This window comes from Muntiacus reevesi, chromosome 1 (assembly GCF_963930625.1).
Source record: "Muntiacus reevesi chromosome 1, mMunRee1.1, whole genome shotgun sequence".
In the NCBI taxonomy this organism is placed as follows: Eukaryota; Metazoa; Chordata; class Mammalia; order Artiodactyla; family Cervidae; genus Muntiacus; species Muntiacus reevesi.
The window spans coordinates 74,808,254-75,096,611 of record NC_089249.1 but is presented as its reverse complement, the minus strand read 5'-3'; the positions used below and the strand labels follow the sequence as shown (position 1 = coordinate 75,096,611).

Below are 288,358 nucleotides of genomic sequence, written 5' to 3'. Positions count from 1 at the left end.
ACCTATAGCCAGACATCCTGGAATATAAAGTCAAGTGGGTCTTGGAAAGTATCACCACGAACAAAGCTAATGGAGGTGATGGAATTCCAGTTGAGCTATTTCAAATCCTGAAAGATGATCCTGTGAAAGTGATGCAGTCAATATGCCAGCAAATTTGGAAAACTCAGCAGTGGCCACAGGACTGGAAAAGGTCAGTTTTCATTCCAATCCCTAAGAAAGGCAATTTCAAAGAATAGTCATGCTACCTACTGCACGATTGCTCTCATCTTACATGCTAGTAAAGTAATGCTCAAAATTCTCCAAGCCAGGCTTCAGCAATACATGAACCATGAAATTCCAGATGTTCAAGCTGGTTTTAGAAAAGGCAGAGGAACCAGAGATCAAATTGCCAACATCTGCCGGATCATCAAAAAAGCAAGAGAGTTCCAGAAAAACATCTATTTCTGCTTTATTGACTATGTCAAAGCCTTTGACTATGTGGATCACAATAAACTGTGGAAAATTCTGAAAGAGATGGGAATACCAGACCACCTGACCTGCCTCTTGAGAAACCTATATGCAGGTCAGGAAGCAACAGTTAGAACTGGACATGGGCCAACAGACTGGTTCCAAATAGGAAAAGGAGTACGTCAAGGCTGTACATTGTCACCCTGCTTATTTAACTTATATGCAGAGTACATCATGAGAAACGCTGGGCTGGAAGAAGCACAAGCTGGAATCAAGATTGCCGGGAGGAAATCAATAACCTCAGATATGCAGACGACACCATCATTATGGCAGAAAGAGAAGAGGAACTAAAAAGCCTCTTGATGAATGTGAAAGAGGAGAGTGAAAAAGTTGGCTTAAAGCTTAACATTCAGAATACTAAGATCATGGCATCTAGTCCCATCATAGTGGAAACAGTGTCAGACTTTATTTTGGGGGCTCTAAAATCACTGCAGATGGAGATTACAGCCATGAAATTAACAGACGCTTACTCCTTGGGAGGAAAGTGATGACCAACCTAGATAACATATTAAAAAGCAGAGACATTACTTTGCCAACAAAGGTCTGTCTAGTCAAGGCTATGGTTTTTCCAGTGGTCATGTATGGATGGGAGAGTTGGACTGTGAAGAAAGCTGAGCACCGAAGAACTGATGCTTTTGAACTGTGATGTTGAAGAAGACTCTTGAGAGTCTCTTGGACTGCAAGGAGATCCAACCAGTCCATCCTAAAGGGGATCAGTCCTGGGTGTTCATTGGAAGGACTGATGCTGAAGCTGAAACTCCAATACTTTGGCCACCTCATGCGAAGAGTTGACTCATTGGAAAAGACCCTGATGCTGGGAGGGATTGGGGGTAGGAGGAGAAGGGGATGACAGAGGATGAGATGGTTGGATGGCATCACCGATTTGATGGACATGGGTTTGAGTAGACTCTGGGAGTTTGTGATGGACAGGGAGGTCTGGCATGCTGTGATTCATGGGGTCGCAAAGAGTCCAACACAACTGAGCAACTGAACAGAACTGAACTGAAGACATCGCCAGGCACGCTCACAGAACAAAGGACTGAGCCGAGCTAGCCAGCTGCGGACCAGCCCATCCCCCACCGGAGACAGGCAGGCGAGGGCAGCCAAAGCCGGAAGGGGGCAATCGTGGCCCCAGTGAGGCACCCAGTACAAAACGGCAAACAGACTTCTCTGCTAATCAAGACTTCTAGGGATTCTGGACGATCGACATTGGCTGGGAGGGTCGCAACTGGACACCAGCTCCCCAGAATAGATACACGGCACACCTAAGAAAGCGCGCCTGTTGTACACCCAGAAAACCGAGCGGCTGGGACGAGGGAGGGGGTAAGTCGCAGGCTTCAACTGGGGGTGACTCTGAGCACCAAGCACGTGGTCACCTGAGCTGCTCGGACCTAGGACAGGCGCAAAACACAGTCCCAACCAAGTCTGCACCTTTGTGGAGGACCCGAGAACCTGAACCTGAGCGGCTTAGACCTGGGAAGTGCATGTAAACCAGGGCCCGCATCAGACAGTTTCTGGCAGAGCAACCTAGAGTCTGAGCAGTGTAGACTTGGAAAGCACACACTCCGTGAGCGGGGGCAAACCCAGTGTGGCTGAATCACTGGGAGCACATGCCAATGATATTTGTTCGCAGTAGTCCTCCCTCCCCAAAGCACGACTGAACAAGTGAGCCTAAAAAAAATGTGACCACCACCGCACCCCTTGTGGCAGGGTGGAAACTAGACACTGAAGAGATCAGCAAACAGAAGCTAAAATAAGCAGCGAACCTCTTAGGAAGTGACAGGTGCAATAGATTAAAACCCTGTAGTTAGCACCAAGGAAGGGACCTATAGACCTTAGACCTTGAGAAGTACAAGCCAGACCAAGGAACTATCTGAAGATGAACTGACCGCACACTGTCCACAACAGCTCCAGAGAAAGTCTTAGATATATTTTTGCTACTATCATTTTTTTAATTAAAAAAATTTTTTTAATTATTTTATTTTATTTTTATTTTTTAATTTTTAAGTCCCCATTACTCCTTTAATTTTCATTTTTTATAACCTACTATTACCTTGCAAAAAAAAAAGAAAGAAAGACCCTATTTTTAAAGCAAACTTCACATATATATATATTTTACAATTTATGTGACTTTGTTTTTTTGTTTGTTTTTGTTTGTTTTTCTTTTTTTTAATATTGTATTTTTGGAAATCTAACCTCTACTCAAGATTTTTAATCTTTGCTTTTTGGTATTTGTTATCAACTTTGTACCTTTAAGAACCCAATCTTCTGTACCCATTTTTACTTGGGAGAGGGATCACTGGCCTGATTTCTCTCTCCCCCTTTTGACTCTCCTTTTTGTCCACCAGGTCACCTCTATCTCCCCCCACCCCCTTTTCTTCTCTAGCCAACTTGGTGAATCTCTTTGTGTGTTCCAGACTGTGAAGAACACTTAGGGGACTGATTACTGACTGGATCTGTCTCTCTCCTTTTGATTACCCTTTTATCCTCCTGGCCACCTCTGTCTCCTTCCTCCCTCTTCTCTCTGTGTAACTCCATGAACATCTCTGAAGGGTGCAGACTGTGGAGAGCACAAAGGGAAGTGATTACTGGCTAGCTTGCTCTCTCCCCTTTTGATACCCCCTCTGCTCCTCCTGGTTACCTCTAACTCTGTCCTCCCTCTTCTCTTCTCCATGTAATTCTGTGTACCTCTCTGGGTACCCTTCATTGTGAAGAAACTTTTCATCATTAACCTAGATGTTTTATCATCAGTGCTGTATAGATGGAGAAGTCTTGAGGCTACTGTAATAATAAGACTGAAAACCAGAGGCAGGAGGCTTAAGTCCAAATCCTAAGAATACCAAAACTCCTGAATCCAGGGAACATTAAATGATAGGAGCTCATCAAACGCCTCCATACCTACACTGAAACCTAGCACCACCCAAGGGCCAACAAGCTCCAGAGCAAGATATAATATGCAAATTCTCCAGCAACACAGGAACATAACCCTGAGCCTCAATATAAAGGCTGACCAAAGTCACACCAAACCCACTGACATCTCAAAACTTATTACTGGACACTTCATTGCACTCCAGAGAGAAGAAATCCAGCTCCACCAACCAGAACACTGACACAAGCTTCCCTAACCAGGAAACCTTGACAAGCCACCCGTCCAACCCCACCCACAGCGAGGAACCTCCACAAGAGGACCCACCAACTGCCAGAATACAGAAAGGCCACCCCAAACACAGCAACATAAGCAAGATGAAAAGGCAGAGAAATACCAAGCAGGCAAAGGAACAGGATAAATGTCCATCAAACCAAACAAAAGAGGAAGAGATAGGGAATCTACCTGATAAAAAATTCCAAATAATGATAGTGAAAATGATCCAAAATCTTGAAAGCAAATTGGAGTTACAGATAAACAGCCTGGAGACTAGGATTGAGAAGATGCAAGAAAGGTTTAACAAAGACCTAGAATAAATTAAAAAGAGTCAATATATAATGAATAATGCAATAAATGAGATCAAAAACACTCTGGAGGGAATCAACAGTAGAATAACTGAGGCAGAAGATAGGATAAGTGAGGTAGAAAATAGAATGGCAGAAATAAATGAAACAGAGAGGAAAAAAGAAAAATGAATTAAAAGAAATGAGGACGACCTCAGAGACCTCTGGGACATTGTTAAACATCCCAACATTTGAATCTTAGGAGTCCCAGAAGAAGAGGACAAAAAGAAAGACCATGAGAATATACTTGAGGAGATAATAGTTGAAAACTTCCCTAAAATGGGAAAGGAAATAATCACTGAAGTTCAAGAAACCCAGAGAGTCCCAAACAGGATAAATCCAAGGTGAAACACCCCAAGACACATATTAATCAAATTAACAAAGATCAAACACAAAGAACAAATATTAAAAGCAGCAAGGGAAAAACAGCAAATAACACACAAGGGGATTCCCATAAGGATACCAGCTGATCTTTCAATAGAAGCTCTTCAGGCCAGAAGGGAAAGGCAGGACATACTTAAAGTGATGAAAGAAAATAACAGAGCCCAGATTACTGTACCCAGCAAGGATCTCATTCAAATATGAAGGAGAAATCAAAAGCTTTACAGACAAACAAAAGCTGAAAGAAGTCAGCACCACCAAACTAGCTCTTCAAAAAATGCTAAAGGATCTTCTCTAGACAGGAAACACAGAAAGGGTGTATAAATTCAAACCCAAAACAATAAAGTAAATGGCAATGGGATCATACTTATCAATAATTACCTTAAACGTAAATGGGTTGAATGCCCCAACCAAAAGACGAAGACTGACTGAATGGATACAAAAACAAGACCCCTATATATGTTGTCTACAAGATACCCACCTCGAAACAAGGGACACATACAGACTGAAAGTGAAGGGCTGGAAACAGATATTCCATGCAAATAGAGACCAAAAGAAAGCAGGAGTAGCAATAGTTATATCAGATAAAATAGATTTTAAAACAAAGTCTGTGAAAAGAGGCAAAGATGGACACTACATAATGATCAAAGGATCAATCCAAGAAGAAGATATGACAATTATAAATATATATGCACCCAACATAGGAGCACCACAATATGTAAGATAAACCCTAACAGGCATGAAAGGGGAAATTAACAATAACACAATAATAGTGGGAGACTTTAACACCCCACTCACAACTATAGATAGAGCAACTAAACAGAAAATTAAAAAGGAAACACAAACTTTAAATGATACAATAGACCAGTTAGACCTAATTGATATCTATAGGATATTTCACCCCAAAACAATGAATTTCACCTTTCTCTCAAGTGCACACAGAACCTTCTCCAGAATAGATAAAACCCTGGGCCATAAATCTAGCCTTGGTAAATTCAAAAAAATTGAAATCATTCCAAGTATCTTTTCTGATCACAATGCAGTAAGATTAGATGTCAATTACAGGAGAAAAACTATTAAAAATTCCAACATTTGGAGGCTGAACAACACGCTGCTGAATAACCAACAAATCACAGAAGAAATCAAAAAATAAATCAAAATATGCATAGAAAAGAATGAAAATGAAAACACAACAACCCAAGACCTACGGGACACTGTAAAAGCAGTGCTAAGGAGAAGGTTCATAGCAATACAGGCTTACCTCAAGAAACAAGAAAAAAGTCAAATAAATAACCTAGCTCTACACCTAAAGCAACTAGAGAAGGAAGAAATGAAGAACCCCAGGGTTAGTAGAAGGAAAGAAATCTTAAAAATTAGGGCAGAAATAAATGCAAAAGAAGCAAAAGAGACCATAGCAAAAATCAACAAAACCAAAAGCTGGTTCTTTGAGAAGGTAAATAAAATTGACAAACCATTAGCCACACTCATCAAGAAACAAAGGGAGAAGAATCAAATCAACAAAATTAGAAATGAAAATGGAGAGACCACTACAGACAACACAGAAATACAAAGGCTCATAAGAGACTACTATCAGCAACTATATGCCAATAAAATGGACAACTTGGAAGAAATGTACAAATTCTTAGAAAAGTATAGCTTTCCAAAACTGAAAGAAAAAGAAATAGAAAATCTCAACAGACCCATCACAAGCATGGAAATTGAAACTGTAATCAGAAATCTTCCAACAAACAAAAGCCCAGGACCAGATGGTTTCACAACTGAATTCTACCAAAAATTTAGAGAAGAGCTAACACCTATCCTACTCAAACTCTTTCGGAAAATTGCAGAGGAAGGTAAACTTCCAAACTCATTCTATGAGGCCACCGTCACCTTAATACCAAAACCTAACAAAGATGCCACAAACAAAAGAAAACTTAGGCCAATATCACTGATGAACATAGATGCAAAAATTCTTAACAAAATTCTAGCAAACAATCCAACAACATATTAAAAAGATCATATATCATGACCAAGTGGGCTTTATCCCAAGGATGCAAGGATTCTTCAATATCTGCAAATCAGTCAATGTAATACACCACATTAACAAATTGAAAAATAAAAACCATATGATTATCTCAATATAGGCAGAGAAAGTCTTTGACAAAATTCAACATCCATTTATGATTAAAAAAAAAAAAAACCCTCCAGAAAGCAGGAATAGAAGGAACGTAACTCAACATAATAAAAGCTATATATGCCAAATGCTCAGCAAACATTATCCTCAATGGTGAAAAATTGAAAGCATTTCCCCTAAAGTCAGGGACAAGACAAGGGTGCCCACTCTCACCACTAATATTCGACAGAGTTTTGGAAGTTTTGGCCACAGCAATCAGAGAAGAAAAAGAAATTAAAAATCCAGATTAGAAAAGAAGAAGTAAAACTCTCACTGTTTGCAGATGACAAGATCCTCCACATAGAAAAGCCTAAAGACCCACCAGAAAATTACTAGAGCTAATCAATGAATATAGTAAATACAGGATATAAAACGAACACACAGAAATCCCTTGCATTCCTATACACTAACAATGAGAAAACAGAAAGAGAAATTAAGGAAACAATACCACTCACCATTCACCATTGCAACGAAAAGAATACTTAGGAATAAATCTACCTATAGAAACAAAAGACCTATATATACAAAACTATAAAACACTGGTGAGAGAAATCAAAGAGGACACACATATATGGAGAAATATACCGTGTTCATGGATTGGAAGAATCAATATAGTGGAAATGTGTATACTATCCAAAACAATCTATAGATTCAATGCAATCCCTATCAAGCTATCAATGGTATTTTTCAGAGAACTAGAACAAATAATTTCACAATTTGTATGGAAATACAAAACACCTCGAATAGCCAAAGCAATCTTGAGAAAGAAGAATGGAACTGGAGGAATCAACCTGCCTGACTTCAGGCTCTACTACAAAGCCACAGTCATCAAGACAGTGTGATACTGGCACAAAGACAGAAATATAGATCAATGGAACAAAGTAGAAAGCCCAGAGATAAATCCACACACCTATGGACACCTTATCTTTGACAAAGGAGACAAGAATATGCAATGGAGCAAAGACAATCTCTTTAACAAGTGATGCTGGGAAAACTGGTCAACCACTTGTAAAAGAATGAAACTAGAACACCTTCTAACACCATATACAAAAATAAACTCAAAATGGATTAAAGATCTAAATGCAAGACAAGAAACTATAAAACTCCTAGAGGAAACCATACACAAAACACTCTCCGACATAAACCACAGCAGAATCCTCTATGACCCACCTCCCAGAATATTGGAAATACAAGCAAAAATAAGCAAATAGGACCTAATTAAAATTAAAAGCTTCTGAACAACAAAGGAAACTCTAAGCAAGGTGAAAAGACACCCTTCAGAATGGGAGAAAATTATAGCAAATGAAGCAACAGACAAAGAATTAATCTCAAAAATATACAAGCAACTCCTGCAGCTCAATTCCAGAAAAATAAAAGACCCAATCAGAAAGTGGGCCAAAGAACTAACAGACATTTCTCCAAAGAAGACATACAGATGGCTAACAAACACATGAAAAGATGCTCAGCATCACTCATTATCAGAGAAGTTCAAATCAAAACCACAATGAGGTACCATTACACGCAAGTCAGAATAGCTGCTATCCAAAAGTATACAAGCAATAAATGCTGGAGAGGATGTGGAGAAAAGGGAACCCTCTTCCACTGTTGGTGGGAATTCAAACTAGTACAGCCACTATGGAGAACAGTGTGGAGATTCTTTTAAAAACTGGAAATAGAACTGCCATATGACCCAGCAATCCCGCTGCTGGGCATACACACCCAGGAAACCAGATCTGAAAGAGACACGTGCACCCCAATGTTCATTGCAGCACTGTTTATAATAGCCAGGACAATAGCCAGGCAACCTTGATGCCCATCAGCAGACGAATGGATAAGAAAGCTGTGGTACATATACACAATGGAATATTACTCAGCCATTAAAAAGAATACATTTGAATCAGGTGTAATGAGGTGGATGAAACTGGAGCCTATTACCCAGAGTGAAGTGAGCCAGAAAGAAAAACACCAATACAGTATACTAACACATATATATGGAATTTAGAAAGATGGTAACTATAACCCTGTATGCGAGACAGCAAGAGAGACACAGTTGTTTTGAACAGTCTTTTGGACTCTGTGGGAGAGGGCGAGGGCAGGATGATATGGGAGAATGGCATTGAAACATGTAAATTATCATATGTGAAGTGAATCGCCAGTCCAGGATCAATGCATCCCATCCCCCAGAGGGATGGGATGGGGAGGGAGGTTGTAGGTGGGGTCAGGATGGGGAACACATGTACATCCATGGTGGATTCAAGTCAATGTATGGCAAAACCAATACAATGTTGTAAAGTAAAATAAATAAATTAATTAATTTTTAAAAAGATATTTTAAAACAAAAAAAGAAATAAATTATAATATGTCCATATAGTGATAAAATACTAAGCAATTAAAAAACACAAAGTTGTGATATAGGCAAAAGGTATTCATTTATTCTCAAAAATATTGAGTCAATTTTTTTTAAAAAAGGAACAACAGAGGATATAATGTATAATTCTATTTGTATGATATCTAGTATCAGACAACCATAGCTAGAAGTGGTAAATCAGAAAGAGATTGGCTTAAGGTGGGCATTGCATGCTGATCAGAAAGAGATTTATGGATATTTCCTTGGGTGATATATATGTTCTATGTTGGAGGGAAGATAGTAATTAAGTAAATACAGTTGTCAAAATACATCAAACTGAACATTCGAAATCTGTTCATCTTATTCTTTTCTAATAAGACTTCAACCTAAAGAAGTTTTTGTAGGTTTTCATCACTAAAATGGAACTGTGTTGATGTATAAATGTCACTAATTTCAAGGTAAGTAATCAGATACATGAGAATTTAGTACATGGTGATAAGGTAATATTAATGGGGGAAAGAAGGATTGCTCAATAAATCAGACTGGAAAATTTAGTAGAGACCTGGAAAGAATAAAACCAGATCTAAACAGGGTAAGGGGAGCAACAAATATTAAGAGACAATTTAAAAAATTAAAACATTTATGGCACTCAGCTTTACTCATATTAGGAAAAACGTAAATTAAAATACACTGAAATACTATCAGATTGCAAAGATAGCAATCTTTTGCTAAGGCTGTGGGAGGAAAGAATATTTCCATACATTGTAACAGCTTCATGGATGATATTATCTACTAAAATATTCCAGTATTCATTTTATTTTGTCCTCTGAGGCATTTTATTTACATGTGTTACAAGCCTAGAAAAAGAATTCAAGGATTTTCCCTCCTGTGTGTTTTTGTCTTGCTTCTTCATGGTCCATGATGCCAGCTAAAGTTCTCAGTACAATGAAACCAAACTGATAGGATGCAAGCAGGTTATTCTGCCATTTTTCTAGATCTTTGAATTGCACATCATATCTGGGACTGATCACTCCAAACTTATTTAGCCTGCCTGTGAGGTTCACAACAGTTTTCCCAGCCCTGTGATCATTGATGATTTCATATTGGCCAATGTAACCATGCTTCATCATCACAGTTAGAAAGCTGATGATGATTTTGGAGCATGGCCTAGTAAGGACCTGGTGTTTGCCTCTCTCTTTGGCATTGCTGATACTCTTGAGAGTATTAGCCAGGACATTCATGCACACCATTCTGGCGGCATGGGAAGACGGCAGAAAGAGCTAGTATTCATTTTAAGATATATACTTACCCCAACAATTTCTCTTAGGAAAATTCATTTTACAGATAGACTTATAATTTATATCTGAAAAAAATTAATTCTACAAATGTTTATTTATTATCTACTAAAATTACCAAATTCAGACTTAAACTGAAGAAAGTAGGGAAAACCACTAGACCATTCAGGTATGACCTACATCAAATCCCTTATGGCTATACAGTGGTAGTGAGAAATAGATTTAAGAGACTAGATCTAATAGAGTGCCCGATGAACTATGGACAGAGGTTTGTGACATTGTACAGGAGACAGGGATCAAGACCATCCCCATGGAAAAGAAATGCAAAAAGGCCAAACGGTTGTCTGAGGAGGCCTTACAAATAGCTGTGAAAAGAAGAGAAGCGAAAAGCAAAAGAGGAAAGGAAAGCTATTCCCATTTGAATGCAGAGTTCGAAAGAATAGCAAGGAGAGATAAGAAAGCCTTCCTCAGTGATCGATGCAAAGAAATAGAGGAAAACAATAGAATGGGAAAGACTACAGATCCCTTCAAGAAAATTAGAGATACCAAGGGAATATTTCAGGCAAAGAGGGGTTTGATAAAGGGCAGAAATGGTATGGCCCTAACAGAAACAGAAGATATTAAGAAGAGGTGGCAAGAATACACAGAAGGACCGTACAAAAAAGATCTTCATGACCCACATAATCACAATGGTGTGATCACTCAGCTAGAGCCAGTCATCCTGGAATGTGAAGTCAGGTGGGCCTTAGAAAGCATCACTAAGAACAAAGTTAGTGGAGGTGATGGAATTCCAGTTGAGCTATTTCAAATCCTGAAAGATGATGCTGTGAAAGTGATGCAGTCAATATGCCAGCAAATTTGGAAAACTCAGCAGTGGCCACAGGACTGGAAAAGATCAGTTTTCATTCCAATCCCTAAGAAAGGCAATTCCAAAGAATGGTCAAACTACCGCACGATTGCACTCATCTTACACGCTAGTAAAGTAATGCTCGAAATTCTCCAAGCCAGGCTTCAGCAGTACATAAACTGTGAACTTCTGGATGTTCAAGCTGGTTTTAGAAAAGGCAGATGAACCAGAGATCAAATTGCCAATATCTGCTGGATCATTGAAAAAGCAAGAGAGTTCCAGAAAAACATCTATTTCTGCTTTATTGACTATGCCAGAGCCTTTGACTATGTGGATCACAGTGAACTGTGGAAAATTCTGAAAGAGATGCGAATACCAGACCACCTGACTCACCTCTTGGGAAACCTATATACAGGTCAGGAACCAACAGTTACATCTGGACATGGGCCAATAGACTGGTTCCAAATAGGAAAAGGAGTATGTCAAGGCTGTATATTGTCACCCTGTTTATTTAACTTATATGTAGAGTACATCATGAGAAACTCTGGGCTGGAAGAAGCACAAGCTGGAAATAAGATTGCCAAGAGAAAAACCAATAACCTCAAATATGCAGATGACACCACCCTTATGGCAGAAAGAGAAGAGGAACTAAAAAGCCTCTTGGTGAAAGTGAAAGAGGAGGGTGAAAAAGTTGGCTTAAAGCTAAACATTCAGAAAACTAAGATCATGGCATCTGGTCCCATCACCTCATGGGAAATAGATGGAGAAACAGTGGAAGCAGTGTCAGACTTTATATTTTTGGGCTCCAAAATCACTGCAGATGGTGATTTCAGCCATGAAATTAAAAGAGTCTTACTCCTTGGAAGGAAAGTGATGACCAACCTAGATAACATATTTAATAGCAGAGACATTACTTTGCCAACAAAGGTCTGTATAGTCAAGGCTATGGTTTTTCCAGTGGTCATGTATGGATGTGAGAGTTGGACAATGAAGAAAGCTGAGCGCCAAAAAATTGATGCTTTTGAAGTGTGGTGTTGGAGAGGACTCGAGAGTCCCTCGGACTGCAAGGAGATCCAACCAGTCCATCCTAAAGGGGATCAGTCCTGGATGTTCATTGGAAGGACTGATGCTGAAACTGAAACTCCAATACTTTGGCCACCTCATGCAAAGAGTTGACTCACTGGAAACGACTCTGATGCTAGGAGGGATTGAGGGCAGAAGGAGAAGGGGATGACAGAGGATGAGATGGCTGAATGGTATCACCGAACTCAAAGAGTTCAAGTAAACTCTGGGAGTTGGTGATGGACAGGGAGGCCTGGTGTGCTGCGATTCATGGGGTCGCAAAGAGTCGGACACGACTGAGTGACTGAACTGACTGAAATGTCCAGAAGTACTGCTGTGGACACTGAAGATATAGCAGTGATCAACATACATGTTAAAACTAATACACCAATTCAGCACAGTTGTAGTATACAAAGTCAACATACAAAAATCAGTTGCATTTCTATACTCTAAGAATAAACTATCTAAAAATGCAATTAGGAAAACAATCCAACTTAAAATGCAACAAAAGAAATAAAACACATGGAATTAAACTTTTAAAAGGTGAAAAACTTGTCTACAGAAAGCTACAAAGTATTGGTGAAATAAATTAAGACATAAACAAATGGAAATATATCTCATCATGTTCATAAACTGAAAGACAATAGAGTTAAAATGTCCTTACTACTCAAGATGATCTACAGATTCAATGCAATCACTAGCAAAATTCCAATGGCATTTTTCAGAAAAAGAATTAGGAAAAAACAATTCTGAATTTCATGTGGGAACAAAAAAAAAGCACAAATAGCCAAAGCAATTTTGAGAAAGAAGAATAAAACTGGAGGCATCACATACCCTAATTGAAAAATATATTACAAAGCTATAGCCAGTATAACAGCATAGTACTTCCATGAAGACAGATATGTCGATCAATGGAACAGCATAGAGAGTCCAGAAGTAAGTCCACACGTATACAGTAAACTGATTTCAATGAGGATGCCAAGAATGCACAATGGGGAAAGGAGAGTCCTTTCAGTAAATGATGTTGGAAAAATTGAATATCTACATTTTTTTAAAAAGATAGGAAGAAAAAGAGAGAGATGAATTGGATACTTATAAACTCAAAATGAGTTAAAAGATTTAAACACCCAAAACTGTAAAACCCCTAAAGGAAAACACAGGGGAAAATCTTCATGCCATCTGTCTTGGCAATGATTTCATGGGTATGACACCAAAAGCACAAGCAACAAAATCAAAAAATAAATAAATGGAACTACCTCAAATTGGAAAACTTCAGTACAGCAAAGAAAACAATCAACCAAATTTAAAAGCAACGTCTGGAATGACAGAGAAAATTTGCAAACCATATATTTGATAAGGGATTATCTCCAAAATATATGAGTGTCCTACAGTTTAGTAGTAAAAAACAAAACCTAATAACCCAATCAAAATATGGGCTAAAGACTTGAATACACATTTCTCCAAAGATATGCAGAAGACAAACAAGCATATAAAAAGACAATCAATATCACTAATCATGAGGGAAATATAAATCAAAAACACAATGAAATATCACCTCACACCTATCAGAACAATTATCATCAAAAAGAACACAGATAACAAATGTTAGCAAGGATATGAAGAAAAGAGAACCCTCAAACACTGTTGGTGAGAATGCAAACTGGTACAACCACTAAGGAAAACAGTATGGAGTTTCCCCAAAAAAACTAAAAATAGAATTATCATATGATTCAGCAATTCTACTCCTTGGTATATACCAAAAAAAAAAAAAAATCAAAAACACTAATTTGAAAAAATGCACACACCCCAATATTCATAGCAGCATTATTTACAATTACCAAGACATGGAAACAAATGTGTCCATTGACAAATGAATGGGTGAAAAAGATGTGGTATATCTATGCAATGGAACATTACTCAGTCATGAAAAGGAACAAAATACAGCCATTTGCAGCAACATGAATAGATTTGGAGGGCACGGTGCTAAGTGAAACTAGTCAGACAGAGAAAGACAAATACTGTATAATATCACATGTGGAATCTGAAAGTACAACAAAGTAGTGAATATAACAAAAAAAGAAGCAGACTCAATTACAGAGAACAAATTATTGATTATCACTGGGGACAGGGGAGGGCAGGGGAACAGGAGTAGGGGATTAAGAGGTAAAAACCCTTAGGTATAAAATAAGCTACAAGAACATACTGTACAACATGGGGAATATAGTAAATGTTTTATAATAACTATAAATGGACTATAACCTTTAAAAATTGTGAATCAACATATTGTACACCTGTAACTTATATGGTAGAGCCACTATACTTTAATGAAAAAAGGAAAAACAACTATTTCCAAAAGGCCAAAATATCTTGATCAAGCTCACATGGCTTTTAAGTAAGTGATCGAGTTGGAATTGTAACAAAGTCCACTTGCCTCCAGAGCATACCTTCTTAGCCTCTGCACTGTGATTCCCTTTTGTAAGTACAGTTCCAGGAAAGTCCAGAAAAGCAGGTTTAAGTACCCTGGCCAGACAGCAACCAAGGCCATAAGGACAGCCAGGGCCAGTCTTCTACCAGCAGCACGTGGACAGCCAGGAAGGACGCACACAGGAGAGTCAAGTTCACTGGGTCTCCTGCCTGTGCCCTCTACTCTTCTGGCTGCCATCACCCATTCTCCTCTCTCTTGGATCTCTCACTTCAGGCACCTGGGGAGTGAGAGGCCATTAAGGCTGTCATGTCCTGACGGAGGCCACAGCTCATATCCTGCCTGTCCCTCAGCGTGCACAAGGGCCCTCGGCCTGACGGAGGCAACGCTGATATTAAGAAAACCTTAGGATCTTTTTCCTGACCGTTTTTTAGCATGTTTTTACAATATTGGGACTTGGAGACAAGAAAATGGTTAATAATAATCATCTAACCATAACTAATAGAATCTATTAAGATGCCATATGAAAAAATACCTGCAATTATAGGTCCTCTGAAACAACTTACTTTGTCTTCAGATTTTTCTCATGATGAGTTAAAAATAAATGCTTTCAGGAGGTGTCCATATGTAAGTCTTGTTATCCCCTCAGGAGTACTACAAAATAGTATTTTTTTAAGTACCTGAAGACTGTGCTAACATTCCCTGAATCCCAAGTCCTGGATCTTCCTTATTTTGAGCTCCTCTTCATCCTGGTCACGATGGGGAAGGGAGGCAGGTAAACAAATGAGAGCAACAGAATCCCATGGACAGAGAAGCCTGGGGTCACAAAGGATAGGACACAACTGAGCGACTGAGCACAGCACAGCGGCACAGGTGTACACAGCCAGTCCCACCAGGATCCTAATTTTTAGATCAATTACTATAGAAAGGCAGCCTGAGAGCCCCAGTCATTCTGACAGTCCTCTGAGAATGTCAGTCTTCACCTTCTCTCATCCAGGAAGCACACCCCAGTGACTTATCTTGTGGGTTCAGTACTTCCCAGCTCTAAAGGCAACCCTGTGTAACACAGGTGCACATTGAAAACCCTTGTCTCAGCAAAAGTGACTGGAATGAGTCTTCCTGACCAACTGATCTACAGGCAAACCTCAGAGATACTGTTGGTTTGGCTCCAGACACTGCTATAAACAGACATTGCAATAAAGCAAGTCACAGGTTTCTAGTGCATCTAAGAGTTATATTTATACTACAATTTAGTCTATTAAGTGTACAATAGCATTATGTCTTTAAAATGTACAGACTTTAATTTAAAATACCTAATTTGTGACTTAAGCAAGTCATAATCTTTTTGCTGGTGGAGGATCTTCCTTCGATGATGGTGCTAACTGATCAGGATGGTGATTGCTGAAGGTTGCAGTGGTTGTGGAAATTTCTTAAAATAAGACAACAATGAAGTTTTCCCAATTGACTGACTTCACAAAGGGCTTCTCTGTAGCACACAATGCTGTTCGATAGCATTTTACTCACAATAGAATTTCATTCAAAATTGGAGACACTATTGCTGCTTTATCAATTAAGTTTGTGTAATATTCTAAATCCTGTGTTGTCATTCCAACAATCTTCACAGAATTTTAGCAGGAATAGATATTATCTCAAGATACCACTTTCTTTGTTCACCAATAAGCAGCCACCTCAACTTTTATCATGAGATTGTGGCAGTTCAGTCACATCTTCAGGCTCCACTTCCAATTCTAGTTCTCTTGCTCTTTCTATCATATCTACAGTTACTTCTTCTGCAGAAGTCTTGCATTCCTCTAAGTCATCCTTGAAAGTCGGAATCAGCTTCTTCCAAACTCCTACTAGTGTTGATGCTGTGACCTCCTCCTTTGAATCATGAATGTTTGAATAGTATCTAGAATGATGAATTCTTTCCAGAATGTTTTCAGTTTACTTTGCCAAGATCCATAAAAGGAATAACTATCTATGTCAGTTATAGCCTTCCAAAATGTATTTCTTAAAGAATAAGGCTTGAAAGTAAAAATTACTCCTAAATCCATCAGAATGGATGTTGTATTAGCAGGCATGAAAACAATGTTAATCTTAAGGTACATTTCCATGAGAACTCTTGATTGACCAGGTGTATTGCCAATATGCAATAATGTTTGGAAATGACTCTTTTTTTTTTCTGAACAATAAGTCTCAACAGTGGACTTAAAATAGTCAGTAAACCATGTTGTAAACAGATACACCATCATTCAGGTTTTGTTGTTTTATTTACAGAACATAAGAATAGATTTATCACAATTCTTAAAGGCCCTAGGATTTTGGAATGTTAAATGAGCACTGCTTTCAACTTAAAATCACCTGTTACATTAGCCTCTAACAAGAGAGTCAGCCTGTTCGTTGATGTTCTGAAGCCAGACATTGACTTCTCCTCTCTAGTTATGAACTTCCTTGATGGCATCTTCTTTTAATATAAGGCTGTTTCATCTACATCAAAAATCTGTTGTTTGACTAAAAATAAAGTTACCATATGATCCACTAACTGTGCTTAAAAAGGAGGGAGAAGGAGCTTCCCTGATGACTCAGTGGTAAAGAATCTCCTGCCTGCCAAGCAGGAGATTTGGGGTTGATCCCTGAGTCAGGAATATCCCCTGGAGAAGGAAATGGCAACTCACCGCAGTATTCTTACCTGGGAAATCCCATAAACAGAGAAGCCTGCCAGGCTACAGTCCAGGGAGTCACAAAGAGTTGGACACAACTAACCTCAAAAGTACATGATCCAGCAATCCCACTCTGGGCATGTATCTGGATAAAACTAATTCAAAAAGAAACCTGCACCCCAAAGTTCATAGTAGCACTATTTATAATAGCTAAAACATGGACACAACCTAAATGCCCATCAACAGATGAAATGATAAAGAAGATATGGTATACATGTCTTTTCTCTCTCTGTCGCTGTCTGTCTCTGTCTGTATGTCTGTGTGTCTGTGTGTGTGTGTGAGTGTGTATAAAGTGGAATATTTCTCAACCAAAAAAAGAATGGAACAATGCTATTTGCAGTATGGATGGATCTAGAGATTATCATACTAAGTGAAGTAAGTCAGACAGAAAAGGAAAATGTACGATTGATACCGTATATTATGATGTTTGGAACCTAAAAAAAAAATGATACAAATAAACTTATTTGCAAAACAGACATAGGCTCGCAGAAAGCAAACTATGGTTTCCAAATGGAATAGTGGGGCAGGGGAAGGGATAAATTAGGATTTGGGGATTAACAGATACACATTACTATACATAAAACAGATAAACAACAAAAACCTATATCCCCATAATACTGTAAATCAACTAAACTTCAATTTTTAAAATATGGTAATTTTTTAACATTCAAAAAAAATCTGTTGTTTAATGTAGCTACCTTCATTAATTATTTTAGCTAGATCTTCTGGATAACATAATACTTTATGTTATTGAGATGGCTTCTTTTCTTAAACCTAATGAACCAACTTCCGCCAGCTTTCAGACAGTGACTGCAGCTTTCTCACCTCTCTCAGCCTGATAGAATTGAATACAGTTAGGGCCTTGCTCTGGATTAGGCTTTGGCTTAAGGGAATATTGTAGCTGGTTTGATGTTCTGCCAGACCACTGAAACTCTCTCTGTATCCGCAGTAATATGGAGAATATGTTTCACTTCCTTATCATTTGTGTGTTCACTAGAGTAACACTTTTTTCTTTAACAAGCTTTCTTCTGCATTCACAATCCTGCTAACTTCTGCACAAAAAGCCTAGTTTTCAGCCTTTCTTCATTTTAGACATGCTTTCCTTGGCTTTAGACATACTTTCCTCTACAAGACTAAAGATTAAGATTAAACTGAGAGATATAAGACTCTTCCTTTCACTTGAACAACTGACAGCATTGTAAGGTTATTAAATGACCTAATTTCAATGTTGTGTGTCTCAAGGAATAGCGAGGCCCAAAAAGAGGAAAAGAGATGGGGGGAACATTGGTTGGTGGAGCAATCAGAACACACACAACATTCATTGAATGTTCATAATCTTATATGGGAACCCTAAAACAGCTTTAATAGTAACATCAAAAACCACTGATCACAGATCACAACAAATATACCAACAGTTGAAAATCTTGAAATATTATGAGAATTACCAAAATGTGACACAGAGACTGAAGTGAGCAAATGCTGTTGGAAGAATGGTATGGCTAGTCTTGCTCCACTCAGGGTTTCCACAGACCTGCAATTTGTAATAAGTGCAGAATCTACAAAGTGCAGTAAAGGGAAGCACTATGAAATGAGGTATCCCTGTATTCCATAACTATGCCCATGATTCTCCTGAATGACCTGCTATCCTATTAGCTCTTTAGATCTCCCTTTGACTATGCAAAGCCCAGATTGACAGAGCATGTATTTTCTGCTAGCTACCCCTCTTGGAAATCCTACAGCCACTATCCTTCAGCCCACACAAGACAACATGCACAAGCAGTACAGTCAAAAGATGGAATTTTTGGTGAGTCTAAAGGCTCAGTGATGGGTTTTGGCAGCCAATACAATCGTCCGTTCACTCATTTAACTACTGATACAACAACCAGTTGCACACCAAACGCTGAGAATGTAATGGTGAGGAATCCAGATGGTTCTCTTCGTTCATAAAGTCCACAGCTAAGTAACAGTCCATAGAAATTCTGGTGAAAGGAAGGGTGCTGTGGAGACTATAAGACTCCCATCTCTTTTAGGTTACTAGCAGAAAAGCAATAAAATAACTAAGTAAAAAAAAGTTAATAGGGAAAAGTAACATCATCTCATCCCAAGTAAGGGCCAGGGTGAGTCCCTGTAGACTGGAACTTTGGGATCTACTCAAAAAGGCTGAGGTAAGTGCAGGAAGGTCCACTTTGATGCCAAACAAACATTAACTGAAGCTCATCCTTCATTGGAGTACCTCCAAAGAGTACCTTACAGCCTCTGATATGTGTCAGATATCAACATTCTCCAGACACCTGTCGATCTCTGCCCAGCTTTGGCTTCCCCAACCCCTGAATCTCATCCCATCTCCCCCATCTGAATAAGCCTCTTACTGATAACTTCACCTCAATTCCCTAAACTCCTTATCTTCTGAAACTTCCCCCTTTTTCTCTTCCAGTCTTAACACTTTGAGACTTGTCACTCCTCAGAACTGCTTCTCCTCTAAAATATTAAATGCCACTACCCAAACCTCTGACACAGTTTCCAGTTCCTGAAACTTCTTCCTCTCCTCCAACTCTTTTTTATTGAGGTCTTTTATCCCCTGACTTGTTTCTTTTTCCATTTTCTGTCCATTTCCTGATCTTCTAAGCCTGAACCCATAGTAGGCAACTTGAGTTGCTCTCTCGACTTGAGTCCAACTTATTGGGTATTTACTTATGTGACACCCTGCTTTTTAACATCCTTAAGAAAATAAAGTAAACATTTGCATCTGTACTTTTTTACTTTTTTTATGTATACACTGCTATATTTAATTTTTATTTATTTTATTTTCTTATTTTTGGCTGTGCTGGGCCTTTGTTGCTGCATGCAGTCTTTCTCTAGTTGCAGCAAGCAGGGGCTACTCTCTAGTTACAACACACAGGCTTAAAAGGATCAAAAGAAATGAGGACAACCTCAGGGACCTCTGGGACAATGTGAAACGCCCCAACATTCGAATCATAGGAGTCCCAGAAGAAGAAGACAAAAAGAAAGGCCATGAGAAAATACTCGAGGAGATAATAGCTGAGAACTTCCCTAAAATGGGGAAGGAAATAGCCACCCAAGTCCAAGAAACCCAGAGAGTCCCAAACAGGATAAACCCAAGGCGAAACACCCCAAGACACATATTAATCAAATTAACAAAGATCAAACACAAAGAACAAATACTAAAAGCAGCAAGGGAGAAACAACAAATAACACACAAAGGGATTCCTATAAGGATAACAGCTGATCTATCAATAGAAACCCTCCAGGCCAGAAGGGAATGGCAGGACATACTGAAAGTAATGAAAGAGAATAACCTACAACCTAGATTACTGTACCCAGCAAGGATCTCATTCAGATATGAAGGAGAATTCAAAAGCTTTATAGACAAGCAAAAGCTGAGAGAATTCAGCACCACCAAACCAGCTCTTCAACAAATGCTAAAGGATCTTCTCTAGACAGGAAATGCAGAAAGGTTGTATAAACGTGAACCCAAAACAACAAAGTAAATGACAACGGGACCACACCTATCAATAATTACCTTAAATGTAAATGGGTTGAATGCCCCAACCAAAAGACAAAGATTGGCTGAATGGATACAAAAACAAGACCCCTATATATGCTGTCTACAAGAGACCCACCTCAAAACAAGGGACACATACAGACTGAAAGTGAAGGGCTGGAAAAAAATATTTCACGCAAACGGAGACCAAAAGAAAGCAGGAGTCGCAATACTCATATCAGATAAAATAGACTTCCAAATAAAGGATGTGAAAAGAGACAAAGAAGGACACTACATAATGATCAAAGGATCAATCCAAGAAGAAGATATAACAATTATAAATATATATGCACCCAACATAGGAGCACCGCAATATGTACGGCAAACACTAACGAGTATGAAAGAGGAAATTAATAGTAACACAATAATAGTGGGAGACTTTAATACCCCACTCACAACCATGGATAGATCAACTAAACAGAAAATCAACAAGGAAACACAAACCTTAAATGATACAATGGACCAGCTAGACCTAATTGATATCTATAGGACATTTCACCCCAAAACAATCAACTTCACCTTTTTCTCAAGTGCACACGGAACCTTCTCCAGAATAGATCACATCCTGGGCCATAAATCTGGTCTTGGAAAATTCAAAAAAATTGACATCATTCCAGTCATCTTTTCTGACCACAGTGCAGTAAGATTAGATCTCAATTACAGGAAAAAAATTGTTAAAAATTCCAACATATGGAGGCTAAATAACACGCTTCTGAATAACCAACAAATCATAGAAGAAATCAAAAAAGAAATCAAAGTATGTATAGAAATGAATGAAAATGAAAACACAACAACCCAAAACCTATGGGACACTGTAAAAGCAGTGCTAAGGGGAAGGTTCATAGCATTACAGGCACACATCAAGAAACAAGAAAAAAAGCCAAATAAATAACCTAACTCTATACCTAAAGCAATTAGAGAAGGAAGAAATGAAGAACCCCAGGGTTAGCAGAAGGAAAGAAATCTTAAAAATTAGGGCAGAAATAAATGCGAAAGAAACTAAAGAGACCATAGCAAAAATCAACAAAGCTAAAAGCTGGTTTTTTGAAAAAATAAACAAAATTGACAAACCATTAGCAAGACTCATTAAGAAACAAAGAGAGAAGAACCAAATTAACAAAATAAGAAATGAAAAGGGTGAGATCACAACAGACAACACTGAAATCCAAAGGATCATAAGAGACTACTACCAGCAGCTCTATGCCAATAAAATGGACAACTTGGATGAAATGGACAAATTCTTAGAAAAGTATAACTTTCCAAAACTGAACCAGGAAGAAATAGAAGATCTTAACAGAGTCATCACAAGCAAGGAAATCGAAACTGTAATCAGAAATCTTCCAGCAAACAAAAGCCCAGGACCAGATGGCTTCACAGCTGAATTCTACCAAAAATTCAGAGAAGAGCTAACACCTATCTTACTCAAACTCTTCCAGAAAATTGCAGAAGAAGGTAAACTTCCAAACTCATTCTATGAGGCCACCATCACCCTAATTCCAAAACCAGACAAAGATGCCACAAAAAAAGAAAACTACAGGCCAATATCACTGATGAACATAGATGCAAAAATCCTTAACAAAATTCTAGCAAACAGAATCCAACAGCATATTAAAAAAATCATACACCATGACCAAGTGGGCTTTATCCCAGGAATGCAAGGATTCTTTAATATCCGCAAATCAATCAACGTAATACACCACATTAACAAATTGAAAGATAAAAACCATATGATTATCTCAATAGATGCAGAGAAAGCCTTTGACAAAATTCAACACTCATTTATGATTAAAACTCTCCAGAAAGCAGGAATAGAAGGAACATACCTCAACATAATAAAAGCTATATATGACAAACCCACAGCAAGCATCACCCTCAATGGTGAAAAATTGAAAGCATTTCCTCTGAAATCAGGAACAAGACAAGGATGCCCACTCTCACCACTACTATTCAACATAGTGTTGGAAGTTTTGGCCACAGCAATCAGAGCAGAAAAAGACATAAAAGGAATCCATATAGGAAAAGAAGAAGTGAAACTCTCGCTGTTTGCAGATGACATGATCCTCTACATAGAAAACCCTAAAGACTCTTCCAGAAAATTATTAGAGCTAATCAATGAATATAGTAAAGTTGCAGGATATAAAATTAACACACAGAAATCCCTTGCATTCCTATACACTAACAATGAAAAAACAGAAAGAGGAATTAAGGAAACAATACCATTCACCATTGCAACAAAAAGAATAAAATACTTAGGAGTATATCTACCTAAAGAAACAAAAGACCTATACATAGAAAACTATAAAACACTGATGAAAGAAATCAAAGAGGACACAAACAGATGGAGAAACATACCGTGCTCATGGATTGGAAGAATCAATATTATCAAAATGGCTATTCTACCCAAAGCAATCTATAGATTCAATGCAATCCCTATCAAGTTACCAACGGTATTTTTCACAGAACTAGAACAAATAATTTCACAATTTGTATGGAAATACAAAAAACCTCGAATAGCCAAAGTAATCTTGAGAAAGAAGAATGGAACTGGAGGAATCAACCTGCCTGACTTCAGACTCTACTACAAAGCCACAGTCATCAAGACAGTATGGTACTGGCACAAAGACAGAAATATAGATCAATGGAACAGAATAGAAAGCCCAGAGATAAATCCACGAACATATGGACACCTCATCTTTGACAAAGGAGGCAAGGATATACAATGGAAAAAAGACAATCTCTTTAACAAGTGGTGCTGGGAAAACTGGTCAACCACTTGTAAAAGAATGAAACTAGAACACTTTCTAACACCATACACAAAAATAAACTCAAAATGGATTAAAGATCTAAATGTAAGACCAGAAACTATAAAACTCCTAGAGGAGAACATAGGCAAAACACTCTCCGACATAAATCACAGCAAGATCTTCTATGACCCACCTCCCAGAATATTGGAAATAAAAGCAAAAATAAAGAAATGGGACCTAATGAAAATTAAAAGCTTTTGCACAACAAAGGAAACTGTAAGTAAGGTGAAAAGACAGCCCTCAGATTGGGAGAAAATAATAACAAATGAGGAAACAGACAAAGGATTAATCTCAAAAATATACAAGCAACTCCTGAAGCTCAATTCCAGAAAAATAAACGACCCAATCAAAAAATGGGCCAAAGAACTAAACAGACATTTCTCCAAAGAAGACATACAGATGGCTAACAAACACATGAAAAGATGCTCAACATCACTCATCATCAGAGAAATGCAAATCAAAACCACAATGAGGTACCATTACACGCCAGTCAGGATGGCTGCTATCCAAAAGTCTACAAGCAATAAATGCTGGAGAGGGTGTGGAGAAAAGGAACCCTCTTACACTGTTGGTGGGAATGCAAACTAGTACAGCCACTATGGAAAACAGTGTGGAGATTTCTTAAAAAACTGGAAATAGAACTGCCATATGACCCAGCAATACCACTTCTAGGCATACACACTGAGGAATCCAGATCTGAAAGAGACACGTGCACCCCAATGTTCATTGCAGCACTGTTTATAATAGCCAGGACATGGAAGCAACCCAGATGCCCATCAGCAGATGAATGGATAAGGAAGCTGTGGTACATATACACCATGGAATATTACTCAGCCGTCAAAAAGAATTCATTTGAATCAGTTCTAATGAGATGGATGAAACTGGAGCCCATTATACAGAGTGAAGTAAGCCAGAAAGATAAAGAACATTACAGTATACTAACACATATATACGGAATTTAGATAGATGGTGGCGATAACCCTATATGCAAAACAGAAAAAGAGACACAGAAGTACAGAACAGACTTTTGAACTCTGGGGGAGAACGTGAGGGTGGGATGTTTTGAAAGAACAGCATGTATATTATCTATGGTGAAACGGACCACCAGCCCAGGTGGGATACATGAGTCAGGTGCTCGGGCCTGGTGCACTGGGAGGACCCTGAGGAGTCGGGTGGGGAGGGAGGTGGGAGGGGGGATCGGGATGGGGAATACGTGTAACTATATGGCTGATTCATGTCAATGTATGACAAAACCCACTGAAATGTTGTAAAGTGATTGGCCTCCAACTAATAAAATAATATTTAAAAAAAAAAAAAAAAAAAAACACACAGGCTTCTCATTGCGGTGGCTTCTTTTACTGTGGAGCACAGGCTCTAGGTCTGTGGACTTCAGTAGTTCCGGCATAGCGGCTCACTGTTTGCAGCTCACAGGCCCTAAAGTGTGCAGGCCTGAGTAGTTGTGGCACATGGATTTAGCTGCTCCAAGTCATGTGGAATCTTCCTGGGCCAGGAACTGAACCCATATCACCTGCATTAGCAGGCGAATTCTTATCCACTGTGCCACCGGGAAAGTCCTAGACTCTTTTTCTCTTGATTCAAACCCTGATGGAGCTCAAACCTGGCACTCACTCATCATTCCTACTCTTAAACTGGTGGTAAGTGTTTCATATAGACTCAGTTCAGTTCAATTCAGCCACTCAGTTGTGTCCGCCTCTTTGCAATCCCATTGACTGCAGCACTCCAGGCTTCCCTGTCCATCACCAACTCCTGGAGCTTACTCAAGTTCACGTCCATTGAGCCAGTGATGCCATCCAACCATCTCATATTTACTCAAATTTCAAGATATCAGTTCTAAAGCAAGGATATAATTGACATTTCCTACACTACACTTGGTTATAACTCTATCTCTAAAACTCCCCTAAATGTAATCCTCACTCTATTACTAGAGCTTATGTGAATCTCACTGAATAACTGAAACTCCATTCTTACATCCGGAGTAATCCTTAAATTGTCAGCAACATAAAAGTGAGTTTATTTTAATATTAAGACTTACTTAATTCAAAATCATGTGGAAAACTTTCTAATGATCCTGGTCATTAATGTCTTTTAGAATATATTTTGATGCCAATCCAAATGCTAATCTTAATTACCTTAAAACATACTGACACCAAAGTGATTTATAATCTGTTCAATTAGATTGTAACTGGAATAAAATTAGAATAAACCACAAACTAAAATGTATGGCAATGGTAGTTTTCTCATATTTTTCTATAATTTAATTTCTATCCCTAATCGCCATTCTGCCTATTACCAGTCAAATAAATAGTCTTAATTTTGCCAACTCAGATTAATTTCAGATCTATCAGGATTTTCTTACTCAATCCAATATTTCCCCTTTCTACTTATCTCTGAGAGTAATTTCAGGATCAGCAGTGTGGGGGACACACTGCAGAAAGGCATATGTTGGATATCTGGTCCTCAGATGTTCCTTTCTATCCATGCAGACGTCTGGTCATGCATCTGGCCTACAGGCAAGATCATCCCTCTCCTTGTCAGCTTCTCTTAAGGTGTCCACACTTCTGTAAGTCTGAGAGCAACATTCCATATCCTTACTTCTTTGTCTTAAAAACAGCCCTGGAAGGAGACTTGGTGTTCCACCTCAGGCTCTTTAGGAGAAGAAACTCTCTCTATCTTGTTCATTCTTGTTCTGTGTATAGAATAACATCTCAAATAAAATACATGTTCAGTAAATGTTTGTTGACAGGGACTTTTTGTTTCTTGATGTCCACCCAGTCATCTTTAACCTACTTCCATGTTTTGGTAAAATAGAGAATTTCTATCATACTACCAATGCCTAGATCTCTGGGCATGAATCAGCCATGAGTATTAGATTTCCCATAACTTATCTGGAGATTTATGGAATCTACCCCACAATTGTGTCCTCACTAAACTCCTAGAACAGATGTTGGGTACTACAAGTCATGACACTAGTGAACCCCAATAAACTGGGTCTCTATTATCTCTCAAAATCCATTTTGGCAATTTGACACTTTCAAAAAATATGGAAATTTAACCCTCCAAAATATTAAACAATAATACAGACCTTTATACACAGTCTCTTAAGGAGGTGGCAAGAGTCGGGAGTGATAAGACATGATGGATATTACAATATATAGCACACAGTAAAACTTTTCAAAGTTCCCCTTTAGAAATGTCTCTCCACAAAGTGCATTAATCACAGCATCTGCCTACCCCCAAATTTTTTATTTTTCCTAGATCTCCAGTTTCCTAATCTCTCTCCAAACTGCCTTTTCCAATCTCCTTACTTCTCTTGCCCCTCGTCTTACCTTCTAGAGCTTTTTTCTATATCTTACCTTTGTGTGCTTTCAAGTCTCCTCTTTTCCTTAGAAAGACCCTAGTAGCTGTGGCTTTAGGTCCAGAAGCTGACAAGTAAGATATGCTGATTATAATCATGTGCTATGCAAATATCAAATAAAATTGTATTCTTGCCAGTTAAAAATATGAATAGAACTTGGAATGAAATTAGTTGAATCCAATCTAATGGCAAAGAGATCTGATGGGGAACCAGTGGCTGAGGGGTGAGCATAAGCTCAAATTAGACTTGAAATTTTGTCAGGATAAATTCAAGGACAGTGAGCTACAAGACTATCCCATTCATAGGGCATAGATTTGAAATATTTATTGGCATGGAGTGTGCAAAACAAGGTTTGACTTATTTTTCACGGTTTTGAGAAAATTTAACCTAGAGGTCTGCAGTTCAAGAACCCACATCTCAACCAAAGTCTTTGTTCCACATGCAATATCAGTTCACCTGCTCCATAAAGCCAAGGTGATTGACAGGCTGTGGCAGAGACTGAGGGACACTCACCAAACAGTCACTATCTCCTTATTGAATAACAACAGAAGGCAATAATGTGACCAGATGATCATGCAGATTCTGCATCCACTCCCTTTGCAGATAAAGGTAGTCATATGACTGCATTTTGGGCAATGGTATGCAGGCAGAAGTTGTTGGGTTGTGCTTCTGGGAAAACTCAGAGAGGAAGGAGCTGACTCAGCAGGGAAGGCTTTCTGTTCTTCTTTGTGCCTACTTCAAATGGGAACATTGTTGCTATAACCTTGAGGCAACTGTTAGGGTGGAATCTTTGTGCTAAGCATGACAGAAAAGAAAGCCAGAAGGAACCCAAAACATGGAAAAAAATTTAATGTCAAATTCAACAGGAGGAAGATAATATCATGAGTGAAGGTTAGAACTTGAAGTGGAAGGAACTCTGCATGATTCAATTAAATTTTGTGAATCTCTTTGAAAAGACTTAATCTTTGCTTTTAGATGAAAGAAAAACAAATTTCTAACATTTTTAAGCCATCATCACTTAGGTTTCTGTGATGGCAATTAATCAAATTCCTAATATTTAGTTACTCCCAATTATATCAAAATGTTAAATTGTTTCTTTAAAGGGCTTTATTCAAGTAAAAAAAGAAGTAAGAATTAATGTGGTAAAGTTCAAAAACATATTATTAATATTTTTCTACTATGTTGAAAAATGACCTTTAAATATTTTATGTTTAAAATATTTATAATATGTAAAAAGATAATATGGATACTGAATGCCTAATAGCTATGAGGTTTCAACTTTTTAAATGTGTAATAAGTAAATGATTTTGAATTGGGGGGATTAGAAAAAAAATCAGTCTTTATTTGAGTTTTAATATGTGTTTAGCACCTAATTCTCTAAACGTTTTCTAATTAAGAAAATATTTTCATTATAATCTTAGGAAACAGCTTCAAATACTACAAATAACGCATATTTTCTTGAAGACAGCACCTTTTTCCTAATGTTCCATGGGTTTAATCTGATAATCTTCAAGTGAGGACTCATGTGTGTTTTTTCATTGTGGTTCTAATTTTTCTCTTCATTTAATACTCTATATAAGCTATCATTTTTGTTTTATATCATAAAGAACAGAATCCATAAAACAGCCAAATTTATCAAGAGCATAAACCTTATGTCTGAATTTATAAGAATACCTAGTAGAATACAACCAGCAACCAACTGGCCAGATGGACTCAATGCAGGGGAACCAGGGAACTGTTAAAGAAACAAGTGTCATAACAAAGCGTGTCAGAGCACCAAATCTCTAATAGAAAGTTTCTTTGGGTGAACATAGGGCAAGCATGATAAGTGGCAGCATGGGATCTGACCAGCCCAGCTTGATAATGCTCTGAATTAAGAGAAACCATAGCACAACCATCTAATTCCTTGGTCAGACCTTCTGGAAGACCAAGTAAATAAGCCAAGCCACTAGATGATTAAGGGAAATTTTGTCTAATAGAATTGCTGCTTTAAGTTGAAAGTTATAAGAGAATTTCACTGTTCGTAAACATCACTGAGGAGAACATTATAATCACCATACTTTTAAGAACAATTTATTTGATTTCTGATTACTTACATATATGAGAAGCTTTGTTAGACTGACAACTGACTAGGAAACAAAATAGAAAATAGTACATTAGATTTATAAATGCAGTTGAAAATTTCTAGGAAATTTAATTAACTAAGCTATAAAAATCCCCTTAAAAATACTTGCTAAATTTTCAGTCATATAAAGTTACATTATAAAGTACTTTTTTTCTTTCTGTGATTTGTCTTCTGTTGTTTGGGGTCTTATTGCTGCTGTTACTCAATGCATTAAAAATATCTAATTGTAAATATATACAAAGTATTTTATGAGTCCTCAAGCCACTTTCAATAAATTCCAAAATTCACATTAACACTGTCCTAGGATTATTCTTTTAAATTATTTATTTTTTTTGGCTGCGCTGAGTCTTTGTTGCTATGCGGGGGCTGCTTTTCGTTGTGGTGTGTGGGCCTCTCCCCCGGCAGATTCTCTTGCTGCAGAACCCGGGCTCTGGGCCCGTGGGCTCAGTAGTTGCAGCATATGGACTCAGGAGTTGCAGCTCTCAGGCTCCAGTAGATGAGGCTCTCAGGGTTAGTTGCTCTGTGGCATGTGGAATCTTCCTGGACCAGCGATGGAACCCTTCTTCCCTGCATTGGCAGGCAGATTCTTATCCACTATACTAGCAGGTAAGTCCTCCTTGGATTATATTGACCAGCTCAACAGAGCAGTGCAAACAAGGAATTTTTCACCAAAGGCAAGATGAGGGAAATGCTGAAAACTCAACATTTCAGTTTTTGTCCCCGCAAATTTTCTACTCTGGAACATTATTGTGATCTTTTCAAAGAGGTTTTAAAAATCTCACTGAGTCTCTTACAGTGCCTTCAATATCACAGTTCATCCTCATCTTTAATATTATGTTGCTCTTACTGTGCTCTCAGGGCTTCTTCTTCTCTAACCATCTTTAGGGGCGGTTTTGTCTGGCTCAGTCCAGATTTGTCTGTCAAAATCTGTCTTAGGAAATTTTATATTTTGGAGATTTGTAACAGTCCTGAAGAAAATACGTTACCAGGAATGTCCGACAGTATTGCGCCTCTTGGTGAGTGAGGAAATGTGTTCGTTTTTCTTGCTGGGTGCCACCAGGTGTCACTCTTCTCCAAAACTTAGATCAGTGCCATGGTAAGTACCCTTCCTCTTCATGGATCACAGCCTATGGTGGCGAAGGGGCTCAGAGTAACTCGATGAAGCTATAAGTCATGTAGTGCCGGGCCACCCAAGACAGACAGGTCACAGTGGAGAGCTCTGACAAAGTGTGGAACACTGGAGGAGGGAATGGCAAACCGCTCAGTATGCTTGCCTTGAGACCTCCATGAACAGTAAGGATGAAATGGAAAAGCATCAGGATCTTTCAGAAAGATCCTGATGCTGGGAAAGAATTGAGGGCAAGAGGAGGGGGTAACAGAGAATAAGATGTTTGGATAGCATCACCGACTCAATAGACATGAGTCTGAGCAAACTCCAGGAGATAGTGAAGGGCAGGGAAGCCTGGCGCTGCAGTCCATGCTCACAAGGAGTTGGACACAAGTTAGCAACCAAACAACAACAAAGTACCTTTAGTTTCCCAAATCTGGGCCGTCCTGGATTTGTTGCCTAGTTTGTGCCACTCATGGGAGGCATGGCAAGCATCTATTGGGCCTTGCAGAAATCTCACTCAATGTGCAGTATTGCACACGGCAGACTGGTCAACCTGTAAACTTCATGCGCTTGCTTTTACCACTACTTAATGTCTTCCTCTACCATGAGTTTCTCTTGTTTACGGTAGCATACATCCTTCACTCATGTTTCTAATATTTGTTTAATGGTGCACACAACAGCCATTCAGTCCCCAGAAGGCTTTGTCTTACGTGGTGGAGAAGGGCAAAGGGCTACCAAAACACTTCTCCTTCTAGGAAAGACCCTAATTTATTAGAAAATTGTATTTAGAAGAATATTGGGTTAAAACAAAGTCTGACCTGTAATGTGAGTTGCTTAGACTTCATATGAGGGCTTCCTTGGTAGCTCAGATGGTAAAGAATCTTGCCTTCTATGCAGGAGAATCCAGTTTGATCCCTGGGTCAGGAAGATCCCTGGAGAAGGGAATAGTTACTACTCCAGTGTTCTTGACTGGAAAACTCCACGGACAAAGGAGTCTAGAAGGCTATAGTCCATGAATCACAAAGACTTCATATGAAAGAACTCACGGAACACTGCAATTCTGGTGAGCCATGTAATATACCCAGATCTAGACTGCTCTACTTCCTCAGTAAGTATTATCAAAGTACTACAATTTTCTCTACAATATCCTTTTAGATTCGAGGGTGTATTCTGGAGGCCATTATAACTCAATGGGGATATATTTTTACTTATCTGTGCCATAAGCCAAAGAGTGTGGGTGTCATGGTGAAGGTTATCTCTTCTCCAACTACATTTAAAAGAAATTTCATTGCACAACACAAAGCAAACTTTTCCTCCATATCTTTTTTCTATATCTTTCTTCCTCAAATTGCACTCAGCGTAACAGTTATTCCTCCCAAAACTTTTCAAAAATCTCTTTCAACACTGTTTTCCCTAGCTCTCCTCTTTCATCACCTCTTCTCTTATCTTTAGCCTTCTGCTCTCTTTTGTTCAGATTTTTTTTTTTCTACGTGTGTTCTTTCTCTGGAAATCAATCACTCCCTTCTCAGCTTCTCTCAGTTCCTGTTACCTCGATCAGGCCTAGACACTGAGCAAAGCAAGCAATGAATTCTACACAGAAAGAGGAACCAGAGGAAGGGCATATCTATATTTCAATATCTTTCCAGGCACAATACAGTTAAATGAACAGAAATCAACATAAAGATACATTGCAGTGATAGTAGATTGTTTGGAAATGAGTATATTACGAGTGGCATTGGAAAATGGTAGTTTTTCAGGAAAGTCATTTTACAATATGTGAAAGGATCCATTCAAATTCTTTCTGATTCAGTAATTCCATTTCAGAAATATGCCCCCAAGAGGAAAGCAAACGTCAAAATGTATAAAGATGTTTGAAGCCATGCACTGTGAAGGGAGGTAACAGAAGGTGTCATAAACACTATACCTGATTCACAATCGAAATAATAATAGGAGCTGCCTATACAGGATCCAGGCCCAGAATTTGAATAAAAATAATGTGCTCTCACGCTGTGAGATGTAAGCAAACAAGATTCAACATATAATAGAAGGAATATGCAATGGCCTAGTTCTTCTCAATAGGAGTCCAAAAGAATCATTTGTAGATTTGTTTTGATAAGACTTGGCAGTTCCCAGTTCCCAAAAACCAGCCTAACGAATAACAAGGTGGCAAACAAGGTGGATGCTGTAATATTGGGAACCATAATATCAAATATTAAGTAAAATATCAAGATCAACCAGCAATACTTCTCAACCATTTTTCCTAATACATTTTTTTTTAATTTGAGGATAATTGCTTTACAATGTTGTTTTGGTTTCTGCCATATAACAGTGTGAATCAGTCATAATTACATATATATATCCCCTCTCTCTTAAGCCTCAAAACTACCATATGACCCAGCAATTCCACTACTGGGTATATACCCTGAGAAAACCACAATTCTAAAAGACACATGTACCCCCAGTGGTCATTGTAGCACTATTTGCAATAGCCAGGACACAGAAGCAGCCTAAACGTCCATTGACAGATGGATAGCTAAAGAAGATGTAGTACATATATACAATGGAATACCACTCAGCCATAAAAAGAAGTGAATTTTAGTCCAGTTGTAGTGAGGTGGATGAACCTCCTTAATACCTTTAGTGGATATCATTTGCTCCAATCAGACACAGAGTCTCTCGAGAACTAGACCACTGCCCGGTCTCAGATCTCCACTGCTCTCCTGCCCTTCTTCTGAGCCCTTGTCCACTTGGGTTTTCACTGCCAAATAGTGTCAACGATTTAATCCTCACCTTCAGTTCCATTTTCTAGAAAACTCAAGCTAAAACAGCCATTGCTGCTAAGTCGCTTCAGTTGTATCCGACTCTGTGCAACCCCATAGACGGCAGCACACCAGGCTCCTCTGTCCCTGGGATTCTCCAAGCAAGAGAACTGGAGTGGGTTGCCATTTCCTTCTCCAGTGCATGCATGCATGCTAAGTCGCTTCAGTCATGTCCGACTCCATGAGTCCCTATGGACAGCAGCCCACCAGGCTCCTCTGTCCACAGGATTCTCTAGGCAAGAATACTGGAGTGGGTTGCCATTTCCAAATGTTTACACTATCAGATTTGTTCCTAACACCCTATAATGTCTCTTTAATCACTTTATCACAATTTTCAATATCTGTCTTCCTGCATTAGACTCTAAGCATCATAAGAATAAGGGTCATATATTTTTATATATTAACATTCAAATGGTCTTGAGTTTGTGGCTCTTCCTCCCATCTGAACCACAGAGTCAGCATCCATCACAAAATTCAGCATGAAGTAGACAATCATTAAATATTCAGATTTTTGAATGAATGAATAAACGAATTCTATCTTTCAGTTACCTTGGGACTAAGCTATAATAATTCAACCAAGTGTTATAAACCCAAAATGATACATTCAATACTCAAAACTTTTAAAAACTGATTTGGGGACTTGTAAATGTGTCTTCTGTGAGTTTAGCCAATGAGAATTAATTAAGCTATATGTGTTCGGCTCTGATACTAACAAATTTGAGTTACTAAATCTAAAACATGCACATGGTAATAGTTACCAGCTCTGAGATTTGAGATATGTCATTGAAACTCTTGAATCTGATCTTTTCATTTACCAAATGATAATAAAGAGTGTTTTCTTCTGCCCATCTTATAGGCAGTTTTGAGGACTGAAAACTTCAAATGATGTTTGTCTGTGAAATATTGGGTATATGCTGTGTTTGTCATATCACTACAGAGGATGGCCACTATATAAGGAAGGTCCAGTCTGAAAGAATAATCTCTGACTCTCTAACCCAGCAATGAGAAAAACAGCTGGATATTTTTGAAAATTATTTTCCATAGTGCTTAACTTTTTAACATTCAGAAGAATTTCAACTATTTACTGTCTTATCTACTACCATCTGGATGTGGTGTTAAGGGTGGGAGGGGGGGAGGTGATGCATTTCTTTCTTGTTGTTTTGCTGTTTAGGGCTTCTTTTGATCTATTTTTAATTAGAGGCTAATTGCTTTACAATACTGTCTTGGTTTCTGCCATACATCAACATGAATTAGTCATGGGTATATATATGTCCCCTCCTTCTTGAACCTCTCTCCTACCTCCCACCCCTTCCACCTCTCTAGGTTGTCACAGGGCACCAGATTTGAGTTCCCTGCATCACACAGCAAATTCCCACCGGTTATCTATTTTACATATGGTAATGTATATGTTTTAACGCTATGCATTTCTTAACCTAATCAACGAGCACACTAAAGGATTTTTCTTTAATAAAAGAGGTGTTTTCTTCCTAAGAAAAGTTTTGTTTCCAATCTCTAAACTAACTAACTGACATAGTTGAAATTAAACAGTAATTTCTTCAAAGATATATAATAGGATCAGACTATAATGCTGCTTTATAAACTACTTTTGTTTTGTTTGTTTAGTTACAAAACAAACAGGTATCTTTACATCAAAAAATACTTTTACTTCATATATAACAACACATTTCCTTTTTCTGAATGTAAAATAATTAAACTAACCAATTCTCTAATATTAGCTTCATTATTTTTGTTTTAATTAATACCTCAACTATGAACATTGCTTTGCAACCATCTAAGCTTGATATATTTTGGATATTTTAATTTGGATTGAGTGCAGTAGTTTAGATGTTTTAAGTTAGGAATTTGCAAACATAAAGATACTATGTTCAGCATCAAATTTTTAACCCATATTTTTCCATGAAGGGAAAGCAGTGATAATTGCCTGATGAAAAGTATATCCTAGGAAAAGATACAACCATGGTTTCTGTCTCTAGATGACAGCTTTGGTAATTTATCAGTCCTGACCCAACAACAACCCTGGCTCCAAGATCACTATGACTACTTTCTGTTCCTGTTCACAGAGGGAACAAGTGGAGGGGTTGCAGGGTCCCTGAGCTTCCCCCTTCACACGTGGCCTCTCCCAAATGAGAAATGCCCTTCTTCCTTCTGGGAAGCTACAGCAGCTTTATTCAGAAACACAGAAGTCATGCACTCATTCTGTATCCAGACATTTGCTTCCTGGGGTGTAGAGAAAAGGAAGTTGTTTCAGCGATGCCTCCTGACATCTGTGGCTCCAGTCCAATTTACTCCACCCTTGCTACTCTGTTCTCTGCTAGCAATTCATATGCACTGTACTTTCTTCTCCTTTCTAGGCACAGAACACCACCCTGGTAGAAAGAAAAAAGCAGACACCCTGTATAGGGCCATCTGAAGTAACATATGGAGTTTGAGATAAGCTGAGTGTAATTCCTTTCCAAGTCAGTAAACTGAGAGTGCAATAAAACTAAACTTTAATTCAGTTCAGTTCTGTTCAGTCACTCAGTCATGTCCAACTCTTTGTGACCCCATGGACTGCAGCACACCAGGCCTCCCTGTCCATCACCGACTTCCAGAGTTTACCCAAACTCATGTCCATTGAATCAGTGATGCCATCCAACCATCTCATCCTCTGTTGTCACCTTCTTCTCCCGCCTTCAATCTTTCCCAGCATCAGGGCCTTTTCAAATGAGTCAGTTCTTCATGTCAGGTGGCCAAAGTATTGGAGTTTCAGCTTCAGCATCAGTCCTTCCAGTGAACACCCAGGACTGATCTCCTTTAGGATGGACTGGTTGGATCTCCTTGCAGTCAAGGGACTCTCAAGAGTCTTCTCCAACACCACAGTTCAAAAACATTAATTCTTTGGCGCTCAGCTTTCCTTATAGTCCAACTCTCACATCCATACATAACTACTGGAAAAACCATAGCTTTGACTAGGTGGACCTTTTTTGCAAAGTAATGTCTCTGCTTTTTAATATGCTGTCTAGGTTGGTCATAACTTTCCTTCCAAGGAATAAGCGTCTTTTAATTTCATGGCTGTAGTTACCATCTGCAGTGATTTTGGAGCCCAGAAAAATAAAGTCTGCCACTTTCATACATTGATATTATTCATTCTTTCCACGGATCCTGAATATTTATACTTAGGAAGCACTATTAGGCATGTATGATACAAGGCAGGAAGAAAAGGGGAAGACAAAGAATAAGATGGTTGGATGGCATCACCGACTCAATGGACATGAGTTTGAGCAAGCTCTGGAAGTTGGTGATGGGCAGAGAAATGTGGTGTGCTGCAGTCCATGGGGTCACAAAGAGTCGGCCATGACTGAGTGACTGAACTGACTGATACAACAGGAAACAAAAGACAGTCTTTGCCCTTGTGGAGCTTACAGTCTAGTGGGAAGAGAAAACATAAACAAATATAACAGAGAGTATTTCATATATTGATAATTTTTTTTTTAAAGACCAAGATGGAGGAGAGAGTTGCAATTCCTTGTGAGTTGGTCAGTCACGGCCTCACTGATAAGATGCCCTGTAAGCAGAGAAGTGAGAAAATGAAGGGATGGGTTATCTAGGGGATAATGTTCTAAGAAGAGGGAATAGCCAGTGCAAAGACCCTGAGACAACAGTGTGCTGAGTAGTTTCACAGAATAACAAGAAGTCTCCTGTGGCTGAAGTTGAGAGCATGAGGAAAAAGCATTAGGAGATGAGGTCAGAGAAGTATATCTGGATCACTAGATCATGTTGGTAGAAGCTAAGAACACTGCGAAAGCCTTTGTACTCTTTAATTTGAGATGAAAAATCAATGAGAGTATTTTAAAAGAAAACTAATATAATCTTTCTCAATCCAAGTTCAGTTGCTTGATAATGAATATGTAATTAAACAAATATTTGTTCTACTAAGTAATTTGACAACATGAATCAAGAGCCTTAAAATAGTTCAGGCCTACCATTAATGAGAAAATAGAATGAATTCGCTGGTGGTCCATTGGTTAGCAATTCACCTTTCACTGCAAGGGAGGCGGGTTCAATCCCTATTTAGAGAACTAAGATCCCACAGGGCAACTAAGCCCACATACCACAACTAGAGAGCCTGTGCTCTGGAGCCCATGTTCTGTAACAAGAGAAGTCCATGAGCCACAAGTAGAGAAAGACTGCACACAACAATGAAGAGCCATATGCCACAACAAAGACTCAGGGAAGCCAGAGTTTTTTTTTAATGGAATGAAAGATCCCATTCACAAATAGAAAAATTAATGATAATATACCTAGGAATAAGCCAAGCAAGAAATTGCAGAACACTTGGAAAGAAATCTTCAAATCTAATGAGTAAGATAACATAAGCTATAAATAATAATGCAAACCCTATTCTCAGGTCTCAATATCATAATTTTAATTATTTGTGTATTTTAATTATTTATACTTTTCATATATTATTTATGCAGTTATTCATTTATAATTTATATGTAAGTTTAATGTAATTCCAATAAAAATGAAAAAATTATTTTGTCTTTTGTACTAGACAATCTCATTCTAAAGTTCATATGAAGAAATAAACCTATAAGGATGGTCAGAGAACTGTTAAAAGAGCAGTAAAAGCTATAAGCCTATGACATGTGAAAGAGTATTTTAAAAGCATGGAAATTATCTAGATGAATAAATGAATACATAAATAAATATCAATAAATATTAAAACTGTGGGAGACTTCCTTGGTTGTCCAGTGGTTAAGAATCCATCTGCCAATGCAGGGGACACAGGCTGGATCCTTGGTTTGGGAAGACCCCACACTCTGCGGGGCAGCTAAGCCCAAGCGCAGCAATTACTGAGTCTGAGCCGGTGCTCTGCGATGAGAGAAACCCCCACAGCGAGAAACCCGCTCACTGCAACTGCAGAAAGCCTGTGCACGGCAACGCAGACCCAGCACAGGGAAAAGTAAGTACGTTTGTATTTTTTTTTTTTTAATAAGAATTAATCCACAATAACTTGAAGAACTGAACAATCCACTTTCAGCAACCAATAGAACTATTAGACGGAACACAAACAAAGATATAGAAGAACTCATTGACACCATCAATGAACAGGATCTCAGTAGCATTTATAGAATTCTCCATCCAACAACAGAATACACAGATTTCCCAAGCACTCATGTAACATTAACCATATAGCCTATTTCCTGGGTTATTAAACAAACCATCATCAGTTCAGTTCAGTTCAGTCGCTCAGTCGTGTCCGACTCTTTGCAACCCCATGAATCGCAGCACGCCGGGCCTCCCTGTCCATCACCAACTCCCGGAGTTTACTCAAACTCATGTCCATCGAGTCAGTGATGCCATCCAGCCATCTCATCCTCTGTCGTCCCCTTCTCCTCCTGCCCCAAATCCCTCCCAGCATCAGGGTCTTTTCCAATGAGTCAACTCTTCACATCAGGTGGCCAAAGTACTGGAGTTTCAGCTTCAGCATCAGTCCTTCCAATGAACACCCAGGACTGATCTGCTTTAGGATGGACTGGTTGGATCTCCTTGCAGTCCAAGGGACTCTCAAGAGTCTTCTCCAACACCACACTTCAAAAGCATCAATTTTTCAGTCCTCAGCTTTCTTCACAATCCAACTCTCCCATCCATACATGACCACTGGAAAAACCATAGCCTTGACTAGACGGACCTTTGTTGGCAAAGTAATGTCTCTGCTATTAAATATGCTATCTAGGTTGGTCATCACTTTCCTTCCAAGGAGCAAGCGTCTGTTAATTTCATGGCTGTAGTTACCATCTGCAGTGATTTTGGAGCCCCCAAAAAACGAAGTCTGACACTGTTTCCACTGTTTCCCCATCTATTTCCCATGAGGTGATGGGACCAGATGCCATGATCTTAGTTTTCTGAATGTTAAGCTTTAAGCCAACTTTTTCACTCTCCTCTTTCACTTTCATCAAGAGGCTTTTTAGTTCCTCTTCACTCTCTGCCACAAGGGTGGTGTCATCTGAATATCTGAGGTTATTGATATTTCTCCCGGCAATCTTGATTGCAGCTTGTGCTTCTTCCAGCCCAGTGTTTCTCATGATGTACTCTGCATATAAGTTAAATAAGCAGGGTAACACTATACAGCCTTGACGTACTCCTTTTCCTATTTGGAACCAGTCTGTTGCTTCCTGACCTGCATACAGGTTTCTCAAGAGGCAGGTCAGGTGATCTGGTATTACCATCTCCTTCAAAATTTTCCACAGTTTATTGTGATCCACACAGTCGAAGGCTTTCGTGTAGTCAATAAAGCAGAAATAGATGTTTTTCTGGAATTCTCTTGCTTTTTCGATGATCCGGCGGATGTTAGCAATTTGATCTCTGGTTCCTCGGCCTTTTCTAAAACCAGCTTGAACATCTGGAAGTTCACAAGCTGGTTCACGTATTGTTGAAGTCTGGCTTGGAGAATTTTGAGCATTACTTTACTAGCATGTGAGATGAGTGCAATTCAAATCAGAAATGATTAAATCACACATGATAGGTTTTCCAACCATAATAGAATAAAACTAGAAATCAATAACAGAAAAGAAAGAGCAAAATCTTTATAAACAAATTGAAATTAAACAACATACTTGGCTTGGCCTCATAAAGAGCATCTACAAATCCCTATGGAAAAAGACCATATTTCTCTCCCAAGACTGGGAACAAAAACATCACTCTCATTCAAGAATACCAGAAGCTCTAACCACTGCAATAAGACAAGGGGGAAAAACATGCAAATTAGAAAGGAAAAAAATAAAACTGTCTCTATTTGTGAATGACATGATTGTCTACATAGAAAATCCCCAAGTGAAAATCGTTCAGTTCTGTCCAACTCTTTGCATCCCCATGGGCTATGTAGTCCATGGAATTCTCCAGGCCAGAATACTGGAGTGGGTAGCCTTTCCCTTCTCCAAGGGATCTTCCCAAACCAGGGATTGAACCCAGGTCTCCTACTTGGCAGGCAGATTCTTTACCACTGAGCTGCTTGGTAAGCCATCTGGGAAGAAAATCCCCAAGAATATACCAAAGCAAAAACAAGCCAACAAAAAAACCTCCTACATTTAATAAATGAGTTCTGTACAGTCAATAGATACAAGGTCAATGTGCTAAAGCCAACTGCATTTCTATATACTGACAGCAAACAGGTAGAAATAAAAATTTAAAACACATGCTATGTACCTATTGTTACTTTGTTAATGTTTGGGGATTGTTTTTCTGGGTTTTGCTTGTTTGTTTGTGGTTGTTACTTCGTTAATATTTTGGGATTGTTTTGCTGGGTTTTGTTTATTTGTTTGTGGTTTAGTGACTGTCTTTAGCGTTATGTTTCACTTCCTTTCTCTTGTCTGAGTATCATTATAGATGGTTGGTTTGTGGTTACCATGAAGTTTATATATAGCAATATAATTAAGTTGCTGATCTCTTAAGTTCCAATGCATTTTAACAACTCTGCATTTTTACTTCCTGCCATACACACATTTACATTTTTGACATCATATTCTACATCTTTTTATTTTGTGTATCTCTTAACCGCTTATGGATATAGATAATTTTATGACCATTTTCATCTTCCTACTAGCTTTATATGTGATTAATTTACTATCTTTACTATATATTTTGCCTTAACCAATGAGATTTTTTTTCTTTCATAATTTTTGCATTTCTATTTGGGGCCTGAACATCATTTTAAATTTGATTTTGGTATATCTACTCTTAGAATTGGGGCTTTGATACCCTATAGTTCAACATGGTCTCATCTTCTTGGACAATTTGAATATGACACCTGCTTCTGGACCCGACTCAGAGCATCTGTATTTGTCCCTCTACCCTTTCCTGATCATCCTCAGTCCTGGAGAAAGACAGGAATTTCTATTAGTGCAAGAACCTCAGAACACTGAGGAAATTGAATATTGCTATAAATATGACCCTGTCATAGCCACAGAGTGCACATGTCTCTCTCCATGTTTATTTCAGGCTAATGGTCAAATCTAGAATATAACCTAGAATACATCATGGCAGTCAACTACTGGTCAAATGTACCACAGAGTCCAGGCTGATCCTTTAGAGGCTGGACTAGACCTTGAGATACCACTTCAAAGGAAAAAGAAAGACTTTGAATATATTTCTATATTAGCATCAGGGATCTGGGTTTGGTGGAAGACAGGAGACCATTGTAGGGAATGCACCATTAGAGACTGCACATATAAAGTTTGTTGCCTACGGTATTCCTAAAGATTCTGGGAAAGATTACTTCCCTCTCAAATTTCCCTAGAGAACCTAGAGAACATGAGAGCAGATTGTTTCACATTTAACTGGATCTTTTCCTTGAAGATCCACAGTCCCTCTGCTATAGTAGGTATGACAGACCTGCCAAACAAGGTTCACTCTCAAGAGAATTGACTTACTGCCTTCATGACTCTTCGTTTTCCTGGCAACCTCCTCCATACTAGAGACATAGAGGCAAGACAAGTAAACACTTGCAAAATTTCTCAGAGTGTTGCAAGTTTTAACGTTTGAAAAGTCCTGCCTGTACTAATTGCCCTGGTGGCTCAGGCGGTAGCAAATCAGCCTACAAGGCAGGAGACCTAGGTTTGATCCCTGGATTGGGAAGATCCTCTGGAGAAGGAAAGGGCAGTTTTCTTGCCTTGAGAATCCCACAGTTTTCTTGCCTTGAGAATCCCATAGACAGAGGGGCCTGGTGGTCTACAGTCCATGTAATCTCAGAATCAGACACGACTGAAATACTAACACTTTCATACCAATTGCACAAGCTTCAACTCCCAGCGTTCATACAGTTTCATGAGTTCCCCCTCCTCTTGGTTCTTATGAACCTCTGGGTGCTGTGGTACCATAAGACAGAGAGCTATCAGATGCCTCTTTCTGTGGCCATTGACTGTCCAGTACCTTTTGCCAAAGGTTACAGACATGATCTCTCCTGTTCTCTAAATATGACTGTTCTGAGGACATACTTGTCACTGCCTCTGACATTTGCCTATTCTCCTGGTTTTAAGTGAGGTTTTCCTCATCCAACCTGGGAGGATCAAGACATCTATAAAGAAAAGGATGCATGTGGAGCTGGAGGATATGCAACTAAAAGATGTTCCAAAATCTCTTTTTCCCATCTGGGTGTCCTCAACAGGAAGGATGAAGGATGATCTGGAGAACAGGAACCATGGCAACTCTGAAATCTTAGAAGTCCTATATTCTCTTATTTGGATAAAGCAAACCTGGCAAAAGCAAACCCGGTTTCCTTTCATATCTCAAAATTCTAATTCACAAAGAGAAGAGCAGCTTTTACCACCCACTAAGAAAACTGTATTTTTCAGGAACTAGTCCTTTGTATAATAGTCCATCTCTCTTTTGCCAAGCCTTTGTGCTGCATAGCAGTAGGCTAGTGGCTCTTAATCTGATGTTCCTGGATCTTTTATGAAAGCTTTGAGACTCCCAAATTGTCTGAAAACTCTTGTACCTATGTGTCTTTGTACATTTGAGAGGATAAGTTGTATGTATATTATAGCAAGATCTCAAAGAAGTATATGTAATAATGAATATCCATCAAGTTTGCAGTTCATCTGCTGCTTAACTGTCATGTCTTACTATTAAATCCTTGATTCATGGTTGGAATATTCCAGTGGCACATTTCTTCTCTACCTCTGATTCTGTCATTCATTCCTATCTTTGTCACATAATCTTGTTCTTTCTCAAATATTGCTTTTACTTAACCCACTTCATGTATCTACTTCTGAATGAAAGCTTACCCAGAACAATTATTTGCCAGCCTTCTGGAAGCTGAAATGTCAAAGACATCATAAAATAGAACGTATATGTATCTATATGGACGGAATTTCTTTGTTACCCTCTCTTCTCCCCTATATTCAACAAAGCAGGCCTGGAGTCTGTGCCCTCAGATGCTGCCCACTCCAGCCTCCTCATACCTATAGGCTGCAAACATAAACAAATTTAGCAAACAAAGGCCTGTACCTGGTAGCTTAGAGAAGCTCTGGCTTGCTTCAACTCTTATGCATACATCTGTGTTCCAAGGGTTGACTGACTTGTGGAAAAGGAGTTGTAAATTCATAAAGACTTCAGGCTAAAAAGAGCTACATTTGGGAATCTGGATCTGAAATGGTATTGAAGGAAGTTATCGAAAGAACGTGAGCACCTGTTGAGCCGAGACCTGGCCCTGGGCAATCAGAAGCTCTTCATGCCCTCCGCTGTGTTTGAAGTGTGCCGCCTCCCCACTGTCCTCAGAATGAGAGCTGTGTTCAAGGACGTAGCCTTGACAGAACAATGTGTTGTTGAGAGCATCTGGACAGTATACAGAAGGCACCCAGGTAAGATGTGTTTATTAAAAAAGGAAAAAAGATTTGGGGGAAGGGTGCAGAAATTTACTCATCTTGTAGCCACCCAAGAGAAGCCTTGTAAATAAGTTCTCTTGCTTGTTAAATCTGCTGCCTACCAATCTGGAGTGATCTGCCTCTTTCTTCTGTCCCTCCTTGCCCTCTCTGTGTGGGGGCCAGTTTGTGAACCAGCAACTGATGAGCCAGCCAGGACATCAGAGTCACTGGCCTTGGGAAACAGACATCCCTGGGGGAAATCCTGAGCTGGCCAACGACCTCTATGTGTGGAGGGGTGGCTCCTGTGTAAGTTGTGTGTGTGTGGACTCCCAGCTGAGAAGAGGGGTCCCCAGGAAATGCCAGCTGCTTTAGCACATTTGAGAAACTACATGTAGTGAGTACACTGTGGCGAAGAAGAGAAATGAACAGCTGCTGCAGTAGAATGGTCTCTACTTGGGCAGTTCTGTGCCCACCAAGGCCCAACTAGAGTTAGGAAGCCTGAGTTAGGAAGTTGGGATGTGAGCTGAAGTTAGGAAAAGATGTGCTACTGTCCACTGCCCTGCTAACTTGGGGCTGGCAAGACAGGGCAGAAGAAGAGAATAATCAGCTGAAGACCTTAGGATGCTGTTTTACGAAGCTAGGAGGGCACACGTTGCCACAGATTAAGGTCTGAGTGCTCATGACAAAGCCTGATTAGGATGCTAAGAGGTAAAAATCTCTGTGAAAGTGAGCAGAACAAAGGAGAGGATATTATGATGATTGACAATAAAGTGGATGGTGCTCCTCTTGCCATCTGAGCCCTCATACAAAGGGAAATTTTAAAATAACAAGTACCCTAGACTTCTGATAATAAATAAATAGTCCAAAATATGTAGGAGGAAAACTTGCATTCTTTCTTTGTCCACTTGAAGTTGTAAATATTATCTTGTCTTTGGAATATTAATATAAATACCTCAGGAGATAACTAAAACACTGCCCAACACAATCCAAAGACTGAAAAAAAAGAGGCGGACAGAATTTTTGAAATATAGACTGCTATAGAAGCTCCCTTGCCCAAAATATAATTCACAGTCTCCATAAGATTATTCATCAATCTTAAAAGTCTTTCCCCAAAATACTAATAAAAAGCACTTGCCATGTAAGTGGGTACCTGATTCATGGCTAAAGTTTCTGAATAAAAAATGTGGGGTCTATGTTTAAATTTCTGTGTATGGTTACATATATCTATGACTATATGTTATATATATGTGATCCTCTGAAGGATAATGCCAGAAGTATTTTATACAGGACTTCCCTTGTGGTCCAGTGGTTAAGATTCTGCGCTTCCAGTGACTCCACTGCAGGGGGTGCCGGTTTGATCCCTGATAGGGGAGCTAAGACCCCACATGTCATGCCCAATGCGACCAATTTGCCTTCACGTGGAAGGGACAACAGACTTTTCAAGTACTTCCCCAAGGTTACCTGCACTTCCCCACAACATGTCATGGACCGATAACCCTAGATCCGTCCCTCCTTTTCTTCCTCAAGTCAATAAAATGGGCCCATTATATTAATGATGTGATGTTAACACATGTGAAGACATACATATGCTGCAGGACACCCTGAAAATTTTGCTGAAACATCTGCAAGACAGAGGCTAGCAGTAAAGCTGCAAAACATTCAATGCCCGGGCACTACCATGACATTCTGCGGAGTTTGCTCTGTTAACATGCATACTGTCCAGGAGCTATTATTGATAAGATGTAAGCCTATCAAAACTCTAAGAATGTAAAAGAAATGCAAATTTTTGCAGAGATTTGGGGTTTGGGGAAAGTTTTTACTTCTCTCTGGCCAGTGTCTCTGTCACTTATACTGCTTAGTAAAGAGAAGGCACATGGGGAGCTGGAGGTCAGGACAGGAAGCTACCTTTCTAAAAAATGTTTTCAGTTATTTATTTAGCTGCATTGGATCTTAGTTGTGGCATAAAGGATCTTTAGTTGTGGCATGTGGGATCTAGTTCTCTGACCAGGGATCGAACCCAGGCCCCCTGCTTTGGAAACTTGGAGTCCTAGCCACTGGACCAGCATGGAAGTCCCAGCAAGCCATCTTTGAGAAGGCAAAAATACTAACTGAAACAAATTAAAGCTCTGGGCATCTCCCAAACAAGGCTACTGTTTCAGTTAGACATATCTCTGACTCTGGAAGCTGTGGCAGAGACAACAGGAGAGAGTACCCCTAGGATTCCGGAAGGGGACAGAAACCTGACTGACTTGCACGGAGCAACAGCTCCTAGCAGTGAACACAGCAATCTTTCAGGTACAGCCGCTCACAAAGGGACACAGTAAGAGCTTCCCTTCCTATCAAGGGGTGGATTAAAAATATGTTTCATCAGCCCACCTCTGCCATGACTCAAACCTGCACTTCAGCTAAGCAGCAGCCTATTTTCTGGGTAGTGCAATGGTGAAGAATCCACCTGCCAACGCAGGAGATGCAAGATACATGAGTTCAGTCCCTGGCTCAGGAAGATCCTCTGGAGTAGTAAATGGCAACACTCTTCAGTACTCTTGCTTGGAAAATTCCATGGACAGAGGAGCCTGGCGGGCTACAGAGCTCTGGTGGGGTAGCACAGAGTCAGACACAACTGAGCTCTTGCACACACACAAATGGAACCTATTTTCAGCCAAGGAGCACCCTACCTGCCAGTTCACTGTCTCTAAAAATGCAGGTGATACCAGGCCTCATGGTGGATATTCAGCTCAGTTCATTTCAGTCTCAGTCGTGTCTGACTCTTTGCAACCCCATGAACTGCAGCACACTAGGCCTGCCTGTCTATCACCAACTCCCGGAGCTTGCTCAAACTCATGTCCATCGAGTCAGTGATGCCATCCAACCATCTCATCCCCTGTTGCCCCATTCTCCTGCCATCAATCTTTCCCAGCATCAGGGTCTTTTCAAATGAGTCGGTTCATCACATCAGGTGGCCAAAGTATGGGAGTTTCACCTTCACCATCAGTCCTTCCAATGAATACTCAGGACTGATTTCCTTTAGGATGGGCTGGTTGGATCTCCTTGCAGTCCAAGGGACTCTCAAGAGTCTTCTCCAACACTGCAGTTCAAAAGCATCAATTCTTTGACATTCAGCTTTCTTTATGGTCCAACTCTCACATCCATACATGACTACTAGAAAAACCATAGCCTTGACTAGATGGACTTTTGTTGGTAAAGTAATGTCCCTGCTTTTTAATATGCTGTCTATGTTGGTCATAACTTTTCTTCCAAGGAGCAAGCATCTTTTAATTTCATGGCTGCAGTTACTATCTGCAGTGATTTTGGAGCCCAAGAAAATAAAGTCTCTCACTGTTTCCATTGTTTCCCCATCTATTTGCCATGAAGTGATGGGACCAGATGCCATGATCTTCATTCTTTGAATGTTGAGTTTTAAGTTAGCTTTTTCACTCTTTTCTTTCACCTTCATCAGGAGACTTTTTAGTTCCTCTTCTCTTTCTGCCATAAGGGTGGTGTCATCTGCATATCTGAAGTTATTGATATTTCTCCTGGCCATCTTGATTCCAGCTTGTGCTTCATCCAGCCTGGTGTTTCACATGATGTACTCTGCATATAAGTTAAATAGGCAGGGTGACAATACACAGCCTTGACGTACTCCTTTCCCAATTAGGAACCAGTCTGTTGTTCCATGTCCAGTTCCAACTGTTGCTTCCTGACCTGTATACAGATTTCTCAGGAGGCAGGTGAGATGGTCTAGTATTCCCATCTCTTGAAGAATTTTCCACAGTTTGTGATCCGCACAGTCAAAGGCTTTGGTGTAGTCAATGAGGCAGAAGTAGATGCTTTTCTGGAATTTTCTTGCTTTTTCTAGGATCCAATGGATGTTGGCAATTTTATCTCTGGTTCCTCTGGCTTTTCTAAATCCAGCTTGAACATCTGGAAGTTCACAGTTCACATACTGTTGAAGCCTGGCTTGAAGAATTTTGAGCATTACTTTGCATGTGTGAGATGAGTGCAATTGTGTGGTAGCTTGAACATTCTTTGGCATTGCTCTTCTTTGGGACTGAAATGAAAACTAGCAACTATAGATTCTCCAAATACCACACTGTCTATGTCTGTGGTAGCTCCTGCAACCTATAAAGAGAGAATGAAAAAAATTTCCACTATGCCTGTTACTCAGCTGCCTGGAAACAGACACAAACCACAGCAGCCAATGGGCTAGCCTTGAGCAGTTTGGCTGGTGATCACTCATGAACCCGGGCCATTAATCCCTATTACTGACAGTTAGGCTTTTCTATAGGGATCCACCCTTGGTTTGAACAATGGAGAGCCCAGGGATGGATGATCATAAACATGCCCTTGTTGGTCAGAGGATGTGGAAAGGGAAAGACGTGTGGGTTCGCAAGAGCCTAGGCCACCCACACTGTCTTCCACACCCCAGCTCATAAGAGGCTGACATCCCCTGATGATTAGGAAGCTGATGCCCTAGCTGAGGTACAAGCCCCAGCCACTGCCCCTTCAGTAGATATAGCAGATTGAGCGCATAAAAAAGGGTGCCCACCACAATGTCTGGGTAGGGCGGCATAGTGCCAAAGATGCCAGGTTGCCTTTAAAATACAGCAACTTGTCTGATACAGTAACAGCATGTTTTGTGTGCTCTTCAAAAATATCCAAGACAACTGCCAAAGTAGTCTGGAGCCATGCCCCAGCATTCCCAACTGGTGAGGGACTGACAAATTGGCTATATTGCCCCCCTCCCTCTGAGCAAAGATTCTAAATACGCCTTGGGTTGTTTGGCAACTGTGTCTGGCTTAACTCAAGCTCTTTTCTGTTGCCAAGCAAACCAGGCTACTACCATTAGAATACTGAAGAAACCGAGCACCATATACAGGCACACTTGTCAGACAGACATGTAGGGTACATTTCAAGTCATGATATGGAAGACTGAGAAAAAGAACTTGACTTTAAATGGAGGTTCCATCTCCCCTATCACCTGCAAGTTGCAAGTTGCAGGTTAATTTAAAAGGAGAGAGAGAGAATATTAAAACAGCAGATTAAATTACTAACAGGTAAAACCACCTCAGCCAGGTAGACTAAAGTCATGTCCCAGGCTTTAACACATTTGAATGCTCAACCAGCAGGGCCTGCTGCCCCATACAGCAGACTGAGGAGCCCTGCTGAGGCACCAAATACTCTGAAGGTAGGAAATCATGGGAAACAGCCACCGGATCAATGAGCTATGCTGCTGAGAACACCGAGCCCCATGACAGCTGGGCAAAGAGTTGTCTACTGGAATTTTCCATGGAACATCTGTTACTGGGCCCTTTCCAGAATCTTGGACAGCAATATTATAGAAATGAACGTGGTCTCCACAAGATTCCTAGGCATACAAAGCTTTTTCTTAAAAGCGATAACTTATGCAAAATAAAGAAGGCAGAAGAAAGATAAAAGAACCAGCTCCCCCAGTAGAAAGGGCAAGCTCCTTTTATAACAGAAGGGAGAATCTGTCTCATGAACACTGGTCCTTTCCAGAAATCATCAGATTTCTTTGATCTGAAGCAGGTGATGCCAGGGAGGCTCTCAGGAATAGGGAGCGAGCGCTTCTATGAGGGGAAAGAAATGCATGAGACTTTACTGCAAGAAAGTACAGGAACAGATAAAATAAAACTCTATAGTTGAACTTCCTGTTTTATGGCATTTAAGTATACTTATTAGTGCACCAGAGATAAAGCTCATTTTTTATTCCTGCAAACCTAGCTTTCTGTCTCTAGGACTTGGGTCCCCAGGGCCTTTGTTCTTTAGTTTATAAGGCCTGTTTTGGTCAAGATATTCCCTGGTCTTTTTCCAAAATGGCAGTACTCCTGTCTTTCTGTCTCAGTCCCACCAGGGTGAGTGAGTTACTTCGCACCCTTGGGTGAGGGAGAATTACTCAGTCTCCACTGGGATCCTATTGTCCTGCTACAAACAGGAATGTTGAAACACATTATACCTGGAATGGGATACACCCTATTAAGAAAGGAGAGAAGGTAAGAATTCTGTTCTGGCATATATTGCCCTCAGACCATCTCCTCAGGCCTCACTACCACCTCCCCCAGCGCACAACCAAGTCAAGTTCCTAGATGCCAATTTCATTCTCCTCAAGATCGGGTGGTCACGTTCTGTTTTCCATTTTGTAGTCATGTGGCTACTGTCTGTTCCCTCCATTGGTCTGGAGGACATTACAGCATATATAGAAGTCCTTACAAACTTCACCCAGCAAGTCTTAAATGACAGCCAGCAAAGCCTGTCCTTACTGAACCCTGAAATGCTCTCAATAGAAGAGAAAATCTGCCCTCCAAAATAAAATGGTCTTGGACATTATTATTGCCCCGCAAGGAGAAAGTTGTGCCATGATCCACAGTGTTGTATGTTCATAGTTCATATGCTACTGTTATCATCTTTAAATCATATAAAAACACAAGTAAACACTCTGAGTGATCTGACCCCCTGGGGGGACTTAGTAAATCCATGACTTGGATCATAGGGCTGTTAGTGGAAAAAACTGTTACTTATGTTAGGAATCATTATCCTGATTTGTGTTTTCTCTTACAGGTACCTCTATTACTGCCATGGTATCTGACTCTGGTGCAGCCAGCTAATGGCCAAACAAGTCACCTCCAAGCTGGTGAGACCCCTTGCCGACTACTCAGGGCACACTGTGCAAGACAGGCTGTATGAGGTTGTAAGGGCCAATCTCCAAAGGTAAAGTGTTAATGGAAGTAATCAGTGCACACGACTGTCAGTGACCCAAGAACTGGACTCAGACAATTGTAGGCTCATCGCTCTTCTCTGTGTTCCCACAGTGGGAGCCATTTTTCAAGGACGCAGCCTTGAGACAGCATGGCATTACTGAGATCATGTGGACAGGGAACATGCCTGAACCCAGTTAAAGCCTCTAAATAAACGCTTAAGATGTGGTAGGTGAGTGCAAAAATCACTTACTTGTGGCCACTCAAGACAAACCTCATAACTTTCCTTGCTTATTAAACCTGCCACCTACCAATCTGGAGTGGTCTGCGTCTTTCTTCATCTATCCTTGCCTTCCATGTATGAGGGCCATTTGTGAACCAACAAATTCCTAGTGAAGAAGTGTTCATTCACCTTGTTTATTCCATTGTCAATATTCCTCCCTAGTATGGCTTATGATGATAATATTTAGGTTTTGCCCCCACCTAAATATCTTTTTGGTCTCATCTCAACAATGCACTCACTGATCACATCCAGTGGGGAACGTAGAAAAAGAAAGGTTTTTGCTGGGAAGGAGCTTCTAATGCTGGTATAATCTTTTTTCCCCCGTTTAGGTCTAGACAAGTTATTCTCCACTTGAGCCACTTTCATCCCACCCTAGATTCATTCTCTGCCCTTCTTGGCAGCTCTGCGCCCTGGCTTGCTGACCCCTGCACACTGCATCAGTCAGCCCCACTGACTTAGAGTTGGACTCCATGAATAGGAGAGATAATGCTAAGGGAAGACAGGGCATCAGGGAGAGGTCAGGGCAATCCCCCCTCCGTCTCAGCCTCAGTGCCTCGTCCCCAGCAGTAGCTGCATCCTCCACACTCACAGCTCTGCCCGGGGGCCCCTCTTTGGTGACTCCAGTTCGCACTGGGCTTTTGTAACTGTTTTTGTAACTCCCCTTGCTTCTTCAGTACAGGGGCTGAAACAGTGTCCCACTGTGATCTGCCTTGGGCTGACTCATCATCTTTAGTTTGTTATTTCAACCCTGTCCACATCTCTATAAGTCAGTCCTTTCCTTAAAGCCTCTTCTTTTAAGCACTAGTTTGATTCTATTTCCAGCCTGATACAAGAGCTGTCTTCCAAAATTGATTCTTGACCTTTGGAATGTGAGGAGACAGATGTGACCTGTCCTGTGGGTGTTAAAGCCCTTCAGATCACCGTAAAGTAATTTGGGGCTAATACCCCAAGGTTAACGCCACAGAGTGTATTACTTTTTCCATTCTGCTTGTATCTGTCTGGAACACCTCATGGGAAGAGATGACTTGGGTTGGGCAGAATTTGTAACCTCCTGAGTTCCTGGACTACATAATACCATCTAATACCATTCTAATCCACCATCATCTTTAACAAATGCTTATTATTTCTTCATGTGGTAAAGCAGATCTCCAAAGAGCAGCATCCATGTCACAATATTAGGAATTGCGTAACAGACCATGCATTCTGAGTGGTAAAGGGATTTCTCTTTGAAAAAGACCATGCAGGTAACATGAATTTTAGCAGATCCAGAATTAAATCAACAGTCACTGCAGAGCCAAAGCAAGTTAGAAAGCTTCTCTAGAGGGACCTTAGCTATATTGTGAAGGCATCTTACATTTTAAGGAGAATTTCTAATCAAAACACATGTATCTGAGCAAGTCTGTAAAGAACATTTAGAGACTTACCCAGTGGTCCAGTGGTTAAGAATCTGCCGTTCAATGTAGGAGACGTGGGTTCGATCCCTGGTCAGGGAACTAAGATCCCGCATACTGCAGGGGGACTAAGCCTGCACAGTGCAACTACTGAGCCCGAATGTTCTGGAGCCCACACTCCACAACCAAGACCCAGCATAGCCTCCACTCCACTCAAAGAAAAACAAAAGAACAACATTTACTTTCTCAGCATATGTGGGGCTAGGTGTGAGGACAATGCTGATTGTCAAACAGAGAGATTTCCTACTCCTTTTTTTTTTTTTTATTTCCATAAAATCCCTGAACCACAGTGCCCAATCCTGGCTCCACAGTCCATGGGGATAGACTGTGGATGCTGCTCTGAGACCTGAGCTGCACCAGTCACTGGGAGAGCTTCTCACCTCCAGCCTCATGTTGCTGTGGTCTTTTCTTCTGGTCCTTGGTGGGTAGGATGCTGCAGCAGGATTTGGGAACAGCCGGGGCAGAACTGGGCTTCCCTCGTGGCTCAGAGGGTAAAAAATCTGCCTGCCAATGCAGGAGACCTGGGTTCGATCCCTGGGTCAGGAAGATTCCCTGGAGAAAGGAATGGCTACCCACTCCAGTATTCTTGCCTGGAGAATCCCATGGACAGAGGAGTCTATGGGCTGCAGTTCATGGGGTAGCAAATAGTTGGACTCCACTGAGTGACTAACACACACACACACAGGACAGAATCACCTGTACCTGGGCACCCAGAATCTCTTCGTCTGCTGCTAGGATTAGTAGCAATGGGCTTCAGTTTCTAACTCAGGACCAATAATAGGTAATATGCAAATGAGTACGGATGAGCAGGGTTCCCAGGAAAAACAAAGGACTATGAGTTTCTTTTCAAAGTACTAATGCTTTCTCCCTTTGTTTAACAACCATTTCTACTTTGATCTTGCACAAAATTGGAAAGTTTCTTAAAAGGACATCAAAGGAATTTTCTGTTAGGATAAATTTTATTTCTAGCCCATTTAAATCCTCCTCTGCTGCCAACCCCACTTCCACTTCAAATTACCACATTTTTGGTTAAACTCCAACTTTCCTAGACTTAGGTTTTGGAGAGGCTTCAGCACTTGCTACCTACCCAGAGACAAGATTGTGTTTTTGCTGATTAATATGACTCTTGTGCATATGCATGCATGCTCAGTTGCTTCAGTCATGTCCGATTCTTTGAGAACCCCTGGACTATAGCCCACAGGCTCCTCTGTCCATGGGATTCTCCAGGCAAGAATACTGGAGTGGGTTGCCATGCCTTCCTCCAGGGGATCTTCCCCACCCAGGGACTAAACCATTTCCTGCATTGCTTGCATTGCAGGCATTCTTTACCTCTGAGCCACGGAAGCCATGAATCTTGTATATGGATGCAAATACAGTACTAGATCTAAACAGGGGAAAAGGGAGAAACGGTGTCAAGAGGACACCTCCATGAAGGGTCGGGTTTGTGTGTTGCCACCAGGCAGGCAATGTATCTCAAAATAAAACAAAACAAACAAACAAAAATCAGTCTTAAAAAGAGAAGGTGGGAGAGGAGATAGTAAGTCATGAAACTTCTGAGAATTTACTTGCAAAATAACCAACTTCTGGTAAAGGAGATGGTCTGTGTTTATAGAGTGTTTTGTCTTACAAAAGAAACATTCAATTCTACAGGAGTGTTGTGAAGGTAGGAAGGAGAGATAGGAGGGAAAATAGACGAACTGATTGAGGGAGGGTGAAAGGGGAGGGAGAGCAAGGGTAGAGGGAAGAAGGGATAGAAGGAAAGGGGAAAAGAGAATTGTTGGAAATATTTTTAGAGAGTTATAAACTTTCTAAAAAAGATCTTTATTCTGGTCTTGTAGTAACTTCTCTAACTCTGTTCCCCTTCAGCTCCTATCAGCATGCAGTCAGGTGAGTCACTCGTTTGGTGTTCTTTTAGATCTCTAGGAACCATAGTTATTCTGCTATGCAAGGAAGATACTACTTCCCCCAGCCTCTTAGGTGAGGGTTTTGGAGCTAAGGGCTTGGACTGGGGTGAAGAGAGCAGAAGGCCAGTGTCTACCCTGGTCCTAGCCGGGGCAGGAATGCTCCGACATCACATTCATCTTTGCTACCTGCCTGCTTGATGGGCAGAAGACCCTACCCTGACACTCCAAGGCAATCAATTTCTCTCCCTTTACTATTAAGCCCTGGGACAGGAAAGAATTTAACTATGAAGAGAAAGCAAATCATGCAATGTAGTCTTGGGAAAATGTTCTCCTGGTTTCATCCACAGGAGCTCAGTAGCCTCCACCAGAAGCACTAGAGACAGTGATGGAAAACATTTATAATAGAAAACCAGTGGGCTAGGGAGATGCTGTGCAAAAAAACAAGAACTTCCCTCAATCTTATATTTGGATTGCAAACTACCCATGTCTAACTTGTTTTTCTTTCTTTTTTTAATTAAAATTCTAATGTAATGAAAAAGAAAGTTTGCTTTTATATTAACCTGGAAAGTTACATTTTCTTATTTAATGATTCCTCTGAGAAACTATTCATCCTGCTATAGGGGTGGAAAGTGATACTTATAAATCTAGTACTTTTATATCTGATGATATAAATTACATTTTGTTATTTTAAGCAAAAGTGTTTTTAACACATTAGAGGGTCTCTGAATCAGCTTCATAGGATCCAGTGAACTCCCTGAAATTATAGTATAATGTGTCAGTTCTGTTCAGCTCAGTATAATGTGTACATACATACAATTGTACCTTCCTCAAGGGAATGGTATGCATGCATGCTAAGCCACTTCAGTTGTGTCTGACTCTGTGTGACCCTATGGACTGTAGCCCACCAAGCTCTTTTATCCATGGGATTCTCCAGGCAAGAATATTGGAGTGGGTTACCATGCTCTCCTCCAGGGGATCTTCCTGACCCAGGGATTGAACCCAAGTTGTTTATGTCTCCTGCACTGACAGGCAGGTTCTTTACCACTAGCGCCACCTGGGAAGCCCTCAAAGGAATGGGTCTGTAAGTAAACAGGGAAAAGGCTCTAATCTTTGTTCCAGACTGTGTAACCTGTAGTCACATTTCTTATCTAACTCCAGACCTTGTCAATATTACCAAGTTTGTCACAGAAATCTTATTTTTCAAATATTTCTTTAATTAAGTTGATTTAATTTCTGTAATCTTCACTGAAAGTGAAGTGAAAGTGAAAGTCGCTCAGTCATGTCCGACTCTTTGCACCCCATTGACTACACAGTCCATGGAATTCTCCAGGCCAGAATACTGGAGTGGGTAACCTTTCCCTTCTCCGGGGGATCTTTCCAACCCATGGATTGAACTGAAGTCTCCCACATTGCAGGTGGACTCTTTACCAGCTGAGTCACAAGGGAAGCCCAAGAATACTGAAATGGGTAGCCTATCCATTCTCCAGTGGATCTTCCCAACCCAGGAACTGAACCGAAGTCTCCTGCATTGCAGGTGGATTCTTTACCAACTGAGCTATCAGGGAAGCAAACCCTTGCCTATAATCAATGTTGAGGATGAAAACTTTTGGTCTCCAGAAGGACTTAATACTTCTTTTTCTTTATCAATACTTATGACTCCCGCCATCCACTCCAACCTCCTAGCCTAACGGTGGGACTTTTGAAGTAGCTAAAAAAATACGGAGTAGTTGTCTCTGAACTTATTTGATCATTTTGTTCCATCAAGAAAAAATTTTGAGCATGTATCTTTAATGTGTTATATATATGGTGGTGGTGGTTTAGTCTCTAAGTTGTGTCCACTCTTGGGACCCCATGGACTCTGGTCCACCAGGCTCCTCTGTCCATGGGATTTCCCAGGCAAGAATACTGGGATGAGTCACCTTTTACTTCTCCAATTATATACATATAGATCCCCATACTGACTGTGAATGTTGTAAAATACAACAAAAACAGAAAATTTAAAAGATGAGAAAATGTTTATCATAATATGAAAGTTTCTCTCCACTTCCTTACGAATCCCACCTTGCATTTTTTTTAATGGAAGTATAGTTGGCTTACAAATTTGTTAGATTCTGGTTTTCAGCAGAGTGATTCAGTTATACATATACATTCTTTTGTCATTATAAGTTATTACAAGATACTGAATATGTTTCCCTGTGCTATACAGTAAACACTTGTTGTTTATTTTATATATCTAGTTTGTATCTACTAATCCCAAACTCCTAGTTTATCCTTTTTCCCCTTTCACCTTTGATAACCATAAATTTTCTTTCTATGTCTGTGAGTCTGTTTCTGTTTTATAAATAAGTCCATTTGTATCATATTTTAGATTCCACATATAGGTGATACATAGTAATTGCCTTTCTCTGTCTGACTTATTTCACTTAGTATGATCATCTCTGGGTCCATCCATGTTGCTGCAAATGGCATTATTTCACTCTTTTATTTATTTTTTTTTTTTAAACGGATACTAATATTTATTATAAATAATTTTATGCTAGTAAATTTAAAATTTTAGATGAAAAGGACAACTTCTTAGGGGGAAAACTACCAAAATAATCAACAGAAAATCTGAGAAGGTTAAAAATTAAAAATCAAAGGAGTAATTAAAAATCTTTCCACAAAGAAAATTACCAGCCCAGATGGCTTCTCGGCCAGATTCTCACAGAAATTTAATGGAACAATTCAGTCCTACTTAAACTTTTTCAGAATAGAAAATGAGGGTCAGCTCATTTTATAAGGCTAGTATGAGATAACCGCTGATTTCAAATCCTGACAAGGACAATATAGGCCACCTCACTGATACAAAACTATTAACAGAATATCAAACTGAATCCAGAAATACATAAAAAGAGTAATACTGTAAAACCAAATTAGGTTTACCTCAGAAATCAGGTTAGGTTTAAGATTTTAAATAATATGTAATTCAATATATTAACATAGTGAAGGAGAAAAGTCATACAGTAATGAAAAGCTGCAACAACAACAAAAAAAGCATTAAATTCAAACAAACAGAACAAAACACAAAATTCTTAGTAAACCGGTACAGAAGGGAACTTCTTTAAACATGATGAAGGGTTTCACAGAAACAAAACAAAACGAACTTGAGCAAACAGGCCTGGAGGGAAATGCTGAAAGCTTCCTCTTGGAGACCGGGAACCAGAAGGGCAGGAGCTCTGGGGTGGCGGCAGCGCTGTGCGTCTTGACCTGAGCAATAAGTTCATGTGTGTTTGTGTGTTTGCAGTAACATGTAAAGTTCTCCATGGTGCTTTTATATACACCTTGAAATATATATTAAAGATAAAAAAGAAAGAAATATTTGGAAATAAAAGGCTAACCTAGCCTATCACTCAAGCTTGGCAACTCCGTAGGTCCTCACCTCCCCACCACCACCCAGTTACCGTTACTTTCAAACCAGTTAACATTTATTGGGCTTACAAGACATGGTACAATGTGGCAACATGTATCATGAACCTTAACAATGTCTAAGATGAAACCTTATTCCATTACATTACTCCAGTGCCAATCATTCCATTCTGCCAACGCAGGAGACAGAAGAGATGTGGCTCTGATCCCTAGGTCGGGAAGGTCCTGTGGAGGAGGAAATGGCAACCTGCTCCAATATTCGTGCCTGGAGAAGTCCCATGGACAGAGGAGTCTGGCTGTCCTGTGGAGACTGCCAGACGCTCGCCCCGCGGACAGAAGCACGGACGCAGCCCGGGCGCTTCCTCTCCTGCCGGACACAGCCCCTGCCACCGCCGGAGCTCCGGACCCGACAGCACAGGGCGGTAGCGAAGTAGGCAAAGCGGCGACCGCACTCGAGCAGACGGGGGTGTACGTAGGGGGCGCCGGGGGGCTCGGGAAGGCAGCTCTGTGCTTGACCTTCCTCACCGGTGGCCAACGGCGCTCCCTGGGAACAGCATCCCGCCTCGGCCCGCTGCAGCGGCCGGGCTTCCTGCGGCCACAACCCGCCCCCGCGCTACTCGGCCGCCGCCATCTTGTCGGAGGCGGGAAAGCAATTTCACTCTTTTATGATTGAGTAGTATTCCACTGATAATGGAGGACAGGAAGTCTGGTGTGCTACACTGCATGGAGTTGCAAAGAGTCAGACACAACTTAGCAACTGAACAACAACTACAGTATTCCATTGTGTGTGTACACCCATAGTAATATACATGTACATGTTCTTTATCCATTCATCTGTCAATGAACATTTAGGTTGCTTCCATTGCAAACAGTGCTACTGAGAACATTGGGGTGCAAGGATCTTTTTGAATTGGAGTTTTCATTGATCCCACTTTGAAGACTCGATCTTGACATCACAAGACAAGACACTGAGACCTAGCTCTCCTTCCCTCCACCATAAACTCATGGCTGAAGAGATGAGCTGGGCAGACAGCCTAAGAAAACCCTCTCAAAGGCAGTCTCTTTTCCCACTCTGTTCCTTCATGTCTGGCACTGCCTCTCTTTACAGTGAAGGGGAATGATCCAAAGTTCAGACCAGGGATTAGAGTTTACATCAGAACAACAAACATTTTCCCTGCAATTTATCCCAATGTACTATAATATCCCAATGTACTATGGCCAAAGAATTGATGCTTTTGAACTATGGTGTTGGAGAAGACCCTTGAGGGTCTCTTGGACAGCAAGGAGATCCAACCAGTCCATCCTAAAGGAAATCAGTCCTGAATATTCATTGGAAGGGCTGATGTTGAAGCTGAAAGTCCAATACTTTGGCCACCTGATGTGAAGAACCAACTCATTTGAAAAGACCCTCATGCTAGGAAAGATTGAAGGCAGGGAGAGAAAGGGATGACAGAGGATGAGATGATTGGATGGCATCACCGACTCAATGGACATGAGTTTGAGTAAACTCCACGAGTTGGTGATGGACAGGGAGGCCCGGAGTGCTGCAATCCATGGGCTCACAGACTGAGCGACTGAACTAAACTACAATTACAAATTGATTTTTAAACCTGAATTTCTAGCTCCACTGTAAATCAAAAAAAATTCCCCCAAAAAAGGCCAAGGCTGCAGGGTTGAATCACAGAGCAGTGTGGTGGTTGACTCCCCCTTCCTTCTTCACGAACTTTCGGCCAATAGTCTTCTTGCTCCTCTCCACTGTATTGTTTGCTTTCCCTCCTGGGGCAGATCCAAAACACCACGATGTTCATTCGTTCTCTGGTGACCACTCTCTTTTATGGGGAGGCAATGACCTGAACAAGTAGAGGAACTCACTTCTCTTCTCTTAGGGATCATCCAAACACCTCTGAAAAAAGACATCCAAATGGAGAATTATGAATATTGAAACTGTAGATCCCAGGGCTGATATCTCAGTGGCCCAGCTTGCTTCATCCAAGGAAAATGACAAAGGGAAGCTTTTTGAATTGTACTCCTGGGCTGAGCCTCTAAGGAATGACAAAAGCAAAGATTAATTATGGCTGCCACAGGGATAAGATTGAATGGATATTAGGGGATGTAAAGTGGAACTGTTTTAAATCCATATTTGTTTCAGAAAAGTATTGGCACCCAGAAAAGAAAAAGGGATCAAAATCTTTTCAATAGACATAAAACTATTAGGATGTGTGGAAGACAAAAGATGTCACTAAGTGAAACAGAGCTCACCTTTGCTAAGCAAGGAAGCCAAGAGAGCCAGTAGGTCCCAAGGGACCTATGGCTGCCCAGCTTCTTGTATATGAGTTTGCACCATCCCTCCGCCTTATGAACAGAAGCTAGAGGGCCGGGATGGGGGTGGGGAGCCCTGGAATCATAGATATTTTTGCAGCTTTTGCAGACTGGCTGAGTATCAATAAGCCATACTATGCCTATGAAGGAGACCAGGTGGTGGTGAGGTGCTCTGGCAGAGACAATAATAAAATTAAGAGACTGATGTTCTACAAAGATGGAGCTTGGCTACCCGCTTATTATAGCACCTATATCATTTCAAACGCAAGACCCAGTGACAGCGGCTCCTATTATTGTAAGGCAAAAAGGAGAGTGTTCTTATTTATAGATGACACGGAAGAAACAAGATCTGCATGGTTCACTGTCCAAGGTGAGGGTCTCACTGTTTAAGTGGATGAGACTGGGAAGGAATAGGGCCTGGGTGGAAAGAGCAGGGTGCAGTGCAGAGAAGACCATCCAGGAAGGGAGAAATGGTAGGTGGCTGCGATCCTGGAGTCTGGGCCTGTTTCCTGCTCACTGGGGCTGAGAAGGCACTTCTCAACAGGAACTCTATACCTCACTGACTGGTGGCCTCTGCTTAATTCTTCCTCCAGAGCTGTTTCCAGCACCTCAACTGACAACCAGACCCTCGCAGCCCACCGAGGGAGCCTCGGTAACCCTGTCCTGTGGACCCAGCTCCCTGAAGACAGATCAGAGACCCAACTTCGCTATCCTTCTACAAGGATGGTTATACCCTGAGGTCAGACTGGGACTCCCCAGAGTTTTGGATCTCAACAATATGGAAAGAAGACTCAGGATATTACAGGTGTGGGGCAATGACAGTGTCTCACAGTGTCTCAAAGCAGAGTCACCAGTCCTATATACAAGTGCAAAGTGAGCATTGGTACTGGACTGCTAGGCTGGGTGGGCAGAGAACTGTAGTTCCCACTCAGACCTGTGTTCTTCATTCAACTGTGCTGCCTCTGTGTCTGTGGTTGTGGGGGCCACAATGATCCAATCAGGCTCTGCTTTATTAACTGCTACCATGGCATCATTTCCCAATAGTTCTGCTCTCCCTACCAGAAAAAAAATAATAATAATAATAATAGGATTTCCCTGGTGGTCCAGCAGTTAAGACTCCATGATCCCAAGGCAGGGAGCCAAGGTTCAATCCCTGGTCAGAGAACTAGACCCCATAGAAAGTGGAAGTGTTAGTCGATCAGTTGTGTCCAACTCTTTGTGACCCCATAGACTGTATCCCACTTGGCTCCTCTGGAGAATACTGGAGTGGGTTGCATTCCCTTCTCCAGGGGATCTTCCTGACTCAGGAATCAAACTCAGGTCTCCTGCATTGGAGGTAGATGCTTTATCATCTGAGCCACCCCGCAACTAAAAGATCTCACAAGCTGCAACAAGATCCAGTGCAGCCAAAGAAATAAACTTAAAATACATATGTATAGCTTACATATGTATTTTTAAATAGTTTAAAAAATATTTATTTTTAAAAAAGTAAAGAAGTAGTTTAAAAAAACAATAATAATCTCTCTGGAGCATTTATGTATGCTTAGCACTGAGGAATACTCAGTGAACCAAGAGATAAATCATGGTCTCTGTCTACAGAGAATGACCCCCAACTAGGAAGCACATTTAAGCCAGCTAGAGCAATGGAGGAACAAAGTGATGATGGTGATAATGATGATGTGAGAAATATCCATAAGAATCCTCAGCATTTATTAAAAGTTTATTAAGCCAAGCTGTTAAATTCAATTCAGAACCCCTCTGATACTCAGAAATATTTGCAGAGGGAAAGACTTGTAGAAAGTTTATCAAGTACTAGGAAGGCACTGATCAGAGCAGTTTTATATTTAGTCCTCAGAGTAACCCTGTGAAGTAGGTGAAAATTATCTGTAAAGTGGTTAGTATGTCATCCTCACTTTACACATGAGGAACTGGAAGCACAGAGCTGTTTGGTGGCCTGCCCCAAGGGAACCCAGCAAATAAGTGGCACAGCTGGAATCTGAAGCCAGGCACTCTGGCATCAGTTACATTTCCTATCTCAACCACATCAGTGGAGAGTAGTACCAGTAACAGCCACCATTTCCTGGACATCTTCAGTGTAACAGGTTCTGTACATGCATGCTGTTTCATCTTCATGAGAACGCTATGAAGTTGGTATGGTTATCCACACTTTACCTTTGAGAAAACTGAGGATCAGAGAGATTAACTGATCTATGAAGATCATGGTGAATAAGCAGTGGAAGTGGGTGGGGACTCCCCTGTCAGCCCCCTTCCCATCACTCCTGCTGTCCTGAGTTTATCTGGAGGTCAGGAAGGAGCAAGATCACTAAGGGCCGTGGCCATTAGCAAAGGTTAATGAGTGCGGAGGAAGTGCAAGTTGGAATTTTTAGAGCATTCAGGAGCAGGGTGATCCTGCCTGAGGGCTCTCAGCATGTACCCTCCCTGATAAAAAAAACACTTCTCTGCCTAAACATCCCACCAGCTCCGCCTGCCATAATGCTCAGCAGGTGGTACCAGCCTCCACTCCAGGCCCTCACCCTTCGTCCTGTGTTCACAAAGGAATCCCTGTGTCTGGAGTGTTCCTGGAGACCCAGCCCCAGCAGGACCAGGTGGTTGAAGGGGAGACGCTGGTCCTTGTCGGCTCTGTGGCCAAAGGCACCGGGAAAACCACGTTCTCTAGGCACAGAGAGGACACGAGGGAGAGTCTGGGGCAGCCAGAGCTCCAAGAGAGCCGAGCTGGAGATCCCCTTTATCTGGGAGAGCCAGGCCGGGCGCTACTACTGCACAGCTGACAACGGTTACGGCCTCATCCAGAGTGAGGCAGTGAACGTCACTGTGAGAAGTAGCTAATTCTCCTAATTAGCCAGAGAGTTCCAACTGCCATTGGTTGGTTTCCTTCTGTGGCAGTGAGGATGTTCCAAGGATAAGAATCAGAGCTGTGAAGAGGTTAAGAAGCCATTAACATGCTAGGATTGTTATTGCAGCCGTGGTGGCAGCGGTAGCAGTGACCACAGGGGCAGAAGAGCCAAAGGAAGATGACAAGGGGAAACAGGAAGCAGGCTCTGAGGCCCGGTCAGACGCAGGGTCTCCAGAACTCCTCCCTGGAAGCTGGCAAAGCTCCAGAGGGAACCGTCTCTGCAGCATTAGCTCAGAAGGTGCGATAGTGGGGAAGAAACCCCAGGGCTTGAGAGGTACTGTGTGGACACAGTGAGAATAGACAGAGTGGGTTTTAAGTCTGTGCCCGCACCAGAGACCCTCCCTGATGAACCGTCCTTTATCAGTTCCAGTGTCACGTCCTGTCCTCACCTTCAGTGTTCCCGGGGCCCAGGCCTTGACTGGGGACGTGGTGGAGCTTCGCTGTGAGGACAAGAGAGCATCTCCCCCCATTCTGTACCGGTTTTATCGTGAAGATGTTCCCCTGGGGAACACCTTGGTGCCTTCTGGAGGAGGAGCTTCCTTCATCCGCTCTGTGACCGCAAGGCACTGTGGGAGCTATGCCTGCGAGGCCGACAACGGCCGGGGGGCCCAGCGCAGGGCCGTGGCGGTACTCCACCTCGCAGGTAGGACAAGTCCGACGCCTCCTTCCAGAGCACTGGTTGCCGTTATGCCAAACAATGGCTTGTGTGTCCTTTCCATGGGTTTTCCTCTCCCTCGAGGAATCGGAGTTCAACAAAAGAAGCTGTCAGCTCTCCCTGTCTCTCCTCACTGGTCTGAACAGCAGCATCACTGGCCTTCCGGTTCCCCTTTCACTTACATCTTCAGATAGGTGTGAAGTAAATACTGCACTAGGATCAGGTCAGCCCTGGGAGTGGGGTAAGTGAGGCATGGAGGGAGGAGACAAAGACGGTTGCATTTTCAGAGCTCTCGGCGAGCAAGGAGCTACAACCAAGCCTTGTCAGTACTCAAGGAAACAGTGAAAACCCCATGGACAAACCAGATTCTAGGATTCAAAGCTTTACTAGGATTATCTCATTTAATCTCCACTGACAACTCTCATTTTACTAGTGAGGAAATGATATTTAGAATAAGTGACTTACCCACCATCACACAGCAAGTAGGTACTACCGAAGATGAATCTCTAGACTAGAACTACAGAATTGAAAAACTGCTCTTTACCACTATTTTAAAATGATGGCTGTATATATAATATTTTTCCCTTTAATTTATTATTGTGGAGAAGTGCCTGAATAAGTTTCTTAATATGGCATAATCATTGAATTCCTGCTATAAACCCTTCTCAGTCATTATATCATAGGTAGCAGCTACGTACAACTTAATATTTATGGCAAATGTTTGCATCTTTATTTATGAGTGTTCTTTTTTGAACCAATTTTGGTTTCAGGGATAGGTTTGCCTCATAAGAATGTTTTCAGAGGTTTTCCATATTTTCTGTGCGCTGCAGCAGTTTAAAACCATATTAGAATTATGTATTTGCAAAGTCTTTGGAACTAGCCCAAACAACATTCTGAGCTTCTTAAATCCTTACCTCCACTGTCAAATCTTTTTTATTACTCTTCAAATTTTCTATTCCTTCTTAAAATAATACGGATGATTATACCTAAATGTTATTACAGAATGTTGTCCACAGTATTCTCATCTAACTTGGAAACAACCTTTATATACGCATTTATGCTCTCTTCTCATTTCTAGTTTGTGTGATTTCTTTTCCTTAATCATATTTGCCATAGGCTTGTCAATTTTATTGCTCTTTTTAAGGAACAAGGCTTAGTTTTTTTATTCAAATATATTTGAGTTTTGGTTTTCTGTTTCATTTGTTTCTCCTTTATCTTCAATATGTCTTTCTTCCTTTTCAGTTTATTTTATGTGGTTCTTTAATTTCTTAAGCAAATGCTTATTCATTTTTCATCTTTGTCTCCTAATAAATGAATTTAAAATGGTATAGTTTCTTCTAAGTACCACTTTCATCTCATCCTACAGATTATGATGTATAATATTTTCATTTGTTTAATTTCCAAAGTATGTAAAATTTGTGTTTCACTGAATTTTATAGCCTAAAACTTAATAATTTCTTATGAATAGATTTTTATCCTCTTTTATTAGTTTCTTTTTTTAATTTTTATTGGAGTATAGTTGATATGCAATGTCATGTTAGTTTCAGGTGTATGGCAAAGTGAACCAATTGTGCATGCATGCGTGCTAAGTCACGTCATTTGTTACTACTCTTTGCCACTCTATGGACTGTAGCTCACCAGGCTCCTCTGTCGGTGGGGATTCTCCAGGCAAGAATACCCGAATGGGTTGCTATTTCCTCCTCCAGGGCATCTTCCTGACTGAGGGATCGAACCCACGTCTCTTGCATCTCCTGTATTGGCAGGCAGGTTCTTTACCACTTTGCCACCTGGGAAGCCCCAGCCAGTTATACATGTACATATATCCACTCTATTTTAGATTATTTTCCCATATAGGTCATTACAGAGTATTGAGTCAAATTCCTTGTGCTGTATAGTAGATCTTATTAGTTATCTATTTTATGTATAGTAGTGTGTCCCTCCCTCACTTACCCCATGGTAACCACAAACTTGTTTTCTACATCTGTAAGTCTATTTCTATTTTGTAGATAAGTTCATTTGTACACTTTTTTAGATTCTTATACATTTCTTTTCTAAAAACTTTTTATTATCCCTGTATTAAACTTTATCAAAGAATGTGGCCTGTATCATTTGGGGATTTACTAATAATATCTTTTGAAATAACACACAGTTAACATTTTTTCTAAATGTTATAAATGGAATTTGGAAAGAGTGTGAATTTTCTATTTAGGATAAGCAAAGTTCAGTTTTTATTTTTCTATTAAATTAAGCAAGTTGTTTGATGTATTCATTTTCTATAGAGTCTTACATATGTTTGCTCTTTTCAAGCTATTAATTTTGGGGAATCATATTTACATTATTACTTATAACTCTTAGAAACTTAACTTTTTATGGGGGCTTTGTCATGAACTTGGTAATTGACTGTGTAAAATGGGGCATTTTTGTTTCAAATGACAGGAATCCCATAAAAACAGGCTTGGGCCAGAAAATAAAATTAAATTTGGTGGGAGGGTCAGGAATGGACATGGCTTAATGTGTGACTAGCAAAGAGTTCTGTCTCTGCCTCCCCTCTTTCCTCTTCATTTCTCCATTAACTTCTCAGACAGGCAGCTGACCACTGACATCTTCAGTCTTATATCCCTCCTTTTTGCTAGATATCCCAAAGAAAAGAGTTTCTTTTTAATTATTTAAATTTTTTTTTTAATTAAAAAAAGAAATTTGGCTGAGCCACATGATGTGCAGCATCTTAGTTACCTGACCAGAGATTGAACCCACACCCCCTGCAGTGGAAGCACAGAGTCTTAACCACTGGACCATAAGGGAGGTCCCTAAATTTTTTTTAATGAAGTGTAGTTTAGTTTCAGGCATATAACACAGTGATTCTGTTTTATATTCCTTTTAAGATTCTTTTCCCTTACAAGTTATTACAAAATATGGATAGAGTTCTCTGTGCTTTACAGTAGGCCCTTGTTGGTTATCTATTTTATGCATAGTAGTGTGAATATGTTAATTCCCACCTCCTAATTTATCCCTCCACCACTTTCCCATTTGGTAAATAACCATAAGTTTGTTTACTATGTCTGTGATTCTGTTTCTGTTTTGTAGATAAGTTCATTTGTAGCCTTCTTTTTTTTTTTTTAGATTCCATGTATAAGTGACACTATATGATATCTGTCTTTCTCTAACATTTCTTAGTATGATGATCTCTAAGTCAATCCATGTTGCTACAAATGACATTATTCCATCCTTTGTTATGGCTGAGTGATATTCCATTGTGTATATGTACCACATCTTCTTTATCCATTCATCTGTCAGTGGACATTTAGGTTGCTTCCATGTCTTGGCTTTTGTAAATAATGCTGCAGTGAACATTGGTGTTCGTGTACCTGAGAAAAGAGTCTCTTTAAACATTACTCCAGTTCAGACACAGACTAGAGAACAGACTTATGGGCATGGGGTGGGGGCAGGTAAGAAGGAGAAGGTGGGACAAATGGAGAGAGTAGCATGGAAACATATACACTGACGTATGTGAAATTAATAGCCAATGAGAATTTGCTATATGACTCAGGGAACGCAGACTGGGGTTCTGTGACAACCTAGAGGGATGGGATAGGGTGAGAGGTGGGAGGCAGACTTAAGAGGAAGGCAGCATTTGTATACCTGTGGCTGATCCATGTTGATGTATAGTAGAAAACAACACAATATTGTAATTATCCTTCAATTTAAATAAATAAAAACAATTACTCCAGTTTAACAAGCAAAAAATAAAACAACAACAACAAAAAGCAAATAAGTAGAGATTAACCAGTCCATGTGACATGTTCATCCTTTTCCTCTGCAGAGAACACGGGGCTGTGACTGGTGAAGTTAGCAACAGGGAGGAGCAAAAGAAAACTGAGTAACTCAATTGACCTCTTCTAGGCCTTTCTTTATTCCAAGCCTCAGTGTCCGTTTTCAGGAAAGACCTGATTCTGGACTCTTCTTTTTCTAAGATCTTTTTGAGGTCATGAAAATCAAACTATAAGTCTCTCCGTGCCTGTATTCCCTTGTTTTTAGAAAGGCCTTTTCCCAGGTAACTTTGAGTGAGGGCCTTAGGTAGGGTGGGATGTTTTAGGAGATGGTAATGGCATGGGATAGGGCAAAACTTGGTGATTCCTGGTTTACCAAGTCCTCTGCCTCATACCGGGCTTCCCTGGTGGCTCAGAGTTTAAAAGCGTCCGCCTCCAATGCGGGAGACCCGGGTTCAATCCCTGGGTTGGGAAGATCCCCTGGAGAAGGAAATGGTAACCCACTCCAGTATTCTTGCCTGGAGAATCCCATGGATGGAGGAGCCTGGTGGGCTACAGTCCATGGGGTCGCAAAGAGTCAGACACTTCTGAGCAACTTCACTTTCACTGCCTCATACCACACACCACCACCACTATCAAACAACCTCTCTTAACACTGGAAGCTGCCCTAAGAGGACATTTCTGAGTGTCCTCTGACCCCTTCTCTTCGCAGAATTTCCACCTAAAATACGCTTGATGAATTGTCCCCACCGTTGTGAAGAGCGAGTGGAGGTGGAAAAGGAAGGTTGCTGGGGCACCGTGTGTGATGACGGCTGGGACATGAAGGATGTGGCCATGGTGTGCCGGGAGCTGGGCTGTGGGGCAGCCGGGCACACACCTGCAGGCACGTTGTATCTGCCAGTGGCAGAGGAGGACCAGCCTGTGTTTATTCAGGGAGCCCTGTGCAATGGGACAGAAGAAGCACTGGCTGAATGTGAGCAGCTTGAGACCTTTGACTGTGGGCACGATGAGGATGCAGGCGCAGTGTGCGAAGGTAGGTGATGGCGGGGCCTGCTGAATGGGAGCCGGCTTACTCCACTTCAAGGCCCTTCTCTATGCTGCCTCCAACTCACTTTGCTAGTCACTGTTGCTCCTGCTGCCTTCCGAACCACTCACTCATTCTACATTAGCATGTGGTCAGGAAAACACCATTAGTTCATATTAGGCAGTCCAGAGTTAGAAAGGACTCTCCTACACATTCTGTTGGTAGCCTGTATCTGCCACTTCGAAAGACAAGATTTTGGCATTTTCATGGCCATGAGTTTGGCTATAATGCCAGGAAAATAATTGTGAAACCATCAAATTACACAGTTCGAGTGATTTTAATGGAGGTCACACTGCTTATATTGTTCTAATCAATATAGATTGATTAGAGCTGATGGGATTAGATTGTTCTATGTTCTCATCTAATCCCATCAGCCCTACTGTACTGTCTCCCTGAAATGCCTCTACTCATTGAAACAAATCCCAAATAAGAGGAGTGCTTGGTAGGGAAGATGCAAGTGCTTTTTCCTTCCCTGGATTCTAGTGAGACAGGGAGTGGGGAATGCAAGGAATGTAGGAAAGACTCTGGGTCTTCAAGGAAACCAGGCCACAAATTGAGGGTGGAAGGAAAATAAAGTCCACTGCATTTCCCAAAGATTCTATCGAGCCTGTGACTAGAGCAGAGCCAGTGGGACTGCTACCTCATGCCCAGCCCCAGATCGTGTCTCTGGTGGAGCACCCCAGTTTCCTGGGCATCCTTCCAGCGGTGGTGAGAATAAGCTTTTAGAACTATTGAGCCAATGTCCAGTTTTAGGAATATCTAAAGGCCTGTGGCTCATTCAGGGAAATGGAATCAGCTTTGGAAATTGGAAGGGATCAGGATTTGGTGTCAACTAACCCACTCCAAGGAGATCCAACCAGTCCATCCTAAAGCAGATCAGTCCTGGGTGTTCATTGGAAGGACTGATGCTGAAGCTGAAACTCCAATACTTTGGCCACCTCATGCAAAGATTGGACTCATTGGAAAAGACCCTGATGCTGGGAGGGACTGGGGGCAGGAGGAGAAGGGGACGACAAAGGAGGAGATGGCTGGATGGCATCACTGACTTGATGGGCATGAGTTTGAGTAAACTCTGGGAGTTGGTGATGGACAGGGAGGCCTGGCATGCTGCGATTCATGGGGTTGCAAAGAGTCGGATACGACTGAGCAACTGAACTGAACTGAACCCACTCCAGTGTTCTTGCCTGGAGAATCCCAGGGACGGGGGAGCCCGGTGGGCTGCTGTCTGTGGGGTCGCACAGAGTCGAACATGATTGAAGCAACTTAGCAGCAGCAGCAGCAGCAGCATACAGACTCGATGGACATGAGTTTGAGTAAACTCCAGGAGTTGATGATGGATAGGGAGGCCTGGTGTGCTGCGATTCATGCGGTCGCAAAGAGTTGGACACGACTGAGCGACTGAACTGACTCATACAGAGCTTGAGTCCTGCCTCCCCCACTTACCAGCCCTATAAGCATCAAACTTCTCTGAAGCTCATGATCTCTCTCAGAAAAGTGGAATGATACCTGGTCCAGTTATAGAGCTGGGACAAGATCAAACACTCCTCATTCATAAAGATCTGTGTAAAGAGCAAAATCTGGGAAGAAGTCTCCAGGGCCTGCTACCGCTTGCTGATTTTGGATGATCTCCATGAAAGGGGAGGCCTGGAACTCAGGGTTGGCCCTCTTCCATATCCTGGACGTCACCTCTCCAGGAAGACCCCATGAGTTTGTCCGGACAATCCCTTTTTGGCTCTTCCTCTCCTTACCACCAATTCCTTTTTCTCTACAGCATTCTAGCTTAGTTCTTTTTGAAGATATGGAGACTGGAGGCCCACAGACCTCAGAATCTCTACTTTTTGACCTCCCAGCCCTGGGTGACCCAGTGACTTTGGACAGACCTTAATGCTTTACCTCTGACTCGCTTGAGCCCTGTGGCTCGCTTGACTCCTCAGCAGGATTCTAAATTGTTCTTCTGAGCCAAAACATCAACTGTGCCTGCACCTGGGGCAAAACCCAGCTCCTAAAGAAGCCAAACTCAGAGAACGTCTCTGCCTATACTGACACCTTGGCCCGGTCCTGGCTTTTCCAGTCTCTTCCAGAACTGCCTGGGGATCCCAATACTGTCTCCTTGAGCAGATGTAGCAGCTCCTGGGATGAAACAAGCAAGGAACTGATTGAGGTGGGCCCTACATCTGGTACAAAATATGTGCATGTAAAACAGACAAAAGAAAATGTGGGTATTTGATTTTGTTTCCAAGTGACTTGGGAAGAAAGTAGCTCTTATTTCTTTTTAAAATATTTTTTAAATTACAAATATAAAACACATTATAAAAAGAATAGTATACAAAAAAGAAAATAAAAATCAGCCAAAATTTTAATACTCAGAAGTAACTGCTGTTAATATTCTGATAATTCTAAAATGTTTTATAAATATATATGAATGAATATGTATATTTCAGTTTCTTGTACTGTAAGCTATGTATTATTTTATACTGTTCATTAAATTTAAAAATACAATAGTAACAGTCCATTAACACTAATTTCCTGAGAGATTATATATGTGTGTGTGCGTTTTCACAAAAGCTAATCTCTCAGGAAAATATTGCCCTACCGGGTTATTTAGAGATGTTCTTGCCCTTTTGAGAGCCTGAGGTTTTCTGCCAACATTCAGTATATATTCTGTGAGAATTACTCCACATGTAGATACATTTTTGATGTAATGTGGGAGGAGGTGAGCCTCATGTTTGACTATTCTGCCGTCTTAATTGATCCTCTCAGGAAAGTCTTGATTCATGAGGTCTTTTGTTCTGCTGAGTATCTTGATTAGATTTGGGTATGAAAACTGAAAAAAAGGAGAAAGCCACATGCTCCATGATGTAACTCATCCTGAGTCCCCCGAACTCCAGTAATGCCTGAAAGTGAAAGTGTTAGTCGTGTCTGACTCTTTGTGACGGCGTGGACTGTAGCCTGGCAGGCTCCTCTATCCATGGGATTCTCCAGGCAAGAATACTAGAGTTGGTTGCCTAGATCTCAAAAAATATTTGAGTGAGTGATTTCTTTTAGAAATTAATAACTAAATTTTGAATCTGAGTGGATATGGGAAGAAGAAAACTGAGAAGATATATTTCTTTGTCAACAGTTCTCCTTATAATGAATAATTATCACAACCTTACCTGGTTGTGATGTATATTAATATCCTGCTGAATTCCATTTGATAGTATCTTATGTAAGATTTTTGCATAGGTATTCATAATGAGAATTTGTCTGTAGTTTCTTACACTTTCTTTGAAAAGCTTGGATGAATGCTGTGTTGGTTTCTTATTATTTTGAAAGATTTCTTTCTCTGTGATTGCTTAAAAAAAAATGTAAATGCTACTAAATTTATCTTCTTGAAGACTAAAAATATTAGTGAGTGAAACCATCTGGCTTGATATGTTTAGAGATGTGGCTCTCCAATAACATTCTCAATTTTTTTCACTATTATTGTTATGTTTATTTAACCTTCTCTTCTTGAAAAAAAATGGTAATTTATATTTTCTTACAAAGTCATCCATTTAATATAGTTTTTCAAAAGATGTATGTTTAATTCATTGTCCCTTCTTTCTTGATTAGCCTATTCAGTGGTTTATCTATTTTTCATTGAAAAGCTTTTGAGTTTATTCATATATTCTGTTGGGGTTTTCTGTTTGATTTATTCATTAATGTCTGTTTTTATCTTCACTGATTTTGGTGATATTTTTCTAAGTTCTTAGTTTCAATGCCTAGTTAATTTATTTTTATTTTTCTTTGTTGGTACTCTTTCCAGTTGTTTAAAAACCTGTTTTAATCATGTCTCTTACATTTTGACAGGTAGTGTTTTGGTTATAATTGTTATCAAGTCTGTAATATCAGTTTTATTTTCTCCTTTGACCTCAGAAATGTTTTAAAAGAGGAAATTTTATAGTTGCCTGGTGAAAGGATTTTCCCTTAATTTTGTGATTTTTAAAAATAATTGATTGCATTTATAATTTTTTAAGGTTTTCTTTGTGACCTAAAATATGATCAATTTTGGTAGTGAATACTTAAAAGAAAGTGAATTCCCTGTTACTGGTGTCAATGTATATTTATTAGGAATTCCTTATTAATCATACTATTTGATTCATATGCACCCCTATTTCTTAATCTGCCTGATCTACTGCGGGTCTGCAGGTATCATTTGTTACTGTCATTGTCATTAAATTTATTTCTCCTTCCGTTTCCTACAGTCCATGTGTCAAGTATTGATATTTTGATGACATGATATTTACTTCCAAAGATTTATGAGGCTTGGACCTTTCTCGTACATCTTAGCCTTTCCCACTTTCATTCGGTGTTTTCTGCCTTGATATGTCTTTGTCCAGTCTTCCACTTCTAACTTTCTGAGTGACTTTCCTGTATATAAGGGGTATGGAGCATATAGGGCTTTTTGTTTGTTTTTTGTTTGTTTGTTTTTTGCTTTAAATTTATTCAAGTACAGTTGATTTATAATGTTGTGTTAATGTAACATATAGTTGAGTTTTGCTTTTGTACTGGATACAAAATTTATTTTGTTAACTGTTTGCCTTTTCACTCTACATTTTCTCTTCTTATTACTTTCTTCATTTTTTGTTTCCTTTTGTTTTCTTTCCTGTTTGTTTTGTAACCTCAGATGCTGAGTTAATCACACTTCTCAGCTCATGGCTCCCTCCCATAGTGGGACCATACCTATTTTCTCTAGTTTTCTTTCCTCATAGCCTTGTATCTTTAGGTGCTCTTCTCATTCCTTGGTCTCCAGCCATTCTAATGCATTTGATGTATTCCCTTCACTTCCGTGCATTATTTGTGGTGAGCCTGATTTCTTTGTTTGCCTGTACTGTTGCTCCATTTTTCTTGGTGCCATGTTTTTTTAATTTATGCACATTACTGTGTGTACATCTAGTTCATTGCTTCTAACTTCTGCACATTATTCCAGCACACTGTCCGTATCTAATCCCCCAGTGACAGACACCTAGATTATCCCCATCTTATCACTACTGCAGACACTGACTAACTTCCTTTCTCGTGTTCCACCAAGGACATGTGTGAGAATTTCTCTGAATATATATCTGAGAGTGAGATTAATGCAACAAGTGATGCCAGATGGTCCCCCAAATTACTTCTGCCCCCAGAAGTGCAAGACCATTCCCTAATCTGACATCCCAAGCAACCTTTGAGTTGCTTGAGTGTTAGTTGCTCAGTCATGTCCAACTCCTTGCAACCCCATGAACTGTATCCTGCCAGGCTCCTCTGTCCATGGAATTCTCCAGGCAAGAATACTGGAGTGGGTTGCCATTCCCTTTTCCAGGGTATTTTCATAACCCAGGGATTGAAACTGGGTCTCCTGCATTGCAGGCAGATGCTTTATTAACTGAGCCACCCTGCAACTAAGCAGTCTTTGGCATGAGTTAATTAATTAGCCAATTAATTAGTTAACCTTCTAAATTTTGCCAACCAAGTGAGCATAAAGAGAGATCTTGGGGAGGAAGGCGGGAGGCGGGATCGTGATGGGGAACACATGTAAATCCATGGCTGATTCATGTCAATGTATGGCAAAAACCACTACAATACTGTTAAGTAATTAGCCTCCAACTATTAAAAATAAATGAAAAAAAAAAGAGAGATCTTACTGGCATTTTTGTTTCCATTTGTCTAATTATCATGCTCTTGTTAGCCTTTTAGGCTTTTTCTAAGAAATAACTGCTTGCCCGTTTTTTAATTGAAGTATAGGTGAGTTATGATGTTGTGTTAGTTTCAGATGTACAGCAAAGTGGCTCAGTTATATAGGTGTAGATATACATTCAGATACTGGTTATCTATGGGCTTCCCAGGTGGCTCCGTGGTAAAGAAACCGCCTGCCAATGAAGGAGACACAAGAGACGTGGGTTTGATCCCTGGGTCATGAAGATACCTTGGAGAAGGAAATGGCAACTCACTCCAGTATTCTTGCTTGGAAAATTCCATGGACAGAGGAGCCTGATGGACTATAGTCCACGGGGTCCCAAAGAGTTGGATACAACTGAGCATGCACATGTGCACCCACACACACACACAGTCTATGGAGTAGTTAAAGCACCAGACTCTTCTAGCTGTAAGAAACCCAACTTCCGCTTCTGCTAAAATGGCAGAGCTCTGGCAAAAGGCTGAAGCAAGCCCCAGGAGCTTCACACTCTGGGGATAGAGGGGAAAAAAGACTCTGGTGTAGTGATGTCACGGAGAGAATGAGAATGTCACAGGCTATAGGAAGAAAACCAATAATTCCAGACTCATGTAATTAGTGTCAGAGGGACCAGTCTGCCAGACTGGAGCTGAGAAGAGGGGGGCTAATATTTCTGTTTATTCTTTTTCTGTTTTGATCTTGGAAATAGGGTTCTGCTCGAAAGCAGATAGGTCCTGGGCTTCCCTGGTGGTTCAGTGGTAAAGAATCTGCCTGACAGTGCAGGAGACACCCCTGATCCAGGAAGATCCCACATGCCACAGAGCAACTTGAGCCAATGCGCTAGAGCCCAGGGGCTACAACTACTGAGCCTGAGTGCTGCAACTACTGAAGTCCATGCGCCCTAGAGCCCATCTGCGGACTCTAGCACCCGTGCTCCATTGTATCAGGATCGCTTTCCTTTCCCGTAGTAAAGTATCCAGTGGCTGATCAAAACTGGGGTATAGAAGCAGGGTCCCTTCACTCCAGCTCAGGACCACTTTGAGAGAACACCCCAGTCCAAGTTATCTAGGGGAGTCAGCTGAGACCTCTGTGGCAAGTCCTAAAAGATGCTGTTAAAATGCTGCACTCAATATCCCAGCAAATTTGGAAACTCAGCAGTGGCCACAGGACTGGAAAAGGTCAGTTTTCATTCCAATCCCAAATAAAGGCAATGCCAAAGAATGCTCAAACTGCTGCACAATTGCACTCATCTCACACACTTCAAAGTAATGCTCAAAATTCTCTAAGCAAGGCTTCAACAGTACATGAACTGAGAACTTTCAGATGTTCAATCTGGGTTTAGAAAAGTCAGAAGAACCACAGATCAAATTGCCAACATCCACTGGATCATAGGAAAAACAAGAGAATTCCAGAAAAACATCTGCTTCATTAACTACACCAAAGCCTTTGACTGTGTGGATCACAACAAACTGTGGAAAATTCTTAAAGAGATGGGGATACCAGACTGCCTGATCTGCCTCCTGAGAAATCTGTATGCAGATCAAGAAGCAGCAGTTAGAACAGGATGTGGAACAACAGACTGGTTCCAAATTGGAAAAGGAATATGTCAAGGCTGTATATTGTCACTCTGCTTATTTAACTTATATGCAGATTATGTCATGAGAAATGCCGGGCTGGATGAAGTACAAGCTGGAATCAAGATTGCCAGGAGAAATATCAATAACATCATTATGCAGATGATACCACCCTTATGGCAGAAAGCAAAGAGGAACTAAAGAGCCTCTTGATGAAGGTGCCAACCTGGCACTCTGTGACGACCCAGAAGGGTGGGAGGGAAGGGTGGGAGGGAGGCTCAAAAGGGAGAGGATATGTATATATCCCCTAGAAGCCTGTGCATGGCAATGAAGAGTAGCCCCTACTCACCACAACTAGAGAAAAGCGTGTGCAGCAACCAAAGACAGCACAGCCAAAAATAAATAAATAAAATTTAAAAAACAAAAAGAAAGCAGATGGGTCCTGTCAGCCATCCTGGTGTCCTCTGTTTCCCATTGGTGCATAAAGTTGGGAAAGTTACATTGATATTCCCATAATCTCAAAGTTTATAATTCCTCCATATCCCTGTATCCTTGCTCCTTCCAACCAAAGCACCACGTGTTTACTGTAATTATGAGGTTGGGGTACCCATCAGCTGGCCACAGAGGTTTTGGGGGTATAGAGGAGTGAGCCCTTTCAACACTAAGCTGGAAAACAACTGAGAGCTACCACTCACAAAACTGGAACATTACAGAAGAGAAAGTGTAGACGAGCAGAGGGAAAGTGAGATCATGGAGACACTTGAGACACCTGGACTTGAGATAAGTGTGGAAATGAGAGAAGAAAGAGGGATTTGTGATCTTTGGGAACGTCCTTCAAATGCATCAATGTTCTTCAGCATCCCCCCTCAGGCCTGCCCAATAAGCCCCCAGACACATGCCCAGCACTGTCACTGTCACTGCCCACCCTGACCTCCTAGGGAAATCAGAATCCCCGAAATGAAGTCTTGTATCAGGATCACGTGTTCCTAAGCAAGGAGGTAACAGATACATGTTTAAAATCGACTCTGATTTTGTGTAACGGATGCTGTGGTGTGCTGCCTAGATCCTCTCTCAGGAATGGGGGACTTACTCCCTCGGTTGCTGAGATTGCCACTGGCAGATAGCCTGCAGTCATCAGCCCTCTGGGAAAGTGCTTCGGCCACTGTATTCACGATCACTTTTCTTTCCCCTAGTCATGCATCCAATGACCAGTCAACACTGGGGTGTAGAAACAAGGCCCCTTCACTCCAGCTTAAGGCCACTTTGAGAGAACACCCTAGCCCAAGCTATTTAAGGGAGTTGGCAGAGACCTCTGTGGAGGTTGCTTCAAACGGAAGGGGTGACTGGAGAAGGAAATGGCAACCCACTCCAGTATTCTTGCCTGGAGAATCCCATGGATGGAGGAGCCTGGTGTGTTACAGTCCACGGGGTTGCAAAGAGTTGGAGTTTGTGAATGACTTCAAAAAAAAGAAAAGGAAGGGGTGAGATGAACTGAGAGATTGGGACTGACATATATACAGTATCATATGGAAAATACATAGCTAGGGGGAAGCCGCTATATAACACAGGGAGCCCGGCCTGGCGTTCTGATGACTCAGAGTGGTGGGATGTGGGGAGGTTCAAAAGGGAAGGGATATATATGGTCATAGTTATGACTGAATTTGTGTTGTTATATGGCAGAAACCAACACAACACTGTAAAGCAATTATCCTTCAATTAAAAATACATATTTTTAAAAAATGGATAGTTGAAGTAATTAGCCTCCAACTAATAAAAAAATTAAAAAATAAATTAATTAATTAAAAAAATAAAAAATGGATAGCTAGTGGGAAGCTGTGGTTTGGCGCAGGGAGCTCAGGGGATAGCCTAAATCAGTGGAATGGGAGGTGGAGAGGGAGGGGATGAGTGTATATAAACAGCTAATTCACTTTGTTGTGCAGCAGAAACTAACACAATATTGTAAAGCAGCTACATCTCAATTTTTTAAAAAGGGGAGCCAGCTTCAGCTTCTCCCTTGATACAAGCTTGCTCCCTCTAACAACCTTGCTCCCTCTGGCAGTTTTTGATCCTGAGATCACTCACTTATAAATTTTCTGTTATGTTAATTTCCGTATCAGGGTCTGCTTTCCTGTAAAATCAATCTGTGATGCCTTGTGCTCACCACCTCTTGAGAAACCTGTATGCAGGTCAGGAAGCAACAGTTAGAACTGGACATGGAACAACAGACTGGTTCCAAATAGGAAAAGGAGTACGTCAAGGCTGTATATTGTCACCCTGCTTATTTAACTTATATGCAGAGTACATCATGAGAAATGCTAGACTGGAAGAAGCACAAGCTGGAATCAAGATTGCCGGGAGAAATATCAATAACCTCAGATATGCAGATGACACCACCCTTATGGCAGAAAGTGAAGAGGAAATAAGAAGCCTCTTGATGAAAGTGAAGGAGGATAAAAATAAATGGAAAAAAAAAAAAAAAGAAAGTGAAGGAGGAGAGTGAAAAAGTTGGCTTAAAGCTCAACATTCAGAAAATTAAGATCATGGCATCCGGTCCCATCACTTCATGGGAAATAGATGGGGAAACAGTGGAAACAGTGTCAAACTTTATGTTTTTGGGCTCCAAAATCACTGCAGATGTTGATTACACCCATGAAATTAAAAGACACTTACTCCTTGGAAGGAAAATTATGACCAACCTAGACAGCATATTAAAAAGCAGAGACATTACTTTGCCAACAAAGGTCCGTTTGGTCAAGGCTATGGTTTTTCCAGTGGTCATGTATGGATATGAGAGTTGGACTGTGAAGAAGGCTGAGCGCCGAAGAATTGATGCTTTTGAACTGTGGTGTTGGAGAAGACTCTTGGAGTCCCTTGGACTGCAAGGAGATCCAACCAGTCCATCCTAAAGGAGATCAATCCTGGGTGTTCACTGGAAGGACTGATGCTGAAGCTGAAACTCCAATACTTTGGCCACCTCATGCGAAGAGTTGACTCATTGGAAAAGATCCTGATGCTGGGAGGGATTGGGGGCAGGAGGAGAAGGGGACGACAGAGGATGAGATGGTTGGATGGCATCACCGACTCGATGGACATGGGTTTGGGTAAACTCGGGGAGTCGGTGATGGACAGGGAGACCTGGTGTGCTGCGATTCATGGGGTCGCAAGGAGTCAGACATGACTGAGTAACTAAACTGAACTGAACTGAACTGAGCCCCAAGTCTAGAGTGATCACTGAGGCCCATTCCATCCTCTACCCAGAGCAGGGTAAGGGCTTGAGAGACGCTTGTTCATATCTCCTCAGTGTAAGACAACACTGAGTTCTCCTGGTGCGCAGCAGGCAGAGAGACGGTCTGAGAAGGAGCCTTGGTACTTCCAGGGAGTGAACTGTTGTAAAAGAGAGTGATTCTGTGCAGCTGGGAATGGTCATGACAATGTTTTTAAGGGGTGGGTAAATGTCACTATGAGAAGTACATTTCCATTAATTCATCTCAACCAATACTTTCCAAACTAAAGTTATTGTTGCTAGAGGGGTCATTAGAACATTTCAAGGAGGACCCAGAGACCAGACGTAGCTACTTTACATGGCAGAGCTTATGAAATATCTAGCTAGCTCCTAGGTGCTACTGATGTTACTTTTGGTGATGGTGATAAAGTATTGAAGGGCGCTGGGAAGATCACCATGTGGAATTCATGGAAATGCGACATTAGAATGGTTGCACAGAGGAATGCTCTCCAAAATTCCTCGTAAGAGTTCTAGCGGTGATTCCTCTGAATGTAAGATCAGGACTTTGGCGGTGTCAGATATTAAGAATGAATTGTTATGACTTCCCTGGTGGTCCAGTGGTTAAGACTCCTCATTCCCAAAGCAGGGGGCCATGGTTCGATCTCTGGTCAGGGAACTAGATCCCACATCATGCTGCAACTAAAGATCTTACATGCCACAACAAAATCAGCAATCCCAAGTACTGAAAAAAATAGATCTTGGATGCTGCAACTAAGACCTGGTACAGCCAAATAAATAAATATTTCTTTAAAACAAAAAAAGTGGTTCACTACATTCTGGGGAACAAAGGAGCATGTCCTGTATCACCTAAAAGTGTTACTCACATCTTAAGCCTCCAAGTACAGTCCTCAGGCCAACCCGAGTCTTCTGTGTCTCATAGAGTTCCCGGGCCCTGTGGCCTTCCCAGCATGGCCAGGCCTCCACTGCCTGAGGGAGTTTCAGACATGCTGTCTGTTTCCCGGACCTGTGGTGGATGCATATCTCACGAGATCATTGGTGCAATCTTGGCTGCACACTGGAATCTCTGAGGAGCTTTAAAAGGGATGGATGCCTGGATCCCCCATCCAAATTCTTGAAGAGTCTGACATGATGTCTGGGAATTGAGGTTTTTTTAATTCACTTTATTCTCCAGGTGATTCTAATACTCAGACAAACTGAAAACGACTCCTTTGAGATCTTATAGGTTCCCACATTAATTGCTGGCCCCGAGAGGTACTGTGACTGCATTCACTGTGATCAACTTCCGTGCTGCTGATATTCTGATTTTCTTTGGATCCAGAAAAGATAGTGATGGGTAAATTATATTTGGTCTTGTACTCATTTACTACGACTGCCATAACAAAGCACCGCAGATTGGGTGGCTTAAACAATAGGAATGTACTTTCTCACAATGCTGGAGGCTGGAAGTCCAAGATCAAAGTGTTGGCAGGGTTGATTTCTTCTGTGGCTCCTTTGCTTGGTTTGCAGATGGCCATGGGCTTCATGTGTCTTCATATGGTCTTCTCTCTCTGTTTGTGTCTGTGTGCAACTGTCCTCTATGACACCAGTCAGACCCACCCTAGTAACATCATTTTAACTTCATTGCCTCTGTAAAGGTCCCATCTCTAAGTATAGTCACATTCTGAGATATAGAGGCTAGGACTTCAACATATGAATTTCTGGAGTGTATGACTCAACCTATGAAAAGTCTCCTCTTGACTTAATTTCCTGTTCATTCAATTTAAAGCTTACTCATAACCACCTCATATCTAACCACAATAGGCTGATGTGCTGTGCTGTGTTTAGTCGCTCAGTCATGTCTTACTCTTTGTGACCCCATGGACATGCCTGCCAGACTCCTCTGTCCATGGGGATTCTCCAGGCCAGAATACTGGAGTGGGTTGCCATGCCCTCCTCCAGGGGATCTTCCCAACCCAGGTATCGAGCCCAGGTCTCCCTCAGTGTGGGCAGATTCTTTACTCTCTGAGCCACCAGGGAAGCCCTCTTTACTACTAGCACCACTAACTTAAGACATCTAGAATCAAAAGTCTCTTCTACAGAATTAGTTCCCTTCCTCATGTCCTATTTCTGTCATAGATTTCAACGTTCTCTCACTTGCCCTGGTGGCCTTCTCTTCATTCCTTTCCTTCCCTGTTCCTTGCCTCCAATCAATAAGGACAGCATTTGTCATTATCTTTGAGTCTAGACTCTTGTCAGTTTCTCTTCATCACAGTTATCCCCTATTTCCTATATCACTGTCCCTCCTAGAAAAGTGTTCCCGCCAGCACAGAGGCTGAGGTTCTCTCTTAGATCAGGGAGTCTGTGTGTGGTCCCTGCTGGCTCAGACCTGTGAGCTCCAAGCCCCATGGAAACTGCAGAGTGGGCTATTGAACCCCTCCAACCCACAGAACACAGTCCCTTTGGGGGACATGAACCTCCACCCTTGACTCACGTAACTGATCACCGACACTTCCACTCTGCACGAAAGGACACTTTGGTGTGTTGAGGTGGAAGCTGACTGAAACTCTGCCTTCCCAGTGATCAGATATCTGACCCACACCCCTCAATCTTCCTGAGAACTTCCACTCTCTCATAGAGTTGTTTTCAGTGAGCAAGCCAAGAAAAATCAATCTCAAAACACCTCTCTCTCCTTCTTTTTCCTAGGATGGATGACAACATAAGCAAGCAGAGGCTGAGCAGAGGAAACTTCTCCTGCAAATGCACCTTGCTTCTCAGTTTTTGCAGAGGTCATATTAACTGAAGCTGCCCATTTGTGTCAGGCTGGCCATAACTACCACTGGCTTCTGTTCTTAGATGCTGGAGTTGCCCTGAACAGACCTACCTTCTCCCTATGCCAAAGGAGAGAATGCGGAAGACATTCTTCAACAGATTCCTGTTCCTTATGACTTTGCAAGCAAATTGAGCTGAATAGACACTCAAAGGGAAAGCAATGTTTTCAGTGCTAAACTTCTACTGTCGTGTTCAGAACTAACTTATCAACAGCAAACCCTTTGGAGCTGTTGTTATGAAATTTCTATCATAGTATTAATACTACAATATGCATGGCCTAAGCTATAGAGAGAGAGAAAGATGAGTCAGACATAGTTCTTCACTCTGAAGGAATTTCATAATCTAGCACCAGACACGTACATGTAAAGATGCCTTCTTAACACCAGTATTCTGACATAAGTAGAATCTTTCATTATAGATGGTGAATTTTATTAAAGTTTTATAAAATTACTGAGACTCACTCTCTTAGAGGCCTGTTTAATGCTCCTGCTGAGTAGAATCACTTTAGCAGCATTATGACTTTTAACCATCAGAACAGCCCTGTAAAGATTACATTCTTTCTATTTCATAAAGCAAGAGATATACTGTTCAAAATCTTTTAGCTAGAGATGGTGGGCTAAGGTTCACACTAAGATCTGTCTCCCCAGCTGGTAGAGGAGCTTTAAATTGGGTAAATAAGGGACTTCCCTGATGGTCCAGTAGTTAAGACTTGGTGTTTTATGGCAGTGGGTGTAGGCTCGATCCATGGTCAGGGAACTAAGATCTTGCATGCTATGTGGTGTAGTCAAAAAATAAAGAAAGAATAAAAATAAAATATGTTTTCTCTCTAAAAATAAATTGGGCAAGTAAAAGTTCAGTAGATGGGAAATAAGGAAAAGGATAGTATCACTTTGAATTAGCAAGAGAAAAAAAAAGAAATATAAAAAGTCCCAGAGTGCTTATGGTTGTTATGGACGGAATTGTGTGTCCCTCCCCATTCATATATTGAAGCCCTAACCCCAGTGTGATTGTATTTGGAGATTGGGTCTTTAAGGAGGTAATTGAAGTTAAATGAGGTCATGAGTGTGAGACCTGAATCCAATATGACTGGTGTCCCTAGAAGAAGAATAGGCACCAGGAGTGTGTTTGCACAGAGGAAAGGCCTTGTGAGGGTGTGTGAGAAGGTGACACCTGCAAGTCAGGAAGAAAGACCTCGGGAGAAACCAACCCTGCTGGCACATTGATCTTGGACTTCCAGCCTCCAGAAGTGTGACAGAATTAGTTTCTATTGTTTAAGCCACCCAGTCTGTGGTATTCTACATGACATCCTGAGCTGACAGATACAGAGGTCGATGAGCAAAATGACACAGAGACGCTGGACAGGCAGACTTGAACTTGACTTGATAAAAGGCACCAAATGCCGCAGTTAGGGACTGTTTGTTGGTGAAACCTCTGAAGGTTGACAGAGGACAGGAAATACTGTTCCCGTTCAGGTTGCCACAGTTCATTAAGCAGAATTCCCTGCATTGTGACAGAAGTCCGAAAGGGAGGGGATATATATGTATGTATATGGCTGACTCATTTTGCTGTGTGGTAGAAACTAACAACATTGTAAAGCAATTACACTCCAATAAAAATTAATTAAAAATGAAGAAACAAAGTATCTCTTGTAAAAGGAAGAAGCCCTGTGAGTCCTATTTTACCAATACCCCGTTGGTAGGTATATGGAGAGTCCGAAGAGCAGATAGGCTGATGAGGCTCTTGAGAACATGGAAGACACACTTTTCCCAAGCTCAGGCCAGAACTGTTGAGTCCATCGGCCCTGATAGTCATTACACCTTAACCCACATTTTGCCATGGGACGAAGGCACCAGCACAGTGCACTCTCAGAAGGTTCATTGATTTATACTGGCACAGCATATGGTAAAGCAATTGTACTTCAATTTTTAAAAAACAGAAGATTTGCTGATTTACTAGGCAAATCAGTCGGGCGTCTAATCTGGACATCAAGGCTGCTTTGGGGTGGGTCAACAAAAAGTGGGCACCATGGTCTCCTTTTCATAACTAAGAACAACCAGGAACCCCATCAGATTTTACTTGTGTATCCTGTACTTGATCAAAGCAATTAATCTATCAGATGTATGAGACATCTTGGAGAGAACTGGCCCCTCCAAGAAGCTTATACATAGCCTGCATGAGTGAAAGGGAAACACTCGATGTCTTTTCTATAACTGCCAGCACTTCAAAAAATCCATCATCCTACCCAACTTCTGTTCACACAAATGTCATTTCAGAGCTTTATGCCGCTTCATGAGGACAGTTCAGACAATACAGACAGCAGTATTTTTCAAGTCGGACAAGGGACAGATCAACCAGAAACTCTGAAAATCACAACCAGAGCTGCCATTGTCCATCCAAGGCTTTCTATCCCAGCTGATTGTTCAGCTGTCACTCAGAAGCAGCCAGCCAGGGTCATGTTCAGCTGAGCTCTTAACAGCCAGGACCCAGAGGTACTCTATTATGACGTCCTCCAGGACATCACTATTCACAGTGCCTATGTCCACAGAACCTATGGCTACTGGCAACTCACATCTGATCAACTGAAATTACAGCCGAAGATAACACCCTGCACAAGTAACAGCTGCATTTTGACAGCGAAAGAACAAAGGGATTCCAGACCTGCTAGCGAAGTCCAAAGGGAAGACGTTTTCATAGAATCTGAATATTGAAGTTAGAAAGAAACTTTCCATGCAGAGCAGACATAGAGACATAGAGACACACACTATTGGTACTATGTACAAAAGAGGCAACTAATGAGAACCTACTGTGTGTATAGAACAGGGAACTACTCAAATTTCTGTGTTGTGCTAAAACAGGAAGGAAATTCAAATAAGAGAGGATATATGTGTGTACATACAGCTGATTCACTTTCCTGTACAGTAGCAACCAGCAACATTATAAAGTAACTATACTCCAGTAAAAATTATTTTTATAAAGAAAAGAACAAATCTTAAGAGTTCAACTCGATCAAGGATTCCCATCTATGTGGGTGGAAAGACGATGCTCACCCTAAAAGCATCATGGGAGACCATAGCGGCTGCTGACATGTGAAAGGAGTCAGGGGAGCCTCCCCACGATGGATGTTTTGAACTGCCAGCTGGACTTTAGGACACTGTTATCATGATGGCAGCCAGTCTGCCACCATCCAGGCCCTTCGATCCAGCTGATCCCCTCCCTTTCTAGATGAAGAAAACTGAGGGCTAGAGAGAGGAGCTGACTTGCCCAAGCTCACCGTTCTTGTGGGAGCAGAGTGGCACCAGCTCTTAACACCACATACTTCTTTTCAGCATTTAGAATCCTTCCAACTATTTCAACTGTTTTATGTATAAGAGGTTTTTTTTTTTTTTTTTTACCATTTAGATTATAAGTTCTGTATAGGTACTATCACATTTGTCTTCTCCACAGCATCCCCAGCATCTGACACGGTCCCTGAAATATAGTAGAGTGCTCTATAAATATTTTTTGACAGACTCACTACAGTGTGAGCCTCATGAGAACAAGACTAATAGCCAGCATTTAACAGGAGCTTATGCGTGCCAGGCAGTGTTCAAAGAATTTATTTGTGTTAGTTTATCTAACCCCCAGAATAACCCTGAGTCAGCGCTCTTCTCAGCTTTGCCATTTCAGAGAAGACAACTCAGCCCAGAGAGATTATTAAGTACATTACCGAGGATCACACAGGAAGTGGCAGACCTGTGTCTCTAACCCAGGCACCGTATTTCAGATCCCACTCTTTTATTCACCATAAAATACCACCTCTTCATCCATCTCTTCTGTATGCACAGCTAACACATGGGTGGCACTCAATACCTATTTATAAAATAAATGCCACAGCAAGAAACAAGAGCCCAAGGCTATGACTTATCCCAGCATCAGGTAGTCCCGCCGGCTGCACCACATAGGTGGCCACTGTCCCGGCTCTGAATAAGGCACCCTGGATCCCCTCTGGTGGGAGAAAGGGCTAATAGGCTGCTTATTCTGCCTGAACCTGCCTCCTTCAGCGCGGTCTTCGAGTCAGGCCCGTCTGTTAGGAAAGAGCGCCCTCTGCTGACACGGACGAGCTCTTGCTGCGTCTGTCCCTTCGGTGTTGTGTGAGCTGTGAGAAAGATTGAGCCGGTTCCGGCCCCAGCCCCCGGACACATCACCCCGTGCTGCTACGTTCAGATTAATCTTAAGACGAAGCCAGATGGAGAATTGAGGTTACTGAATAATGAGCGTGCTTTAGCCCTGCATCTGGCTGCCTGTCCGCTCCTCCAGCTGAGGCTCCCCTTGGCCATCTTCTGTCCCTTCCTGCTCCTCCCCCACTATGGAGTCCTCGATGAAAAATCCCACACAAATTGCATCACTTTGTTATTAATGCAGGGCCTCTGATTTCCCTAACGGTTGATTTTCTGAGATTCTCTCTCTGATCCCTATTTTGTTACCAGCTCCTTTCCTGTTTTCACATACGGCCTTAGCGAACCCTGTGTTTTCCCTGCTGCCCCAGAGACCCACATTCAGCCCCGGGGAGCCTTGACTATTCCAGTCCCCCTGCACACCTCAGGCGTGTGGCAATGAGGATGACCTCCTTTGGACTTAAATTCCAGAACTGAACCTAACGGGGAGGAGAGATGCGAAGTGTCACCATTGGGTGAGGATTGGAGGGATCTCTTAGCCCTCCAGCCCCTGCTGAGGTCCTAAGGACAAGAAGAATGACAAGCGATATTATTGTCATTCATTTTCTATTTTTCCTTTGTCAATATTTAAAACTCATATAAAAAAGGAATCCTAGGGGCCCTGGGAGTGAAATTAACAAACATAGATAAGCATCTACCCAACAGCCATGGTCCAGATACATCATGGCAAACCATTGGCCGTACAGGACAAGAGCAGGTGAGACTTTTGGACACCAGAGGAGTAGACTCCCTGAAAAAGCATTGGACACACATGGCCTCCGAGGAATCCAGTTCTGACCACCCATGCTGGGGAACTGTTCAGTGACTTCATGACACAGCAGAGTTGGGTGGATGATATCTAATGTTGTCCATAAATCTCTCTGGTGATTTCATTTCCTTCTACTGAATCCCTATCCAGCATAGAGTGAAAAGAAGAGTCAGATGCCTCTAGCAACTCTAGTCCATCTGCCCCTTCCCAAATTCCACACTCATGGGCATCAGTGGGCTGGACCAGAGGTTGTGTCCTGGATGTCTCTCCCCTGAAGCCCTCCAAGACTCTACGACTTCCACTTTCCTGACTTCATTTCCAAGGAGGGAGCAAAGGAAGCCCATATGAGAAACCATCTCTCTTTTTTCAACTTCCCTGTAATATCTGATCCATATACTGTTCACAAATCCTGGTGGTGCTTGTCAGGATCTTTAGCTGTAGTTAATACTCCAAGTAAAAAATAATTAATTAGTTATTTTCACCTCATTAAACTGTAGGCAAATTATTCTCTGCTCCATTACCTGTAACTAACATAGTTTGCTTCATTGCTATTCAATAGTGGTGGAAGAGATGAAACATTTGCTCAAAAGATAAGTTGACCCATGGATTTCCAGCATCCGGCTCTTTTTTTTGACTCTATCCTGGATAGGGATTCAGTAGAAGGAAATGAAATCAACTGAGAGATTTATGGAAAACATTAGATATCAACCACTCCACTCTTAGGTGTCGTGAAGTCACTGAACTACTTTCCCACAGCCCTCCGATATGGGCAGTCAGAGCTGGTTAGGAATTACCTGCCAACGCAGGGGACACGGAAGATTCCGCATGCTGCGGGGAGGTAAGTGCCTGCGCCACAGCTGCCGCGCCCCCACACCCTGGAGTCCATGCTCTGCAACAAGCGGAGCCACCACAAGAAGCAGTCGGAGCACCACGAGGAAGAGGGGCCTCCGCTCGCCGCACGTCGAGAAAGTCTACGTGCAGCGACAGAGACCCCAGCACAGCCCTAAATACATGATTTTAAAAATAATAATAATAATAAGTTGCCTCTTCTCTGGATTGTCATGAGAGCCCACCCAAGCACGCAGGTCAGGTCACCTGAAGCTGGATATCATTGTCCCTGGAGAGGACCTGCTCATGCTTGCCCACCCAGTTCTGCCAAAGAGAAGCTTCCGGGTTCTCCCATGAATGGACCTGCTCAGTCTGCTGCCAGCCTCAGGAACTATGCTCCTCTGTACGTCCTGCGCTCCTTGGATGGGCAGTATTGCTGGCCCTCCTGGAAAGTAGTGAGGCTGTGAGGATCCAGCCAGCCAGGGGGAGCACCTTTTCTACATACACTTATGCTGGGAGAAAAGCTGCACTTGTCTGTGTGGGCAGAGTGTTATATTTCCCAGGGACTAGGGTGTAGCAAAAATGTCTGCAGGTCTGGAAGGGTGTGTGTGTGTGTGTGTGTGTGTGTGTGTGTGGTCAGGAAGGCAGAACTCCTTAATAGGGAGATGCCTAGAAGGGCAGAGAAGTGCACGGGGAACTCTGGGGTATGGAGAGTGGAAAAGAGAGGAAAGAGTTGGTTCTAGACCCACTGCCTGGTGAAGGAGAGGGGCTGAAGCTAAGAGGAATGTCTAAAGAAGACTGCATTGTATGAACGTTTGATACTTTCAATTGCATTTTTCTACTAGATGCTATTTCTTGAAATGTGACTTAGTCTAGGGCTTGCCCCCAAAAGTAATAGCCTGGTCACATTTTGTGTGGGCACCTCCTCCTTTATGCCCTAAGGGTTTACACTCTGGGCCAATTGTTCTTCATGAGGTCCCATGACCCTGCCAGAGGTGCTGATCTGTGAAGACCTGACTCAGGGACCAGTATGATGCTGAAACTAAGCCTGATTTGCAAGGTGCCATTAAGTCAATCTGCCTGAGTTGTGTTTATGTGCACTGCTGTTCCTGAGCTGCCTGTCATTATACACGGATGGTTCATATGCTGGATTTCCCAGGTCGGTGGCAAAGAATCCACCTGCAATTCAGGAGCGGCAGGAGATGCAGGTTCAATCCCTGGGTCAGGAAGATTCCCTGGAGAAGAAAATGGCAACCCACTCCAGTATTCTTGACTGAAGAATCCCATGGACAGAGGAGCCTGGTGGGCTACAGTCCATGAGGTTGCAAACTGTCAGACACAACTAAAGCGACTTAGCATGCATACACGATTCATATGCTCCAGATAAACAGATATTTAATGAGCTCCTGCTGAATGCCAGGTACTGAGTGCTCAATGGCACGTTTCTCATTTGGACTTCAGATCAGTGGTCCATGGCCTGGATACAGAACCCATTCTTGCAGAATTCTTGCTGAAAAGGAGAGTTAACAGGATTAATATCATTTAAGGGTCCTTTTCCAGGAACCCACTTGTCCTGATTCTACCATTTCTCTCTGCCTTCTAGCTACAAAGTAGTTTCCTGAAAAGTGTTCTGTGGAAAAGGATTATGATGTCTTACTTACTTAAAGCCAATGAGTTAGTGCATGAGACTGTAAGGCAGACAGAAGTTCAGTTTAACATTGTCTACATTAGGGAAGAACTAGAAACAGTTCAATGTGCACCAGCAGAGAACCAATTAAATATATCATTGTACCTCAAGACAATGACATAGTAAACTGTTTCTAAAGATCTGTGCTGCTTTGGATAAAATCAAATATCCCTAAGGAATACAGGCATATTCAAATTCTCCAACTTTTCTTAAGCCACTCCACGACAGTTTAAAAATGCACAATCTTTATTAAAAAATGAAGAAATAGTGCTTGCTATACTAGGCAGTTCTGAAAATACTGGTTTATGAAATGGTTACACACATGACAGAAGAAAAGAAGAGAAGTGTGTGAGGAAAAATAAAGTGCAATGAAAAGAAAAACGTCAATCTACATGTGATGACAATATGCTCAGGATACAGTATACTGCTTAGCAAGAAAAGCAAACAGTAGAATAATATGCGTAGAATAATCTCCTCTGATTAATTAAATTATATGGACTGTTTTCAAATTTCATCTCAAGTCCCAAAGCTGAAAACTACATTCTAAAGGGAAGTGCCAAACACAACTTGCTGAACTTGTGAAAGGATGGCAAAACTTGTCCTTCAACCCTCACCCAGTTGCTGACCATCCTCCTTCCCCTTCTCCCCCACCCGCCCCCCACCCCAGCCAGAGGAAGGACTAGAAACTCAAAGGGAAGTTTAGGTTACTCATATGAGCAGAGTTTTATGGTGCTTTCCTTTTCCTCTCAAACAAGCCAATAGGGGAAACCCTGGAAGAATAATTCACAAGATCAGAAGTGCCTACAGGAAAGGGAGACTGGTTGCTCACTGCCTCACTGAAAACCTGCTGAATTGTAGCTTCTCATATGCTCCCCGAGGTGCACCACAGCAGGACCGAGGTAAGAGAGTCACCTAGGTCATGCGAGAGTTCTGGGCAGATGGCTGCTGCCTGAGAACCACTGGCTGGAGCTGGACATGACAGAAGAAAGAGGAGGGAGTTGGTGTTTTGGAGAGCTGCACTTCCACCATTCAATGAGTCCAGGCTGTTTTTGATGAATTTCCAATGAGCCTAGTGGAAGCTATGAACAGTAGCCATACTAGAACCACTCTGATGCGATTCCATCCAAGAAGATTGCCCACTGGGGTGAAGGGAGTCCACCAGTAAGAGGCTACGGTTTATACCTATAGGAGCATGACCTGAGTGAGGCTCTCAAGGGGTCAGCCAGCAGAAAACTGGACAGTGAGGAGGCCCCTGCGACAGACCTCCCAAGAACTTTCTGCCATACTAGAGAAGGTATAACAACCATAACAGCCAAGAGAGAACTACAAAGAGTAGTCACTGGATAAAAAGAACTTTATCGCTCTTCCTCTGGCCCGAGGAGGAGGAGGAGACAGAAGGAGAATGAATGGCCCCCTTTTCACTGCAGGTTTCTAAGACACAGGTCAAGCCAATGATTGGGGAAAAGAGAAGCTTTGAACTGGATGTGACACTTAAGTTTTAAATTGAGCTAAGCTAGACTATTTTTTCAAGGCCTGAAAGTGGTCAGAAAGCTATTGTGTCAGCTTCAGGGGCAAATCACAGAGCTTCTATATAATGTGATAGATAGCAGCAGCAGAGCTGAGAGAAAAAGGAAGCTGTTTCTTGTTTCAAGTTCAACCCATTCAATAAAACTATATATATAGCTATTCTTCTACAACCACAAAAGAATTCTAGAGAAACACAAAAGAAAATGAAAGTGGATACCTCTGCAACCAGAAGGGATAAATGGAATGAGGCCTTGACTTTTCAGTTGTACTTGTCCTATGTTATTCAGATGCTTCATAACAACTTTGTATTACCGCTATAATTTAAAGAATTAATTGTCTAAAATGTGAGTGTAGTAACCAAGGTGTCTAATCCAGAATTCCGTAGTCCCTCTGCCAACTGGTGACTTTTAGGAAGAGAAGGGTTTGTTTGGTGATGCAATGGTAGCCCAATGGACGCAGGAGAAAGTAACATCTTCATTTGTAGTATTTGCTGATTCCCATGGTATAAACAGGCTTCCCAAGTGGAACTAAAGGTAAAGAACCTGCCTGCCTATGCAGGAGACATAAGAGACGTGGGTTTGATCTCTAGATCAGGAAGATCCCCTGCAGAAGGAAATGGCAGCTGACTCCAGTATTTCTGTCTGGAGGAATCCATAGAGGAGCCTTGCAGTCTATAGTGTCGCAAAGAGTCAGACAAGACTGAAGCAGCTTAGCATGTATGGTATAAACACGGCAGCAACAATTGATTTCAAACTGCCAACAGTTTAACCACTAACTGTTACCAAATCCCTGGCTATTTAACCATCAACTTAATCCAACTCCAGCACACCAGAAGACCACTGCTTGGGAGGCAATAGCCAATGTCTTTTCCCTGGCCCCTAGCCCCTGGCAGTTTATCTCTAAGCTCTGTTAATTACCATCGGATTAGCAGGCCAGCTTCTGCCCGGGAGTGATAAAGGGTCACCACTTTCGAGAGCAAAATGTCAGGGCATTTCAGCGGGTCAGCCTACTGCCCCCTATAACCTTTGAGCCAAGTGGAAGATTCTAGGAGAGTTGGGAGGGCGATAGGCAGAAGGGTGTGTCAAAAGACGAAGAGCTGGGGCTTCCCGGGTGGTCCAGTGGCTAAGACTCTCTGCTCCCGATGCAGGGAGCCCAGGTGTGATCCCTGGTCAGGGAACTAGATCCCACATGCAGCAACTAAAGATCCTGCATACTGCAACTAAGGCCTGGCACAGCCAAATAAATCATTAATTAAAACAAAAAAATAGCTGTTATCATGCCCACCTTCCAGGGCAGGAAACTCAGACTTAGATTAAACAATTTACTCAAGACCTCCAAGTTCATTCCTGGTAAAACTGAGATTCAAACCAACACTTTAGTGCAAAGTAAAGCTAGATTCCTGCACAGCTGCATTAAGCGTCTCCGAGTGAAGCAGAGTCCTCCACAGTAAACCAAGAGCAGATCTTAAAATCTGACCTCAAAGTGTCCAAGCCTAGGTGCCCCCTCCTTGTCTCCCACCAGGACAGGATTGCTGGATCTGGCTACAGCTGCTGCTTGGGAATAGAGTCTAATCCAGGTGCTTTCTAGCGTTGCTATGGGCACTCTGGGGCTTCCCAGGTGGCCCGAGTGATAAAGAACCAGTCTGCCAATGCAGGAGGCAAAAGAGGCGTGGGTTCAGTCCCCCGGTTGAGAAGGTTTCCTGGAGGAGGGCATGGCAACCCACTCCAGTATTCTTGCCTGGAGAATCCCATGGACAGAGAAGCCTGGCGGGCAACAGTCCACAGGGTCACAAAGAGTCAGACACAACTGAAGTGACTTTGCACTCACACAAGCATGAAGGGACTTGGGGCATGTTGTTTCATCTCTCCTGGTCTGTCTGTCACTTGTAAAAGTAGAGAATTGAATAATCTCTAAGAATGAGAGATCCTTGTTGACGCATCCATTCTCTCTATCAGTGCAAATACTAGGAAGCCTGGGGGAATGAGTGTCTACTTTATATAACAATCATTCCACAAATAAGTGTCAGTATGGGTCAGGCACCATTCTGAAAGGCGCTGAGGATTTGCTCTTTTCTAAGAAAAAGTTGAGGTCTTCAGAAATCAGAAAAGAAAGATGAACTGGTCAAGGAAATTAGCAATTTCACTCACACATGAGTGCTGAACATTTCACAAGTTCTGGGGAACCCACTTAAAAGTCAAATTATTCCAACAAGAAAGGGAAGACCAGAGGAGTCAGGCTGACCTGTGGAATTATATGGCCTGGGGCAGGCCATCTCCAGACTGCTGTTCCTGTCTTTAATTCAGTGTATGTTACTCACTCAGCCAGGTCCAACTCTTTGCAGCCCCACGGACTGTACCTGCCAGGCTCCTCTGTCCATGGGATTCTCCAGGCAAGAATACTGAAGCGGGTTGCCATGCCCTTCTCCAGGAGATCTTCCCGACCCAGGGATCGAACCCAGGTCTCCCACGTTGCAGGCGGGTTCTTTACCACCTGAGCCACCAGGGAAGGTCTTTAATTCAGGGATAGTGGCAGATTCCCTTCCCTGAATAAGATTGAGATCCTCTAAGTCGAGGACTTAGTACAGACTCAAGCACGAGTGGACCGTCAATAAATGATAGCTATACTGATGATAGAGGCTTCCTTGATGACTCAGCAGGTGAAGAATCTGCCTGCAATGCAAGAGACACAAGAGACATGGGTTCGATCTCTGGGTCAGGAAGATCCCCTGGAGAAGGAAATGGCAACCCATCCTAGTATTCTTGCCTGAAAAATCCCATGGACAGAGGAGCCTGGTGGACTACAGTCCATGGGGTTGCAAAGAGTCAGACACGACCAAGCAAGCAAGCACAAGCAGCGTGCTGATGATACAGAAATCGCACTTTATTGGGATCCCACAGGCACAGTTGTTCAGGAATGGGCAGAACCCACAAGACTCTTTCGATTGAGTAAGGAAGTAGTTGAGCTTCTGAGAGGAGGCACAGAGGTATTACTTTTCATGACTCAGCAGTATCTATGCGCTACAATAGATCTGGGTGCCTGAAGGTCCAGAGCCTCTGGGGAGGATGAAGAAAGAATCGGATGCCACTGCTAGGTTTCCTTGAGCTTCGTAGAGATGACAGTTCCCGCTTCTCCAGCTTTGGACAGCTGGGGACTCGCCCCTTGATACACCTCCAAGCTTTGAGGATAGCAAACCCAGCAAAATATATGGCTGATTTCAGGGCCTTCCCACACCTATGTTTTGCACCTCTGACCCCAGACCTCTGAACTTCACGATGTTCATGTTATTCCCACCTCTGTCTAAACTCCAAGGGAAAGCCTATTGCTTTTCAGAGCTCTTTCTTTCTTTCTCTCTCTCTCTCTCTCTCTCTCTCTCTATATATATATATATATATATATATATCTCTCAAGTTATTCATTGGTACCGCATTCCTGCTCTCCGAAAAGCAATACTAGGGACTTTCCCAGTGGTCAAGACTTCATGCTCTTGATGCAGAAGGCATGGGTTCAATCCCTGGCTAGGGAAATAATACCACACAAGCTTCATGGCATGGCCAAAAAGTTTTTTTAAAGAAAGAAAGAAAAGCAACACTAGGGAATGTATGTCCATCAGGGTGGTGTACCCCATTGCTACCTTCCACTTACAGAGGTTGGAAAGCTTCTCCCACAGCTAGAAGTGACTGGCAAAATCTAAGGAGACATCGGCTAGGAGTTTTCTGGAAAATCTTTTGCTTTCTCAAGTAACAGAGGCAGTTGGTGCCACTGATTTTCCTCCTTTCTCCCTTGAGTAGTTGTGTCATACTCAAAGTTGGGGTAGCTCTCCTGTGACCTCAGGGTGACAGATAGGAGAATGAAAATCTAAGATGCTAAAGATGGTGAAAGAGCCCAGATCCTTAACGATGCTACTGAGCTGCCTGTGCCCAGAAGGCTTGTTTGTAAACCATAAACACCCTCAGATCAAAAGCCAGTGTTAGTTTAGTATCCTATTTCCTGTAAACAAAAGCATTTTCTCGGAAACAGAAACAGAAGCAAGAGCAAGCAGGTAGAATCAAGTAAGCCAGCAATTCAGACATAAAATATTAGAGAAGACAGGGCTAATACACAGCGTGACCGACTTGTCTTGATTTGCCTTGGATTTTCTTGGTTTGGGCATTCAAAGTCCCACACCCTGGAACTCGACATCAGGTAAACAAGAATAGCTGGTCATCCTACTTAGACAAACCATCAGTTCATAGACAAAAGTGCTAAGCCCTGAAGAAGTAAGAGGTGTGCCCAGGATAACACAGGTTGTAGCCAATCCTAGACTTTCCTAACTTTACATTGAGGACTCTTCCATCCTGTTGCAAATCCACAAAGACATGCTGTCCTTCTCTAGAATCCGAAACTACCAAAATTACCTCCTCCCACTGGAAAACATGTGATTCCCTGGAACTACTAACTAGGACCTGTTTCAGTCTAGTGTACACGCCATAGCTTCTGTGAATGCCGATGAGTCTAGGTGGGTGCGGCAAAACCTACATCTGCAAAGTTGGAGGGAGCAAGACCACCTCTTGGCTCCTGAAATGGGCTGGGACAGATATAGAGCCTCTGCTCATCAGACGTCATGCTTCTTGGTGATGAGTGGCTTAATGTTAGGTCAACTGTCGGCCCTCTACTGCGTGTGGCTTCACATTCAACACACTCACTAGGGCCTCACTGTGAGTGGAGCATGTGGGCTTGTGGTTCACTCTGTTTGAGTTGAATACGGGAGCTAGGGATTTCACTCTGTTATTTCACTAAACTTTCAAAAACAGTCCTGTGAGATAGGTACAATGGTATTATCTCCACTTCAAAGATGAAGACATTTTCCCAAAGACCCAGCTTGCTTGGTGACTTCAGACTCAAAGTTTCTGTATTTTGCGTCAGTGTTGTGTTCCTTCTGTACCCCCTCCGCCCTCCTTTCTCCTGTGGCTCTCCTGATCATTTCTCCTCTCTGCACCCTTCTCTGGGCTCACACTTACCCTTCTTGATTCTCGGGGGACACAGAAGAGCAGCAACCAGCTGTGGCATGCCCCTCTTGTGCATGTAAAGTAGACTCTGGGTGACCACACAGAGAGATGCTCAGGCCGGGATTCTGGGGAGCAGAGACTGTGCGATCCCCATAAACACTGATGTTAACACTTCATGGATGTGGATGGATGGATCAGAGCTGTCAGATACCCGTAACTACATCCCAGGCCCAGCACTCACATTATGATCAATAGTTTGGTGTCATTCATGCACACAGTCCTCTGGGTTACAAACTCTCTGAGCCTCGATTTCCTCGTTTGTCAAAAGAGTGTGGGATTACTCACCGTACAGGTTGTTATGAAAGCCTGCCTAAGACAAACCAGCAAACAGGACGCTCTCATTCCGCGGAAGAAAAGGATGGTGTTCAGTTCCTGATAGCCTCTTCCTATAACCTTTCCAGAAGCACCTGCGCCGCCCCCCCTACACACACATACACACTTTCTTTGGACACAGGAGAGGTCTTCAGTGCTCTTGTCAAGGGGCACCACACCCACAGCACCAAGACTCCCCCCAGCTTCCTGGCCTGGACTTGGGGGCTTCTTGACACTGTGGGGATCTCACCCTTTGAATTAGCTGTCTTTTTCCTTTTGCAGTCAGTTTTCTCCTCAGACCCAAGAGGACAGTTTTCTGTGTCTGCCTTTTTTTTTTCTTTTTTGCACAGGCTCCTACCATGTTAGTTACTTGCCTTCAGGAGAAAATCAGAGGGATTGGAATTAGGAGAGAGTGCTGGGTGGGATCATGGGGTAAGAGAAATACAGAGTAGTAAAGAAAGCTTCAGTTACACAAGATAAGTTCTAGATATCTAGAACATAATACCTAGAGTTAGCAACATTGTATTGGGCACTGATTTCTTTTCTTCTTCTTCTTTTTTTTTTTTTTTAAGAGAGCAGATCTCATGTTAAGTGTTCTGGTACAATAAAAACAGAAGAGAAAACTACCGCCCTGGTGGCTGGCGTGATGTTGGCTCTGGCCAGCAGATGGCAGCATCGCACCACAGAAGCTGATGTGAACCTTCTGCGTGGACTGGAACTAGAAGCCAGGAGGAGCAACAGGAAGCATGGAATGGTTTGGAGCAGGGGGCAGAGAGGGAGAAGCTGTGACCGGAACCCACCGCAGGAGGGTCAGTAGGAGACTGCCAGACATAGAGCCTCAGCTCTGGAGTTTCACTCCTGGGATGGCTTCAGCAGGATCCAGTACACCCACTGGGACTCGATCCTCATTTCAAGACCTCCCTGTCGTCTAGGCTTTGGGTGACTTTCCACAAGTCATTTCACTTCTCTCAGCCTGTAAAAGGAAGCTGCCACAGTCTACTCAGGCTGGCCATAACAAACAGAACACGGACTGGGTGTCTTAAACAGCAGACGTTTATTTTCTCACAGTCCTGAAGGTGGGAAATCGAAGACTGAGGTGCCTCAGAGTTGGTTTCTGGCGAGACCACCTTTCCTGGCTTTTTGCTTTGTCCTCACATGTCTTCTGGGATGGGGGGAGGTGTGGGGAGTCACTGGAGAGAGGAAAACTCTCTCATGTCTCTTGCTCTTATAAGGACACCAGTCTTATCAGATTAGGACCCCATCCTTACGACCTCATTTAATCTTACTTTCCTGCTTATAGGCCCTATCTCCAAATATAGTCATGTTGGGAGCTAAGGTTCCAACATACAGATCTGGGGAGAACACAATTCAGTCCCTAACAGAAGCTATTAATAACAACAATACCTATTGGACATGGGTGTCATGGGAATCCATAAAAATAAATAGAAGACAAACTACATGATTCTGTCCACTCAAGTCAGTGACTAGAGACCAACTTATAATTCCCTAAGCCCAGAGATGTTTCAGGAAGGAAGGAGAACTCTGTGTTCAGGAATGATGGTATCCTTTTAACTCATCTCAGGCAGGCTCAGACTTTCCCTCTCTGAAAGATGAGCTGTTTAATATCGTACACTTCCTTCTTGAACATCATATCAAGACAAGACTTTAGGAAGGACTTCCTGGTACCCAAGAGGCATTAGGCAGAGTAAATTCTCTCCTATCTCTTCCCACTGGAGATCGATGTCTAGGGGAAAGTGTCTTGCTGAAGTCTTTGTCATCTATCTGGGCAAGATGGTATTGATGCAAAGGAAGCAGACCTCATTCAGGCGGCCTCAGCCTGAGAAGACAGCTAATCCCCTCAAGGTCAGGACCGTGGGAAACCTATTTGGAACCTGTGGGGTCTTGCTGAAAGGTGATAGGTGGGATAGGTGTGGCTTGGAAAGGATCTTCAATAAAAGTGGAGAGCATGGTGAGTTCTGCAGCATCCCAGTGGTTAAGACTCCACATTTCCACTGCAGGGGGCCTGGGTCCCATCCCTGGGAGGGGAACTAAGATCCTGCATGCCAGGCGGGATAGCCAAAAAAAACCCAAAAAGTGTACAGCATGATACTTGCACTTGGATCTTCCTCCACTTGCTTCCTTTCCAGTGACTCCATCCAAACACCACTTCTCCAGCCCAATAGGCACTTCTCTCTCCACTTACGGCGCCAGTTGGAAACGAAGAATCTTAAAGATTGGCCGTGGGCTCCCACTGTAGTCGGGGACTGTGGGAGGTGTGAGAGAGAGAAGGGGGGCAGAGATGGGATGCTAGGAAGTCAACATCACAGGCATGTGTATTATCATCCTCAACAACAGCCCACATTCTTTAACTCCTTGAGAGGTGGGAGGGGGCAGGGTCTGGACCAGCTAGAGAGGGGGCCCTGTTCGGTTAGTGCTGAGTAGTCCTGGCCCTATGGGGGCGCCTAGCGTAGCCAGGGAAATAGGCCAGTCAGTGTCACGTGCGAGGTACTCAGTGTACGCCTGGCACTTTGTAGGTTTTTGAAAACTTCACGGAGGTGGTAAGCATGGCTCAGGTAGTCTGGGAAGGCTTCATCCAGGAGGTGGCTTTGAGCTGAAAACTGAACAAAAAGTAGCCATTAGACAAGAGAATAGAAGGATAATGCAGGTACGAGGGACGCTGTGAGCAAATGCATAGGGGGAGGACAAGACTGGCCTTGTTCAGAAGCCCCAGCGGCTAGTGCTGAGACAAGAGAGGGAGAAATGAGTGACTTCTCCAGCAACAGTTCTTGGAGGGTCTTGAATGTCAAGTGGGCATCTAGATTTCTCTCGTGAGGCCCTGGAGAGCTCCGCTCTCTGCCTGGAGCTAAGACCTAACATTTTTAGACCAGTCTCTACACATGTATTTCCTCCCTCACCATATCTCCAAAGATTAGACCAAGGACTCACATTCTTTTGCATGTAACATCAGTGTGACTTAGAGCAAATTTCGAGCTCTCTATGCCCCAGCATCTGTGCCAGGAAATCAAAAACGCAGACATGTGCCTGCAAATTCAGTCTAATGATGGAGACAACAATGAACATATGATGTGACCAAAGACATGCTAGAGGGCTACTCAAGCCCGTTGGAGAGATGGTTATCTCAGCTGAAGAAACTGCACGCCTTCCTCTTGGATCCAGAAGGCCCAGCATGGATGTGGGGGGAGGACCCTCAGCTGCCCTTCGCTTCCCCAGCCTTCCCATCCCAGCCTCCCCGTCTGTGTATTCGCGTGAGATCATAAGTCACAGCACCATAAACCACTCCAGAGTGTGTAATAAGTGAATTATTTACCAATGACCCTGGCTAAATGTTCAGAGGGATAAATGATTAAGCCACAGATCTGTCAAAAAGTTCTCATAAATAAGTAATTCTGCGCCACTTTAATGGGCTTTGTAAATTACTCATTCGTGCCATCGCAGGATCACTCTCTGGGGTAAATTCCTCACACATGCTGATTTACTGCTGCGGTCTGGACAGGATGGGACAAATTCTGCTAGCCAGCTGGGTAGATCCCCAGGTGCCAGGCCACCTGGCAGAGTCCCCAGAGATGAGGACATCTTCCGATGTCACCTCACAGGAATGTGGAGCCAGAGGTAGGCTAGACTTCTTGGCTACCTGGAGTTTCAGGATAACTGCGGTGCCCAAGGTTCTTTTCCTACAAACATTCACCCAGCGAGAATGCCCTTCACACCCACCATGTCCCAGGCTCTGTGCCAGGAAACCAAACATGCAGAAGTGTGCCTTGCAAGTTCAGTCTAATGATGGAGACAAGACTGGACATACGATGTGATCAAAGTCATGCTAGAGGGCTACTTGATCCCATTGGAGAGACAGCTATCTCAGCTGGAGAAACTGGGGACGACTCCTGAGCGTGGGGTTTAAGAGTGTTCCCTGCTTACAGAGGCCTGGTTCCAACCCAACAGTGTTGCTGTGATAACAAACAGCCCTGCAGTCCTGGTGTCAATCACGAAGATTTACTGCGGGTTCCGCTGAGGGCTCTACTCCACACCCCCTCCCCACCCTCCTGCCAGGACCAGGCTGATGGGACAGCGCCCCCGGGGACGCCCCAGGCACTGTGGCCGGGGAAGAGGAGAATGTCGCAGAGCACACCCTGGCTTCTAGAGTTGCTGGCCAGGAGGGTCCCTGCTCCTCCCATTTCCTTGGCCGGAGAAGTCGTGTAGTTGTGCTGGAGTGCGACGGAGACAACCTGGAGAAAGAGAAAGAGACAGGGATGGATTGAGAGACAGAAATATTTGTGAACCGCCCTAAGGCTTACCCTAAGTGCAAATTCTGACTCTATGAACTTAATTAGCTGTGCAGCCATGGGCAAGTTCCTGAACTTTTTAAATATCTTTTAATTTCTTCAACTGTAAAATGGGGATATTAATAGTAACTACTGGGGACTCCCCGGCTGGTTCAGTGGTGAAGACTCCACACTTCCACTGCAGGGGCACAGGTTCAACCCCTGGTCAGGGAACTAGATCTCACATGCTGCCCGGTGTAACCAAAAGTACTGATAACTACTAGTTTTTGGAGGATTAAGTGAGATCATACATGTTACACACTTAGCACGGTGCCTGCCACATGCTAAGTGCTCAGAAGCTTGGTTGGCTACTGTTATTGCAGCTTCCATTATCACTAGAAGTAGTAGTAATATCCTGTTGTTCAATCGCTACGTTGTGTCCGACTTGGTGACCCTGTGGACTGCAGCACACCAGACTTCCCTGTCCTTCACCATCTCCCGGAGTTTGCTCAAACTCGAGTCAGTGATGCCATCCAACCATCTCATCCTCTGTCACCCGCTTCTCCTACTGCCCTCAATCTTTCCCAGCATCAGGATCTTTTCCAATGAGTTGGATCTTCGCATCAGGTGGTCCAAGTGTTGGCACGTCAGCTTCAGCATCAGTAACATCCTAGTAGAAGTTGAATAATGAAGGGTGAATGGGTTCCCAGTGGCCCAGAGAGGAGGGGAGGAGCATCAGGTGTGGCGCGGGCTTCCTCTGCCTTCCCAGAGGCTGGAGAAGCATCTGCTCCTATGGCTGTCACAGCAGCCCAAGTGGGTGCCAAGCGAACAGGAGGAAAAGATCTTGTAAATCAGCCTGTTTTCTCAGAATGTTTCACGCTGATTGGTAGGAATCAGTTTCAAGCTGATTCCTCCATTGCTGGAAGGAGGGCCCTGAACTGCCATTGACCACCAAGGCTCCGCGCCTTCTTCAACTTTCATGGGGATCATGAGGCTAACGAGCTGCCTGTTGTTTCACTTATCAAGGCGATCACTCTGGGCCCACAGGTCATAGCCCTGTCCATCCTTCCTGAGTAAGTCCAGGGCCGCCTTGAGGTTTTACCTCCACTCTAAAACTGAAGACATGAGTTCCCATCGTTCACAATCCAACCAGCTCACACTTACTCGCAGGCTGGCAGGCTGCAGAGGAGCATCAGTCAACTCTTTACTCAGTTCATTCCACACCAAGTCCCTCAGCTGAGTGAGGGGCTGTGCTGGGAGAGCTGGGGCCTCAGGCATCTCTGCGGTACCTTCTGGACCTCCAGGAAAAATGTCAGCTACCGGGGGAGCCGAGACATGGATGCTGGGAGATGATGATAAAATGTGCTACAGGCATCAAGGGTCAGTGGAAGAAGAACAGCCCTCTGACAACAGGCAACAGGAAAAGGAAAGGCTGTACCTCAGAGGTTCTCCTGACCCACTTTCTGGCCCTTGGACATGGCAGGCACTTTAGGGCCATCAGGGTTTGATCATTGGGCAGAGGTGAACCAGACAGCTACAGAGATGAGAAGAGTGGGACAGGAGAGTGTGAGAAAGATGCTGTGTTTCCAGAAGGGACAGGGCATAAGGATGAGGACACTGACAAGCTCTTGCTCCTCACATGTAATACATCTCAGAGCAAAACCAAACACATTTTTGCTGTGCATCTACTATGTTTCATGAGCCAGGGTTAGTTACTTTCATTCTATGATTTATTTACTCCTCAAAGCAGCCCTTTGCTTGCATTTTGTAAAGTTTGCTTCCCAGATGAACAAAATGAGGCTCAAGGAAAGAAAAGACTCACACACTGATGAGTGCGGAGCCAGGATACACAATCTGGTCGTGGGAATCCTGCCTCCAGGATTTTGCTATTCCCCTTACAACCGTCTTCTGGAGCCCCAGTGAACCTCTTAAAACACTCATCAGGTTGTGCTATTCCTCAGCCTAAAACCCTTCAATGGCAGCCACCCCCAGAATAAAGTGAAAATCTTTAGTATGACATACACATCCCTCCACGTCTGGCTAGGGATGTCTTCAATCTTCTATCGTATCAGCCTCAGTTATCATTGTCTGCACCTGTATTGGAAGAGTATTTATGGAATATCTGCTGCAAACCAAGTGCTTCCTCCGTGGCTCAGTGGTAAAGAATCTGCCTGCAGTGCAGGAGACACAGGGGATGCGGGTTTGATCCCTGGGTCAGGTAATCCCATGGACAGAGGACTGCAAAGAGTCAGACACGACTGAGCGCGCACACACACTCACATCAGGTACCAGACACTTAACAAACATTTCACACGTATTGTGGTTTCATCCTCCTGACAAACCCCTGAGGCAAATACCACTGCAGCCGCACTTTATGGGTAAGGAAACAGATTCATAGAATAGCTTAGTAATTTGCCCAAGGTCACATATCTTGCAGAGTCTGGGAGTCACACCCAGGCAGTTCACTTTTAGGACAGAAATGCCGATCTCTCTGTGATCCCCACAGCCAATTCAGGTTTCCATGATTTGACTTATATTCTTTCTTCCTTTTTTATCTAAAGTATCATTTTCTTCTTTCTTCCCTAGATAAAGACCACTTAACATGTAGGTCCTGATGCAGGACTTCTTTTTAAAGTAAGTTTTCCGCCTACATTCGGCTAGAGCTTTTAGATTTTTCTAGAGAGTATTGCTATGGAAGCAGGTGAGCATCTCTAAGTAACGGCTTCACTGCTGTGTCTACCTCCCCTTTTAGAATTAAAGCAACTTGAGGACAGACTCTACCATATCCACCTTTATTTCTCCAGTCTGAAGGAAAAAGCTTGACCCTGCTTCCCCCTCCAGATACCACTGAATTCTTCCTTTTCTTTACAGTGAAACTTCTCAAATAGTTGTCTGGACTCACTGTTTCTTATAGGTCTCTCTTCACCTTCTTTCTGGAACCCACTTCAGCCAGGCCTCAGCCCTCCTGACTCCACCAAAAAGGCTGATATCAAGGTCACCCAGGACTTCATTATTTTCCTCATTATCTTGACCTCCCGGCAGCCTTTGACACAGCTGACCACTCGTTCCTGCTAGAAATCCCTTCTTCCCTTGCACCCAGCACACCGACTGCCTTGCGTTTCTCTCCACTCTCCTTGCAAGTCTTCTCTGCTCACTCCCTTTCGTCTCCTTGACCTCTAAACACTGGAGTGTCCTCCAGTTCTATCTTTGGATCTCTTCTCTTTTCTTATCTACACTCACTCACATCTCAGGTGATCTCATCCAGTCTCATGACTTTAAATACCATCTATATGCTAATGACTCCCAAATTTATATCTTCTGCTCAGAATATTATCTCCTGAATTCTAGATTCCATTAGCCAACTATTTACTGGCTAGCTCTACTTGGGTGTCTGAAACACACCTCAAACTCAGCATGTGTGAAACCAAGCTCCTGATTTTCCCTCCTGCCCTTCCCCCTCCCCCATGGAGACCTGCCCCTTCTGCCTTCTTCCCTAATCAGGAAATGACAGCACCTCCTCCTTGCAGCCACTCAGATCCTGAGCATCATCCTTGACTCTGCTGTTTCTCGCACACCTCACTTGTAATCCGTCAATGAATCACGTCCATTCCGCTGTCAAAGTAAATCTAGACTACTCTAACCCCTCTCACCAGCCCTCACTTCAGCCCAAGTCACTTACGTGATTGTTGAGCCGCACCCGGGCCCGCTTCTGCCTGTGTCCCATAGCTGCCAAAATGTTCCTGTGAAAATATGTCAGGCAGTATCATCATTATTCCTCTGCTGACTACCTTCCATTGGCAGCACAACACATCATATCAATGTTAAATATCAATATCGTATCAATATTAAAACTTGGAGTCTTTGCAGTGATCGCTGAGGCCTTTCTGACCTTTTCCTTTCTGTTCCTTGATGGGTCTCCTCACCCTCTGGGCTCAAGTTGACACTCTTCACTGTTTCTCAGACACATTAGACATGTGCCCACCTGATGGCCTTAGCACTTGCTATGCCCTCTCTAGAATGTTCTCCCCAGATTTCTGCACATCTAACTCCCTCACCTCCTATAGTTCCTCATTATGTGTCATCTTTTCCATGCATCTTTGCCAGGGCAACCTCCCCTAACATTTTCTATTCCCTCTTTTTACTTTATCTCCTTGGTTGCATGCCAAGTCACTTCAGTCATATCTGACTCCTTGCAAACCTATGGGCTGTAGACTGCCGATCTCCTCTGTCCATGGGATTCTCCAGGCAAGAATACTGGTGTGGGTTGCCATGCCCTCCTCCAGGGGATCATCCAGACCCTGGGATTGAATCTGCATCTCTTACATCTCCTGCACTGGCAGGAGGGTTCTTTACCACTAGCGCCACCTGGGAAGCCCATTTATCTCCTTAGCTACATTTAATTATTCGTCTGTAACTTATTTTGTTAAATATGATATTTATTTGCTTATCTATTTTTGGCTGTGCCCAGTCTTAGTTGCAGCACTCGGGATCTTTTGGGCTTCTCTCTAGCTGTTTCTTAGTTGCCTCATGACATGTGGGCTCAATCCCAGGGTTTGGAATATCCCCTAGAGAAGGAAATGGCAACCCCCTCCACTATTCTTGCCTGAAAAATCCCACAGACAGAAGAGCCTGGTAGGTTACAGTCCGTGGGGCCACAAAGAGTTGGACTCACCCACGGGCACACACACAGCAGAACACAGCATGTGGGATATCAGCTCACCGGCCTGGGATCAAATCCACGTCCCCCGCATTGGAAGGCATATTTTCAACCACTGGACTACCAGGGAAGTGCCTGTCTACAACTTATATGTAATACTGTCATTTACCGCAAAATCAATGCAGAGACTCTGGGGGGTTTCTTGATTGCCTAGTTAGCTGGTTTGCTTCCCTGATAGCTCAGTTGGTAAAGAATCCGCCTGCAATGCAGGAGACCCCAGTTCGATTCCTGGGTTGGGAAGATCCCCTGGAGAAGGGAAAGGGTGCCCACTCCCATTCTGGCCCAGAGAATTCCATGGACTGTATATTCCACGAGGTCACAAAGAGTTGGACCCGACTGAGCAACTTTCACTTTTGTTTTAATCACTGTTGTTTCTCCAATTCTAGTACAATACTGAGCACATAGTAGGTACTCAATATTGGATGACTACATGAACAAATCTTTGTAACTCTAGCACCTATACAAACATTGGTGGGACCACTACTATAGTGGTGCTTCTCCATTGGCAGCAGGCACTGCACATTTTCAAAGCGTCAGCTGCCACCCCATTCACATGTAAATACAGAAACACAGCCTCAAGCCAAAGAGAAATTACTTTTGTGTTCTCCTGTGTGTGTGGATTGCCTGTGTCGCTGCCCCATCTATCAGAGAGGAGAGCAGACAGTTGACTGGAATGTAGTTCACTTACACATAGAAGAAATGACTTGAAAACTAGCTACTTGATGAGTAAAGTTCTGGAAAACGCTCTCTTCAAAAGGAGAGAGGCAGTTTCTCACTCACCTGGGAGGAAATTTCTGGTTTATTGTGTTTCTCTCCAAAGTTATGGCTTTCCAATCCTGCCAGAAGCCACCAGGGGAGCACTGCCTTTCAGAATGGGGCTTCCAATTCTGAAAAATTAATTTTAAATAGAGACACATTACACCTCCCCACAGAGCACTTAATAGAAAAGTGCTACTTAGACTCAACTCGGCTGCCAAGTCTGCTCAGGCGGGGGGACCATCGGTGGGTGGCTCTCTGTCCCACTAACCAATCCCCATGGACCCAGTCTGGCTCCCAGCTCCTCCTCCCTCCCAGAATCACTACAAACAGTCCTGACTTCTCTTTTAAATGGTTGATATTCCTCATCACCCATTTACATTCCACACAAATTTACTAATGCCTGTTTTTCACCTTGCACTGTACTAGGTATTGGGAGAAGGTATGAAGACAGAATGAATGTTCCATCATTTCATGAATTAAAATTGGAGAATATCATAGGATCCTTCAAGAACCACCATATTCCTCATTAACTCACACTGACTGATTGCAGCCACAGAGGCAAGAACTGTGTAGAACTGAGCAGACACAATGTATATATTTATTAAACAGATTGGATACTAAGAAAAGGCTTTAAATGCAAAACAAGTCAATAGGCAGTTTGCTGTGGTGGCAATAACATGTCATTGGGACTGTAACAATCTGGGTTCATGGTCCATCACTGCTGTTTCTAGGCTACAGATAAGTTTCCTTGTCTTCCTCATCTGCAAAATAGAAATAATAATAACTCTACTGCCTACTTCACAGGGCTATCATTTACAAGGATGAATGTGTCATTATTTAAATTGCTATTGCTTCTAGTACAACTGCTGCTGCTACCAGACACAATCATTATTCTGGGAAGGGTTCCCCAGGAAGGCTTCCTGGGGGAGGTAGAACTTGGAACCTGTTGCCATCTCAGCTTAACCATTCTTATCTACAGAATGACCTCTAACCCACTGCAGGCAGTAAGCTCTCTAACCACAAGTCTGCTGTTTAATATCCTTATTAGGTACTTCCCTGGTGGGCCAGTGGTTAAGAATCCGCCTGCTGATGCTGGGGGCATGGGTTTGACCCCTGGTCCGGGGAGATGCCACTAAGCCAGTGTGCCACAGCTTCTGAAGCCCATGTACCCTAGAGCCCGTCTTCCACAACAAGAGAAGCCACTGCAGTGATAAGCCCATGTGCTGAAACTAGAGAGGAGTCCCCACTTACTGCAACTAGGGAGAGCCTGTGGGCAACAACAAAGATCCAGAGCAGCTAAATATAAATCAATTATTTAATTTTTAAAATATCCTTATAACAACACAGATCACTCCCCTGCTTCCAGCCTTCTAACTCCCCCTCACTATCAAGAAAATCCAAACACCTCCAATGACTTCTGTGATGCTGGGACATCCTCTCCAATCTCAGTTCCTGCCAAAGCTGTCCTTACACCTGCATTCTGCCTTTCTCAAAATGCCCCTTGCTCACAGACCTAGGTCAGCCCATGATCGTCTCCAAATGAAGCCCAGCCAATTCCCCTCTTCACCCATCTTACATCTAGTCAACTTTCAAGACATGGCTCAAGAGCCACCTCCTCCAGAAAGCCTTTCCGGACCCCAGGTTGGGTTTTGTACTCCGCCTCTGTTACCCGACTCTGCCCTAGGCTGACATCTACCTGTAGCTCAGCACGTCCCGTGGTGCTTTGTTATTGCTTGCTCATCTGCTCCTTCAGTCTGCAAACTTCTTGAGGACCCGGAAGATGACTTGCACCTCTGAATCCCCAGAGCACTCAGAAGACTCTTAAAAAAAAAAAAAAAAATTACTAAGTGAAAATATTAGCAGTGGAAAAGAGCAGAATCAGTGGAGAGACATGAAAAAGGTATTCCAGGCAGTGCGGTCAGGAGAAATAAAAATGTGCAAGCTGGAATGGGGCAATGGGGTGAGGTGGAAGAGTAATAAACAGGCAAGTGGGTCCAGAGCCTCTGCTCAAGGGGTGATTAGGAAACAGGATTGGGAGGCATGAGAGTGCTGGTCACTGACGCTGTGAATGCTGGACCTGATCCCCTAGGATATAATGTGGGCCTGACAAGGCAACATATATATATATTTTTTAAGGTGAACTGATACACTCTATGCTTTTTAAAAATTTATTTTTATAAATAAATACAAATAAATATTTATGTATTTAGTATAGTTCTGCTGAGTCTTTGTTGTGCACGTGGCTCTCTCTAGTTGCAGTGCGCGGGGGCTGCTCTTGAGGGATGTGGGCTTCTCACTGCGGTGGGTTCTCTGGCTGCAGGGCGCGGGCTTTGGGTGCTTGGGCTTAGTTGCTCCGAGGCATGTGGGTTTTTCTTGGACTGAATCACTGTCCCTTGCATTGCAAGGCAGATTCTTAAACCACTGACTCACCAGGGAAGCCCCAAGGCAGCAGTGTTCTGAGACATTTAAGGAGGGAAGGAATGGGACCTGGGTGCCCAGCCTGGGTGCAGGAAGGATATCTGGAGAAGAGACTTGGTTGGTACCAGATCTGGCAGTGATGAGGGCAGGTCAGACACAAACTTGGTGAAGAGATTTTGTGGATATAATTAAGGTCCCAGATCAGTTGATTTTGAGTTAATTAAGAGGGAGATTATCCTGACATGCTTAATCAGAAAAAAACCCTTAATAATAAAGGAACTGGGCCCTTACTGGAAAAAGAGATTCAAAGCAGCAGAAACAATCTCCTGCTGGCCTTAAAGAGGACATTCATAGTGTGAGTGGCCTGTAGAGAGAGTTGGCTTCTAGGAGCTTCCTGCCTCAGTCCCACAACCACAAGGAATTGAGAACCTCTTCAGTCTCCATGACAAAGTGCTACAGACTTCCCTACAGTTGGTAAAGAATCCTCCTGCAATGTAGGAGACCCCGGTTTGATTCCTGGGTCAGTAAGATCCCCTGGAAGAAGGGAAAGGCTACCCACAGTATTCTGGCCTAGAGAATTCCATGGACTGTATAGTTCATGCAGTGGCAAAGAGTCAGCTTTCTCTTTCACAGACTTCCGGGGACACTTTCCCTACATCCTGGGCTCTACACCCCCTGGGCTAGTAATTACCTACTCCTATTACCCTATTCCAGCTTCATCCCTTTCTTTCTGCCCAGACTTCTGACCTACAGAACTGTAAGCAAATAAGTGGATGTTGTTTAGAACAGCTAAGTGTGTGGTATTTGATTACACGGCAATGTATCACTAATCTAAGGGATCTTGAATCAGCAATGTGGCATCAAAGAAATGTGTACAGGGTGAGATTCTGTAGAGTCTTTTTCATAAAGAAGACTCCACAGAGAAGAACAACTACAGCTCTCCGAGTTCAAAACATCCCCAAGGGCAGAAATCACATCTCCTGCTACCCATGGATCCTTTCTGCCTACCCCACTGCCTTACCTCCAGGCCCCTACATTTCTCAGGTATTACAAAACTGTAAATTGGTTAAGGTTTTTAGGGCTCTCCGCTCAAGAGAACAGCATTGGAAACAACCCAAGGGTGTCTCTTTAGAGGATTTGTTAAATAAATCATGTTATATCCATATAAGGAAATACTATGAAGCTATTAAAGTTGGGGGGAAAGGAAGCCATCTTTAGAGCTATGGGGAAAATCTCCTGGCTATATTGTTAGGTGAAAAAAGAGAGGGGTAGAACACTGAACATACTACATTTTGTCTAAGAAAAAGTGAAAGTGAAAGTCGCTCAGTCATGTCCAACTATTTGAGCCCCATGGGCTGGCTATATAGGCCATAGAATTCTCCAGGCCAGCATACTGGAGTGGGTAGCCTTTCCCTTCTCCAGGGGATCTTCCCAATGCAGGAATCGAACCCAGGTCTCCCACATTGCAGGTGGATTCTTTTCCAGCTCAGTCACAAAGAAAGCTGTCCAGGAAAAGAAGACTATAAACTTATGCATTTGTATGGGCTTGTGAAGGCACTGGAAAGACAGAACAAAAGCAAATTAATCCAGTTTCCTATAAAAGATGGGATGGGGGGGGGGGTGTTGGAGAGCAGGGATGATGAAGAAGGTAAAAATGAGACTCCTCAATATATTCCTTTTTGTACCGTTCTTTAAACCTTTGAACCTGTTTAAAATAAATTCAAAGGTACTGAGCAAGGAAAAATATTTTTTCCTACTTCCTTAATGCTGTCTCTATATGAGACGATGGATGTTCACTAAAAGTCCTATGGTAATCATTTCATGATGTATGTAAGCCAAATCATTGTACTGTACACCTTAAACTTATACAGTGCTATATGTCAATTATATCTCAACAAAACTGTGAAATAAATGAATAAATAAAGGTACTGAAACATTTTGAGGGGGAGAGATTCCTAAAGGACCAAACAAACTGAAGAGCTGTGATTCTGGGACAGGCAGCCTCCAAACTGAACAGGAAAAAGATGAGCCAGAGGTGATTTCACAACCAGGAAGGTGATATTCCTGGGTGCTAGGTTATATTAACTAGGATCTGTGTGGCCAGGTACTTCTGTGAGGTCCTGAATGTCTCAGAGGAAAGTGAGGGACGTGTTAGGATGTGTTTGTGGGGCTGTGTGTGGGAATGTTACAGGGTCCAGTCTAGGGCAGCCTAGGTAACCCTGATATCTGCAAGATTTGGTGGTAGGCTGGTCTGGACAAGGAGGGTGGCAAGAACTAGATTGTGTTCCCCCAAATCCATGTTTGAGGGTCCTCAGGATGTGACTATATATGGAAATTAGGTCTTTAAAGAAGCAAAAAGGACTTCCCTGTTTGTCCAGTGGTTAAGAGTCCGCCTGCCAATGCGGGGGACACAGGTTCAATCCCGAGGCCGAGAAGATTCCACGTGCTGCAGGGCAGCTACTAAGGCCAGCGCCCCAGTGCCCATGCTGTGCAGAAAGAGAAGCCACTGCAGCGAGAAGCCAGGGCACTGCAGCTAGAGTAGTCCTGGATGTAACCAGAGAAGGCCAGGAAGACCCTGTGTGACCAAAACTGCATTTTTTAAAGACGTAATTAAATTAAAATAAGATCGTTCTGGTTGGCGCTAACCCAACATGGCTGGTGTGCTTATTTGAAGCGCTTAGGACACACACAGCACCAAGGGAAACCACGGGAGGGCACTGGGAGACACCGGCCATTCACAGGCCAAGGAGAGCTGCCCCAGAAGAAGACTGGGGCAGACTGCTTGCTGACACAGTGATTTGGGACTTCCAGCCTCCAGAGCTAGGAGGAAATATTTACACCACCCAGGCCGTGGCACTTTGTCACGGCAGCCACAGCAAACCGGTACAGAAGGGGACTGGCCCGGCGGGCAAGGAGGACAGCTTTGCTAAGGGGTGAGCTCAGAAGAGAAGCAGGGGCAAGGGGGTGAGGGGGATGGTGCTGAGGGCGTCACAGCTCTGGGGGGTTCTGGGGGAAAAGGAAGAGGGGCAGAGCACCGAGGAGAGGAAGGAGAAGCCCTGCGTGTCTCCGCGTGCTTGCGGGGTGGTGGGCAGTGAGCGGAGGGCACTGAGTCTCTCCCTTCTCTCTCTTAAAATCCCATTTTCCCCAGAGCCGGCCCTTCCCCAGGGCCACACTCTCAATGTCCCTCTGTTCTGCTCGGGGAGCAGAAGGTCTGGCTCCGAGGAGGGGCCGGGGCAGAGCCGCCCGCCCCTCCCCGCCATCTGACGGCCCATTGTGCCCGCGCAGCTTGGGGGGTGACTCCGAGGGGCACTCTCCCCCGGCCCGGGAAGGCCTCCGGCTCCCAGGGCTCCCCCGGAGCCGCTGCGAGCAGAGGGGCCGGCTCCCGGGATGCGGCGGGTGGGGGCTGGGCGGCCGGGGATCGATGGCGGCCTCAGCTGGCGCGGCCCCCTCGCGCCACCTCCGCCCCTCGGCCCCGCGGCAGCTGGGCGCGCGCCCTCTCCTTTCTCCAGGCCTTTGTGGCTCCAGTTTATTTTCCAGTTAATGAAGTGGGGAGGAGGCTGCCTGCTGGCTGCTGCCCCTGGAGACGCCGGAGTTCTGAAGGCATCTCCTCCCCGCGGCGGCAGCCTGCGCCCCCACCCCTTCCGCGCCCGCCCCGGCCCCCGGCGGCCTGCGGGGCCCACCTGCCGAGCGTCGGCCGCCCGCGGCCGCACCCCGCCCGCCGGGCGCGAGGCCGAGGCCCAGGCCGGCGACGGGGGCTGAGGGAGCGCAGAGGAAAGCCTGCGGCCAAAGCCGAGCGCCCTGCCGTCGGCGGGCCGTCTGCCTTCCAGCTTTACACTCGGCCGCTCCGAGTGCAAGACGAGCGGTGGAGTCTGGGAGCTTCACTCTCCACTCTGGGGCCAGGGGAGGCGAGGGAACCAAGGTTTAGGTCAGCGAATACCGGAAGTAAGTTTCTGTGTTGTATCCAGGCTTTGCAGCCTCCCAGCTGGGCAACTTGGGCGCAGGTTGCCTCACCTCTCTGGGACTTTAGTTCCTTCATCTGTAAAATGGAGAAAACAAGTACTTTCCAATGAGGGAAACAAGTTGTTACCGAGAGGAGTAAATGAGATAGTTTTACAGTAAAGCACTTAGAATAATTCGGGCTCATAATAAACTTTAGGAAAAGTGTTGCCATTCAGCATTATCTTAATAAAATACCAATGCTGTAGACATAGATGAATCCTATTTTATGGAGTCCTGAGGTTTATGCTATTTTGCTTTTTTGGGGGGCTGGGGGGCTGGGGGGGCTTCATTAATAAAGGGAAAGAATACAAAATTATAAATACAAAAGTAGGTAAGAAGTGAACATTTGTTTTAAAAATGAATAAAGGATTCATAACAAGTTACAACTTTTAAAAAGTTGGCAAATCAAAATTATTAAAATCCAGGAAAAAACATAATCATTTTTATTAATTAACTGCCTGACACACCCATTAATATTTTTTGCTACTTTTTTGGCTGCATACCCTTTGACTGATTCCTCATAATGATTCTGTAATGTTTCTTATAGAGAGAGCAGAAGGATAATTCTGTTTTCCTCTGGCATGGTTGATCAAAATTTATCTTTTTATTATCAATAGTCTTTAAAAATGTCTTTCAACTTTAAACTTGCTGTATTAATGTATGCATGCATGCTAGGTCGCTTCAGTCATGTCCAACTCTTTTCCACTTCATGGACTGTACCTACTAGGCTCCCCTGTCCATGGAATTCTCCAGACAAGAATACTGGAGTGGGTTGCCATGCCCTCCTCCAGAAGATCTTCCCCACCCAGGGATTGAACTCACATCTCTTATGTCTCCTGCATTGGCAGGTGGGTTCTTTACCACTAGCAGCACCTGGGAAGACCATTATATCGATAATACCATCTGTAATTTTAGAATTGTTATTTTTGGAAGACAAAAAATCTGTACACTTTTTTAAAAAATAATTGAGCTGTAAGATATCAGGGCAGTTTAGGTTTTTTTATGTTGTTGTTCGGTCACTAAGTCTTGTCTAATGCTTTGCAACCCATGGACCGCAGCATGCCAGGCTTTTCTGTCCTTTACCATCTCCCGGAGTTTGCTCAAACACGTGACCATCGAGTCAGCTTTGCCATCCAACCATTTCATGTCATCCTCTGTCTCACCCTTCTCCTCCTGCCCTCAATCTTTCCTAGCATCAGGATCTTTTCCAGTAAGTCAGCTCTTCACATCAAGTGACCAAAGTATTGTAACTAATCTTAGGTATTTGTTATAAAGGACACCAGTCGTTATTAACCAGCTTGTCCTCATTGTAGTGATCTATTATGTTATCTTTATAAAATACCAAGAAATTGAAAACTTTCTCCATTCTAATCATATGTGATACCCTCTTTATTAATTGGGATATTAAAGAATCCCAGAGCTTTTAAAAAACTATTCTTTTCCTCTTAGTGCAATATCTCTTTGGGGATAAACTTAGTTTTGTGTTACAATTCCCTTCCTAATGTCAGAATAATTTCTATCTAATCATTTCATATAAAATACACAGGAAACATTTTTGTATGGCATATTTATAATTTATACGCAACATCATTTAAGCATATTCCTGACAGGAAAAAACTACCATTTTGACAGAGCATCAGTGAGAACCAAACCCGACACTTGCCATGTTACATGTCAGGTGATTAGAAAAATTTTCTGTGGACTAGCTTCTGTTTTCCGTGCCTCCAGGTCTGGGTCCTAGAGGACATGTTCTCGCCACCACGACCCTCTTGTTCTGCATCTACACGTCCCGATGCTGCGTGAGTCAGCTTGGTGACCACAGGAGCATTCCTAGAATCCACCCCTATACCAGAGGGTTAGCATAACCATACATGTAAGTGATTATGAGCTGTATTGCATGGACTTCCTACTCAATCTCCCTTTAGCCGGGCCCGCAGAATGTCCACGGCTTCTTCACCTCCTGACCTGAGGGAAAGTGAGGTGGAGGAAAGTAAGAGTGAAAAGAAACAGCAGACGTAACCAACTGTGATTACAGTGTCTTACTCTTGCATTGTTTATGCAGAACCACATGAACGCACTGGCGCACAGACAGGGTGCCACCCAGGGCCTTGGAAGGTCCTGGGCAACGGAGCTTCGTTAGCTTCGTGGTAATTCTCCCTCTGCTTGTGGACTATTGGGTGAGCTGTAATTTCATGGGCTCTAGAAGGTTTCTCTATAGTACCCCCAAAATACCTCCTTATCAAGTATAAAAATGTCTATAATTACACTGTCAGATATACAACACTGCCCCAGGAACTGCCCTGGTGTTCCAGTGGTTACAATTTATATGTTATATAATATCTTCGGTGTCAGGGGGAGGATATGGAGCCCTTCACATTTTAGCATAAGCTCATTCTCCAGGGAAAGTTTAGAGCAGAAAGAGAGCTCTCAGGATTGTGGAATAATGCTTCAAGAAAGACACCGGATCATCAAAGACAAACTTCTTTCACTTCACACTTTCTGTGAGGAATGAATGTGCTGGATTCTGCAGCCAAATATGGGGTTGCAAATAGCCTATGTGAGAAGGTGGAGCTGGGGGAAACACTTATAGGAACTCAGCATCATTTTTAATCACTTTTCAATTCTGAGCAATAATAGAAGAGATAAGAATTATTTATAATATTAACAGAATTTTTTTAGCAAAATCACTTTGCTTGGTAAGTATTTTTTATTTTATTCAGTGCCTTAAGCCACATGCTGGTGACCTAGCTGAGCATGAGTTGGGAAGACATATACTTTTTCTGATTTGCTCTGGCTTGCTTCCCCTACGATCACTTGCCCACACTTCCTGGTCTCTGCTTCCTAACCTCTGCTTGCCTAAGATTATGACTCAGATCCCAGCCTATCTGAACTACACCACCAACACCCTATTCCCCACCCACCTTGGGTAATTTCTAGTTCCCACTTTCCCTGAGGTAAACATTTGATGGTTTGTTTGGGAGAAAGAGAATCAGTTCACCATTGGTTTTCTTTCTTTCTTTTATTTTTTGGTGCTGCTGCTCAGAATGTGGGATCTTAATTCCCCACCTTGAGATCAAACCCATGCCCCATGCATCGGAAGCACAGTCTTAACTGCTGGAGCCCCAAGGAAAGTCCCTCTTTCCATTTAGACTCTGGGTAGAGGTGGTGGTAAAATCATCCAAGAAGACCCAGAAGCAGAGGAGGGGAGATGCAGAGGAAAGCCAGGGTCCTGAGCAGTGGGTGGTTTGGCTGCCAGGTGCCTGTTTATCTCACATTCTCTCTTGCTGGCTCTGAGTTTTCTTTCCCCCACATAAATGAGGTAAGGGAGGGGTAGGTCCCCAGGACACAAAAAGGCCCTGGGGCTTCTTCTTTCAAAGCAGTGATTTTCTGACAAGCCCCCTCAGAACACTTCATTTGGTGGTCCAGTGGTTATGAATCTGCCTCCCATCGCAGGGGACACAGGTTCGATCCCTGCTCCAGGAACTAAGATCCCACATGCCAAGGGGCAACTAAGCCCCAGTGCAGCAACCAGAGGCCATAAGCAACTAGTCTCAATTAGAGAAAGCCTGTGTGCGGAAATGAAGACTCAGTGCAGTGCCCCCCGCCCCTCCCCCCAAAAAAGAAGCTTCATTTTGATGACTCCAGCATCTGTGTAGACGAGCCTGGAACCAGTTGTGAAGAGGCAGGTTATTAGCTGACTGTGTGCAGTGTTTTTAAGAAGAGAATGCATATCTGGGGATATTAGATAGAAACCAGACTGTAGACCATACACCCAAGGTTTCCAGGAATAGGAAAAACATGGTAGATTTTGACATACTGATTGAGAATCCTGCGGTCACGCTTACTTGCTGTATACCTTGGGTAAGCTACTTCACCTGTCTCTGCCTCAACCATCTTACACAGAAGAGGGGATGCTGACACCTTCCTGGTCATGTGAGGATTGAAAATTGTGCCAGTAGAGCTTCTAACTGGACATGGTCGCAGATGTTCAAGCGGGACTAGGTTCATAGAAGAAACAGATATTTGAACAAACATTCTCTGAGTTTCTGCCATGTGGCAGGACCTGGAGCAGACATTAAGGAAGGAACTAAGATGTGTGGGGGAGGGACTCCCCATTTGAGTTGAAAACAAGACATGTCTGGGTGCAAGTTTATCATAGCGAACAGGTGACCTCAAGGAGCAGAGAATGCAGAGTCAGTGGTAGTGGGAGGAGAGAACCGAACGGTGCATCTTGCACTGGGCATCTCAGTGAAAATGTTGCATCTGTGTTGAACCTAATAAAGGAACAGTTGTGACTGGAGATTTATAGAAAAACACGACACATGGAGGGGAAAGCAGGAGCAAATACATAGAGGGATGAACACCTAGGAGCTATTTGGGGAAACTCAATGAAGACTGGGGACCACATGGCGGATGTGAATAAAGCTGTGCTGTGCTGGGCTGAGTCCTGTTCAACTCTTTGTGACCCAATGGACTGTAGCCCGCCAGGCTTCTCTGTCTGTGGGATTCTCCAGGCAAGAATCCTGGTGTGGGTTGCCATGCCCTCCTCCAAGGGTTCTTCCCCACCCAGGGCCATACATGGAGCCCAAAGATAGGCAAAGGTCAAGGAGGCTTTGCATGTCTTAAGTGTCCACAGTTCATCAGTAAATGGGGAAACGCGGCAGATTATTGAATGCATGGTTTTGGAGAGAACTCCCGACTCCTCAGTGCCTCCAGTACCGCCAAAGCAGGGGCCTGGCCCAGCCATCTTGTTTCAAGAGAAGAGCAGGACTTTGGCCACCATCGAACAGGAGGACGAGGGAGGGCAGGCAGGCAGAGAGAAGTACTAGTGAGTTACACCGTTATAAATACACTTTAGGGCCGTGTGACTTGCCCATAAATCGCCACACTGTGCTCAGGTGATGTCACTCGACGCTCGGCTGTATTTATAGCTTTGTTCACTGCTCCCTGGGTTTTTTTTTTTTTTCCACATCGGAGATAATATGTGTCTCCCACGCACACACTCACTCTGAACAAGAGAAGATAAACTAACATGCCATTTTTGCTCTTCTTCTGGTGCCTTGCATGGATGATTTCCTGGAACTTGCTAAATGCCTACTTGGTGGGGAAGTTCCTCCTGGAGTCTAACTGCTAGCCCTCTGGCTCTACTTTGTTACATGGAAACTAGCCTCCTCTCTACTCCCAGAAATCCTTTCCAGAATTCAAAATAGGGAACATATCTCTGTCTCAGTCTATGGTGACAGCAGTGAACAGTACTGGCAGGCTCTACCTGCTCAGGGCTTAGGATCCAACAGGGGAGACGGACACTGAATACCTAATTACAAGTGTGGTTAATGCTGCCAGTGAGAACAGAGGGTGCTTGAGGGCAATAATGGGTGATCTCACCTGTTTGGAGGAATTAGAGAGGCTTCCATGGAGAAGTGACATTCAATGTGAGGTCTGAGAGATGAGCAGGACTCAGTCTAGGGGATGAGGTAGGGCAGAGGACGCGTGGAGGCCCAGATGATGACCCATATGTGGCCAGTTCCAAAAACTCGGAGAAGCCTGTCAGTATAAGGGGTAAGAGGGAGTGTCAGAAGCAGTGAGGCTGGGAGGCAAGGCAGAGCCATCCCAGGCAGGATCTGGTAGCTGATGGGAAGATTCTGGGTCTGATCCATGGGGCTGTAGAGTCGCCAGTGAGTTTTAAGTGGGAGAATTAGGTGATCCAGTTTAAGCTTGAGTAAGACCACCGGGGCTGCAGACATACAGAACTGCAGAGAACAGAACTGAACAGACACCGAGAAGCTGTTGCTGGTGGTCCAGGCAGCAGGGGACCAAGGCAGTAACAGCAGAAGTGGAAGGAACTGGATATAACTTACAGCGGCCGATAGGAATTGGAGACTGATTGGGGATGGACGGGGAGAAAGAAGAAACAGTCAAGTGCAGCAGGTCTTTGGTTTAAACAACAGGATGGAAGCTGGTGCCTGTCCTTTTTCTTTTTTAATCATATCATTGAGGGATGATTAACATACAAAAAGCTGCATACATTTAATGTATACAACGTGTTGAGTTTTCAAATAAATATACATCCAGGAAACCATCACTGTATCTGTACCATAAACATATCCATCACCTCCAAAATTTCCTTCTGCCTCTTTAAAAAAAAAAAGTTAATTAATTAATTTGACTGTGCCAGGTCTTAGCTGTGGCACGAGGATCTTGGATCTTCATAGCGACATTCAGGATCTTTAGTCATGGCATGTGAACCCTTATTTGTGGTTGCAGGATCTAGTTCCCTGACCATGGTTTGAACCTAGGCTGCCTGCATTGGGAGTGCAGAGTCTTAGCCCCTGGACCACCAGGGAAGTTCCCTTCTGCCTCTTTTTATGTATTATTATTATTTTGAGATAAGAACCCTTAACATAAGATTTACTCTCCTAGCAAACGCTTGAGTACAACATAGCATTGTTAACTCCAGGCACTAGGCTGTACAGTGGCTCCCTAGGATCACCTCCTCTTGTGTAATTGAAACCTTGTACCTTTTGACTAATGCCTCTCCTTTCCCCATCCTCATCCCCTGACAAACAGCATCCTGCTCTCAGGTGGTACCCCTTGAAGGACCACTCACGGAGGAGCCAGGTTTCCGTTGTTTTGTCCTTTTTCATCGGTGGCAAACTTTTCATCAGGATTTGCTTTTCCCTAGACTGTGGGGCTTCCCAGGTGGGTCAGTGGTAAAGAATCTGCCTGCAATCAGGAGACACAGGTTTGATCCCTAGGTCGGGAACATCCCCTGGAGGTGGAAATAGCAACCCATTCCAATATTCTTGCCTGCAAAATCCCATGGAGAGAGGAGCCTTGCGGGCTACAGTGCAAAGGATCACAAAAGAGTCGGCCACGATTTAGCAACTCAACAGCAACAGCAAAATACCTATTCCCGGAGCCTGGACTCAGGCTCTGTGTTGAGAGGACTTGGGGATGGGGCTGGAGGAAGCTGGAGGCTCAGGGATGAGGCTGTTGGAGGAGGGCCATGGCCGTGCCTGCCAGAGGAGGACTAGATGCCAGGGCCTTATTGCTGGCTGTGTCTGCGAAGCTGGAAGAGAGGCACTGGAGGGACATTAAATCAACATTCTCCATCTGTCCGTTTAGGAAATACCATCGAAACCAGCAGCCAGACCCTGCCTGGCAGTCACTGCTAGGCCTGTTCACTGGCACAGAAGCTGGGAAGCTAGTGGGATCAGGGAGGAATACTTTGGCCTGGAGCATGGCTGTCTCATGTAGGAAGGCCCACTGTGTTGTATGTAAGGAGTTAGGAGATGAGCCTCTGACCCTGGATCTCAGGAGGAATAGAAGCAGTTCTCAAACAGGGAGCATTTCTAGAACAACTTTGTAGATATCCCGATGGAACCTCTCAGCAGGCATCTCTAGGGAACAGCCTTTGCCTCCTTAGTATAAACAAACATTTAACTATACTTACTGCAGGGCTGTCAGAGCTACAGGACACTGAGGCCCAGAGAGGGGAACTATCTTATTTAAGGCCCTATTTCAGACTTTGCAGATCCTAATTCTCAACTCTAGGAAGCTTTACTTGACATCTCCAAGCTAAGTGCATCATTCATGCTTTGCACTCCTAAGGAGATGGGTGTGTTTCTGTCTCTGCACCTCCCAGCTCGGTTGTAGTTATCTGTCGGTCTTTCCCACTAGACTGTGGCTTCAACAAGCGGCATTTTATTCATCTTTGTGTCCTAAGTGTTCAGCCTCGTACCTGGGCACAGAGTGAGCTTTTAATACATGTTTGCGAGATGAAGAGATGGATGAATGGGTGAACAAACTGATTATCAATTAATTAATCTTAACCCAAACCCTTTGCAAGCCTCTATTGGGGTTATTAGGGCTGGAGTGACATATTTTTTTTTTTTTTAGTGTTTTAAAAATTGTATTAGTTAAGATTAAATTGTTTAGCACTATTGATTTTCCCTTTAAGCACAGCTTTGGCTATATGCTGAATGTTTTTTTTTTTTCTTTTTTTGGCTGTGTTTGGTCTTTGTGGCTTTGCTCGGGCTTTCTCTAATTGCAGCAAGTGGGGGTTACTCTTCACTGAGGTGAGCGGGCTTGTCACTGCGGTGGTCTCTCTTGTTACGGAGCACAGGTTCCAGGGCACTTGAGCTTCAGTAGTTCTGGCACACAGGCTCACTAGTTTCAGCTCTTGGGTTCTGTTCCTCAGGCTCAGTAGTTGTGGGGCATGGGCTTAGTTGCTCCAAGGCAGGTGGAATCTTCCCTGAGCAGGGCTGTCCCCTACATTACCAGATGGATTCTTACCCACTGCGCTGCCAGGGAAGTCCAACTTTGTTTTTTTTTTTTAATTTAAGTATAGTTTATACACAATGTTGTGTTAATTTCTGCTACACAGCAAAGTGATTCAGTTATACATATATATATATATACACACTCTTTCATATTCTTTTCCATTCTGGTTTATTACAGGGTATTGGATATAGTTCCCTGTGCTACACAGTAGGATCTTGTTGTTAATCCATTTTACGTATAATAGTTTGTGTCACCTGATCTCCAACTCCTAATTCTTCCTTCCTGGAGTGACATAGTTAAGGGTTGTGCTTTAAAGTAATGCCGCCTCTCTAATAAGGGTAGGGCTTCCCTTGTGGCTCAGTTGGTAAAGACTGTGCCTGCAATGCTGGAGACTTGGGTTCGATCCCCGGGTTGGGACGATCCCCTGGAGAAGGGAATAGCTACCCACTCCAGTATTCTAACCTGAAGAATTCCATGGAGTGTATAGTCCCTTGGGTCGCAAAGAGTCAGACATGACTGAATGACTTTCACACACACATAATAAGGGATGGGGCTTCCCTGGTGGCTCAGATGGTAAAGAATCTGCCTACAATGCGGGAGACCTGGGTTAGATTCCTGCAGGCTGCAGTCCATGGGGTCACAAAGAGTGACTGAGTGACTAAGCACATAATGAGGGTTATGTAAGCCTAATTGTATATTTCCACTTGTGTGAACCTTATTCAACTTCACTCTTAAACCTCCTATGTTGTCCAGTGACCTTAATGTAACTTCTGACCATAATCTTAGCTACCAGCTTGATCTCTTGTCTAGCTTGAATGTAAACATAAACCACAATTCTCACAGCCAGTCCTGATACTAAATAGATCTAATGATGGGAAGTTTTAGGTCTTCAAAGAAGCACCAAGGAATGCTAAAAATCAGGAGACTGTGAACTTGGGAATAGGATCCAAGGGAACTAAAAGTAAGGGCCAAAGGTAGATGAGAGAGATGCGTCCTTTCTCCTTCATAACTCCCCCTTCTGCTTAGTTGAATCTCTGATTTTCAGATACAGGAGACCAGCGCTACGGAGCTATGACCAGAGCTGTTTGGACTTATGGGTTGACTTTGCTGATAAAAGCACTTGGAATGGGTCTGGAGTGCAGGGATGGGGAGCTGAAGTTAACAAGATACGCAAGTGAATCCTGGCCTAAGAGGCAAGAGGCCTGGGTTCTGATCCCAGTCTTATCTTACTCTATTATAATTTGCTTTGTCATTTCACCATTTCAAGGGAGAAGGGGCCTCATGTTTTTTGAGGCTTCATAGAGTTCTGGAGCTTGCCATGTGAGTCATTAGTTGACATTTCTTTCCATTTTTTCCTAATTAAATCTATTCCCCACTCTCCCCTCCTCAATACCCACGCCCCCACCCACTCCCCGCCTCTGTGCCCCTGCCCAGGGCCCCTGAGCCCTAGCTCTCTCCTCTTTCTCTGAGCTGATCTCCTCAAATGGGCTGCTCATTTGAAGCAGGAATCTTCCAATCCCTGTGAGCTGAGGCAATGAAATCCTCATTAAACCTAATAAGAGATAACTGGTCCATTTAGCACAAATTGTCTCCCCATGTTGGAGCTGGGATGTGATGCAGTGAGAAAGAGGGGGCTGAAATGGGTGGGAAGGAGCGGATCACAGTTGCTCACAGGCAAGGCTGGTGCATGGTAAACACACCCTGGGAGCCTGTCTTTGCCAAGGTCATTCTTTCTACGTCCCTGCCTCAGAGCAGCTTCAACCTATCCAAATCTCTCCTCAAATATTTTGGACACTCCTCCTCAGTAGATGGTCCCTTCTGAAGTCTAGTCTTTAGCCCTTTGCCTCCATAGCAGCAGTGTCCCCTCAGATAACCTCTGACACCCATGCCTCATCCAAGGAGCCCGATTCCTTGGTGCACCCTCACCCAAGGGACCACTAAGGGTTGATCAGAGCACTTCAGCTCTGTTGCTCTTCCTCACGCCACCCCCCCCTCCCCGCCCCGGCCCCCTCCTTCATCCCTCACAGTGCAGATCTGAATCTCTCCTCATCACCATTAAGCCTGTCCTATCTCTGCTCCAGTTTTCATACATCTCAAAGCAGCGTAACTGCAGCTGTGAAATTAAAAGACGCTTGCTCCTTGGAAGAAAAGCTATGATCAACCTAGACAGTATATTAAAAAGTAGAGACATTACTTTGCCAACAAAGGTCCATCTAGTCAAAGCTGTGGTTTCTCCAGTAGTCATGGATGGATGTGAGAGTTGGACCATAAAGAAAACTGAGCACTGAAAATTTGATGCTTTTGAACTGTGGTGTTGGAGGAGACCCTTGAGAGTCCCTTGGACTTCAAGGAGATCAAACCAGTCAATCCTAAAGGAAATCAGTCCTGAATATTCGTTGGAAGGCCTGATGCTGAAACTGAAGCTCTAATACTTTGGCTATCTGATGCAAAGAGCCAACTCATTGGAAAAGACCCTCATGCTGGGAAAGACTGAAGGCAGGAGAAGGGGACGACAGAACCTGAGATGATTGGATGGCATCATTGACTCGATGGACATGAGTTTGAGAAAGCTCTGGGAGATGGTGATGGACAGGGAAGCCTGGTGTGCTGCAGACCCTGGGGTCGCAGAGTCAGACACAACTGAGTGACTGAAAAGGCTGGGCATCTCAAGGAAAAGGAGAACAAGAGGAAACAGACTGGTATAGCAGCAGGAAAACCCAAGGCCTGATATCTGGAAGAACTTACACTATTACCTGGGTTCTAAGACACAGAACTGGAGCAGGAATGAAAGCAAGCCCCTTTGCTGGGGGTACTTTGGAAGAAGGGGTGCTTCTCTCACTGCTCTGGGCTGCAGTCACTATAGCAGCGGGAGAGACATGGTGACCTCCAGCAGCTCCTCACTCTTGGGGAATCAGGGTTTCCTTTTTGGTCAGGGTTATTTTCCAGGCTGAAAATCAGGATCTTGGCCTTTCCCTTTTGAGTTTCTGGTAAGCAGCAGGAACACAATCCTCCACCCCCTCTAGGGGGAAAGAGGACAATTTATAGAATTGTTCTGCTGTTCTTAGCCCTCATTGAGACAAAGAATTCACTTCCGTTTCTCAGGGTGGCTTCTGCTGCTGATGGTCATAATTTGCCTTCCTCTCACTCCCTGACCTCTTGATCTTTTTACTTTTGTGCTCAAAAAATTATTACTATTTCTCTTAACTCCATATACAACCTCTGGCTGCTTCTTTCCTTTTTTTCAGGGTGAAGTAGCATCCTTAGGGATTACTTCCTCTACCTCCACGCCTGCACACTTCTCTGTGGGCAGGGCCCTGTGCATGGGGATGAAGACTAATCCAGCAGGAGGAAGACTGGAAGGGCCCCTGTTTGGGGACCTCTCAAACTGAAATTAATCACAGCTAGCATTTACTTCTCACTGGGTGCTCTGCACTGTTGTAAGAGCTATGTGGATATTGACCCATTTAATCCTCCCAACCACTCCATAAAGCAAGTACTATTATTATCTCTGCTTTCAGATTAAGAAATCAAGGATTAGAAAGGGGAGGTAAATAAGCTACCAAGGTCACACGAAAAGTAAGGGGCAGAACCTGGATTAGGATCGCTTTGGGTGGTTTCTATGCTTATGTGTCTTGCTTTCAAATATTCTGCTGCATCTCTGCTGTGGAGAGGGGTTCCCAGCTTCTTCCTTGCCTTCGGAGAGTTCCAGACTGAGAGGACATGCTTAGGTCTTACCCCAAAGGCCCCAAGTTTGATGGGGAGGCAGATATCCTGACCTGGGGAGGTTATGTCTAGTCTGATGGAAAAGACACAGGGTTTGCTTCCAGGACCATCCATCAGATACTGCAGACTCAGCCCCACGATGTCCCCAGTTTGATGAAAGTTAGGTGATTAAATTTCAGTAGACTCAGTTAATCCAATTAGAATTGTGAACATTACCGTGAGAGAGATTAGAATGGAGGAAAGTTGGGAGAGCTTGACTGGGGTCCTCCCTCCAAGGAGGGGAGGAAGAAGCAGGATTAGCAGGAAGCAGAGGGGCTGGAGGAGGGAAGAGGGCACAGCACCCTATGTGTGTGTGGCCTGGCTGAGGGCAATGCCTGGAAAGCAGGGGCTTGCTTCCTGGTTCTCAACCCTGGCTGCCCATCAGAATTACCTGGGGAGGTTAAATCCTGATGCTTGGGGCTTCACTACAGAACAATTAATCTTTGGGAGTGAGGCCAAAGCACTGGTGGTTTTTAAAGGCCCCTCAGGAGATTCTAATACACAGCTGCTGTTGAGGACCCCTGGCTGGAGATGGGGTCTTAAACTCTGGCATCTGGAATGTCAACTGGCTTTTGTAGAGGGGAGTCTGGAGAACTGCTGTGAACAGAGCTGGTAAGAATCGGAGATTAAAGGGAGCAGGCGGGGTGGGAAGTTAAGGGACCAGGAGAGGGGAATGAGATTACTACTTTGGCTGTTAAGGATCTAGAGAAATTTGGCTTCTCTGTTGCTAGGGTTTCCAGGTGAGATAAAAGGCCAAGGGAAAGGTAAAGCTCTGATAACCCAGTCCCTCCTCACATTGAGAATCACCATCAAACCTGAATAGCAGAAGGTAGACAGGAAGCATTCACTAAGCTAAGAATATTCTCTTCCTTGGCTCTGGATTTTTTCTTCGAAAATTTTCCTAAATCGTATCACCATGGGCCTCCTTTCTGTGCAGAATAAAAAGGAGAAAAGGCTGTCTCACCGATATTCTAAGAACATCCCTTCCTCAGGGCCCTTCTATTATACTTGCTGTTTCCACCTACCTGCTACAGTCACCCCTTAGATGCCCGCCTGAAAACCTAAATCTCTCAGTTCCTTCAGGTATCTGCTTAAATGTTGCTTTAGCAGAGCAGCTTTCCCTGACTCTGGTAAGAGTAGCAATTTCTGCTTTCCTTCCACTCCCTATTCATTGTATCCTGCTTTATTTGTCTCTCATAGCCTTTACTACAACCTTGTGTTTTCTATTATTTTTCTACTGCCTCTTGCTGCTCTCCAGGATAGAATACTCTGAGGGAGGGATATTGTGTAAAACAAAAACAAAAAAAAAAGAATTTTTTTTGTTTGTTTTTTCATTGCTATAGCTCCAGGGCCTAGAATTGTGACTGGAACATAAGCAAACATTGAAGAATGCAAGATGCAAGAATATCTGCAAAATGCAAGATTAATGATGAGTAAATTAAAAGCCCTTATGTGTCTGCATGCTGACATGTGGCTGTTTGTATGTATTTGTGATTATATTTCTATTTCTCTGGGTTAGGTACACTCTTTATTTTTAAACTGTGTGTTTGACCATACACCTGTGTTTTAGAACATATGAAGGACCCTCTGGTCTGTGCATAGTATGCTTCTGGATGTGAGTTTATTTCTGTATCCTCATATGTGGATGTGTCTGGACCATTCAGCCTGGTGTCAGTATGTGTGGAAGAAAGAGTCATCATAACTGCCTCAAACCAGCAGAGGGCACCAGAGAGCTATGAACCTTGGCGCCGGGGGCTGAAATCCAGAATCTTGGCGGGTAATGAGGGACCCAGGAGACTTTAAGATCTGGGAGGAAAGAAGTGGAGACCTCTCTAGACCAATTTTGTAAAGTTGTGCAATTCCTGTGCGATTTCTATTATGTATCCTCAACTCATTGCCTAGGACCCAGAGGTCCAGTGAGCAGAAGCATCTAGTTATGGGTTGGGAGAGAGGCTAGTTGTTAAGCTGGTCTCTTTAAGAAAAAGGAGACCCCTGCCTTCATCAATCTCACCAGGAATTCCTTCTTCCCAGCACCCAGAACCCTCAATCCCAAAGGATTTCAAACTCTGTGCTTGGTGATCCTCTTGTGGCTGCCCTCTTCTTGGCTATTTGAAGCCCTCCAATTGAGTACTTCTCTTTCCGGATGGGAAGATAAGATGAACAAAGGAAGGAGTCATTTACGCCTGTCCTCCACCAGCTGAGGACTCCAACACAGCCTGGCCCCACTGTGTGCTGGATGAGGCCCCCTGGCGGGGGCCTCAAGCCAATCCAGGAAGCAGCTGGAATTCTCCAGCTTTGCCTTTAGTAGGTGGGAAGAGGAGTGATTCCTTCCCCACCTCCAGCATTCATTAGTCGATTGAGAATTCCCAATTTGAGAATCCAGAGGTTAGATTTTGGGTGTGGAATTAACAAGAGGAAAAAAAAAGGATTTTAAGCTTTTTGATTCCATGAACCACCGCCTGCCCACCCCCTCCTCTCCTAAACATGCTTACACACACCCAAACACACATAAACACTCACACACCCTTCCCCACCACAGTCATCCCCTGGGCTAAAAGCTGGTCCTCAGCCCATGCCCCGCCTCCCCAATCCACTGCCTAGTTCGGCAGCCTGGGACCAGGGCTGTGTATATAGATAGATGGGAGGGAGGGGCGGGTGGGCAGGGGTCCCGCCGTCTCTGCCCCAGCGCCCGCGACTCTCTCGTTGTTACCCCTTGGCCCTCCACCGCTTTTTCTCTTGGCGCTCCGTCCATCTCAGTTGCAGCGAGGGGTGAGAGTGTGTGTGTGTGTGCGCGCGCACTGGGGGGGCAAGGGGAGGGCTGTGGAGGGAGGGCCGTCGGAGGGAGAGCAGACGTCAGGAGGAGGGACGAGGGAGAGAGGGAAGGAAGACAAGGGGGGAGAAAGGGAGAGCGGAGAGCCAAAGAGACCCGGAGAGATAAAGCTCGAGGCGAGAAATAATAAAAGGGCGAGGGGGAAAGAGAGGGGGGCGAGAGAGAGGGAGAGAGAGAGAGACGGGACCGCGAGGAAGGAGAGATAAAAGAAGCGGAGGGAAGGGAAGTGAGTTTGTGCGCGCGAGTGAGTGTGCGTGTGAGTGTGCAGGGGCGGGCGCGGGCGGGCGGGGGGCGGGCTCCCGGGCTCCCCTCCTCCCCAGCCCGCTCCTCTCGCTCCCTCGCCAACTCCGGGCCCGAGCCGCGGGCGGGCGCACGGCGGAAGGACAGCATGCTGAGCCTCCTCGTCTGGATCCTCACTCTCTCCGATACTTTCTCCCAAGGTAAGCTCCCCCACCCCCCGCTCCGCCCGCGCCTGCCCTTGCTCCCCCCACCCGACCCCCGGGGCCGGAGTGTGCGCCCCCAGCCGGGGCGCGCCGAGGGGCTCGGCAGCCTGCGGCCGGTCCCCGGGGGTCGGGACGCCACGAGGTGGGGGCTGGGTCCCCGCGCGGAGTGCCGGGGGCTGGCGAGGAGGAGTTTTCCGTTGATTTGCCCAAGTTGTTTCCTCTGGCTGCGCGGGAGAACCGAGAATCGGGGCCGCGAGGGCCAGGGGTCGGAGTGGAAAAGGGATCCGACCGCCCAAAGTCTCTTCCGGAGCCTTTGGCAGCTCTACGCACCTCCACCCACCGAGACCCGGAGTCCGGACGCCTGGGTCCCGGCGGGGGGAAGGCCGGGGAGAGGGTGGGATCTCAGATTCGGGGGGCGGAGGTGCGCGGAAAGCGGGGGACCCAGGCTCCCGAAGATGTCGGGAGGGAATCCCGGCCCTCCTTCAGCCCAGCCCCTCGCGGGGCTGAGTCCGAGCCGCGGCTCCAGACTGCCTGGGGCTGCCCCCTCCAGAGGAAGGGAGGGGTGCCTCGGGGCCTCTGGTGGGGATTTGAACCCTTGCCCGCGGAGGCTCCCTGTCGGGAGTGGAGTTCCAAAGACAGCCTCTGGCCCGCTGGGTATGGAAGTGGCCATTTGCGGGGGCGGCGGGAGTGGGGGGCGGCTTACACCCTCTTGGGTCAGAAAAGTACCGATGTTGGGGCTTTATTTGGGACCGGCGGGGAAGAGCCTGGGAGATGGAGGAGAGGTTGGGAGATGCGGGAGAGGTTGAAAGAGATGAGGATGTTAGTGTATCCTAAGGCTGGGCTGGGGGGCGGCATGGTAACTGAAGAAGCCGAGGGCCCAGACTTCAGCCCCTACTGGGGTCTGTTTGAGTGGATTCTTGTCTCTTGGATCTGACTCTAAGGAAGATTTAATGCTGCTGAGCTAGCCGCGCCCCCCGCCCCCCACTCCACCCCCACCCCCAAGATGGAGCTGCTACACAGAAATTGACATACAAACACCAAAAAACCAGCCCTGGACACTGAGACAGACTATTCACCTACTGAGACAGACATACCCGCGAGCATTCCCCACACGGAGACAGACACATATACACAAAGACGCTGGCACATCGGAGGAAGACAGATTCCTCCCCCATATCGGTGCACGCGGGCATATTCACGCCCCCAAACGCGCCACAACTCACAGGCACAGTCCATGTGTGCAGTCGGGCATTTACAAGGACACACACATAGCCACACACAGAGACCCTTCTGTGAATACCAACCCTCCAGCAAACAAAGAAACTTGAGCAGACATTCCTATAGGCAGATACCTATGGAGATGTACAGACGACGAAATGGAGGAGGGGGTCTCCTCTTGGGTGGTGTCTGGAGCGTGGATCTGGGAAGAGGAAAGTTACTCTGCGGAGAGCACCCTCAGGCGGGGTCCTGCTCTCGGCTCCCTTCCTGGCCTCGTGGGTGTGTGTTTAGGGGAGGGATGTTGTACTGGACCCCTCCCCTCTCCTCCTGGCTGGGCCCTCCAGGGCTCTGAAGGCCAAGCCTGGCTGAGGTGGTGGGGGCGGGTCTCCAATGCTGTCCCCTAAGGCTCCCACCCCCCTGCGTCACACACAGGCATACTTAGCATTTGGGTAGGGCCCACGTTCCTAGTGTGAGTGGGGTGGAAGTGGTGCTGGGGGAAAGGAGGCCTGGTCCTGGGGTTGGCAGGCCAAGCCAGCCACTTGGCAGAAAGTTGGGAGGATGACTTAAGTTCTGACTTTGTTCAGCCAGGCTGCTAGAGGAGGGGGAGGGGAGGAGGGCCCACGGTGGTGGGGGAGGGGTCAGCTGGGTCAGTGCTGGTATGTGTTGGGGGCAAGCGTCTGTCCACCCCTTTCCTGCAGCCTTCATGTGTCAGCAGCATGGATACGAACAAGCTTCAAGGAACAAAAGCTGCAGCTCGCAAACAGGAGAGGCATGTGGACTGAAGCAGGGCAGAATGGTCCAAGAGAGGAGTGTTGTGTGCCTTTCTGTTTGGGGGAGGGAGGGGTCAGGGTTAGCTGAGATCCCATCGCCCAACCTCCTGCAGGGGTGAAAGCAAGACCTGATGCAAGTGTACAGAAGTCTTTGGGGGTGGGAGGGGGGATACCAAAGGGAGCAAGAGGGAGAGGTTAGAGCAGAGGGGAGAGGAAGTCACTCCTGAGTGTTCCTGGGAGGCTGAGCAGGGACTGGAGAGGAGGCAAGGTTGGAAGGGGTGGGGACCTGGGGAGACTGGGATGCTCTCTGGACGGGGCGGGAGACGAGGGGGGCGGGGGCGGTGGCAGGACCTCCCCCCTCAGCCTCCATCCTTAGGAAGGAGGAGTTGTAGGCAGGGACTGGGGCAGTGAGAGAGGAACCTGAGGGGGGTCACCAGGCATCTGAGGGAGGGTGGTGGGCAAGTGCGGAGAAGGTGGGAGGAGAAGGCAGTTGAATTGAGGGGAGCAGAGAGGAGAGAGGAAGGGAACGTACAGCTTAGGCAGAGAAATAAAAATCGCGTTTTAAAGAATTTCAATGGGCTTCATCAATCTTCATTTTTCACTAAATAATTTTCTGTATCTTATCTAAATGAAAACCATTATCCTTCCCCCCGTTTCCATCATGCGCTGGCTCCTCAGACTGATTGCGCCGAAAATTGAAATATTTATTCATTTTCTGGGAGATTTTCTCGCTCCCCAGTCTCAGGGAGGAGAAATTGAAAAAGAAAGATTATAGCTAATCAGAGCAATGTGGGATGACAGGCCGGCTCGGGGCGGGAGCTGCCTCCAGGGGAGGGTGGAGGTGGGGGTAGGGGGAAAATGTGTCCCTCCAGCCCCTAGATGTCCCCTGGGCATCCCTGCCACCACTTGGCAGGGTGGTGAGGAATAAAGAGAAGAGGCCCCAGGGCCTCCTAAATTCCCAGTATTCAACTGCTTGAGTACAGCTACATCCTGAGAGAGAGCAAGAGTCTGGAAAGAAGAGTAGCTGGGAATGGACTCCCTTCTCACCATGCCACACACACACACAGACACACACACACAGACACACACACACACACACACACACTTCAGATGGCCCACATTTCTAACCTAAAGCAGGATCTTGAGGATGGGGAAGAGCAGGGGGAGACATGGCAGAAATCAGGATATCTGGTCCCTCTCCTTGACCTTGATTGAACTTCTGTTCAGACCCAAGGAGAAGGGTGTAAACGCAGTTTTCAGGGCCTAGCATTACCTCCAGCTCTAGCTCTGGATCCCAGAAGATCCTGGCTCAGGAAGAGGAGGAGAGGGTATCTAGGCCTCCCACCTTCTGCTGGCTCCCATAGTTGGTTGTCTTCCTCTGCCCTTGGTTCTCTGGTGGGGTAGGGATGAAGCAGCCCAGCCTTGTCCCTGGCCCTCACCCCATCTTGACCTGAGAACCAAGTGCTCTGATGGAAGCTCCTGTAGAGCTTTATATCCTCGGGGACTAAGTCTTCATTTCTCTTTTATCCTTTCACTTTCTGACACAGTGCTAAGCGTGAGATAAGTGCCCTTAAATATCTGATCAATTGATTGACTCGATGAGAGTGCTGTGATGTTGGAAGGAGGCAGTATTAAATGGTGCTTAAATCACAGACTCCTGTCCAGCTCCCTGGCTAAACCCTTCCCCCCAGGCCACTGGATAGTTGTGTCAGCTTGAACAAGCTGTGTGCTTTCTCTGTGAATCAGTTTGCTTGTCTGTACAGTCAGGATAGAAATAACATTTCATAGGGTGGCAATGGCATGTTAATCCATATAAGGTGCATGGAACAGTGTCTGGAAAGACATGCCCTGTAAGTGCTTCTGTTAGGACTTTGTGGCTGGACATGGACAGCCCAGTTCTTTGCTTCCTTTCCAGCTCCTCCTCTTTTTGTTTTCTGGGCTCCGGCCGCCCAGATTCCTGGTCCTGGGCTTCAGCACCTCTGTCTTGTATCTCTCGTGGAGAGAACTGGGTTGTGGAGGACCCAGAAGGGGAAGCTAACCAGCCTTGGTTGGAGACCTCAGGAAGGGTTTGGGGAAGAAGAGGGCCAAGTGGAAGAGGTTGGCATTCTAGTGAGAAGGAGCCAAAGCTCTTATGAGAAAGGAGGAACACTAGCCCCGAGGTGGCAGCGTTTCAGAGTCTGGAAATCATATGGATCATTTATGGAGCCCTTGTGCTAACTACTTTATTTGCATTATCTAATTTAATCTGTGCAGCAGCCTCCTGAGATTGGCTCTGTAATTATCCCCATTTCATGGCTGAGAAATCAAGGTTTAGACAGGTTGGGCACCTTGATGGTATTAATGGCTGGGGAACCAGCTCCCCTCAAATACTGCCCCCACCTTCCTTTGACTGGGATCCCACATGCCAACAGGGACAGATGCTGGGCCAGGACAGGGTCCTTCCTGACCCAGAGCTGAAGGAGAACTTAATGGAAAACGGAGCAAGTGCTCATAAATGGAAATTCATTCAAAATCCTAAAGCCATCCTTTATTCTGAGATTCTGTCCTACATTTTTGGGTATTGAACGGGATTTTCTTTGGTAATATAACACTGCCCATAAATGACTTTTGATTTTTTTGTTTGTTTGTTTATATTTTGTATTTATTTGACTGCTGCAGGGTCTTGGTTGCAGCAAGTAGGATCTAGTTCCCTGATCTGGGGTTGAACTTGGGTCTCTTTCATTGGGAGCAGGAAGTCTTAGTCACTGGACCTCCAGGGAAGTCTGTACAAAGCGCTTTACTTAGCAAATGAAAAGGTTTGCAACTTTGTGTTGATTTCTAAAATTACACAGCCTTTACAGGTCCATGAGTTGCAAACTTGGAAACTGCCCCTGTAACGTGCAAGACTGACTTGAGAGCATTACAAGGGGTGGGGTGCTGAGTGCGGGCCTGGGGAGAAAACCAAGACACTCAGCCCAGTCCCTGCGGACACAGAGGCCGGGGTCTGGTGTTCTCATCTGCTTTGGGAGGCCCTGCCTGCCCTAGGGTAGGGAAAAGTGACTGTAGGAGAGGTGGTCTCCCAACCAAAGCAGCAAAATGACTTCTTGTCAAATCCCTACTCTACGCTCTTCACACTCACTTGTAACAACACTTGTGAAGGAAATGTTACCCCCATTTTAAGGATGAGGAAACCAAAGCCAGTTTTAATTAACGTGCTCAGGGCCATCCCTGGAGTATGAGATCCCAGATTCAAACTCTTTGTTTTACTACAAAGCCCTGGTCCCCTGGGAACCCTCCAGGGCAGAGGCACCTGTGCAGTGGCCGCCCTGTGAGTGGCTCTGGAGGGGAGCAGAGGGCGTCTTCCTGCTCTCCTTCCCCACGGTGACAGGCAGGCTCCTCCTGCTGCCTGGCTCAGCCTGCTCCCCCGGGGCTCAGCCGAGACATCTAGCCCACCTGCATCTTGCTGTCTTGCTTGGATGACCATCTGTTTTATTTAGTGGGGATGGGAACTCCTTGTCTGTTAGGAGCAGGAGGTTTGTAACACCACAGATCTCTTCTTCCCACCTGTAGAGTCTTTTTAACTTGTATTGTTTAGTCACTGAGTTGCGTCAGATACTTTTGTGACTCCATGGACTGTAAGCTGCCAGGCTCCTCTGTCCATGGGGCTTCCCAAGCAAGAATACTGGAGTCCTTAGCCATTTCCTTCTCCAGGGGATCTTCCCCACCCAGGGTTCAAAGCCGCATCTACTGCACTGGCACGCAGATTTTTTTTTTTAATCACTGAGCCACCAGGGAAGTCCTGTATTTATATAGTGTGTTCCAATTTTAGCAACTTTTTCACATGTACAATCTCATTTGGTAGATATATTACAACTGTCTTATGATATAGGCAGTGTGGTTATTATTTCCTCCATTTAATACATAATAAAGCCATCTTAGAGAGTTGAAATGACTTGCTAAGCAGAGGCTGGGATGGGGGCAAATGCCTCCATCATCCCAATTTTGGGGATGGTTTCCAACCAAGGATAGGGACATTCCTATCCATGCGTCTAGAGCTGGGAAGGCTGTGACCCTTCCCCACCTACCAGCTCCTGCCTGATTTCTTCTCAAGGCCTCCAGGCCACTTTACTTGGCCCTGTCCTGGAAGATGCTTTGACCTGGAAAGGGCTGGGATTGGGGGTGGGGGAGCAGCAGGCAGTGGTCAGCAGGAAAGAAGAAAGAGGCTGCCATGTCCTCAATTCTGAAATGTTATGTCAAGGAGAGGCTGTCTCAGGAGTCAGGAAAGAAAATGAGTCCATTCTAAGTGAGAGAGAAGGTGGTTCTCTTTTGCAGAGAGCCCGCTTTGTGTTTTGCATGCATTAGTAACTCATTTAATACTAACAGTAAGGACTTGCCAGGTGGTCTAGTGGTTAAGACCCTGTGCTCTCAATACAGCGGACATGAGTTCAATCCCTGATCGGGGAACTGGGATCCCACATGCCTCTCAGTGCAGCCAAAAATAAAAATAAATTTTAAAAAATTTCTTTTAAGTACCAGCAATAACCTGTTAGGAGTTATCCCCATTTTGTGAGTGGACACAGAAAAACAAAGAAAGACGCTAAGCAGATTGGCCAACATGATATATTTAAGTAGTGACAGAGCCAGGACGGGATCCCAAGCAGGGAAGTTGGAGTGGGAGGCAGGAATGGTTCCAGAGGGAAGCCCCTGAAGATGGATGGGCACACCCACCCATTCCACATTGCTGCCGCATGCAAGTCTCACTGTGCAGTGTGTGTGTCCACATGCACACGTGTAGATTCCCTCGTGATCTCCTGCGCGCTTGCATACGCAGCCACTTCTCACCCGCGTGCACCTAGGAACAGACATCTCTCCCTTTCCCCCAGCCCATCCATTCGCCAGAGAATAGTGCCTGTGTTTCTGTGTACCATTCCCCTGCCAGCTATGGCAGCCATCCTTTGAAGAGTCTTTGAAGACACCACTTTTTGTCTTGTCTTGCTCTGAAGATGCACACACTCCAAGGTTAAGAAAGTTAGAACCCTCAGCTTCCCCATTGTGTGATTCTGGTCTCTCTCCATCCTGCAGCCCCAGTTCTGACACCTTCCCTCCCACTGATTCACAGACAGTGCAACCTGACCGAGTTCTTTGAGCTCCCGGGATGAAAGCTGACTTTCTTTTTTGCTGAAGATTGCATTTTTCTTTTCCATCCTGCTCTCCCCCACCCTGCATCAACTCTCTCCAAGCTCCCAATTTCTCCCCCTCCACATTTAATTTCTCCAGCAACTTTTATTAACCTCTGTAGTCTCAGGGAGCTGAAGCCTCATTCCTCTCTGCCCTCCTTGAGTCCATTTAACAAAATTGGGATCATATTGAAATAAATGGGCCTTGTAGCCAGCCAGCTTCCTCAGGATTAAGGGTCTTAAATCCAGGGTGGAACTCTGTAGTACTCCCTGGCAAATTCCATTAGTTTCCCGGGAGATGCTGCTGCTGCTTCATTCCTCCAGCGGCCTGACTCTGGGAAGGTGATGGAAGAATCTCCCAGGGGGCCATGGGGACTGGGTTGGAGGCAGCAAGGGACAGCAGGCATCTGAGTGCTCTGGGCTGGCCGGCCTGTGCCTGTAGCCTGTCCCACTCCAGGCCAGATTAGGAGTCTTACTTACATCCCTCTTCCCAACTGGCCATGTGATGCTTTTCTTCTCTGCCTCTTCTTACCTTCTGAAGCAGTTTGAGGAGTCCATCCTCACTGTGTGGGAAGAGAGTCCGGACCTGGCTCCTTTATCCCACAGAGATGTGTTGTGTGCTTATATTATGTTCCAGGCACCAGTGTTGCAAAAAGAATAAAGTACTACCTTTGCCTTTAAGGGTCTCACTTTGTGATTTAGATGCAGATTACTTAGCTTCCGTAGGTGTCAGTTTACTCTTCCATAAAATGGGGAGACTTGGTTTTTTTCCAAGTCAGCAAATGTATATTACTATATATGAAACATATATTATGTAGGCATTATGGAGAATTAAAAAAAAAAAAAAACCCACAATATCATATGGTCCCTTCCCTTTAAGAAACGAAGATGTGCCTATTTATGCAAAGATTCCAGGTAATGCTAGGCTGGGTGTATTTGGCGCCAGGAGAGCAGTGTGCGTCAGAGCTGGGGAGCTTGCTATGGGCTGAAGAGGCCAGGAAAGGCTCCATGGAGGAAGTGGGTCTAAGGATGGACAGGATGTGGATGTGGCAGGAAGAGGGACAGCATTACCAGGCCGGCTGGACTTCCCGAGTCAAGGTGTGGCTGCCGGAATGCGCAAGGTCCGTGGAGGCTGGTGGCGGCTGAGGACTTGGGTTAGGGAGAAATAATGGAACAGCAGTCTGGGGCTTGACCCAAAAACGCCTGGAAATGCCAGGCCTGAGACCCTCCTGTAAGAGGGAAGAGACAGGGATTTCTGCTTTAAAAGCAAAGGAAGTGTTAAAAACTTTGTGATCCCTACTTCATTCTTCACCAAACCCTCCCCTCCTCTTAGACCCCTCGTCTGCTGGAGCCACTGGAGAGGTTTGTGTGCGTGCGTGCTCAGTCGCTCAGCCGTGTCCAAGTCTTTGCGACCCCAGGGACTGTAGCCCGCCAGGCTCCTCTGTCCGTGGGATTCTCCAGGCGAGGATACTGGAGTGAGTTGCCATGCCCTCCTTCAGGGGTTCTTCCCGATCCAGGGATCAAACACCCATCTCTTGCGTCTCCTGCATGGGCAGGCGGATTCTTTGCCACTAGGGCCACATAGGAAGCCCACTGTTGAGGTTTACAGCCCCTTAAGTTGGCAAAAAAAAAAAATGAAATGAAGTGGGCAGATGGTCGGGGTTTCACTGGGTAGAAGTGAGCAGAAAAACTTAAGAGAAAATCAGTTTGCCTTGGGAAGTCTCAGGTCTGTGACCAGAGCTGGGGAGGCTTGAAATGATGAGATGTTTTTTTCTTTTCGAATCCTCAGGTCTAATAAGATAAAGATGCCCACAGGTAGAGTTCAGTGGTGAGCCCTGCAGCTTGGTGGATACCTAGGTTCTTCATCCCATGTTCTCTGGGAACCTGGGCTGGGTCTGCACTGCCCAGACTCTAGGGGAACCACCTGGTTCCATCAGAGTGCCAGTCTGGGTTTATTTAGTCCCTGCAGGGTCAATCCTGGGCCATTTCCTCTGGTCAGTGGCCAGAGATGTGTGTGCATTTGGGGGCTGAGCCTAGGAGATTCTTCAAACCTCTTCAAGGAAGCTGGCTCTGGCTTTTCAAATGGAAGCCTTTGAAGAAGATTCCCACCAGGGGAGTGAGCCACAGGGGTGAGGGCCAGAGTCCCACTAAGCTGGTGTGTTTTTAATGGCTGGGCTGGGCTGGGCCTGCATGGAGGCACCAGAGATCCAAAGGTAAGTGAGATTTGGTCCTTGTCCTTGAGCCACTCAAGGCGGGTGTGGGAGATGGATGTATAAACACATATTGACAATACTATAAGATAAACGCTGAAAGAGAGGTATGTGAAAAATGCTGAAGTCTAGCTATCGGAGAGAGCAGGGAGTGGAAGAGGCCGCCTGGCAGGGGGAGGGCACGGCCACAGATGTGAGGCCGGGGCTGCGGCTGGAGCCTCTGGAATGCAGCGCTGTTGAAGGTATCCCGGCTCCGGACAATCCCTGATTGTGCCCCCCTGCTCCGGATGGAAGGAGCTGAGGAATCCGAAGGAGTGAGTGAGGTCCCTCCCAAGGATTATGATTTCCAGGAACAAAGGCAGTTTATATAAAGCGTGCTTTCCCCAGATCTCCCAACCTCTTGGGTCCAGTTCCCTCTTCCCGATCCCTACTCCCCCCACCCTACTGAGCTGATTTCTAAATTAACTTTGTCCTTGGTTGAGTTTTTTTTTTCCTTCCCCCCCTCCTTCCTGAATTCTCCCAGGAACAGCCTGGGGCCCTGCTCGGTCCATTACCCAGCATTGTCAAGCCATGAGGTTCTTTTAACTGCTTCTTCCCATTCGATTCACTAACTGGGAGGTTATTAAAAGGAAAGAAGCTGAGATGGGCAGATGGGGGCAGAGAGAGAGAGACAAGGGAGTGGGAGCAGGCAGACGGGTAAGGTGAAGCCCCAGAGAGAAGTTGGGGTTTTCTTCATTGTAATAAGCTAGTGGACTCCTGGGTTTTCATCCCAGACCCTGAGCAATTGACCGCAAACCCTGTGTGCTGGTCTGTGCCCCAGCCCCTACCTCCTTGGAAACCTATCAGCCTGACCTCACTGTGGGGATGGTTCGAGGGGACTCCCAGAAGCCCCTGAAGCCCGCTCCATCTTTGTCCATCACCTCTCCCACGCACATAATCCTGCTGCCAGCGCTGACAGCTCTCCAGCCTCCATCCCCAGTCGGCTACTGCCTGGATGATGTTTGATTCTACACTGATGTGCCTATCACCCTACACACACCTGGGACTTCTTCCCTCACCAGGCCGTCGATGAAGTGAGAATACAAATTCATTTTAATGTCAGTTTGAGCCAAATATAATTAGAAGGGAAAATCTGACTTGGGAAAAAAAATTAATGCATTGCAAAGCAAGTTGAAATGACTTCTGGATTATCTGCACTGTTGCTGCTCTCCATTTGTGCAGAAAATTGAGAGAGGGGCCCGTACAGCCCGTATCTCAGGGATTTGGTTTGTGCATGTTGCCTTTGGTTTCATACCAGGGTCATGTCCTAAGACTGGTCTCTTTCAACACGCCCTTGGAATTGGATAACTCCTCAAGTGCCCTGGGACCTCCTGACCAGAGGGCCTATGGGAAAGCCAGAGAGGCTGCCACCCGTGTGAGCAGGACCAGGTCATTTCACTGGAGCCTCAGTTTTCTCATCTATAAAATGGAGACAGTAAGACCTACCTTAGCAGGTCGGTGAGGACTGAATGAAGGAATCTATGTGAAGGAGCAGTATTTGGAGCACAGTCGGTTTTCAGTAAATCATATTGCACAGTGCCTGCTTTTTTATAGCTCATAGTCCAAGGCAGATCAGTAGGATGAGTGAAGAACAAATAATGGTGCAAATACAGATAAGTCTATGTGAACCATGCCAGTGATGTTGGTAACCCCTGAATTTATGGTCTCTGGAGCTTTGAGATGGCAGCAAATAGAAAGCACCCTGCTTTAGAATTAGGTTTGATCCTGGCTCTGAAGATTCAGTGGGCTCTTCATCTTTGTGGGCCTTAGCTTCCTCATCTGTTAAATGGAGTGATAGCAACCATTTACCTCTACTTTAAGCCCTGGGAAAACACTCCTTGGGCAATGCACAGTAAGCAGGACCAGAGGTTTAGGTTTAAATCCCTATCTCTCCACAAGGTTTCAACTCAGTATGTTAGAACAGTGGTTCTCAGACTTGAACATGCTTGTGAAGCACCTGGGGAATCTGGTTAAAAAGTGCAGATTCTGGTTCAGAAGATCTGGGGTCAGGCGGGGTTTCTGTGTTGGCACCAGGCTCCCAGGTGATGCCAATGCTGCTGGCTCTTGGGTCACACTCTGAAGTGTTAGAGGATGTGTTTCCTGTAGGGAAATAGAGCTTCAGCGTTCTAATGGGAAGCAAGAAAATATAGAATTCATTTACCTGAATTCACTTTTCAGCCGGCTTGGTTGTATAACGGAGCCTGGATGGGTCATTGATTCAGGACCATCAATGTGTTTGTTTTAGAGAAGCAGGTTGTGGGACAGGAGAGGGGGCAGTGTGTGCCCGCGTGCCCATCTTCGGCCCCAAGCCTAACCGCCCAGCCTTATTCCCACCACCTTCCACGCTCCCAGCCACCTCTATTCCACCCCACCAAGTGTTCACTCATGCCAACAGCTGCCAGCTGCAAAGTTGAAAAGCAACTAGCCAGTTGTTGGTGTTGGTGGAGACATGCCTCCATGCCCGAGCCAGTCAGTCATCAGTCAACCTTCTCCCTTCTTTTTTTAAATGAAAAGAGTGACTCCTCATAACCCAGCTCTCATTTGCTGGGGTTTTAGGGGGGAACATTTTAACTGAGCTGATAGCCAGGGCCTAAGCCTTGTTGGCTTTGGCTTGAAAGTTTGAACTCGAGCAAAGTGAGATCTGGGAAGGAAGGTGGATCACAGAACTACTTGGGGTCGTGGTTTTCAGGGATGGAAGGAGGACCACCCCTGGGCAGGTCATTTTCTCACACTCATGTAGCCCTAATGGTTGTTCAGGCAACGGGATGAGCTAACTCTCTCTCCCTCCCTTCGTGATCTGGGTGCAGAGCCTCAGGTTGTCGAGGAAGGTCCACAGGCCAGAGAAGAGAGCTTCTGCCCTCAGAGTTTTCTGATAAAATGGGAAAAGTTTGCTCTGTATATCTAGGGAATCCTGTCCACTAGGGGAAAGAAGAACCCCCAGAAAACTGACTACACTTTCAGCCATTTCCAAGTGCAAACTACACACATCCATCCTGGGGAGTTTCAGAATAAACAAAGAAGGGGGTGGGGTCAGTCAGACCGGGCTTCCTAGAACATAGATCCTAGGGTCAGGAGTGAATGAAGGTGGAGAGATGATTCTGGAAGAATCTGAACATCTTTGGACACTCAAGATCTCTCTCTTTAGGCAGGACTAACTTGAATCAACCTGGATGCATCAGCGTTTGTTCTTTTTCTGAAGAGAAAGGAATTTCGTTTGCTCTCTCTGCACCTTCATATCAATTAACCCCTGGCAAGCCGAAAGTTCTTCTTTGTGTCTAACCCCAAACCTTCCTGCTCTTTCATGGAAAAAAAGAAAAAAACTGTCTTATTTGAGACTATAACTAAGTAAGAGTCCAGTATTCTTTATGTCTGGAAAAATAACATTTCCCCTAAGAGGTTCATTTTTCTCTCAGTGCAAGGCACAGTTCCCTGTGATAGAGAAGCAAGGCTAGACAGGTCAGAGGTGACATTGTCTTTGAGGCCTCAGTTGAGGTCGAGCAGGTTGTCTCTTTAGGGAGCAGGTCTACTTTCCAACGAATTGCCAAGGCTATCTGTCTTCCCAGTGTCCCCAGTCAGGGCCAGAAGAGCAGTGTTCCAGGAGCCCGGCTGAGTCACCATGCCCTTGCTTGTCCAGTTTCCCCTCCTCGGTGGCTCAGAGCAGCTGCAGGCTGAGGGGCTCTGGCGGATGGCTTGGGGGCCCCTCCTCCCCCTCCTCGGGGGCCAGGCTGAGAGAAGCTGTGGCATCTGGGGCAGCACCGGGTACCTGGAGGAGAGTGGGGCCTGCAGGGGAGATGGCAGAGGTGAGCCGAGGCCACGGGCAGGACCTGATCTAGCTTCAGAGCAGGAATATCTTCCTTTTGGAATCACACATTGTGTGTGCGTGTGCGTGCTAAGTTGCTTCAGTTGTGTCCGACTCTTTGCAACACCATGGACTGTAGCCTTGAGGCTCCCCTGTCCGTGGGGTTCTCCAGGCAAGAACACTGGAATGGGTTGCCGTGCCCTCCTCCAGGGCATCTTCCAGACTCAGGGATCGCACCCATGTCTCCTGCATTGCGGGCAGGCAGATTCTTTACTGCTGAGCCGCCAGGAAAGCCACACAGGGATGTCCTCAACAGCCTTGCCTGGGTGGACAGGGTGGATCCCAAGTGACATCACTGTGGGCGGAGAAAGGAAGGGATAGGGTGTCTGCCTTGGAGATCTGCTCATCTGATGGAGCGTGGACTAGGATACCAGATTGATACTGATTGTATTCGATCAGTGCAAACTCTTAGCCCTAAGCTTGAACTTGAGGGTGGAGCCTTGGCTTCTGCTGTCAGATAGCTAGTTGTAGTAGAGGAGACAGGTTGCCATCTTCCTCGGGGTCTAAACACACACAAAGATCATCTAAATAAGGGGGCATTTTGAACCCTGTTGTACGTCTGCCCAGGAGAAGATGGAAAGAGATACCGGAGCTGTGGGGTCAGTTAGGGAAGGGTTCCAGGAGGGGACAAGAAGGAAAAATGGACCCCCGTGGGAAGGACTGGTAGGACAGGACCCAGTGGGAAAGAAGAGACTGTTCTTCCAGGATGGCTGGGTGGGAGAACAGTGGGAGAAGGCCGGGGGAGGGCTATCCAGCTAGGGCCCCGTGGGCTGCTGGCTCTGGGAGCTGGGAGCTGCCGTGTCGCCTTGTCGAGCCGTGGCCCCTGCAGCATTCGCACCGGCCGTGTGACATATTCCCACATGCCAAGGCGGGGAGAGGAATGGTGTTTCAGCAGCTCCTGGTCCCTTGAGGACAGGGGAGAATGTGAGTCCTCGAAGAGGAGGAGCTGACATGTCTGGGGGGGAGACCGGCGCCTGGCCCTCTGGTCCTTCTGGAGGAGGCAGTGGGGGTGTTGTGAGTTGGCTGTGGAGCCTGCCTGGGGGGCAGCCTGTCTTTGTCAGGGGCTGCCACCCTGTTTCAAGGGTAGCCACGGCCCGAGGGCCTGGAAGTGCTGCCCGCCCGCCAGCCTGGCACGGGACGATCTGTCCACTGCGCCGGCCTCTCCCTGCCCCCAGCTGCGTGTTCCACGGGCCCCTTCCTCCCGCTGTCCTTCCCTGTCTGTCCGTCTGTCACTCGGCAGGAGTGAAATGTGCCCTGCTCCTGGAGCATTTGGTGCTTGATAATTTGTGGATTATAGCTAACTCTCGATAAAGATTCCCCTAATTGCTTGGCTCACCTCAGGTTCTATCATCAAAGCAAAGCCGTGAGGCCCCCCTCTCGCCCTCCTTTTCTTTTTATTATCTCTTAATTAATCACTCTGGCTTTCACACTTAGCAGATAATTACAGTCTCCTGGGCACGCAGCTCATTTTCATAACCTCCTGCTCCAAGCCCGCAGCAGAGGGGGGAGGGGAGGAAGCGGGAGAGGAAGGGAGAGTGGGAAGAGAGATGCTGGAGGGAGGTGGGGGCAGAGACCAAGGGAGGGGAAGAAGGGAATGTCAGGCGGCAGCACTGAGGGGGTGCGTGGAGTGCTGAGCGGAGCACGGGCCCAGAACCCCTGGTCTGCCCAGCGGCTGGTGGAGGCTCTGCTGGTGGTGGGCAGGGAGTATGGTCATGCTCCCTGGGGGAGGCTCCACCTGGTCCACTAGAGCTGCACATCGCTGGCTCCCTTGGCCTCCCTGGTTGGGGGGGGATGAGGTAGGGTGGGGTACAGCAGGAGGTGTGTGTAGGCTGGTGACCAGGACACTTGATGAGGAGCAAGAGCTGGTCCCAGTGAAGTTCATCGACCCCATGCTGGGAAGGGACGTCAGCAGGGGTGAGAAGGATGAGAGGGAGAGAAAGGGCAGGGCCACCACCGAGGCAGGACCCGGGACTTGGCCTGGGAACGTTTTCTGAGGAGAGCGGGACCCACACTCTGGGGCTGAATCCCATGGCCATGTGTGCTAAGTCACTGCAATTGTGTCCAACTCTTTGCAACCCTATGGACCGTAGCCCGTGAGGCTCCTCTGTCCATGCGACTCTCCAGACGAGAGTACTGGAGTGGGTTGCTATGCCCTCCTCCAGGTGATCTTCCCGACCCAGGGGTTGAACCTGCCTCCCTTAAGTCTCCCAGGCTGGCAGGCGGGTTCTTTACCAATAGCGCCACCTGGGAAGCCCACTCAGGGAACAACCACTCCATAACGGTGATTGGATGAAGAGGGGGAAGGCCTCGCACTTAGACTTACACCTTGCAGGTGCTATGCCAGGAGCTGACAATTTGCTCCATTTCAGAGAGGAGGATAACTGTGACCCGGGAAGAAGAGGAAAGGAGGGAGAGAGCGCTGTTCCTGCTGGGCCCTCAGCCCCGGCAGAACCACAAACCTTGGGGCTTTCCTTGGGCTCCCAACCCGAAGATAAACAGAGAGGAAGATGCCCAGATGATGCATTTGAGAAGACTGAGAGACAGTGGAAGTTTACTCAGAGGGTTAGACGCAGAGCGGGACTGGAACCCAAAGTTCCGGCAGCTCACCACTGTTCCCCACTGCTATTCATCTTGTCTCTGAGGGCAGGGCTGCTGCTCCGCAGGACGTGGTGGAGAATGGGGGACACCCATTCTTTCGCTGTCTGTATTGAATTTTCTTTCTTCACCCTAGCACAATGCTTGGTCTTGAAAAAGAAAAGAATTGGATCCTATCGACCTTTTTGCCATTAACTAGCCATGAGACCTTGGAATTGTCATATAATCTGAGTCTCAGTTTCTTGGTTGGTCAGTGGGAATCTTGGAAAGACTGCAGATGGTGTATGTAAACAGAGTTCCTGGCATATGACAGGTGTTTAACAAATGGTAGCTCTGACTGCTATTCCTATTCCTATTGTTATTACCACTACACGTGGAAGCTCCTAGCCCATGACCTTAGAAACCACATCAAACAAGTTAATTTTTTAAAAAGCTGATGAGGGAGGGAGAGTGCTTTTGTTCACGTTCCTCAGTAAGGGAGGGCACAAAATTTCTACACTGTGCCTCTTCTGGGATGTGCTGTTGAGCCTTGACAACCCAGGTCACTGTCCTGGTGCAATTTTTCTTTTCATAAATAAGGTGTCTGTTTCGGATAGGGCTACTTCCAGCTCAGAGCTTATTGGCATCCAGCTCCAGGCAGGGTTGACATCCTCCCTTTGCTGACCTCCACGCCTCAGACTGCCCGCTGCACCTGCAGCAGAGCCCCCGTGCCAAAGGGTTAAAGGTGTCCAGTCTCACTCAGACGGTTTGTAGCTTCTGTCTCGGCTCCTGGTTTCCCAGGCACTGAATGTAGGAAAGTCTACATTTAGGAGGCAATATGGAAGGAGCACTGGATTGCGAGTCTAGCTGTGAATTTTAGCTCCATTTGTGCCTGTCGGGAAGTGTGCCTTATGCAGTGACCTGAGCCTGTTTTCTTATCATAAAATGAGAAGGGTAATAATCTCCAAGATTCGGGCTGCACCGTTTTCTGACTCTTTGCCATCTGGGGGGAGTTCACATAAAGGACTGGTTCTTCCTGAATGAGGCCCTGGATCTCTCTGATTTGGTTTTTGAGCCAAAACCAGAGGTATGGATTTCAGAGAGCCAGAGTTGGGGTGCCCCTGGAGAAGCATTATTTGTTTAGGAACCAGGGTGGGAGCAAACTTTGTGTACGTTTTTCAGATCTGGTCTGGACTCTGGGTAAGGACAGCAGAAGTACCCTTCTCCCTGCACACACACACACACACACACACACACACGAGTCTGCTGTCCTGGGAATGGAGATGATACACACACACACACACACACACACACACAGGAGTCTGCTGTCCTGGGAATGGAGATCACACACACACACACACACGAGTCTGCTGTCCTGGGAATGGAGATCACACACACACACACACACACACACACGAGTCTGCTGTCCTGGGAATGGAGATCACACACACACACACACACACACACACACACACACGAGTCTGCTGTCCTGGGAATGGAGATGATACACACACACACACACACACACACACACACACACACACACGTCTGCTGTCCTGGGAATGGAGATGATACACACACACACACACACACACACACACACGTCTGCTGTCCTGGGAATGGAGATGATACACACACACACACACACACACACACACACACACGTCTGCTGTCCTGGGAATGGAGATGATCCAGCCTGCTCTGGGAAGGTTGGGGACCTGGATCAAGGATGTGGGTGCTTGAGTGTGCCTGTTGATAAGAGTTTGTTCCTTAAGAAACGTGTTCTGATCTTACCCTCAACTTTATCTTTGGTCTGTGAAAAGGTTTCGCTGAGTCTTGTGGGAACATAAACATTTGGCGGATTTCTTTCCCTGAAAGCTATTTCTTCTTTCTTTTTCTGGGAACTTTCGCCAGCAAGATCAAGGCCCCTCCACCCTCCCCTCCTCCCTCCCCTCTGCCTGGGACACCCTACCCGCTCTGTCCTCCTCCCCGCAATGAAAACAGTCCACTGTGGGTACTGGGGATCATTGCAGAGCAAACTCGGCCAGAAGAAAAGAGTGAGGCAAACAGATAGCTCTCCCAAGAGGAGAAATTATAAGAAGGGAGGGGAGAGAGAGAAAATAAGCAAATGGCATCAGTGGTGAAAAGTGAATTCCAGGCATTTAAAATTCTTTTGGTTTTAATCATCTCAGAGGCCGACCAGAGCTGAGCTGTGGGGGGAAGGGAAAAAATGAAAACCAGGGCCCTCTCCTAGGAGCCAGAGCCCAGGAATTTCAGTCTGTAAAGACCTAAAGCCTGCGCTATGTAAGCATCTCCATCTTCACCCTCCCCCCCCTCATCTGATTCTCAAAAGGGTTACCTCCTCCAAGGGCCTTTTCTGACGAACCCTCCCTTTATCTCATTTCACAGGCTTAGTTTATACTCAGTTTTAAAGCACTGACCTTTCAGTTTTCTACCAGACTGCAAGTTCCCCAAGGCCCTGGATTCTGTTTTGTTCAAAACAAAACAAAAATAACAAACAAGAAACCCCAGCCTCTTTCATAAAAAGTCATGCCCGGGCCTTCTCGGTGAGGGTCAGGGCCCCCAGAGAAGCTTCTGGGCCTGTTTTCCTCATTTGTAAAATGGATTTGAAGAGAGGAGCTGAGCCTGGAAGAATCTCCAGGAGGAACTGGGAAGCCGGGAGGGAGCCTGGCAGGTCCTGGTGCCTCCTGGGTGCTGCGTTCTGTGTTGGGTGCTTCGGTCTCAAGGCCTGTCCTTTCTTCTTGTCCCCCTCCCTCAGGGCTGGGGCTGGTTATTAGGAAAAGCAGCAAGTGAAGCCCCTGGACACTGGGGTTGGGGACTTGGGGGGGTGGGTCACAGATTCTAAGTTCTCGTTCCCTGGCCAGAGGGACAGGGTTGTTTTAAGTATCTGGATATCTTGACAGCCTAGCCAGCTGATAGGTGGCGAGGCACGGAGAGAAGCCACCCGAGGTTTCAGAAGAGTGTTAGTCGCCCAGTCGTGTTTGACTCTTTGCAACCCCGTGGATCGTGGATCGTGGATCGTAGCCCGCCAGGCTTCCCTGGCCATGGGATTTTCCAAGCAAAAATACCGGAGTGGGTACCCATTCCCTTCTCCAGGGGATCTTCCTGACCCAGGGATTGAACCTGGGTCTCCTGCATTGCAGGCAGGTTCTTCACCATCTGAGCCACTAGGGCCTCCTCCTTTCCTAGTCTGGTCCCTCCCTCTGTGCTCAGCATCTTGCTTCTTTCTGAGCTCCCTCCCTCTCCTCCCCCTCCTCCACTATCTCCTTCACCATCTGGAGGCAGCGCTTTCCTTTCTCCTGACCACTGGGTGTTTCTCCCACTTTTCCATGTCCTCTTTCCCTCAGACTGGGATCTCTGACTTTGTTTCTTATAATGCACCTCCCACTGCCTTCTCCCAATAGGACTATAGGCATTGAGAGCTCGAGGGTATATTTAAGCTGATCTTAGATTGGGTGACCTGGATTTTCATCCTGACTCTTCTTGGGCAAGTGATATGCTATTTTGGAGCTTCAGTTTATTCAACTATAAAACAAGGAGGTACTAGTGATAAAGAACCCGCCTGCCAAGGCAGGAAACATAAGAGACACGGGTTCAATCCCTGGGTCAGGAAGATCCCCTGGAGGAGGGCATGGCAACCCACTCCAGTATTCTTGCCTGGAGAATCCCTATGGACAGAAGAGCCTGGCAGGTTACAGCCCATAGCGTTGCAAAGAGTTGGACACGACTGAAGTGACTTGGCACTCACAGATGATGCAGATGATGCCCCAGAAGTACTCTTGAGCTTTTGAGCAAAAGGGCAGGATCTGGAGTTCAGGCTGCTTGGGTTCAGATCCAAACCTGCTTCCATCATGACCTTGTACAAATCCCTTCACTTTTGTATAGAAGAATAGCAGCATCTGCTTCATAGCGTGTGACACAGACTGAATTAAATAATCTCTGTAGAATGCTTGGAAGAGGTATCTGAGATGCTTTAAGTGATATGTGATAGCTCTTATTGCTGAGTTGAATCCTAATATTTTATGGCATGGAGTGTTGAGAAGAGCCCTTGGATTTGTAGTCTGAAGACCTGGGTTCAGATTCCAGCTTCCTTCCCGATTTTCTGTGTGACCTTGTGCAATTTCATTTCAAGTTGTGAAGATAAGTTAATGAAAAGTCTTTGGGGACAGGGGGACCTTCTCTCTTGATCTTGCACCTACTCTACCCTCTGTGCCTAGAAAGATGCCTGACATGGGCACTCATGAAATGTGTGTGACCTAAATAATTGAGTGTAAGGTACTAATCTATGAACGAGGACATGGAGGCTCTGAATGGGAAAATGAATTGATTGAGACAGATACAGCTAATGTTTGGTGTGTTTGCATGTGTGGGTGTGTTTGTGTGCACGCATGTGGAAGAGGGGGTGCTGTTGTGTACTGTAGGGTGTCTAGCAGCGTCCCTGGCTTCTGCTCACTAGAGCCAGTAGCAACACACCCTCCATTCACTGGTGTGACAATAAAAGATGTCTCTGGACATTTCCAAGTGCCCCCTGGGATAAAATCGCCCTGAGAAAAAGTGAAAGTGAAAGCCGCTCAGTCATGTCGGACTCTGCAACCCCATGGACTGTAGCCTGCCAGGCTCCTCTGTCCATGAAATTCTCCAGGCCAGAATACTGGAATGGGTAGCCATTCCCTTCTCCAGGGGATCTTCCCAACCCAGGGATCAAACCCATGTCTCCTGAATTGCAGGCAGATTCTTTACCATCTCGGCCACCGGGGAAGCCCAAGAATACTGGAGTGGGTAGCCTATCCTTTCTCCAAGGGATCTTCCTAACTCAGAAATTGAACCGGAGTCTCCTGCATTGCAGGTAGATTCTTTACCAGCTGAGCTACCAGGGAAGCCCTGGAAATCAAGTCTTCTGACCCCCAATCCATAGCTTTCTCTAAAATGCCAGACTGCTGTTTATTTCTCCTTTTACCCAAGTATTTAACCTTGACCTGTATCATACAATTAAGAGGAAACGGTTTATGTTGTTGAGGAGTAAGTGGAATATTTCAATCTCTAGACCATTTTAGGAGTGATTAAGTCTCCACTTAAACCATGACTTACCAGCAGAGGGGCCAGGGGATGACCGGGTAGCTGGCAAAGCCAGCCACTTGGACAGTCCATTGGTAGGGAGTGAGTGGAGGCCCTGGCTTTCTTTAGAAACATGTGATGAGGGTTTCTGGGAGGTCTACCCCACCTCTGCCTTGAGCAGATAAAAGCAGACCCCTGTGGTACCAGACAGTAGGACTAGCTCTTTTGGGTCTCAGGCACGTGTTTCTCCTCCCGCTTCCCTCAAATGCCCCCCTCCTCACCCTGGTCCCTACCCCCACCAGCTGTAGCTGCTGAGACTTCTCTGATGTCCTTGGGTACCTTAAAGTACAGAAAAATCAAAGATTTAATCCAGCCCTTGAAAGTTGCCAATGAAAACCAAGACTCAGGACTGTAAGTGACTCACTGCCCCAGAGCAGATGCTAGAAGTTCCGCCTTCACCCTGCCCTGCCCCCATCCAACACACACACACACACACACACACACACACACACACACACACACACACACACACACACGCCACCCAGCAGTTTGGAAAACTACTGCTTTATCTTCACAGACCTCCGTGTCTCCTCCCCCACCATTCCCAATTGCACCGATCAAAAAGTCCTTCCTTGGTGCCTGGGGGAGAGGTGGGAGGGGGGAATAGATAAGGAGTCCATTGCCCATTAATTGCTAGAAGAATTGAGGCCCAGAGAGGAAGGTGGTGGTCCCCAAAGAATCTTGGGTAACGCTGCTCCTAGGGTTGCCAACAGATCACACACACCATCCCCCCTAACATGCCCTTATCCTTCGACCTCTGCCCCGGCTCTCCTAAAGAGCCTTGTCTTGCTGTTATGGCAACCAGGGGATTAGGGCCATCTAGGAAGCCCAATGACAGAGGAGAGGGCTTAGAGGAGAGGCAGGTGGAAGGAGGAAATGAGAGAATGGGGTGATGATAAGGAAACCGAGTCGGGTGGGGGTAGAGCAGGGCAGAGAGGAAGGTGAAACGAAGGGAGGGGATGAGAGAAACCTCATCCATCCTAAGAGAGAAAAGGAGGGAGGGGCGGGGAGGGAAGAGAGAGAGAGAGAGACCTCAACTTTTATTTAAAATCAGAGAGCAGTTGTACGCCTGGAGTCGTTGCCATGGCAACGGCAAAGAAAAGGAGATAGAGAGCTTGTGAAGCCGTGAAAACCCAATAGGGGTAAATGTTTAAAGCCAGGAACAAAAACCATTCAGAGATAATTAAGTAACAGGCTGCAGGTTCCAGACTCCTGCCCATTGTCAGGGGACTTGGCCTGAGATGCCAGCTTGCTCTACCTCTCCTTCTCCCCGCCTTTATCCTTGTCCTCACTCGCCAAGAGGATTTCCAAGCAGCAGCTAGGGATCCCCAGCCCTCCTTCCGACCTTATTCTCTTTAACTGGGGACTGTCCCTCTCACGGCAGTGCCAGCTCCCTGGACCAAGGCTGGACAAGCTTTCTGTCCTCCACTATTAGGAAAAATACAGTCTTTTTTAGGGAAAACAGCAAAAAAAGGCTTTGGTCAGATAGAAGAACTTGTGGATGCTACATTGCTAGATGGATAATTAAGTTGCGGACTTTCTTCCCTTGGAGGACTTCGAGGTTAAAGGGACGCAGATGTCACAGGCAGGCTGACCTCTGTGCTGACTGTCATCCTCTGGGTCTCTGAAATGCTGGGGTGCCTGGGCTCTTCCTTCAGAGGGGGAAGTCTGGGAGCTTTGCTGGGGCTGTTTAACTGGGTTTAATTCTACCTCTAATTCCTCTTTGAATGCTCCTTAGGATTTTTTTTCCCAGCAGGCTTAATCTCCCCAAGCTTCAAGATGGCCAAAAGCTAAGCTGATATTTTGAGGGTTAGGTATACTCGGCAGAAATAAAAAAGAAAGAAAATGCCAAAGTACTTTTTTGTATTTTAAATGAGTCTCACTCAGTCACCTCACTCCCACCCTAGACATCACAACAACTGGCTGGCCCCTTGCCCCATCTCCTCGGGGAAATAATCTTTTGAGTTCTGCCTCCCCTACCTTCAGATGCCTCCCAAGAAATCCTGGATATCAGAGAAGGCTGTGATGTTCTTTCCTTCCTCTCATCTCAGGATGCAGTTCTGAACTGAAGGCCAAAATAGCTAAGTTGCAAGAGTCCTGTTTTATATCTACAGTCTTCGCCCACCCCCGCCACCCACTGTTATCACCCACCTCCAGTCCATTCCTCCAGATACTCTCAATTTTATCCTTAGGCTAAGCCAGCCTGGCAAACCAGGACTGAGTGGTTTGGGCCCCTCGAAGAATTGCTTTTACTGAGCTGAGCCTTTGGCACTGGGCCATCAGCCCACACTGAGGAATGTTCTAAGGGGCAGCCCTGTGCAATTCCTTACTTTATTTATGGTAGGGATGTTACCCAGGACATGGTTCTACACATCACAGAGGATCCACAGAAGAAAGTTCTGTAGTGGTACTTTTCCTAAGGTACCGGCTAGTTTTTATTTTATGGGTACTGTAAATTGCATCACTAATTTTGAATTTTTTCCTCTGCACATGCTGCTTGGAAGCTCAAGGCTAATCTTGCAGTTCATCTCTGATGAGAGACTGAGGATCTTGTGGCAAATATTTAGTATATAACTTCACCAGTCCCTCGGCTTATTTCTCCTGTTTCTCTATGTCTGTATTTCTCTATTTCTTTCTCTCCCTGTTTGCCTAAGAACCACCATCCGTGCTTAGGTCACCACAATGTCTTAGGTCATCTCTTCATTTACTGTTTTTTTTTAAAATATTTATTTATTATTTGGCTGCACCAGATCTTAGTTGCAGTGTGGGAACTCTTAATTGCGGCATTTGGGATCTAGTTCCCTGACCAGGGATTGAACCTGGGCACCCTGCGTTGGGAATGCTGAGTCTTAGCCTCTGGACCACCGGAGAAATCCCAATTTATTGTTTACATAATTGACCCTGTGTGTGCTGCCTCAAGTCTTTTTGTAATGAATAAATGAAATGAGTTAAAATATATAAAACATAGCCTAGTGCCTGGCACACAATAAGCTAGCAGCTACTGAAATGTCAGCTACTATTTTAAGTAACAAATAATATAAGTTGTCTGTAATCTTCCCTTTAGAGGTGCTAGAAAGATGGAGCAGAGGCTGTGGAGAGCTGAGTCCCCCAGATTAAAGTCCGTCTGTAAATACAATTAACTCCCAATTGACCCAGTAGAGGGAAAGCCTTGACAGAGATAACGCTCAGCCACTGTTTCCTTTTAATCTCTTATTTTTTTAACTTTGGGATGCATCATGGTGGTGCTCATGATGATAATAATCAGATTTACTTTGCTTATTAGAGTTGACTTGGACGGCCATTTGAATGAGTTTCTAATTCCCTGCTCACCCCAAGACTGACAACCGAGACATTCTGGGTGGCAAAAGGAATCAACCTGCCTGGGATTAAGATTTTTCCATGGATAATCCCCAGAGTGAGAAGCCTGTATGCGAGTAATGGAGAACTGATAGCGTTTCCTTGGATGCATGACTGCCCAGTCAGAAGAGGCTGAGAACTATAAGCCCAGGGAAGATAGTAGGGTGAGACAAGGAGCAGTTGACAAAACGTGTCAACGAGATCAGCCTGGCGCAACCTGATCTCTATCATGTGAGGCTGGCCCTTTTTTTCCCCCTAGTCAACCTTTCATTGAGTCCTGGAGGAAAAAGGTAGCACAGACACAACGAACAAAAAACAATCACCCATAACCAACTTGTTTTGTTCAGCCCTGCATTTATTGAGCATTTGCTATATGCTAGGCACTGCTAAGTGCGCGGTATGCAAGGCGAGGAGAGTTCTCTTTATGGCCTCAGGGTGAGCTTCTGGTTCTTTCTGTTCCCTTTGAGTTGGGGAAGCTGCCCAGTGCGCACACAGTCCTGAAATGAGCACCTCCAATCCCTCGGCATAGTTCTCCTTTACCCCCACTGCGCATGCATTTCTTAAGTCCCTTTTAAGCTCTTCTTTCTCGGGTCTCTCTCCAGCCCTCCCTCCTTCTCTCTTTTACCATTACAGGGTCTCTTCTCTTCAAAGTTCTTTTTACATTTTTCAAGATCTTTCTCTTTTGTTTCTATTAAAATAATTATTTTAAGAAAGAAAATAGCTTTATATTGTTTTTTCCCCCTACCTTCTCTTCTCTTTTTTTTTTTTTAAAAACTCTTTCCCAATTACTTACAAGAGAAAAAAAAAAAAAAGCAGCCCTCCCAGCCTCTCAGTTCTTTTGCTCAAAAGACAAAAGATCCTTCAGAATTAGAGAGGAAGGGGGGAAACAAAAAAAAAAAAAGGGATTCCAGTTAAAAATCTTCATCAGGGTCAAAAACCTGACAGAAAAGCTTTGTTTGAAGGGAATGTGAAGGGGGAGGAGGAGGGAATTGGCAACTAGCAACTCTCAACCTCAAAAGGCAAATATCTTGAGGGTTGAAGGGAATCTGGAGATAGTGAGCATTCCCACTGAAGTATTGGAATAGCTTTGATTTCCTTTTTAACCAGAGAGACTTCTCCTTCTGAGGCTACTAGAATATGCTGAGAAGAATGGAGGTGGTGGGAAGGAAAGAGAAGCTGGAAACTACCGTTTTAATGCCATCTGCTTGAGAATTGTCAAGAGTCAGAGTCGGGACGAGTGGAAAGAAAATCCAGGCCTTGAAATCTCAGGCCCCTAAAGGCTGCAGGGCTGTTCCTGGACTTCATGCTTTCTGAGCGCGAAAACAGGGAGAGAGTGAGCAGGGTGTCGGCGCCGCGGAATGACCAGGGGAGCAGACGGGAAGCCCGAGGAGAGATCTGGGGGCAGGTGGGCGCCCCAGGGCGGGGTTGTCTTGGAACTGGGGTGCAGAGAGGCGGCTGCCCACCTGTGAGTGAAAGCTGAGAGGCTGTGTGCTGTGGACAGAGATGGCGGGTCATAGCTTCTCTAGGGCTTCGGGCATTAAAGAGTCACAAGGGTCTTTTGAATTGAAGAACAGTCAAAGCAGGGTGACATGGGGCATTACTGAAGGAGTGTCAGGAATGAGAAGACTAGAATGAGGAAGAAACCACAAGCTGGACACCTCGACAAAAACGAAGTGCAAAAAGAGGACAGGAACCCGTGTAAATGCCTACCTTCCCAGGAGGCCACGCTGATGCTGGTGGATGGGGCAGCCCGAGAACTATTTGTGGCAAGTGTTTAAATCCCAGGCTGCTTTTGCTCCAGCACCTGGTATCCAGCCATCGATTGATGTGTGACAAGGGAATATGAACCAATTTTAAATATCAGCCTGAACAAAACATGATTAGGAAGAGAAATTTGCTTCAGCAGTTCTGGCTGCTGCAGCAAAAAAAAAAAGAGGTTACATAAGGTTTACATAAATGATTTGGGACCATCTTCCCCATTCCCATTTCCCAGGTCCCTGACTTGAACAAAGAAGTAGAGGCCCAGAGCCTCCTCCCTTGCCTTCTGAAAGTTCCAGAGACAGGCATGCTGCCTGGGAGCAGAGCTAAGACCTTCAGCCTATGAAAGGACACTGAACAAGGGCACAAATCAAATAAGTCAGTAATAATGACATACAGGCAAAGGGGAGAAGGGGAGAGGAGGGCAGGGAGGGGCAGGTTGGAAGGGGAAGGAAAAATTGCTGAGGCAAAGTGTGGCTCCTGACTCCTCCTGTGATGGGGGAAAGCCAAAAAAAAAAAAAAAAGTGCAGAGTTACCCTGGGACAGTTGGAGAACAGGATGGATTTAGGAGGGAATTAACTCGATATGCCCTGTGTTATTATGGCTACAATTTAAGGTGGGCAAAGGAAAGGAAGTACAGCATTTTGGCAGACACTCTTTAGGAGATTGGGAAGGACTGAGGGAGGTGGTGGCATTTGGGGGGTGACTCTCTAGGGGTGACGTTCCTGTGGTATCGAGACATCCCAGACTGAGCTCCACGTGGCCCCCTCAGAGCGAGCTCTTCATTCAGGGTACTTCATCTGGGTGGAGGGAGGCAGGAGTGGAAACTCCAGGCCTAATTGCTAGGTCTCTCTCAGCTCTTCCAGGGAGCACAGGGCAGGAAATTCCTCAAATTCCAGGCTTGTAGGATCATTGCTGAGCGTAACCGCAGAGCAAGGGAAAGAGGCAGAGAGGCAGAGAGGGCGTCCTCTCCATCTTTTTTCCTCCCCAGTTTTTAAAGCAGCAGCAAATTAGAAGGGTTTAGTGGGGCTGATGGCTAAGAGAGAGGTCCCAAGCATAACAGTCTCCTGTAAGGAAAGTTCCAGGTCTGGGAATCCCAGAGAAGCTAGACCTGGATTGTGTAAGTCTGAGGTTGAAAATAGATTGCTGTGGACTGGGACAGGAATTTTTCCCAGAGTGATTTTTTTTTTCTTTTCTTTTTAAAGCTCTAAGGAGTAACTAGTGGAAAGGAACTTGCTTTAGTAGGGCATGAGCAAGAACCATCTTGTTGAAATAAATGATGGTGGAGCAGGGAGAACATTGAAAGAGATCTTGAGGGTTTACAGAATTTCGTTTTGCTCAAAGGAGGAGATCAGTCAGGTCTCCTCTCACGGCTCTGGGTGGGGAGGGGAGAACCAGTTCTGTTCCTCACACTGTTCCCTGCACGGCTCATACATCTTCTCAGCCTCCATGCTCATTCAGACCAGTGACCCCTCTTCCCATCCCATGTCCTCTGAAATCTGGGTTTGCCTCCAAGATGCACTTTTAGTGCCTCTCTCTTAAGTCATCTTCTCTGCTCCCTCCAAAAACCTGTTCTTTCCTTTGAGCTTCTAAAGCAAATTGCTTAAATTTCTTGATGTGGCAGTTATATTCTGTCTTAATCATAGTGAGTTGTTTACCTTTGCCAGTCTCACCAGACTGGAGGATAGAGTCTTGGTCCTGTTTGTAAGTTCCCTCTTCTCCCCAGCACCAAAGAGAGTGCCTCCTGCACAAGCCGATACATGCACGCACACACACGCGTGCACACATACACACATGCACACACACACGTGCACACACACACAACTGTTGAATGAATATTCTTGTCATTGGCAGGTCCCCATGATGAAATTTTATTTCAAAATCTGGTTCCTCTTCCAGCTAACCACTTCTGTTCCTCCCTATCACTTAATATGTGCTCAGAGAATGCAAACACTTTTTTTAATATTATCTTCAGTAGAACATAATTAGGTGCCACTAAAAATTCATTATCATGCTTTCCAAAGCCAAAAAGAAATGACTTTCCATTATCCACAGCACCAGTCTTCCTCAGTGGTACCAATAATTGAGATGCGAATGCTTACGCCAGCACTGATGGTGGGACCGCGGTGGAGCGCAGTGGGATTCGCGGGTGGAGGAGCAGGGGCGTGGCCCTCCGCCTCTGTAATTACAGCTTCTCAGTGGCCGTGCATTCTGGGATCTGTCCAGGGCACTCAGTGTGGGTGCTCTTGCCCTCAGCAGCCACCTAAAAATGGCCACAGTGGGCTGGCATCAAGGAAGTAGCTCCAGCAAAACCTCAACAATTCAGTCTAAAGTGTTGTATCCTGGATCTCCTTCTAGGGCTGCTGCACTCTTTCTTGGGATAGAAATAGGGAGCCTTTTTGGTTCTCCTTCAGACCCTCACATCCCCTTTTGTCATCAGCTCTCTTTCCTGGGTAGCGAGCGAGTGCAGGTTTTTCCCGGCCCTTGAATGTGGACTCTCCACCAAACTGTTCAGCGGGCTGCATGAGGTCGGAATGACTCCTTGGGTTGAATACTTGGGTCAGCTGGTGGAAGGATCACAGTGCACACGGCGTTGTCTGGGTTTCCCTCCTGATTACTGAGTGGGCTGTGTGACTTTGAACAAGTTGCTTAACCTCTCTGGTTCTCAGTCTCCCCTAACGTGAGGAGGTTGGGCTAGGTGAAAGCAGAGGCTCTTTTTAGCTGTTGCTTTTGTGTCTATATATAAAGTTATTATGCTTTTAACTTTTTTCCCTTACCTGTGGGAAGACTGAGAGAGAGGGCCCTCTGAGAGAGGGGTCTTTATGAAGGGAGTTTTCTTTAGTCCTTTCTGTTCATTGGTCAGGTTTCAGGGGTAAATTATACTCACCAGGAGATATATATATGTATATGTATATATAAGAAACTACGGATAAATATAATGTAACCTGAGGCGTTAAATACTGAAGGGACTGGACATAATACTGGGTGTGGTTATAGATGGTATAGTTTGGCCAGCGTTCCTGAAAAAGGTAAGTCTGGAGCAGGGCTCAGAAGGAAGAAGCAGGGCATGGATTGCAAGGGGAGAAAGAAATCCGGTCCAGGTGTGTGGGCGGGTGCGTTGGGGTGGGGCTTGGTGGGCAGCTATTAAAGCCTTGTGCACCTGGATTCCCATAGGCAGCTATTGTGGGTTCTTGAGAAGTGGGTCAAGATAATGAAGTTTGAGAGGCGACAGTCAGATTTCTGGGCAAATGAAAGTGGGGAAAGTCAGAAGCAGGGAGGATGCTGAAGGGGCCATTATCATCCAAATGAGATCAGTGGGATACCAGCAGTGTGCAAAACTTTGTAAGTATCTGGAGGAAGGGAGTCTCAGAATTATATTGGTTCAGTCATTTAGCTTGTGCTAAACACCTCCTGTGTTCTGGCATGTCAGTTCTGGAGGTGCCTAGTTCATGAATGAGGATATGAAGATCAGATAAGGGATGGGACTAGTCCACTGCCACAAAGCTGATTCTGCTGAAATCAGGGCTGGAAATCTCGAATGCTGATTCCCATTTCAGTGCTCTTTCTATGACAGCTAAGTACCACCCAAATTTCTTGAACTCAGTTTCCCTGTTAACTTTGACATAACTTCTGAGGAGTTCCTCTGAATTTAGACTATGTGACCTTAACACACCCTGGGAGCTCTGCTAACGATGGGCTGTCCCCAACAGTCAAAAGTCAGGACTTGCCCCAAATCCTTTGCCAGCTGCCAGAATCCCAGGCTCTGAGATTTAAACTTCCCACACAGCTTCCAGCACCGATTGCCCAAGAACTTGATCGGAAGAGAGGAAGGGGATCCAAGTGTTCAGGCAAGTACTGCTCTGCTGGACTCCTCTCCTGCCTGTTCACATCTGTATCCCTTTGAAGACTGTGAGAACATCTGCGAGCCTTCTGCTAAAGTGCCATGGGCCCTGTTTCCAGGCTGCTTCTTCCTCCTGTGGATTCTAATCCGGGTGTACCCAGCGCGGGTGCAAGTGAGGAGAGACCTAGGGCTCGGCCCAGGAGGAGCCAGGAGAGATCGCCCTAGAGGATGCTAGGGTCCACGGGTGTCTTCTGGAGTTCTTTTTTGGAGCCCAGTGTAGCTCCCACAATTTCCTTTCCACAGGTTTGGCCTGCAGCCATGAAGTGGGCCAAGCAATTGCTAAGTTCCTGGACTGGAAGTCCATGCCTTTCTCTTTTGGCCTCAGAAAACAGTAGAAGGTGCAGGTTGTACCCCTAAGTGATTGTTTTACATCCCCATTGCCTTTTGTGAGTGATAGGGAGTGACAGGAGGGGGCTGACCCCAAATGAACATGGCTGTGCTTTATCATCTTGGTCAACAAAAACCTCCATCATCTTACTGAGGGTGAGGGCTCCGCCGTTTCAGAGGGTCAATAGTATGTTTTCATTTCAGTTAGTTTCAGTTCGTCAAGCAATTATTGAGTACCAGGCACTGTTTGGTGCTGAGGAAACAGAGATAAATACAATATGGTTGCTTGCCTTCAAGGCACACAGTTGAGTAAATTTTTATTTAAGACCAACAACACATATCTCAGACAAAGCAGAGACTGACTACAGGGAAAGGTATTTTGGGATAGAGAACAAGGGACAGCTATGGAAATCCCCGGCCAGCAGACCGGGCCAACTATTCTGCCTTCTCTGAGATGGCAGCTTCAGGACAATGGAAGAACACAGGAGGAGGGGTTAGGAAACGTGGGCGTCTTCTCTTTGCATTGCCATACTGTGTGCACCAGGCAAGTCATTTAATTGCTCTGGCACTCTGTCCTAATTCTAAACTGCGTGTGTGTATTAAGTCTCTTCAGCCATATCAGATTCTTTTCGACCCTAGGAGCTGTAGCCTGGCAGCTCTGTCCCTCTGTCCATGGGATTCTCCAGGCAAGAATACTGGGGTGGGTTGCCATTTCCTCCTCCAGGGGATCTTCCCAATCCAGGGATCAAACCCATGTCTCTTGTCACCTGCATTGGCAGGTGAGTTCTTTACCAAATTTAAACTGAAGGGCAATTAAATAATTTCTTAGTTCTCTTCCATCTTTAAGAGTCAATCCAGGAAGACTTCCTGGAAGAAGTGCAATTTCTCTGTTTGAAAAATGGGGGGTGGAATATTAAAGTTACTGTTCTGGAAAAGATACCCCTGCTGTGTCGTATCATCTGGAAAAAGCAGGTGGGAAAGGGTGGAGGGAGGGAGAGAATGGAGACCATGGATTTTTTTTTTTTTTAATATATCCTTTTAAAATATTTATTTATTTGGCTGTACACGAGACTTAGTTGTGGCATGCAAGATCTTCAGTTGAGGCATGTGGGATCTAGTTCCCTGGCCAGGAATTGAACTTGGGTCCCCTGCATTGGGAATGCAGAATCTTAGCCACTGGACCATCAGGGAAGTCCTGAGACAATGTGTTTTGAAAAGATACTGTAAATAAGTAGCAAGGGAACTGGCAGATCTGGAGGATGAGTGTGGAAAGGCTTTTGGACCCAGTGCTTAAATCATAAGGGTTTGTAGAGAGGAACTTGAAACAGACCTAGCAGACGAAATCCGGATGTTTTCCTTAAGCAAGTATGCCCTCCAAGGCTCTGCAGGGTCCGCCCTGACCCCAGAATAAAGGCAGCTCACCACCAGCTGTATTTTTAGGAGAGAGGGCGGTGTGGCAAAAACTAAGACAGTGATTCCTCAAAGGTTGGAATGGCTTGCCCTCAGCTGAGGAAACAAGACCAAAAAAAGCGGTCCTCCCAGCAGCTGTGGGCAGCCCAGGTGTGGCTGGCAGATAGCCTGTCACTAAGGTGGCTGTGGCAACTCCTCCAGAAAGCCCCTTTGTATCTGCCTCCTCTGGGCGGAAAAGACATCGTGGGGTCTCTTCTCCTTGGTCCTGACTCCACGAGCTCTTCCCTGTCGCTGTGTTTCATGTTGGGAACTAACTAGTGGATTGTGAACGGAAAAGAGCACTTAGGATGAGACAGGTCATGAGTGTCCTCCCCCAAGAATCCCCCCATTCTCTCTTCCCCACCAGGAAAAGGACAGAACATATACAAATTCCTCAAAACGCGCCTTCCCTTCAGTGTGGCAGATGCGCTGAGTGGTACAGGGGGAGAGTGAGAGCTGGAAGGAAGGGAACGCAGTAAGAAAAGGGGAAGGAGAGAAACAGAAGTGGACCAAGAAAGGTGAGTGAGAAAGCAAAGAAAACGTGGACTTCCTTGTGGTTCAGTGGCTAAGACTCTGCACTCCCAAAGCAGCGGTCCCAGGTTTGGTCCCCGATCAGGGAACTAGATCCTGCACGCTGCAATGAAGATCAAAGATTCCGAGTACCCCAGCTAAGACCCGATGCTGCCAGATAAATAAATAAAAGAAAATAAAGAAAGCAGAAGAAAGAAATGGAGCAAAAGAACGAATGAAGTTAAAGTCGCTCAGTTATGTCCAACTCTTTGTGACCCCATGGACACAAAGTCCATGGAATTACAGTTCATGGGAGTCTCCAGGCCAGAATACTGGAGTGGGTTGCTGTGCCCTCCTCTAGGGGATCTTCCCAACCCAGCGATCAAACCTAGGTCTCCCTCACTGCAGGAGAATTCTTTACCAGCTGAGCCACCAGGGAAGCCCAAAGGAACAAGAGAGGCAAGGAAATAAGGATTCTGAGGTTGAGCCTGTAGCAGGGAGGGCAGGTGGCCCAGAGAAATCGCCTGAGACCAGAAGCTGGGAGGCCAGAGCCAAGAGAAGATGATCTTGGGAGATGAGAGGAAGGAAAGGTCAGGGGGCATAATAGTCAAAGAAAGAAGAGGAGAAACAGTGAGATGAGGAGGGAGAGGTACAGCCAAGAGTGGTACAGAAGAGAAAAAGAAGCAAGCAGGTTAATGAGGAGGGGAGGCCAGAGGGATGAGGGGAACGAAGAGGGAACCAGGAGCAGAGAGGAGAGGGCAGGGAGGGAGTCGCAGAAGAGGCACGCCTGGCTGGTTTAATGAGCCACTCTGCCTCTCCCACTCCCCAGGAGAAGTGCACTAATTATGCCTCCATCCTCCCAGACAGGAGGAGGTCAGGAGGGCTCAAGAAATGCCCTCACCCAGCTGAATGGCCGGTGGAGTGAAGGGTGGGAGAAGGCCAGGCTGGGGTCAGGGGCAGGAAGGAGTGCTGAGCGGGCAGGGTGGCAGATGGCGCCCCTGCCCCGGATTAATCAGGCCTCCTCCGGACTGGTGGTGGGCGGGCACACTGCCAGACCCGGGTGGTGTGGTAGGAGGAGGCACACCTATCTCAATTGGCCTTGTGGACTGCTGTCCTCTTGGGATGTGCTAAGAAAGCCAAAGACCTCATGAGAAGTGGGGAGGAACTGCAGGCAGGGGTTTCTTCTCCCCAGCATGGGATATTTTCTTCTGCCCAGTATCACTGCCTGGTATTGATGCTCTGCCTCAAACCTCAAAGGCACTAAAGTGAATCAGAGGCAGGTGAAACTCTAGCCTCAGGCTTCTCCAGTGTACCCCCCACTCCTGTCCTGCTGGTTATCAGAGGAGCTGAGTTTCATGTACAATGCCTGGACTCACTTATCTGCACTCATGTATCATACACCCTCTAGGTGCCCTGGAGGACAGGACTGCAAATGGGAGCCTACCAATGTCCCCTGAGTGGTTTATAACCTAAACCAGGGAGAGATGGGGACAGTATACTTAGGGAAATCCAAGGGAGTGAAGCACTCTATGGAATTCCAGCTGTGTAGCTTTTAAGGTCTTGAGCAACTTTCCGAGCATCCCTTCCCTTGTGCATGAACCATGTGCCAGGCGCCTTTTTGTACATTAGTACAAATGTACATTGGTACATTTATGCATTAATGATCTTCGGTTGTCCAGGTATTTTGTCGTCCCCATTGGACTGAAGAGGAATCTGAGGCACAGAGAAGTTAAGTGACTTGTCCAACGTCTCACAGCTAAGACATGACAGAGTAGCTGCAGTTGCAGTCTGTCTGGCGTGGAGATCCTGCTGCCAACTACCTACCATGCTCTAAGGCCTTTCTCTGAGATGGAGATAATGAACTGAGTGCAGGGCTGTGGGGAGGAGTGGATCAGTTGGAAGCTCTAGCACACACTAGGTCCTTGATACCTTTGTGTCCTGTTGGAGCAAGGCAGTAGATGCTATATTGCCCTGTGAGTAGCAGAACCAGAAAGCTCAGAGCAAGGACAACTGACTTCATTTTAGGGTGCTCTGGGAAAGCTTAACCATCAAAGAGAATGAATAGGAGTTCAGTCGTAGGGGCAGGGCAGGGGTACCCCCCAGGGAAGGAATGATAATCCAGAGACCGCTTCAAAAAGGACCAATACTCCTGCCTTCTCACTCCACCCCCTTGCTGGTTTTACTAATTCAATTTCTTCCTACTCCCCTGCACAACCCCACCCCCAACTATTGCCAAGTCTGTAACAGAAGGCCGGCTCACTCTTGCCTCTAGGCTTGGAACAAGCCACCGTTGTCACTGCCTGGAGTGCTCTCGCTCACTCTATGGCCTACCCTTGACCTTCACCGCCTGCAAAACCAGCCACAGCACCCTAGGAAGAACTGTGACTTGATTTGTCTGCTGATCGGGGTCTCTTCTACCTGGGCCCCTCAGCGTGTCCTGCATGGTCATCTGCACTAGTTGGTTTATTTTATTTTTTGGAATTTATTTATTCATTTATTTGGCTGTGTCAGATCTTCATTGCATCCTGTGAGACCTTTCATGTGGTGAACAGATTGTCCAGTTGGGATGCGTGGGCTCAGTTGCTCTGAGGCATGTGGGATCTTAGTTCCCCGACCAGGGATGGAACCCGCATCCCCTGCATTGCAAGGCTGGTTCCCAACCACTGGACCACCAGGGAAGTCCGCTAGTTGGTCTATTGCTTGAACAACCCCTCCCTAACCCTGGGGAATGTGTAGTTAACCGTGTGTATGTATGTCCCATCCAGAATGAGTAGAAATGGGTTGTTGGTGGTGGTTTAGTTTCTAAGTCATGTCCAGCTTTTGCAACCCCATGGACTGTAGCCCAATGCAGCTTAAATGAATTGAGGGTTAATTTGGGCTATTTCTTTTAGCTGTTGCAAAGATGGATAAAAGTCCACCTTATCATTGTAGCAACTAGCTATCGCAAAGACCTCTGGTGTGTTCCATGTGCCAATGATGTGCCAGGCCTTCAGCCAGCACAGGGAAGCCAGTGAACAAGAGGGTTTCCATGGCTGGGGAGTGGGAAGCACGGGAGGCGTTTTCCCCTGAGGAACCTCAGGGTCAGCTCAGATGACATTTTTTCATTCATTTTTCTCTCTTTCTTCCTAAATAGCAAATATATAACACTTTTTGGTTTACTGTCTCACAGGCCCTTCTTTCAGTTCTCACTACAGACCCGTGAAGTAGGTATCATCTCCGTTTTAAAGGTGGACAAACTGTTACCACGAGAGGAGATTTGCCTTCTCCGGAGTCAGGTAGAGCCAGGATGCAGATGGTGCTCTTTCTCCAGGTACTAGCGCGTGTTCCCCAGCATAGCACCGTCTCATAAAAATTACCCTACCCGGAGGCTTCGTTTCTCTTTAAGTTAGAATAAATGACCTTTATCTCTGTGGTCATCTGCTCAAACCTTTATTAAGCACATAATTGTGTCTGGCTCGGAGTGGATGCAGTACAAAGGGATACGTGTGGCCCAGCCCCTGCCCTCTGGGGCCTGTAGTTTAAGCCCAGGCACTGACATGGATAAGCCTGCACAGGGCATGTAGGCAGCAGGATGAAAACAATGACCTAACATGAATCGACAGCAAAGTATTTAAAGACTGTGAGGCAAGGATGAGTACGTTTTCGGGGTGGGACAGGATGAACAACGCTTGCCAAGCTGCCTGGGTAGTACTCCACAGTGCCAGACCATGGGAGTGCCTTTTCAATCCCCATCTCTTGCTACAACAAAGTGTGTGTGTGTGTGTGTGTGTGTGTGTGTGTCTGCACATGTATAATTCTTCAGGCTGCCAGTGTACCATTTGGGTTGGTTGTAAGGCAAGTAGTTATGGGAGTCCTATATTTAGATAATGATGGGGAAACTTTTAGCCCTCCTGTAGCAATATAGTAAAATTTACTCTCCTTCAATATACATCAAGTTTATCTCTTAGCACGGGAGCTTTTATGAGATGGAATGAGCACCTGTAATGTAGGGAACAGAGAGAGAGAGAGAGGGAGAGAGGGAAGGAGGGAAACTGCAATCAGAAAGATATGAATTTTAATCCCAGACCTGCTAATATTTAGTCACATTCATGACACTGGACAATTTATCTGAGCTGACTGAGCCTCAGTTGCCTTGTGTGCAATTGGGAAAATTATCTCCGCCTTGCAGGTCTGTGGAGAGAAATAAGTGACATTGTGTGTATAAAGCACTCTATAACCTGAAGGCCAAACGTATTTTTGTTAAATTTTTTAATATGTTTTTAGCAGATAATGCACATGGCACAGCATTTTTTTTAAGGTGAAAAGGTAAACTGAAAATCTCTTTCCCATTGTTGCCTTCTAGCCACCATTTCCCTTTTCCTTGTGTAGTTTTATCCTCAGAATTTCTGTATAGTTGGCAGGACAGGTTTTTTTTTAATCCCTATTTGTTAGGAATGGAAACTGAAGCCCAGAGAGGGTAAGCAGTTTGAAAGTGGTGGAATTAGAACCCAGGCCCTCCTGTTAATAGCCCAGCTCATCCTCTGCATTTCACACCAGAAGGCTTGGTCAGAGATGCCCCTGCAAGGTGCTGCATCTTGTGATTTGGGGTCAGAGGCTCTTTCAAGAATCTTATGAAAGTTGTTGACCTCCCCTGCAATGCCATTCAGATTCTCCCGTATAATTTTATGTGATTTCTGTAGAAACCCTCCCCATAATGCCTTCCTTATATCCTCAACAGGGTGTTAGCTTCATGGGACTTCTCTGGAGATCAATGGCACATGCCCAGTAACCTGCAGAGACTGCTCCCCTCGAAGCCCAGGGTTCTGGAGTTAGAGGATCCGGGTTCAACTGGCCATGTATGCCTTAGCTTTGTGACCTTAGACAAGTCTGTTAATTTCTCTGAGCTTCACTCTCCTCAACTATTATATGAGGTTGGTATTCTCTGCTCCCAGTGAGTTGGCTACTAACACTTATAAAGTCATTTTGCAAACTGTGAGATTATACACAAATCTAAGTATTGTTTCTCCTCGCAAAGCCTGGAGGAACTGCCACAACCAGAAAGTAGAGTCGTACTTGGAACTTCACCCACTGACTTGGAAAGTGCCTGTTCTGCTTGGTGGAGGCTGTCCAGCTATGCTGCCCTCTCTGGAGTTGGCACTCAGAATCGAGGTCCTCAGAACTAGGTGTGAGTGCTGACTCATGTAGCTCTGAGCATCCCATCATCAGATTTCAGCTCCATCTGTTTGTCCTGGTCCAGAATGAGTGATAATCCCACTATTAAGACATGTCTTGTTAAGACATCTGTAAGATGGAGCCGCAAACAGCCTGGTAGACGCAAGGCTGCTGCCTGGGAAAGCTTCCTCTCCCTTCCCCCGTTCATTAATGATTATGGGAGGTTTTATTCCCCCCAACAAAAGTGTTAATTAGATATCATCCTGAACAGGGATGTTACACAAATGAATTAAACTCAAGCCAATCAACAAGCCAGTTCTGTGCGTCAGGTCTCCTGAATGTGAAGGGAATTGAAGGCAGTAATGGGAAACAAACAGTAGGATGTCTCCGGTAATATAAAATAATATGTAGGAAGGTTCCCTTTGCTTCCAGCGCCACGCCTTTGACAGCAGACACCTTTCCTCCTGCTTCCGTTGCCTTCGTACTCCTTCCTCTTTATTCCTTTCTTTCTCCTCCACTCAACGTGCATGCGCACACACACAGTCCTGGCCTGCCCAGTGGGCTGTGGTGCTTCCCAGGTAGCCTAGTCTTTAGGTTTGGGGCCAGGGTGGGGATGAGAAGAGACTCTACCTGACCCCGATTCTAATCCTTTCTGTCACTCATCTTGTTTCAATGTGGATTAGTTGATAAATCTTCTTGAGCCATTAGTTTTCTTATCAGAAGATAGAGTACAGAATATCTGAGTCCCATGAGTATGCAGTAGGTACTCAATAGATAGTCTGTTGAGTCGAAAGGACTCAGTGCCTGGCAGCATTTTGTGGCCTCGCAGTGAATTCCTGGTTACTGGTCACTCCCTGTGGGCAGAGAGGAAGGAATCAGAGGGGACAGTCCCATTTTGAGGGCTCCCGTTTGATTGGGCCTCCCTGGTATCTCAGATGGTAAAGAATCTGCCTGCAATGCGGGAGACCTGGGTTCGAGCCCTGGACTGGGAAGATCCCCTGGAGAAGGGAATGGCAACCCACTCCTGTATTCTTGCCCGGAGAATTCCATGGACAGAGGAGCCTGGTGGGCTACAGTCCACAGGGTCACAAACAGTCGAAAATGACTGAATGACAGCACTGTTTGATTGGAGGAAAGATTAGAGAAGCCCGAAAAGTCTTAAGAACATGGAAATGAGAGCAAGACAGGGTAAAAATAAGTATTAAATACTTGGCTTGTAATGGCAGCTGGGAAACTAGAGTAGGAAAGAGAAGTCAGGGGAGGGGGCAGGTTTTTTTTTGCCATGGGAAGAAAGCCCCTTACACAGGCCTGGAGAGGATGGGGTGGAGGCTGGGTCTGTGTGGCTGAAGCAGGAAGTGGGGACCAGGAACAGGGAGATGAGGTTGGTGTAGCCAAGGGGCTGGTTGTGTAGAGGAGGCTCTCTGAGGGCACCATTGACTTTCCCCTAGCACCCCAGTGCCCGATGAATAGTGGGTACTCCAATGAATGTATGAAGTTGGATTTGATGAGCTGTTAGGATGCATTAGGACCCCATCCATTATCTCTGGGAGTCAGAAGGGTACTGAAGACAGAATTTTTAAATTGCTTTCCTTAGGAATGGGATGCAGAGGGTGGAGTGTGGAAAAGGAAGTCCATTCAGAGCCTTCCCAGCATGTCTGAGGAGAGGAGAGATGAACTCTGTCCCTTCCCCCCCCCCGAATATTTATTTATTTATTTGGCTCCTCTGGGTGTTAGTATGGGATCTACAGTTGCAGCACAAAGTAAGAAAGTGAAAGTGTTAGTTGCTTAGTCCTGCCCGACTCTTTGCAACCTCATGGACTGTAGCCCACCAGGCTCTTCTGTCCATGGAATTCTCTTGGCAAAAATACTGGAGTGGGTTGCCATTCCCTTCTCAGGGGATCTTTCAGACCCAGGGATGAAACCCAGGTTTCCTGTATTGCAGACAGATTCTTTCCCGTCTGAGCCACCAGAGAAGTCCAGCTTGCAAATTCTTAATTGTGGCGTATGAGATCTAGTTCCCTGACCAGAGGTCGAACCCAGGCCCCCTGCATTGGGAGCACAGTCTTAGCTACTGGACCACCAGGGAAGTCCCTGGATATCCCTTTCTTTAACATCAGATCCATCTGCTCTACCAAATGCAAGGGTCCCCCAGCCCCAACCAAGCACCCTTTCACTGGTTGTCCACAATCTTTTTACAAATCATCCCAGCCAAGGATAGGAGATGGGGGGGGGGGGGCGGGGGTCTCTGCTCCCTTTTTGGAGTACCTCATCCCTGTTCCTATAACTTCTCTATACAGGAAGCATCATGATCTCTCTGAATGGTCACCTGCCTTCTTCTCACTTACCACCTCCCAGTCCCAGGGTAGATGGTGAGCTTTTTGGTCTTATTATTCCACTGTACGTCCTCTTCCTTGCTTTGCAGCTCACTTTATTGCTGATCCCTACCACCACCCCAATCAGCAAGTTGTTTGATCGTTGTCTCAAAGCCTGCTGTTGCAGAAAGAATCCATTTTCTCGTGTTTGGCCCTTGAAAAATGGACACTAGGACTGTGGAGCTGATGCTCCAGGGACAGAATATGAAGGTTTTTTTCATCCTTCTCGTCTCTGTTTCTCGGAGCCTCAGATTCCCATAGATTTTTCCTCTCCCAATTTCCATTCTATTTCATAGCCAAGTGGTTGACATCCTTCATGTCCGTGAACCCCCAGGCTCTAATAGGATCCTGAGCAATGCCTAAAATAGAAGAGTTGTTGTCAGATCTCTGTTATCTAGTTACCTGGATATTTTACTTTGTGGTACACACGTGTGTAAGCATGTAAGTGTTATGAGTGCATGTCTTGGGACTCAGGATATGTGCGTTCAAATTACTAGCTGTAAGACCTCGGGGCATCACCTCCTTAAGCATCAGCTTCCCAAGGCTGAGTTTTTGTGATTCAAAAGTAAAAAGAAAATGATTTATGAATGATAAAGCTGTTCATCAAATGGAAGGGATTTTTATTTCTTCGTAACTTTATGTTAGTCCTGTTGTCCCTTATCCAGTCCATAGGGGTCAAGAGACCAGAGGCCTTTATGGATCATCCACAAGCTGGGTAGTTAAAGAGTAGACATGTTTTAGATAATGCAGGGCTGCTTAGTTATTACTGCAGATCACCCATTTGTTTCTCATGCTACCACATATAAATGAGCATAGTTTTTCATTGAAGAAATTGAGGCATGTTAGGGAAAGTCAACGGTAGATTCTGTGTTTTCCACTAGCGAACATTTATATGGAACTGTGGGGTGTTGTATTTAATTTTGCCTTTGTGTTGTTTTTCTTGCATCCTTTCCTTCTGTCTCTTTATGTATCACCTCTTAGGATTTGCGAACTGTAGCAGGAACTGGTAGGAGCCATTGCTCCTGCCTCCTGGCTAGGTAGCTATTCAGGCAGCCTCCCTACCTCTTGTAAGGGATCAGTTACTTACCATCCGTCCGTTTCTTTTTTCTTAAGGAAGGAAATCTGTTTAGAACAACCCCCTTGAGACAGGGGCCCCGGGCAGTGTGTGTCACCGAGAAGGGAGGTCTGTGTGGCTGATGACCGTTGCGTGACTGCACGCGCACATGTTGACAGCAAGGACTGCAGAGGGTTTGCCCCCATCTCTGACATCCCTCGTCCATCAGTGGAGGGGCAAGGATATCAGGAGGGAGACCAGAGGACTCTGACCTTCACACTAGGTGGGTGGATACAGAGGAAGGAAGGAAATCCGGAAGAGAGAAGTAATGCATAATGAGTACCTACTCTGCACTAGAAAGAAAGAAAGTGACTTTTTGAGACCCCACGGACTGTAGCCTACCAGGCTCCTCCGTCCATGGGATTTTCCAGACAAGGGTACTGGAGTGGGTTGCCATTTCCTTCTCCAGGGGATCTTCCCGACCCAGAGATTGAACCTGGGTCTCCCGCGTTGTAGGCAGACGCTTTATCATCTGAGCCACCAGGGAAGTCGACCCACTCTGCACTAGACAATCTGCTAAATATTCTACTTACTCATTTCATTTAATTCTCATGGAACCCTGTTAGGTAATTTTATTTTCTGGGTGAGGTGGTAAGGCCCAGTTGAGTGAGAGTGCAGCTGGAATTCAAACCAAGACCTGTCTGAGCCCAGGGTTCCTGGTTCTTTTGAACCAGTCCATCCTTTCTCGGGGCTTCTCTGATGAAGGAGACAGGTCCTGTCCCTGCTAGATGGAGACTGGCTGATAACTGGAATGGGATGTCTGGATGCTTTAGCCACAATCTGTATCCTGAAGCAATAGTGCTAATAATTTGGGAAGAACACTCTTCTTGCCCTTAAAAAGACATTTTACTACCCCAGTGTCCCAGAAATCTACAGAGCCCTGCAGAACCACACACCGCCAAGGAGATCTGGTTCCCAGGAATAGATTTACGCTTTGACAGAGTGTACACATGCACAAACATGCACATACACACACACTGCCAGCCTGCACAAAAATTTCAGAGACCCAAGGTGTCGGGAGATACTTCCCTGAAAGTGTTAGTTGCTCACTCATGTCTGACTCTTTGCAACCCTATGGACTGTAACCCGCCAGGCTCCTCTGTTCATGGAATGGCCAAGAATACTGGAGTGGGTAGGCATTCCCCTTTTCTAAGGGATCTTTCTGACCCGGGGATCAATCCCAGGTCTCCTACATTTCAAGTGGATTCCTTACCTCCTGAGCCAACAGGGAAGCCCCTTCTCCATATAACCAAGTATAACCGAGGGATACTGGGATAATCCAAAAATGTTGTGGTTTGTTTGTTTGTTTTTATTGAAGTATAGGTGATTTATAATGTGTTAGTTTCAGGTTTATATCAAAGTAATTCAGATATATTTATATATTCTTTTTCAGATTCCAAGTTTGTCTTTTTTTTTTTTAATAGAGAAGAAATCTTGGGCCTTGACACTGCAAGACAAGGGGCACGAATAACATAGACTGCAATGCAGAGGGCTCCCCCTGGAGCATAGAATTGGAGTGCAGAATGTCAAAATATGTGTTCACTCACTTATGAATCATTGTTCCAGACTTATTTTCTGGCTTGACTCATTGAGACGGATGCAGCATTGAACATGTAATGCTGAGTGTGCGTATCAGCTGGAGGTGCTGAGGGGCTGTGGCAAATAGTTTAGGTGGTTTAGGGAGCTGCGTTAGGATGAAAAATGCACAGTTCCCTTTCAGACCTGGGCACGATGAAACATGCTTATGCGTAGGTAACAAGGTCATCTGTTGGGTAACCAGTACTTACAAATGGTGAAGCGGTATAATAGTGTGCTAGAGATGCCATAACAAAATACCTCAGACTGGGTGACTTTAACAAGAGAAATTCATTTTCTCACAGTCGTGGAGGCTGGGAGTCCCAGGTCAAGGTGTCAGCAGGGTGGGTTTCTCTGCCTGGCTTGCAGAAGGCTGCCTCCTTGCTATGTCCTCACATGGCCCTTCCTCTGTGGGCACATCCCTGGCATAGCTTTTGCATATCCAAATTCCCTCTTCTCATGGGGACACCAGTCAGATTGGATTAAAGCCCACCCTCATGGTCTCATTTTAGCCTGATTACCTTTTTAAAGGCCCTGTCTTCAACAGCAGTCACATTCTGAGGTCTGAATTTTGTCATTGTTCAGTCACTCAGTCATATCTGACTCTTTGCGACCCCATGGACTGCAGCATGCCAGTCTTCCCTGTCCTTCACCATCTGCCGGGGTTTGCTCAAACTCATGTCCATTGAGTCAAAGGTACTATCCAACCATCTCATCTTCTGTGACCTCCTTCTCCTCTTGCCCTCAATCTTTTCCAGCATCAGGGTCTTTTCCAATGAGTCGGCTCTTCCCATCAGGTGGGGAAATTTGGGGGGATACGATTCAGCCGATAACAGGGGCACAGAGAATGGAAACTTGCAAGAATGAGAATAAGAGGGTGCATGGAGCAGAAAATGCTAAGTTCTCCCACAGGAAGTGCAGCTTGTGTGAAGGAGATGAGTTCAGGGAGCCTGGTGCGACCTTGGTCGGCCTGCAAGGGCTGATGTCCTCCAGGTCCAGTGAGGGCTTTGTCTCATGATGCCGAGGACTCCTGATGGCTTTCATGTGCCCTGCTATAAGGCTGGAAGGGGAGAAGAGAAGGCAAATTGAGGTGGAGAGCAGGCTGACTAGACGAGAAAGCCTGGAAGAGCAGACCCATGAAGGCGGTCAAACAAGTGCAAGGATGCCAGGGGTGAGGGTGGTGAAGGCCCCCCGGCTAGATGGTGTGGCTTTGATCTGTCAGGTGTCTGAGGAGCCTTGGCAGGTCTGCAGGGGACCTCTTAGCATTGGACATTAATGGGTCCTGGGGAGGTACAGTCTCAGTTCTGCCCTTGAGAGTTGGCTTTCCTATGATAGAAAAGTCCCAAAAGGTGCCACGGGGCCACTGAAGCATGGGAGACCCACTGGGGCCATGAAGCCTGCTAATGACATGGGGCCTTCTGGTGACGTGGGGTCTTCTGATGACAAGCAGCAGTGAGTTCACATTTGAAGTCCCTGACACCTGGGTTCAAATTCTGGTTGGCCCTTAGCCAAGTCACTTCATCTCTCTAAGCTCTGTTTCTCCACTTGTGAAAGGAGTTAATCATATCTTCTTCTCAGGGTGGTGTTAGCATTAAATGAATCGGTGTCTGTAAAGTGGTTAGCAGAGTGCCCAGTGTACATCAGTGTTAAAATGGGCATCAGTTTAAATTGTTAGCTGTCAAGCCCCTTTGCTACTTCCAAACCTTGTTTGCAGTACTCCTCCTCCAGGAAGGGCTCTCTGACTAGATGCACAGGACTCATGTGCTCTTGAAGGCTGAACCTGGGAACTCTGGGTCCCCAGGTAGCTGTTGGCTTGTTGTCCTAAGTGTCCTAGAAACATGGTCTCCAGGGCAAGGGCCTAGCTCCTCTTCTCCCCACCTCTCTCCTTGAGGCCCAGAGCAGATTCCTGCCTGCGGGATGCAGGGCTGAGCCTGGGGGTGCCTGACTGATTGGCCCCCTGTGACTCACTCCCATTTCCTCTCCAGGAAATCATCCCAAGCTCTGTGTCAGCTAGACACCAGGTCAGACCAGCAAGCCAGCTGCTGACAGCTCTGCTTGAATTGGGGGCTGACTCTGTAGCTGCAGACCTTCCTGGGAGGCTCTCCTGGGGCTGGCCTCGCCTCTGCCTGGCTGGCTGGGTCGGAGGCCGCTGTTTCTTCCTCAGGAAGGTGATGCTGCCTAAGGGGGTAGAGGTCTGGGCATGAGTCTCTGCTTGTGTGCCTGGCATGTCTGGGCCTTGGTGATCAGCAGTGATGAGGTGAGTGAGGCTCTGCCCTGGTGTGTCTGGAATGAGCTGGTTCACGGCTGGGAGAGTGAGTCCAATAAGTAAATCAACAAGAACATAATAATAAACATCATGATGAAGAATATTAATAGGGTGACACAAAAAATGCTGACATCTTCCAGGCTTTTTCTGACATTCCCCATTCAAGGAGTGCTTCTTGTTGTGTAATAGGAGAAACTGTTCTCTCTCTCTCTCTGTGTGTTTTTTTTTTTTGGCTATAAGTGGCTTGTAGGATCTTAGTTCCCTGACCAAGGATCGAACCGCATGCCCTTTGGTGGAAGCTTGGAGTCCTAACTGCCAGACTTCCCAGAAATTCCCAGGAGAAACTGCTTTTAGCTCTCGGAGAACTCACAAACTGAAAATTGAACACAAATAGGGTTCCACAGGGTCTGAGGAGAAGGGGAAAATCCTGTCTCATGTGGAGCAAACAGTTAACTGGCCCACTCGATTTAAATACTCCACGGGACTTTGTTTCCTTCATTGCTTTAACTTCACAATCTAGAGTAGTGGGATGTAGTAGGTTCTCGGTAAATACTGTCTGGCTTCAGGGGGCTGAACTGGGATTAATGGAAGTGGACATTACAGAGAGGAAGAGATTCATGCTGTTGTTCAGTCGCTATGTCATGTCTGACTCTGCGACCCCATAAACTGCAGCCAGGCTTCACTTCACTGTCTCCCAGAGTTTGCTCAAACTCATGTCGGTTGAGTCCGTGATGCCATCCAACCATCTCGTCCTCTGTCATCCCCTTGTCCTCCTGCCCTCAATCTTTCCCAGCATCAGGGTCTTTTCCAATGAGTCAGCTCTTTGCATCAGGTGGCCAAAGTGTTGGAGCTTCAGCATCAGTCCTTCCAATGAATATTCAGGGTTGACTTCCTTTAGGATGGACTGGCTTGATCTTGCTGTCCAAAGAACTCTCAAGAGTCTTCTCTAGCACCACAGTTAGAAAGAGCTTCATAGACTGTTTTTTTAAAAAAGTTTATGGCCAGAGCTGTCCAGCAAACATAAAAAGGGCTGCTTCAGGAGGCAGAGAGCCCCGCAGCCCAGGAGGGTTCAGGATGAGCCAGGCTGACCACATGCTGGGCACGCCAGACTGGGAACTTCTGATGGAGAAACGGGCATGCACAGCGACCTTCACTGTCCCTTCCAGCACTGAGACTGCTATGCTGTCGCCACCTCTCTCCAGGCCCAGCCTGCCCTGTCCTGCATCATAAATGTTTGGACTATGGTGACAATGCCTGTGCCTTGCTTGCAGTAGATTTGCCCACAAAGAGAAGCCCTGACTGCTCCACATTACAAGGGAAAATCACCTGAAAATAGACCTCCCTCCCCTGACCCTGCAGCTCTGTCCCTGTTTTATTTTTCTGCATCAAGCTGCCAGCAGTAAAATTGCTGGACGCACGGCATGTGCTGTTTGCTTCCTTTATGGCCTCTCATTCCCACCAGTTGGCCAGTGGAGAAAACAATTAGTGGCATTGGCCCGAGACACGGGCTGAGGACAGGAGAGCAGCCAGTGCCGAGCGGGCTGCAGGAGCCAGCCAGGCTGGGTTGGTGAGGCTGGGACGAGTGTGCACTCACGTCGCCATATGCCTACAACCTTCCATCCCGGGCCCACACCAAGTCATCAAGCTGTTTTTCCTCCGACCGCTCCGATGGTTCTGGACCCACTGTCTTTGCGATTGCGCCTGAGTGCCGTGTTCCCCTACCTGCCCACTCCTTCACATTTCCTAATGGGCCAGTGATGTAAATACAGTCTGGCTATGTATTGATTTTCTATTTCGAGGCCTCCTTTCCAAATGGCCTAGATGTTGCTACCTGTGTTATTGTGCCGGTCTCAGAGGGAGGTCCCAGAAGGCAATGGATGTGTCTGTCTTTATCCTTTATAGGGAGCTGTGCTTGTCACCTCTGGGTGTTGTTGTTATGTTTTTTGGTTTGTTTTGATGTGTTTGGTGTTTTGTTTTTTGGCAACCATGCCATCTCCTTGAGAGCTGATGACTCGCTCATAGGGCAGAACTCCGAAGAGAGGAGGCAGCTGATGCACAAGGGGTTCTCCTGCTCAGAGCATGCGACTGGGTGTCCCGTGTGTTTCTTGTACCCTGGACAGTTCCTCTATTGCTGCTGCTGCCTGGGGGAGTGATGTAATCCTCAGTTCATTCATTCATTCACTTATTTATTTCTTCAGTTAGCCATATTAATGAAGATCTTCTATGAAACCACTCCTGGGCCTGCAGAGGGTGAGTGTAAATATAAGACCCAGCCTCTAACTGTACGTCTAAAGGGAGAAACAGAATTGGAGACAACATATGCGATAAAGCATAGAATGGAGACCGCCACAGTAGAAGTAAGAGGTGGTGAGATGGGGAAGACCAGAGACTGGGACTCAGATCTTGGCTCCAGCTTTTACTGGTTTTGTGACCTTCTTGAGCCCTTGTTCAGTGAAGTGATAATGTCTACTTTCTAAGGTTGCTGTGAGGGAGAATTAAGCTGGATAAAGAATCTGCCTGCCAATGCAGGATACATGGGTTCGATCTTCTAGAGAAGGAGGGGAAGATCTCCTAGAGAAGGGAATGGCAACCCACTCCAGTATTCCTGCCTGGAGAATCCCATGGATGGAGGAGCCTGGTGGACTGCAGTCCATGGGGTAACAAAAGAGTTGGGCATGATTGAATGACTAAACAACAAACAAACAAATATGTAGTCAGAACCTTGTAATTATGGATCCCTCTTTTCCCTGTCTGGGGAGAATATAAAAGGAGTGTCTCACTTTGCCTGGGAAGCTATGAGAGCTTCACAGAGGAGGTGGTTATTGAGCTTGATCTTATAGCACAGAGAGCAGCTGCCCAGGTGGAGATGGAGGGGAAGAACATTCCAGAAAGTGGAAACTGCCCTTTCCTTAACTCGACCCTTGTAAGGAAAAGGTCCGGGGAATTCCCTGGCCATCCAGTGGTTAGGATTCTGCACTTTTATTGCCAAGGGCCCACGTTCAGGCCCTGGTCTGAGAACTAAGATCCCACAAGCTGTGTGGCATTCCCCCCTCTCCCCCTACCCAAAAAACAAATAAAGGCCTGGCCTCTTCAAAGAAGGAGGGCCAGAGTGTACTGTGGGATCATGGCAGAGATAAGGTGGGGAGGAGAACAGGGATCTGGTTTTGGATGGCCCTGGGTGTCCAGCAAAAGATTTTGAATTATATTGCAAAGAGCCAGGGACATGATGGAGGTATTTAGGTAATACGTGTTATGAATCGATTTCGTGTCTAGGGTAATAACCTTAGGGGGCAGTATGGAAGTGGGGTGAGTGTGGGCCTGGGAGAGAATATAGAATATATTAATAGTCATTCAACAAACACTTACTGAGCAGCTATTATGTGCCAGGCACTCTATGAGCACTGAGATGCAAAGATAGATTCCTGAAGGCGACAGGGAGACAGGTAACGTACTAAGTTGTGGTAAGGGTTTTGCTGGAGAGCAGCCCTAGTCCTGGGAGGCCTGAAGGAGGGACAGCCAACCCTAACGGCTGTGGACAAGGCCCCTCCCTCACCTGCACGGATGTGCATACGTGGCACCGTGCCCGGGGGTATCCTGTACGCAGACAACCACTCCAGGTGGTCCTAGTAGTGAGGCAGAGAATATGAGTTAGAACCAAGGGAGGAACAACTCAGGGAAGGAGGCATTTACCTCCAAAACAGTATTCTGGAGTTGGAATTGACAATCAAATTGAGGTAAGGATTGAGGGAGAAGGAGTCGTCCAGCCTCTCTCGGGAACAGTCCCTCAGGAAGGATCTGAGGCTCCAATCTAAGGGGCAGGCATGGTGGTAGAGCCCTGGGTGGGAGTGACCAGAGAAGACTCGCCTTGGGCAGGAACTGCAGTGTGGGGGCCGGCATATGTCTTCTCTTGTCTTAGAACCTAACCCCGGGGAACGGATTTCCCTCTGCCTCCCTCTTCTCCCTCTTCAGATTCTGCATGTTAATCATCTCCCAGAAGAACCAGATTACCTAACGTGTGCAGGACAGCGAACAAGTCAACCTCTTACTGTGCTTTTTGTACATTATGAAGCCCTAGGCTGGTGTTAGGATTTTAGCCGTCATCCTTGTGGGCAGCAGGCCGAATGGATAGTTGGAGGGAATGGGTTTGGAGAGCTAGAGATGGGATGGTTTAGGCAGTCGGTCAGTTTCAGGGCTTCTTTCGGGGGAAGGAAGTGAGAACAAAGTTCAAGGGCCTTCACAGAAGCTCAGAGAATTTGCTGTACTACCCAGCACTCCCAGAGCTCCAGCTGCCAGCAGGGAGGCATGGGGTGAGGACCAGGAAGAGGAAGAAAGCTCTTCAGAAACCAGAGACCAGTGGCAAACCCAGGGCTGCGAGCGGATGTGTGATGGTGTGGCCCTTCCCCAAGGGACAAGTGTGTGTGTGTGTGTGTGTGTGTGTGTGTGTGTGTGTGTGTAAAACTGGTAACTACTAAGGACCTCCTGAATAGCACAGGGAACTCCACTCAGTACTCTGTAATGGGCCATATGAGAAAGGAACCTTAAAAAAGAGCAGATATATGTGTAACTGACTCATTTTTCTATACACCTGAAACTAACAACATTGTAAATCAATTATACTATACTCCAAAAAGATGTCTAAATAAATAGATAAAATAAACATGGGGACACAATTGCCAGGTATCCTGGTAACCAACTGGCATCTCATCTACCCTCTCATAGCGGGAGGAAGAGGAATACTGTCTCCAGGCCCCCCCTCCACCCTCCATGCTCCTGTTCACCTCCACCCTTTGCTTGGCCCCTTCTGCACTCCTCCCTTCCCCCAACCTGTGGCCTCCACCCCAGCCGGGATCAGATATGGCCTTTGTCTTTCTGCCTGGCTGCTCCCTTTCAGGGCATAAAGGCCTCTGTGTCTGGGATCTGGGAACACCGATAGTTCAAGGGAGCCTGAGGGGTGGCTTTGGGAAGTCAGACGGGGCTCCCCAAATAAATGCCTCCCCTCTCCACCCACTGCCACTTCTCATGCTCTTCCCCTGGCCTGGATACCCCACGGCAGGGCTGCTCCCAGAGCTGTGGGTGAGGCTCCTGCCTTCCTGGGTCCCTGCTCAGGGAGGGGGAGAGGAGGAAACAGAGCAGAAAATGTGCCTTCTGGAGAGCGCTGCGGAGCTGAGGCTGGGAGCCACAGTGGGAGGAGAGGCGCTTCCCCTGCACGCCCCCATCCTTCTGCCAGTACCAGCTCTGGGGGCACCTAGGGGGCGGGGGCTTCCTGGGAGGACCCCTTGTACTCACTCCCACGTAAGGGAAGGTCCCCATGACTAACCAGCGTAAGGTGAATGGAGGGCCTCGGTGTGGATGACGAAAGGGCTAAGGCAACTTCACGTCACTTTCTAGTCATAATTGTTACCAACAGCTACCATCTACATAGCAGTTGTGTGGTCAAGCACTTCACATACTTTCAGTTTCTCTAATCTTTGCAGTTGTATTTTGCAGATAAAAGAAACTGAGATTCAGAGGGCTGACTTCACTTGTCTACAGTTATATTACCATTGAGGCAGTATAGCGCTGAGGTTGGGCTCCTTGCTCTTTGATGCCAAAAAGAGCCAGTGTTTAATTTTATTTTTCCATTCTATCACTGCAAATTCCTAGACAAGTTAGGAATTAGACAAGTTACTTAATTTCTCTTAGACTCTACATTTCTGTCTGTAAAATGGGGTTAATAATATGTTTCATAATGGTAGCTGTTGAGGATTCAGTGAGACAACCCACACAAAATGACAAGCTTGATGTCTTGAATATTCATTCATTCATTTAGCAAATGTGAACTGGGTGCCAGTTTGATGCCAGGGGTGTGCTACATGCTCAATTTACAAAAGTGAGCAAAGTGGCCATGGACCCTACCTTTTTGGAAACAAGCAGTCTGCAAGGCCTGGTAAGTGCCATATATAGGAAGCATGATGTAAAAGGCAGATATAAAAAAAAGAGGCAGAACAGGAGGTAAACCCACTTCTGCCTGTCTTGAAAGGCAGGGAGGTAATACCCCTGCCTACTGCTTCAGGGCTTACCTCTTCCATGGAGGAGGGGACAGTTCTCTGCATGCACTAGGAGGTCCATGCCAGAAGAGCTTCCATCCTTTCTGGACACTCACTTAGTGGGAAGTGGACATATTGGGCTTCCCTCAGGGACAGTGGTAAAGCTTCTAGAAGTCATAACAGATTCATTTATCCATTCAGTATTTTTAAAGTACTAAGCACTTTTTCTAAAGCGTGAGGATACAGCAATGAACAAAGCAGGGGCAAAAATTCCTGCCCTCATGGCCTTTATAAGGTTCATGCAGGAAGAGAGACAATAAATAAGTTAGTACGTAAAATACATTGTAAGTTAGGTAGTGATATGTGCTATGGGGATAATAAAGCAAGAGAAAGGGAATCCAGAATGTGCTGGAGTAGTGGTGCAATTTTAAGTACAATTTTAAGGGAAGAACTTAGTCAGAAGGTGATAATTGAGAAAGACCTAAAAGAAGTGATGGAATGCCCGCCCATACTTTTGACCAACTGGCTACAAATTCAGGGGTTCCGACAGCTCCTTCAGTTTCAATAATTTGATAGAGCTCACAGAATTCAAGAAAGTGCCATACTTAGTTAGAGTTTTGGGTTTTATTTATTTATTGGCCACTGCAGCACGTAGGCTCTTAGTTTCCAGACAGGGGATCAAACCTGTACCCCCTGCAGTGGAAGTGTGGAGTCTTAACTACTGGACCACCAGGGAAGTCCCCAGTTTTATTTTTAAAGGATACAAATCAGGGTCAACCAAACGAAGAGACACAGGGGGCAAGGCCTGAGAGGGTCCCAGGTGCAGACCTGCGACTTCCACCTGCAGAATGAAGCCATCACCCTCCTGGCAGAGGATAGGACACCCTTCCATCAAGGTATTCCCCAACCAGGAAGCTCCCCAGTGCCCAGAGATTTTTTGGTGTGTGTTTTTTTTTTTTTTTTTTTTTAATATTGCTGCAGTCTCCAGCCTCACCCTCTCCTTGGAGGTGAGCAGGTCAGGTCCGGCTGATATCAGTGTCCCAAAGCCCCACGTGGTTGGTCTTTCCAGAAAGACCAGCTCCATCCAGAATCAGGCACTTCATCAGCATAAAGCCAGGTAGGGTCCAAATGCCCACTATGAATAACAAAGACTCTCCTATCACTTGGGGAAATCCCAAGAATTTAGAATCCCTGTCCCAGGGATCCAAGACAAAGACCAGACAGATTATTACAGGACAAGAACCTTGAAGGAATCCCAAGGACTTGGGTTTTTACTTTGAATAAGATGGAAAGTCAGGGGCAGGTTTTAGGCTGAAGTGACATGTTATCATTTCTGTTTCAACAGAGTCACTCTGGCTGCTATGTTAAGAGAAGACTAATGTGAGGAAAGGGTGGAGGCAGGAGACCCTTCAAGAGGCTACTGCAGTAACCCAGAGACAAGATGACGGCTTGGGCAGCAGTGGAACCCATGGAGGCCTCGTGGAGTGGTCCTTCTCTGGAATTAGCAGGATTCACGGCTGGATTGGGTGCAGGGGGAGAGAGAAAGAGCAGAGTGCAGGGTGACTCTGAAGTTTGTCTGGAGAACCCAGAGGAATGAAGTTGTCATTTACTGAGAGGATCGGGTTTGGGAGTGGAAGATCAGGAGCTCAGTCTTGGACGTGTTAAGTCTGAGATGCCAATTATACATCCAGTTGGAGATGTTAAGTAAGCAGATTTGACAGGTGTGGCTGGAGTGTGAAGGAGAGATCAGAGCTGGGCAGAACTGCCAGAATACCAGTGTAGAGATGGTATTTTAAATTATATAACTGGATGAATTCACTGAGGGGGGTGAATGGAACGAGAAGACAGCCAAGGATGACAGGCCCGTGGGACCTTTCGTGACTCCCAGTGAAAGATGAGGAGTTACTAGCCAAGGAGACTATGGATGGGACTGGGGAACAGGAAGGGAACCAGGAGAGTATGGGGGCCTGCAAGCTAAGGGAGGGATTGGTAACTGTAACAATTGCTGCTGATCCATCAAGCAAGATAAGGGCTAAGAGGAAGATAAATGTTGGATGTAGCAACTGGGAGGTTGCTGGTGACCTTGACCAGAAAAGTTCTGGTGTGAGTTCATGACAGAGTGGGAGAAGTGTGCATTACAGGTACTCTAAAGGAGAGCAGAAAAAGGGAGCTGGGTGTGGGATCCAAAGAATTTTTTAAAAGGGGAGAAAATGTAGCCCATTTGTATGCGGATGCCCATGGAGAGGAAATAGCAGTTTAAGAAACTGGGGATGTTTGGTCATGAGAAGAGGAGACTCTGGGGGCATGTCATAACTCTTCACGTGCTTAAAGGACTGTCATATGGAAGAGAATTAGATTCATTTTATGTGACTCCAGAGAGAAGAGCTGAGGGTTAGAAGCTGCAAAGAGGATTGTAGCATAGCCTCAATAAGAATTCTGTGTCCCCATTTATTTACTCATTCAAGAAATGTTGAGCCTATATGGCCTATATGGCTCAAAATGTTGAGCCTATAAGGGAAGGAAATTCAAAAAAGAGAGGATACACATATATCTGATATATGTATGGCTGGTTTACTTTGCTGTACAGACAAGTAAGCATTTTACTTTGCAACATCGTAAGGCAACTATACTACAATAAAAATTGTAAAAATTAAAAAATCTGAAAAAATAAAATCAGTGTTGAATGCCTGCTTTGTGACAGGCACTGACCTTGGCACCAGGGAGGGTGTGAGGAAGACTCGGCTCCTTTGGCCAGTGGATGAGAACCACACAGGCTGACAGTTGTAATAATATGTGTGGAAAGTGCTGACGAGGGCCCCTGTATCTGACTGGGGAGGGGTCCGGGGTAGGGAATGGGGGTTCAGGGAAAGGTCAGGTCGGGCAGGGGAATCATAAATGTTCGCGGAGGATCTTCTGTCTCCTGATAACTGAGAACCTATTTGGCCTAAATAAATGAGGCTTAAAAAGGTACTTGAGCCTCAGTTATCAGGTACATTTTCTGGATGACTAGGCCATGTAGATACAGCCTTAATAAAAATGATGGCTGATAGGTGGGTGGTGCTTTATCATTTACAGAGCACATTTAATCCTCAAAACGGCTCTGCCAACATCGTTCTGTTATCCCTGTTTTATCATCAGGCTAACTGAGGCTCAGAGATGTGAGCCTTGCCTCAGGTTGCATAATTATTCTAAGCATGGAGTTGGGGCCAGAACCAAGTTCACAAGTCCCCGGTCCAACGTGCACACCCTTCCCGGGGCTGCCAAGGGCTCAGCCTTGCTGAGTATAACCTGCTCTGACCCACGCATGGAAGGACTTTGGCGCCAGAGTTTGGGTCTCTTGAGAAATGTCTCATAACCCGTGCCCCCTCCCCTGATTGCTTGGAGCTTTCTGCAGTCTGCTTCCCACAAAAAATAATCTGCTCTGATTTACGCCAGTTTCCTGTCCTCTGCCCAGGACTTTCTCTCTTGCTGCTCCGCTCTGGCCCTGACCCTTCCCCTTTTCTTGTTCTTGCATCATCATTCTCTTACTTCCAGGAGATTTCTGGGACTCAAGAGTTTGGCTTAAAGCAAGATTCTTTTGACTTCCTGGATCAGCAGTCCTTGGGTTCCTCTGGTGTTGATGAGACCTATAGCATCCAACTCAATGGACATGAACTTGGGGCAAATTCCAGGAGATAGTGAGGGACTGTTGTGCTGCAGTCCATGGGGTTACAAAGAGCTGGACACGACATAGCAAATGAATAACAGTAACAATAGCATCCAAACAATTAAAGAGGGTGAGATATCCAAAAAATGTTAAGATGGAAGGAAGAAGGATAGGGTAAGGATAATAGTAATAACGGTGATGATGGTGATGATGATAACAACAGCTTACCTCGGGCTTACTACCTATGAAGAAATACTAATATCATCTCCGTTTTACAAGTGGGGAAACTGAGGCACAGAGAAGGCAATCCCGCTGCCCCAGGTTGAGCAGCAGAGACCGTTACTGAGTCAACATGTTGAGCAGATGTGCCCTACTGCCTCCCTTAACAGGAAAAAGGAGGAGAGAAAGAAAGACTAAAAAACTCAAAAACTCGCTTTCATTCAGCAGGACTTTTTTGAGCCTTCGTGGTGCTGAAGCTTCGGGGAAGAAATAGATCTAGTTCCTGCCCTCAGTGAACTCACAGCTCCAGCATCACAGAGCATCAAAGTGGGGAGAATCTCAGAGATGCTGTCCAAACTGGGACACGGGGAGGCGAAGCAAAACACCTCCGAAGGAAAAGGGAACACACACCTTTGCCCACATATAAAAATAACATAAAACATACAAGTTGGCAGTTCAACACAGGCCCTTGACAACTGCAGCCAAGTACCTGTTGTAGGAAATCTGTGGCTGGGTGCTGCCCCAGGCAGGGCTCGATATCCTTGCCACCCTCAGCTGGAGGGGAGTTGCAAGGGTAAAAAATAGTATGATGTTGGCCAAGAGAGTGTAACGTGTTAAACTGTGAGAAAGGACAAGCAGTCCAGTTTGGAAGGAGTAGAGCTTACTTTTAAGGGAGAAGTAGAAGGTAAGGGAAAGATGCTAAAGGATGTGGCCCAAGCTGAGCTCCGAGATACCAAGAGAAGCAGTCAGGTGGGATTCCTCCAGAAAGGCTTCCTGGAGGAGGGGACCTTTGGGTTGCATTTGAGAGGAAGAAACACTTGGATTAGCAAGGGATGGGGAAGAATGAATAAAATATTTGTAGGACAAGATGGTGTAGGACGTGGAAAGGGAGGAAAAACTTGCCTTTTGAATTCAACCGCTGTTAGTTGAGCATCTGAGAGGCAGACTTCCATGATCATAATAAGGATGAACTAAAAACACGGCATCCTTGGACTTCCCTGGTGGTCCAGTGGTTAAGAATCCGCCTGCCGATGCAGGGGTATGGGTTCGATCCTTGGTCCGGGAAGATCCCACTTGTTGCATAGCAAGCCCACAGGCTCTAGGGCTCTGCCCCGCACCAAGAGAAGCCATGCCAATGAGCAGCCCATGCACCACAATTAGAGAGTAGCCCCTACTCTCCACAACTAAACAAAAGCCCACACACAGCAACAAAGACAGCGCAGTCAGAAATAAAGTAAATAAATAAATAGAGCAGAGCAGAGCTGAAAGATATCACCAACCACCCCAAAGAAACTGACAATTATAAAACAGTACACCTAATAATTGAAGAATAAAAGTTCATTAAAATAAATAAAAATATAGTATCCTCAAGGAGCTTGTAATTCAGTGCTTCATGGAGTCATATGGTTTGCAAGCAATATGGGAGCTCGGGGTGGGGTCTAGGCCCAGGCTGAGGAGTTAGGGTAAGTTCCTGGGGGCATGAAGCCTGAACTGCCTCCTGAAGGTCGCGAAGAGTGAGGCAAGTGGTCGGGGAGGGGGAGCGTGCAAAGGTGGAGGGCTGGGGTGGGAGGCGGCTCAGTGTGCAGAAACCTCTGACATCTGAGATTTCTAGAAAGTAAAGTGCACATTGGAGAGAGCAGATGAGGCTAAAGTAAATAGCAGCTAGGTCAGGCAGGACCTAACCTAATTTGAACTTCATCTGAAGTCACTGGGGAGTCACCGAAGGGTTTTACACAGGGTGGTGATACCATGATACCAGATTTGTCTTCTGGAAAGATCGTTCTAGCAACTGTGTGGAGAACGGATTTAAGGGGAGCAAGCTGGAAGCAGAGGAGCCAATTAGGAGGTTATTACAATAGTCCTGGGGAGCAAAGACAAAGACTTCAACCAAGGAAGTTGGCATGGGGCGGGGAGGGGGAGGATTGAGACCTATGTAGGAGGAGTGTTCGCGGTACCTGTTATGAGCTAAGAGAGAAGAAAATGCCTGGGATGAGTGCCTGGTTTAGATGAGGATGGGGAAATAGCAGGATCGGTGAGCAGAAAGCCTAAGGAAATGAGGTTGATGATGCCGAGATCACAGCAGTCAGTGCTCACTTGTGACCCAGGGTCGGAGTCCACGGCTTATGTGGACTGAACTGGTCTCAAGTGCTGGTGAATAATTCCTAGAAATCCCTGGATGAAGACCAAAGGCTTGGCGGTTTTTCAGGTTTAAAGCCACAGATCAGTGTCTGGAGGTGGCTACTGGGTGGGGGGGATTGTCTGTGTGTGTGAATGGTTGGAGAGCGTTTCTAGAACATTTGACCAGTGATTCCTGAGTTTTACGGACTTCTGCACCGCTGATGGGTTTCTGCACCGCAGGCAGTAGCACTCCCTCCAAGGCACGGGCAGCCTTCCTGGTGAGAACAGAGGGTCAGTCCCAGTTCCCTCCATCCCAGGCTTCTGCCAGAGGTCAGGAATATCAGATAGAGGACTTGGAGGCCCACAGAAATACAGGAGAATATTGCTTATGAAAACAAGGAATCACGTAATCTTGAGAGGCCACTCAGCACTGCAGTACAGAGTGTTCAGTGCTCAAGGAATCTTTATGGTGACCAGGAACTGGGGAGGGGAGAGGTGGAGATGGCACCTGATTAGGAGTCTAGAGAGACCGGAGTTTGCGTCCTGGCTTTGCTGTTGACTTTGGAGGATTCACTTCACCTCTTCGGGTCTTAGGTTTTTCATCTGTGAAATAAAAGGATTGGATTAGATCAGCTCATGTGGGTTTTTTCCAGCTCTAAAATTCTGTGATTCTGAAGAATGCAGTCAGATAACTGCTGCCCATTTGAGCCTTCCCTGGTCTCACTATCAACACTTTTCTAAAATCTTGCCTTTTCTTGATTCTTGCAAACTCAAGAGCAGGAAGTCCTTCTTCATGTCTGCCCTCCGTTTCTCCTGCTTCAGCATAAACCTCATTGGGGAGAATGAACATCTTCTCACTGTTGCTCTGAACAAAGGCTCCCTCCTCTCAGCCTTCAATGTTGGCTAAAGAGTGTCCTCACCTATTCTGATGATGGAAGACCCTGGCGAGTGGAGAGCAAGGAGCATGTGGGCAGCCCATGGCAGCTGTAAAGTTCGCTCACACACTGTGCCTTCTCGATCCTTCCACCTCGAGCCTGTGCTCATTCTGTTTTCTCCCCTTCCCGCGACCTTTCCTGAAGCCAGGGGAGACGTGAGAACCTGACTCTCAGCTCCTCTTTTCAGCTCTGGTCATCTACAATCACAGGTGATGAGCTTCTACTATTATTTGTTCATGGCCACTCAACAAATATCCATGGATGACAGAGTTGATGTTAACGAAATAATAACAATGACTAATATTTTAAAGTACTTACTGTGTGGATATACTTCATACAGGGGCTTCCCCAGTGGATCAGCAGTAAAGAATCTGCCCGCAGTGCAGAAGACGCAGGTTTCATCCTGGGGTCAGGAAGGTCCCCTGGAGGAGGGCATGGCAACCCACTCCAGTATTCTTGCCTGGAGAATCCCAAGGACGGAAAAGCTTAGGGGGCTGTAGTCCAAAGGGTCATAAAGAGTCAGACATGACTGAAGCGACTGAGCATGCATGCATACCTCATATAATCCTCACAACTATTGACACTACCAGGAAACAAATCATAGCTACAGTAATGCCGACCACTAGGGTGACTGTCACTGCTCTTGACTTCTGCTCATCTCCTCTTTGGAGGGACATGCAGAGTGGAGGCTGACTCTCTTCTCCCTCCCTTCTCCTAACTCATTCTCCTCTCTTGCTTACTCTTCCCCTGGGGTGGATGCAAGAGTCATTTCCCTAAAACCCACTCTTCGGTGGCTCCCCGTAATCATCAGGGTCAGTTTCATTCTCCTTAGAATGACCTTGAAGGGCTGCCAGGCCATCCCCACCACCACCACCTCCACCAGGATTCCCATGATTGCCTTCACCCGCTGTCTGGTTCCCCAAGCTGAACATGGTTTCCCTTTCCTGTCCTCATTACCACATTCTCCCAACCATTAAGTCCTGCTGATGCTACCTCCTTCATGTACTTCATGTATTTCAAATGTATTTCCAATCTATTCCATTTCTCTTTATCCACTGTCTTGGTTTTACATCCTTATAATTTCTCTCCAGGAGCAGTGCTGCAGCTCCCTGCTGTGGCACCCTCCCCTATGACTGGCAGAGTATTTTATCTAATTCTTCATTTACTCCTCTCACCCACTGTGTTAAAATCCAGTCTTGGTCCCGCAGGTAAATCTCTTTGTGATCTGGCCCCAGCCTGCCTCCCTTGCCCCATTTCTCTTTCTCTCTTCGTCTCCCTTCCTCATCAGAGCCACTTGCAGAGGAACTTCCCTGGTGGTCCAGTGGTTAAGACTCCTTGTTTCCACTGCAGGGGGGCATGGGTTCGATCCCTGGTCAGGGAACTAAGATGCCTCAGTCACGCAGTGTGGTCAAAAAGAAAAAAAGGATCAGTTGCAGATATCAGAGTTCACCAAAAATCCTTGCCTCTGAGCCCTTGTTCACCTTTACATTCTGCCTGGAGGAATTCCTCCACCCCCACCCTAGTGCCCCTCTTAGCTACTTTTAAGTGAAAGTTGCTCAGTGGTTTCCGGCTCTTTGTGACTCCATGGACAATACAGTCCATGGATTTCTCCAGGCCTAGAATACTGGAGCGAGTAGCCTTTCCCTTCTCCAGGGGATCTTCCCAACCCAGGGGTTGAACCCAGGTCTCCCACATTGCAGGTGGATTCTTTACGAGCTGAGCCACAAGGGAACCCATGAATACTGGAGTGGGTAGCCTCTCCCTTCTCCAGCGGATCTTCCGGATCTGCTTGGAAACACCTCCCATTTTTCAAATCTTAGTCTAAGTGATATCACCTCTGATAGTATTCCTGATCACCAACCTCCACCACTCCTCATCCAGTCATGTCCAACTCTTTGTGACCCCATGGACCCCAGTCAGAGTGCTGGGCATGGGTTGGAGGTGAGGGTGAAACCGGGGGCAGACAGCTTCAACCTGACAGAAATTCTTCCACAGAAGTTATCAACAGGATTTCTCACCAACAAATTGCCCGTGGATGCCTATGGAAGCATCATTATCACTATTATTTAATTTTTGATTATTCCAAATACCATGCTGAGTGCTGAGTAATGTGCCAAGGGCCAACCCAGGCCCATGCCAGGAACTCCTCATGACATTTTCTTACAGAGGTTCTAGAGCCCACTCGCCATCCTCCTACCGTCTCGGGGGTTGGAAGTCTTCTTACAGATCTTCTGTCCAACACCTGCTCTTTGTAGATGAGGATCCGGGGGCCTGGACAGGAGTGCTGGCTCCACCACCGTCTCCCTGGTTGTAAACAGCAGAGCTGGAGTTCGGGCCAGCTCTTCTGATTTCCAGCTGGTGCACTTTTTGCTACTCTCGCTACTGAAACCTGCTCCCACCAAACTGCTGTGAGGGATCCTCCTCATCTATCTTCCTCCATTCTGTTCAATTCAACAAATATTTATTTTATTGAATTTCCACTCCTGCAGAGCAGGCCGTGCCAGGGAATATTGAAACGAGAGAGAGATGGGGAAGATGAAGTTCCTCGTGCTGATAAGTTTACTGCCTAAACTGTGGGTGGAGGTGGGGTGCGAGGGACGGGGATATTCAGGGGGAGCTTCCTGCTGCCGCCTTTCATGGTCCACCCCCTGTCCTTATTTGACCACTGATGAAACTGGGGCTCTGAGCTGGCACTCACTGCAAGCAACGCCCCAAGGACTTGCCCCCGTGCCATCTGCCTTTCCCTCTGATGAAGGAGAAGCAGGGAGCGGGAAGGGGCTGGTAGTCTATTGCTGGCCTACCTGAAGAAGAGGGAGCTGAGGAACGGACCACACTCAGGGAGGGGAGGGATGCGCTCCTGAACTGTGAGAACCTGACGTCTGCTGTCACCCGCAGCAGCTGTTCACAGCGCCGCAGATCCTCTCGCCTCGCCCCCTCAGGCTCTCGTCCACTTCCTTCTGGAAGAAACACAACTGAAATCCTTTACGCTCGCAGCCCTAACAGAGCTGGGGTGGGGGTGGGGGGGTTCCAAGAGAGAGAAACTGGCCAGTCTGGGGGACCTGAAGAGCAGGTAGCTTTGATGAAGGATCGAGGAGGGGGTCTGTGTCAGCAACCTTGGCTCCTCCAACCCCCTAGGCAGGAGCGGCAGCCCCTCCCGGTGCTCTGTCCGTCCAAGCACCGTCTTGGGAATGCCAACACGCCATTAATTTGTGTGCCTTGCAAATACTTTATTGGCATCTCATGGTGTTGAAAGTCATGTAATTATGAGCAGAATTTATATGTCGCCAGGGCTGCCTGGGCACCCTCCCTTCGTCTCCTTCCAAGCATTGCGAATATTGAAGGCTGCCTTAGAAAAGAATCAAACCCACCCGCCTTTATATCTTTGCACCCCGTAGATAAGGGTTTAATTGAAAATCGGTTTGTCTGTTCCCCGTGCCTGATGACAAGCTGCGTGTATGGCTAATGGAGCACGCGGGCAGGAGCCCAGCACCCTTGTGGAAGACCAGGGTGGGTCCTGGGATGGGGGAATGGCAGTCACTTCGACATCTTCTCCCCTCCCACACTCACTTTGGGAGGTCCTCTGGTTTCTTACTGATGAGTAGGCACTGGTCTTTGCAGGCAGGATTCCCCTCATCCCCGCTCCTCCCTCCCCATTTCATGGCCTGTGATTCTCCAATAAGGACAGGATGCAGCTCACTGCCTGATTCCTCCTTTCTGTCCAGGACACACTCCTCCCACCCTGCCATCCTGCCCACTCCTTTCCTTCCAGCCCAATTGGGCGAAACACCTCCCGGTTTGTCATCACGCCTCTCTTTTTCACCTCTGAGACTGCCTGGAGGCCTCTCACCCCACCCAGGACACTTGTCCCAAACTCCTCATTGCACTCCTTCCCCCACCTGCCCTGAGCCCTCTTATTCCATGAAGCCCCTGCAGTGGTGACTTAGGGCCCGTCGTCCTTCTAGATCTGCCCCTGCGTATCCATGCTGAGCACTTGCCACTTCCATCAGACTGGAGCATCCTCCACCCTCTGTAACTCCTCCTGCACCCGAGGAGGTGCTCAGCATGTCCTGGGGTGAGGGGCTGGGTCACAGGCTCTGCCTTCTGCCGGGGACTCCTGGTAGAGTGGTTGATCTGAAAGGTTGATCAAGTGGAAGAGGGAAGGGTGAGCTTGATTGCCTTGCCTGGGCAGGGGTAGAGTGTTTGATTCGAGGCTCCAGGCAGAAGAAGAGCCCCCAGGACCTGCCGGGCATGGGTGCCCATGGCCTCCACCCCCTACTGCCCTCCCTTGGCCCCTAGTCACATGTCACTGCTGTCACATTTGGCTCCAGCGATCATTCCCCTGCCAGAGAGCAGGAGGAAGAATTCATTTCCCAGCTTCAGCCAGGCGACTGTGAAATATGATTTCTAAAGTGTTAATAATGCATCACGTTTAGATAGCACTTTACATCTTGCAGAACGGCTGGCTGGGCAGGGGGGCTGGCAGCCTTGGCTTGGGGATGTGGGGCTGGCTGCCGGGTTTCATTTCAGGACTTCTCATCTGGAACACATGTCTACTCCTTGGTGCCTTAGTTTCTCTTTCTAAAAGAGCCTTGGCCTTCTGCAATGGTGTGGGGGTGCCCTCCCTTGCCACACCCCACCCCCTGCTTCCAGACCTTTATTTACCATATCATCAAAAGCCCCCAGCACTTCTTTCTTCATTCATCAAGCCCTGGTTAAATGACTTTTGTGTGCCCGGTCTGGGCATGAAGAGATGTTACAGTCTCCAGAGCTCTTGGGATTGGATGGGATAAACGTATGAGTCCCCCACCCCCAGCACTGTGGCCTAAAGTGAAGGCAACTGAGGGTTTGACACACACCCACCCTTCTGCTGGATTTTAGGGTTGAGGGGAGTGTGGGGTGCTCTCTGTAGACTACCAGGGCTTCCAGCTTCCAGGGGAGCCCAGCTAGCTCACCACCATGGGCTTGGAGGGGAAACCCTGCCTTGTCTTTGGCAGTCTGCTCAGAGCCAATAAACTTTTAGGGTCCTTGACCTCCTGAGGACTGGAACTGTTCTGAGCTCTCACATGTCAGCCCCTGTGCCTTTCACATGTGTTTAATAAGTACACTCATCTTTTCACTCCTTTCCAAGGCATTTTAAAAACCTCGAATATTCCCCTCTATCTATGTCACTAAACCCTTCTGCACCTATCACTGCAAGGGCTTGAGAAATCTCTCCATTTCCCAGCCCACATCCACAGCCACTGCTTCCAGGAAGCCTTCCTAGAGTGATCGGAGGAAAAGAGAAGGCATATAATCATTATGATGGGTTCCCCCAAGTTCCCCCATGGCTCCCACCTGAAAGGTAGCTGCCCTTGACACATTGGAGTCCCAGGGTACTGCTCTCTCTGTAGCAATTGGCCCTGGAAAAATATACAGAAATTCTATTTTTATAATATCATATTTATTTTTTGGAGACCTGGATCTCACAGTTCAAGGAGTCCTGCGCAGCCACCAACTGTCTTTGCAGCCTCTTTGGACCTCAGCGTCCTCATCTGAAGAATGAGGGGAAGATGCTCACCAGGGCTTTCTCTAACAGTGTCTTTGATGACACTCCTACTTCAAACAATCCCCTAGTGAATTATTAGGTAAAGGAAGGAGCCCTGTGGTAAGTGTGTAATTGCCTTCCAGCTGATTGACTCCAGAAATTAAGCTGGGGGCTGTGTTTTCCTGGAGGGAGGCGTGCCTGTGCTCCGCAGTGACTTCATAGACTGCTCCTGTCCTCAGCCCCGGCCCTGACCCTTGGGTCTGGCCCGGAGTGGAAGCTCTCAGAGGGCCAGGCCTGGGGCTTTGTGACTCCGTTTGCACTTCACCCTGCACCACTGGCTGGATGCTAACTCAACGCTCTGTGTGGCCGGGGATGAGGAGGGCGCTTCTCCTCGCCCTCAGCCCTTGTGACTCTCCTCTCACTTCCCAGGAAGACAATTCCTCACAAAGTTTTCCCAACGGGTTGTGCTGCCGCTGCTGTTGAGCTGACACCATAGCTGACGAGTTATTAAAAATCCTTCATTATTATTCTGTACCATCGCTCTCCCTCCTCCCTGCCTGCCCTGCCCCAGGCTTCCAAGGCCCATGGCTGTCACTGAGAAATGCCTGGAGGCCCCAGCCGAGCAGAGGCAGGCTTTTCCACTCCCTCCCTCAAAGTGGCCCCCACAGAGGCGGCAGCTGGCCGGAGGCACTGGGTCTCACCCAGGGCTGGGGATTCTCATGCTGGGGCTCCCGACCCGGCTTTCAGCAGAGCCCCGGGAGCTGGTGCAGGCGTTTCAGTGCTCAGAGGTCTTTCTGTCAAGAAGTGGTTGGAGACGGATCTCCCAGGAATCTTGGTTAGGGAGACATCTCAGAGGCATGCACATCCCAGACGCCATCAGGGACTGATGCTTCATCCCCTGGGGAGAGTGACAGACTAACTCCATCATCCCACTCCCTGAGCTGGGGGTCCAAACCCAGCTCATCCGTCACACGTCCCGATAATCAGATTTGGCTGCAACAAGAACAGAACAGAGTGCTCAGCTCCTCTCCCAGGCCCTGCGACGACAGTTCCTGAGAGATGGACAAAGCCTTGCTCCTTGGAGGAAGGACCGCCCAGAGGGAGCTGCCGCTTGCTCCGGAGTCGGGGGCCAATAGGCCAAGTCTCTGGAGCATCCTGGCATCCTCCCTGCTGCGGGGCTTCCCACAGACACCCCATGAAGGCTTCCTGTGCCCTGTGTCCTGGCAAGTGATCCCAGGGTCGCAGCTGTGAGCAGGAGATAGATGGTGGGTCTCTGCTTCCTGACCTGGAGCCCATTCACTTATTCTCTGTCATATTTCTCTCTGCTCACACTGCCTCTTCAGATCCGACTCACTCTTCCTGGGGTCTCAAGCATTAGGCTCCTTTGCCCTGAACCTCATAGTTGTGTTCCATCCCACTTTCTAGGACCCTGGGGCAGAAAGTTCTGGGCAGAGAAGAAAACATTCACGGCTAGCCTGAGAATTCAGGGCCTCCTTCCCACCTGGTTTTGGCCTCCAGGTGGAGTTGTTGTCTTTTATTTGTCTCTCCCCTTGATTGCCCAGATGAATTTGAACCACCTACCCAGAGGTGTGGAGGGAGAAAAAAAGAAAGCATATTATAGGTAATAAAGTGAAACTGTAGTTAAGAACGTGGGCTTTAGGATTGGGGCAGGAAGAAAGTGAGGGCCGGGGTCTCACTGGTGTGCAGCAGGGCCCTGGGGAGGCAGGAGGGCTCAGGCTTGAAACAGGGCTGACTGTTAAGGGCAGGGGTTAAGATTTGGTTTCTGTGTTCCTGTATTCAATAAACATGTGTTGATCACTTCTGCCAACCAGATCCTGAGGGAATCTGAGATGCGTTGGCTTCTAAAAGCTCATGTTCTAGTTCAGATTTGGGGTTAGAATGATTGTTAGGACAGGTTCAGATTGGTATAAATGTTTGGGTTGATGCTGGGTTAGGGGTTCCTGCTTGAGGTTCGTGTGGAAGGAGGAATCAGGAGGGTTGATGTGGGTAGAGGTATTATCATACAGGTTGGTGTGTAGCTTCCTCCAAGGCTCTGCTCCTTGATTTCCCCCTCCCACTGCTTACCCGAGCCTGTCTTTGCTGTCTAAGGCATCCTGGACTTACTGGAATCCGTTTAATGACAGCAACCATCTGCTCTCCCTCCTGGCGATCAGCCCCTTTCTCCTTCCTCTTCTGCACCTCCTTCCGCCTCTCCTGGCAGGTGTCCTGCATCCTGCCTTCCTGGGAGCGGTGGGCCTGATACTCCTGTCCTCTCGGGGCTCATGCCCTGGGCATCTTCGTCCTTGGCCCCTCCTTCCCCATCTCCCCGCCATATGCTCCCAACCCCACTCCTTTCCCCTGAACATTGCCCACCTAGCTCAGGCTCTCTCACTTCTGTGGGCACACGTTTGGGACCCTCTGTCTCCAGTGGGGTTCTCCTGGTTCTCTGGCCTCCCCTCGTTTCCCCTCTTACCCTGAAGCAATATTTCCTCATGACTCCCCTCCCTGCTTCTCTTTTGATCCATTTTCTAGGGTCCTGTCAGAAGTCTCCTGCGGCCCTGATTTCAGCCTGCCCTTCCTTCTCTGTAGATTCCTTTCAGAGAATCTCCCACTCCATCCTTCCAATCACTGCCTCTTGGGCTGGAGAAATTTCATCTCCCCTCATCAGTCATGTGGGGCAGATCCCAGCCAGGGGGAAGTGATTTTGTTCAGGAAAGTCATTTCCATGGGACAGCAAGGGGCTGAGGAATGCTGGAGTGGGGAGTGGGGGCTTGGGGTCCGGAAGTGACTCTTCCTCCTTTGATTCATTCCAAGGTGAAATAGGTGACTCCAGGGTATCCTTTTCCTCCCTCCGTTAGCCCCACACCAAGATCTAGGGGGTGGCTGGATGAAATGCCAGGGTCTCAGGTGTGGCTTAGGAAGGAAGTTCCAGAATTATCTGAGTCAAGGTCACACCACTCCCATCCCCATCTCAGAAAAGCTGCACATAAGCTGCTGAGAGCCAAGTTTCCAGAGGCTTCTCTCTATTCCCCATCATCCTCCTTGTCTTTTTCTTGCTCTTGGAGCTCTCCTGTGCTCCCATGAGAACCTTCTCCCACCCTACCCTTCCATCTTTCCTTCCTAGAGCTGTGAGCTTGATTGACTCTGATACTGGGGGAAGGCATAAGCTACTCGTTGGAATGCACAGCACCCTGTCCTCCTCACAGGGAGATAATCGAGGAGGAATATTGGCTCGTCCAGGAAACGAGGTGCTAAATTTGTTGTGAGATTGGTGTCACAAGCAATCAAAGGGCGCCTCTCCCCATCGAGGGCTGGGCAGCTAAATGAGAAATCATTAGGTTATTGCAGAGACCGCGGACAACATAGGTGGAGGAAGGAGAGGGCCCCCCCACTTCCAACTCCCATTTCCCTGGGGGGCAACACAGGGAGATCAAAAAGGGAAAGGAAGAATCAGAGATGCGGAGAGAAAGCGTGAAGGGAGAGGCAGGCTGCTTTCTCCAGGGTTTCTCCTGTACCTGAAGGGATGTCTGTGCATCCATCAGGCATGTTCCTGGCTTCTCCTCTGGCATCTGGGCTGTCCTGAGGCTGACACAGAACACAGGACAGAGAGGCAAGTGAGCAGGGTTGGGTGTCTCCAGGTCAGTGAAATGCTTACAGAAATTTTGTAGCAGAAAAGTTGAAAAGGGCATGAGCACATGGGAGAAGCTGATGAGGGCACCGGCCAGAGGGGCTGGTTTGGAAGGGATGAGAGAGGAAAATCAATACTTTCTTCATAACCCCTCTGGGAAGACTGCCTGGAGAATAGGAATTGGAAAGATTTGTAGCAGACTCTGAATGGGAGCAGGTGTAGGCCTGCTAGGAGATGTTGGGGTGGCTGTACATGCAGGGTGCTCTCCCCTTTCTGCTGAATTCCTGCCTCCTTCATGGAAATAAGACCAAAGAGCTGCTTTGGCTTTCACATGCTTTGGGGAACAGTCACCGGTGTTCATGGCCTAGAAGAGAAGGTCTCTCCGTGGACTCTTGCCTCGGACTCCCAATTGGTCAGGTGTCCCCATCAATATTCTGTAAACTTCCAACCTTAATTAGATGAATGATTTGGTTTTCCTGGGTTTCCCTGTTCTCGGGGCATTTGTGTTTCATTTGGCAGGCAAACTGAGTCAGGCAGAACAAAAAAGATCAGGAGCAGACAGACAGTGTTCATCAACACTGGAGACCTACCATGAGTGCTCCCTCCCCTATGCTGGGTGCTGCAATTGAATACCACCATATTGAGACCCTGCTCCTCCAGCTGTTAATTACACAGACTCCACTGCTGGGCTCGCTCAGCTCCCCGCAGCAAATTAACATTCCGTGCCCCTTGCACGTGTAGAATGAACCAAGTTAGATGGATCGATTGAGCCGCCGGTCGGAGCTGCTTTTACTTTATGCAGGATTGATCCAGATGACCCCAACTTGGGGCCTGTGGAAGCGCCTTTGCGGGAAATCTTTTTAATGGAGATTAATTGGAAAAGCCCCGAATGTCCTAGTTATAGGCAGAAAGTGCCCCATTCTCCATTTGGGTGGCTACGTGCCAGCACTTGTGTGTAGATGTGCACAAACACACAAGTTCACTAGACACATGAATGCAAACGAGGACACAGAGAGCACACAGTCTCACACACACCATCCACCTTCAAATAGCCACCTGGGGCCTTTTGATTCTTCTGAGCCCTTCCCCAGATCTTACCAGGTGGACACAGGGCGAGTCTGTGCAGCCTGGATCAGCCCCAACTTCTACTTCTGTCTTCCTGAATCTGGCCCTCTTTCTATGTCGTGCCCCTAGTCTTTCTCAACAGCCTAGAAGTTTCTGGAGGGCAGAGACAGGAATGCCCAGAAGGAGAAACTGTTAAATTTTTAAAGAGATATGACCTTGGTTCTAATTTCTTTATCTGCTTAAATTCCAGCCACTTCCAACTGCTTGCTGGTCTTTTATGTCTCCATGACTTGGCTCACGCTGTTCCTTTTGTCTGGAATGCCCTTCCCCCAGCACTCTGGCTGTTGAAATCCATCTTGTCCTCAAGACTCAAGGCAGTTCTAATCAGTAAATGAGTATTTATTGGATACCTACTGTGTGTCAAGCAAGGTCTACCATGTTTAACCAGTACGATGTAGAAAGGACTGAGGACTAACAAAGGGCAACAAGACAGGGGTCTCAGCCCGAGGGCAGACCGGGGTGGAAGTCAGACATGAGAAAAATTCACTGATGTAATGCTCTTTCCTGACGTCACTCCATCAGGACCCTCATCATGCCATCTTGCCTGGATATTCGAGTGGAAGCTAGATGGTGGCAGGAACAGGTCTGTCTTGTTCACTTTGCATCCCAGAGCCCAGGGTACTGCCTGATTGGTAGGAGACACCCCTACCAATGCTTGTTACATGAATGAATGAATGTTGAATTGAGTTGACTTCCTCTGGGTGCAGGTGCTTTATCCATTAATTCAGATAATCATATGATAAACATTTATTGAGCACCTATTGTGTGCAAAGCACATTCTGGGACAAACACAACCAACATCGTATCTGTCACCTCAAGGAGTTTGCAATCTCTTCATGTGAAAAAGGAAAGAGAATAAAATACAATATAGTTAGTTACAGACTGAACTGCAGGTCTCAAACTACACGAAACATTGAAGTTTCATGGTTAATTGCCATGGGACCAAAGTCTTACTTAATCCTTGACTGCCAGCCTAGATGGTTTTTTTGAACTGGTTTTTTTTTTCCCCCCCTGCAGATGGCTCTGTTTAGAATTCCTTCTTTTAAACTTCAGTTCTGCAAATCATTTCAGTCCACCTTGATCGAACTGTTACAAATTGATTATTTGATAGGTGTGTGTCCAAAGTAAGATATGAGGTGTGTGAATAGAATCCTAAAGAACCAGAATTGAAAGGGATCTTAAATAGTATCCAGAGCCCTCTGGAACATTGCTGGCTGGTAGTCATCCACCCTTATCTTGAATACTTCTAGTGACAAGGAGCTCACTGCCAAGTGCTACTAAAAGGTTCTTATGTGAACAAAAAAAATCTGCTCCCCTGGGAGCCACAGTCATTAATGTCCATTCTGGGGGTTTGTAAGGAAGGCTCAGTGACGAGCCTGGGGATGTGCCTTTGTTGTGGGCGTGACGCAGGTCTGCCAAGGCAGCCTTTCTCAGAGGCACTAGTGTGGAGCCAGGCTCAGGGCCACTCGTCAGAGCCCCGTGCCTTCCCGGGCGAGTTGCTCACCTGGCTGTCAGAGTCAGGTAGTCCATCTGGAAGTGCTGGAGAATCTGCAGAGTCACCTGTGCCGAAGGGTTCCTGACTCTGGGAAGCGATGAAGGTCTAACACCTGGATCTGACCTGCTGCTATTTCTTTCTTTCTTTTTTATTCTTTAATTTTGAGGTGGGTGGAGCATGAGTTGATGCAAAAATATAACAAAGCTCGTTAAACGTAGCAATGGAGAAGTGTCCATAAGAGCTCCGGTCGGGTCTCTGTGCTGTTCTTAGTCACTCAGTCGTGTCTGACTCTTTGCGACGCCCTGTAGCCCGCCAGGCTACTCTGTCCCTAGGGATTCTCCAGGTAAGAATTCTGGAGTGAGTTGCCATGCCTTCCTCCAGGGGCTCTTCCCTACCCAGGGATCGAACCCAGGTCTCCTGCACTGCACGTGAATTCTTTACCATCTTCCCAGCCCATGAATACTGGAGTGGGTAGCCTATCCCTTCTCCAGGAGATCTTCCTGACCCAGGAATTGAACTGGGGCTCAGAAGACCCATATTTCCTTCTGGCTCTTTGGTTCCCGGATAAAGAGGAGAATGCCGTCCTTTCTGCTGCCCCAGTCCTCACATTTCCGGATTTCTCAGAGTTAAGGCTATTTATTCTGGCAACTTGTTGGCTCAGACAGTAAAGAATCTGCCTGCAATGCAGGAGACCTGGGTTTGATCCCTGGGTCAGGAAGATCCCCTAAAGAACGGCATGGCAGCTCACTCCAGTATTCCTGTCTGGAGAATTGCATGGACAGAGGAACCAGGCACGATACAGTCCATGATGGTCACAGTCCATGGTTGGTCGCAAAGAGTCAGACCCGACTGAGTGACTCACTTTCACTTTCATTCTGGCGTCTGTTCCTAAAAGTGCCAGGAGACTTCTATGGAGTCGGTCTGGGGACCAGCCTGCATTTCTTCCTGGGCTTCAAGCCTGCTCGGGGGCCTCAGGGGTGCAGTTCTCACACTCTCAGATTGTATTCTGAAGCCATATTCATAACAGGGTAACTAAGAATGTTAAAGCAAGCCTAGGGAGCTTTCAGAGCGGACCTTGGAACTGGGAGGCCGCTGTGCCTCCCTGCCTGAGGGGGGAGCCAGAGGGAAGCGGTTCGCGGTGGGAGAAGGGGATGGGGTCAGACCCCAGGATGGACTTCCTATTTCCCTGGGGTTGGTAGGTGGCTGACAGGTGACACGCTGGCTTCCTTCCTGGTGGGCACACTGCTGCCCAGGGCGAGGATGCACTAGCCCCCTGGGGGCTCCTACGGGACGGGGGTGAGGGGGAGCAGTGACTTGGCCCCCCGTCTCACTTGTGGGTACACACCAGGGCCTTCCATGGGCAACCTTAGGAATTACTCAGATACAGCCCACCTCATCCTCTCCTCCTCCCCCACCTTGGCTAATCCTTTCCAAAATCCCTTCCATTTCTCAAGGATTTCACTCCTTTACTTTGACCTAAATGCTCAAGACCTTCCGATGAGGCCAGAGGGTGGTAATCCGCCCCAGATCTCCCCGCCCATCTGCCTGCACAGCCCCCAGGGGCTTCTACTGCCCCCGCCGCTTCTCCTTCCCGGGTTCCCTTTCCAGATGGTGCCTTACACCTTTCCTGACTCTCACTCCCCATTTACAAATGACGTCTTCCCAGCTTCTCCAGTTTCTCCCTTGCTGCTTCCCCAACTTCTTTTAGGGAAGGCAGGGTGCCCAGCTAAAGATTCCTGACCACCGCTCCCTGCCCCTCATCTTGCCCCCATCATCATCGCAGGATGAGGAGATTTGGGGCTGCACCCTGACCCTGGGGAGAGGAGCCCTCTGTAACTTGGAGGCTGCCACCAGAAGTTTGGGGGGCATGCTTCCCTCAGATACCTTTTTCCTTTAACCGACCCCAAGCTTCTTCAAAATAAAGGTTCTGAACTGGTGATTAAGGTCCTTTCCAGCACCAGCCTTCAGATTCTCTTTCTAATTTAGCGTCCCTTTCTCTGTTCTGTCTTTGTCTTGTCCTCTGTCCCTTTTCTGACTTTGTGACTGTCCTCTTCGGCTGTCTCTTCTCCTTCCCTCCCTCTCCCTGCCTTTTGCTGTCTTTCTGCTTACCCTCCGTCTTCTCTCTGAGCGAAGTCCTTGCCGGCCACCTGCCTCCTCTCTCCTGCGCTGCCCTTCCCTCGCCCACTGAAGCCAGATTGAAATTCAGTTTTTCAGCAGACCATCCACCACCCCTGCCACCCTCCCCACTTTCTCCTCCCGCCTGTCATACCTGCTCCAGCCAACCCCACTTGGGCTTGCAATGCTGTTGTCCTTCCCATAGAACATTCTCAGGGTCCCCTGCCAGGGCGCATTTGCATAAAGTTGTCAGATCAGGTCTGGCCCAGGTGCCTCAGGCTGGCAGGGCAGAGGGGGCTGGACGGCCAAATATAGCAGGATGAGGGGAGTGTTCCCAGCCGCACCTGCCTGTCTCTTTAGTTCAGAAGCTCGACATCCTTGTGAGTGGGTCTGGGCTAGCAGGTCACTTTGGAGACCCAGGATTGCCTGCCCTCTTATCCTCTCTTTTTCCCCACCATGAACCTACTGGAAGGGAACTCTTGATGGGGAGCTCCTTACAGGGAAAACAAAGACTGGCATTTCTCAGTTACTATCTTAATGTCATAAACTTGCAGCCTTCCTTCCACACGCCTGCTGGAAGGAAAGGCCAGGATGGCCCCAGGTGTGCCGACTCTCTCACAGTCTGGAACACTGGGCTGAGTCCTTAGAAATGTCAGCAAGGTCCACCTGAGGCCCCGGAAGAGCAGGGGATGCAGTAGAATCTTAGAAGCTCAGAGCCAGAGAGGTCCTTCAGAGCCTTGTACTTTACCCCCTTCTCGTTACAAAGAGCTGAGACCTAGAGAAGTGAAGTGACCCCTCCTCCCCACCCCACAAAGTCGTGCTGCTGGGTGGGGTGGAGTCAAAACCTGAAAGCCCCTGCCTCCTGACTTCTGGCCCATTATCCTCTGTCCCCCACAGCAGGCAGTGCTGGGCCAGTTCCCTTGGCCTCTTTCAAGGTTCTGTCCTTGCCTCCTTCAGTAACTAACACACTGGCCCAGGCCAATAAGCTCCTGTGTCCTGTCTCCATGAATACCAGCCCTGCGGCCAGTCTCTCTGGTCTGTTCAATGCAGGGAAACCAGGCCAGATTGTGGCCACTTGTAAAAGCCCATCTGGTCCCTGGAAAGATTCCCCTTCAGCTGTCCCTACCAAACCCCAGCCTTGGAGACAGACATCAGGGTGGCTTGGCCAAGCTGGTTGTGAAGGGAGGGAAGAGAAACTGGTTCTTCTGCTCTGGCTTTGACCTTGTGGGACGAGAAAGGACCAAACGAGGGAAGAGGGTGAAGCTGGAGTTGAGGCATCTGTTCCTCAGGCCGTGCTGCCCACTGGGTCTTTTACACTTCAAACTGTGCAGTGCGGGCATAGTACTTTGGTATGGTAAATGCTGGTGGGCAGCAGGGTCAGGGCGATAATAGTCTTTGAATGTTTAGTAACTTGTCATGGGGCATCCATCTGATATCTATATCACCAGACCTCTACTCACAGCCAAGCCCGAGATTACCTGCTGGAAGCAAGTCATGCAGCTTTCTGACCCCTGACCCCTGACCTGTCCAAGAAGGGGCTTACAGTCACTGGGTCACATCACGTTTGGACACGTGGATTCTAGGCTGGGCCCTGTATAAAGCAGAGTCTACAGACCCACACCCCTCATGCCAGTCAGCTAGATGGCGTAGTACTTCCCTCCTGGCAGCTTCTCTTCCAAGGGTCCTGCACCTGCTTCTCTCCCTGCCTCTATGTCTCCACTGTGGGGCAGCCAGGATCTCTGTCTTTTCTCCTATGTTCCATGTCTTTGCCCTGCCAGCGCTTGCTCTTGCTTGCACTTTCTCTCTCCGCAATTCTCCTTCCTCCCATTTCCCCCACCCCCCAGTCTTCCCTCCTCTATCAAAAGTGCATATCTCTCTTTCTTCTCTCCCTTTTGCTGGCCTAGCCCAGAGAATCGCAATCCTCTTTTCTCCATGAGAGAATCCAACCAAGGAAAGGGGCCCTCTCTGACTGTTGTATTTTTCATAGAGCAGGAGAGGGGATGGCTGGGGAGGGGGAGAGAGGATGGCTGGGGAGGGGGAGAGAGCCTGAGGGAGGGTGGGAGAGCAAAGATGTGAAGGCAGAGAGAGGGAGGGTGGCAGGAGGAAGAGTGGAGTGTGGAGAGATTTAGTTCCATCTGAAAGCTGTCGGTGCGAATCAAAGGCTTCCCTTTGAACCAGCAGCGATCTGGAGTGGTGAGCATGGGGACTGCTCCGGCCCAGGGGGTTCATTACTGCTCGTTTGATAAATCCGGGGAGACAGGGCTTGGCCTCCGCAACCCCCATCTCCTGCAGCCCGGCTTCCTTGGCGGCTCCCGTGCTTGGCCCCACTCCCTCTCTGGTTCCCAGCTGGCCTGGCGGGCAAGGCTCCGGGAACATGACCACCAACGTCCATGTGCCAAGACGTGGGTGCAGAAAGGCGCCCATGCAGTGAACTTGAATGCAGAGGTGCAAGAGGGTGTGTGTGTTTGTGTGTGAGGGGCACCAGTGAACATATGTACTTATATGTACATGTGTGCACAAGAAGTACACAACTGTGTCTGAGAATCTGTCAGCATTTCCAGCCTCTCTACGGTAGATGTAGAGGTTACTTCCTAGTTTTCAGTCAAAAATGGGATTCAGGGACTTCCCTGGTGATCCAGCGGCTAAGACTCCGAGCTCCCAGTGCAGGGGGCCTGGGCTCGATCCCTCATCAGGGAACTAGATCTCACAAGCCGCAACTAAGACCCAGTGCAGACAAATAATTTTTTTTTTTAATGAGATTCAAGGACGTCTCCAGTGGTTCAGACTCCTCACCCCCAAGGCAGGGGGCACAGAGTTAGATTCTTGGTCAGGCAACCGAGATCTCACATGTCACATGGGGTGGCCAAAAAACAATTTTTTTTAAAGGGATGGGATCTCACTGTCTTCACCAGGCCTTTGTGGAAGCCTGGTCCTCAATCCCGGGAACAGCCAGTGGGAGCAAATGTGTTCACACAGAGGTAGGGACGGGTGGCCTCTTCTGTGCTCTGCAGAGGAGGGAGGTGGAGAGCCAGCTGGGCTGGACAGCAGTGTCTCCCCAGGAAGCTCAGGGTGGGGAAGGAGAGGTGGCGTGGTGCTGAGAGACAGGAGCGGGGGATGGAGAGGCCGCAGTTTGCACAGTGGCCAGAGTCTGAGCTGAGAGGCCCAGGAGATGGTGAGAGGCCAAAGGCAGCAGTGGCCAGGCTGGAGAGCTGGCATTCCAGGGGAGCCGGTGTCCTGGCCCCTCACTGGGCTTACTGGCCCAGACTCTTACCAGCTGTGTGCCTGGAAGGAAGTTGCTTATCTCTCTGAACCTTATGCCCTTTTAGGGATAATAATGGTACCTACCATATCAAGTTGTCTTGTGCATTGAGTAAACTAGTCTCAGTGAGGTACCTGGTACCGTGACTGGCCCTTCACCAGCAGGGGCTGTTGAGCCCCCGACTCCTGCTGCAGGGTGTTGGTGGCTTAACGGATGGCGTTTTGTGATTGACTGAAACCTCTAGGTGCTGTTAACGGGCCTGCCAGGCTTTGGACCCACTCTGCGTTCATGTAGGAACATTTACACCAAGCCTTCTCTGACGGATGGCGGCAGCACGTGGGGCAAAGCCTGAGTGGTTACAGAGTACAGGCCAGATCTGAGGAGGGGGCATTGCCCTTCCGGGAGGTAAACACAGTTCAGATGCAGGTCTGAGTGTAGAGGGGAGATCAGAATAGTACATGAGTGCAGAGGTCGGGGGCACCAGACTTTCTCTGGGGTGGTTGTGGTGGGTGGGGGGGTGGTGACAAGAGTCCCATACATTAAGGAAATGCCTCTTGGATATTCTTATGGCACAGCATGGTACCAAAAGCAGGGTGTGTGTGTGTGTTAGTCATTCAGTCTTGTCCAACTCTTTGCAATCCCACGGACTGTAGCCCACCAGACTCCTCTGTCCATGGAATTCTCCAGGCAAGAGTACTGGAGTAGGTTGCCACTCTTCTCCAGGGGATCTTCCTGACCCTGGGATTGAACCAGGGTCTGCCGCATTGCAGGAAGATTCTTTACCACCTGAACCACCAGGGAAGCCCCAGGGAGTATACTGCCTAAAAGTCCTGAATTCATCCTCATCTCTGCTGCTTTCTCATTTCCCTTTACTCTGACACGGAGACCATAACCACCACTCTGCCCTGGATTACAATATTACAATACCAGAAACAGTGTCTCTAAGGCGTGTGCAGTGGCGCCCAGCACACAGGCAGCATCCTCTAACTGGGAGTTAGCATTACTAAGGAACGTTGCTAGGTCTGAAGGCGCAAGAAAGGAAAATTCAAGCAACTCTGTTCTCCAGGGGCTCCCAGGAGAGTGGGAGAGGCAGAAACGCACACACATGAGTAACTTTTAATCCAAAGCAGGCTGTGATAAGTGCTAAAACGAGAAGCTCAAACAATGGGGAGGAAGAATAGGGGAGGAACCATCCCAAGATGAAGGCCAGAGGTGCTTTGAGCTATGGGGTAGGCTGGCGAGGCCCAGGGTTAACTCAGAAGGAAGGAGGGCTGGGGGGAAATCGGGGAGGAGCCCAGAGGCCTCTGTCCTATGGCACCCCTGCTTTGCTCTTCTCATTTCTCCCAAGGTCCCTCTGTGCTCCCCTTGCCCTCCCCACACTGTTTAGCTCTTCACCTGCCTGCAATCCCTGCCTGAGCCTCCTTGGAATCTCCTGTCCTAGTGACAATACTGGAGAGGGGGCACCTGGAGTCTGAGATGCCCCAGCCTCCTGGTTCCTGCCTAAAGGACGGAACCAATCTGGAGATGAGGCCCTGGCCCCCTGTGACCACACTCACCATCACCTCCCCGCCCTGCTGCCCTTGTCTTTCTCTGCGTCCTCAGCCTGCCTGCTCTCCTGCCTTGGCCTGGGTTTCTGTGGCTCCCTGGGTCTTTGTATCACTAGATCTTTGCTGGTGCTTGTCTCTCTGTGTCTCTGCCCTGGGCCCATGTCTTCTTTTTTCCTGGGCTCTTTCCAACCAAGATCTCCTCTTCCTCTTGCCTTCCCGCTTCTCCTCCCTTCTCCTTTCTCTCTCCCTCTTCTGGGTGGGTGTCTGTCTTTGTCTCTGCTTCCCGGCGTCACCGGCGCCCCTGCCAGGCTCCCTGTTGGCCTGTGAGTGTGAGCTCCCGTGCAGCAGCACACTTCTTCTCTGCCTGCCTTCACAGTGGCTGCTTGAGAGCTCACCAACATCTGCCAGTGGCTGAAGACAGGGAAGCAGCAGGCTGAAAGCAGACACACACGTGGGGCTTTGCACTTGCCCCAGACTGGAGCTGCCAGGCAGGAGAGGCTGCTTATTCGATGGCACTACTTTTGCTTCCGAGGCTGGTCTGTCGTCAGCCTTCTGTTTGTGTTCAGGCCCTTCTTGATTTCCCTCCCACCTGGCTCCCCATCCCACATCAAACCATTCCCCTGCATTTTTAGTATTTCCTGGAAGTAGCGTGTAGATGTGGGGATGGGGCTGACATTTCACCCCCACGCCCACTCCCAGTCCCCAGTGCAGACTCCGTCCTGTGTCACATATGTCCCAGCCGGTGGGAGACCCAGGCCGCCAGGACTTCCGAGGCACGTGTGTATTCTCTGATTTGCGTGCATGCTTGTGAGGCCGCTGGTACCAGTTCTTGGTGCGTTCTTGACATATACCCAGTACCTCCTTTTCGGTTGTAAAGTGACTTCTGCCCTTCCTCTTGTGCCTGTCTGATGCCTATATCTCTCTGCTCACTTTCTAGGCTTTTTTTCTCAGCAATCCCCATATCCCCTCTTCACTAACCCCCATCATTGCACCAGAACCTTCCAGAGTTCTGTTCCCCTCTGCTCCACATTCCCTGCTTCAGGGAGCCCCCCAGGCCTGCCCCCAGCACTCTTACTCCTCTGCCTGCAGGGGGAACCCTGTCCTCCCCTCCCACTCTGCCCTCCCTGCCTTTGCCACAGTCCGTGAGCCTGACCAGGAGAACGGGGCATCTGCCTCCTTCCCTGATGGGGTTGCGCAGGCAGCACTGTTTATTCAGGCATTTGCTCATTCTCACTCCATCAATCAATGGACTTATTCACAACACCTTTGTGTGCCTGGCAGTTGGGCCCTGTGCTGGGTGATGGGGCTGACGCTCTGAGTGACACAGTCCAGACGCAAGGAGTCCTCCCCAGGCAGGGAGGGGTGGGTAGTGCAGCGTGGACTCACCCACTAGCAGAGGTGGAAGTGAGTACAGAGGGCTCTGGGGCCAAGCGGGCAAGCGGGGAGGACTTCACAGGGGAGGTGATTATTTGAATTCTGTGGGAAGGGGAGGGAGCAGTGTTCTGCCCAGGAAAGGCCTGTATAAGGACCTGGAGACAAGGACAGAAGCCTGGAGTGTGCAAAGAAGAGTGACTGGTCCTTGGCCATGGCACGGCAGGCTTAGGGCTTCCTCCTAATCACGATCCAGGTCAGGACAACCCACGGGCATCTGGACTGTAGCTTAGATACTGTCTTGGCTGCAGAGGCTGTTTGGGGGTCAGCAAACGTTTCCTGTCCCTCGGGATCTACAGGACCTTTCCATTGAGTTAAATTCCTGAGACCCTTTGTTTCTCCTCCTCTCTGATCTCTCATGGGAGTCATTGCTTCCATCCCCCTGTCTCCAGACTAAATTGCTTCAACCAAGCCTACGCCAAGAGGGAACTGTATTTCAAAAACCCCAGAATGACAGATATCGTGTTTGTCATGTCACTGCTCAGGTTTCCATCCATCCCTCTGATCATCTAACTGCCCAGGATAAATAAGCTCATAGCTACCATTCAGAGAACACATGCCAGGGAATGTACCAGGCAAATCATCCACCTCTTCCCATTTAACTCTCCAGCAGTCCGAGGTAGGTGTCATCGTACCCCAGTTTACCAGTAAAGAGAATGAGGCTCAGAATAACTTGGCCACAGTCACACTGGTAGGAAGTGAGTGGCAGAGGTACTACTCAAACCTCAGTGTTTCCTAAACCTCTACTCTTCAGAGGGACTTTGCAGTCCTTGGCCCAGACTTGTCATGGTATAGGTGAGCACATGGAGGAGCCGGGAAGGGGCAGTGACAAGGCCAAGGTCACACCACTCCCTCTGGCGAGACGCCCACCCATCTCTGACTCACACCCCCAGGGCCTCTCGCCTCCATCTTGCTGCCTCCTTGACCTCCCAGTGGACAAGAAACCAGCTTCTCACTGTCCTCAGGAGACTTCAACAGGAGATCAGGGTGTCCAGGCCCCGTACAGGAAAGCTGTGACTATAAATTCCATCTCTGAGCTAGGGTGCACAGGCCACTCTACTTGCAAGCCCTTGACTTGGGCTCCGGGGGCCGTGGGAAGGAGAAACGTGAGTGTGGAGAATTTGCAGCCTGTAGCTGCACTAGAGAAATGCGCAATGATATGAATAAATTTGAATAATAATGAGGGCAATGCCTGAATTAATAATACCAGCTGCTCACCTGACCCACCTCTCCCCCAGGATCTCAGCACCTGCCACCCTAATCCCAGGAAATATGGGTGAGCCTTTTCCTTTCCCCTTAGAAGACATAGATGGGATGTCAGATCAGGAGAGTTGGGGAGCTGCTGTTTCTAACTTTCTGACATCCTGCAGACCCAAAAAACTGGGTTTACACACTTAACTAAGAGAGGCTACCTGGTCATAGTAAATCATATGCTGGCCATCAGTCCACCCTTGCTCTGCCCCTTTCTCACTTGGTCTCCTTGATATGCAACAACCAATGTGGATGTCAAATGTCCAGGGAGATTCAGAGAGAAGAGACAGCCTGGGCTTTGGCCTTGTGGAGAGGTTCCCATTCTAATGGAACAGGTAGTGCAAAGACTGCCACCTACAGCTGCCCTCTACCCCCAAACAAAAGCATGGACGCAGACTCTGAGAGCTTGGGAGAGGAAATTTCATGGATAGAGCTGTGACAGCAGGACCGAAAGGTAGGACAAGCTGTGTTTGCCCAGGGAACTAAAAGATCAACCCAGGAGGACTTCCTGGAAGAGGCGGGAAGGTGAGGCAGTTTTGGAAAGGTGAGAAATGGTGCTGGAGGAAGAAAAAAAAGAAGGAAGGGATGAGAAGATGAGAGTCCTGTTCCTGGTGAATAAGAGGGAGGTCTTGGAATGGGTGGGGGACCATTGTTTCGCTTGTTCATAGGAGTGATGGAGGATCAGAGAGATTTTGGAAAGCTGAGTTAGGAAAGAGTTGGACCTGGGGATTGTCGTCTCTAAAAGACTTGGAAGCTGGGGAGGGAAAGAACAGGGAGGAGTCCCCAGAGTTCCGGGGGAAAACTGATTTGGGTTACCGAGTGTGACAGATTGGGGACGCGCGTGGGAAGCCCCAGACCTCTCCCTGGGCTGTCCCGCAGCCCTTCCGTCTCCTGGGGCCCAGCGCTGGAAGCTGACAGTCACAGCACAGAGCCCAGGACTGCCCGCCACCGGGCCGACCAGCGGTGGCTGGAGTGGGTGGGTGGGAGCAGTGGGTGGCGGGGGCGAAGAAACCCGAAATCCAATTCCCTGCTCCATTTAGGCTCCACAATTAAAGGCAATTACTCTGCAGTTCTCTAATCAAATGCTCCCGGCCGAGCTGCCAGCCGGGCAGCCATGTGTAGCTCCGGCAGCCAGAGGGAGAGTGGAACAAAGTCACGTGGAACAAAGTCACATGGCCCTGTCAGCTCCCACGGGGCGGGAGGCTGGGCGTGTGCTGGTGTGTCCATCGTGTGTAAGCTCTCATGCCTCCAGGCCTCGGGGGCAACGGGGTGATCACAGGGGACCAGAGAAGTGTACAGGAAGTGGGTTCAGAGCTACTTTGCTTGGGATCCGCCACCAGCCACCCAGGAAGCATATTTATACACATACAGGGGGACGTGACTGCCCCACGGCACATGCCGTTGTGTGCTCGTTGGGTGCATCCAAGGGGGACTTGCCCCTGGCGTACACACGAGAGTCACCTTATACTGGCTCATGGACACACGTCCAAGCAGGGGAATGGCAGGACATTCGCCTCTCAGGGGTTGAGAGCAGCCGTGGCATCACCAGCGGCATGTGTTCTGCATTTGTCACCCAGTGACCTGGTGTGGGGACGGGCGAGCCCTGGTCCAGGTGGTTGAGGTGGAGCCCAGGATCTGAAGTGCTCAGGCTCAGGTTTGCGTCCTGCTCTGTCCTGAACGCGCCGGGAGCCCTTGGGAAAGTCTCTCCTCTCCTCAGGGTCCTCGCCTGAACAAGGAGAGGTTTGGACTAGCCTGGTCTCTGAGGCCTTTACATAACACTGCACCACTTGCTCTGCTTGCTGAGCGCCTCAGCTCCTGAAAGCCAGTCCCATGGGCCACGGAGGGAAGGAAGAATCAAGGGCAAGCACGTGGCTTCTTGGAGGGAAGGGTCTGGGGCTGACGTGGCGCGGGGACCAGAGGGTCTGCCGTCCTGGCCTGCGGCTCTCTCTCAATCTCTCTCGGGCCGCCGTGGGGTGGGGGCGGAAACTTGGGAGGCACAGCCTCCTGGTGCACCCCTCCTCACTCATCTCCTGACCCTGTGCCAACTTTGGCTTTGACAGGGACCCAGACCCGCTTCAGCCAGGAGCCAGCCGACCAGACCGTGGTGGCCGGACAGCGGGCTGTGCTCCCCTGCGTCCTGCTCAACTACTCGGGGATCGTGCAGTGGACCAAGGATGGGCTGGCGCTGGGCATGGGCCAGGGCCTCAAAGGTGAGCGGGGCCGCGCGGGCAGCCCAGCGCCCAGACGGCCCCATCGTGGCCTCCCTCCCCCTCCAACGAAGAGGACTGGACTCAGCATCCTTTCGTTCCCACCATGCTCCATCTCTGGGCTCTAGCCTCCCCTCTCCCACTTCCGTGTGAGTCGGTCTGTCTCCCTGTCCCGAGCTCTCTCTCTACTGCTGTCCAAACTCCGCAGCTCTGCCTTTCCTCCTGGGTTGCAGACTGTCTCACAGAGGGCCAACGGGAAGCCCAAGGAATCAAGGGAGACCGAAAGACCTTTACATAGGACAGCTTTAGACAGATGGCCACCGTTAGAGGAGCCGCAGGCAGCCGGGCCAAGCAGGAGGGGCTGGGAGGCTCCAGAGCCCCCTGCAAGGGCCGAGGGACGACACAGCAGCTTCTACGTCCTGCAAGTGTCTCCTGCCTGCTTGGCTTTGCTCCAGCCTCTCTCTCGCCCCCTGCCCAGGCCGTGTCTCTTCTGTTGCCACAAATTCATTTTCATTTCAGCCTAAGCACTTATTTATTCATTTAACCAGCACCATGGAGCCGCTTCGGAAACAAACATAATGTGCCAAGGTGGGGACAGGGGGAGCCGTCCTTTATTCCAGAGCAAGTAAAGATACGTCTGGAAAGGCCACCTGGCAGAGTGGATGGGGAGTCAGAACCCGTCTCTGCTGCCTTCCAGCTAGATGACCTCAGGAAAGCCACTTCACCTCTCTGGGCCTTCGTTTATCACTGTGTAAAATAGGCATGGTAGTTGCAGGTCTACCAGCTTCATAGAAGTGTTTGTAAGTTTTGAACCAGACGAGAGACTATGTGAAAACACACTGCTCGCTGTCAAGCAGTGTAATGGTAAAAGCATGGGAGGGATTGTGTATTTTTCTTCTTATTGTTATCCAGGGCTTCAGACTATTTGCTGCAGGTTCCGTGCGTTAGAGCAGGTAGGAGAAATTTGTCTGTATGGAGCAATCTCTATGAAGGAAGGAGAGAGGCTGGCGGATCTATTGATGATGGAAAGAGAAAGAAACTGGGAAGAGAGAGAGAGATCAATAGATATGGAGTGAGAAGAATCGATAGCCTCTGAATAGAGGGAGGCAGTGGGCAGTGGGAGGGAGCTGAGGGTAGGGACCATGAGAGCCGGGACAGAATGTTAGGGGTGGATGGCAGCCTGGAGGCAGGAGGGAGAAGGCTGGATCAGAGAAGCACAGAGGTGCACCTGCCACAGCCGCGTGAGGCTCCTGCAGGTGAGGGGCTCCTGGGGGAGCGGGCAGGACCCTGCTTCTCACATCCCTCCCTTGGTGAGTGAGGGCGAGACCTTTGCCCGCCTTGGGCTTCCCTCTGGCCCCAGTGAGCTCATGTCTGAGCTGCAATGGCCTATATTTCCTAGCGCCCACACACCCTCCCCTCTTCCTCTCCTTTTCTCCCTGCTGTCTGCCTTTTTTTTTTTTTTGCCTTTTCTTTCCTATTATTATGAGAGACATTTGTCTGCAAACAGCTTCGGAGATTTCATCTGCTCCTGCTCAGCTCCCCCTTCTGCTCTCCCCCATCTTGCTCTGCTTTGTGGCTCCCCGCCTCAGCGGAGGAGACTGTGACATCACAGTGCCTGCATGGGGACCTCATCCGCGTCGAGGGCCCCCTGGGTCCAAGGAGAGGGTGGAGGGAGGGGTGCTGGCTCCCAGTGGGACCCCTGGGCCCTGATGTGGGGAGAGGATGTGCCCTTGTGGGCAGGGCGGTCCAGGCGAGCCCCAGGTTGGGACTGGGCTCACCTGGGCTAGCCCTTTCTCTTCCTGCAGCCTGGCCACGGTACCGCGTCGTGGGCTCTGCGGAGGCCGGGCAGTACAACCTGGAAATCACAGACGCCGAGCTTTCTGACGATGCCTCTTACGAGTGCCAGGCCACGGAGGCTGCCCTGCGCTCCCGGCGAGCGAAACTCACCGTGCTCAGTAATAACCCCCAACATCCCGCATGCACGCCCACCCCACCCTCACCGCCCCGCCACCTCCTCCTGTCTCTTTCTCTTGGTGTCCTGGCTGTCCCCTGCCTCCCCGAGGTCCTCTTGCATTTCCCAGCTTCTGTCTCTGATCCTGGCCTCAGGTCCTATCCCCACTATCTCCCTCGCTTTCCCTCCCCCAATCCTTTAAACTCCTTCCAAAGCCAAGTTCAGATAGAAGAGAAAAAAATGGGCACGTGGGCACCCATTCTCTGGCATCCTCACTGCCCTGCCCGTGCCCAGGCTCCGCCTTCAGGACATAAACTGTCCCCGCCAGAGTGGGGGCCTGGCGGGGCAATGGAGAGCCTCTCCTGGCAGAGGGCTTGTTGGAAGCCTTTCCCTTCCGCTCGCTCACAGCTGCCCCAGAAACGGCTCCTCTTTCCCCTCCGCTCAGCCCCTCTCCCCTTCTCTCTGTTCCCACCTCAGCACTCACCCCACCTTCTCCACTTCACCTCCTGGCCTTCTCAGGGAACAGGGGGGCAGATTTGGAGGGATCGGGCCTTGAGGGCTGAGAAACGTCGAGGGGGTGGGGCAGGGGTCCTGGCTTCGTCTGCAGGAGCTGCAGCCGGAGGAGGACTTGTCTCTGAAGAAGCCCTGCTGGCTGCCGCCCACAGGGCACAGAGCAGATGTCCCTCTATGGTAACACCCGGGGCCATTTGCATAATGAGGGGATCCTCTCCTGCGTGCAGGCAGGACCCAGCACCGGAATGAGGCCAGTTCTAACACGCCCTTGCCCCCCACCCCTTCCCTGGCAGCACCTCCAGCTCCATCCGTCTTTCTGTCTCCCTCAAGCTCTGGTGCTCTGCTTGGGCCTCTGCTCCCCTGTCGCCGCCTTGGCTCTGTCCGCCTGTGACCCTCTTCCTTCCCCTTTATCATATGCTCCTTCCCTTTCTCTTGCTGCTCCCATCTGATCTGTCCTGCCCCCTCTCTTTTCTCTCCCCAACCCCGAAATCGTTGAAGTGTGCGGGATGCCCCCAGGAGGGATGGGAGGAAGGAGCGGGGAGCTGAGCTAAGTGAGTCTGGACACAAGGAGGATTCTTACCTGGGGGAGAAGGGTGAGGATGTGACAAGCCATCTGGGCGTGGCGGGGCAGGGCCTGGACCATTTTGGCCCCGTGACCCTGAAGAGGTCATGACCTCTGGTCATCTGTTTTCTCATCAGTAACATGGCATAATGATGCCGGCCTTTTCTTAGCAACTGCTGCTTTGCTGCTCCCTGAGTGGGGAGTTGTAAACTGTGAAGGTCTGGGCAGATGTGAGGTGTCAGAATAAGTGAGCACCAGAGGGACCCGGCAGTCTGTTTCTCTGGATGTAAAGGCCCTGAAGGACTAGGACTCCAGGCTGGTAGATGACTCACTTTTCCTCTCTGGTGAAGACACATGGGGAGAATTAGCATGGAGCAGGATGGAGGTTAGGGGGCAGGAGTTAGCTGATCACCAGTGGTAGGCATGGAGTGCTAAGGCATCAACTTCCCCTCCTCACTGGAGAGTGTATGAGCCCCCATGCTGGACCAGGCATTCCAAGGGAACATGAGATACTTAGGAGACCTTATCTCTTCTTTTTTCCTAACTGTCTCAGCTTAAGTCCTGGAAGGTGCTACTTCCAGACTGGAGACTGCCATTTGAATGAGGGGGTCCTGAAACTGTTCCTTCCCCCTCCTGCCCCAGCATAGAGATGGAGAAATAGAGAAAGACGGATAAAGGCCAGCCAAGACCCTAGATATAACAGGAACTTAGTAATGACATCCTGCAACTTGGTTCAATCAAGGAAGGCTTCCTGGCAGAGGAGAATATCAATGGGAACCCTTGGTAGAGAAGTATCTTGTTTAAAAAGCTTTCAAGTCAATGAGGGAGGTCTACATGAGCAGGGAGCTGACTGGCTTATTTGGAGGGTGTTGAGGATGTGGACCTCTGTAGCCTATTTGGGTGTTTCAGGTGGATGAGGGGAACAGGAGGAGGCCCCAAGAGTAAGCGGGATGGAAGATGAATCCGTCTACTCCTTTCCCCTCACTCTGTCCCCTCCTCGTCTCTCTGGAGCTCTCACACCCCCTGCCTCATGCAGCCACGCAGGGGCAGTGAGAAGGCAGGACAGTTTGTGCACCCTCCTCTGCTCACCTGCCTGTACACAGCTTTTGTTCATTCGAGGCTCAGAGTCTGGGCAGGGCCGAGTGGAGAGTGTGCTGTGTTCAGGGTGTGGAATCGGCCTCCCTGCACATGGTCAGCCTCATCACCTCCCCTCTCTTGCAGCTATACCCCTCGGTGGTCTACCCTCGACCCCAGACCAGCCCAGGCCACAGAATGGCCTTGCAGAACTCTGAGAAGCTGCCTCCCACTACCTCGCAGACAGACACAGACATAATATAGATCTACAGACCCACGGCTCTGTCATTATTCACAGCAATAACCTCGAGTGCAGTGGTGATGAGCATAGCTCTGGGTCAGCAGGCCTAGTCCTCGTCCCAACCCTGCCGTTGAGCTCAGCCTCCTGCCTCTGAGCACACTGGCCTGGCCTGTCTGAGCCTCAGTGCCTTGTCTGTAAATGGGGGGTGGGGGGCAGTCAGTGGTATTTACCACGAAAGGATTAATGAAATATACTCTGTGGTGAGGATGAAATGAAATCCTATGCACGAGGCGCTTGAGCTGACACCTGGTGAGCGGTCAGTGAGTGGTGGAGATGCTCTGATCATGTTACAGCTTTCAGTCGGTTTCACACCCTTGATCTCCTTTCATTCTCCCAGTAGGAACTCTGGGGAACAGATGGCAATGTGCTTTTTGAAATTTTACAAACAAGGAAACTGAGGCCTCAGACACGTAAATATTGATATACAAATTTAAGTTTCAAATCCTAAAAATGTGCTTATAAACACACTCATAGGGACGTCCCTGGTGGTTCAGTGGTTAAGACTCCAAACTCCCAATGCAGAGGGCCTGGGTCCTATCCCTGGTCAGGGAACTAGATCCTGCATGCCACAGCTAAGACCTGACTCGCTAGAAAAGACTGAAGGCAGAAGGAGAAGGGGGTGACAGGATCAGATAGCTGAATGGCATCACCAAGTCAATGGACAGGAATCTGAGCAAACTCCGGGAGATAGTGAAGGACAGGGGAGCTTGGTGTGCTGCAATCCATGGGGCCACAAAGAGTTGGACATGACAGAGACTGAACAACAACAGCCGGATGAAAAAAAAAGAACCACCGGGACACATGCCGTCCAACCAAGCTTAGCAGACACCTCAACGGCCATATTTGCTTCTCCCCAGGTACTAAGGTGGGCTAGTGACAAAGGCAGCAGGTGGGCGGTCTTTCCCTAAGTAAAGGGTGAGGACCAATCTTACAAGGGAAGGGAAAGCTGATGGGAGAAGAAGCTTCCCCCTCTTCTGCCCAACTAGGACTGTCCTCCTGGGGTATGATAGCGCTGCGTGACCTCAGAGGGGCCCCACACAGACCAAGACAGCCTGAGTGGCAGCTCCATATTTCTGCACCTTTCTCTCCTTCCCACCCCGTGTGCCAATCTGCATCTATCTGGCCCTGGAACCATGTGCACTAGCGGGCAAAGAGGAGGATCCCGGGATGCAGCAAGCAGATCACGGGCCAGCCAGGAGCTGGAGACACTGATGGCTCTTGTCGGAGCACTAACGTAAACACAGTGCGCGTGTCGCACGTGACGGCCCCTCTTCCGCCCTCATCTAGCCTGCACGAGGACCCTGCAAATGGGCATCATATGCCCCTGTTGAAGAAACTGACTTGGCAGCCTCACCCGAGGTCACTTGACAGATGAATACAGGAGCCGGGACTTGAAACCAGGGCAGCCTGCTTCTATATCCTATGCTGGCCCCACCCTCCCACTCTTCATGCACCAGCTGAGCAAAATGCTGGGATGGGCTGCGAGAGGTTCCTCTACCCGGAAACCCTGAAAATGGAGGCCGTCATCTCATAAACTCCAGGACAGCCCTGCCTGCCCACGCCTGGCCCCGTGGGCGTCCCAGGGTCTTCTCTCAAGGGCTCCCTTGGAAAGCCCCTTCTGCATTTCTCTGGTCTTCCCAGCAAAAAAGCAAATGATACCCTTTCACATTGCTGGCTGATGAACATGAGGTAGACCAAATATCAAAATTATAATCAAAACCCTTCCGTCTTTATCTCATCAACCACTTATTTTGCTAATAGCCCCAAGGATGAGTTAACCAGCCTCTGCACTAGATCTTAGGGCTTTAAGAGAAAAAAACAGCAGCCCCTGCTCCCAGGGAACTTGCAGCCTGGTTCACCTGAGTGTTTCAGAGCCTGTGGGTATAGGACAGGGAACTATTTCCTATTAATATTTCAGACATCTGACTGATTCGATTCCTTAAGCATTTAGCCAGAACCTGCTTTGGTCATGTTCTAGGCACCGGAGACTATATAAATATTAATGTGATGGAGTTCCTGCTTTTCCAGGGATAATGGTTTTGTTGGGGAGGGGACATGGATAACCCTCATAAGTAACCCAAAGACAAGCTACTGATAGATGGTGCTCGGAGCTTCGAGTGACTGGCTGGGACACACAGAGGCGGCGGTTGAGGGGGATGTGGCATGGAAGGCCGGTGCAGCAGCTGGGATGTGAACAGGATGGACAGCAGCTCAAGAGAAGCTGTGAGGGAAGGGAGCAGAAACGAGAGGAGGTGGGGAAGTGCAGGACTTGACCTGAGCAACACTGGTCACAGGTCGAGAGGCTTGCAGCTTGTGCCCGTGGCAGCTGGTAGACAGAGAAGGTGGTTGAACAGGGAAGTGGTGCAGACTTGGCTGATCTGTAGAGAAGGTAACCTGCCAGCCATGATGGATGGGTCGAGGCCAGCAGGGGCTGGAGGCAAGGAGTCCATTTGGGAGGTTGCTGTGATAGACCCACTCATCCAGCTGCTCCAGGGCGGAGGAGCAGACAGGAGGGAATGGATATAACAAGCTACGATGGAGGTAGCCACCTTTCTGTGCCAGGTCCCCCAGACCACAGGAGCAGCAGATTCAGTGATCTTAAGTTAGGGGGTAAGGATGGCACTGCCCCAGCAAAGGGTGGACATGCGGTAGGAGAGATGCCTCCAGGGGCAGGGGCTTCGGTCATCAGGGCACTCTTGGCTACATCCTGGACTGACTCTGCTCTGTTCTTCCCCACAGTCCCCCCAGAGGACACCAGGATTGATGGCGGTCCTGTGATCCTGCTGCAGGCAGGCACCCCCCACAACCTCACATGCCGCGCCTTCAACGCCAAGCCTGCCGCCACCATCATCTGGTTCCGGGATGGGACGCAGCAGGAGGGTGCTGTAGCCAGCACGGTGAGACCCTGCTGCCCCCAAGCTCGAAGGCCACCCTCTAGGCCACCTTTCCTTTCCCACAGGGATCTGACCACAGACGGGGGGACCCAGATGTGGAAAGGGGCCTTAGAAGTCATGTGGTCCAATCCTCTCATTAAATAGTTGGGCAAATTGAGGTCCAGATGAGAATTCTCAGTAGTTAACAGAGAGTGAGAATAATGAGAACAGCTACATTCATTAAGCACCTACAGTATAGCAGGCACCGTGCATGCTAAGCTCTATGGACAGTCTCTCTTAATCCTCACGGGAGTTTCATAAATTAGCTGTCACTTCCAACTCAAAAAGAGTGAACTGATGTTTAGAGAGGTTGAGTGACTTGCCCAGGGTCACACACAGCTGACATGCAGCAGAGCTGGGGTTTATACCTGGATCAGAATGTAGTCTCTTGCTACCGAGCCTCTCAACTTTCTTCCCCCAGCCTCTAGCTGGTGCATGTTCCCAGTCGGCACAACTAAGAGCTTGGGTAAGCAGAGATTATGTGGACATTTTATAGATGAGTACCCTATTGCCAGGAGAAGGCACTGGCAACCCACTCCAGTAATCTTGCCCGGAAAATCCCATGGGCAGAGGAGCCTGGTGGGCTGCAGTCCATGGGGTTGCGAAGAGTCGGACACGACTGAGCGACTGCACTTTCACTTTTCACTTTCATGCATTGAAGAAGGAAATGACAACCCACTCCAGCACTCTTGCCTGGAGAATCCCAGGGATGGCGGAGCCTGGTGGGCTGCCATCTGTGGGGTCACAGAGAGTCGGACACGACTGAAGCGACTTAGCAGCAGCAGCAGCAACCTATTGCTAAGAAGGACATCAAATGACTTGCCCAGGATCACATGGCATTGTTGAGGTGGAGCTGGAGTTAGAATCCAGGTGTCCTATTTGGAGCTCCTCTTGCCAGCTGTGGACAGGCACAGGTGTACCCAGCCCCTTGCTAGATGCTGCAGGAGACACTTCTCACTGAGGGGAGAGACCTTTCACCTGTGTGCACTGGAGTATGGCCCCAGGGAATGCCTGGGTCTGTTCTGTCCTCGACACTCTGTGTCACCTTGGACAATTCACATCTCTCTGGCCTTCATTTCACCATTTGACAAACAGTCTGACTTCGGTGGTGCTTAACTTTCTCACCACCGAGAACCCTGTCAGTTTTCCCCTCTGTGGTTACGTGTTTTGAAATATTTTGGCAACCAAACAAGCCGACTGGTCAATGGCCATTTGTCATCTACTGCCCCTTCCTTTTTTTTATATTTATTGAAGACGATGGAGCTCTGAAGCAGCAGGAGGAAGCCAGTGTTACTGCACTGGACTGGTGCTGCTCCAGCACCGCATCAGGCCTAGTAAGATGCTTGTACTGCTGTTAAACCGTGGGCCCCCACTTGGCCTAATACTATGGTTTCCCCTAGGCAGTGTGCAAACAGCCTTGGAAAACAGCCCAAGGGTGCTGTGATCATGTCTGGTTGGGTACCATTGTGAGACTTTGAACCAGTGACTCCCTTCCCTGCCCTCAAAGAGTTTATGGTCTAGCAGGAGAGGCCCAGCCCTGAGACACAGGCACGCTGCCTAAGCGGCAAGGCGATGTGACCAGGGCAGTGTGGAGGACAGACTGCCTGTGAGGGCCACAGGTTCAATCTGCGAGAGTCCTGAGAGCTGGGATGAGCAAAGGAAGACTTTCCAGAGAAGGACGGGCTTGGGTTGGACTCGGGGAATTCCAGGAACGAGACTTAAAAGGATGGAGAAAACTACAACACAGAGTGAACTCTAATGTAAACTATGGCCTCCGTTAGTAATAGGGTATCAATGTTGGTGCATCACTTGTCTTATGTATCAGGTGTAACATGGATCACACTAGTGCACCCTGTTAACAATAGAGGGAACTGGGGCTGGGGAGGAGGATATAGGGAACTCTCTGTATTTTCTATTCAATTTTTCTGTGCAATTAAATCTTCTCTTAAAAAATAAAGTCTATTAGTTTAAAAACAAACCTAAACCTGGGGAGGAGGTAGGGGCTAGGGGAAGGGCAGAGCTTCAGGATAATGCCCCTCCAGCAAGCCTAGCTCTGTGTGGATCACCCCAAGAGCAGAGGAAGGGGCTTTCAGCTTGACCGTGTCTCCCACCCTTATTCCCCACTTCACCCTCCCACCCCAGGAACTACTGAAGGATGGGAAGAGGGAGACCACCATCAGCCAGCTGCTCATCAACCCTACAGACCTGGACATTGGGCGTGTCTTCACCTGCCGCAGCGTGAACGAGGCCATCCCGAGTGGCAAGGAGACGTCCATTGAGCTCGATGTGCACCGTGAGCAGGGTCCTGGGGGGAGGTGGGGGGTGGACAACATCTACCCTGGGGGGCATCACCCCTTGGGAAGCACAGAAGAATCCCCCGGGGCCCCGGGACAGATGCTCCGTTTCTTTGTCCTTTTGGATTCCCTGCTTTGAACCGTAGGCTTTGAGAGCTGGCACAAGAGGCATCAGCTGTGAGCCAGGCAGTTCCCGGGTTTAAACCGTGTGACTTTGGGCAATGACGTAATCTCTCTGAGCCGTAGTTTCTAATTCTGAATATGTGCAGAAAATAAAATGCAGGCCTACAGCTCCTTATCGGAAATTCCAAACCAAAAGTGATTGGGTGGCAAAACCTGAACGGAAGCTCTTTGTAGTCTTTTATTTAATAACTCAACTGGAATAGCTGTACATTTCACTGCAGATATATTAATGCATGTTTCTATGGGATGTTGCCCAGATTCTGCTGGGGGTCTTGCACAGTAAATGGTCTGTGGTCACCATAACCTTTGTAACATTTGAAAAATTCCAAATTCTGAAACACATCTAATGCTGGGGGTTTCAGATAAGGGATTGTGATGGCCTGTACCTGCTTCTCAGGGCTGTGAACGTTAAGTGAGATATAGTATACGAGCATCTCACATGGAGTATGCTACTGGGTAAGTGCTCAATAAATCCCCACTGCCCAGGGAAGGGTGCAAGTGTGGGCAGCAACTGGAGAGGTGCCCCACCCCCATCCCGGCTAGTGAGCCTGGCGAACCCACACTGACGCCTAGTGGTCACGGCTGGTCACTACATGGTCTGCCTAATTTGTCCCTTTGGTATCATCGTTGGTCCTCACCCTAGCCGGCCCCTAGAGGTTCCTGGAATAAAGGTGAGGAAAGCTTATTTACTGGAGCTGGTACACTGCAAACTCAAATTCCCAGGTCACCACACGGGTGAGGTCTCAGTGTATATGCTAGAGAGAGAAAAAGAAATGTGAGGGACAGAAAAGGCCCTGACCTGCCGTCCTCTGCCTTGCAGACCCCCCTACAGTGACCCTGTCTATTGAGCCCCAGACGGTGCAGGAGGGCGAGCGCGTCGTCTTTACCTGTCAGGCCACGGCCAACCCGGAGATCCTGGGCTACAGGTGGGAGGGGAGGGGCGGGGGCGGGCACACCCGGGGGAGGGATACTGGGAGGCCCTTGAGATCCGGAGCTGGGGTGGGGAGGGTGGTGCTGGGGAGGACAGGCCACGGGATGTCCCGGAGAGGGCTCCAAGGCCTACCCCTGCTCTGTGCTGCCTCCTCCAGGTGGGCCAAGGGGGGCTTCCTGATTGAAGATGCCCATGAGAGTCGCTATGAAACAAATGTCGATTATTCCTTCTTCACCGAGCCCGTGTCCTGTGAGGTTCACAACAAAGTGGGGAGCACCAATGTCAGCACGTTGGTCAATGTCCACTGTGAGTAGCTGCAGGGGCCGAGGGCTTTAGCGGACCCGGAGTGGGCTGGGGGAGGCTCTGTGGGGCGGAGGAGACATGAGAGGAGAGGGGGCAAGGCAGGAGGAAGACCGGAATTGCCACCCCCACCCCCGGCCCCGATGAGATCAGGACCCTGATGATCTGTTTGTCCGTTTCTACCCCAGTTGCCCCTCGGATTGTGGTTGACCCTAAACCCACGACCACAGACATTGGCTCTGATGTGACCCTCACCTGTGTCTGGGTTGGGAATCCCCCCCTCACCCTCACCTGGACCAAAAAGGACTCAAACATGGTAAGAAGCTCTCCGCCTCTCCTGGACACTGGGTGGTAGGAGCCTGGCCTCAGGTTGGGAAGGCGGGGGGCAGGGGCACAGCACTCTTTTTCAAGTTGAACCTGGGATAGTTCCAAGTTCTCTGGATTTGGAAGAGAAGGACGGTGCTGGCAGTAACCCCCACCCCTCCTTGGCAGACAGCTGGCTGCTTCAGTGGCAGTGAGAGGGACAGTGACCTGTGGGTGGGAGGGGGAAGGGGGCCGGAGTGGAGCCACTGCTGTGGCGAGAGACCTGCGCAGCGAATGCTGCGTAGCAGGGTGGGGTGGCCGGGGTGGTGCACCAGAGGGGAGAAGGCTGAATTCTACAGCTCTGCGGAGACCGATAGGGGACAGTTTGGGCCAAAGTTGCAGAAAGAGGGATTTTAGAGTGAAACTTCCTCATTTGGCAAGAGAAGCACTAGGAGAGGCCACCAGCAGTGGCTGCGTCCTCTTTTAAAAATCACGGCAGCTTCACCTGCCCTCATGCGCCTCTACCCAGGTCTGCCCACTCTTACAGAGATGCTGTGTCTAAATGCTAACCCGTTTAGAATCAAGGGATGGACCAGATAGACTTGGGACTCTGCTTCCCTTCTGGGAATTCACTTGTGGCCCTTCCTGCTTTCTTTCCAATGCCTCCAATGCGGGGGCCCACACGGATCTAGGGGCCCAGGCCTCCTGGCTCCCCACCCGAGGCTGCTCTCTCTGCCCAGGTCCTGAGTAACAGCAACCAGCTGCTGCTGAAGTCGGTGACCCAGGCCGATGCCGGCACTTACACCTGCCGGGCCATTGTGCCTCGGATCGGAGTGGCTGAGCGGGAGGTGCCGCTTTACGTGAACGGTGAGGGGCCTGACGAAGGCAGTGGTGGGGGGGTGCTGGGGGCGGGCTGCTGGAGGTTCCAGCTGGCCCTGGCCCTGTCCTCTTGCTTGCAGGGCCCCCCATCATCTCCAGCGAGGCCGTGCAGTACGCCGTCAGGGGCGATGGTGGCAAGGTGGAGTGTTTCATCGGGAGTACGCCACCCCCAGACCGCATTGTGAGTGGGCCAGGCCTCGGGCTAGCCTCGCCTCGGTCTCCCCTCCCGCTCTCCCCAGGCCCTTTCTAGGCCCTGTGCTTCTCATCCTCTGACTCTCTTCCTCCCCTTGCTCACATGCCACCTCCTCTCTTCCTTGTTGGGTGACCCTGAGCCAGTTACTTGGTCTTTGGAACCTCAGTTTCCTCATCCATAAAATGGGAGCAGTGGTCCCTACCGAACAGGGCTGCTGTTGCCTTTCACAACAGGTGTGAAAGGCCTGGTGAAGTCTTCTTGGATGCGCTGCTCGCTCCCCTGGGCTTTCCCTCCTGCTCTGTCCTCTCCCTCATCTCCTCCTCCTTCCTCAGCCTCCCCATCTCTTCCTTGCCCCCTCCCCTGCCCTCTACCCCAGCCCTGCCCCATCAGTTCCATCCCACCCAGCCGTCCACTCCCCTCCCTTCTCCTGCCTTCCTCCTCCTACCAGCACCGCGCCCGCCGCTCTCCACCCCTCCCTCTCCCCCACACCACGAGCCATTAATTCCTTCCGTGACCATTAACCGTCAAACCCCTCATCACATTTAATGACCATTTGGCTAACTCCAGGGCTGCCCAGGGACACTTCATTACCACGGCCGCCTGGGCAGCGGGCGGCTCGGCTCCCGGGGGGCCTCGCTTTCAGAGCGAGGAGGACTGATCCCTGGAAAAGAGCCAGTTGTCGGCGGCTCCCTCTCCCTGGGGCTCCACTCTGAGGGAGGGGACACAGTGGAGGGGGCAGGCCCAAGCCTGGGGGACGGGGGATGGAGGAGCCCGGGAGAGGCCCACTCATTTATAAGGGTCTGTGGATGGGTCTCCAGAGCCGCTGGGTAGGTTCATGCGGGGCTGGCTGTGCGGTGGTGAAAGGCAAGGCCGAAGTTACGTTTAGTTAGAGTCTCAGACTATCAGAGCTGGAGGGAAGCTGGAGCATCATCTACTCTAGCCTGGTCCTCTCCTTTTATAGGCGAGGAGGCTGAGGCCCAGAGACGGAAGGGGGCGGCCACCCAGGGCCCAAAGGGAGGACCAGGCCGAGAGCCCAGGCTTCTTGGCTGTCCGGCCAGGACTTGTTGGTCATTGGATCAGCTGGGATTGTTTACAAAAATATCGATTCCCAATAAGAGAGGCCTCAGTTCTAACTTGGAAATGATGTGTCTTTGGGACACTGGTCTACCATCTTCCAGGTCTGCTGGCATTCCGAATCAAATTGCTCCCCCTTGCCTCAACAACCACCACCACCAAATAGAGAGATTCCTGGGCCTGTGCCCTAGAGAGTCATATTTAGGAGCTAAGCCCCAGCAGTCCTCACATTCAAGAGTGTCCCTACACTTATCTGAATGGTCACTGCATGTGTCTCGAGCACGTTTGGGAGCCGCTGCTCCTCCTAGACTGGAGGTTTGATGCCAGGATTGGAGGCAGCAGGTGTGGCTTGGACTTGTTGTAGGGTGAGTGTGGGTCTGGGCTGGAGGGCACACGGGGTGAGAATAGGAGTCTGCCTTGTGGTGGGTCAGGTGTTTCCACCACCTGCCTCTTCCTCATCCCACCTGCCCTCCCCACCCCAGGCCTGGGCATGGAAGGAGAACTTCCTGGAGGTGGGGACCCTGGAACGCTACACGGTGGAGAGGACCAACTCGGGCAGTGGGGTCCTGTCCACGCTCACCATCAACAACGTCATGGAGGCCGACTTTCAGACCCACTACAACTGCACCGCCTGGAACAGCTTCGGGCCGGGCACAGCCATCATCCAGCTGGAAGAGCGAGGTAGCCGCGGCGCTGGCCGTGTCGCCAGGGCACAGGGCAGCCTGGGGACTCCGCTCCCTCTTCTCTCCAGGGGCATGGCTCAGAGGCACTGCTCTCTCCCGGGCCTGCCCACCCCAGCCTGGTCTCGGTGCTCAGCTGGGAAACCACTCACTGTTTTAAACATTCATTGAGCATTTGCTATGTGCCCGGCCCCGCACTAGGAACCGCAGGGACAGATGTAAATGAACATCGTCCTTGCCATCCAGGAACCTTCAGTTTAGTGGAGGACCTAGAGAGTGGCAGGAAATGACTTCAGATGCAGAAAAATGAAATGATCTGTAAAGGCACTAACACGCCATACTTCACTGGATTGGTATGAGGATTAAATGAGAGGATATTCATGGAGTACTTGGAATAGAATAGGAAACTTTGGTTCCCCCACCTCTTCCCAGGAGGTGCTAGTGGTAAAGAATCTGCCTGCCAATGCAGGAGATGCAGGTTTGATCCTTGCATTGGGCAGATCTCCTGGAGAAAGAAATGGCAACCCACTCCAGTATTCTTGCCTGGAAAATTCCACGGACAGAAGAACCTGGCAGGCTACAGCCCATGGGGTTGCAAGAGTCAGACATGACTGAGTGCACACACATACACACACACACACACACACACCTTTTCATAAATCCTTAGTCTGATAGGAGACACATATTCTCTCCCTTAAGGCATTTCTAGCCTGATAAAAGAGACATAATGCTTTTGAGTTTCTTGGAAGCTCCCAACTCTGATGAGGAAAAGAGTTTTTTTTTTAAAGTAAGAACTAGCTATTTGATGTGGGAGATGGGGAGAAATAACTGGGGGGGAGGCGGGGCGGGTGAGGAGGTCTGTCTTAGCTAAGGGCACCAGCAAGAGCAAGGAGTTGGTGGGAAAGAACAAGGAGACAGAGTAAGGAGGACTCTGCAGGAAACACTTCTGAAAGGGAAGAGCCCTACATGGATCTGATCCATCCAGGACAGACAGGAAGGGAGAGAAAACTGGAGGCAGGATTCCTGGGTCCTTCTCCTCTCCAAGGAGCAGGGGGATCCAACCAGCACTGCCTGAGCCCTGGGAGGACAGGTGCAGATGGAGCAGTCACAATGGTGTGGATGAGGAAGGCAGTGGGACAGGTGGACCCATAGGTGCCAGTGGGAAAGTTTGGGGACAGCCAACCTCAGATAAGACCCCAGCCCAGGAAGGAGAGACAAGTCTCCCAGGCAGGTGGGCTGCAAGAGAGGGACAGACAGACCACCACGGCCAGGGACAAGTCGATCCCAGCTCTGATGAAGTGAAGGTCTAAATCCAGACACAGTGCAGACCTCCTCTCAAATCCCACCTCAGCTGAAACGTACCCCTGTGCAAAGTACAGGGGGCCTGGAGCTCGGCTGCTCTGAGCTTCAGCCATCACTCTGATCTCATCCTCACCCTCCTCCTTTCCTTCCCCCATCTGAAGAGGTGTTACCCGTGGGCATCATCGCCGGGGCCACCATTGGTGCAGGCATCCTGCTCATCTTCTTCTTCATCGCCTTGGTGTTCTTCCTCTACCGGCGCCGCAAAGGCAGTGAGTATGGGTCCTGCTGGGGCCACGGCCCTCCCGAGGGCCTCTGACAGGCAGGGCTGGGGAGGGGCGAGGAGGGCTTGGCAGCTGCGTGCTCCAGGCTGTGGCCCTTGTCCCCAGGTCGCAAAGACGTGACCCTGAGGAAGCTGGACATCAAAGTGGAGACCGTGAACCGGGAGCCGCTCACGATGCATTCTGACCGGGAGGACGACACTGCCAGCGTCTCCACGGCGACCCGTGTCATGAAGGCCATCTACTCGGTGAGTGTCAGCTCCCCACCTCTTCTTCTCACTCTTGGGGCCAGCCCCACCCCAGGTCACTAAAACTGCCACTCTCTGCCCCCTCAGTTGACCTGCTTTGGTCCCATCCCCTCCACCCCACACTCACTCTCATACATACAGACCCATAAACATGCGCACGCTCCCCAGGCTAATTTTCTTGAGGACAGGCGGGTGGGACCTACACAGGCTTCCTTCACCCCATTCTCCCCGCAACAGCGTGTCAAGAGTTTTTTGACCCAACTGGAAGTTCTCTGGCCCAACTGCCTCAGTGCTCAGATGAAGAACAGCCCCAGAGAGGGGCAGGGATATAACACAAGCACTGCGCGTGATCACAGAATTGTTGCTAGAACCCGTATCTCTGGCCTCTTCCCACTATACTCCAGAGTCTCTGCGGGGAGAGGACGCAGGGTTCAAGTCTGCCCCTGGCCCAGACCCTTCCTCTTAACAGGCGGCCTCTGGGTGTGGGGATGGGGTGGGCAGGGCGGGCGAGAGCAGGCGTCCGTCTGCTGATGCCCAGCTCCTGCTCCTCTGCAGTCCTTCAAGGATGACGTGGACCTAAAGCAGGATCTGCGCTGTGACACCATCGACACGCGGGAGGAGTATGAGATGAAGGTACGGATCGAGGAAGGGCCAGCGCCCAAGGGTTCCCTGGAGGGGTGCGGGACATGACTCTCGGGCTCCAGGGGTGGGCAGAGTGGAGGTGAGGGCAGGTGTGCGGAGGCAGGGTCGGGAGATTAATGAGGGAACAGAGGAGATGAAGAGTTATTGGTTGAGAACCTGGGCAGAGCCAGAAGGAGGCCCAGAGGGCCTCGATGAGACTCCACACCCCTCCCCAAGACGGACCCACCTTCTCATCCTCTTCTCTCATTGCCACCCAGGACCCCACCAATGGCTACTACAACGTGCGTGCCCACGAAGACCGCCCGTCTTCCAGGGCAGTGCTCTATGCTGACTACCGCGCGCCCGGCCCTGCCCGCTTCGACGGCCGCCCCTCGTCCCGCCTCTCCCACTCCAGCGGCTACGCCCAGCTCAACACCTACAGCCGGGCCCCAGCCCCCGACTACGGCCCCGAGCCCACGCCCCCTGGTCCTGCTGCCCCCGCTGGCAACGACACCGCCAGCCAGCTGTCCTACGAGAACTATGAGAAGTTCAATTCCCATCCCTTCCCCGGGGCAGCAGGGTACCCCACCTACCGACTGGGCTACCCCCAGGCCCCACCGTCCGGCCTGGAGCGGACCCCGTACGAGGCTTACGACCCCATTGGCAAGTACGCCACCGCCACGCGATTCTCCTACACCTCCCAGCACTCGGACTACGGCCAGAGATTCCAGCAGCGCATGCAGACGCATGTGTAGGGCCGGCGCCTGGCCGGGGCGTCTCTGCGGGGCAGAGGAGAAGGCTCTCACAGCTGTTCCCTGATATTCAGGGACATTGCCCGTTGTTGCTCCCGTCCTGGACCAGCCTTCCTCCTCCCACCGCGGCAGGCAGGGAGCAGGTCTCCCGGAAACACCCCGTCCCGAGGATGGTGCTCTGCGCATGCCCCAGCCTCCTGGGCCTGCCCTTCCCTCTTCTTCGGGAGGATGTGTCTCTTCTGACCTGCACTCTTGCCTGGTCCTAGTCTGGGGACTGGGAAAGTGAAGGTTGCGGAGAGCAGAGGGGCCACTTTTTAGCATTCCCTTTCTATGCCGCCCCTCTGGCCTCACGTGAGCGGACGGGGCGGGGGGGGGGGTCCCGTGGGGAGGAGCAAGCTTTGGCCCAGAGGACACGGAGTGTCGGGGTGGGTGGCTCTGGTACAGATAGATTGCCTGGCCCGTCCCATCTGTTGTCCGCGTCATACCTTGGGTGCGTCTCTCCCTCCTCGGGACTGCAGAAGGGACCTTGGATTTGTTTTTTTTAGCCCTGGCACCGAGTTCAGATCCAGCTCAGCTGGGATTAAAATGCCAAGTCATCTTGGCTGCCCACTGTGGACACCTGTCTCTCTGCCTGCAGAGGGATCCAGGTATCTCCTCTAGCGCTGCCCTTTCCTCCTCCTCCTCCTCTGTGCTCCGCCAGCCGGTAGGTCAGGGGGTCGTGATGGAGAAGGAAAAGTCAGGAACCACGTTCTGAGTCACCAGCAAGACAGCAGAGCGCTACATAGCAGTTTCCAGAACCCACGCTAGAGGAAGCCCATCCAAGCCCCCTCTCCTCCCCAGCAGGCCCCACTTCCTGGCTTTAATGAGCCTGCCTGGGGAGTGTTGGTGAAAGTGGGGGTGCTATTGGCTATTCTTCAAAGACAACAAAAAATAATTTTTTAAAAAAAACCTCACTTGGGGAAAAAAATAAAAAGAAGCTGTAGGGAGCTCCCCACCCAAATACAAGTCCCAGTGGAAAAGAAAGGGGAAACCTGTTCTCTATCAGATTTCCAGTACCTTCCATTACTCTTTCAATCTCGAAGCACTTTGAATCCATTTTTAAACATTCAGGTGGTGAGACCTGTCACCCGATGGGCTCTATAGGACCGGAAGGGGGCCTGGCTGTCAGGCTCTGCTGTCCTACCCCAGAGCTGACCAGCTGGTTAGAGAGGCCACCTTCTGGGGGACATCTGTGGGAGATGTTCTCTTTAGACGGGTTTTCGTTTGTTACCTATCTCCCCCCCCGCCCCCCCTCCCCCGCCCCGGACCAATCAGATTGCTTCTTCCGCTTTCAGTGCCTTGAGTGTCCGGCTTTGGTTTACCGGCCCTGTGTGGGTGGCTGCATAGGGGTCCGGTACTGTCAGCGCAAACTCACTGCCGAGCGTTGCAGAGTTTAGGCGACAGACGGGCGAGGGGACCTAGTAAGAGAAAGGGCTGACCCGGTAAGGTCACACGGAAAGGCACTGCAGGCAGCCGCGGCCCATGAGGCCTCCCACGCCCACCCTCACCTCCATACACACACCTGCACGCACGCCCACATACGCATTCCACATGCTCAGCCGCCACCTCCTGACCAAAGAGAACGGGCGCTCCAAAGAGAACTCCCTCCTCTGCCCCGGCCTTCCCTTCCCAAGAAGCCTGGTCTGCTCTTTCCTTAGCTCAGCCCTAACGGGAGGGTCCTCTGTTGCAATTCCCAGAATGCGTTTTGCCCTTTCTCGTGGTCGCCATTCATTAGTCATGTTCGCTTTAATGAGTTACATGCTCATCAGCCACGGGCCATCACCACCTTTGCAGATGGGTCTTTGGGGTGACATTCCTCGCCATCCCCTGGCAGTGAGGACAGCGCATACCCTTTAGCTCCAGTTCTGGCCTCTCAGGCGGCATCTGCATCCTCCTCCTCTTCAGCAGGGGCAAGTCCCATAAACAGGCCCTTTCAGAGGCAGCATATAGTTTCGCAGTTATTCCATCCTTACCCCTGGAAGCTGACTCCTTCCTGCACAGTCCTTTTCTGTGAGTTTGGTGACATAAGGTCTAATAACGATGCAGGTTCCTGTTCAGGCATATTTTGATGATTTGCACAGGAGCCATGGGGTAATCTAAACAGTTAAAATCTAAAGATGGTGGCTTTTTAAACAGGAACATTCCAACTGACTTTTGTTTGGGGTTTGGCCGCGTTCTTTCGTTTCCTCCTTTTCGGTTTTAGTCCTGGGTACACTCTGTTGGTGGAGGGGAGGAGGCCCTAAAGTCACTGGTAACCCAGCTGACACTGCAGGGACATGGGTTTCAGAAGCCAGATAGTTATTTCCCTGTTCTCTGTTCCTTAACGCATTACCTGGGTATCAAGTGAGCACCGTGCAAGGCCCAGGGAGATGTCAGCATTCAAGACTGTCTCTGCCCTGTGCACTTTTTACTCTGGGTTGATCAGAATCTGAGGGGGGACCAACCTGTTAAGCCAATGGAATTGCCTTTCTGGGTCGTGGCAGGTGCCCTTGAGCTTGGACGGTTTTTACCTAAGGCTAGAATCCTCCAGCATGGTGCCTTGGCCCTTGATGTGGTCACTTTGGTGCTCCTGACTGCCTTCGACATTCTAGTGTTGGTGGGAAGAGCAAGGCATCCGGAGACGTGGGATCCAGTTCTGAAGCTGCCGTTTACTGAGTGACCTTGGCCTAAACCTCTAGGTTCATTGCCCACTATTTTCTAGTATTTAAGATGAGAAGGGAGAATTGTACAAACCTCAGATTGTCCCACTCTTGCATATTTTCTTTTGGTGAGGCGGAAGGGCTGCCATTCCTGGCAGGGATTTGGTAACAGCAGGTGGATGGGTGGGGGGAAGTTGAAAGGTTCTTCTCTTGAAAGAAACTTTCACTGTGGACTTCATCCTCTTGTCAGAAGTGTTGTGAATGAGTTTCCACTAAAAACCCCTTGATCTCAAACAGAAGCAAAAAGAATATCTTAAACTTCGGTGAAATTGATGTGGGATTATCCTTTGGATATAGTGCTGCTCCCCTGTCAGAAGCCTGACAGGTTTGTAAAGGTGTCTCTGGCCAAGGCAGGGCATGGTGACTTTCCTTCACTGTGCCCCCAGGTTCCAGGTAACCTCTGGGGAGAAATGGAAGCAGCCACACTCCACCCCAGTCCTCTGGAGCACTCCCATGGCCCAGAAAGCTGGTCTCAGAGTAAGGGGAAGCCTTCAGGCTAAGGCGTCTTGAGCTAGAGGGCAAGGTGTGAGAACAGCTGACCTGTCTGTTCAGAAGGGCAAGTGGTAGTGAGGAGGGAGTCCAGCAGTTATTGACTCCAGTTCTGCATCTTGAAGAGGTCCTTGTGATGCTGGGTGACCCACCCTCTCCTTGTGGAGGGTTCAGCTTGCATCCTAAATCCGGATCCCCCACCAAAGTCTAGGCACAATATTTGCATGAAGCAAAGTCCAACGTAAGTCAGAAAGGAAAGCGGCTCAGTGCTCACACAGATACCTCGCCTGCTTGGGATGGCAGAGGTTAGTCTGATCTCACCCCAGCCCTTCTCGTCTCCAAGCACTGCGCCCTCTCCTTGTGCAGGTGCTGCTTTTCCAATAATTTTGAGGGCAGCCTTTTCTGCTTGACAGGATGGAGCACACTGCCCTGGAGTCTCTTTTGCCCTGGTACCCTCTCATTAAATGGGTGGCTGGCTAGCTGGAGCCACACGTCCTGGGCTTTCTCAGATGGAATCAGATGGTGTCTCAGTGTATTTGGCTCATGTGCATTGCCGTTGTACACGGGCCACTCGGGTTTGGAGAAAGCCGTGTTAAAGACAAGACCTACCCCAGCTGTGCTGAACTGGCTCAGTGACATCACTTCCTCACTCTTTGCTGAGAGGGTGATTCTGTCCCCACCGCTGTATGCGAAGCACTCAGTCCTCAGAAACCCTGGCTTCGCTGCCAGCTTAGTGCTGTGTGCCATGAGCCAGGTCACCCACTCTGTGCCTCTCCAGGCCCTTCTGCATGGCGGGGAATCACTTGAAAGGCATTAGTGAAGCTTCCGACCCTGGTGGGACCAGTAAGGAGGTGATAATAGAACACTGAAGTGCGCAGACCAAGCGATGTAATTGGAAAGGCATTTATTTTTGTGAAGAGGCTATAAAATTAGCATTTAAATATCCCATCCCCTTCTCCTGGCCTTCCCCTTGCCACTGCTGCTCCTTTCCTGGAGGCCAGCCTGGTTTCTGAAAGGCATTGGCCTCACTTTTCAGCTGGGTCCTGACACTCCACCTCTGGGCTTCTGGAGAGGATGGAAGGATGTGTGGCTCAGGAGGGTTTCAGAATGGGGTGGGCGGGGGGGACCACATTTTCTTGCATCACTGTGAGGGAGCTCCAGGCCCTGTCCCTGGAGGAATAATTGCTGCGCAAAAGTCACAGGCCATACTGGGCGATTCTGGTACAAGCTTGCCCTTAAAAATAATAACAGTAATGATAATAACTCCATTTGCATAGAGCTTTCTGTCACTCATTCCTACCAATCTCCTGTCCCCTAATCCTGGCTTTTTGCTGTCCCCAACTACTGGCCTTTGCAAGTGTTGTTGGGCCAATGGGTTCTTCTCTTCTCATCTGGAGACTTTAGATGCTGTCTCCTGGGAGTACCCCTGACTCTGGAGAGAGAGCAGCCAAGTTGCCAATGCAATCAAACTCTGACACAGTCTTGCTAGCAATAGTGACCCAGGAGAGTTGGCTGCCTCCAGTCACACCAGAATGAGGTCCAGGGCTCCCTGGGGCCACATTTTCTAACCCCACTCTTCTTGGGATTACAGCCTCCATTTCTGGCTCCAGTTAAATTTTCTCCACCCAAGCCCCGATAATAAATGGATCCATGATGATAATTAAGAGGAAAAAAATATTATTTTTGTTAGGACAAACCATCGTAGATTTTTAGCAATGTGTATCTGTGTGTCCCTCACACCTTTTCCTATTCTGCCTTTTTTCATTTTCCTTTTTTTTTAAATATTATGTACTATATTTTTAGTCTCAAACACACTATATATTATATATATTTAATTTTTTTATATATATAAATATAAATGTTTTAAAAAGTACTATGTTTTGTGGTGTTTAATGTACAAGCAGCTCTAGTTACTTAAAAGCTTGCCTGATTTGGGGTGAAATGATCTGAATTGGAGGAGAAGATTGATTTGGGGATTGAGATGGCAGAGACTATTTATCTGTGTCACCTCCAGGCCGTGGGGCAAACACGTTTTAGTCACCAGTTTGTGAGTGTCGCAAAAGCCTGAGGCCAATTATGGCAGCTCAGGGACAAACAGCCAGAGGCTCCCTGCTTTTGGAACACAGCATCCAAATGTTCAGCGCCAAATTTGATTATGGGGATAGGAAGGGGAGCCTGAATCTGGGATCCAAATCCCAAAGGATTTGGGAGTGTGAGGGTGAACAGGACTGATTTCATTTATTTAAAAATTCAGTGGTTTGGGTAAAAGTTCAAAATCGCTGGGTCACCAGCCCTTTGAACTTGAAGTGAGACAGAATGAAAAACCAGATGGTGCAGCAGTATAGATACACACACACAGACCATCCTGCTGAGAAATTCTGGATTCCCCAAGTTTAGTAGAATTTGCAGAGATTTTGCTTTGCTCTTTTCACAGCAGTCTTAGAGGATAACTGGCAAAAAAAAAAGAAAAAAGAAAAATTGTTTTCAGATAATGTTTTTGAAAACTATAAATCACAAAAGAAATACAATGGTTTATTTCCTTCATCCAGGCTTCCCTGGTGGCTCAGACGGTAGAGAATCTGCCTGCAATGCAGGACACCTGGGTTCAATCCCTGGGTTGGGAAAATCCCCTGGAGGAGGACATGGCAACCCACTCCAATCTTCTTGCCTAGAGAATCCCATGGACAGAGGAGTCTGGCGGGTTGCAGTCCATAGGGTCGAAAAGAGTCGGACATGACTAAGATATACACATTTCCCTCATCCGGTTAAGAGTCCAGCAAACTAAAGATGATCCACAGCAGCCTAGTTGTACACAAGGGACACAGACACAGTCACAGACAGATAGGGACGTAGGAGCTGAAAAAAATACTTGAGAGAGTGCAACCCATTTCCAAGAAGGTTGTAGAGCATGACCAAGAGCTACTACAGAGGGAGGGGCGGGATGCAGTGGGGACTGCAGTTTCAGTGCATCCTGGACCTGTAGATAGCCCACAGGGCTGGGTGGGGATGAGAGGCCCATGCAGTGTGAATCTCCAGTCTACAGCCAGGTAAGTTGAACTGGCACAGGTAAAATACGGCATGATAGTTGAGATCCAGAAGTAAACAGAAGAGAGTTGGAAAAAAAAGAGAGAAGAAGCAAATTTATGCAATCATGGAAGCCCAAGTGCGTTCTCTTAGGCCAAGAAGTGTTAGGCAGGGTATCTCCTGTGCTGTGTGTATGCTCGGGATGCACTTTATTTGTCTCTGCATCCCCAGAGCCCAACCCCAGGGTCAGCAGGCACATGGGGACGAGTCTGGGAGCTGTATAGGGTGCCACATGCTGCTTGTCACACCATAGTTCATGTGCCCTAGGTCCAAACTGAAACGCTGGAGTTTGGAGCAGAGAAAGAAGACACCATCCCAGAAGGTAGGAGACGTAGGTTTGTCTCAGGTTCATCTTACTAGCTGACTGAGGTGTAAGATCTGGGGGGAATGAGGGTGGTAGGAGTCATGACCTTCTTTTTGATTGGTGGTAGATGACAGTGTGGTGTTTCAGGAATCTTAATCATCAGCCTCCTGGTTCCAACCAGTCTGGGGTCTATGGATTTGTGGTCAGCATGTAGTCATCATCCTCCACCTGGATGGGGGGGTCTTAGTTCCCACAGAACAACTCAAAGAAGTGTGTCTGATTATTAGCTATGTCCCTCAAGAGGAACTAGGACTCTGATCACTGAACTATTGTTTCTTGCCTGCTTTCCCTGTGTTTGTACATCCCCTCACTTCCCTAATTAGTAACTGCTTGAGTCTGCTCTTCAGAACCCAGAGAAGCCCTAGGACAAATAAGAAATGGGGACACAGGCCCCTAGGAGGGTCCTGCAGGGTCCTCTTCAGTTTCAAGTCCCCCTTTTCTTTGATATCCCTCAATCCTTAAGGGAACAGGGGTGGGTGGGGCAAGAAATGGAATAAGGTGTTAGATGGCGAGATTAATCGTAAGCTTGGCAGGGGGACTCAATTTTAGGGGGAATCCATTCATATCTAGGCCACAGGAGCCTGTCTCCTGTATTAGACCTATTCCTATGCAGGGGCCCAGGCCCTTCTCCAAGTCACTCGCAGCCTGAGGGCAGGTAGGAATGACACCAACAGCCCCTTTACCACCACTGTCTGCAGAGTTTAATAGGCTCCTCGCTCCTTGAGAGGTCTCCTGCCTCACAACAGGAGCTCTTGCCCTTGGTACAAACCTGCTCCTGTCTGTACTTTCACACCGAAAGCATGAACTTCAAAGTCCTCCAAGATCACCTTAGATCACTCAGCCCTCCCTTCCACTTACCCAACATTTCAACACAGTCTAACAGAATCATGCCTTGTTTGGAGTAACCTCTGCACTTTGTTTCCTCTATGCTTTTGTCCAGGCTCCCTTTTTGCCTGGAATGCCCTTGTCCTTTGACTTTCTTATTGCAAATTTTACCTATATTTATGGCCCAACTCAAAGGCCATCTCTCCCAGGAAGCCCTGCCTGATTTATCATGTGCTCACCTTCTCTATCTCCTGGGAAGTCTCAGGACAGGTGGCTACATCTCACAGATCTCATTTGTGACCAATTGGTTTGATCACAGGGTTTTGTGTATAACACATCAGTATTTTCCTCTTAAGATAAGGGCATTTGAAGGCAGGGATCCTATATCTTTTTGTTTGTTTGTTTAGTATGCTTATCACCCAACAGAGTCCCTGGCATATAGTTGCTCAATATGTTCTAAAGGAATACAGGGATGGAGAGAAGGGAACCCAGCGCACCAACATGATGCATAAAAGAAATTTACCCTGGAGCAGTCCATCCTTGATGAAGTGGGATTGCATGGTGATTAAAACATGGGCTCTCAAGTCAGTCTGCCAGGCTGACAGATATTACCAGTACTCACTAATATTGAGTCCTCTATTTGAGTCCCCTGGCTATTGGGCAAGGCCAGCCTGACTAGTTTTGGCCAGTGTTCTGTAAACAGAAGTGACATGTCACTTCCAGACCAAAGCATTTAATTGCTAGTGAGACCCTCCAGCTCTTTCTTTGCCTGCCATAGCAACGGGAGCTCATTTATTCCAGATGGTATAACTTCATTGGAAGTCCCTCTCGGCCTGGGTCCCTGAGTGATAATGTGAAGCAGAACCCTTTTGCCAACCCACGATGAACGTGCAGTTTGAGGGAGAAGCGAATCTTCGTTTTGTTAAGATACTGACGTTTTGGAGCTGTTTGTTGCTGCGGCATTATTGTGCCCTGTCCTGACTGGTACAGAGCTTCATCGTCTGCTCCTGCTTAATCTTGGATAATGTTGGGGATGAAGAAGTTTTCTTCTACCCTTCTAGGTTCTCCTGACTTAAGAATTAAATTGACCTGAGGCATAGGAGCAAATCACCCAGAAATTAGTGGCATGTATACAGGGTAAAGATCCAGGAAAACTGAGGAGCTTACTTGACCAAAGCCCTTTCCTTAAATACCATCCTCAAATACCATGAGATCAGCTAAAGACAAAAGAGGAGGTTGAGGGTGGGGAGAGTCAGTTATGGGAAGTTATAGTCACCCAGCAAACAAGGGTGATTATGATACAGGTTTAAGTTTTTGTCTTCTTCCTTGGTAAGAACTTCTAGAGATTTGGTCATCCTACTCTTTGCAGTACGGGGAGGGAGACTGTGATAAGTGGAGATTTCCCTTATAAGTGTAAATGTTTCTTGTTATTGTTCTGCTACCCAATCATGTCCGACTCTTTGCGACCCCATGGACAGTTTCTTACCATAGGGCAATTCCCATGTCCTTTAGAGCCCTTCCCAAGTCTACTGTTTCACAGAAAACACCCAGATTAAAACAAGATGCCAAAAACATATTTTAGGGTGGCAAATTCTGTTCCCCTACAGCAAGTTACTTTATCTCTCTGCATCTCACTTTTCTCCCTGTGAAATGGACTAGTAGTTCCTTTTCCCATATAAAGTACTTAGCAGAGTTCCCAGCAAGTGAATATTCAGTAAATGTTAGCTTGTATTAGCCTAGAGAAAGGGGAGCAGTGAGCATATGCCCCTTTCACCTCTACCCCTTTTCCTTAAAGACATCACAAAAGGTGTCAACAACTGCCAAAGGGTTATGAAAAGACCATGGCCTCTGGAATGAGAAGATTTAGGTTAACATCTCAGCAGTGTCTCCTGGAACTCTGATTCAGGGCAGGTCAGCACATCTTTCTGAGCTGCCTTTTCTTTATCTGTAAAATGTTGTGAACACTCAGTGAGATGAGGTACACAAAAACCCTTTGTAAATTGCTAAAAGCTATTCAAATGTGAGTTGATTACTTGGGTATATTAACACACTAGCACCCCACTCCCACCCATCGCCACTGTCTGCAGCATGCATGCCACACACCTCGCTCCTACAACCATACCCCCTCCCCTACCCTTGTGCACAAGATACTGGCAGCCCTAACAGTGACCTGGTATTGATAGCCTGTGCCCATCCAGCTGGGGCGACAGAGCCCGCCTTTATGGTCCCCAAGGTTCTAGAACCAAAAGATCCCCTCTGCAAAGCAGAAACCCGGGGGAGGAGAGAGATCACTTCATGGCACTCACTTTCCCATTTCCTTTACTCATTGTAATTAACTACACAGAGGCAACCTCCTGGGGAGAGCAGAGCCATCAGCTCCCAGAACTGAACCCAGAGCTTTTTCTTTTTGTTCCTCTCCACATAATACTACTCTCTTGGTGGTCGCTTTGCAAACGCAACCTGCATTCATTTGCAAACTGGGAAATATTTCATATTTTGAGGCTCAGATAAATGTTCCATCTCCCCAGAAGAGACACAGGTTGGGACTTCTTTGCAAATAGTCTCAAACCTCCTAGTCTGGCTGCTCAGTGATACTGTAGCCTGAGGGATGACCAAAACCTTGCTCTTCTCAGAGCCCTCACAAAAATAGATGCTTACCTGTGGAGAAGAGAATCTCAAAAATTGAAGGCATCTCTGGGGCCAACTACGGACCCAAAGGAGGAGCCGCTATTCTGCCTCAGAGACAAGCAGGCTTTGCGTCAAGGCCATCCGGGGACTGGAAAACAGGGTGGTTTTTTATGGAGTCTGGGCTTTGGAATCCGAATGTTTGGGCTTCCTTCCAGCTTTTCCAGGCACCAGCTCGATGCCTTTGGGAAAATCATTTGACCTCTTTGGGCCTCGGTTTCCTCGCTGATAAAAATTGTTCCTTCGTTCATGCAAAAAATATTTATCGAACATTCCCCATATGTCTGGCATTATTTCAAACCCTGGGGGCTACAGCATGGAACATTGCAAAGTCCCTGCTCTTGTGGCGCTTATGTTTTAATGATGTGAAAGGGACAATAAACAGATAAGTGTGTGTCAGATAATGGTAAGTACTCTGAAGAGACGCAGAGCTGAGTCCAGGGGATCATGAGGGATGGACTTTGTGTTGGGTGGTCAGAGAAAGCCTCTATAAGAGGACAGGTAAACTTGGAAAAAGAATATTCCAGGCAGAGGGAACAGCAGCTGTGAAGATCCTGAGGCAAGAAATGAGTTTAAAGGATTTAAGGCTCAGCAAGGAGTCTGTACGGGGAGAGTAGAGAGAGGTGGTAGGAGATCCTGTCAGAGAGAAAGATGGAGTCAAACAGATCCAGGAGAACTTGGAGGCCATTGAAAGGACTTTGGAAATTATTCTGAGATGGGAAAATGAAGTAAATCAAGCCATATGTGATTGCTGTTTTCATAGATCAGAAATGGTCGAACATCAGCAATTTTATATGGTTCAACGTAATGGATGTAAACATTGCTGTTGCTCTTTACTCGCTAAGCTATGTCCAACGCTTTTCAACCCCATGAACTGTAGCCCGCCAGCCTTCTCATGCAGTATTGTTAATTTATTATTACTACTTTTTAAAGAAACCAAGTTTTTCTATTATTTCAGCAGTATTAATTAAAAGACATTTCTTCCTTCCACTGAGCACGAACGAATCTGCCTCCTTGCAATTTTCTCCCAATGCTGTAATTCTGCCTTCAGGGCACTGCTGTCTGTACTCACCACCCCGTTTTCCCAAACAACTCTTTTGGTATTGAAATGCAGTTGTCAGAATGTCATGCTCCTTTTGAGATACCTCTTTTCCAAGTTACATATTTCTGATTCTTAATTTTCTCTTATGATATAGTTTCCCGACTCTTCCACATCTGCTCTTTTGAGTGAGTTTTGAACAACTGCTAGAAAACAACCTTACCTACTTTCGCCCCACTAGTCTGAGGGACCATTCCCAACCTCAACCCAGTAAGGTTCTCTATGTTCCTTCACCTCCTTACAGTCAATAAGTACAGACAGTATCTCCTGACTGTTCCCCAAAAGAGAGCGGAGGCCCCTTAACCTTCCAGTGACCCTGAGTCCTACCCCCCCCACTGCAGTGAGAGTACCAGATTCTCAGGCAATAATCCCGAGAAAATGGAATAAGAGGGATTCCCAGGCCTGACACCTCAACTTAGATTCTTCAGGGTCCCCCAAAACTTGGAATGCTCTGTGTGGAATGCCAACTTTCTTGGAATGGCCTACTTGGAATTTTTTAATGGCTAGCATCACAGTGTTTCAGGCTTGGCTTCTAGGATTTAAGATCTGTTAGCTGTCTGGTTTTGAAACCGTGCAACTCAGACTGGGACCTGAATCCATGGCCTCTTAACTAAGATCACACACCTGGTCTCAGGAATGAATGAAGCGCAGATTCTTGATGTCTCCTTACAGGAAGAATTCAGAGGCAAAATGATAGGTAAGAAGTGGGTTAGAAACACTCACAGACAGAGTGTGGGCCAGACCAGATGGTGAGAGCGGCACCAGGGCATGGGGTTGTGTTTTTACAGGGGTGGGTAATTTCATAGGCTAATGAGTGGGAGGAGTGTTCTAGCTATTTGGGGGAAGGGGTGGGGATTTCCAGGAACTGGGCCACCACCCACTTTTTGACCTTTATGGTCCATCTTGGAACTGTCCTGGCACCTACGGTGCGTCAGCTTGCTGATGTGTTAAAATGAGTATGCACTGAGGCTTAAGGTCTAGTGGAAATTGACTCATCTGCCATCTTGGACCTAGTTGGTTCTAATCACTTCATGTCAAGTCCTTGGGCTATGTCATTTTCTTTCTTTCTTTCTTTTTTTTTTTTTTTAAAGATTGTGCCCTGTCCTCTTCCTTTCTGTGTTCAGTTTGAGAATCAGGAGATACGGGTTCAAGTCTAGTTATGGCAGCTTTCTGAGCCTCAATTTTCTTATCCATAAAATGGGAATAATGATCCTGTGTCATCAACTGAGGGAAGAGCTAGCACAATGGGATATTAAATAAGCATGTTTCCCCAAACCCACCATGAGGCCTGGCCCTCACTGCTATCCCCTAGTTGGTCCTTCAGCACTGCCCAGACCCCTGCAGTGCCTAAATGTTTTCTCTGTTTCCATTCTTTGTGTCCCTAGATTCCGTTCTCCGCAGCAGGGCACTGATAGTGATTCCCTAGGGAACTGTTACCCTGTGTGCATGCGTGCTCAGTCATGTCCTACTCTTTGCAACCCCATGAAGTGTAGCCTGCCAGTCTCCTCTGCCCATGTGATTTCCCAGGGAAGAATACTGGAGTGGGTTGCCATTTCCTTCTCTAGGGTATCTTCCTGACCCAGGGATCAAACCCAGATCTCCTGCATTGCAGGTGGATTCTTTACTACCAGGGAAGTCATCGTTACCCTACTTGGGGAGAAAAAGAATCTCTTCTTAGTTTCACCATCAATGCTAAAAAATTAGACTTTAACTAAAATTATGCAACCTGAGTAATCATTTTAAAATGTAAATCACATCACTTCACTGCTTTGCTCTGGGCCTTATGGCTTCTTATTCCACTTAGAATAGATCCACTCTCATTTCCAACAGGCCCTACCTTACCTGGCTCCTGCCGATCTCCATTCTCAATTGGTTGCTTACCACTCTAGTTCCACCAGCCTTGCTCTCTTCATCCCTGGATCCCTTTCTCAGTGAAACTACCTGAAGTATGCTAGGGTACTTCTGGGGTACCAGAAACTACCTGGGGTACGCTTAGGATAGGGAAAGTCTAAGTGTTAGTTGCTCAATTGTGTACGACTTTTTGTGACCCCATGGACTGTAGCTCACCAGCTCCATGGCTCTCTCCAGGCAAGAATACTGGAGTAGGTAGTCATTCCCTTCTCCAAGGGATCTTCCTGACCAAGGGATCGAACCCCGGTCTCCTGTATTGCAGGTAGATTCTTCATTGTCTCAGCCACCAGGGTAGGGAAGAAGCTAACATTTATTAAGTAAATGTGCCAAGCACTTTCATAAATATGATTACATGCAACGTTCAGAAGAATGGGCCTTGGAAGTCAAGCCTTAAAGGGAATTCCCCATTCTCCATCCCAGGTCCCACGGGGCCAGCTCAGAAAAGATCAGCAAATAAACCCAAGAAACTTCCAGCCTCAGAGCCCCCAGGCCTCCAGCTCTCTCCTTCTAATAACCTAAAGGGCTATTAACAATCTCTTCACTTATTAAAGCAATATTTTTTTTTTGGATGCCTGTCCCTATGGTCTGACCACATGTCACAGAATGAAGCTGGAATGCCAGATCATCCTTTAAAAGGGCAGCCCCTCTCTAGGGTAGGAAAAGAGAGACAGACCTCATTGTTCAAAACCACCCCTCTCTTTCTCTTTTAAAAAAAAATATTTATTTATTTGGCTGTACCAGGTCTTAGCTGCAGCATGAGGGATCTTTGATCTTCATTGTTGCTTACTGAATCTTTAGTTGAGGCAATTGAACTCCTAGTTGCAATGTGTGGGGTATCATTCCCTGACCAGGGAGCAAACCTGTGCCCCCTGCATTAGGACTGCAGAGTCTTGGCCACTGGACCACCAGGGAAGTCCCAAGAATTGTCCCTTTCTTATGGGAGGGCATAGCCTCCTCCAGTGCTGGGCAAAGGTTTGTCTTGGATTAGAAACTCCATGTGGAGGAAGAGAATTCCCTGGTGGTCCAGTGGTTAGGACTCTTCACTGTCACTGCCAAGGATCCAGGGTTCAATCCCTGGTCAGGAAACTAAAATCCCTCAAGCCATGTGGCAAAAAAAAAAAAAAAAAAAAAAAAAAGAAAGAAAGAGAGAGAAAGAGAAAGAACAAAGAAAATCCCATGGAGGTAGATAAACCTTAGGGCAGATGGAGATACTTTGGGGATTCTGGTAGGTTGAGGACAAAAAGTCTAATATTTGAGTTCAATCATGTGGGCTGGTTGTGCTCTGAATCAGGGAACTGGGATCCGTCAGTGATGATGACATTGACATCTTCACACTTTTTATCTGTGAAAAATCAGGGGGAATTTGGACCACTGAATTGTGAGTTTGCTTCTAAGCACTAACAACTAGGATTCCATGATTCTGATATCTTGTAGGGATACCAACTTAGTGGCAATGAAGCTACCTGATTTTCAGGACAGTACATTTCCAAATGCTCCTCTCCAGTTTTCTGTTCAGAACCGTTGGCTTCTGTGTAACATTTATGGCACAGCGGTAGCAAGAGGAAGAATAAAAGTTTTTTGACCCTAAGTCTTTCCCACCAGAACTTGTTTCCTTCATACATGGCATGGACTTAGTGCAACATCTCTGACTCCTGGGCCTCCATAATCACAGGAAAGAAAAAGAAAAAAAAAGAAAAGAAAACACAAAAAGACAACTCACTCATATTTAAAGACTCAAATCAGGAGTTATCTCTTTTGGGAAGACCTCCATTCCTATGACCAATCAGTGATCCTTGCTTGTCATCCTGAAGCACCCCCCTAATACACTCCCCTCCATCTGTGCCTCTGTCATTGTTATACCCAGCACAGCTTACCAAAGTGTTGGCACTTTAAAAAGGAATTATGTTGCCAGCTGCAAACAAACAAACAAAAAAATACTTCTTCCTTTCCATAATATGGTGCCCTCCAGCTAATAGCCAAACTCTCTCCTTCCATTCCCAGCTAAGTTTTGGGAAATCCAAGGCCTGTGGTTTCCCACTTTTATCACTTCACCACCTGAACACATGACAGTCTATCTTCTGATCCTGCCAAACCTTCCAAACGGATCTTGCTCTAGTCATCAGATCCAATGGTCACTTTTCAGTTATTTTCTTCTGTTACAGTGTCACTTTAAAAGTTTCATTTATTTGGCAGCACTGGGTCTTATTTGCAGCATTTGGGATCTTGTTCCCTGACCAGGGATCAAACCCCAGCCCATTGCATTGACAATGGCTCCCTGTCAAGGTCAGAACAAAATTAAGCCCATTAACAAGTCAGTGGAGGGCTCCATGAACTGGCCCTCTCTGTCAAGCCCCATGTCTGGTTCAGTCCGTTTCTAGGGTTTTAGGAGAACACTTGTGAGTCTACTTACAGCTCCCCATCATGTGGGCCATGCCATTTCCTGCCTCCTTCGAATGGGTTCTCTCCTTGGAAAACAGAGAGAACTCTCTTGTTTTTGTTCATCCCCCTTGACCTTTTCTAAGCTAACCCCTGGGCTTTGCCTCCTGCCTGGAGATTTTCTCTCCTCCTGCACTGTCTTGATATAGGTTCCTCGTAGGTGCTCTTTTCCTGTGCCCTCATCTCTGGAGCCAGAGTCACAGGCAGGTTTGTGACTGTTGGCCTATCTCAGGAAAAACTCTGGCTCCCCTGCTTTTTTCTTTCTATGCACTTGGCACACTGGCTTGTCACTTTTATTTGAGTGGCTTCCTCATGAGACTGGGATCTCCTTGCAGGCAAGGACTAGGCTCCGTATGTACCCCTTTCCCTTCTCAATGTCCTCTTCCTACACACTTTCTGAGGATGGCTAATCTCCCCTGGGGAGGTTTGGAAATCATGTAACTCAGACTGGGACTTGAATCCACAGTCTTTTAACTGAGATCACACACCTCATCTCAGGACCTATTGAAACTCAGGTTCCTGATGTCTCATCCCAGAAAGAATTCAGTGAGAGACAAGTGATAGGTAAGAAGTCAATCTGTTTAGAGAGATCTATAGAGTGTGCGTCATTTCAGGAGGTGAGAGGCCCCCACATACGTGGTGGTTAGTTTTTATGGCCTAGGTAATTTCATAGGCGGGGCTTCCCAGGTGGCACTAGTGGTAAAGAACCTGCCTGCTAATGCAGGAGACATAAGAGCTACGGGTTCGATCCCTGTGTTGGAAAGATCCCCTGGAGGAGGGCATGGCAACTCACTCCAATATTCTTGCCTGGAGAATCCCATGAACAGAAGAGCCTGGTGGGCTACGGTCCATAGGGTCGCAAAGAGTCAGACATGACTGAAGTGACATAGCATGCACATAATTTCATAGGCTAATAATAGGTGGGAGGATTATTCCAACTATTTCAAGGAAGGGGTAGAGATTTCCAGGAATTGGGCCACTGCTGGTGTTTTGATCTTTGATGGTCCTCCTGGTAACTGTCATGGTGCTGGTGGATGTATCACTTAGCGTGCTAATGTATTACAATGAGCATGTGATGAGGCTCAAGGTCCACTGGAAGTCAAATCTTCTACCACCTTGGACCTACTTGGTTCCAACCAGTTTTTGTCATGTTCTGTGGCTATGTCATTCTCCCAAAGATGGTGCCCTGCCCCCTTCCCTCCTGTTTCAAGTTCACCCGATATGTAACATCTATGTATAGTTCCTCTGCCCTATATAGACTCTCAAGGCAGAACAGGAATTGCAGGAAGCCAATAATAAGTGGCAGAAAAGAACCTGTGATAAATTGATTTGGATCTCTAGTTTCATTTTTTACACTCATTCATTGTTTCATTCAGTGATTCAGGGCTAAGTCTCTGGGGTATACAGATAAGTAAATAAAGCTTTCTGCCCTTCAGAAATGTGCAAATAACAGAGACCTGTATGCACGTAAATGTAGTATGTGATGTAACTGCCAGATACCAGGAATCTGAACACAGTGCCACCTTAGCAGAAAGAAGAAAGCCATTGCTGGTAACGGTGGGGGGTTCAGAGTGAGAACTGCTGCCCTCTGACAGGGACTGGGAGGATGAGAAAGCCTGCTTTTTCAAAAGCAGAAAGGCATTCCAGGCAGGAGCAAGTGACCCGACAAAGACAGAAGCTCTTGGTGTCGTTTTCCTGGGATCAGCCAACATTCAAAAACTTGTCTGTGTGCTGGATGCAGATGGGCATACGGGTGCAAACCGGTGTTCAGTTTGGAGGTTCTCCCAGACCTATCCCCATGCGCCCTTGAACTCTCGGGCACCCGGTGCAGCCAGCCACGCTGGGATAGGACTGCAGGCTCCGGGGGCGGTGGGGGCGGGCGGCGCAGCGGACCCGGTGGGCACCGCGGGGCTGCCTCTGCCCGCCGGCAGCCGGGCCTCCTCCGTGCGCCTCTCCACGCCTGGTTTATTATGCACGAGGCAGGCAATTTGCCTTCCGCCCCGGGGACCCATCTCGGAGACAAGAAGGTAGTTTGTTCTCTGTAATGGCTTCTGCTGGAGTGTGGCGGCGGGAGCAGGGAGTTCGGGCGGGCGGGGAGCCGGGAGCAGGGAGCGGGGAGAGAGCGCGGTGCGCAGGGCGCCTCCTAGCGGCCACTCGGAGCCCGAAGCCAGCGCGGGGGAAGCCAACTCGTTTTCTCTACCCTTCTTCCTGCTGCCTTTTTTTGCTTCTTAAGCGGTTTCCTTTGTTTCTCCCATTTCCCTCTGTCTTTCGGCTTCATATCCTTTGAGCCTCACTTAGTTTTTCCTTCCCTCGATTCCTCCCTATCACTCTCTTCTTTGTGCTGGGACCGGAGATGAGAGGGGTAGGAGGGATACAGGGATGATTAAAACACATCTCTCCCCGCGTGGAATTCAGCCTCGCAGGGAAATTTGGCTCACTCCTTTCCTGGGTTCGGCCACCTCTGCCTCGCCTTTCCCCTTTGGCATATTCCTTATCAGTTTCTTAGCCAATTCTAATCTCTGTCCCTATGCCCACAGGAAAACACCCTCAGTACCCTGCCTGTCATTTCCAGGGGCTGAAAAAATCAAGATTGATCCCAAGGAACTTCCCTGGTATTCCAGTGGCTAAGAGTGGAACTCCTAATGCAGGAATCCCAGGTTCATCCCCTGGTCAGAGAACTAGATCCCACCTGGTGCAACTAAATTTGTGTGCCGCAACTAAAGATTCCGAATGCCAGAGCAAAGATCCGGAGTGCCCCAAATTAAGATCCCATGCAGCCAAATAAAAAAACAAAATATTAAGGAAAAAAAATAAAAAAAGGACTGATTCCAACCTGAAGTGTTTCCTTCCTAAAGTCAAAAGTCTTCTAGGACAAAGAGAAAGAGAGAGAGTGAAGAGAGATTGAAATCCAGACTGCCAGGCTGGCATCTCTTGGGATCATCTTCTTCCAATGAGGGTTGACTAAATCAGCCACTTGACCATCTTCTCAACTGTAAGTTTCATTCACAATCTCAAAAAGAAGCTGGAAGTTGTCTGTCTCTTTCAGAATTATTCCCTGAGATTTCATCACCCCTCAACTTTTTTACTGTGCCATCAACACCAAAACAGTTCAGGCAATGGAACTTGTGTCCACGCAGGCATCTGCATAGCAGGGTATGAGCACTGAGCGAGCAGCGAGTGCTTCAGTGGATGAGCTGTGTGCTCCTGATGGTTTTCCTCCCCTCTGAGCCTCAGTTCTCTCATCTGCAAAAATAAAAACGTTGCATTGGATGGGCTCAGAAATCCACAAACTGTGCTAATCCACGACTCTATGTTAGAGGTAGAGACTGTCCCTAATATCCCAGGCAGGAGACTGTCTTCTATGGTCATAGATTCAGGAAGGTTCTCTGTACAAGGGGAGCCTGTGAATGGAAGGGAGTGTCAGGGTAGGCTGGGGCAGGGAAGAAGGAGCAGGAGTCATTTGGGGCAGATGTGTCTGAAAGAAGCAGGGGATGAGGAGCTGGGCTGGGATGCAAGTGTAGCCTCAGAAGAGAGTGCGGGGACTGGGAAGGTTGGAAAGTGAAGGGCTGGGGGTTGAAGCCCAGAGCTTAAGGACACCTCAGGTGATGTCTTCAGTGTGGAGGAAGTTGAAAGGCTCTCAGGGAGCAAGGATGGAGTGGCAGGAGGAGCCAGAAGGGCCCCAGGAGGCCTGGTGGAAGAGAACAAGAGAGGGCCCAGGCCAGGGGTTGAGCAGGGACAGTGGTCTAAGAGCCTCAAGGACATGTGACTTGGAGAGTGAGGAGGGGCTGTGTTGTGGGGACCTGAACCTTCCTGCTGAATCCCTTCCAAACCTGCTGTCATCTGAGGACCCTGTCCCCTGAGATTTACTGAACTTTCTTATTCCAAAGAACTTGTGGGTTTATGCCCAAGGGGTCTCCTCCTCCCCCTCAGGAAAGGGTAAGTGGTTTCTTGCGGAAAGGCAGGAAGACCCTGGGTGTGGGTGTTTGGGTGGGGGCAGGTGTATGTACTGGGAGGTCTGTGTAGGGAATGGGGATGCACGGATGGACTGGGGTATACCTGAACCAGGGTGTGGATGTGTGTGTGTGCACAGGCGCCCAGAGGAATGAGGATGCTGCTGGGGCTGTGTGGGGCTTAAGAGCACCTGCCAGAGCCCAGCCACAGCTCTGGGAAAAGAGGGAGGAGCCAAAGGAAGGTTGAGAACTGGGAGAGGAGTGATATAAATTGAGCAGGCCCAGGCTGCATGGTGGAAGGAGAATAAATGGGCCTGACAAGGAGGAGGAACCTTTCCTCAGTTACAGATCTTATGAAAGAGAACAAAGGAGCCGGGAGGAGGCACAGCACAGAGGGAGATGGGAGCCAAATGGAGGAGGAGGATGGAAGAGAGAGGGCAAGAGGAGAATGACAGAGCTTGTCGGAGACTGATCGAGAAGGCGAGGCCCATTCAGCTCATGTACCTGCTCTGGGCGCTGTGAGGCTGGGGAGGGAAAAGGCGGTTCCTGCCTTTTGGGTGGTGGAAGATGCAACCACAGGTAATTCCACTATGAGACGGGGTGGGGGAAGCTGCTAACCTTACCTGGGATTTCAGAGGAGGCTCTAGGGAAGAGCCACATACTGAGATATACTATATAGATACAGAAAGAAGAAGAGTGTGGCAGGCTCTGTGCTAAAGAACGTGGCCCAAGAGAGAACTATCGATCACAGAAGCCTCCTCACTGTAGCTCTCCCTGCCCCTCCATAGAGGACATCAATCACTCTGTCTTGGTGGGCTGCCCAATATGCCACACATATACACACTGGTGATACAGACCAGTCTATGTCACACTCGGCGCCAGACATTCCGCTGATGCTCAATAGATGCCCCACCCATAAATGACTGAACAAGGACAATATTTTGTTTTTAGTTTTATTGATGAGGGAGTCGAAGCTGTCCCTCAGCTTTGGAAGAACTGAAAACTAAATTCTTTGTAGATTCCCTGGGCTTAAACAGTCCGTTTTTCTCTTTCTTAAAAAAGAAAAAAAAAATATGTTCGCAGGTTTGATTTGTTTTTATTAGCTTTCATGCTGGTCAACATAAAATAATTATAACAATACAGTGAAAATCACCACCGTTTTATTTATTTATTTAAGTGTAGAAAGTTCGTAGGCTATATACATTATCTTTCACGTTTTCTCCTGGGAATATTAAAAAAGAAAATCCTGTCATGCAACAGAAAAAGTTTTAATCGAAAGAGGAAGAAAAAGGGGGAAGATAGTGGGTGTGGGGAGAATGCAGGCTGGAGTCTGGGAGATGGGGAGACCCTCCCCCTATCCGTGAGAAACTGCAATTCCCACCAGCTCCCAGAGCAAAGCCAGGGGCGCCAGTCGGGACCCCGCCAGGCTCTGGGCGGCTTCTCCTCTAGGGGGCGCAGCAGAGCACCTTGTGTGGGGTCCGCACGGCCGCTGGGGGTCTGGCATGTGGCCTCTCATAGAGCACTAGCTTTGGACGAGGCGCAGGGAGCGCACGGACTGTCCCTGCGTCTGTCATCGCCTAAGAGAGCCACGACACAGTCCAGAAAAGCCTCTGCGCTTCAGCCAGGGCCCGCCGCAGTCCCTCCCGGCTCCACTGTCCGCCCAGCTGTGGATGAGTAATGGGTCAGCCGGGCTCAGCCGCCCCCTCCCGCTCTTCCACGCCCCCTGCCCGCGTCCCGCCCCCGCCTCCCCTCCACCACACGCAGCGTCTGGAGGTTGCCATACTCGGAGAAGGGTAAGGCCGAGCACAATTTGTCTTTGTGTAATTATCTGTCAGGTACAGCTTGTGAAGCCTCGGCCACGTCCCCCCAGCCCTGCAAGAAAATAAATCACACACAGGCACTTGGAGACACGGATGGCACGACGTTGCCCTCCACCCTGCAGCGGACTCATCTCTGGCAGGAACGCGCTGCTCGGGCGAGCCCTGGACTGCTGATACCTGCACTGCGGCCGCCGGACACCCATCCTCCCTCCTCCCGGCCCTGACGCGTTTGCTTTCATCTTTTTCAGCCCGAGTGCCTCCCCTGGAGAGAAGGGGAAGATCCATTTGGCCGCTAAGAAGTCATGGATGCTGAGAGAGAAGGAAAACAAATTCTTTCTGAAAAGAGGAGTTGCAGATGGGAGAATGGCCTGAAAGTTGCCTATAATTTCTAAAATAGACTGTAAGGCAACCACGATGGGTCTCTTCTCTGTGACAGTGCTGGCGGCCAGTGTACAGTCAGCGGATCCGGGCACCATGCTGAGCTCTTTACACACGCTGTTTCATGGAGCTCCGCCAGGAAACCCTATGAAATGGGTGTTTTTTGTCCCCTTGCGGAGATGAGGACTAGGAGACTCAGAGAAGTTGAGTGACCAGCCCTCAGTCACACAGGTGGTTGTGGCTGACTTGAGGCCAAGCTCTTTACTATTATGGGGTGGGGCTCCGCGGAGCTTTAGCCCTTGAAGGCAGAGGGCAGGAGATAGGCTGTTGCTCACTTCTTGTGTGAGCTTCTGTTTCTTCCTCTTTGAAATATGCACAATACGGCCATCTTCTCTGAATTCTTGTAGCAGTTAGACAAGATAGCAAGTCTTAGTGTTTGTAGGGGCTGGAGCAAGGAGGTACCGCAGTCTCCCGCCCTCTCTCCACTGCCTCTCTCATGCAGCGAGCTTGGTGCCATGAGCCTGGCTGGATACAGTCCTTGAGGACTCAGAGGAGCACTAGGGGTCAGGGGGCCTGATCCTTTCTGTATGCAGGACTCCAGTGGCTGTCTGGTGAAGCTGATGTTCCCAAATGCGTACACTGAAATACCTAAGATTACAAAGGAAGCCAACTGCACTGAAATACTGTTATCGAAAGAGTTAAACACACACACACACACACCCCAAATTTCTGACAGAGTAATCTACCACTTTCTTTAACAATGCATTCAATAACCAGATCTAGCTGCAGATCTAATAACTGCCATAATTTCCAAGTTGTGATGAGTGCAAATAATATTTCAAGAGACCTGCAGCAACTGAGAGAATGTGGCAGCATCTTGGCTTCCGTTAGTGACGGGAGCGCAGGCACTGCTAATCCTACTCGGGCTCGTAGTGGAGAAATGCTAAATTCACTTAGAGGTTAGTGAGATGGATCCCCCTCTCCAGTTTGTTCCCAGGACCCACTGCCCCCTAAAATCTATCCATGGACCCCAGGTTAAGAGAAGTGACTGGCTGAAATACGTGTTAGTATGAATTACAAAGTACAATTTAGGGGTAGACAACTGGGGAGACAGGCCTTCCCTGGTGGCTCAGACGGTAAAGAATCTGCCTGCAATGTGGGAGACCTGGGTTCAATCCCTGGGTTGGGAAGACACCCTGGAGAAGGGAGTGGTTACTCACTCTAGTATTCTGGCCTGGAGAATTCCATGGACAGAGGAACTTGGCAGGTTACAGGTTCTTGGGGTCTCAAAGAGTTGGACACAACTGAGCGACTTTCACTTTACATTGGGGGAGATCAAATGAAGCCTTCCTTCAGACAGAGAGGTCTGACAGGACTTGGGCCTTCCTCTGGCTTGTATTTATACAGGGAATAAAGGTATACTTGGGAATATACAAGGTGTATCTATGAATGAAGCCACCAAGGAGCAGGGTGGTTCAGGGATCTGCTTGAGTGCCCTGAGGAATAAGTGGAAGTTAGCTCAAAGCCTCCAGCGCCCCAGATTCTGACCCTAGGTGGCCTCCACCTCACCGTGGCCCCTTTCCCTCCGCCTGCTGTTGGGCTCTGCTCCCCCGTCGCCTCCACACTGCCCTGCGCCCCCAGCGGCCACCTGGCTCGCACGGCTCCACGTGGCTCGGGGCTGCACAGCTGCGGGCTCCGAGGAAACTGCCTGGGAGGGTTTGGGCTGGGTGGTAGGAGGGAGTCGGCCTCAGAACTGTGGTGGCAGGTCCTTAAAACTGAAGAGTAAGGCCATTTTGCATTTGAAAAAGCTGCCTGCATTTACTGGAGGTGGAGGAAGTGGGGGCCAGGAGCCCTCAGGCTGGATGAAGTCAGCCTTGCAGAGTGGTTGGTGACAGAGCTGCCCACATGTCATGTCTGAGATTTGAGATGGAGGTGGTGATTCCTTCACCACCCCAGTCTTCTGAGGCTGCACAGAGGAGAGAATGCAAACCTTGGACCCAGAGGGTCCGGCTGTACCCCTGACTTGCTTTGAGGTCTTGAGCAAGTGACTTCACTTCTTTCGGCCTGTTTTCTAACTATGAAAAAAGATGAAAGAGAATGTCTTCCTCTCTGTTCTCAGGAGGAGTTGGGGGAATGTGAGCAAAACCACTTTGTAAGCTATAAAGTGTTACATAGGTGTTAATGCTTATTAACAGGAAAGTACGGTTCTTCTCAGGTCATATTTGTATGGTTGTCTTCTAGAGCCATCTTATTTGGACTGAGCTTTAATTAAATCAGGAGACCCAGAAAACTCTAAGGAACTTGATCTTGTTCGGTCACCGGGCCTTTCTGATCCAAGTCAGGCATATATATATATTTGATATTAAAAAAGGTTATGACATTAAAAAAGGCTTACATATCTATATACATATCTATATATATATCACGTATCTGTGTTAAGTCACTTCAGTTGTGTTCGACTCTTTACAACCCAATCGACTACAGCCCATCAGGCTTCTCTGTCCACGGGATTCTCCAGGAAAGAATACTGGAGTGGGCTGTCATACCCTTCTCCAGGGTATATTCCCAACCCAGGGATGGAACCCATGCCTTTTATGCCACCTGCATTGGAAGGGGGGTTATTTACCACTAGAACCACCTGGATTTACCTATTTGACTTTTCCTAAGATAATAAATTATTAAAGAGCTTATAGCACCTCATATTTCACAAAGATTCTTTACATCATTCTCCTTTGATCCTCATAATCCTGTGAGATGGGTATGCTTTTTTCTTCTTTACTGATGAGGAAACTGGGGCTCACTTATACAGGGAATTAGTGGCTAAGTGGGTCCAGCAGTCCATCTTAGGACTCCTAGCATTTGCTTTCATTGAAATTAAGACAGACTTATTGTGCCAGCAGTGACAAGTTGGGGACTTTGGGAAGGTCATGTACACACTGCTATATTTAAAATCGATAACCAACAAAGAGCTACTGTATGGAACATGGAACTCTGCTCAATGTTATGTGCCAGCCTGGATGGGAGGGGAACTTGGGGGAGAATGGATACATGCATATGTGTGGCTGAGTCCCTTCGCTGTTCACCTGAATCTACCACAACATTGTTAATTGGGTACACCCCAACAAAATGTTTTGGGTGTTAAATAAATGAATAAAACGCTAAAAAAAAAAAAAAAAAAAAGAGGGTGGGGACTGGGGAGGTAATACAACTTTTGAAATCTTTACTTGAAAACAGACCACTGGGACCCTTCAGGGTTGTTCTCATATTCTTGGTTTACATCCCTGTTGCCAGGTCGGCCGCCCTTGCTGGTTGTTGAAGAAAGTCACAGAGGTTTCAGGGGCTTCCCTTGTGGCTCCCTGGTAAAGAATCCGCCTGCAATGCGGGAGACCTGTGTTCGACCCCTGGGTTGGGAAGATCCACTGGAGAAGGGAAAGGCTACCCACTCCAGTATTCTGGCCTGGAGAATTCTATACAGTCCATGGGGTCCCAGAGTCGGACATGACTGAGCAACTAATGACTTTCACTTTTCTGGCAGGTCAGCTCCCCTTACTAGTTGTTGGAAGAATGTCACAGAGGTTTCAGGGAGACACCCTCTGAAGGGAGGCATTCTCTGAAGTTAACTTTTTCTGCTCTGAAAGCACCAAGGTTCTTTTTTGTCCTGAGAGGGCTCTGCTGTTCTACTTGTGGGGACGTGCTGCCCTCAGGTGGTGACAGAGGTGAGCTACAGCTGCTCAAAGGTTTCTGGGCTCTTTCTGTGGCAGAGGCAATCTAGTAGAATTTGTCACTGTTTGCTGACCTTGGCATGGGGATCTGCCTCAGGCACGCAAGGGGACTTTGTGCCTGCAGACACTGGCTTCCAGTAGCATAGCATCTTCATACTCCACTATGCTTCATCCCCCAGACTCTAGGGTCTCTGAAGTGAAAGTGTGGAAGTGTTAGTCATGGCTGACTCTGCGACCCCCTGGACTGTAGCCCGCCAGGCTCCACTGTCCATGGGATTCTCCAGGCAAGAATACTGGAGTGGGTAGCCCTTTCCTTCTCCAGGGATATTCCTGACCGAGGGATTGAATGTGGGTCTCCCACATTGCAGGCAGATTCTTTACCTTCCCAGAGAAAGTCAAGAACAGATCTGAGGTGACATTGGAGAGGCCATTGTTCAAGAAACACAATACCAGGAGGCCTTGAGCAGACATTTTGCCTTTTATCTGAAGTAGCTTTTTTTAAGTCTCAAACTATCCTGTGAGATAATATGTTGCAGATAAGGAAATGAAGACTTAGAGAGTTTAAATTCCTACTTCTCAAACTTTTTAGTTTCATTATCCTCTAACACTTTTAAGAAGTATGGAGAACCCCACGGAACTTTTCTTTATGTAGGTTATGTTCATCCATCTTTACAATATTAGAAATTAACACTGAACTTTAACAAGAACTTATTGATTCATATAACAGCAACAAATTTATGTGTTAACATAGATAAATTTTTGAAAGGAGGAAGAATAGTACTGTTTCACAGTTTTGTGAATCTCTTTAACTTTTGACTTACTAGAAGACATGCCATATGCCCTCTCAAAAAGTCATGAGGGAATGAGAATGAAAAAGGAAAATAAGAATTTACTGTTTCTATGAAAATAGTTTCAATCTTTCGATTTCCTGAAAGGGTCTTGGAGGAGCTCCAGGGTTCCCAGGATCATACTTTGAGAGCCACTGGCTTAAAGAATTTGCCTGTGGATGCATAGCTAGTGTGAAGTGGTGGAGCTGAGATTTCACCCTACGCTTGTCTGGTCTTTCCTGCTCTGGCCTCTCTTCCACACTCACTGTTTCCCTCGTGTACCCTCTGGGCGTCGGGGGCCTCTTCTGTAAAATCATAGTGGGGCTCTGGGCGGCCTAAGGCCCTTCTGATGGTTCTCAGGGCAAGGAGAGTGGGAGGAGGCAGAGGTCCTCATCTCTATGGCCTGCGTTCAGACCAAGTCCTAGGATGTACCTCTCTGGATTCCACTCTCCCTTAAAAACTATTGAGCAAAGGAAGGTTTGCAAAAGGGCATTTCAAGTGGAAGGAATAGAATGAGCAAAGTCACAGAAACAGGAAAGTACCAGAAATTTCGTAAAGTTCTGTTACTCAGCTGGCATTTTAACTGGTCTTCTTACTCAGTCTCTCTCTCCTCCCATTTGCCTGACGCAATGTCTTTGTCAGAGTAATCTTGTTTAATGTTTGTTTCACTTGTCACTCCCCTTGTCAAAAACCTTCACTGGGTCCCCCTTAGTTGAAATCCAGCTCTCTCGTCTGGCCTTCAAGGCCCTTTCCCATTGGCTGGTACTCTACTCTAGATCTGATTTCCCTTTGTTTCCCTTCATGCATTATTTGGTTGACTCACTGTCTCTTATGTCTATCACATGCTCCTTCGCACTCCTAAATCCAAGCCATTTATTTTCCTAACAATTCCCCTGCTTCAGGGAGCCCTTCACCCCCAACTGATTTAGCCCACAGGGGTTCCCCAGGCTTCAGAATGCTTAAAGCATTCCATTAGTACCCCATCCCTGGCCTTTCTCAGAAACTGCCTGGCACTGTGATGGAGGAAGCCCTCAATCACAACTGGCTCAGAAACTCCCTGCAAAAGGGAACAGTCTTATCTTTTTCCACCACCTTTCCCCTCTGGTTCTCATTACCCACAAGGAAAGATTGAGGGCAGGAGGAGAAGGGGGTGACAGAGAATGAGATGGTTGAATGGCATCATCGACAATAGACATGAGTTTGAGCAAATTCTGGGAGATACTGAATGACAGGGAAACCTGGCATGCTGCAGTCCATGGGGTTGCAAAGAGTTGGACATGAGCGACAGAACACCACCACCACCTCCTACAAGATGCACTGTGGTGGCTGCTATCTGTTGACTTCATCCCTACAAGTGCAGGACCTGGAGTTGCAGACAGACCTCTCTGAAGGTGCTGGGGAGAGGCCAGAGGAGGTGACAACAGAGGAAGATGCAGGGCATAATATCAACTCATGCCAGTGACAATGTGGAACAGAGAGACTTCTGACAGGGAAAGAAAAGATGCCTCTGAGCAGGAGATGTCTAATTCCTCAATGAATGCAGGAGGCAATGGGGAGAGGAAAGAGAATCTGGCCCTGCTGTGAGACATTGGATAGAGAATCAGCCTCTCTGTTTAGGAGTTGAGCCTTACTCAACTTCCCACCTGTGAGCATAATGTCCTTTACATAGTGTAGTTAAGCAGAAGAGAGATACTGCTAAGAGCCAGCACATAATTGATGCCAAAAAATTATGAAATTTCTAGCCCAGGGGATCTGGATAAGAGATTCCTATTATCGTAAATAATCTGATTATCGTCTCTTAGGGACTAACTTTCCAACTCTCATAAGGTGAAGGAGAGGCTCGCCCAGCCTAGGGGTTGCCGCAGGGGCCAGGTTTGCTGACTCTCTGCTGCCATCAGGTGGCCATAAGCTCACAATGCAGCCCGATTGATTTGTCTGCGCTATCCAAATTCGGATAAAGCGGAAGAGATTTGGGTGCGTGAGAAGTTTGGGGAGGCAGGAGATCCTGGAGGCAGAAGAAAATGGGAGGAGGGTGACTTCGGGTCCCCGGGGAGCATGGAGTGATCTGGCCCAGGAGTCTCGTAATCAGGCACAGCGCTGTTAATTCAAGGAACTTTAGAGGACGGACCCGTCCCCGCTCACGATCATGCAGACTAGTATTGCCCCCTGGAGTGTGATGAGATCCAGTCCCGCAAACCTGGCCAGCTCCATGTGGTTCCGTTCTCGCGCTCCAGAATCACCGTCTTTCTGGCCCATTATCACAACAGGCCTGCTGATACAGGCCTTTGCACACGCTGACCTCTGTCTAGAAGACCGTGCCCCTCCACCCACACCGTTCAGTGTCTAGATTCCGCTCGCTCCTCAGTTCTAGCTCAGCCGTGACTTCCTCAGGTAGACCTTCCCCAGTCCACGTCAGTCTCCTGGGACACACGCTCTCACAAAGCCACGTTCTCTTCGGAGCGCTCTTCTCAGTTGATAAGGAAGCGTGCATCCCTGTGAGCAGTGGGTCAGCATCCATCTGACGCTGCTGTGTAGGCGCTCCTATCCCGAGCTCGCAGGTCCGGAGCCTGATACACATTAAGAGCTCAGTCACCCTCTGCTGGATGAATAAAGGCACTGCGGGATAGGAGAGAGATCTGGAGGTAGTGAGGCGTGGTGAGGGTCTTTCTGCCAACTCTGAGGCATGACCGACCTTTCCCGGACCGTCCCTTCCCCCCAAAGAGATGCGCACCGCATTTCCCACTCCATCCTACCTCACCCCCACCTACTTCCCGAGCAGGCAAAGTGGACTGAGAAATGTGATAGTCATCTTGGAGGGAAGGCGAGCTGCCTCTATCCAGGGTCCGATCTACCAGAGGGGAGAGGGACACGGCTTCCTTGGCCACGAGACCTTGGGTCCTCTTGCGGGCCTCCTGTAATCAGTCTCTGCTGAAGTTGGTCAACCCCCAAGACACACACCGTCACTGCCAGGCCCTGGAGGAAGCAGGTGTGAGGGAGGCGCATGTGGGCTCCCCTTGGCTCTGGTAGGGTAGTAACCTCTCCTCAGCAACCGGTGAGCAAGCTCCTTCATTTCTATGGGTTAAACGGAAAGGGAATGAATGACCCATGGGTTGAGATTCAAAGTACACAACCCAGAAAGCGGGGGTTGTATACTCAAGCCTAGTTTTCTGAGGATATGGATTTTTAAAACATTGAGGCTTTAATTTAGATTTCATTTGAAAAGGAAGTTAATGTGTTCCAAATTCAGAAAAGATTCTTAAAAATCAAAATTATAGTTTTAGAATATGCTATTTTAAAAATTTGCCAACCCACAAAGTTGGAGGATGGGGAAGAAAAGAGAAATAGTACTTGGTGCTTCAATTATTTTTTTGAGAGGAAATACTCTTTATTCCCAGAATTAGGTGAGGACGAGGGAGAATTTTACCTAGAATTCAAGGTAGGTGAGACTTTCAAGGATCTTCTGGAACTGAGCTTCCACTATGATTTCATTGTAGAGTTTGAGATGCTATGAGTTTCCAAAAATGTCAATATCCTAGAGTTAACACATATCCAATTTTAAAAACTTGAGCTTTGTAAGTGATTTTTAATTCTCCATGTGTTTTTTCCTTTCATCTGTTAATGCAAAAATCAAAAGCCATTTATAATTTCAGTCTGGAAAGATTCACAGAGAGAAGACATTTAAACTCAGGAGTTGGAGAAGACAAAGAGCAGCAGAATGAATGTGAATTATAGCAGAAGTGGTCGTAGAGGAGGGAAGTGAGGCCAAGGGGAGCATCTGGCATGGGGGATGGAGTGCCCGAAGCACTTCTTCTTTCCCACGTTCTACCTTTAAGACAGCTCCTACGTGGGCCACCCCTTGGCCTCCAGGTGTTCACCTCAATGGAGTCTCCACCAATAACCATAGGTCTTCACGCCAGCAGGGTCGCCTCCTTTCTTTGGTCTGGCTCTCTGTTCTTGTTGCATTTGTCTTTGGTTACCTTCCAGACTAGGATAAGTAGAGTGACCAGAGTCATCAGGAGTATAAAGAAGAAGAGGACTTTGACCAGGTAAGCAGGATCAGATATGGTAGAGGTCAGTGTATGCTTGTCCCGTAAGAAGGCTGGAAGCTGTGGGGAAGACATAGGTTTCTCCAAGACAGCTGAGAGATGTGGTAGAGGCAGACTGCCCACACGACCAAGAAAACACGAGGAGAATTGGTCTTGCCCTTTGTAATAGCTTAGGAACGAGTGTCAAACTGTTGAACTTGTGGCTCGCATGGGACCATTTTCCTTCCGATGTAGCTGAACAGGCAGATCAGTTTGCTCAGCAAGGTTGAACAACTGCTTCCAAAGCGAACACAGGCCTGACATGTAGTTCAGCTGACAAGACTTCTGGGCGGTAGGCGGGGCTTCTGAGGCTTTGTGATGTCACTTGAGGATAAGGCAAGGGTCTGACTGAAGGCTCCTGTCTAGAACGCTCTGTCCTCTGGGCACCACCTCCCTTCATATCCGGCCTCCAGAGTGAAATGGGAGCTCTCTAAGTGCCTGTGAAGTTGCCCCTTCACTCCTCTTTTATTTAAAAATTTTTCATTTTGAAATTATTTTAGATATATAGGGATTTACAAAGATAATACAGAGAGGTTCCATATATCCTTCATCCAGGGTTCCCCAGGGTCCTCAAGTGGCTAATCTTGTGTAACTATAGTACAAAATCAAAACCAGTAAATGGACTTAGAAACAAATGTGTGCATATAATATATGTGTGCATATAGTATATGTATAGGCATTTTATCGTGCAAGTAGATTCAACCCTGAAATTAAGATACATAATGATTCCATCACCATGGAGATCCATTGGTGTTCACATTGTCACTTGGAGATGAGTGTAGAAAACTCATCTCCCTTTAAGTCCCTTTACCACCTCCATTTACAATATAATTTTATTAAATATTTCTTCTACATTTTTGAAATTAACATTTAGACAGTGTTATACTTTTCACTTTAATTTTCAAATGTAATTTAGAAAACACAAGAGGAGAAGGGAAGTATTATTTTTACCCAAATTACTCTTTTTGGATAATTGACTCAACTTGGGTCATTTATATTGTTCGATCTTCAAGTTCATTGTTCATTGATTCTTTTCCTCCTTCCCTTCCATTCTGCTGTTGAGCTTATCCATTGAGTTTTTAATTTTGGTAATTATATTTTCTAGTTCTAAAATCTCCATTTGGTATTTCTTTATATCTTCAGTTATTTCACTGAGATTTTCTATTTTAAAGTTGTTTGTTAAGACATTTTTGTGATTCTTCAAAATCCTTGTCAGATTATTTCAATATCTGCATCATCTTGGTTTGGGCCTCTGCCAATTGTCTTTTAAAATTTAAGATGAGGTTTTCTTGGTTCTTGGTGTATTTATGATCTTGATTGCCTGCTGGACATTTTCGGTGTAATGAGACTCCGGATCGTATTTAAATCTTCTGTTTTAGCAGGGTTCCTCTGACATCATGCTAGTTGTGGGGAAGGGGCATCACCTCACAAACACCGGGAAGGAATGAATGTCCGCGTTCTCCACTCAGGCCCGTTTGTTCACCCAGGGGAGAGGAGAGAGGTGACTCCTTATTGCAGGGTGGATGTGGGATTTCAAACTCGCCAGGCAGCCTCCTCTGACATTCTGGCAGAGAGGGGGAGGCGTGTCTTACTACCTCCGGATGGGGAGCTCACTACCTCTGGGCAGGAATGAAAGCCCAGGCTCTGCACTCTCTCTCCTCTGATACTGCTCTGATGAGGGATGGGTTGTGGCAAAGGGTACCTCCTTATGGCCGGAGCCTAGGGTCTCCACCTCCCTATAGAGTTGGAAGGGGGACCATGATTTTTTTCCATGGTGTCTGGCTGGAGGAAGGCAGTGATTGTCCAAAGGTTTCCTGTCTTGCTGAATTGCCTTTTTCCTTGTCCTTTGGCAAGCAGGCTTGTCTTGGGACTTCATTTTGTCTGTGCCTGTTGACATTTCCAGGTTGTTTTCCAGCATCCAGTCAAGGATATATATGAGGCAAGAAAACCCAGGAACTCTTGTTATGTCCATCTCTGGATTCCAAGAGCCCTCGGCAGTCTGCCTCCTTCTTCCCACCTTTCAGATCTTCCTATGTTGGTTTTATATAAAGTGTCCAGGATTTCCAGCTGTGCTTAGCCGGAAGAATAGGGAGAACTGAATTTACTTCAAGTGCATCTACCCTATCCTGGTCTAGAACCTCTTGATGCTATACCAAGATTCAGGCAGGTGATGGTAGAATGAGTACCAAAGGATGTGGAGGGCAAAGACAAAGGCCCAAGTCCAGCGCTGGCACCTTCCAGGGTGGGTGACCTTGGTTAGGTCACTTCATCTTTCTCACCCTCCATTTTCTCATTGGAAATGAAATTATAGTGATAATGAGAAATTTACAGGTTTTTATGGGATTGCAATGAGCTGACAAATGCATAATAATGTTTCAAACCATAAAATTCCATACAGATGGAAGTTATTTTAAATATGAACTAGGAAGGAAGGGAAGTGAAGAAGGAGGTGTTTAGAGAATGTAAGGCAGTTAAAATTTTCTCAAGTTTGTTCTCTCAACTCTCCTATAAACTTGCAAAGATCTATATATGAATTACCCCCCGCCCCAAAGATATCTATGTCAATTACTCGGAACACATGAATGCTACCATATATGGCAAAAGATGTGATTTAACGAAGGATATTGAGAGGAGGAGTTTATACTGGATTATCCAAGTGGAAAGACAGAGAAAAATGATGCAGAAAGAAAGATGCAGACACAAGTCTAGGAACAAACCCAGAAAAGACAAGAAATGCGTTCTCACTTAGGTCCTCTCGGGGGAGCATGGTATAGACAATACATTGATTTCAGCCTTATAGCCTCCGAAACTGTGAGAGAATAACTTTCTGTTGTTTTAAGTTTGTGGTAATTTGTTACAACCACCCCAGAAAACTAAGACAGGAACATTACAGGTCATCTACTCCAATGTTTTCATCTAACAGGTGAGGAAAAAGTGGCATGAGAAAGGAAAGTGACCAAAGTCACGCAGAATCAGCCTGCAAATGTAGGAGATGCAAGACAGTGGGTTGGATCCCTGGGTTGGGAAGATCTCCTGGAGTAGCAAATAACACCCCACTCCAGTATTCTTGCCTGGAAAATTCCATGGGCAGAGGAGCCTGGAGGCCAGACAGTTTGAGCTCCTTTCAGTAACTACAGAGGAAATAGTCCACGGGGCTGCAAAGAGTTCGACAGGACTGAGTGACCGAGCAACTATAAACAAGGTCACGCAGTTATTGGCACAATAAGTAAAGGACTGGAATTCTGGTCTCTCTTCTCCCAGTCCACTACAGCTAGTGGTCTGTGTCTTTTTAAAAAGAAATTAATCGTCTTTATTGAGGTATAATTCACATACCATACAGTTTACCCATTTAAAGTATATAGTTCAGGGGTGTTCCCTGGTGGCCTAGTGGTTAGGATTCTGGGATTTCACTGCTGTGGCCTGGGTTCAATCCCTGGTTGGGGAACTGAGATCTCACAAGTCATGTGGCACAGCCAAAAAAAAAAAAAAAAAAACATACAGTTCAATTTTTTTTTTGGTAGATTCATGGGATTGTTTAAAAATCATCACAATTTAATTTGAGAATATTGTCATCCCTCCCCAAAGAAATTTATCCGTTAGCATTCTTGCCCGTGTCTGTTATCCTTCCTTGATTCAGGTATATTGGTCTTATCTTCCCAATCAGACTTGATTTCTCCATCTCTTGTCTTTTATACTCTTCTCCTTCTCTAGGCTGATGCTTTAGTGGCATTGTGGTTTGATTGTTGACACTAACTCACTTTAGATGAGGTGCTGAGGAGTGTTTGGCGAAGCTCTGGACCTGGCAGTTTCTTTTATGTTCCCTGGTTATGTTGCTGACTTGTAGGAAATGACCGATCAATTCATCATTCTCTGAACCGACAGCCAAAGATAAGCAGGTTGAATTGTCCTTCATGTATTTCTGGAGAGATAGGGCCCAGAAATGAGTCCCAAAGGCCAGACAGTTTGAGCTCCTTCCAGGATCTCCAGGGGAAATTCCACTGTGTCATCCACCACAGTGTTGAGGCAGACTGGCCGGGCCACCATCTGTAGACCTGAATGGTGATGTCTGGAAGCCTAAGGAGAGAAAAGAAACAGTGTGGTATTGGGGGAACACTTTCTTCACATTCCTGATGTTTTCTTCCCTAGGACAGAAGGCTTTAACTAACACTCCTGGCATCTCTCCACTCAGCTTTCTCTCCCTTTCTCCCAGGTGCAGGGAGCAGCCACCTGGATCTGCTGCTTTCCATACGTTTCAGAGAGGCGCACCCCACAAGTCGGAAATCTATAGTTTTCCATGGATAATTATGATCGGGTGGTGAGTCATCTAATTCTGAACTTCCTGTTAGGAAAAACTTTTTAATAAAGGGAGTTTACTGGATGCCTGATGGTTAGAACTCTGTGTTTTCAGTGCCATTGCCCAGGTTCACTCTCCCATCAGGAAACTGAGATCCAAAAAGCCATGAAGCACAAGCAAAAAAACCCTCAACTCCGTGTTAGGAAGCTGCCGGTGGCTGCACACCTAAGCCATATCTTCCTGTATGGTCTTTATTGGTTTTAAAGTTGAGCATTGCCATCTGCCTTATTTTTCTGTCTCCACTGGTTCAGAACTTGGGTGGAGAAGAGAGACCTGTTATGTACACAGGTGGGGGAAAAGGGAGGTGTTATGCATTGACCACTTAGATCCTAATACATGTGTCTTCCATGAATTCTGGAGGTCCTGGGTTGTGATGGTGAATTTTATGTGTCAACTTAACTAGGCTAAGGGATGCCTGTATGGATATGTGTGCATGCTCAGGGTGTCAGTCACGTGTAACTCTTGGCGGCCCCATGGACTGTAGCCCACCAGGCCTCTGTCCATGGAATTTTTCAGACAAGAATACTGGAAGGAGTCACCATTTTCTATTCCAAGGGATTTTCCCCACCCAGGGATCAAACCATGTCCCCTGCTGCTCTTGCAGTTGGCAGGAGGATTCTTTAGGATGCCTGAAAGTGAAAGTGAAAGTCGCTCTGTTGTGTCCAACTCTTTGCGACCCCATGGACTGGAATTTTCCAGGCCAGAATAGTGAAGTGGGTAGCCTTTCTCTTCTCCGGGGATCTTCCCAACTCAGGGATCAAACCCAGGGTGTTTCCAGAAAAGATTAGCATTTCAACGGGTAGACTAAATAAAGAAGATTGCCTTCACCAATGCAGGTGGACTCATCCAATCCATTGAAGGTCTGGAGGGAGCAAAAAGGTGACGGAAGGGAGAATTTACTCAGTTTAAGTTGGGGCATCAATCTTTACCTGTCTGTGGACATCAGTGCTTCTAGTTCTCGGGTCTTTGAATTTGGGCTGGATTAAACTGCCAGCTTCCCTGGATTAAACTCATCCAGCTTGCAGAAGCCAGATCATCAGACATCTTGGCTTCTGTCATCCAGTGAGCTGATTCCTATAGCACACACACTCACACACACACACAGACACACACACTCCTGTTGGTTCTGTTACTCTGGACACCCCTGACTACTATATGAATCTTCTCACCTAGAGGACGGTAACGGAATCTCAAGAGCTTCCCAGCTTCCAGAGCTTCTCATGCACTGTTTACAGAGAGCATTTAGTTTAAATTTTTTATGCAGAGCATTTAAATTTCTAATATGAAAGAGAGGAAATTAAAGTTCACTGAGCCTCCGTTAAGACACTATCCTTGGTGCTCTGACGTGTTATTTTATTTAAAACAATAACTCTGAGAGACAGTAATAGCAATAATTTATTGTATTATTTCTTTACGAAGCTTCTGGGCTAAGTGCTTTACCTGTATCAGCTGGCTTCATCCTCTCAGGCAACTGAAGCACAAAGAGATTGTGTGATTTGCTCAAGGTCATGCAGAAATTAATTCTAGAACCAGACATTTAAATAAAAACAAACAAACAAAAAACCCCAACATAGTGGTTTTTTTTTTTAAATTCCCAATCTCTTTCTATTGTAGTGCTGTTATTACATCTTTCAGAATCTTAGGGCAATTCTTAATTTATCTTGTATCGGTGCTAACTCATTCTTGGGGCTTGTAATATCCTCTACTGATTCCCTGCTCAATCAGCTCAGCTAGTGTTTAAGGAGGGAAACTTGGTCCCAACATGCCACCTTGCACTCCCATATTCTTTTCTACCTCTGAAAAATCCTTTCCACCTGCAACACCTTCTATTCTGTTCTGTTTTTTTTTTTTTTTTTTTTTTTTTTTTTTAATGCTTGTTTTGATTTATTTGGCTGCACTGGGTCTTAGTTGTGGTGTGTGGGATCCCTCCCCTTCTGTTCTTTAAGCTCACTCCTTTCAGGCCTTTGTGCTGAAGTCTTCATTGTTGGGAGTTGTGAAGCCTTACCAACCGTCTTGATCACCCTAAATCAATATTCTCCCAGTCCTTTAAGTTTGTTAATTTCTTTTTTCATCAGTTCATTTATTTGCTCATTCCCAAATATTTATTGAGCATCTGTTTTGCAAAAGAGGCTATGCCAGAAGTTCTGGGAGAAACAATGATCAGTCAGAAGTGAAATTTTGGGGAGCTTACATGACTGCATGTGGGGGGGCTTGTCAGGCTGAAGCAGTGACAAAGCAATGGTCCTTCACTGGTGTAGGCACACTTAAAGGACTAAAGGAGAAGAACAAATATGAATTGAATGATATATTAAAATTTTTTGTCATTATCTCACTTAATGTCTAGGACCCACAACGTTCCTTCCTCCATCTGCGCTCTGGATACAACCCTTTGAGACTAGGGGTTCTTGCTTTCTCTCTCTCTCGCAGAGTCTTTCTCCCTCTCCTATGTTTGTAATGTCTTTCTGATGGCTCTATTTCTTCAGCATATACATTTAAATGTTATTATCAGTAATAATATTTTGAGCAATTACTATATGCCAAAAGTGATGAGCTGTGAAATGTCTCTTCAAAGATGTTCCATCCTAATCCTCAGGGACATGTGGATATGTTCTCATACATGGTAAAAGGGACTTTTTGAAGATAGGATTAAGTTAAAGATTTAGAAATGGAGAAATTATCCTGAACTATCTGAGCAGGCCAGATGTAGTCACCAGTATCCTTTTAGGACTCAGACAGAGAGGCAATGTGACAAGAGAAGCAGAGAGAGAAGCAGAGGCCAGTGGGGAGAAAGAGACAGAGACAGAGATTGGAAGATGCTACTTTGATGGCTTTGGATATGGAGGAAGGGGCCACAAGCCAAAGAACACAGGCAGCCTCTAGAAGTTAGAAAAGGCAAAGGAATAGATTCTTTCCTAGACCCTTCAAAAGTAACACAGTCTTGCCAAACATTTTAAGACTGCTGATCTCCAGAAGTTAAGACACTAAATTTGGGTACTCCCCCCTCCACACCCTGCCCCACTGCACTCTGCAGTTTGTGTACTTTGAAGGCATGAAGTTTGTAGTAATTTGTTACAGCAGCAATAGGAAACTAATATACCAAGCTAAATCTCTCTTATCTTTAAAAGAAAGAAAGGAAGGAAAAACCCATTCTGCAATGTCCTGTTCACTCTCCTTTGCATCAGAGTTTCTTGAAAAGTGCTTATCTCCACCTCCTACTTCCCACACTTGCTTCTAACCCTACTTTGATCTGGTGTCCATCTCTACTACTGAATCATTTTTCCCCAGAGTCAATGACAACCTCTTCATCCTGAATATATAAGCACTTTTGAAATTCTATCCTGATGTTTCAGAATTGACCAATTGTTCTTTCATGAAACACTTTGCTCCACCTAGGTTTTTTTTTTTTTTAATTAAAAAATACTTATTTTTGTCTTTCTTGCTGCAAGAGAGCTTTCCCTACTTGCAGTGCAAGGGGACTACTCTAGTTGTGGCATTTGCAGTGGCTTCTTCTGTTGCAGAGCATGGGGTGCTGGGCTTCAGTAGTTGTGGCACATGGGCTTAGTTGCTCTGCACCATGTGGAATCAAACACAGTTGCTGTTGTTGTTCAGTTGCTCAGTAGCTTCCGACTCTTTGTGATCCCATGGACTGTAGCATGCTAGACTTCCCTGTCCTTCCCCATCTCCCGGAGCTTGCTCAAACTAATGCCCATTGAGTCAGTGATGCCATCCAACCATCTCATCCTCTGTCATCCCCTTCTCCTCCTGCCTCCAATCTTTCCCAGCATCAGAGTCTTTTCCAGTGAGTTAGCACTTCACATCAGGTGGCCAAAGTATTGGAGCTTCTGCTTCAGCATCAGTCCTTCCAATGAATATTCAGGATTGATCTCCTTTAGGATTAACTGGTTTGATCTCCTTGCAATCCAAAGGACTCTCAAGAGTCTTCTCCAACACCGTAGTTCGAAGGCATCATTTCTTCAGTGCTCAGCCTTTATTATTGTCCAGTTCTCACATCTGTACACAACTACTGAAAAAACTACAGCTTTGACTCTGTGGACCTTTGTAGGCAAAGTAATGTCTCTGCTTTTTAATACGCTGTCTAGGTTTGTAATAGTTTTTCTTCCAAGGAGCATCTTTTAGTTTCATGGCTGCAGTCACCATCTGCAGTGATTTTGGAGTTCAAGAAAATAAAGTTTGTCACTGTTTCCATTGTTTCCCCATCTACCTGCCATGAAGTGATGGGACTGGATGCCATGATCTTAGTTTTTTGAATGTTGAGCTTTAAGCCAACTTTTTCACTCTCTCTTTCACCTTCATCAAGAGGCTCTTTAATTCCTCTTCACTTTCTTCATAAGGGTGGTGTCATTTACATATTTGAGGTTATTGATATTTCTCCTGGCAATCTTGATTCCAGATTGTGCTTCACCCAGCCTGGCATTTTGCATGATGTATTCTTCATATAAGTTAAATAAGCAGGGTGGCAACATACAGCCTTGACATTCTCCAGTCTGTTTTTCCATGTCTGGTTTTAACTGTTGCTTCTTGACTTGCGTACAGGTTTCTCAGGAGGCAGGTAAGGTGGTCTGGTATTCCCATCTCTTTAAGTAAGAATTTCTCACAGTTTGTTGTGATACACACAGTCAAAGGCTTTAGTGTAGTCAATGAAGCAGAAGTCGATGTTTCTGTGGAATTCTCTAGCTTTTTGTATGATCCAATGGATGTTGGCAATTTGATCTCTCATTCCTCTGCCTTTTCTAAATCCAGCTTGTACATCTGGAAGCTCTCAGTTCATGTACTGTTGAAGCCTGGCTTGGATAATTTTGAGAATGACCTTGCTGGCATGTGAAATGAGTGCAATTGTGTAGTGGTTTGAATATTCTTTGGCATTGTCCTTCTTTTGGATTGGAATGAAAACTGACCTTTTCCAGTTCTGTGGCCACTGCTGAGTTTTCCAAATTTGCTGGGATATTGAGTGCAGCACTTTAACAGCATCTTCTTTTAGCATTTGAAATAGCACAGCTGAAATTCCATCACCTTCACCAGCTTTGTTCATAATGATGCTTCCTAAGGCCCACTTAACTTCACACTCCAGGATGTCTGGCTCTAGGTGAGTGATCACACCATTGTGGTTATCTTGGTCATGAAGATCTTTTTTGTGTAGTTCTATGTATTCTTGCCACTTTTTCTTTCTTTCTTTTTTTTTTTTTCTTGCCACTTTTTCTTAATATTCTCTGCTTCTGTTAGGTCGAAACCATTTGCATTCTTTATTGTTCCTATCTTTGCATGAAATATTCCCTTGGTATCTCTAAGTTTCTTGAAGAGATTTCTTGTCTTTCCCATTGTATTATTTTCCTCTATTTTTTTGCTTTGATCACTTAGGAAGACTTTCTTATCTCTCCTTGGTATTCTTTGGAATTCTGCATTCAGATAGGTATATCTTTCTTTTTCTTCTTTGCCTTTCACTTTTCTTCTTTTCAAACCACAGACCAGGGATCAATTCCATGTACCCTGCATTTACAGGTGGATTCTTAACCACTGGACCACCAGGGAAGTCCAAATCCCCTTAGTTTTGGCAGTGTTAGTCGCTCAGTTGTGTCTGATTCTTTGCGACCCCATCAACTGTAGCCTGCCAGGCCCCTCTGTCCATGGAATTCTCCAGGCAAGGAGACTGGGGTGGGTAGCCAGTCTCTTCTCCAGGGGATCTTCCTGGCCCAGGGATTGAACCAGTCTCCCACATTGTGGGCAAATTCATTACCAAATGAGCCCCCATGGAAGACCCAGTTTTGGTAGATGCCTACACAGTCTTCCTCCTACCTGGCTCCTCCTTAGTCTCTTTGCATCCAATTACCTTTGTGTATGCTTGGTATTTCCTCAGGGTCCACCCTCAGTTTTCTTATCTTCTGAAATTCTCTTTGAGTGATCTCATCTATTCTCATAGTTTCAGTGACAACCTGTGTGCCAGTGGTTCTCCAATTTGTGTCTTTACCCAGATCTCATTCCTTACTCCACACTCCTAAATGTACCTGCTCATTGTCTTGCTTAGCTGGCTGTTCAACGGTAACGCAAACATCTCAAACCCTCATATCCAAATTCATTCATTCAAATATCTTTCCTTTCAAGCCTGCTTCTCCTCTATATTTAGTCTTTGAAATAAAATAAGAAATCTGGGAATCACGAGAGAATGCTCTTTCTCCCTGACTTTCTGCACTTAGTATCAATATACTGTCAGTTCCACTTCAGAATCACATTCCGTCCTCTTTATAGTCATTGCTACTACCTTAGTTCAAATTTTTATTTCCTAGTCCTTATTCATTCTTTCCTGCATCACTGCAAGAGCTTCTTCTTTTCTAAAGTGAAGTGATTTACAATGTTCTTCTCACTTCTAGTAATCATATTCCCTTATAATTTATCCTACTCCATGCTAACAGAGTAATAAATATAAATGAGTCAGACTACTTTACTCCTCGAAATCCATCATTTGGATCCCTGTTACCTTTAAGATAAAGTCCAAATGTCACCAATGTGGTATATAAACTCTTCATTCATGTTTTCTTTCCCTGCCTCTGTAGGTGTGTGTGCCCAGTCATGTCAAACTCTTTGTAAATTTATGGACTGTAGCCCACCAGGCTCCTCTGCCCATAGGATTTCCCAGGCAAGAATATTGGAGTGGGTTGCCATTTCTTTCTCTAGGGAGTCTTCCCAACCCAGGGATTGAACCTATGTCTCCTGCGTCTCCTGCATCTCCTGCATTCATAGGCAGATTCTTTACCACTAGAGCCACCTGAAAAGTCCCTTTCCTGCCTATCTACCTAGTTTATTTTTCAAGTATGCTTTACCACAAATCCTATGCTCCTTTATGAAAGATAACTCATCAACCTCAAGTACCAGGTAAGAAGGTGGTGGAGGGTAGCAGTTCTGGACTCAAACTTCCTGATTTGTGTCTTGGCTTCATCACTTATTGGCTTCCCAGATGAGGCAATGGTAAAGAATCTGCCTGCCAATGCAGGAGGTGCAAGAGATGTAGGTTCAAATCCCTGGGTCGGGAAGATCCCCTGGAGGATGAAATGGCAACCCACTCTAGTATTCTTGCCTGGAAAGGGCAAGAGGAAACTGGCAGGCTGTCATCCATGAGGTTACATCACTTGCTAAGTAAACTGTGATCTTGTTCAATATATTTACTTCCGCTTTCCATGCCTTATCCATAGCTTATACTTTAACTCCTTCATCTATCAAGTGGGCCTACTATCTATTTCAAAGAGTTGTTTGACAATCTAATGAGGTAATACTTGTTGAACTCTTAGGATGGTGTCCAACGGTGCTTAGCACGGGTTTTCTTATGTTATTTCTTGGCCTCTGTACTTGGATTGCCTGTGATCCTGCATTGCTTCCCTCCATTTTCCTGCTTGGTTAATTTCTACTTTAAGGCTAAACCAGTGTTATTTCTCTTGGGAAGCTTTCCCTGACTTCCACCACCTCCAGGCCATAGATGCAAAACTCTATCATAGTTCTCAGTGCTGAAATTGTTTTTCCCCTCACTAGATTGTAACTTGAGAGCAGGAATTGTGTCTTTACTGTAGTATACCCAGACACAAGCATATATATACTGCTCCACATATATTTGTTGGATAAATGGGTGAATGTGATATTCTGGATAAATTCATATTTTAGTTAATCCAGGAACTTGGTGCTTCAGACAAAATGCTGCCCCCATTTTAAAAGAGAGAGTAGACAATTCAGGGCATGGGACAGTAAGAGGATCTTTTGTCTGGAACTGACTTCCTAAAAAATGAGATCATATTTCATGTCAGGGTTCTGAAAGCCAAGGGGCATTTTCCCATAGGCTTGTGACACAACTTTTCCTTTCTGCTCCATTGCAGGGGCACGGACAGGAAGGAAAAGGGGAGAGGGAAGGAATGGCTTGGACTCTTGAGAACTCGAGGGTCTGAGCATAGGTATATGCTTATTTTGGAGAGCTGTTTATCCTTCATCCTGTTGCCAGTAGCCTGAAGGGCCCTGGTAGGACACACCATAAAGTCCCGCAGCTCTTCTAGGTCAGTTAAAAATGTTTTGCATGAAGGAATGTTGCATCCAGAGACTATAGTATAGTCATAGGAGAAGTCATTGTTTCCTTCCACCACAAATAGTGGGAAGGGAGCTCCCACTGGGCAGACTCAAACTTCTGAACAACCGGGAAGGGAATTCTGGGCATGTAAGGAATGGAGTCAAAAGTGTAGGGTAACACCCCACCCTTGACTGCCTCACAATTTCCTCTTTTACAAACTTTGCCAATGCTTATGTGGCTGGTTGATCGAATAAAACTAATTTATAAAAGTGCAGACTTTAATACAGCACTTCAGATGTTTCAGAGATGTTCCAGCAACACAACTTGATATACAGAGTAGGCGTAGAGCACATCAGCTCTCAGGGAGGTGGAGGCAGCAGGGACAGAGGCGCTGTAGCAGGACCCGGGCTCTTTCTTCCATATTTTAAAAACTTATTATTTTGGCTGCACTGGGTCTTCATTGTGGTGTGTGGGCTTCTCATTGTGGTGGCTTCTCTTGTTGTGTAGCTTGAGATCCAGAGAGTGTGGGCTCGGTGAGGGCTCAGCTGGTCTCTGGCATGTGGAATCCTAGTTTCCTGACCAGGGATTGAATCTGCATCCCCACATTGGAAGGTGGCTTCTTAACCATGCGGCATGGAAAAGGAAATGGCAACCCACTCCAGTATTCTTGCCTGGAAAATTCCTTGGACAGAAGACCTGGCAGGCTACAGTCCATGGGTTCTCAAAGGGTAGGACACGACTGAACACACATCATCTTTTTAACTACTAGACCACCAGGAAAGTCCCACAACCCTAAGCTCTTTCAAACCACACAGACTCTTCCCCAAAGCCTAGGAATCCTTTGTTTATGTATTTAGTGCTTTCTGTGTGTGAGTGGTGAAGATGAGCAAAACTGACACTGTCCCAGCCATTGTGGTGCTTGGACTCATGGGGAAGATTTACCTTCAAGAGTCATTTAGAACATATCATGGTAAGTGTTATGATGTGGGAGGCAAGAGGACCTTTGGAGATGATAGATTAGTCTGCTGCCTTAGGCTTGGCAGTGTTAGGATTTCTTCTTGGCAGTGATGATAGTTACATTGATACATTGATAGTAAAAGATGAGAAGGAGCTAATCACAGATAAAGAGAAAAAAGAGAAGGCGTTGAAGTATGTGGCAAGTATTCTGGGCAAAGGAGACAGCTTTTTTGTTTCAGGACGTTAAGCAGGACTCATTCGGTACCCTGGAATTGTCAGTTTTGCCACCAAAGTAAAAGGTACCATCAAGAGGTGGCAAGTGAGTTCTGCTATATCCCCAATACCCCATCCTCTACTTCCCCAGGAAATAAATGGAAGATGGTGTAGAGGTGGAAAGGGGAAAGGGATTGATGGAGTTATGTGTCTATCACCAGTCAGAGGATGAAGTGATGTGCATTTTGTCCTCATCTCCTTAGAGTGAGGGGTCTCTTAGAAATTGGTGGCTTGGCAAGGAGAGACTGCGTCTCAGTCCCTGGCTGGATATCTGCTGATGGGCTTGCTGATCTGTTCTCTGTGATCCCTGGAGTAAAGAATGAGGGTTGACTGCAAAAGAGCTGTCACTTGTAATGTGGTTTAGAAGGATGTATGAATTTCCTGTAAGTCAAAAGAACAGTGTGCAAAGTCAACAGAGCTTGAGCCATCTTGCTGGTCCTCCTCCCAAGAAGACTAGTAGCAGGGGAGCTTAGTTATACAGCCAAAGGCAGGACCTGAGGCCTTGTGGGAAGCAGATAGACTGGAGCAGATTTCCCCTCAGGGGATTGTGCAATGGGGAGAGCTACCAGGAAACTAATTCATGTGCCCATAAGCATTAGCATTTGGGCATCTTCTAAATGGAAGGTATCCACGATCAGTCAGCTTTAGCCTGAGAATCAAACAACGAACATATGATTACCATGACTTGCCCAGTTAGGGAAAAGGACATTTTGCCTTTCCTCCTAGACCCTCCCCAGTCCTTCCTCCAGGTTCCAACACAACAAGTAGCTTCAGTTAGCAAAAGAGAGAGTTCTGTTAAAGGACTGCTGCTGCTGCTAAGTCGCTTCAGTCGTGTCCAACTCTGTGTGACCCCATAGACGGCAGTCCACTAGGCTCCTCAGTCCCTGGGCTTCTCTAGGCAAGAACACTGGAGTGGGTTGCCATTTCCTTCTCCAATGCATGAAAGTGAAAAGTGAAAGTGAAGTCGCTCAGTCGTGCCCGACTCTTAGCGACCACCTGGACTGCAGCCTACCAGGCTCCTCCGTCCATGGGATTTTCCAGGCAAGAGTACTGGAGTGGGGTGCCATTGCCTTCTCCGACAGGATATACCAATTCCCCAAATGACATCCCATGCTGAAGGCTGGCTGGTGCTGAGGGTAAGGAAGCTATGAAAAGCTATGTGAGACTGAAGCTTTAAAGTGGACTCATTACACTAGGCTGGACTTCTAATAACTAAACAAACAGAAAGCTACAGAATCTTTTAGAGAGGAAGAGGGAGAATTGACAAGAGTATATGGAAGGCACTGCTTGAAACCAAGCCAGGACTGTGTTCAGCAGAGTTCAGAATGTTTATGACATTGTTTCCACACATAAAAAGGCCAGGTGTAAGTAGCAGCCTCCTGTGTTAAAAGAAGTATTTGAAGGTGATTGGAACAAAGAGTGAGAGAAGACTGGTGGAGAAGGAAGAGACCAGACAATAAGAGCCTTCTTAAGGTGTTGACACTTAATTTTAGGGGCAAAGAGACGTCATGACACATTTTAATGATCATGCTTGCAGTTTAGAATAGTTCGACAGGGGGTGGGGTGGGGACTGGAGACAGAATTTAAGTAAGAGATGATCTTGATCTGTGAATGACAGTAGGGATGGAGAAGAGTCAGATGGGATGATATTTAAATAGAGAATTATCAGGAATTGCTGGTAGAGGGGAAAACCCAACAAAACTTTTCTTTTCCCATTTCTCCTTCCAGCTGCTCCCCCCCCCACCCCTCCAACGCCTTCCATTTCCAGTTCCTTTGTTTCACTGATTTGACGATGCTCCACCAATGCTCAGCATTTGGTTTTCTGGTACACTGTCATTAGAAGTTTCCAGTGGCCTGGAAACTACAGTCCTACGGGGACCTGGAAGGCTGTGGGCACCAGTAGTTTGCATACAGCCCTGCCGGCAGCGCGAATAAATGACCTGCCCAATACCCCAAAGCTGGTATGGTACAAAGTGCATATTTCAAATCCAGCTTTAGGCATTTTTCAATAACACTTCATTTCTGCGTGCCTATGTTAAACAAGAGAAAGTTAAAAGAAAAAAAAGACAGCATTACCCAAAATATAATGTTCTGAGCATAGCAACGGAAACAACCAGAGACCCCAGACAGCCTGTCAGGTCTTTGTCTAGGGGTACCAGTGTTGCAAGCCCGACGCCAGTCCCAGAGAATGTGGAGAAGGGCGCATGTGCTAAGGTCCTAGGCTCACCCCACCACGGGGGCGGAGGAAGGACAGTGCGCATGTGTGGAAGGTCCGAGGTCCGCCCCGGAAGAGGTGGGGAAGGGGCCTAAAAGCAGAGGTTTGGTGCTCTCCGTTAGCCTAAACAGCCTACGTTCTGTTAGCGAACCCATGCCATGGACGATCCCGTCATTACACCTAGGACCGCTGCCTTACGGCTTCTCCGTAAGCACCACATCTTCGGATTCTCCGAGGGCCAAAGAGAACACGGGGCCGGAAGCGCCGATTCTTCCCGTGGTATTTCCAGGGGACAGAGGAAGATGGCGAAACCCATTGGCTAGTGGGGATCAGAAGAGGGCGGTTCATTCAGCCTGCGCGTGGGGCACTATGGGTATTGTAGTTCAGGGCTCCGCGGTCCAGCTTGCAGCGAGGAATCTTGGAAGCCAGTGGGTCCAAGCTGGTCAGGAAGCGCCTTGCACGGGGGAATCAGGTGTGGAGTAGCTGCAGGGGTGTGTCTTCGTTCTGCCATTTCTCCTTCGGGTGAGGCCTCACTCTGTTTCGCCTTCAGGGACTTTCACTTCATCCCATACATGAGGTTACTTTATAAGCCCCAGTCACCTACAGATTATCCCTTACAATTCCAAGCTGGTCTTGAGTTCCTCCTCTCGGCTATCTCCCGCACATCCAAGCCCTGGAATTCTTCTCTGTCCTTCTCTCTCCCGTGAGTACCTTTTCTTGTTTCTGTCCTAGACAGAGCCTCTCTTAACACTCTGCCCTTAACCCATGAGGCATATCAACGGCTCCAATAAAAGGCTGTCACAGCAAATGTTTGTAGGCACGAGAAGATCTGAGCCTTCCCCTTCAGCAGCCTTGCAGCTCACTTCTTTTGTGTTTCTCTTATGATCATTGAATTTGCCTTTTTTTTTTCTGATGTCATTTCTGTGTAGTCTCTGCCTAAGTCTGACGGGCAGCCTTGGTCATAGACGATTCCCGTTTGGTCCCATCAGTTTGGCTCTGGCTGCCACAATTTGGTAATACGACAGAGGGCGCACACGTGGGTTGACTTACAGGACAGAGAGGGAAATGGGGAAAAAGAAAAAAGCTGAGTAGAAACAAAAGAATAAATAGCAGAACTAGGTTTTATAGAAGTCAGGAAGATATATGGTGAAAAAGGGGGAAGAGAGAGCAATCCTTTCATTCTCGTGCCTCCACAAACAATTTAGTGCTGAGTGTGAGCAGGGCTCAGTGGGCTGGCTGCGTGCTGGGAATGCACCACCAGAAACCACCTAGATACTGGGGGATCCAACCCAGGAGGGCACAGACACACAGGTAAAGAACAGTGCAGGGTGGTATCAGTGTGTGTCCTACCTCCCTGTGTGTTTCTCTTTTCATTCTCGTCCCTCCTTCAGTTCACTCCAAAGTACCTTCTCTTTTCACATCTCCTTCTGTTCCATGCTCTTCTTTCCATTCTCAAACTCCCTTCTCCCCTTGTTCAGACCCAAGCTGTTTCTTTTGTATTTTGCTGTTTAGCCACTTTGACAGCAGAAAGTGTTGCAGGGAAAGTCATGCTCATAGGGTATTTAGTAACACGGAATGCCTGACCTTCATCTTTGTGTGAGAAGTATCTATTAACTGTCATCTTATCCCAGGGCAATCTCAGCATTTATACACACTGCTTGTAGTAGAATCAATTGCAGATCTTTTATACCCCTTGTGCCAGAATCATGGGATGTAATTCACAATTGATGTAATTCTTATGCTGCCTATTGAGTGATTGGAGGAATCTGAGGTTTGGAAGGTTAATGCCATGGAAACAGTAGTCAGGAACGACCCTTGATGTGTGATGAGAAGTAGAACCCTGCATGACTGGTGAAGATAAGCTTTGGCCCTTTTTTAAAAAAGCACACTTTAGTGGATTGACTAGGATAGAACAGGAATATTACCTTGGCTAGAAGAGGAATATTACCTTTTTGAAAGATATTTTTGAACTGTTATTTCAGAAATCTACCCCCCCCCCCCCGCCCCCGGCCCAGTCTATTCTAAATTGTCTTATTGGAGACAATAAGATTCTTAGTGTAGGGTGGTGGTGGATAGGTTTCCAAGTAATAAATAATCTAATTATCATGCTTACTTAGTTTAAGAATGCTTTGCAATGCCTCTGAGCAGTAGATTTACCTCTAAGATTTTCTACAACTAATCCCACTTCCTTTGTGTTTCTTAAGAATGGGACTCACCATGAAGAAGTGAAATTTCATCTTTGATTATACCTAAAGAAATTCATATCCAAGTCCCTACATGATTGGATCCCCACTCACCTCTCTAATCTCATTGCCTTACCCTTGTTCTTATGGTCCCTCTGCTGTAGCTACCCTGCCTTTCTTGCTGTTTCATAAATACCCTGTGCACTCTCTTGCCTGGAATACTGTTTCAGGTACCTTTGTTATGGGCTTTACTCAAATATTTGTCTCATCAGAGAGACCTTCTCTGATTACCTTATCTAAGCTAGAGCCTTTATAAGAAAAATGAGAGCCTTCATCACTCTATCCCTATGTTAAGTAGTATCACTTCTTGAAAATATTATGTATTTGTTTACTGTCCATTTCTCAAACTAGAAGAAAAGCTCCATGAGAGTATGGTTCTTATCTGTTTCTTTAGTCCCTAGAACATGGTGTATAGAAAGGGCTCATTTGTAAAGTGAAAGGATTTTTAAAAAAGCATGAGCAGAGCCCTTATGTATAAGTCACTGTGTATACAGTGAATACTGATGGATCTACGGATACAAATAAGATATAGTCCTTAACGCTGGACAGTCTGCAGTGTAGAGAGACTATAGAATAGTCTACAGATCTTTCATTAAATTGTAGCTGAGCAAAAAAGTCTGAAGAGCCAGGTCAGCTGTGGGGTGTTTGGTATGTAGAAGCATTTGTCCCTTTTCTCATGGTTTCGAGCTGGCCTCTGTGCTGCCCTGTTATTCTGTGACTGCTCCCCACTGTGTCCTTCTGTAGGATGAACCTGACCAATCAGGGACCACATAAAAGGAGCTGTTGCTTTACTTCTATCTGACCTCCTGGCTGCCAGTCTCACTTCTTTTGCAGGGCAGCCCGTTCGTTTCCACCAGTGTGCCTGTCATCAACCACATCTCTCACAATGTCTCCCACTTAAAACCCTTCAATTGGCATCTCCTTAGTTGGCATTCCAGGCATCCCCTTCTCCCCTCTTCCTACACTGACTCCTTTTTACCTCAGCATCATTTTTTTCTTTTAAATTATTTATTTATATTTGTTTATTTGGCTGTACCAGGTGTTAGTCCTGGCATGCAGGATCTTTAGCTGTGGGCACATGGGATCAAGTTCCTTGATCAGGGATTGAAGCTGGGCTCCCTGCATTGGGAGCACAGAATCTTAACCACTGGATCACCAGGGAAGTACCCTACCTCAATATCTTTATCTTCCTCAGTCGTCTTCCTGAACGATGACTCAGAAATGTGAAATTTGTAGTTCCCTATTTGATTTTTCTCTGTGTTTTTCTTTTTGCCCAGAATACCCTTTCCCTTAATTCTTACCTTACTATAGTCACCAGTCTTCTACAACTTAGAGGAACCAGCCACCTTCCAAGAAGCTTTAGCTACTGTCCTCTCCTATTCAGAATAGGTGAATTTCCTTCCCTCTGCCCCACTCCTTCCCTCAAAACAAAACACATTTCAGTATTGATCAGTCTCTTTTACCTACTAGATTGTAGGTCCTTTGAAGGTGGTCATTTGAAGGGCTGTCTGCATGGTTTTTAAGAGTCCAGGGTTTGGATACAGTCAGGTCTAGTTTGAATTCCAGCCGTGCCTCTTGTTGGCCAACTGTCTTTGGGTCAGTAGTATGACTCATCGAGCCCATTTCCTTTTCAGTAAAATCTAATTGTACTTGCCTTTCTATCCCCAGCCTCTGGTACCATGCTCAATGCACTCAACTTGGTTATCTCTCTGTAGATTTCTTTACATCTCTGCCCATCTCTTGTTTCTACAGGTTTGAGATGCTGGCTCTTGGCTATAAGGACAGTAGACCTGACCTGAGTCAGGTGAATGATTGTGTCTGTGTGTATCTGAGAGAGACAAGGAGAGACAAAGAAGGAGAATATTAATGTGTGAGTAGGCTGTAGCCCACTCAATCTTGCTCTGTTAAAGAGTTAAAAGTGGATCGTGTGTATCTACTTAAGGTCAGGTGGTGACAGTAGGAAAGAAGAATAGATTTGTTAAGCAAAACAACACTGGGAAGATTAAACTTTCAAACTACTTACACTTGCTTTTTATGTACTTCCAGTTTAAAACCCACAAAACAAACTAACTTTGAGTATGGTTAATTAAATTAACCTCTTAAACTTTAAGGTGGTTTTTGTTTTGATTCTTAGTATGGAAACCTGACCTGCCTCCTGAGAAATCTGTATGCAGGTCAAGAAGCAACAGTTAGAACTGGACATGGAACAACAGACTGGTTCCAAATCAGGAAAGGAGTATGTTAAGGCTGTATATTGTCACCCTGATTATTTAACTTATATGCAGAGTACATCATGAGAAATGCTGGACTGGATGAAGCACAAGCTGGAATCAAGATTGCTGGGAGAAATATCAATAACCTCAGATATGCAGATGATACCACACTTACGGCAGAAAGTGAAGAAGAACTAGAGAGCCTTTTGATGAAAGTGAAAGAAGAGAACGAAAAAGTTGGCTTAAAGCTCAACATTCAGAAAACTAAGATCATGACATCTAGTCCCATCACTTCCTGGCAAATAGTTGGGGGAAACAATGGAAACAGTGACAGGTTATTTTTTTGGACTCCAAAATCACTGCAGATGGTGACTGCAGGCATGAAATTGAAAGATGCTTACTCCTTGGAAGAAAAGTTATGACCAACCTAGACAGCATATTAAAAAGCAGAGGCATTACTTTGCCAACAAAGGTCCATAAACTCAAAGCTATGGTTTTTCCAGTGGTCATGTATGGACATGAAAGTTGGACTATAAAGAAAACTGAGCACCAAAGAACTGATGCTTTTGAACTGTGGTGTTGGAGAAGAGTCTTGAGAGTCCCTTGGACAGCAAGGAGATTCAACCAGGCCATCCTAAAAGAAATCAGTCCTGAATATCCATTGGAAGGACTGATGCTGAAGCTGAAACTCCAATACTTTGGCCGCCTGATTCGAAGAACTGACTCATTTGAAAAGATCCTGGTGCTGGGAAGGATTGAAAGTGGGTGGAGGAGGGGAGGACAGAGGATGAGATGGTTGCATGGCATCATTGACTCTATGGGCATGAGTTTGAGTAAGCTCTGGGAATTGGTGATGGACAGGGAGGCCTGGTGTGCTGTAGTCCATGGGGTTGCAGTCTGATACGACTGAGCAACTGAACTGAACTGAACTGATGGAAACTTTTAGAGAATGAAATGGCAACCCATTCCAGTATTCTTGCCTGGTAAGCTCCGTGGACAAATGAGCCTGATGGGCTACAAACCATGCGGCTGCAAAGAGTCAGACACGACTGAGTGACTGAGCATGGCACCTTTAACTTAGTCATTTACTTTTGTTTCGAAAAACCATGAGAAACGCAATGTTTTTGGAGAATCGCGACAATTTCCTGCTTCAGCAGTGCTTGGACAGAACCTGGTGCTCGTCCCTTGCCTTGGCCAGCTGCTCAGAGTCAGCCCTCACCACCACCCACCCAGAGCCCTCTACCCACCCCAGGCCCCCACCTCAGCCTCTCAGCCACCTGTCAGGATGACTGCCTCCTATTGCAGATGTTGCCTGGACTACTGCCAGGACTCGGAAGACGCCATCAACTACCCCATCCATCTGGAGCTGTTTGCCTGCTACGTCTGTGTCATACTGTTTTGACTGTGATGATGTGGCTTTGAAGAACTTTGCCAAGTACTTTCTTCACCAATCTTGTGATGAGAGGGAACATGCTGAGAAACTAATGAAGCTGCAGAACCAGTAAAGTGGCCGAATCTTCCCTTAGGAAATTAAGGAACTAGACTTGATGACTGGGAGAATGGGCGGAATGCAATGGAATGTGTGCTACATTTGGATAAAACTGTGAATCAGTCACTACTGGAACTGCACAAACTGGCCACTGACAGAAATGACCCCCATTTGTGTTACTTCATTGGGACTCATTACCTGAATGAGCAGGTGAAATCCTTCAAAGAACTGGGTGACCATGCAAGCTACCTGTGCAAGACGGGGGTCCCCTGAGTCTGGCATGGCAGAGTATCTCTTTGACAAGCACATACTGGGAAACTGTGATGATGAGAGCTGAGCCTTAGGCTGACTTCCTGTGGTCACAGGGATGGCTTCCCTGGTCATTAAGGCAGTGCATGTGTTTGGGTTATACCTGCTTAAGTTCTTTCCTTAGTACCATTCCTTCAAATGAAGTAATTTGGTATGCTACGCTCCCCTCACACCCCAAAAGGAAAACAAAATTCGAGAAAAAGATTTGAGAAGTCTGTGTGCCAAGTCGCTTCAGTCATGTCCGACTCTTTGTGATCCTATGAACCGTAGGCCGCCAGGCTCCGCTGTCCAGGCAAGAGTACTGGAGTGGGTTGCCATACCCTCTCCAGGGGATCTTCCCGACCCAGGGATTGAACCTACGTCTCTTATGTCTCCTGCATTGGCAAGTGGATTCTTTACCACTAGCACCACCTGGGAAGCCCTTCAGAAGTCTGTGCTTAATCACTCAGTGGTGTCCGACTCTATGCGACTCCATGACTATAGCCTGCCAGGCTTCTCTGTCCATGGAATTGTCCAGGCAGGAATATTGGAGGGGGTTGACATGTCCTCTTCCAGGGATTCAATCCAACCCAGGGGTTGAACCCAGGTCTCCTGCATTGCAGACGGATTCTTTACCATCTGAGCCACCAGGGAAGCCCTCAGAAGTCTAAAATGTGTCATCTGATGGATGCTCTGGTAGATCTGCTTTAGAGAATGAGTTAGTAATATTTCATATTAAAGTCTCACTTCAGCCAAGCTTTAAAAACCTTGTGTTTGTAGAATTTCTGGAATCTGCTTACTATGTCCTTCAAAGCATGATGTGTGCTTTATTGTGCTTGCCTTAAAAAGAAATGGTTAATGAGAGCTGAAGGTTAACGGTTAAAAGTAGACAGTGATAATGGATAGTTGAAAGTTGACCATGGAGCAGGTAACGGCAACCCACTCTAGTGTTCTTGCCTAGGAAATCCCGTGGATGGAGGAGTCTGGCAGGCTACAGTTCACAGCATTGCAGAAGAGTCAGGTACAACCTAGTGACTAAACAACAACAAATGTGTATGCCATGGATGTTAGCACAGCACCACTTTCAATGATGTCATAAAATCTAATATCCTTTGCAGGATATTGCGTTTCATGCTGCCTTTTGTTTACACTGAATTTTTATTTTGAACAATAGCCAACAAATGACTCAGCAGTGATACTGATTCAAAGGTCATGAATCAATTCAATGATTTGTTGGTAAATCTTGAACAACCAGTTCTCAGAAAAACGAAGAGATCTGGTTTATCGTGTTTCCCAATTGCCTCATATAGATTCTTCACTGTGGTCTATTCCAAGTGACCAAATGTGATGTCACTGAAAGTGGAGTTGGAAAGGCACATGTTCATAATTTCTGAGAGCCTGTATGAGCCAACTCCAGGAGCAAACTCCCAGAAACAGTGAAAGACAGGGAAGCCTGGAGTGTTGCAGTCCATGGGTTGCAAAGAGTTGGACATGACTTGACGACTGAACAACAGTAATTAAATAGAAAGTGAGCCTTGAGTGTTTACTAATGTTTCAACTGGTTAGTTTTTAGTGGATATTTCCATGTTATAATGACTTGTCTTCCTAGTAAACCTTGTATAACCTATAGGATTCAGTAATTAAGATTCTGATGTATATCATATAAAGTTCCCTAGAGCTTCTCTAAGAAGTAAATAAAAATCTTAGCAATCTTTCATATTATCTCTAGAGCAAACCCTGATTTACTCTCAAGGGATTCCCTGGTAACTCAGCTGGTAAAGAATCCTCCTGCAATGCAGGAGACTCCAGTCCGATTCCTGGGTTGGGAAGATCCACTGGAGAAGGGATAGGCTACACACTCCAGTATTCCTGGGCTTCCCTGGTGACTCAGCTGGTAAAGAATCTGCCTATAATGCAGGAGATCCTGGTTCGATCCCTGGGTTGGGAAGAGCCCCTGGAGAAGGGAACAGTTGCCCACTCCAATATTCTGGCCTGGAGAATTCCATGGACTGTATAGTCCATGGGGTCACAAAGTGTCAGACACGACTGAGTGATTTTCACTTTCCCTGTATCTTGGTGAGTTCTCTTTTCCCCCAAAACAATACTCCCCTAAACCCACCACCACTCCTACATTCAGGCCCCTCACATCTTTATAGCAATATTCTCCAGAAATACAGTGAGACTTGAAATGAGGCCTAAATTCCTCTGTATTTCTTTTACCTCCCCCAAAGCACAGAAACTGAAATTTTGTACTCCCACCCACAATCCAATTCATGTGTTGAAATCCCTTCACCCAATGGGACTTTGTTTTGAGATAGGGCTTTTAAAGAGGTAATTTTGGTTAAGTGAGGTTGTAACTGTTGGGTCTTAATCCAATATGACTGATATTCTCTTTAGAAGAGGAAGTGACACCAGAGAGGCACACACACAGAGAAAAGGCTACTCAAGGATACAGCAAGAAGGCAGCCATCTGCAAGCCAGGATGAGAGGTCTCTCTAGAAACCCATTCTGCCAGCACCTTGGTCTTGCTTGACTTCTAGACTCCAGAATAGTAAGAAAATAAATGTCATTTGTTTAAGCCACCCAATATGTGGTATTTTGTTATTGCAGCTCTAGCAGTCTAATACACAAATGAATCATTAGAATGACCTTGAACATCATCTAGTTCTTCATGGTAAATGCATATGACCCTGGGATATGTGCAAACATGTTTGTAAGCATAAATTTATGTGTTACTTTTTAAAATTTGGTACATAGTTTACTGTCATTTAAAGATGGTTGAGAAGGTTGATCTTGGACAGTCTGTAGATAATTGCAACTTGATCTACCAGATGACACATAACTATTTGATTCCAAAAAATTCACTCACTTGGGGAATTACTGTAATTAAAATAAAACGTTCTTGTGTGTATATATATATATATAAAGAAAGTTGACCAGACATCATTTTGGTTTTCTTACTTTGTTTTGAATTCTTCAGAAGAGAAATGTTGCATTCTCCTAATAACCAATATTTGAGCCATGTTATTTTTTATTTTTTTTCTCAGGTTTATAGTTGTAGAATATTTCCAGGGTGTCCAAGTTTACTGAAACAGTACAATAAAAGTTAATAAATGATGCACAGCATCCAAACTGGAAAATATTCAGCAACAGGAAGATAGTGAACGATAAAGAAGTCTTCTCACCAACAAAAATGTGTCAGTAATTCCCCCTAATTAATTTTTGTCCTGAAGAAACATTCTCAGGGGAATAGGTGTGAATATTCAGTGAGTTTGGGCTTCCCAGGGCTTCCCTGGTGGCTCAGATGGTAAAGAATCCAACTGCAGTTCGGGAGACCTGGGTTCGATCCCTGTGTTGAGAAGATTCCCTGGAGGAGGGCCTGACAACCTACTCTAGTATTCTGGCCTGGAGAATTCCATGGACAGAGGAGCCTGGTGGCCCTCAGTCCGTGGAGTCGCAAAGAGCTGGACACGACTGAGCAACTTTCACTCACTTCACTTTGGGCTCTAGTGGTAAAGAACCCTTCTGCCAAAGCAGGAGATGTAAGAGATGTGAGTTTGATCCTTGGGTCAGAAAGATCCCCTGGAAGAGGGCATGGCAACTCACTCCAGTATTCTCGCCTGGAGAATCCCATGGACAGAGGAGTCTGACAAGCTACAGTCCATGGGGTCACAACTGAAGCGACTTAGCGTGCACGCACACAGGTGGTGAGTTTGAGAAGAGCTTCAGTTGGCATGCTGTCCTTAGAGAATGTACTCGAGGAGATATTCCATATATATGTGTGTGTGTGTATGTGCATCCAGTGTGGCAGTGTTTCCTTCAGAGCTTTCATTGCATCCAGCGCTAGAGTTCTCATTAGTGAAAAAGCCTATACTGAATTTGAGAAAATGTTTCACTACATCACACCCTCAGTGAGTACTGGAGAGACCTGTCCTGTAAAAACAGGGACAGTTTCCATTTGAGTCTCAGATCTCATTGTGTATCAGAAAACACTCCCCCCCCCCCCGCCCCCGCCATCTTTCAGGGAGAAGGCAGCCTGGCAGAAACACTGAAAAAAGTACTGAAGAGAGAAAATACTTTCTTAGGCCATTGAGAAGGATAATTGCAAATTGTCTGCTGATGTCGGTTAGTTTACCAAAAAACGGGGTGGGATCTGTTTGAACCAGGACTCTAGGTTCTACCTGAGCTGAAGAAAATGATCAGCCATGGAGAACCCTCAGTCAGTATCTCCTGCCCACATACCCTGACCACTGTTACTCAGCTTCCGTTACTTGGCCCAACGTCAGGCCTGTCACTTTTTCACAGTTACACTGTCCTCTGTTTGTTTTGGCCATGCCCGTAGCATGTGGGACCAGGGTTCGATCCCCTGTAGTGGAAGCAAGGAGTCTTAACCACTGGGCCACCAGGAAAAGCCCATGCTCTCCTTTCTGGGTTCTCATATCTGTGTGGACTATATTTGTGATTGCATTACCATGACCTCCGCTTGCTTCAGCCTCTAGTTCGTTTACTGATCTCTTTATGCTCCAGTATTCTTGGGCTTCCTTTGTGGCTCAGCTTGTAAAGAATCTGCCTGCAATGTGGGAGGCCTGGGTTCGATCCCTGGGTTGGGATGAATCCCTGGAAAAGGGAAAGGATATCCACTCCAGTTTTCTGGCCTGGAGAATTCCAAGAACTGTATAGTCCATGGGGTTGCAAAGAGTCGGACATGACTGAGCGACTTTCACTTTTAATCAGCTGGGCTTCCCTGGTGAGTCAGATGGTAGAGAACCCATCTGCAGTGCAGGAGACCTGGGTAGGGAGGATCCCTTGGAGAAGGGAATGGCTCCCCACTCCAGTATTCTTGCCTGGAGAATTCCATGGACAGAGGAGCCTGCTGGGCTACAGTCTGTGCTATCACAAAGAGTTGGACACAATTTAGTGACTAACGCTTTTGATCAGCTTCTTTGTTCTCTTGTCTTGGATTCAGGAACTAGAATTTACATTCTTTATTGCTATGTATAGTGTTCCCCTCTATGCCTTTCATTTTCATTTAAAAATGAAAGGATTGGATTAGTTAAAGTTGAAGTCACCTCTCGCTCTTTTGTAACTGGGGTTTAACCTTGCTGACTTCCTCCTACTGGGAATTCCCTGAGGTTACACACTATCTTCCCAGGTGACTCATAAATCTAACTGAAGAAAGAGTTCCTGGGAAAAGACATTACAGTAGAAGAGAAAGCAAGAACAATTTTACTCAAAGGGGAGATGGTGCTTCTTGATTGTTGTTCAGTCTCTCAGTCATGTCTGACTCTTTGGGACCCCATGGACTGCAATGTGGCAGGCTTCCCTGTCCTTCGCCATCTCCTGGAGCTTGCTCAGACTTGTGTCCATTGAGTCGGTGATGGCATCCAACCATCTCATCCTCTGTTGCCCCCTTCTCCTGCCCTCAATCTTTCCCAGCATCAGGGTCTTTTTCCAGTGATTCAGCTCTTCATATCAAGTGGCCAAAGTATCAGAGCTTCAGCTTCAGCATCAGTCCTTCCAATGAATATTCAGGGTTGATTTCCTTTAGGATTGACTGGTTTTATCTCCTTGCTGTCCAAGAGACTCTCAAGACTCTTCTCTAATACCACAGGTCAAAAGCATCAATTCTTTGGCACTCAGCCTTCTTTATGGTCCCAGTCTCATATCCATACATGACTACTGGAAAAACCATAGCTTTGACTAGATGGACCTTTGTTGGAAAAGCACTGTCTCTGCTTTTTAATATGCTATCTAGGTTTGTCATAGCTTTTCTTCTAAGGAGCAAGCATCTTTAATTTCATGGCTGCAATCTCCATCTGCAGTGATTTTGTAGGCCTTAAAGTCTGTCACTGTTTCCATTGTTTTCCCATCTCCCTGGCATGAAGTGATGGGACCAGTTGCCATGATCTTAGTTTTTTGAATGTTGAGTTTTAAGCTAGCTTTTTCACACTCCTCTTTCACTTTCATCAAGAGGCTCTTTAGTTATTCTTTGCTTTCTGCCATAAGGGTGGTGTCATCTGCATATCTGATGTTATTGGTGTTTCTCTGGGCAATCTTGATTCCAGTTTGTGCTTCCTCATTTTGCATGATGTACTCTACATATAAGTTAAATAATCACTAACCTAAAAATAATGAGATTATCCTGGATTATCCAGATGGGCCCAGTGTGATCACAAGGATGCTTAAAAGTAAGAGGAAGGCAGGAAACAGACAGGTGGCAGCACAAGGATTTGGCCCACCACTGCTGGCTCTGGAGCTGGGAGGAGCAGTCATGAGCCAAGGCATGAGACAGCCTTTAGATGCTGAAAAGGAAACTCTCCCTCTAGAAGGTACACAACACTGCTGACACCTTCCTGGGTTTTACCCAGTGAAACTCATTTCAGACTTCTGACCTCTCAGTCTACAGGTTGATACAATTTGGTATTTTGAGCCACTCAATCTGTGCCTACCTGCAACACTGCCTCATATTGTCTATTCCTGAAATTTATAGCCCTTTTAAAGTCATGAACCCAACTCAAGCCTCATAGTTTGGTAGTGCATTAAAATAGACCTTCAACACCTTCACCTTTGTTGTTTTTCAGTCGCTCAGTGGTGTCTGGCTCTTTGCAATCTCATGGACTGCAGCATGCCAGACTTTCCTGTCCTTCACCATCTCCTGGAGTTTGCTCAAACTCATGTCCATTGAGTTGGTGATAACATCCAACCATCTCATCCTCTGTCATCCCTTTCTCCTCCTGCCTTCAATCTTTCCCAGCATCAGGATCTTTTCTAATTAGTTGGCTCTTCACATCAGGTGGCCAAAGTATTGGAGCTTCTGCTTCAGCATCAGTCCTTTCAATGAATATGCAGGGTTGATTTTCTTTAGGATTGACTGGTTTGATCTCCTTGCTGTTCAAGGGACTCTCAAGAGTCTTCTCCAACATCACAGTTCGAAGGCATCAATCCTATGACCCTCAGCCTTTTTTATTGTTCCTCTCTCCTTGGGGACTTCTCATCAACCTGCCTAGGAATTGACTCTCTCAATACCAAGTGAAACTAGTAGAACAGGGTTGCCAGAATTGTGAGACCGTACTGTGAGTAAGAAAATCTGAGTAAGATGAGAACAATGGCCCTGAAGCAGGATTGTTGCCTATGGTTAGGTTTTCTGTGCCCGTCATTGTATGATTTAGGGGAGGGCCAACCAAGCCTAAAAATCAGGCCCATAATAGACAACAGCAGTCAAAGAAGGAAGAAATGCATTATTACATCAGACCTGAGGGGAAGTGAGGGTGCACATGGTGTAATTAATCCCAAACTTACAAGTTAGAATGGGTCCAGAACAGCACTGCCTAATGAAAGTGAAGAGGAAGCCACGCATGGAATTGAACAGTTTCTAATAGTCATGTTTAAAAGGTGAAAAGAACCCAGGTACAATTAGTTTTAACATATTTGAATCAATGTATCCAAAATATGAACCTTTCAGTGTGCAATCAATATTTTAAAAATTGGAGGGAGATTTTTATCTTATCTTGTATATTTAAATTTTTGAAATCTCATATATATTTTATATTTACAACACATCTCAGTTCAACTGGTCATATATCATGGAGATAATCCACCATATTGAATAGTGCAGATCTAGAGAAAGTTGGAGTTTTGCAGTGGGAAAAAGGGCAGTGTAAGTGGTTCAGGACTTTGCCTACAAAGGTCCATATAGTCAAAGCTAGGTTTTTTCAGTAGTCATGTACAGATGTGAGAGCTGGACAATAAAAAAGGCTGAGGGCCACGGAATTGATGCCTTCAAACTGTGATGTTGGAGAAGACTCTTGAGAGTCCCTTGAACAGCAAGGAGATCAAACCAGTCAATCCTAAAGAAAATCAACCCTGCATATTCACTGAAAGGACTGATACTGAAGCAGAAGCTCCAATACTTTGGCCACCTGATGTGAAGAGCCAACTAATTAGAAAAGATCCTGATGCTGGGAAAGATTGAAGGCAGGAGGAGAAAGGGATGACAGAGGATGAGATGGTTGGATGTTATCACCAACTCAATGGACATGAGTTTGAGCAAACTCCAGGAGATGGTGAAGGACAGGAAAGTCTGGCATGCTGCAGTCCATGAGGTTGCAAAGAGCCAGACACCACTGAGCGACTGAAAAACAACAAAGGTGAAGGTGTTGAAGGTCTATTTTAATTCACTACCAAACTATGAGGCTTGAGTTGGGTTCATGACTTTAAAAGGGCTATAAATTTCAGGAATAGACAATATGAGGCAGTGTTGCAGGTAGGCACAGACTGAGTGGCTCAAAATACCAAATTGTATCAACCTGTAGATTGAGAGGTCAAAAGTCTGAAATGAGTTTCACTGGGTAAAACCCAGGAAGGTGTCAGCAGTGTTGTGTACCTTCTAGAGGGAGAGTTTCCTTTTCAGCATCTAAAGGCTGTCTCATGCCTTGGCTCATGACTGCTCCTCCCAGCTCCAGAGCCAGCAGTGGTGGGCCAAATCCTTGTGTGGCCACCTGTCTGTTTCTTGCCTTCCTCTTACTTTTAAGCATCCTTGTGATCACACTGGGCCCATCTGGATAATCCAGGATAATCTCATTATTTTTAGGTTAGTGATTATTTAACTTATATGTAGAGTACATCGTGCAAAATGATGAAGCACAAACTGGAATCAAGATTGCCCAGAGAAACATCAATAACATCAGATATGCAGATGACAGCACCCTTATGGCAGAAAGCAAAGAATAACTAAAGAGCCTCTTGATGAAAGTGAAAGAGGAGTGTGAAAAAGCTGCTTAAAACTCAACATTCAGAAAACAAAAATCTTGGCATCCAGTCCCATCACTTCATCTCAAATAGATGGGGAAACAATGGAAATAGTGACAGACTTTAAGGGCTCCAAAATCACTGCAGATGGAGATTGCAGCCATGAAATTAAAGATCCTTGCTCCTTGGAATGAAAGCTATGATCAACCTAGATTGCATATTAAAAAGCAGAGACATTACTTTGCAACAAAGTTCCGTATAGTCAAAGCTATGGTTTTTCCAGTAGTTATGCATGAATGTGAGGGTTGTACCGTAAAGAAAGTTGAGTGCTGTAGAATTGATGCTTTCAAATTGTGGTGCTGGACAAGAGTCTTGAGAGTCCCTTGGAAAGTGAGAGACTCAATTCCTAGGCAGAATGATAAGAAGTTCAGGGTACCCGAGGAGGAGAAAGGGGTCTGGGGCTCTCAAGGTGGAGATACGTGTCTGGAATCCTCAAGGAGGAGAAAAGGACAGACTTTTTTCCCTCTACATTCCTTCAGTCAGTTCAGTCACTCAGTCATGTCCGACTCTGCGACCCCATGAATGCAGCATGCCAGGTCTCCCTGTCCATCACCAACTCCCGGCGTTTACTCAAACTCATGTCCATCGAGTTGGTGACGCCATCCAGCCATCTCATCCTCTGTCGTCCCCTTCTCCTCCTGCCCCCAATCCCTCCCAGCATCAGGGTCTTTTCCAATGAGTCAACTCTTTGCATGAGGTGGCCAAAGTATTGGTGTTTCAGCTTGAGCATCAGTCCTTCCAATGAACACCCAGGAGTCTTAGTCAATTACACAACTCAGTTTAAACTCTGTACTAGGGATTATACAACAATAATGTATCTGGATGGAGGACAGTTTCCCCTTCCTGAAAACCTTCTTACTAATTCTGATATCTTCGAATGTACATTATGGGAGTGGGTCTGGAGGATCTTTCTAAGGTCAAATTCTAATCTTGTTATCCTAAAATGTAATTTGTGGGAGTAGGTCTGGTAAAATTTTCACAAACAAGACATTCTTTTGATTCATTGTAGTAACTAATTAAAAGGTATATAACCCCATTGCTAACATTAGCAAGGGTGTACTCTTTCTGCCCCCTTCTGATGTTTATGTCAGAAGCTTTCTCTATCTCTTTTATACTCTAATAAAACTCTATTGCACAAAAGCTCTGAGCGATCAAGCCTTGTCTCTGGCCGCGGACTGAATTCTTCTCTTCCGGAGGCCAAGAATCCCAGCGTCTTTTCGTGGGTCAGCAACAACCTTTCAAAAGCACGGTGATCAATCCAGTCATTCCTAAAGGAAATCAACCCTGAATATTCATTGGAAGGGCTGATGCTGAAGCTGAAGCTCCGATACTTTGGTCATTTTATGTGAAGAGCT

The 288,358-nt window shown here is 46.5% G+C and overlaps 4 protein-coding genes, 1 long non-coding RNA gene and 1 pseudogene across 8 annotated transcripts; 4 read left to right on the top strand and 2 right to left on the bottom strand.

Moving 5' to 3' along the window:
- Positions 1 to 9,754: 9,754 nt before the first annotated feature.
- Positions 9,755 to 10,147, bottom strand: LOC136161268 (small ribosomal subunit protein uS8-like). The gene has a single exon (XM_065925985.1). The coding sequence runs from the start codon at positions 10,145 to 10,147 to the stop codon at positions 9,755 to 9,757; it is 393 nt and encodes a 130-aa protein (XP_065782057.1).
- A 42,094-nt stretch (positions 10,148 to 52,241) lies between these two features.
- LOC136174770 (Fc receptor-like protein 2) lies at positions 52,242 to 69,678 on the top strand. Its single transcript, XM_065945012.1, is given in 11 exon segments — positions 52,242 to 52,272; positions 53,718 to 53,738; positions 59,589 to 59,849; positions 60,073 to 60,144; positions 60,147 to 60,188; positions 60,191 to 60,352; positions 62,036 to 62,186; positions 62,188 to 62,318; positions 62,758 to 63,036; positions 67,528 to 67,848; positions 69,671 to 69,678. Coding segments are annotated over 11 exon segments (1,479 nt in total).
- A 40,866-nt stretch (positions 69,679 to 110,544) lies between these two features.
- LOC136143910 (uncharacterized) lies at positions 110,545 to 126,479 on the top strand. Of its 3 annotated transcripts, XR_010658421.1 has the most exons (4): positions 110,545 to 110,667; positions 113,462 to 113,610; positions 121,062 to 123,505; positions 125,122 to 126,479. It is a non-coding gene; the product is annotated as an uncharacterized lncRNA (long non-coding RNA). The 3 variants fall into 3 exon arrangements; XR_010658427.1 differs by having other exon boundaries at positions 113,462 to 113,606; positions 123,262 to 126,479; XR_010658417.1 differs by having other exon boundaries at positions 121,062 to 126,479.
- A 169-nt stretch (positions 126,480 to 126,648) lies between these two features.
- Positions 126,649 to 230,791, top strand: KIRREL1 (kirre like nephrin family adhesion molecule 1). Of its 2 annotated transcripts, none has more exons than XM_065901592.1 (15): positions 126,649 to 127,048; positions 208,173 to 208,322; positions 210,125 to 210,274; positions 215,460 to 215,617; positions 217,796 to 217,946; positions 218,951 to 219,056; positions 219,219 to 219,367; positions 219,550 to 219,677; positions 220,405 to 220,531; positions 220,624 to 220,724; positions 222,293 to 222,491; positions 223,954 to 224,061; positions 224,179 to 224,318; positions 224,874 to 224,951; positions 225,218 to 230,791. In XM_065901592.1, the coding sequence occupies exons 1-15, from the start codon at positions 126,997 to 126,999 to the stop codon at positions 225,692 to 225,694; spliced, it is 2,274 nt and encodes a 757-aa protein (XP_065757664.1). In that variant the 5' UTR covers positions 126,649 to 126,996; the 3' UTR covers positions 225,695 to 230,791. The 2 variants fall into 2 exon arrangements, with proteins under 2 accessions (XP_065757664.1, XP_065757663.1); XM_065901591.1 differs by having other exon boundaries at positions 220,357 to 220,531.
- A 25,136-nt stretch (positions 230,792 to 255,927) lies between these two features.
- SMIM42 (small integral membrane protein 42) lies at positions 255,928 to 256,140 on the bottom strand. Its single transcript, XM_065944899.1, has one exon. It carries the CDS (start codon positions 256,138 to 256,140, stop codon positions 255,928 to 255,930), a length of 213 nt encoding a protein of 70 aa, XP_065800971.1.
- Positions 256,141 to 272,372: 16,232 nt separating this feature from the next.
- On the top strand, positions 272,373 to 281,064 carry LOC136143877 (ferritin heavy chain pseudogene; annotated as a pseudogene).
- The last annotated feature ends 7,294 nt before the right edge of the window (positions 281,065 to 288,358 follow it).

Bases quoted from the DNA above. Each gene is read 5' to 3' on its own strand.
- SMIM42 (XM_065944899.1), bottom strand. From the start codon at position 256,140: ATGTCTTCCCCACAGCTTCCAGCCTTCTTACGGGACAAGCATACACTG.
- KIRREL1 (XM_065901591.1), top strand. From the start codon at position 126,997: ATGCTGAGCCTCCTCGTCTGGATCCTCACTCTCTCCGATACTTTCTCC. The intron at 220,725-222,292 runs GTGAGTGGGCCA...TCCCCACCCCAG, and splicing joins CGCCACCCCCAGACCGCATT to GCCTGGGCATGGAAGGAGAA. The intron at 224,319-224,873 runs GTGAGTGTCAGC...GCTCCTCTGCAG, and splicing joins TCATGAAGGCCATCTACTCG to TCCTTCAAGGATGACGTGGA.
- LOC136161268 (XM_065925985.1), bottom strand. From the start codon at position 10,147: ATGGTGTGCATGAATGTCCTGGCTAATACTCTCAAGAGTATCAGCAAT.